Source organism: Choloepus didactylus, chromosome 7, assembly GCF_015220235.1.
Source record: "Choloepus didactylus isolate mChoDid1 chromosome 7, mChoDid1.pri, whole genome shotgun sequence".
In the NCBI taxonomy this organism is placed as follows: Eukaryota; Metazoa; Chordata; class Mammalia; order Pilosa; family Megalonychidae; genus Choloepus; species Choloepus didactylus.
In genome coordinates this window covers 65,501,219-65,789,576 of record NC_051313.1, presented here as the reverse complement: position 1 = coordinate 65,789,576, position 288,358 = coordinate 65,501,219, and the positions used below count along the sequence as shown (strand labels likewise).

The following is a 288,358-nucleotide window of genomic DNA, read 5'->3' as shown; positions in this document are numbered from 1 at the left end:
TCTGTCCCCATCTCTTTTATTTCATCACTCTGGTTTTGCCCTCCTGCTGATGTTCTCCTCTCTCCCACATGGGTCCAAGGCCAACATATTGAAATGGCTACTTCCTTTAGAAAGGGCCTAGTAGCAATTGTAGAGAAGCCCCAGCCTCTCTATATACTACAGTTACTTTAATTCCAGTATTCACGTGAAGAATCTTCAACTTTAACTTGCTATGACATTAGTCTGAAAAATGCTAGTATTTTAGGAAAGCTCCTTTTCCTCCAGTATAAACCCAGTGCCAGTTACATGGGAATAGCCCCTCTCATTCTGCTTTCACCTGCATTCTGCACTCATTTGCATTCTATACCACCTATACAGCAGTAGGCTAATAAGTTTAAAGGCCCAATTTCACTTTATCAGTAGCAAGGAAACAAACTCTACTTTGAGCAAAACCTGAAAAAGTCTCTCTAACCCTTGAAGGTATTGATTCTAAGATGCCTCCTGGGTCAGACATTATGCTTCTGCTATGGAGATTTGCTTGGTATTTTCACTGGTTTGTGTCCTAAAGTGTGGAGTTCACCAGCTTTACCAATGTTCATATAGCTACAAGATCAATGAGCAAAGACTCTTCTAGAAGAAAGGGGTTGGGGCATGTTGAACACTGCTGCCAGCTCCCTTGGAAAGAAACACCTGGGCTTGTGCTCTGTGTTCTGTGCTCAGTCCCAGGTGCCCAGGCCCCAGCAGGCCATCAAACATCCATCCTGAAGCCTTAGCTCATGGCTCTCTAGAGTACATTGTTGTCTCCTCCCAACTCCTTCCCATGGGTGAGGGTGATTCTCAGAAGGATTAGGAGGTTATCTGGAAACCAGAGCAGAGTTTATCATGAAGTTATTTGTTGAAGCTTAACTTTCAGATCCCTGCACTTATAAGGACTCCTGTGAGAGCTGAGAATTGCTAGGGGTTATAATGTAATGTTTATTGTAATATTATTAGCAATAAATATTTCTAATAAAGGAATCGCTGAAGAAAGGGGCCTGAATCGCCAAGATTCATTTACTTTAGTGAGATTTATGTTCTATTTATAAATAAATTTTATTTCTAAACACCATTTCCCACTCAAAACAACCAGGGACCCTTGGAGAAATTGCTGATTCCAACTTCACAGAAAGAACAAGGTGAGCCTGGAACATCTTTTTATGATAGAAATCAAGGAGGTGCTCAAAGCCTACAACGGCCATGTCAAAGGACACAGGAGCCAGTTTGAAGGGCCAAATTTGGGAAAATCTGAGTGCCAAAATTAAAATGACAAGGATGGATTACAAAACAGAAAATGCATGGGTTCATGTGAATGTTTGCAAGGGAGTTAAGAGAGAAGTAGGGGGAAAATGGAGGAAGAATGCCAACATATAAATATAAAATGAATGAAAGAATAGTAGCATCATTATTACTGTAATTTTAAATATAATATTTGATTCAGGCAAGAATCATTAATCACTAATTGGGCAAAAGATTGGCGAAAAGGATGTTCACATGAACTAAAGGTTTTGCCCCAAAGATTATTAATCATTTTAAAAGGAAATAAATGCACTTTTGAAATAGAAAAATCTTAATGAATGGACCTAAGATTTTGCAATATGGGATAACTTGACTTTATGTACCTCTTGTGTTGTAATAACATTTTCACAGTATCTCCTACATAGTTTTCATCACACACAAATGTTTAGCCTGAATCTAATGATGAGGAAACGATGAGACAAATCTAGAATATGGAACATTCTATATCAGGGTTCAGCACACAGCCCAAGGGCCAAATTCAGCTTGCTGCCTGTTTTTTAAAGTTTTATGGGAACACACTCTACACCCATTTGTTTATATATTATCTATGGCTTCTTTCATGATACAATGGCAAAGTTGATTAGCTGTGATAGAATCTGTATGACCTACAAATGAAAAGTGTTACTATCTGGCTCTTTACAGAAAAAAATTTGCCAACCCTTGCTCTACTTAAAAACTAGACTGAATTCTTCAAAATAGCAATGTCATAAGAAATAAAAATGGTTGGGGGCTGCCCTAGATTAAAAGAGACTAAAAGAGATATAATAAAACTTCAATACGTGCATCTTGGTGGGATTCTGAATTTTGAAAAAGCAGTAAAGGATATTTGGAGGACAATTGGAGTATCTATTGACTGTATTATCAGATGATATTGCTGAATTGCTATTTCTTAGGGACTGTAGCAGATGTGGATGATACCCCACCATGCCCTTCAGACCCTGCCTTTTCAGGTTGCCAGTTCACCCCTACTGCCAGTTATTTTGCCTGAAGGTTTTCTCTAAAACCTAGGAAAACTGTTATGCCCACACATGTGACTGGCAGGAAACGCTAGGGCAGTGACAGCCCCAGGAACAGCCCAAAGCCAATGACTGATGGGAGCTGGTATATAAGTACCCCAGCTCCCTTGTTCTTAGAGCAGGACATGAAAACTTGGAGACAGGTTTTCAACACCATTTCTCAGAGCTCCCTGTAGGATTAAGCTCCACTCCATCACTGACTAGATGAGAAAATCCTTTATTGGTTGCCATCCCTTTCCTGTCTCACCTCCCCATTCTGTAACCAACGTTTCCTGCACCTCCCAAAGAAATGATCTGTACTCAAGGCCTCATGTCAGCATCTGCTTCTGGGGAAATCCAAACTAAGACAGGTGTGACAATGTATTGCAGTTAGATAGAAGAATGTCCTCTTCTTTAAGGAGTTCATACTGCAGTGTTCAGAGGTGATGAATGGTGATGTCTGCAACTTACTTGCAAATGATTCAGACAAAAAGCAGTATATAAAGCTATATACATGCACACACACACATACAGAGAGGGAAAGTAAATGTCGGGAAATATTAACAATTGTTAAATCTAGTCAAATGGTATAAGATATCCACTGTAGTATCTTTGCAAAATTCTGTAGGTTTGCATTTTTTTCAAAATGAAAAATTGAGATAAACAAATGTAGAACTCATGAAAAATAATCCTCATCAATCACTGTCTGTTCTCTGAAATGCCCTCCCTCTGATGTCTCTGCATAGTAGAGAGATATCTGCCTTGCCCCACAGAGCATGACAGCTGCTTCTCCATTATGCAGGGTGGGTCAACTCTCCCTCAGCCTTACTTACCCTCCTCATCTCAAGATTCTCATTACAACAAAAGTGCTGCAATAAGCAGGGAGATTGCCTAGCCAGGGTGCTGCCTCCCTTCTCTGAGACCCACCCCTCTAACAGCCCAGTAGAAGGGGGTTGAGGAGCACTCACTGGCAACCGAGCATGTACTTTTGGATCTTGTGCCCCTGCCACAATACTCACCAACCACAGCCAGCCAACTACAAAACAAAGAATCTCTTGTAAACATGTTCAATCCTGAAAAATGCTAGTTTTTCCATATCCTCACTGAAATTCTTTTGACAACCAAGATGTCAATGCATTTGATCATTTATTTAGAAGTCAGGCACTAAATAACGGCACAACGATTTTGTCTCTATCTGATATCAACAGGTTGAAAACTCATTCTGACAATGGATTTTGTCTTCATGGCACTGTGCAGTGGCACAACTAGTTTGCCTAATATTTTTCAAAGTGCACCTTGGGTGGGCCTGTTAGAAAACATTCATTTTGCTGCCCAGCTCTCAAAGTCCAGCTTAGACACCACCTAGTAAAAGAAGTTTTCCTGGATCACCCCAACTGCAGTTATTCTCCTTGTCTCATAGGCAAACTTCTATTATCTCACTTATCAAAGCTTAGCTGATTTTAGGGCTGTTGTGATATGCATCTGCTTCCCTGACTATATTAGAAAATAACACATACACTGAAGGCCCTGCATGGTGGCAGCAGTTGGGGAGGGGGGCACGTACTCAATGAACATCTACCATTCCTTCCTCCTAGAGGGCAACAATATTTCATTGATCTTTGTAGACACCCATAACCCCAGCAGGGCCATGCACATGCTCAGAAAGCACTTATTAAAGTGAATTGTGTTTGAACTAATTCCAAAAGAACTAACAGTCACAAAATCATGTCTTAGACTTCAGAAAATAGGCTCAGTATTTTAAGAAATCATAATAGGACCTAAAAACATCATGAATTATTGAGTACTTGACCCATTGTAATAATGACCCTCACATTGACAATGGTGATAGTGGTATTCTAACTGCTTTGTCTGAATTTGTGCTTCTATCCCCTCTTTTTATTGTACACTCTCCCAGAACATGATTATTTGATTCATAACAATTATACAAACCAGCATAATTTCCTCTTACTGTCACAGATATCAGATCCTAGATTGCTTTTATTTGTGACCAAATAAAAGAAATATTTTCACTCCTACTTACATATGGAGAGGAGGGAAAATGTTGTGCTGCTAACTAAGATGTAATTTGTTTCTTTATTCAAATTTTACTTTTTCTAGAATTTTTGTTAGATTCCCTGTTTTGCCTCCACTTCTTTGTATATGACCTCAGCTACTCTCCCATCCCCCAAACCCTACTTCCTCAATTGCCCGTAGTGTACTCCTTGGTGAAATTCCAGCCACTCCATCTTCGTAACTCTTGGTCCTCTCCCCACTCCCCAAGTCTCCAGTTTGTATGGAGTCACCACTCTCTGGTTTGCTCAGGTTCACCCAGGTTCAGGCTTTACAACAAGGCAACACCTTTTGTTCTTTATTTCCTTCAACGTCATCATAACCAAGATTGACTCCATTCTTTATTCCCAGTTTCTTTCCATCCCACCTCCTTTTTTTCAATACCACCTTGCAAATTTCACATCCTTAGTCACTTACACATAAGCTATTAGAAAAATGTCTCATCTATTCCTAAAATTGCAATTTCATCAACTGTTATTGCCCACAAAACTTCAATGACATCTTAATGCCAAAATAAAAATCCTAACATATATTAATGTATTTACCTCTACTTAAATTCTGCTAGAAGTTGGCACAAACCTCAGTTTTTCTTCTACTGACCTTCAAAAGTCAGTTTTTTTGTTTTTCCAAACATGACTGAGTTATCACCTCAAATATCTCCCACCTTTCACTGTCCCAGCCAGAAAGAACCTTTTTTTTTCACAAAATTTCTTCACCTCAAAGTATATTCCACTCATTCAACAATAATTATTTATTGCCTTTTCTGCTGTGATTCAGGCTGTTACTGTTATTTAAATTTCATTATATACATATATAATGAACCAGAGACTTAAATTTCCATGTATCTTTTACATACTTCACAGAGTGTTTAATAGACAGGAAATAAATAACTGTTGGCTCAATTTTTTCAATAATCCTTTGATTGCTATTAAATATGCTGGCTTTAAGATCTGAAATAGTCTCAATGTTTGGTCTGGTTTGAATAGCAAAGTGAAACAGGAGAACACAAGGAATTAATCTTTCTTCCCCCTGAAGCACTGTCTGTTATTTGTCAGCCAAAGAATGTTGCTTGCATTGTGAATGCCAGTGTGAGAGCAGACCCAGACATTATATCACAAATTTCTCATTAACCATTCCTAAGAAGCACAGCATGCTGATGCAGTCTTATTCATTAGACCTATTTCCTGGAGAAGAAAAAAATCTCCATCATTTTGTGCTTCTGTCTTTTATTTTCAGACAAACAGACCATTGGCCTTTGGACATTTGCAGGAATTTGCCACAATAAGTGATGCCCATGTCAATGATTTTATTCATGTCACAAACCTGATGAAACCACTGCTCACAAACAAAGCAGAGAACGAATGGTCAATAACATCACCTGCTCATTACAATCTCTTTGGAAAAATTTACCATCCCAATTATCCATTTGTGTTTCATTCCCCCAGGTGATGACAATGGTGAGGACTTTAGCTGTGCTAATCACCTTGGGCTGATGCTCTCATTAGTCTCCCAGAGTCCTCGGCACTGTTGCTGGCAGTGTGCCAAGAACAGTAGGGAAAAAAGTCTACAAAATCTGGGTTGGAAAGACTATGAGATCATGTGGTACAAAGGGAAAAATAGAGGGAAGCTTTGCTTTGAGTTTATAGAAGGGCATTATGAAACTCTCATAAACAGTCTAAGCTCTTCTTAACATGTGAAACTGCAGTAAGTCGTGAACTCCTCCCAGGACAGGTAAAAGACAAGACAGGGTCAAGGTGAGCCTGGGTCAAGGTGAGCCTGTTTCTGAATCACCTTCACATTGCGTGAAGCAACACAAGATGTACACAGGATTCTGATATGATTCTTGGCTTCCTCCTCACTAGGGATTTGGAGATAAGTTTAAACAGTGTCCGGGAGACAATGTCTGACCCAGAATGAATCCTCTTCACTTTTTCCCTCTCTCTCTGAGCTGGGAGGTCTGTGTTTGCATTTCCTGATTATGAACAATCCTTACTCTCCTCTCATTAACTCCAGCAGTGGTTTTGTAATGTTGTAGCTCTGTCTCTCTACCTTGGACACTGTTTCTGCGTCTCTCTGGCAGCTGCATTCTCTTTGGAGATTCAATTTTTCATTGCACTGTGATGATGGAAAGGAAAATTTAAACCTGTTTGGTGAAAAAATTATCTTTTAGCTTCAAGTCAAACTAAAAAACAGATTCCCACTTGCACAGTGCTTTATGCTTCCTGTATAGCATCATTCAATATCCACAGGCAGCAGGAGCTTAGAACTTTGCTGTGTAAATGCTTCATGCCCAGTATCCTCGAGGTTATACATAAAGCCTATGCAGAGTATAAAAGATAAGTTTTATTTTAAAAAAAGAAAGCTGGTTTATGTTATTAGATAATATATACTCAACACTTGGCCTTCTCTGAAATTAATAGTAATTTTATTAATGATATTTTAATATTGTAAATTTGTGAGTTAATACCATTTGAAATAAAACTAACATGATTATAAGACTGTGATTACAAATAGCTCAATTTAACCTTAATGAATATTGTAATAGAAAATTAGAAAATAAGTTTAGGTTAAGAGATCAATGAGGAAAAACATTAAAAAAAATATGTAATTATGTGGAGGTTTAAATATGTGGAGAGTTATCACTCTCTCCTTGAAAAAGAATTTCAATAAGGCTGTGTATCAAAGGACATTCTTCCATAGAGAAGTGTGCCAAATTCTACCAATACAGCAAGTCACCAATAAACAAGATGTACCCTGAACCTCACTGAACCAACGTATGAATAATACGTTCATCAAGACCAAATGTATTAGACAGGGTTCTCCATAGAAACAGAAACAACAGTGTATATAGAAACACACATATGCCTATTCCTTATAATAAATCATAGATAGATAGATAGATATAGATAAATAGATAAAGATAGATATAAGAAATTGGCTAACGTGACTATGGAGGTGGGTAATCCAAACTCCTCAGGGCAGGCCACAACTGGAAACTCTAATAATGGTGATGCTGAAGTCCTTAGTCCAAATTCCCCAGAGGAAGCTGGTTGGCTGGAAATCCCAGCAAGAGCCATTGCTGACACTGAGGCAGAAATTCTTCTTCTGACCTCTGAAATTCTCAGTTCTAGCCTTTAAGATCTCCAACTGATTGGATAAGAAGACAGCCCAGTTTGTTGAGGGCAATCTGTTTTGTTGATTGTAGAGGCAATCAGCTGTAGATGCAACCAACTGATTATAGACACAAATCCACCTATGAAATCCTCTCACAGTAACAAGCAGACCAGTGCTTGACCAAACAACTAGACACCATAACCTAGCCAGACACGTGAAATTAACCATCACACCAAAGTTGTTGGTACTAAAGACAATCAAACTTTTCATACAAAAAGAAAAGGAAAAAAAAAGTTATGGAAGTTGAATTCATAGGTGCTTCCTTGAAATTACAATCAAAAATATGTTTCATATCTGTTATCTGCCAGAGGCACAACCCCTCCAGTTAACTCACCATTTGGTTGTTATAAACCAAATCTATAAAAGTGTGAAAGTACCCGTGAGTGTGTATATTTCTCTGAGGACAAAACTTTGATTAATAAATCTGGTAAAAACATAATTCTCTGTACTCTGAAGGGCATTCTTCAACTTTCTTCCTTGAGATCTTAAATTGCAAAGATATGAGTTTTTATTAGTTAATTTGTCAAATCATTCTAATTATCCAGACTTTCCCAATGTCCTCCAATGTTGTCTGTAGTATGACAGCAAATTTACCACAGTGCACTTAGATGTGCAAAGAACACATAACTTCTTTTTCTCTAACTGTATTAATCTTCTTTACATATGCCTGCATAATGGATAATGGAAAGGAACACTAATTTAAGCCCAACCCAGTAAAATCTCTCCAGTGAAATAATTAAAGTCCTTTTAGATAAAGACTATGGTCACTCTCTCAGATCCTTCTCCCTCCCCCCACTTCTCCCCTTGTCATCTGGGTGCATGGCCTTGATAACAGGGGTCCTTGGAGCCATAAGGTATCCTCTGAACCCTCCCCCTATCTCTTCTAGAGTGGTGGGACAAGTTTTCTTTCTCAGCTGGTGAGCAGTGATCATGACTGACTTTTTGGGATATGCTAGCATCCATGCTGAGCCTGTGTTCTTAGCCATTTGTCCTTGATCTCAAGCTCCCACCAGCAGCAGCAGGGCTCTAAGGTCCACCAAAGCTTCCAGAATATCTCAAGCTCATCTATGCCCTTGTCTCCTCCCACCATCACTCCTGTACCACGCTGAATGCAGCCATATGCATGCTTCTTCTAGAAGATTTCAGCCTCCCTGTAGTAAATCCAGAGAAATATGCCTCCAGCCTCCATGACCTCTGGCTTCCTCAAATACACATAGATGGTTTTCAAAACCCTAGCCACAGCCCTTTATAAAAGCCAATCCGGAGAGAGAAGATGGCGGCTAGCTGAGACAGGGTGAAAAAAATGCCTCCGTGAAAAACACTAGCTAAAAACCAGAAAGTGACCTAGAATACCGGTTACAGTGATGCGCCAGCTGGATGAGGGCTCCTAGCTCCAGAGGGGCCGTATACTTGGTGAAACCGGGAGTTGGCATTCTGAAACGAGTGAGTAAGCTGGCTGGAAGACCCGCAGCTGTGCGGAGACCAGCTGGCTGTTTTAAAAAAAAAAAAGGAACAGCTCCAGTAGCAATTGTGCGAACCACGCAGTAAAACACAGCAAGAGGGGGCTGGGCTGGCCTCTTGCTGTCTGGCCAGGAAGATAGCCCGCAGCAGATACCTTTGGGTTCAGGGAATGGAGGGGAGAGCCGGAAGCAGAAAGAAACCCCGCGGCTAGCAGCTAGCCCTCAGAGGGCTGGATAAACTCCTGTGCGGGGCTATGCCCGCAGCCCAAAGCCCTGCCAGTTGTCCCAGAGCTGGGAAGGAGGAACGGTGCGAGGAAGAGGGGGCAGAGACACCCTGCTCGGCCATTTTTGCTTCAGGCTGGGAGTGCGCTGCCGCACGGCCCGGTGGCCCAGGGCTTCCCTTGTGGGACGGTGCGCACTGATGACGTAGCACAGCCTTCCCTTGGCTGAGCTACTGGAGGAGCGTGGCTGGGAGGGGAATCCGCTCGGAGAACCCAGGAACGCTACGCCAAGTCTGGTGGTTTATGGATCAGTGAGAGAGAGAGGCTGGGGCTGAACTGAAATGAAGGCTTAGACTTTTGCGGCGGCCTTCAATCTCCAGGATCTTGGGGGATTTGAACATTAGAACTGCCCTTCCTCCCTGGCTACCCATACACATGCCCCACATTCAGGGCGGACAGCTCCAGCAACACACCCAAACTGAGTTCTCCAACTGAACCCACAAGAATCATTTCCCCACACAAAGTGGAAAAAAGGTTGAGAACTGACTTGAGGGATATAGGTGACTCACAGATGCCATCTGCTGGTTAGTTAGAGAAAGTGTACGTCACCAAACTGTGTTCCTGAAAAATTAGATCGATATCCCTTTTTCTTTACAACTTGAAAGAGCCCTATCAAGCAAAACAAATGCCAAGAGGCCAAAAACAACAGAAAATCTTAATGCATATGATAAAACCAGAAGATATGGAGAATCCAACTCCAAACACACAAACCAAAATATCGGAAGATACAGTATACCTCACAAAGTTAAGCCTCAAGAAATTTAAAAAAAAAACATTGAATATACTCAAAGCACATTCTCCAACCACAATGGAATACAAATAGAAGTCAATAATTTTTGAACTGTAATTCCACTAGTTACTTCCTACATGATACAAAATACACAAACTCTAAGGACAAATCAGTGGTTTTGAACTCAATGTAAAATATGTAATTTTAGACAACTATATAAAGGTAGGAGAATGAAGGAGTATAGGAACATAGTTTATGTGTCCTATTGAAGTGAAGGTGGTATCAAAGAAAAAACAAGATTGATATGGATTTAAGAGGTTAATTTTCAGCCCCACAGCAAACACAAAGAAATTATCAGAGAATATAACCATAGAGATGAAAAGTAGAGTTTGGGTTAAGAGAAATGGGGGAAGGGGCAATGGGGAGTTAAGAAATGAATGTAGGGTTGCTGTTTGAGGTGAAGGGAAATTTCTAGTAATGGATGGTGGGAAAGAGCATTACAACATTCTAAACGTGATTAATCCCACTAATGAAAGGCTAGGGAGGGAGTGGAATGGGAAGATTTAGGCTGTATATATGTTTCCACAACTGAAAAAATAAAAAAAAAGTCAGTCTAACTAGATGACAATTGAATGCTAAGGATGAACTTGGATGGGACAGGAGGATAGAGGACAGGTGGCTCAAAGGGACACAGTTGAGACATAAGGAAAAGGAAATATAGAATGCAAGCTTTTTATCATTGTTGAATCTATTGTACCTCTTAGCTGCGCTTAATGGGATTGCATGAAAGAATGTTCTTGTTCATGGGAAGTGTATATGTGAATTGTAGTGAATGCTCAAGGATGTGTGCAGCTAACTCTCATACGTTCAGACGACAGAGCAATAGATGATGGATGATAGGGAGGGAGGGAAAGAAATAGCAATGTGACAGCAAGTTAAAGTTGGTGGATTGAGCTACCAGGGGAGGGGGGGTCAGGGTATGATGGAATTCTGTGTATGGGGCTAGTATTGTTTTTGCAACTGTTCATATAACTTTGAATTTATTTCAAAAAAAAAACAAAAAACAAAAAACAAAAAAAAAACCCTAGCCACAGAATCAACCCAAGTAGAGGAAAAGCATGAACCACCCATTCACTCTACCTGTGTCTCTTTTCTTTCATTTCCAATCCCTCAGATAAGAAAGAGTGGGCTTGAAAGTTTCCACATCCTTAACAGCATACCCTCCTTCTCCCTACTCTTGGTACATGATAAAATTCTACATTCAGGTCCTTCTGGTATATGTTGGTGTGCTGGTTTGAATCTGTTATGTACCCCATAAAAAGTCATGTTCTTTAATGCAATCTTGTGGGGGCAGATCTATTGTGGGTGGGATATTTTGCTTAGGTTGTTTCCATGGAGATGTGACCCTGCCCATTCAAGCTGGGTCTAAATTAGTTTACTGGAGTCCTTAAGAGAGCCAACACAGACCCAGACACTGGCAGAAGCTGAGAGAGACATTTTAGAGAGGAGCTAAGATAAGTAAGTGATCCAGAGTTTTCACCCCCCCCCCCCCAGAGAAGCTCAGAGAGGAACCCCAAATGCTCAGAGAGAAACCCCCTGGGAGAAACAAGCAAGGATGCACAGGAGGTGAGAGACAGAAGCTAAGACAGAAGCCCAGAAACATTTTTGAAAAAGCAACAGAAACTAGAAGCTAACTGCAGGACACGCCCAGCAGACTCTGACCATGTGTCTTCCCATGTGACAGAGGAACCTCAGATGCCATCAGCCTTTCTTCAGTGAAACCAATCCATTTTTGGTACTTTGCACTTTGGCAGCTTTAGCAAACCAGAACACTTGGTTTTTGAAATGCTTATGTAATTTAGAAGTCTTCTCTCTTTCTTTTAGGTATCTACCCTCAGAGTTTTTATATATTCAAAGGATGGGATGCTTTTAGTCTATTGGGCTTATAGAATATAGAAAGATCTACAAATATTTCAAAGAAATATTATCCTTCTTATGGCTTCTAGAGAAGTTTTGTTCTTATTAATGGCCTGCAGCAGTTATTGCTCTGCTGAAATGAACTGCACCATCTCCCGTGTGGAATATCCTCTCTTGTAAAGGGACAGATAAGCACTGCCCTCCACTGTATCCCTGCTTGACCCACCATGGGTGTATCCAAATCTGTATCTTATTTCCTCTGCATAATAAAAATTGTTGATGATGTCTGGATCCATTCTCTTGCTGCTTATCGGTGTTATAGCCTTGGGCTAGGTCCCTTTCCCCAAAAACAGATGGTCCCCAAGGAATTGTCCTGCCTTTACTGCATACCATCTGCAGTAGCTCCTTCCTACCTCCTCAGGGGACATTAGCATCCCTATGGGGTTGTTCAGGGAAAACTTTATAGTTGAAGTGATATCCAATAGTAATTTTAAAGGTTGATGAAAATTTCACCAGGTAGTGTAAAAGAGAAAGACATTTAGGAATGAGGAACAGTATACTCTTTGTCAGGAAACATCAATATTATTGGAGCATAGACTGGAAAAGTGGAAAATAGGAGAAAAAGAACTACTGGAAAATAAAATGTGAGAGGGACCAGCTGATGAGGGGGTTTATATGCCATGCTAAAAAATATGTACATTGTTCTCTGGGCAACAGGAAGTCATCTGAGAAGTTTCAGGCAAGAGATTACTTTTTAGTTTAAGGTAGACACTGCTGGTTGGTCATTTCTGTTCCCACCCTATTTCTCCCTTGACCATTTCCCACAATAGGGATTCAAAACAATGAGAAATTCACATAATAACTCACATTACAGCTAGAAGGCCATGTGACCCAATTCTAGCCAATGAGCTACACCAGCAAATCTGTTGGGGACTTTCTCTGAAAGATTGTTTTTTCCAGAATAAAGGATAGATGCTCACAGGCTTTGAAATATGAAAGGCACTTAAGTAAGACATCCTGCATAGAGTTGCTGCTGCTGTCTTGCAACCACAAGGCCCTAAGCACAAGGCCAAAAAGCCGACAGTGAATAACAGCAAAGCAGAACAAAGAACCAGGGTCCTTGATGGTGTCACAGAACTACTGCACCAGTTCTGAACTGACACCTCCAGACAAATGCTAATGTGTGAGATAACTTGTTTTGTTATTTAAATCACCACTAGTTGGGTTTTCTCTACTTTCATTTGAGCAAAGCATTCAACATTGCTCTGATATAATATAGATCACTCTGAATGGGTATCTAAAAAGGGGCAAGACCAGAATTGGAGAGACTATCTAGAGAACTGCTGCAATAATAAAAACAGAAATATGAAAATGGGATATGACAGAGACAAAATTTCTTTTGCTTTACTGTAGGACAAGTGTGGGGCAGAAAATATACATTCTAGCTTAGGGTTCTGAGCCATGGGATACAGAAGAGCAGATAGGAGTATGAAGATGAATTTCATCTTGAGAAATGTCAAATCTGAAGTACCTGTGTGATGTCAGATAAACTTAGAAATATAAGCATTTTTACTCAGAGATAGAGGTTTGGACTTGTTAATGTATAGGTCATAGCTCAAATCTCTATAGTGGAAGAGGTCACCAAGATAATCTAGGGAATTAAAGGACCTAAGAACAAAATCCTAGGGAGCACCCAGACTTAAGAAGGGCAGACATAGAATAAGGAGCAAGAAAAGACTGAGAAGAAAATGCTGAGAGAGAGGTACAAATAAGAGCAAGCATCAGAGCTAAGCAGCCAGAATTTCTGAACCAGTTCATCCTGGCTAACCTTTAGCCTTATATGCAAAATTGTCAACAGACAAGAGCATCAGACAAAATATAAAACAAAAACTAAAGGTGAATTTATTGCTTTCTTGAGTAAGGGCAAGTTAGGCTGTTCAGACACAGTCTCATTGAGCACAGCAAATTGCTGATCTTATATAGATTTTGGGGAGTGGGGGAGTCTGGGTTTGAGTTGGTCAAAGAGATAATAGTGGGTCATGTCAGCCTCAGAAGTATTCTTACTGGAGCAAGTCTGCTACCAATTGTCTTTAAGTGCTGGCTTGTCAGATTGGTTGGCTTTCAGAGAATGGGCACTGAAGCGAATTGTCACTGACTGAATAGATATGCTGAAAAACAGTTCTGGAGTTTGCTTGTTAACACAGCTATGCAATTGTCATTGATTGATTTTGAAAAGTTTAAAACCTGTTTTGGTGCTTATTTATCATGGCTATAGAAGAATCAGACTTTTCCTAGGAGTATGGGAGCTTTTTTTATTCCCAAAGTTTAGTGCTACAAAAAGCAAGTAAGGTAAAGACTGACATGTTCCACTGGATTTACCAAGTAGAGGTCATTTGATGACCTCAAGAAGACCAGTTTCAACACAGTTGATGAGGAACTAAAATATTACAATTTCTCTGAGCTAGTCATGCCCACAATCTTCTCCCAGAGAAGGGAGCCTAAAGGAAGAGGCTGGATCAAGGAAAATATAAAGGGCAGGGGGAAAGTAAAACTACCATTTATTGAAGTTCTACCATATGCTAAAAAATAAGTTGTGCTAGACATCTGACATACTGTATCTCATTTAATTCTCACAAATATCCTTTAAGGCATCTATTAGTAGCAATAGTTGTATGTCCATTTTACAAAAGATAGAACTCAGGCTTAAGACATTTAAATATCATTTCAAAGGTCGTACAGCTAGCAATTGGCAGAGGAAAAGCTATAGACCAGATCTGTGTAACTTCAAAGTCTAAGCTTGTGCCGTTGCACCATGTTGCTGCTAACCAGGAGATGGAGTGAACTATAAGAATTTGCTCCTCTCTTTTCAGCCAGCGCCTTGCAATGGGCATCTCCCAGGACAACTGGCACAAGTGCCGCAATACTGGGGGCAAGAGAAAACCCTACCACAAGAAGCGGGAGTATGAGCTAGGACGCCCGGCTGCCAATACAAAGATCGGCCCCCGTCACATACACACAGTTCGGGTGTGAGGAGGCAACAGGAAGTACCCTGCCGTGAGGCTAGATGTGGGCAACTGCTCCTGGGGTTCTGAGTGTTGTGCTCTCAAAACAAGGATCATTGGTGTTGTCTACAGTGCATCCAATAACGAGCTGATCTGCACCAAGACCCTGGTGAAGAACTGTATTGTGCTCATTGACAGCACACTGTACCGGCAGTGGTACGAGTCCCACTATGCTCTGCCCCTGGGCTGCAAGAAGGGGGCCAAGCTGACTCCTAAGGAGGAAGAAATTTTAAACAAAAAACGATCAAAGAAAATTCAGAAGAAATACAATGAAACAAAAAAAGAATGCCAAGATCTGCAGTCTTCTTGAGGGGCAGTTCCAGCAGGGCATTCTTGCGTGCATTGCTTCGAGGCCAGGCCAGTGTGGCTGAGCTGATGGCTGTGTGCTAGAAGGCAAGGAGCTGGAGTTTTAGCTGAGGAAAATCAAGGCCCGGAAAGGCAAATAATTCCTCCCTCCCATCCTAGCTCATGTAATAAAGGTTTGTTCTATGTTCATGATGTCTGAAAAAAAAAAAAAAAAGAATCTTCTCCTTCCTCTTAAGTTATGCCTCCCCCCACCCATGCATAACACAGGGCAGTGACCAAAAAGATAGATGGACTGAGACCCTGAGAGAACAGACCCTAAGAAACAGACCCCAATAAAGCTGTACCATTGCTTTATGATTGAAGAATGATTGAAGAACAGGAATTTCTGTTCACTCACTGAAAATAAAAATGTTCAATTCCCTGAGTGTTTTATGTAGGCAGCTATTTAAACCATGCAATGCTTGGACAAATAGCAAGCAGGTTGTTTTCTTGACTGATGGCTAGTCATGCATTCATTTCCTTACATTACAAAATGACAGTCTCTATAAAAGAAATCTATAGTTCATGGGACAATGATAATAATATTGAGATTAGAAATGAGTCATTCAATAAAAAAAGCATATTAGTAATTTGGTAATTGTTTATTCTGATTATTTATGCCTCTTACTACCTCCTAGGGACATACCATTTTCTCTCTGCATGTTTGTTCATTACAAACACAGCCGAATCAGAGACATACAGCATATAAGTTATTGAGCTTCACTGAGAATCCTCAAGTCTTTGGGGACATTTGTGTAAAGACCACCTTTAAAAAGATTGGAGAGCAAATTTAATGAGAATCAAACATGACATTCCAGCTCAAAACCAAGTTATTTCAGGCTGCTGTGCAATACCACCTGTCACAGAAGAGAAAACCCGTGGACTGAGCTGGCTATTCCCCTGAAACACTACTTGGGGATTTCTCCGATTTCCTTAGGAAGCACTTCTACCAGTTTTCTAAGCTATTGAACCACTTACCTGGGGTGATGGTAAGGCATTCATCCACAGTCTGGAACAGTCTGTCTTCTTATCAGTAATGACAGCCTCAAATGCAGAAGACAAATTAAATTTTGTGACAGTATGTCGGAAATGCTTCCTTTGTGTTCTTATTGTGAAATTCTGCTGTCCCAAAACTGGTGTGGAATATACCAGCTGTTTTTTTGTTTTACAAAAAAATTTGCTGTAACAAATTTCAATCATGATGGCATTTCACTTGGATTATGCATTTATGGCATGTTAGAATCAAGCTGGAGGATATCCAAATATCAACAGATAAAAGGAATTCAGTAGAAATTATTCACTGAAATATTGTCTTAATAATGATAAACTATCACCCAACCCCACCAAGTCCTGTTCATGAATTAGCTGAGAATTTTCTCATTTAAATTAATAGCCATATTTTAATGCATGTCCTATGGGAACGTAAGCCTTCTATGGCTCAGTGGCTCCAGATGGGCTCCTATCAGGCCCCCCAAAATAATGAATTCTACCACAGGGTATGGAGAAATAAAGGTTTAAGAAATCATCGAAAGCAAGTCCCTGCATCCAAAGGCACTGCACGTCTTTGCAAGGAGAACAAACAGCTTGTTATGCACCCAGACAATAAAAAAAAAGAAAAGATCTCCTGTGATATGAGCTAGGCAAACTGACACTGGCTGCAGGTGTTGGACGAGTCCTCAGGATTCATGCTGCAGAGTTAGAGCCACTCTGGGACAACCATAGGCAGGTTCTCCAGAACCATCACCAAAGAGAAGAAAGATATTGGAGTGAGAACAGGCAGCACGTCGATTCTCCTTAATCCAGAGAAAAGGCCTGAAGGGAAAAATAATCCCTAAATCATATCACCCCCTGATTAATAGGGCAAATTACACAATGGAAGAGAGCTTTCCCTCTCAGTGTGGTTCGAAATTAATTCCGGTAAAGACATGGCGAGGTGAAAACATGCAGGGCAAGCCGTGATCAATGTGGCCTGGCCCTAAAGGTTCACCCTAAGGTTCAGGGAATTGAAAATGTCCGTAAAGCTTTCTGTTCCTGTGAGTGGAAAAAGCATGCCTTCTTGTGGGTCCCTCTACCAGTGAAAGCAAACTGCATAGCCTAGGGCCCCGATTACTTGAAGACAATCCCAATAGCTACAATGCAACCTGCACAGAGGAAATTTTTCTTCGGTTGCTCTTTTTAAAAATCAGAGCCCTGGAGAGAGAAGAAGTCACAATTCAGCATGCTGCAGAAGAGACTGATTATAAGAAAAAGCCACGTAACCACTAAGAGAAAAGTCTTCTGGCATCTCCTTGCGGTCACATTGGGCAGCAATTGACATGGAGAAACCCACTGGAGACTGTCTGAAGGTGCGTAAAGTTCAGCCGGCAAAGGAATTTTCCCTTTGACAAGAAAGCATAAGTCTTATTTTTCATTTCCAAATTTTGTACCTGAAAAAATGCTGCCATGCAGCCAGGAAAGTAAAAAGTAAAACAACTCAATGAACTTCTCAAAAGATAAATAGGGTTAGAGTCCACAGAATCAGAAGCTAAGAAGGCAGTCAAACAAAAACTTCTGCTTTGATTTATTTTACTTCTGACCCAGGTAACATTTTAAGAGATGAATAACTTAAAATTTACTGGTTGTAAATAAAGCTACCTTGTCATAGTTTCTTTGGTTCTTATTTTGCTATTTTCCAGGGAAAACATATCTATCCACTTTTATCTTTAAAAGGACTGCTATCATAGAAGAATGGAAGATAAGTAGATATACCTTATATCTGTACCCAGATTGGGGCAAAAAATTAGTTTATTATGCTTGTATTGCCCACTCATCTGCCTCATTCCTCATGTTTCTGACATAAAATGGAATTATTTAATGCTTTCATGAAAATTGCTCTCAGATTCTCCTATGAAATCACTATTGGATTCTCCTATGAAATCATATCAACACACAAAAAAAGACGATAAAGCAACAGCTAAATTGCAGAACAGAGTTTTTTCCCCCTCATTAATATTGAACATGATGGTCTCCTGGCCAGCCATCAAACCCCAGATACAGTTCAGCAGCCTTCTTTTATTTCTGCTTTAGTTTAAACTTCACCTGTTCCTTAGGTATCCTTGATGAACATTAGAATAATCTGATATCATTTGTGTATACATTTACCATCTATGTAAAATTCACTTAATATAAACCAAGAAGAATCAGTTAACTTCCCTTTCCTCAATGTCTATTATTTTTGACTGTAGATACTAGGACAGATCTAAGTAGCCTTTGAACCAGACATTTTATAGTTTCTCCATTAAACAAAAGCACAGAGAAGTGGATTATGACTCAGAGTGACTCTTGCATGACCCACCCCACATTACTGGCTCAATCTCACCACATTCTCAACCCTCTCAGGCCCTGCTGGCAGCTCCAGCCCTCATGATTGCCTTGTCTTTACCATATTACAGATTCGGGTGCTCCCTTCTCTTCAGCTCCATGTCTTTCCTTCTCTCTTAATCCCTCTCCTTCCATTTATTGCCTTTGGACCCTATGAAGTACGTGACTCTGTTACTCAGTTGGTGTAGAGGGTCACCACCAGTTTATGATATGGATGGGAAAATGGCTCTGGAGAAAACTGAGATTTTCTTAGATTGTACTGAGATTTTGTATTTTGCTTAGCTTTCTCTTACCATTGACATAATTAGCCACTGCTTTGTTGAATTTCTGAACAAAGATGTTGAATTTTCCAGGTAAATATAAAATATTCTGAGTGACTAAGAATGTAAATGACATAATCAGAATTAGCAATTCACAGATTGATGGTATAGCCATTAAGAAAAAAAAATAGACTTCCAACACATGGACTTGCAAAATAGAGAAATGTGTCTATAAATAAAAGCTTTAGAATCTTTTTTTTAAAAAAATAAGAACTCTCACCAAAATTCAGATATACTGTTGCTATTAACTTTGAAAATATCCAGTAGCTGAAGGGACTGGTTCAGGGGCTCATCACTGTCCTTGGTGTTTTAAAAATCAGCAAAATTAGTCTGTATGTTGACTGGTCAGCACATAAAACTGGAGAAGGGAGAATTTCATTCTATTCATAAACTGGACTCTTGTGATTCTTTTAAAGCTTCTTCAATGCAGTGCATATGAAACCTAGATTTGTAGAAAGAAATCCTCATAGGGAGAGAAAATCTAGACTAGTGTCTACCTGAGGTATGGGAAAGTGTCCTAGACACACGAGTTGCTCTGGCCATACCACTGCCTAAAGTATCTGATGAAAATGAACCTTGGATTATCTACTGTTTTGATTATTAAGATCCTGGTTCATTCATCCCTTCTCTTTCTGCACATCCCAGGGAGTGGCCAACATGCCTTCATTGTCATTTTGACTATGTATACAAAGCTGCATAAAAAATTCTCCCTGGGATGGAATTCCATAAACACAGACAGAAGTGTTGCCATGCTAGAGACATGACCACAGACTCTGGCAACATGGAAATTTGTGATCTTGATAAGAGAAGCTTTAATGGAGTAAGAGAGCAGAAGCTCAATTAGAGTAAATTAAGGAGAAAATGGTAAGCAGAAATGGTAAATCATGACTTTTTCAAGAAATTATGCTGTGAATGAGGATCAGAGAAACAGAATTGTAGTTGGAGGGGTATAGATGAGAGGAGTTTTTTAAAGATGGAAACCCTGAGGTATATTTGTATAAAAGAATATTTGTATGTGTGAATATATATCTATGTATAAATATTTGAATATATATCCATGCATAAATATTTATTGTATCATTTTTCACAAGAAAAAGGAGGAGGAGGAAGCAGAGAAGAAAAAGGAGAGGAGAAAACCAACATAAATGCCCTTAAGAGGGGAAATCATTAAACACATTTTGGTAAATTTATTTCAGTGATCACAACCTCTGAGAAGCTTTCCTGAATGTTCTGACTAGGCCAATTCTCTCTTTAATGACCTCTCATCGTACCACATACCTCCACTTCCATTATGAACTGACCTCAGCCAAGCTGGCCTTTCAGCAATTGTCAGTTTCTCTTTATAAGGAATGAGAGGGAAGTGATAGCTTCATGACCACTTCCCAAATACCAGGTGTGCCAGTTTGAATCTATGATATACCCCCACAAAAGCCATCTTCTTTTAATCCAATCTCATGGGTGCAGACTTTTGTGGGTGGATCACTTTGATTAGATTATTTCCATGGAGAAGTGACCCCACCCATTCAAGTTGGGTCTTCATTAGTTTAATGGAGTCCTTAAGAGAGCTCAGAGCTGACACAGACCCAGATGTTTAGAAATGGTAAGAGAGACAGAAGTCCAGAAACATACTGGAGAAAGCCATTTTGAAATCAGAACCCAGGAGAAGAAGGACAAGCAGACATCGCTGTGTGCATTCCCAAGTGACAGAAGAACCCGGATGCATCGGCCTTTCCTCAGAGAAGGCACCTACCTCTTGCTGCCTTAATTTGGACATTTTCATGGCCTTAGAACTGTAAATCTGCAACTTAATAAATACCCATTGTTAAAAGCCAGTCCATTTCTTGTATATTGCATTTTGGCAGCTTTAGCAAACCAAAACACCAGGGATATGTTGCAATGAAAGCTAGTTGTGGACCACATCCCACCAAACATAATGTTTATACTCAAGAAGGCACAAGGCATCATAAAATATGTTCTTGTGCATTCAGGGAAGTCTTACTCTCTGTTCTCAAGCTTTCAAACATCTTTTATGAAAGATCCACGCAAGCTGGATGCAATGATATTCTGATTATAGAGCTAGTTGGATCAGGAGACAGGAAGCAGGGAGAACTTAGGACCAACAGCAAATGGTGCTCTGGACCTTGAACACTGCTCAGATGGTATTTAAGCTGCTGGGCTTGCTGCATTCTCGTGTCTTATTGACGTAAGTGTGGTGGGAATCATCAGTCTTCCTGGCCAATCACACGTTACGAACACTCTTTAAACCAATGAAAATTTATTTCTGATATCAACATTCTAATATAGAAATTCTCTAGTATAGATTTAGATTAATATAGTTTTAAGTGCTGGAGTAAGCCCTCTGAATGGTGGATTCTGGTTTGGGTATTTCAGAGGCTGACTCACCACTCTTAAGGAATAGATTATAAATAATTTACATACATTCATTCCCCTGTTTACATGGAAGAATTTTTATGTTAGATTACCACAAAGATAATATAACATCTCTTAGCATCCATCAAAGTTATTTTGTATTTATCTGTGATTATCTGTAATGACTGTCTTCCCCCTCTCATCTGTATGTTCCTTTGAACGCAAGGCCATGATGAGTTTTGCTCACTATTTTATCCTCAGCATAGTGCCTGAAATACAACATACATTTAGTAAATAACAGTGATGATTTTTGAGCACTGAATATACCAAGCATCATCTTAAACACTTTACTTGTATAGGTTGAACCATACGAAACTACCAATATTTGACCATTTCCCACAAAAGTGAAATTTCATATAATTCAGCCTAATATTACTTTATTTTATCCTTTTGACAAACCCAGAAGGTAAGTTATAATTATCATCTCCATTTTGCAGGTGAGAAAAAACTGAGGTAAAGAATAATTAAATAATGTGCCTAAGCTAGTAAGTTTGTAAGTAGTAGAGTTTCAGAGTTCACACTATTAATCAGTCACTACATTATTATACAATGAATAATTGTATAGCCATAAGAAAAGCCATGTTGGCACAAGCTATAGGCCAGACTATGGAAAAAGCCCCATTGGGTTGATTGGATGTTATAATAGTATTTGATAAACTGGTGATTCTATCTGTAGGGCTTAGCACATTTGGAAACTAACACTTTACCATAACTTTTTTCCTCCTTTTGCTTTGGAACACTCTTGTCCCTTTCATCGCTCGGTTCATGTCAAGCAGATTGTCAAAAATTATTGTTTACAGTGCTTATAACTTCAAAGCTGTCTTTATAGATTTTTTCCCAAGAAGGTTTTGAAATAATATCAGTGCACAGAGTTAAAATTGAGCAACCAAATTCCAAACTTCTAATAATCAAGTCCTAATCTGACCTTCATTTTCTTCCCTCCATATGATCATCTATGACTTTTTTTAAAGAATGCCATAAAAGAAACATAAGAGAATAACATGAAAAGATTCATATTTGCCATTCAGATATATATCCCTGAAAACAGCAGAGTTATCATCTCTGGTGTATTTCTTCAGTTATAGCTTGAGAAATGTTTGTTGCCTCTGACCAGGATCAATATTCTTAGTAGAATCAACTCCCTTTTTTTTCTCTTTTTTAACCTTAAAACTTAAAGTTCAGTAATCCTGAAAATCTAAAAAAAAATATACTTTAATACTAGAACTGCTTAGAAAACATTAAAGACTGTTAAAAGAAAAACCATGCCAAAGAAGGAAAGTTATAAAAAAATAAACATTGTTTGGGTTAAATGGTTATAAACACCAATTATTTACATGTTAATTACTTTTCAGTAAGGACAATTAAATGAGTTTAGAGTTATTGTCCTTAAATGTCTCCTTTGCTCAAATATGGGAGGACCTAAAAATTAGGGGCAATTTAATTAACAGGTAAATTAGACCAGCAAAAAATTTACTTTTATGTTTATTGGCATTTAGCGTAAGTGAATTAATGAAAGAAACATCAGCTGCAGAAAATTTCTGGACTGTTCATTTTTTTATTTTTTAAGAACTAATATTTATTTAGTCCCAAACAAAATATAATAAAACTCCTGTAGGCTATACGTGGAGACTGTTTTTTCTTTATTATTATTACTTTTTTTAATTCTATGTAGTTTTATTTCCCCCTACCTTTCCAAGAATACAGAGAAGCCTCCAGGACAGATTTTTAGAAAACCTCACCCACATGTACCTGATAACCACAGGTGACCCCACTGAAAATATTTAAGTAGGTTGTACTTAGGGTCACCATATAATTTATCATCCAAATGGGGACATTTTTTGAAATTAAAAGAGGGTGCTTCTATTCACAAGAAAACAGGTAACTGGGATGTTTTGTCTCTAATTGTATTAGACCTGGCTCAGCTAATCTTATTTGAAATTTTCTCTCTCTTCTACCCTCCTCTGAAGGGAAGGCCTGAGCAAATTTGACTGCCCTGTGGCCCCAGCTGACTGGACACCAAAGAAGGAGGAAACCAATCAACTGTACAGACAGCATGAGCCACACTGCTCCCTTCCTGATTTGAACAGTCAGTCAGATGATGATGTACCATGACCAGGAAGGTTGGAGGTGACTCAACATTGGAGTCAGCACCACATTCCAGCCAAAATTACAAGGAAGCAACAAAACAAAGAGGAAAGCCAAAAATAAGAGAGAAGGAGGAATGAGGCACAGTGCAGCTTGTGGGAGACCTGACTTTCCAATTCAAACCTCTAAATGACCCAGTTGTACTTAAAATCTATTCCTCAAATATTATGAGATATTTTTTATTGCCTCCTTTAAACAATACTATTTACACTCTAACTGACTTGAGTGAGGTTTACTTTTTGTCCCAATGCCATTCTTGATTGGAACAAAGATAAAGTACAATAAAGCTTTATTCTCTTCCTCCAATCAAAGCCAGTCTCATAGATGTTAACAAATAAATGCCTAAATGGGATCTGTATTTCCACTGTAACAAAGGCCAAATCCTTAAAGTCATGAAAAGAAACTCTAAGTTTGCCCATGTAGATTAACTTCTTTTTTTGTCCTTTTTTTTAAATTGAGGTAAAGTACTAGTAAACCAAAGAAATAAAAAAAAAAAATTGAATATGGGATTTTAGACCAATGTTGGACAGAATTCTTGATGACATCCTTGAAATCAAGAAGAAAAAGTGTTGAGTGATAATATAATCAGATGACTAAAATAGAAGAGGACTTAATGCTTAAGATCATGGGCTCTGTCATCAGACCATCTGGGTTAAAACCTTAGTTTCATGGCTCTTTAGCAGGTAACACTAACCAAGTTACTAAATTTTTAAGCTTCAATTTTTTCAATTAAAAATCTTCAGTTTTTTTCAAGTAAAAAAGAAATAACAATAGAATATCATCTTCATAGAGTTGTTGTGAGGATTAGATTAAATGCTCTATACAAAGCAATTATTGGAGCGTCTTGCGCTTGATAAGCACTTAATATTATCATTAGTCTAAATTAACAGCTTGATGTCAAACTACTGAAAAGTCACAAGAGTTGTGTCCTAGAGAACTATGTTCTTTTCCATGACTTTTTGTCATTTTTCCAGTGGATAGATAAAGACAAAGATCGCATGATGACAGCAGCTAAATGTGTTTTGAACACAAACTTTAAATACAGTGGATGGCTGAATAAATATTCAAAGTGTTTTCAAAATATGTCTATGATATCTAGATTTTTGAGAATATAATTTTAAAAAGGTAATTGGAAAACCCTAAATTTTGGTTCAAAAAATCCAAGGCACAAATGTAGGTGTTCCAATTTGATAATGCTGCAGTTATGCAATATACCAGAAATGGATTGGCTTTTATAAAGGGGGTTTATTTGGTTACAGAGTTACAGTCCTAAGGCTGTAAAAGTGTCCAAACAAAGGCATCAACAATAGGGTACCTTCACTGAAGAACACCAATGGTGTCTGGAAAACCTCTGTCAGTGTTCTGGTTCAAAATGGCTGTCTCCCAGGACATTTCTCTCTAAGCATCTGGGGGTGTTCTCTCAGTTTCTCCCAGGCAAACTCTGGGCTAGCAAAAGTCGGCTTTCAACAGCCATCTCCAAAACGTCTCTCTCAGCTGCAGCACTGAGCTCCTTCTCTCTGAGCTCTTATAGGGCTCCAGTAAACTAATCAAGACCAATGCTGAACGGGTAGGGTCACACCTCCATGGAAATAATCTAATCAAAAGTATCACCTACATTTGGGTGAGTCACATCTCCATGGAAACAAATGAATCCAAATATCCCACAAGACTAGATTAAAAGATCATGACTTTTTCTGGGAGATATAATATATCCCAACCAGCACAGTAGGCTAGAATAAAATTCCCTTAATTTAAATGAAAATTAAACATTTCAGTTACTCACGGGTCCACATGAACCATAGTGCAAGTCTAGTTAATCTTGTCAAAGAAACAAAGCCACCAGTGTAACATACATGGAGGGGTATTACAAAGAAGGGAGCACTAATTATACATTGATTAGCATGGCATGCTTGTCCATTCTGATAAGCTGTCTCTCCTGGACCCACACTGGCTTATCACCAGGTGTTGCTTATCTGCAATTCTGTAAGGTGTATTCCCATTGTTCTATTTTCTTAGAAAGCCCCTGTAGGTCAGTTGTTTCTGTCTTCTGGAAAATCCTTTCCCAGAAACAGGATCCCCTGCAATGTCCAATACAGGTAACTATTTTATTTTACTTAATACAACTACTTTGTTGAGTTTTAGAGGTCAGAGGCCCATTGAATGTTACAATAGAAGAGGGTGAACAGATTGATGAGATAATTTGACAAAAAATGTTTGTTAAAGAAAAATGGTTTGATTTGGTAAAGGGAATATTTGTGGAAGAAAGCAGGAATTCAATCCACCATCTTCAAATATTTTAAAGGGAAGAGGATTTTGACATATTCTCTGCTAATCCAGAGGGTAAAACTTAGAACCAGTGTGTGGAATTCAGAGACAGCAGAAAGAATGCCAATATAAGACTTAACTTAAGGAAGAATTCATATTACCAGCCTCTGGGTCAGTTTGTGTGAGCAAATGGTGGACAGGTTCAGAGACTGGAAGTTCATTGCAGAGTGAGGGAGGGAGGTTGTAGAACAGAACCTTGACCTGAGGTAGAAATTAGACAGGATGATCTCTAGCTGTCCTTACACCCCTAGGACTCCAGGATTCTGAGATCCAGCTGTCTGCTCAGTTAATTCTATTGAACTCACCTGTTAAGAATGCTTTTTTCAAATATATGATGCTAAAAGAAATATGTTAAGATCATAAGAGACAAGATAAAATTAGCTGAAAATTCAGGAAGGCATTTTTGTTTTAAATTAGGTCCAAATGAAAATATCTGTCATTTTTCCCTATCTGAGAAGAACAGAAAATGTATCATTATGGGTTTAAAAATATATATATCAACTAATGCTTGTAACATTAAAGGTCATTGGAGTGCTGGTGGCACAGAAGTGCTATCTCATCAGAGGTTGGGTAATATGCCTAAATCTATACACACAGCCTTCTCCATCTGAAATGGATAGATTCGCTGCAATGCCTTGCTTTGAGTGGCAGAGTATGTATATACCCTTGCCATAATTTGTCCTTATTTGTCTCTTTTCATTTAGTAGTTTGGCTCCACACAGTAGCAGCACTGTGAAGTTTTCATCTTTCTCGCTCTCCTACTCAAAACACTGCAAAGGCTTCCCTTTGATGATGTTAAATTTTACCAGAGCCCTGAGACCTTGGAAAACAGAGAAAGAAGAAATCTACCCCCAACATTGTTTTCCAGAAAATGACAAGTAAGATTCACTTCGGGTGCCCCCTTGTTTACCTCTGACAAGAGCAGACATGAACCCGCCAAATTCCCGTTTTTTGCCTCCTAAATGGTTATCTGGCTGAACTACTTGACCACTCCTGTCCACTGATCAACCAAAGTAAACTTTGGTTAAGCTTCTGCTCCTGAACTTTAACAGCACCTCCCAGAAAATAGGTTGCTTCAGCATAAAACATTCTCTGATCACGCCACCCTTTAATCCCACTCCCTAAACCCAGTTCTTCCTCTCTTTAAATAGAAAGCCCTTTTTTCCCAATGCTTGAGTTGCTTGCAGACCTTATGGTCAGAGCATTCTCCCTGCTGCATTCATTCCCTCCCTCTATTTCAATGGTCCCTTTCCACCTTTACAATCATCCTTTGAATAAAGTCTCTCTTTACCAAGTCTGGATTTGTTTTTTATTTAACATCAATGAAGTTTGAGTCAAATCCACTCCTTTTCCAGGGTTAGGAGACCCTGCCCACCACTCCTGCTGTGCTTTGCACCACTCTTCCTCTTGCTTACAGAGCTCCAGCCTCTCTGTGGATGCCATTTCCAAACCTGGTCCCACTCTTCCTCTGACTTTTCCCATCATAGCTTCGTCTTCTCATTCTTCAGTTTTAAACATCAATGCTACATCCTCAGAGTGACCTCTCCTAAAAGCAGCATCAAAAACTAGCCCCACCTACACCCCTGACTTGCTATTGTCTTAGGGCCTCCTTTGTCTGTTTTCCTTCATAACTCTTATCCTGATTGGTAGATCTTTTCGTGTATCTGGTTGCATGTATTTTATCTATCTTCTCTACCAGAGTCTAAACAGAAAAGAATCTTATCTCTCTTGCTTCCCATTGTATCCCTGTTACTAAAAGCCATGCCTGACACATAGGAAGAACTCAATAATTATTAGTTTGTTAATTGGAAGAAATATTCAGTCAGTCACATACAATTGATCACAATCCAATACATTTCCACTGTCTAATCCAGGTCACCACCACATCTCACGCAGATTGTTGCAAATTCCTTCTAACTTCTCTCTCCCCATCTGTTCCTTCCATGGCCGTCAATCCATTCTCCACACTGTATCCAGGAAAAAAATTTAAAGTATAAATTGGATAATTTAGATCTTTTGCTTGAAATTCTTTGAAGGCTTCTCATTGCTAATAAGACAACAATCCTGATACTACTTATAATAGAAAGCGTTTGCTAGGCAATTGCCATGAGTTATGCACTCGTAGTAACTCATTTATGCCTCATAAAAACCCCTTGCAGTACCTATTATAAGCCCCATTTTATAGATGCAGAAACTGAGGCACAGGAAAACTAAAGGCCATGACATGCTTAAAAACACGTGGTCCAAGCCCACATCTCCAACCTCATTTTATGCAAGTGTCCAGCTCATATTTAACATGCCTAAAATACCAGATGTTTTAACCAGTATGGACTACATCTGACACTTCAAGCCAAACTGGGATACACCTTCACGCTCAAAAGCTCCTGCATCTCTGCATGTGCCTTTCCCCCTACTTATTAATCTTCTATGTAAATCCAAATACTGTCCACATTGTAGAATCCTGCAGCAATCAGTCCTCTATGATTTGTCCCACACTCTCTGAGCCAAAGCTTTCCACAAACCCCTACTATTCCTATTGTTGATATTAGCCATTTGATAAATGCATCGTCTCTTATTATTTATGTTTTCTTCCTTGAATTATCTATCTTTTCACAGGCATCGATGCATCCCACAGCAAGTATATAAGCTCCTGAAGAGAAGGGACCACATTTCACTGTTCTTTCTTTTCTTGCATAGTCGCTAGCATACTGTCTTGAATGTTATGTCTTATAGATGCCTAATAGATGTCCATTGTTTGATTTGTCAATGATTTTGGTGATGAATGTACAACTATGTAATGGTACTGTGAACAATCGAATGTACGATTTGTTTTGTATGACTGCATGGTATGTGAATATATCTCAATAAAATGAATATTAAAGAAATAAAAAGCAATATGGTCACCTGGACCCGGCATCGTGGGATGGAGAACATCTTCTTGACCAAAAGGGGGATGTGAAAGGAAATGAAATAAGTTTCAGTGGCTGAGAGATTCCAAAAGGAGCCAGATGTTCAACAATTAATTTTGCTGATAACGCACAACTATATAATGATACTGTGATCAACTGAATGTACGCTTTGTATGACTGCATGGTATGTGAATATATCTCAATAAAATTGAATTTAAAAAAAGCAAAAAAAAATAGAAAAAAAAAAGGCTGTGTCTGAGGGTTGAATATGAGCCAATGTTTTCTGACATATATTGCTCACAAATCTTGAAGTCTGCACCTCCAGGAACTTGTAAGGTAACCATAATCTCATGCCCACTGCCTCCCAGTAACTATCAAAAGTTCCACTGATAGAAGAACTATTTAAGGAGAATTGCCTAAACTTTGGATAAGTAGTCCATAAATAGTAAACTTCAATTTGTACTGAATCAGAGAGCTGTGTAGCTTGACTACATTCTCTGATCCCTGTAGAATTGCTCTTACTGAATGAACTGTGCTGAATAATCATGGCAGTCATCCATATCGATGAGTGCTAGGGGAAACAACCCTGGGATACCATTGTGGTCTTAGCAAGAAGACATTACAAATGACATGATTCATTAAATTTCACAGGATGCTAACTATGAAAATACAGTCAATATCATCATAGGAATAAACATCAAGAATATATTTCTTTTGAGAAATGTGTTTCTATCAAATGGACAGCAAATTATATATTTTTATGTTTCCCCCTCTGCATTGGCTGCTAGAAGACTCAAAGTCAAATCCATGGCCCAAGTCTAGCAAGTATGGCAGACCTCAGTTAGCCTTACCCGTTTTCATCTTATTTTTTCAATCCTATTTCACTTTTTTCCTGATTTAATCTATTTTTTCTTCTGTTTCACGCTTCTGTAAATTACTGTATAATCTGGATACCCAGGATTTAGAATATCCAGAGACTTCTTTATGAGAAATCTATGTACCTGTAAACATACATCAAAACCATTCTTACTTTAAGGATAGAAAGTAAAAGTGGGGTACTCCTAAACTCATTCATTTAGTTATCTGGACAAAACACACATATGCATGTGTGCACACCCAGACTCCAAAAGCAAAATTTAAAGCAGACATTGGGTTGTGGATCCTGGTTATCTGGTAACACAGGGCTCTTTTGGAAAACCAGCAGATGGCAGATCAAAAATGCAGGGCTTTACAGCTCAGGTGATAGAAAAAACCTTGGTAAGAAAACTAGGCATCAGTATGAGGATCCAAGCAAAGAGTCTGGGCAGCAGAGATTATCAACAGCACAAAAGAGCCACTCAAAACTTCATCATTTACTTTAATAGCAAAGACCAGTGCTCAAGGGTGGAGGTTAAGAGTATCACCTGAGTATGATGAAGATAAATGGCTAGAAAGAAGGACAGCAATAAATTCCAGAGAAGAATAAAAGAGATGGTTTAGTGAGTACAGACCTAAAGCAAATGGAGCTTCATATTTTGGAGGGACATTTATATCAAGTTCATTTATTTTCTCTGAAATGTTTCTTTGTATTTATGAATGTGGCCATCTATCTAGAATTCCCTTTCCTAGGAAACCACTAATTTCCAACCATTGTTTTCACATTCTTCATGCAGATCATTCCACTTGTTTTATTAAACAAGTTTCCTTGGTTGCTCAAGCAATGGGTTGCCTTAAACAATGGAAATTTATTGGCTCATGATTTTGAGGCTAGGAAAAGTCCAAAATCAAGGCATCATCAACGTGAAGCTTTCTCCCAAAAGACTATGGTGTTCTGGGCTGGCTGCTGGTGATCCTTGGTCCTTAGCTTTTCGGTCACATGGCAATTCACATGCGGCATCTCCTGGGTTCCATTGACTTTCAGCTTCTGTCTGCTCCTTTCTGTGGCTCTTTCTCTGTCTGAATTTCATTCTGCTTATAAAGAACTCCAATAATAGAATTAAGACCCATCCTGATTGGGTTAAGTCATACCTTAACTGTAGTAGCCTCATCAAAAGTTCCTACTTACAATGGGTTCACACCCACAGGAAGGAATTAAGTTTAAGATCATGTTTTACTGAGGTACATTGCCCCAAACCACCACAGCCCCCTGACACAAAAGGGGCAGAATATTGGGACCAACCAAGAGACAGGCAGAGGTCTGCACCTGTGACCATGAGGCTGGTGTTTAAAGCTCCAGTCTCAAATGAAGTTCAGAAGAACTGGGGTTTCCAAGAACAATGATTAATCACACCCCTACATGTTCTGAACAAAATGAGAAATAAATAGAGTATCAGATGAGCATCAAAATATCATCTTTCTGCTGGTAAAATTATGTTGAAGACATGGCTTTGACCTGCAGCCAAAAGCAAGCTTCTCTCCTTCTCCTCAAAAGGAATCTAATCTCTGTTAGGCTGTGTCCTAGGGGAGAGCTTGGGAATGGGCTCTCCTCACAGAGGAGGGAAGGAGTTTCTCCCTTGGAAAGGAAGGACTGAAGGGGATAGCAAAAGGGCCAGAAGCTACTCCCCAGTATTTCCTAGAGGATGAAACTTTGCATTTTATGGACCAACAGGAACACAAAGAAAGGGAGAAACTGGTCTTTCCTCTGCATTTTCTAGCTGTAGTAGTTTAGAGAAGTTATGTACCCCAGAAAAGGCCATGTTCTTTTAATCCATTCTGGTGGGTGCATACCTATTGTGGGTTGAACTTTTTGGTTAGGTTATTTCATTTGAGATGTGACCCATCCCATTCACATGTGGGTCTTAATCCTTTTACTGGGTCCTTTATGAAAGGATAAGAGAGAAGAAACCAAGAGAAGCACAGATAGAGAAAAAGCCCCCAGAGGAACTGAGAGCCACTGAAGGCAGCCTCCTGAGCTGAAGCTGTGCTAACTGCTTTAAAAGGCTGTGTCTTTGCAATTGTATAAAAATGTAGCTTATGAGGGGGGACAATGGGATTGGGAAAGCCATAAGGATCACACTCCCCTTTGTCTAGTTTATGGATGGATGAGTAGAAAAATAGGGGAAGGAAACAAACAAATAAACAAACAGACATAGGCACCCAGTGTTCTTTTTTACTTTAATTGCTCTTTTTCACTTTAATTATTATTATTCTTATTTTTGTGTGTGTGGTAATGAAGGTGTCAGGGATTGATTTTGGTGATGAATGTACAACTATGTAATGGTACTGTGAACAATCGAATGTACGATTTGTTTTGTATGACTGCATGGTATGTGAATATATCTCAATAAAATGAATATTAAAGAAATAAAAAGCAATATGGTCACCTGGACCCGGCATCGTGGGATGGAGAACATCTTCTTGACCAAAAGGGGGATGTGAAAGGAAATGAAATAAGTTTCAGTGGCTGAGAGATTCCAAAAGGAGCCAAATGTTCAACAATTAATTTTGCTGATAACGCACAACTATATAATGATACTGTGATCAACTGAATGTACGCTTTGTATGACTGCATGGTATGTGAATATATCTCAATAAAATTGAATTTAAAAAAAGCAAAAAAAAATAGAAAAAAAAAAGGCTGTGTCTGAGGGTTGAATATGAGCCAATGTTTTCTGACATATATTGCTCACAAATCTTGAAGTCCTCAACTCTTGAATTCTCCATGATTCCAGGACACCAATTCTGTCACATCGTCCTCTGCAGTAGTGAGGAATATTTCTAGGGCTGCTTTCCTCTGATGTGCCCCTACCTCTTTGAGGTAGGCTCCGCAGATTTTTTAACATTCTAATCTGCTTTTTAAATAGGCTCCTTTCCTTTTCTGCATATAAGGCCAACATTATTTGCCAGATTTTAGCACTGTCTTATCTTTTATTTTCCCTAAAATAATCATGTATTTTTCTTACACCCTCCTTGAGGTTCTTTCTCAAGAACCTCATAGTGAGAGAAATAAAAACATGGAATTTGGGCTCCATTGAATGTAAATAACAAGATGTTAACATTGGCTCTCCCTAGTGTCAAGGAATTTCGGCAGAGGCCTTGAATGTTCAGAAAAATAACATCAAGGTCTCCTTAGTGGGAGGGCTCAGACTACATATGCTAGGCAGGCTAAGTGACTGTGAACCCAGGGCTGCCAGCATTAATGATTAGCCAACTCCAGCCCATATAAGGGGTGATGTTGGAGATGCTAGGGAGGTAGGACTGCTCTGGAAGTTTACCAGCCGGCTGTGCAGTACTTCACACCTCCATGGAGGAGGCAAGAGCCGTGCTTCCCCATTATTTCAGGCTAATGAGAAGGACTTTGAGAGAACCACTGGGAAAACTTGAGTCCTGACTTTTGAGGGGATGGAGACTGACTCCTGCCAAGAAGAAACTAAAAGAGAGAGGTTGTAGCTGGAATTGCCCTTCCTAGCACTAAAGAGAAAGTGGGCTTCTCTGGGAAGGAGGTGCACTTTCCCTGATGAGGGGGGAGGATTCCTGAGATTTCTCATGGCAAAAGGGACCTGTGGTGGGGAATCAGCCTTTATTTATTTTAAAGTGTGCCTCCTTCTGCCTGAAAGGGTAAGAGACCCAACAGAATCATCTGTTTGGGATAGATCACAAGAAATCCTGTGGTTAAGCTGGAGAAATTTGATAAAGCAGATGAAAATTAGCCACTGACTATAGTAATGTCTCCACAATCCAAAGCCACTAGAAAGTAGATCATGTACTCACATACACACACAAGCAACCCACAGAAAAAAAGAGCTAGCAAATCAGGCCAACATTATGATGCCTCCACCACATCCAGAAGGAACCACGACAACATCACAACCTTATAGCCTCCCCCCAAATTTACAAAACTATGCCCTTTGTAAGTTCCATTTCCCCTTAGCTCAACCCTGAAGAGGTCAAAAACCTCATCTAACTAGTAAGAAATGGAGGTAGCAATTCTGAAAGACAGAGCCAACCACACAGCCTTCCCCATTACAGGCTCTGAGCCTGAATCAGGACCACGCTAGAGAAGGTACATTGAATGAGGCTTGAAGTTTTGACTATTACGGCTCAAATAGACATTTTCATTATGGAAATAAACCTGTTTTCTTTTGTTTCAAAGAATCCTGAAACACTCTAGGAACTGCCTCAGTTCTTTTTGTTTAGTTTTGTTTTGTTTTTGTTTTTGCTTTTGTTTTTGTTTTTGTTTTTTCCAGGGGTATGGAAGAACAAAAACAGTGACCAAGTTGAAGGGGGAGGGATAAGAAAGAAAACATTTGCTTTAGTATCACAATGTCCTACATCCAGCTCATTCAGTATACCAATTACACATACATTGCTCAAAGAGATAATGATGTGGTAGGAATAGAGTAGTTTAGTAAGAATAGATAACTTGGTTCCAATTGTCATCTAAGGATAAGCTGCTTAAGATTAAAAATGCTGCATAATAAAAGACCCAGAGCACTTGCTCAGAGCTGAATCACTGCTATCTATATGGTTATATAAACATAACTTCATAGCTATTAGTGCACTTTGCCTGCTGTTTAATGTAAGCTAGAAGCGTCCTTCTTGTGGTATTCTCAGAGCTACCTCTGAGGACAGGAGGCTTTGATTTGGAAGTGGAAAGCAAACCTTGGAGAACCCGAAGGGACACCTCAACATTATTGCATTTTTTTTCCTGACAAAAATCCACGCTATGCTGCAATCTTTTGAACTGTGTTTTTGTTTTATATTTTTAGCATGGCAAGTAGGCTCCAAATTAATCTTGCAATGTGACTTATTAAGTGGAAGAAACTAGATGATCAGGGTAAAGAAGGTAAGAATATTGTTGGATAACTAGAAGGAGAAATCATGTACCACAGGCAGAGAGGCCTTATCGGCTCAGGGCAACAGAATAGGCAAATTTTAAATGCTCACCCTGAGCAATTGGCTAAATGGGTGTATGGAAATGGGAAATGATGAGTGATGCACAGGGAGACTTATGATACCTACATTACTACCCAGTATTTTAGATACTTGTTCCGGTTTGCTAATGCTGCCAGAATGCAAAATACCAGAAATGGATTGGCTTTTATAAAGAGGGTTATTAGGTTACAAATTTACAGATCAAAGGCCATAAAAGTGTCCAAACTAAGGCATCAACAAGAGGATACCTTCACTGAAGAAAGGCCTATTGCATCTGGGGTTCCTCTGTCACATGGGAAGACACATGGTCAGTCTGCTGGGCCTCTCCCGGGGTTAACTTCTAGTTTCCATTGCTTTCTTAAAAATGTCTCTGAGCTTCTGTCTTAGCTTCTTTCTCTCAGCTCCTGTGTGTCCTTGCTTGTTTCTCTCTAAGCATCTGGGGGTCCTCTCGGTTTCTCTGGAGCAAACTTTGGGCTTCATCTCTTAGCTTAGCATCTCCAAACGTCTTTCTGTCTGCATCTCCAAACATGTGGGTCTACGTTGGCTCTCCATTCTCTCTCTGTCCCTGAGCTCTCTTAAGGACTCCAGAAAACTAATCAAGACCCACCCTGAATGGGCAGGGTCACATCTCCATGGAAATAACCTAATCAAAATGTTCCACCCACAATTGGGTGGGTCACATCTGCACGGAAACAACCTAATCAAAAGATTCCACCCACAATAAGTCTGCCCACAAGATTGGATTAAAAGAACATGGCTTTTCTGGGGGACATAATAGATCCAAAGCAGCACAATACTTTATGGGCCAAGTGTCAGGAACCAGGCCTAGGCAAAGAGACAAACAGATAGTTGAGGATACAAGCTATTCAGGTCCAAATTAAGGGGTGGGATCAGCTGAGGAGAGGATGGAAGTAGTAGAAGAAAGGGTGGTTAAACTAGGGTGCTAAAACATACTCAGTCCTCATTCAACAACCTACTGTGGTTAGTGAAGAAGGAAGACAGGAGTAGGAAATTAATGGTAAGTTATTAGGTGTTAAAAAATGCAGTTGACAAAATAGTACCAACCACGTATGCTACATATTAGGCAATTAGTTGATCATATTATTAAAAAAAAAAAAAAAAGAATGGGTGTGGGGCATTGATTTAACAAATGACTATTTCATCCTTTCTATTGATAAAGCCAGACATGATCACATTCTTTACATGGTTTGGATAGTAATATAACTTTATAGTCTCTTTCTCCAAGATTACCTTAATTTCTCTGTTTACTGCTAGAATCTAGTAGGAAAATGCTTACTACCTATTCCTTTCCTGCATTTCATTATATAGATATATTCTGATAGTGGGACAATACAGAGATAAAGCACAATATAGATCAGAAAAGTTTCAAGATTTTGCAATATCACATGTGTGGGCCATGAACCCAAAGAAAATTCAGGAGCCTCCCCAAATAGTAAAATTTGGAAGAATACAATGGATGGGCAGAACCAAATATAGACAGTATAATGAGAGCAAACTTACTACATTTAGCAACACCTTCATGGAAGAAAGAAGGCAACACCTTCATGGAAGAAAGAAGGTAAAAAATTAGCATGTCAGTTTGGTTTCTGAATGCAACATTGTCCTAGTTTGCTAATGCTGCAGAATGCAAAACACCAGAGATGGATAGGCTTTTATAAAATGGGGATTTATTTCGCTACACAGTTACAGTCTTAAGGCCACAAAGCATCCAAGGTAACACATCAGCAATCGGGTACCCTCACCGGAGGATGGCCAATGGCCTCCAGAAAACCTCTGCTAGCTAGGAAGGCAGCCGGCGTCCACTCCAAAGCTCTGGCCTCAAAACGGCTTTCTCCCAGGACGTTCCTCTCTAGCAAGCTTGCTCCTCTTCAAAACATCACTCCCAGCTGCACCCTCTGAGTTTCCTCTCTCTGAGTCAGCTCATTTATATAGCTCCACTGATCAAGGCCCACCTCGAATGGGTGGGGCCACGCCTCCATGGGAACATCTCATCAAAATGATTATTACCCACAGCTGAGTGGGGCACATTCCAAGCAAATCTAACCAGCACCAAAAACATCTGCCCCACACAAGAAAACAAAGATAATGGCATTTGGGGGACACAATACATTCAAACCGGCACAAACATATTCCCAATATGACCCAAATTATGGATCCTATTTATCTAATAATAAAGAAAACCAGTTACTATAATTGTTTTGTAAGATGCCTGTATGCACTGAAACAGTCATTGTCCTAAGTACCATGGAAGAAAATGGAGCCCTTTAAGAGTATATGTCAAAGTAACATTGGAAGGAACTTATGGGAGTTCAATGCAATTGCCTCAGGATAGTAGAGGAAAATAGCCAGGATGAATTTGTATCTGTAAATGGGCAGGCATATGGGAATGATATACAGTCATGAAAAACCATTCTTTAGCAACATAGTAAGTCTTAATGGCCTCCCAATGTTTAACTCTCTATACTTTACATTTTATGCACTTTATGTAAATCGTACTTAATGCTACTTCAGCTAACCTCAATTTTTCTGAGACAGGGCCAGGGACTATGCTACAATTTACTCACTTGAATTGGAAATGGTGTATAGAAGGAAGATTTAAAAAAGAATAAAGAGAGAGTTCATCATATTCAAAACCTTATTTCTGACATTACTGAGGATCAAATTCCTACAGTTATATTGAAAATAGATGGTGCAAGAAATATGCAAACTGGGCCAAACCGTATAATCATTTATGTGAGAAAAATAGTAGAATAACTTTACTTATGGCACTGATGCAATCAAGGTACATCAGAGAGATGATAAACAGATCTATACTATCCAGATAACAGCATGAATAATGCAAAAGAAAGAATGGAACAATCTGCCCATTTTATGGTTCTCTCTGTAATCCATATAACAATTAGTGGGGATATTACAAACTAAAGAAAGCAAGTATACATTTTTACTAACTCTTAGACAGCAGCCATGGACCTTACTGAGTGACTGGACACTAAGATACAAAATATTGGACTTTTTGAAAGGAAAATACATTTGATGTACCTACCTTTGAAATATTATCATAGAGGACACAGAATACAATTTAAAAAGTATTTGTGGCATATGTCTCAGCCCATCAATGATGAACTTTGGGAAAGAAAAGATAATGATTCAGACAATACTTTGGCTTCTTTGAGAATGTTAATATAGTTAAATGGGGGTGTGACATTTTAAATCAACCAAGTGAACAGGACTTATATAATTGGGCAAATATAATTGGGTGAAAAGATGACAACTCCCACTGACAAGGGAAGGCATCCATAATGTACTAATATCCTACTTGATTATCATAATGTGAATTGCAGTGGAGATCATCCGTACTACCTGGAGGAGATAAAGCAAGTAGCTTAACGTAGATCCATTCTCCAAGCAGGGAATCTCTATAGTCATCTTAATGGACATAGATAGCAACTCTGGGTATGGAATACCTGCACCTGTCATAAAGGTCTTGGACATCATAATTTTGAAGCCCCATGATCTGCCATAATCAATTATTTTGATGCCTCTAATGCAATTTTGAATGGATCACATTTTACAAATAAGAAATGTAGAAGAATAAGCTCCAGTCCATAACTTTAGATCTATCTATCTGTCTATCTGTCTATCTATCTAACTATCTATCTATCTATCTATCTGTTTTCTATTATCTATCTATCCACACATTCCATACCATTCTCAAGCCACTTGGTATTGTAAAATGCTAGAATGGACTATAAAAGATGAAGTTGAAAACCAGGAAAGGGCAATGTCTATTGAAAATCTTGTAGTTGCATATGGTTAATCACAAAGGGAACTGATTGATTATGACTACTTTGCAAATTTTATACTTATTTGCCTATCATTACATTCTGATAGATGATTACATGTTTTAAATTTTTTACTTATTTGCCATAAGAACTATAGTTCAAACCAAACCAAGCCATGAGACTCAGTGTTGTTCAGGCTGTTCTTGTCCTTGTGCTGGACACACAGCTCCTGGAATACAAAATAAGATTCCTTTCACTGACATAAGTACATGCTGCCAAAGGAAAAGGCACAACTTTTCCTGATACAGTCTGATCAGGTATCTGAGGACAGAGAAGTAATCATTTACTCTAATTATCAAAAAAAAAAAAAAAAAAAAGGTGTTTTTGCAGCTGATAAACCTAAATATTCCAACTGTTTCTCGGGAAGAGAGGAATAAATTAGTACAATTGTTCTTTTACACATACCTGTTCATACTATGTGTAGACTAAGCAAAGGTCAGGGAAAATAGGGAATACAGGACTAAAAATATGATCAGAGAGCCTAACAGTGTAAAAATCAGGGGGAAATTTAGCACAGGGGCCAAGGGACACTTGGTAGACATTTAGTTAGAGGTTCAATTTCAAGAGTTACTGATATATATAATCTTAGATACAGAGAATAAGGTGATGCACTAAACAGCCTTAATTTTATAATGAATGTGTGCATCTTTAATCGTGATCTTTCAGCCTTTGAATTGATTAGCTTTTCTTCATAACACATCTCCCCAGATAGTGGCTTGAAACAACAAACATTTATTATTTCTCACAATTCTGTGGGCCAACTGGGTGTTGCTTCTAGTCTGGGCCAGCTCAGCTGGGACTGTATGGTTTGGGATGGCCTCGCTCACACGTCTGCTGGTTGGAAGGCTGGCAAGGTGGCGGGAAGGGGAGGAGTGTGCCTTGACCAGAACAGTTTGATTTTGTTCCATGTGATCTCTCACACTCTAGGTGGCTAGCCTGGGCTTTTTCACTTGGTGGTCTTAGGGTTTCAAAGAGCAGCAAGAGAGCAAGCCCAAATGTGAAGATGCTTTTTAAGCCTATCATTGGATCATATTTGCTAATGTCCCATTGGCCAAAAGAAGTCACATGTTCAAGGCCAGCATGAGTGTGAAAAGGAACTAAGGGTAAAGATCCAGGGAAGTATGGACAAATTATTACAAATATCAACCACAACCTTTCTCCACTAGTTCAAAGAACCTCTTCCTATGAGTTCATCATATGCTCTGTGAACAAATATTTTGTGTACATCAAAGAAGGAATCTTTGATGGGTACTTTAAAATCTTTGCATAACATTAACAATTGATACATCAGAACGTGAATGTAATTTAAGTTACTGCTGCTTGGCTTTTGCTAGTAAATGCCATGCAAATTTATTTAAATCCCTCCTGTTTGAATTATGGCCCCTCTGTATCAAGAAGTGGTCAAGAATGGCCCATTATTACCAATGGAATTCTTTATTGCTTATGGACATTTTGTTTTGCCTGTAACTATTGGCTGAATGGCACAGGATGGTGTTCTCTCACTAAAGTTATCTGAAGAGTCTATGTACTGTCTTCTACTATGTCACCTTACTGTGTAAAATAGGAAGCCTGCACTGCCAGCATTTCTTTATTTTAAAACTCTGTGTCTTTTTCTATTGTGGAAATTATTCCTGCACCTCTCCACTGGATAGCAGGGTGTTTTCTTTATTCAGCATAGTTTGCAGTAAACTCTGTTTATTTTCTGCATCATTGAATCATATTTTTGAGCTTTTGCCTTGCTTATCAGGAACAAAAAGAATACTAGAGACAGAATGACTATAGACTATCAATCAATACTTAGCCACATCTATTAATATTTCAAACACATTGTGCTATCTAAACATAAACTGATAAATCCCAAACAGTAAAACTAGAAGTCTCAGTGTAGAATGAGCTATTAAAGTATATAATAACATCTACATTTCTGTTAGAAAATGAATAGTAAGATCTGATAATCCAATTCATATTAGTAACTGGGGTAGGTATATTTACCTTTGTACTTGCTCATAAAGATTATATTTTGTTTATGTCACTGGGCAGCCCCAATTTAGTGTCACACAAGGGTATTTGAGAAGAGTGATATGAGGACCAGAAATACGTGATAGAGGATGATAATAGGGAAGTCTAATGACATACCAGTGACCATCTGAGAGCATGAAGTGTGGCTATGGTGCAGGTAAGCAGCTGCTCAGTAATGAAAATAAAGACCAGAGCCATGGCTCAGAGCTGAATCACCAGTAAATAAGTGATTAGATGCATGATTTTTTAGGGGTTGGTGCACTTGTGCCTACTGGTTAATATAATCCACAAGGGTCTTTCTGGGGGAGTTCCCAGTGATAACCCCTGCTTGGGACCTGCTTAGGGAATCTTTAATTAGGAGAAGGGAAGTCGACTTCAGGAGAACGCCAGGTCTCTGAGCTGTTCTTGCACATATATGTATCCTTTTCTGTCAAGTAAACTACATTCCACTGAAGTCTTTGGAACTGTGTTTTTGTCCTATGACTAACTGACCAACCTTACTTACCTGGGTACAATTCCACCTGGGAGGATTCATCCTCAATCCAACTGCAGCCTGGTTGTCCCCCCTGCCTCCCTCTGAGCATGTTTAACTTTCTCTTTACCATTCCTTACTTTGTCGATTTTTCAGGCATGTTTCCTGTTGTTTCTATCCATTGATTCTTGAATCCAGGATCCTTTAGGGAGAGCACTTTCAGTTTTCTCTCTGAGAACTTACCTATCCTCCTCTGTTGATCTTTTGGTATCTTTTACCTTTCATAATATAGTAACATCTAAATACCTCTTACATTCCTTCTTCAAAAGTAGTTTGCTCCTTTTCCCTCATGCTTCTGTTTTTTAAGATATCAATCTTTTTAAAAGAGATAGGGAAGGGCAAGATGGCAGCATAGAGAGGTGTCAAATTTAGTTAGTTCCCTGCAGCAACTAATAAACAACCAGGAACAACTAGTAAATAATCTGGAATAGCTGTTGGGGGACAACCATGACTGTCTACACATCGCACACCAATCTGGATTGGGTGGAATGGCTGAGATTGTAGTGTAAAAGCTGTAAGTAAAAACTGCTGAACCACACCAGGAGCCACCTCCCCCCATGGGAGGCTGAGCTGCAAGACCTCACCATGGGAGAAAGCAGCATTCCCAGAGCAAGCTAATATAACTCAGCCTAGCTCCAACTGGGGTTTTAAATAACAAATGTGGACTGCTGAATACAAGCTATAAACATAGACAAACCCCTAACAAGCAGCAAAGTATCCTGAGGTAACTCTCAGTAGAGAGGAGGTGGGGCTAATGGAAAAAAAAATTAAATTAAAAAAAAAAAAAAACAGAGCCTTTTAGAGACAGCTGAACTTAGAGAGCCAGGAAATTCCTGTGTCCTAGGAAATGGAGCCCAGAAGACCAGGTGCTATCACTGGCTGAAGGGTGAAACTCAGGGGCCAAGGTCTGGCTCTGAAAAGGGGCTTTCTTTCCTTTTTTCTCTCTCTCAACCTGAGTGGCTCAGTGGAGAAAGCCCCAGCCATTTTCAGTTTGCAGCGCTCTGACCCAGACAAAAGTAGAGTTAACAGAGTCAGAGAGACAAAGGAGTAATTCAAGTGCAGAAGATAACTCCCTAGGGGGTGTATCTTCCCTAAGAGGAAGGAGGAGGGGTCCAGCTCTAGTGGCTACCCTCCCTTCAGAACTCAGACCCCAGGGCCTGGGAGAAAACAGTCAAATAGAAACAACTTAAACTGATAGTTAAAGGGGCCACACCTCTTTACACCAGTGGGGAGCAACAGGCTGACAGGCAGCACCTACTGGGCAGGTTAGGAAAAGCACAGAGGCTAGAGTCCTCACAGGGAAGCCTGTCAATCTTCCAAGACACATTCCCAAGGAAACATGATACTGAATATAGGCCCCTTCTAAGAGCTGAGCCCCTTCTGGTCTGGGAAAATCTGATTGGGTTAATCAAGGAAACCAGATGCCTAGGCAACAGAAAACTACAAATCACACTAGGAAAAATGAAGATATGGCCCAGTCAAAGGAACAAACTTACACCCCAATTGAGAAACATTTGAGATATTGTTTCACTTTAATGAATCAATCAATTAAGATTTTCAAATAAATATGCTAAATCAATTCAAAAACCAAGTCAATGAGTTTAGGGAAGATATAGGAAAAGAGATGAAGAATATAAAGAAAACACTGGGTGAACAAAAGGTAAAAAGTTAAAGTTTGAAAAAACAACTGGCAGAATCTATGGAACTGAAAGGCGCAAGACAAGAGATAAAAAACACAATGGATACATACAACAGCAGAGTTCAAGAGGCAGAAGAAAACACTCAGGAACTGGAAAACAAGGCACCTGAAATCCTACACACAAAAGAACAGATAGGGAAAGAATGGAAAAATATGAGCAACATCTCAGGGAATTTAATGACAACATGAAGCACATGAATGTACATGCCATGGTTGTCCCAGAAGCAGAAGACAAGGGAAAAGAGGCAGAAGCAATAATAGAGGAAATAATCAATGAAAATTTCCCATCTCTTATGCAAGATATAAAATTACAGATCCAAGAAGCACAGCATACCCCAAACAGAATAGATCTGAATAGGCCTACACCAAGACACTTAATAATTAGATTATCAAATGTCAAAGACAAAAAGAGAATCCTGAATACAGTAAGAAAAAAATGATCCATCACATACAAGGGAAGCTTGGTAAGACCATATACGGATTTCTCAGTAGAAACCATGGAGGCAAGAAGGAAGTGGGGTGATATATTTAAGATACTGAAAGAGAAAAACCACCAACCAAGAATCCTATATCCAGCAAAACTTTCCTTCAAATATGAGGGAGAGTTTAAAATACTCTCTGACAAACACACAATGAGATAGTTTGTGAACAAGATACCTGCGCTACAGAAAATACTAAAAGGAGCACTACAGACAGATAGGAAAAGACAGGAGTGAGAGGTTTGGAACACAATTTTGGGTGATGGTAGCACAACAATGTAAGTACACTGAACAAAGATGATTGTGAGTATGGTTTGAAAGAGGAAGGTTAGGGGCATGTGGGACACCGTAAGGAAAGAGGGAAAATAAAGACTGGGACTGTGTAACTTAGTGAAACCTAGAGTGCTCAACAATTGTGATAAAATGTACAAATATGTTTTTACATGAGGGAGAACAAATCAATGTCAACACTGCAAGGTGTTAAAAATGGGATGGTAATGGGGAAAAATGCAATCAATGCAAACTAGAGACTATAGTCGACGGAAACACTGTATTACACTTCCTTTGATGCGGCAGAGACAATGTGCCAAAGCTGGATGCCTGTGAGAGGGGGATATCAGGGAGGTGTGTGGGACTCTTGTATTGGTGATGTTGTCTGACTCTTTTATTATACTTTATTTTAATTCCATCTTTCCTTTTGTTGCTTTTTAGCTGTCATCTTTTTTCCTTTCTTTTTCTTTTTCTTTTGTCTCTCCATATTCTTTGACTCTTCCTCTTCCATTGTGGAAAAAAATGGAAGTGTCCTTATACAGATAGTGGTGATAGTGGTAAATGCATAAATATGTGATTATGAAGGGAACCACTGATTGTTTACTTAAGACAGAATGTATGGTGTGTGAACAAAACCGTCTTAAAAAAAATGAGTTGATGAAGAAAGCTTGAGGGCACTATATTGAATGAAACAAGTCAGATACAAAAGGGCAAATATTGTATGGTCTCACTGATATGAACTATTATAATGTAAACTCATAGACATGAAATATACATTACCAGGATATAGAACAAGGCTAAAGAATGGGTAGTGGTGCTTATTACGAACAGAATGTTTAATTAGGTTGAACTTAAGTGTTTGGAAATGGCAGAGATGATGGTAGCGTGTTATTGTGAGAATAACTAACAGTGCTGAATGGTGTGTGAATGTGGTGGAAAGGGGAAGCTTAGAGTCACATATGTCACCAAAAGGAAAGTTGGAGGTTAAAAGATGGGAATGTATAAAACAGTGACTCTTGTGGTAGTCAATGTCCATGATTAACTGTACAAATATTAGAAATCTATTTCATGAACTAGAACAAATATATGATACTATAACTAGAAGTTAATAATAGAGTTAATAATGGGGAAAATATATACTTATTGCAAACTATGTACTACAGTTAGTAGTATTTTAACATTCTTTCATGAACAATAACAAATATACTATATCAATACTGAGTCAATAATGATGGGGGTGGTTAAGGGTATGGGAGGATTTGAGTTTTCTTTTTTATTTTTATTTCTTTTCTGGAGTAATGAAAACATTCTAAAAATTGAAAAAAATTAAATTTGGTGATGAATGTACAACTATATAATGGTACCGTGAACAATTGATTGTACACTTTGGATGATTGTATGGTATGTGAACAATCTCAATAAAACTGAATTTCAAAAAAAAGATTATCAATCTTTTTAAAAGAACTCTTTCTATCCTCCAAACTAATCAGCACGATCTCACTTATTTTTTTAATCTCATTCTGTTCCTATAATGATAGTGTCTGAAATGTGTTTTAAACTAATCCAGTTCCTTCTTTAAATCTAAACAAAATTGACTCCTAGACAAAATATTCTAAGCACAAGAGTTTTTTGTTTATTCCGTTTCAGCCTTATTCATAATAACTTCATCGAACTGATTCCCTGCTATGACCCAAGAGTATAGTATATCCTTATAATAAGGAACCACCACCACCCTTGTCGCCACCATCTTGTTCCTCTTTATCTGTTCATCGACAAAAGTTACCAACTTTCCATGGTTGGATTGATTGGATTGGACTCAAATTCTTCGTTCCTGAAATCCAAAACCATGATCAGTATATATATAATTAATAATCCAGAGACAACTTGAGATCATATGGTGATCTGAGCACACAGCAAAAGAAGCTCAACTGCCTTCCTCCAAATTGAGCCATATACATAAATCATATGTATTTACTTATATACCTATGGTTGGTGGCTAGCACAGTTCTGCAAACAGGCTAATCTAGATATGTGTTGGGGACTATCTCACCTGACTCAAATACAATTCATCAAAATAAAATACTACAATGGATAGGAGAATACACAGAAGAGTAAATGCAGACATAGACACAGTCATTATTTATCACCCCTTCCCTCTCTGGGGTAACAAAATCTGGATTAGTACTTTGTGAACACAAACCTGCTGAATATAGAACAAAGATCAGTTACACAGCTTCCCCGGAGGTCATGCTACTGGGTACTGTTTCAGTTTGCTAATGCTGCCTTTATGCAAAAATACTAGAAATGGATTGGCTTTTAAAAGGGGGGTTATTTGGCTACAAATTTACAGTTCTATGGCCATAAAAGTGTCCAAACTAACGCATCAACAAGAGAATACCTTCACTGAAAAATGGCTGATGGCATCTGGAATACCTATGTCAGCTGGAAAAGCATGTGGCCGGCATCTGCTGTTCCTTTGCTTCTGGGTTGTGTTTCAAAATGGCATTCTCCAAAATGTGTCTGGGTTTCTCTTAGCCTCACATCTCCAAATGTCCTTCGGTCTGCAGCTCCAAGCATCAGCAAGCATCTCTGTCAGCTTCCAAGCATCTAAAGTCTGTATGTCTTGGCGTAGCATATCCCGGGGCCTTTTTATCCCTCTGCTCTCTGTGAGAGCTCCCTTTGAAGGACTCCAGTAAACTAATCAAGACCTACCCTGAATGGGTGGGATCAAATCTCTATGGAAACATTCAATCAAGAGGTCACACCCTAATAAAAAAGATTAATAAGTCTGCCCCCAAAGGACTGCATTAAAGAATATGGCTTTTGGGGGGACATAATATATCCAAACTGGCACAGATTCATATACCAGTCAAAGGTCTATTAAGCATAGGTGTTACTTTAAAAATGTTACAGTAAAAAAAAAAAATTGGGGTGACATTTGAATAAACTAAGAAGTTAAACAGGTTTTTTTACTCTAAGACCTTAATAGTAAACATTAGCCAGGAGGAGACTATAGATAGCAATATTTCCTAAACTAATTTAAACCCCAAAACTTTTTTATAATATGCATTTTTTTAAGATTGGGACTCTGTAAAATACCATTTGGAAAACGCTGCTGCAGCTGATAATCCTGTATTTTGTGTGTAGGGGGTAGAACTTTAAAAATTTCTTCCTGGATTTCATCTCAAAATGGGACTTTTAGCCCTCTGTCCAAAGACATGCACCATTTTGGAAAATGAAGGAAATTCAGAAACAGAGGCAAATATCATGTCTGTTTTTCAACTGTTCATTCGATAGTTAAAAATATGTGCACATGAAACAATTGAGTAATAATGCATGGTAGAGATTATAGTCATAATAACCAAACTTATCAATTATTGGATACCTGCTGTGTTTGATATGCTGTTCTAGCTTCTTTATACATATGATCTCATTTAATTAACCAAACACTAGTACAAATTATTATTATTTCATTTTCATATAGGGAAACTGAGGCTCGGAGCTGTTAAATCCCTTATCCAAACTGGTAAGTGGTAAGATGGAATTGAAATGCAGATCTCTGACTCTAAAATATATGTTGCTTCTCTTATTGTCTCACCCATATGTGATTAATAGGAAAACACAAGAAATGTAAATGTTAGCACCGTGGTAGTTAAAGAATAGAGAACTGATGAGAGATGAGCATCAAAAAGAGGCTTCAGTGATTGAGACTGAGACTAATCTTGAAAGATTTGCAACATTTAGGTAAATAAAGGAAGAGGAAAAGCCACTCTAAGTAAGGAGAATGTTATAAGCAAAGATGTGGATTTGGGACTGAAAACAATCTAAAGGGGGGCATCAATAAATTAGCTAAAAATAATTTTCTTATAACTACAAGTAATTAAGGCAAATATATACTGCAGTGCACTGGAGGCTGGTCAAGGATAAGACTGGAGAGTTTTCAAAACTCTGCAATGTTCCTGGGTGCTTGTCCTAGGTAGGTAGGTGCCATCCAAAGAATGACCGATAGCCTAGGAGCTGCCTCATTTCCATTGGCTATCCTGGTTCAAAATCGATGGGAAGGGCTCTACATTCAGGAAAATGTGGTGAGAAAGTCTCTCTCCAAGAGGCTGGAAAAGAATGATGGGGAGAATGGCAGCCTGATTCACCTCCAGGGTGGGAGGTTTGTGTTTCTTCTTTTCTTGTCATTTTCTTCTCTTTATCTCTCCTTTTTTTTTGAAGAGCCAACACAAGAGGGGGAAGAAAAGCAGTAACTGGTTTTTATAACACTGCCTTCCTCCATTGTATAAATCTTTTTTGAGAAGACAAATATGGCCAAGAGTACATAAAAAATTCAAACAGAAGTTTTTTTCAGCCCTAGTTATTGGTTCACTGGGGAGAGCATCCTATTCAAAGGCATTAGGTGAGAGCACAAAATATATGGACTAGTCTTGAAGAGTTTCCCAAACATAAGAATCACCAGATGTATTTTTTTAAAAACCCAACTAAACTAAAAATCTAAACACTTTCCCCAGGTCGCTCCCCAGAGTGTTCTAATTCAGTGGTTCTGGTAAGGTGCCTGGATTTTTGTGTTTTGAACAGGTGATTTTTAACATCAGAAAAGTTTGGGAAACACTGCCCTACATCCTGATTGCTCAAGATGTGATACAAGAACCCCAACCTGCAACATAGACATCACCTAGGCGCTTCTTACGACTGCAGAATCTCAGGCTTCTCCCCACAACCTTGAAATCCAAATCTGCATATTAATACGATCTCCAGGTGAATTCATATGCATCCTAAAGTATGAAAGGCAATGTGCTTCTCCAATTTTAATGTACAAATAAATCACCTGGAATCTTGTTAAAATGCAGGTTCTGATCAATAGGTCTGTTCTAGTTTTCTAATGCTGCCAGAATGCAAAACACCATAGATGGATTGGCTTTTATAAAAGGGGGTTTATTTGGTTACAAAGTTACAATCTTAAGGCCATAATGTGTCCAAGGTAACACATCAGCAATCGAGTATTCACTGGAGGATGTCCAATGGTGTCCAGAAAACCTCTGTTAGCTGGGAAGGTATGTGGGTGTTGTCTGCTCCAAAGTTCTGGTTTCAAAATGACTTTCTTCCAGGACGTTCCTCTCTAGGCTGCAGTTCTTCAAAAATGTCACTCTTAGTTGCACTTGGGGTATTTGTCCTCTCTTAGCTTCTCCCCAAGAGTCTGCTTTCAACGGCCATCTTCAAAATGTCTCTGTAAGCTGAAGCTCTTATCTCAGTTCTAGAGCATTCTTCAAAGTGTCCCTCTTGGCTGTAGCTCCTCTTCAAAATGTCACTCTCAGCTGCAATGAGTTTCTTCTGTTTGTCAGCTCTTTTATATGGCTCCAGTGATTTAATTTAGACCCACCCTGAATGGGTGGGGTAACACCTCCATGGAAATTATCCAATTAGGGTCATCACCCACAGTTGGGTGGGGCACATTTCCATGCAAACAACCTAATCCAAACATTCTAACTTAATCCCCACTAATATGTCTGTCCCACAAGATTGCATCAAAGAATATAGCTTTTTCTGGGGGATATAATACATTCAAACTGGCACAAGGTCCGAGGAGCAGGGTAGGGCCAAGACTGATTTCTAAAATGCTCCCCGATGACTCAAGTTGCTTGGTCTACAGACCACATTTTCAGGAGTAAAGGTCTAGACTGAGGAGCAGTGTGAGCGTTGATAGTATTAAACAGAATATACTATTATAATCCAAAAACCAAAATAGTTTTTTTACAAACTATTGTGCCAATTAAATTTAAAATAGTTCATCTCTTGGAAAACTTACCATAATGAGTCAACAGGAGAGCAATGTTGGGTTGTGAATTACTGGGAGAATGAAAAAGTTAGAATTGGACCCCACAGCCAGAAGCAGTTTTCCATGGCTAACAATCTTCAGAATCTTCCAAGAGAGTGTGGTAAGGAGTCCCAAATAGTGACTGGTATGTGGTAGGTGCTCAAATAATATTGATTGAATCAATAAATACCGGATGCATCCAGGAAAGGCCTAGTAACTGGCCCATCAGGAATCCTCAATATACATAGTTCAATGGATAAACGAATGAGTAAATGGTGGAGTCGATGTATTTCTAAGGATATGTACTATTTAATGGAAAGTATTTCAGACTGTATCTTGCCAGGGACACCTTTCCAAGCTAAGCTCAAGAAGCTTCTCAAGATCCCCAGTCCCTCTCCGTGAATCCACAGCCCCTCCTGCACATCCCTAACACATCCCTTCTCTTGGTCTCTCTAATCCCTGTCACGTGTGAAAAATCTCAGTCTGCCCCCATGTGGTGGCTTGAAGCTGTATGTACTCCAGAAAAACATATTCTTAAATGTAATGCATTCCTGTGGGTGTGACCCACTGTAAGTAGGACCTTTTGATGAGGCTACTTTGGTTAAGGTGTGGCCCACCTCAGTAAGGATGGGTCTTAATCCTATTACTGTAGTCCTTCATAAGTGGAGTGAAACGCAGCCATAGAGAGAGAGAGAGAGAGAGAGAGAGAGAGAGAGAGAGAGAGAGAAAGCCACAGGAAGCAAGAAGCTGAAACAGAGCCAGGCAGAGAAGAAAGAGACCAGAAGATACCACCAGGTGTGTTGCCATGTGACAGAGGCAACCAGCCCCAGAATACCAGTCTTTGGGGAGAAAGCATCACCTTGATAATGCCTTGATGTGGACATTTTCTCAGCTTCACAACAGTGAGCAAATACATTCCAATTGTTTAAGCCGAACCATTGCATGACATTTGCTTGAGCACTAGGAAACTAAAATACCCCTTTAGACTGTGATCTCCCAGAAAACAAGTTCTTTGTCTTATTCATGCTTATCTCCCACAATGTCTGGACATAGTTGGCATATATTAAACATATGCTTAAAATCACACTCAAAAGTGAGAGCTATCTCTTTGATTTCTGGGAAGTTCATGCTCACTTCATGCTTGTATGCTCCTATCCTGTCCTCACTAGTAGATATGTATTGGCGAAAAAAGAAACTTGTATTGGGGAGACAAGAAACTTGTTCAGAAAAGATGACTGGAATGGAGAAGCAGTTCCCTCATGTTTCTGTGCTTTGGAGCTGAAGGGCATTAAGATGTTATGTTCCTACAAGGGGCATAAAGTTTAGTACAAGCTTTCTTGGTGTCATCCAAGAACTAGATCTTTATCTTTTTATAAAGTTCTCCTCTGAAGTGTTCTCACTAAGCCTGCAAAGAATGAATTGCATGAGTTTCTCAGCACTAAGTAATAGGCCAACTGTCTGGTTTTCCCATTCAAAGTTTCACAGAATCTATTTTCTTCTACTTCAAATGCTCAGTGATATCATCAGAAATACTGGAAGGTTTTTTGTTAAGAGAATATTTGGCTAATGAGGCAATTAGAGCTTCAGTTACACCTGCAAACAGTAAATGTAAATAAGAATTTACAAATATATTCCTCAATCTAGAAAGAAGTTTTCCTTTCCAAACTCCTTGCAATGCAGGAGCAGTCTGGCAGAAAAAATTTAGAAAAGATCTGGAAGGCCTCTTTGGCAGGTGCTGATTGAAATGGAAATTTTATGCATAAAAATTGATTATACCTGAAAATGTAAGACTACAACAAGAAAAATGAAATACAAGCAAGGTAGATTTCAGAGTTTTTATTGAATGTTTCTCTTTATGCTGCTCTTTATAAAGTAGTTCTGCTCAAGCTACTCCCTGGCTGCAACTGCAGAGAGCAAGAGCCTCAGGGGTATTTATTCAAAGCAGAGGAAGTGCTAAGAAGTGAGCCAGGTCAGTGGTTACCACCAAAGCCAACAAGTCAGTGCCAATGTTTCAGACAGCTGAAATTCATCTCAGGACTTTCCAGCCAAGAACACTTGCAACACCTGGGTACTAAGGTTAGGCCTCCCACACGTTGACACAGCTCCCATGGTCCTGTTGTTTGTGACCCTGCCTCCCCCTTTCCTCCCCTGGGTTTGGGGGTAAGTGAAAGAAGTGCCAAAGCAGGCCAGACAAAAAGGAGAATAAAATATTTATTCAAAATTTCACCCTTGAAATCTGGATGCGTTGTGATACTTTTCATTGGAAATGAAAACACTTCAAAGATATGGTGCCAATTGAAAATCTAGATAGAATTCCACTGAAATAGTATACAATGGAATTCAAGTGACTAAAATCCTTTCACTGCATTATTAAAGTATAATTTTTTAGAGATTTGTAATAATAAAATTCTGCTTGATACAGAAGTATGAAGGAGTAGAGAGATACAGTTGCACAGAGCTGTGGATAGAATCATTTTTGAACCAGCCACAGTAACAACAATTCTAATGGGGAGGGAGGTGGTACAATTGTGTATGTACATGGTCATTGTCATTACATTGTCCAAAAAGAAAAAGCTGGTATGTTTGGCTTATATGCATGCACTAATGCAATAAGTCTTTCATAATATCTGTTACAAGAGGGATTTTAAATAGGACAAGTGGTAGAAGGTGGCCAGTGGGAGAAGCCACAAAGAGGATATTTGATTTAGCTGGGGAGATTTTTAAATTACAATACCCCCTTTCCACAAGTGCCACAATCAGAGCAGGGGATGAGGACAAGCATCAGCAATTTGTAATCAAAAAAAGCTTCCTGGAGGAACCTAAGATGGCGGCTAGGTGAGACAGAGAAAAAAACACCTCCATGTAAAACACTAGATAAAAAACCAGAAAGTTACCCAGGACACCACTTCCAGAGTAGCACCAGCCAGACAAGTTATGCTAAAGCCACAGGGAATGTGCATTTGGTGAAACCAGGAGTCTGCATTCTGAAATGAGTGAGTGAGTCAGCTGAATCCCTCAGCCACGCTGCGGTATGGGGAAATGGTGGGTTAGCATTTGAAAAAAAAAAAAAAGAAAAAGAAGCCTGGGAACAGCTGCAGATAAGACGGGAGCGGTCTGGACTAACGCCTCGGTGTCTGGGGTGGAGGATACCCCTTCCCACACCCACTGCTGATTGTCTCGGGTCCAGGGGAGCAAAGGGGAGATGCACGACTTGCAGCCGTCTCCCCAGAGGATGGGGCTATTCCTGCCCGGGGCTGAACCCACAGCACAGAGCCGAGCCAAGAAACCCAGCGTGACAGGGAGTCTTTCCCGCAGCACCACTCACACGACACATTATCGGCCAGGGACAGTGGGCTTGAATACACCCACGGCTGATTCTCCCAGAGCTGGGAGAGTGGAGCTGTGCAGAAAGGGGGAAGTTAATGCATCCCATTCATCCATCTTTGAAGCGGGCTGGGAACGCCCCTACACAGCCCAGTGGCCCAGGGCTTCCCTGGAGGCTGGCACTCACTTGTGATGTGGCACGGCCCTCCCCCACTCAGCAGAGGTCCTGGAAAAGCACAGCAGGAAGGGGGGAACAACTCGGAAATCCCAGGGAACCTAGGCCAATACCAAGGACTTTTGTGTCAGTGGCAGAGAACAGCCTTAAATCTTCAGGAACACCTGGGAGGTTTGATTATTAAACCTGCCCTTCCTCCCTAACTGCTCAGGCACACGTCCCTCATTGAGGGCAGACAGCACCGACAACACACCCAAACTAAGTGCACCAATTGGACCCCAAAAGAATCAGATCCCCACACACCACAAAGTTGGGGAGAACTGACTTGAGGGGAATAAGTGACTCACGGACGCCATCTGCTGGTTAGTTAGAGAAAGTGTATGTCACCAAGTTGCAATTCTAACAAATTAAAGATCAAGTAAAGCAAATGCGAAGAGGCCAAAAACAACAGAAAATCTTAAAGCATATGATAAAACCAGATGACATGGAGAACCCAAACCCAAACACTCAAATCAAAAGATCCGAAGACACACAGTTCCTGGCAGAATTAATCAAAGAACTACAGACAGGCAATGAGAGCATGGCACAGGATATAAAAGACTTGAAGAAGAGCATGGCACAGAATATAAAAGACATAAAAAAGACCCTAGAAGAGCATAAAGAAGATATTGCAAGAGTAAATAAAAAAATAGAAGATCTTATGGAAATTAAAGAAACTGTAGGCCAAATTAAAAAGACTCTGTATACTCATGATACAAGATTAGAGGAAGTTGAACAACAACTCAGCCTCCTCGAGGACCACAGAACAGAAAATGAAAGAACAAAAGAAAGAATGGGGAAAAAAATTGAAAGAATTGAAATGGATCTCAGGGATATGATAGATAAAATAAAACGTCCAAATTTAAAACTCATTGGTGTCCCAGAAGGGGAAGAGAAGGGTAAAGGTCTAGAAAGAGTATTCAAAGAAATTGTTGGGGAAAACTTCCCAAATCTTCTACACAATATAAATACATAAAGCATAAATGCCCAGCGAACTCCAAATAGAATAAATTCAAACAAACCCACTCCAAGACATATTCTGATCAGACTGTCAAATTCTGAAGAGAAGGAGCAAGTTCTGAAAGCAGCAAGAGAAAAGCAATTCACCACATACAAAGGAAACAACATAAGACTAAGTAATGACTACTCAGTGGCCACCATGGAGGCGAGAAGGCAGTGGCATGACATATTTAAAATTCTGAGAGAGAAAAATTTCCAACCAAGAATACTTTATCCAGCAAAACTCTCCTTCATATTTGAGGGAGAGCTTAAATTTTTCACAGACAGACAAATGCTGAGAGAGTTTGCTAGTAAAAAAAATGCAAAACACTTCAGATACTAAAGTGAGCCCTACCGACAGAGAAACAAAGAAAAGAGAGAGAGATATAGAGACTTTTAACAGACATATATAGAATATTACATCCCAGGTCACTGGGACACACGTTCTTCACTAGTGATCACGGATCTTTCTCCAGAATGGACTGTATGCGGGGACATAAAAACAAGCCTCAATAAAATAAAAAATAAAAAAATGAATTTGTTCAAAGCACGTTCTCTGACCACAATGGAATACAAATAGAAGTCAATAACCATCAGAGACTTGGAGAATTCACAAACACCTGAAGGATAAAAATGAGGGGGAGATGAAAACATTCCTGGATAATCAAAAGCTGAGGGACTTCATCACCAGTAGATCAGTCCTAAGCAGGCTGAAAGGAAGGGACACTAAACAATTGACTGAAACCACATGAAGAAATAAAGATTTCCAGTAAAGATCACATGGTAAATATAAAGACCAATACTACTGTATTGTTGATTTATAACTCCACTATTTACTTCCTACAGGATCTAAAATACATAAACTGTAATGATGAATCAGTGCTTTTGGACTCAATGTAAAATATGTAATTCTTGACAAGAACTACATAAAGGTGGGGGAATGGAGGAGTATAGGAACACAGTTTACGTGTCCTATTGAAGTTAAGTTGGTATCAAAGATAAACAAGATTGTTATAGATTTAAGATGTTAAATTTAAGCCCCATGGTAAACACAAAGAAAGTATCAGAGAATATGACCAAAGAGATGAAAAGTAGAATAGGGGTTCCAAGAAGTGGGGGAAGGGGCAATGGGGAGTTAAGAAATGAGAGTAGGGTTTTTGTTTGGGGTGAAGGGAAACTTCTAGAAATGGGTGGTCAGAAGGTGATAGCATTGCAACATTCTAAATGTGATTAATCCCACTAATGGAATGCTAGGGAGGGGTGGAATAGGAAGATTAGGCTATATATATCTTTCCACAATTGAAAAAAAAAAAATAAGACAGTCTAAATAGATGACAATTAAATGCCAAGGATGATCCTGGATGGGATCTGAGGTTGAAAGAGAGGAGGCTCAAAGGGACACAGATGGAACACAAGAAAAAAAGGAAATATAGAATGTAAGCTTTGTATCAATGTTGAATTTCTTGAACTTCTTAGCTACGTTTAATGAGATTGCATAAAATAATGTTCTTGTCCATGGGAAAGGTATATGTGAATTATATTGTTTGTTCAAAGATATGTGCAGCTTGCTCTCATATGTTCAGAGGACAGAGCAATAGATGATGGGTGTTAGGGAGGGAGGGAGAGAGGAAGAGAGGGAGGGAAATAAAGAGACAGTGGTGTGACAGGATCTTAAAGGTGATGGATCGGGGTATCAGGGGAGGGGGGTCAGGGTATGATGGAGTTCTATGTATGGGGTTTGTTCCTGTAAGATTGAACTTATTTCAAAATAAAATTTATTATTATAAAAAAAAAAAGCTTCCTAAGGTAATTCCACTATCCTCCAACTCCTATAAAGAGTAAAGTTTAAAAAATACACATACACACATAAACACACACACACAAATCACTGCTTTAAGTAATTGAGGATGATTACTTTCCTGACCAATTCAAAGGGGAAAACATTTATTTTTTGAAGATTTTAAAACTGGAAATTCATAGATAAATCACAATACCCAGTTCCGTTATTTTACAGTTGAAGAAACTGAACATCAGAGAAGTTTGATTCTTTATTGCTAGAGAAATGATATGATTGTACGATTAAAAGAGCTTTTCCATAACTAATCAATACATAGTAGGAAGTTGCATCAGTGAATGTTTATTTAGTGCATTCTTTAGCAAGCAATTATTGGACATCTACTCTGTTAGGCTTTGCAATTGCATATGTTATGTCTAATCCTCACATCTACTCCAGGAGATAAATACTACTCTATTTTACAGTTTGGGGTGGGAGATAATAAAGGCACAGAGAGGTTAAGTTATTTTCTCAGGATCACATAAACAGCTTTGGTAGGGCTGGGAATTGAATTCCAACCCTCACTCCAGAGGCTGCACACATAACCACTATGCTGTATTCTTCTGCTGGGCTGCTTACCATTTTCAGGACACTCTCCACCTTCTAGGAATTAAAAGATAAGGATTCCTACTTTCATGGAGCTAACATAAATAATAAGCAAACTGATTATTGAATATGTACTCTCAAACTCTGATAAGTACCACAAAGAGAAGGAACAAGGTATTATGGAAAGGGAACACCTTAAATTGGGAGGTGATGGAAGGGAAGGTGTCTGAGAGGTGATATCCAAGCCCAGGCTGAGAAGGAACCATTTGTGTGAAAAGAATTTTAAGGCCCAGGAAATAGTATGTGCCAAGGCCCTTGGAAAGAAGAGTTCAGGCTCCTCAAGAAACTGAAAGAAGTTCATTGTGACTGGAATATGGGTGGTTATTCAGAAGAGCGATACCAGAAAAGATGGGAGATGTAGATGAGAAGGGCCAGAGTTTATTGTCAGTGGGTGGGGCAGATGTCCTCCTGATAGGGAAAGGAGAGGGTCCCTTGGGAGAAGGTGTTCACACTTCCTGCTCCCTTGATGTGTAGGCAACCTGAATATACTACCCTATTTTCCTCCTTTTTGCTGTCATCTACTAAAGTATTTTAATCATCCCCCCTTCCTTTGTGCATAGTCTTGCTTTCCAGAGAAACTACTGTAATCATTCATAATGGCTTCAACCTTCATAAGACTATTAACCAACACATGGGCCTCTCCATTTCTTACTGACACCATCTCAAAGTTCTTTGTTCATTCCACTCCGTCCACCCACCCCGTGGGTATATTCTAGGCCCTATGCTCCATCACCAGAAATTGCTCCACTTTTGAAATCTTAATTTCAGCCATTTTATTCTCTAATCACCACTTCCAATCCTTCCAGCTCACTTGTTCAATAGCTCACTGACAAAAATAAGTGAAACTTATCAAGATCTCATTTCATGGACTCCACCATTTTCTCACTATCTGTCAGTACATCTTTGCCCATCTCTCCCTAAATATAACTACCAGAGTAAAAAAAAAAAAAAATCCTGGTTGATGACATTTGACATTGATAACCACACAGGCAAGTTGACCGACATCACATGACCTTCATGACCACTAGCTTCAAACAAACCTTCAGAACACCAGCAAACACTCCATTTCCCCATTTGCCACTTTCCAAGATGATTATTTTATACCTGCTCCTCAATTTTTCCCTATTTCCACCATGTGATAGCCTCACTCCATATTTCATGGAGAAAATAAGAGCCATCCATACAGGAACTCACCCGTCTTCCTATGACTGAATCTGTAAACCTTTCTGCTACAGCACCCAGTTTCTACTCCTCCTCTCTTAAAACAGAGGCTGTTATCTCTCCTGCTCTCAGACTTCACACCTTGCTTTTGTGGATCCCATCCCCCTCACCTTCTCAAAGTCTTCACTCTGGCATTATCCTTTCCCTTTCCCATATCATCAATTCTCCGTTTCTGTTCCCATCTACCTAAAAAAATGCCCTAATGTTTGTTTTTAAAAGAAAGGAAATAAAACAAGCAAAGGAACTTCACTGGCCCAACATTACACTCCATCTTCATTTCTCCACTTCTGTTCACAGTAGAACCTCTCATGATTGTCCACTTCCTCAGGCTCCTGTTCACTCCCTTATTCTCTACCTTCTGTCTTTCAACCCTGTGATCCCACTGAAGGAGTCTGTCAGCCATCAACATCATCACGTTGCCAAGTCTAGTGGTCAAGTCTTTATCCTTGTACTATTCAACTGCTCTGTAGCATTCAGCACAGCTAACCAACTCCTGACCTAAAGTATGCCCCTCCTTCATTTTAGTGACAACACACTCCTCTGGTTTTCCTCTTATCTCATTGATAGCTCCTCCTCAATCTTCTGACCAACTCCTCCTTCTCCGTCTCACTTCTGGTTCATCCTCCTCCACCATCCCTAGTCTACATAAAAGGATTCCCTCTCACTTTGTCCAGAGTTTTATCTCCTTTCTCTCTTCTTTTCTGGGGTGATCTCATTCATGAGGATTTAAGCATCCATGTGCTGATGACTCCCAATTTACATGTCTGGCTCCAACCTATGCTCTGAGATCTTGACATATTTTTAACTGCCTACTTGACATCTTTATTCGATATCTAATAGGTGTCTCAGGATTAATCTGATTAAAATACATTGCTTAATTTTTTCCTAAAATGTTATCATCCCCTAAGTTTGTGCCATATTGCCCCATCTCTTTCTGAGAGTCATCTTTGATACCTTTTCTTTACTCCCACCCCCAGCCCAACAATGAATTAGAAAATCTGGCCTCTAATCAATCTAGTTGTTCTCTCTCTATCTACTGCCATAATTCTGGTCCAAGACATCATCATTTCTCCCCTTGTAAGTTCCAGCCTCATATGTGTGTTTCTGTTGAAAGCCATAGGTCACCGTTCCTTAGGTCAAATGTACATCCCAGGTGTGGTTGGGCAGTATCTGGAAGGTATTGTGGGTGAGCAGTCACAGTAAAATATATTTCCAGAGTACAAGCTCATTCATTTGGGGTCTAGGGAATGAACTGTGTTTTCCCAACCTATGATGCTTTGCCTTCCTCCCAGTTTCCCTGGGTCCTATCTAGCAATACTTATTTTTCGGCCCTTCTTTCACACTATGGTGTAAAAGACAAATGTAAAGGCTATGTTGCTCTTCACAATTTTTAATAGGACTGAAACCCTCAGAAAAAAATATAGACATGTGAAAGAGTGAAATTCAGGCATCAACCAGCCAGTGAACTACAAGAGGCAGTGTCATTGTGTGCATTCCAATAGGCCTTTGTGTACCCACCTAACCTACAAACAGTCCTCCTGTGTACAAGTGCTCAAAAGAAGAAAGATGCCTGTATATCTAAATTACCCTATATTCTAAGCCTAGGCCTTAGTAAACCCTATGCTGGTCTGACTAAGCACCATTTGATGACTGTGTGATAATTTAATATTTTCTTCCACCACAATTCCAAATGTGAGCTGACTTCATCTTCTATGATCCTGGTATTTATCTTGTAATTACCAATGACCAGGAGTAAGTACATAGTCTACAGGGCACATTCAATGCATGATTTGAAAAGCACATCATTATTTCAAGAAAGACCCCAAGAGAACTTTCTGTATGTGTTAATCCCCACAGGACATTGATTCTTAAAGCATAATAAAGCTAAAATTCACATAATCTTTGCATATATGAATTCTAATTCCTACAGAGAACAACACTTCATCAAAATGGCTTCTGACAATAGACTCAGTTGGAAGAATTCAAAGAACAGCTTTTCTCTGTGATGACAGAGTTTGAGTGTTAGTCAAAATAATTAATTGAGATTTTATAGATATAAAACCAAAAGGAAAGATGCATTACATATTCAGACAGAAAGCCTTTGATTAAAATGTGAATATCTTATTGTGGCTGGTTTCTTATTTATAGCAACACTGCCAACATTGAGGCACTTATTTAAGGATCAAGCAGCATTTCAGGTTGACAGTATGTGTTGACTTGTTGCTGTTCAAGTAGCTAAAACCTAGCACAATAAATACAAAATTGATTTTTTACTTGTATTTTCAGAAGAAATCATTCAAGTCACTTTTATGTCACCTTCATGTAAAATCAACTCTTTTAATTTAAAGCTAGCTCCTTTAAAAGTATTATTGTTTCTAGTTCACAATAAAAAGACAATAAAAGCAAGCACTCTGCACGATTTTTAAGCATAGCTAAACCTTACTTCTCTAGACCCCTATGGATTGAGCAGTTCTTTAGTTGCTTCTCCAACTTGTCGTCTGCTGTCCTTGAGCCATTTTGCCACTCACAAGCAGCTAAATCAGTGAGCAAACAAGGGTAACCAAGGAAGAAAGCAAACTCATTAGAATAAGCAAATTCATAGAGTCAGAATCTAGGATATAGGTTTCCAGGGGCTGGGGTGGCAGTTGGGAAGGGGAAGTTAATGCTTAAATTGTGTAGAGTTTCTGTTTGAGGTGCTAGAAAAGTTTTGGTAATGGGTGATTGTGATGGCAGCACAACATTGGAACATAATTAACAGCACTAAAATATATATATTTGAATGTGGTTTAAAGGAGAATTTTTAGGTTGTATGCATGTTACTAGAATAAAATTTTTTTAAAAATCCATAGAACTGTACAACACAGACAGGGAACCCTAATGGAAACAGGGACTATAATTAATAGTACAATTATAATAATATTCTTTCATCAGTTGTAACAAATGTTCCACACTAATGCAAGATGTTAATAAAGGGGGGGAGAGGGTATATGGGAACTGTATTTTCTGCATGAGTTTTCTGTAAACCTACAGCTTCTCTAAGGAAAAAAAAAAGGCAAATTCAGTCAACTTTCCTGGTTTTCTGGTAATAATTGTATTGGGATTAATAGCTGATTTGTGGCTTTTAATTTAGATGTGCCTAATTTCATCCATATCAACATGGATCCTTTGCCAGAAATAATAGGGATGGCTGTAGTCAAAAAGACCTTGCTCATATAAAGTTAAGCATGCATTTATCATATGACCCAGCATTTCCCTCCTAGGCATTTACCCAAGAGAAATGAAGGCATATGGTCCACACAAAGACCTGTACATGAATGTTTATAGCAGCTTTAGGTATTACCACTAAAAACTATAAATAACACTAATAGCCACAAATGAGTTGTATATGATGAAATATAATGCAGCAATAAAAAGGAGCAAACTACTGATAGATGCAACAACATGGACAAATCTCAAAAGCATTATGCTAAGTAAAAGAAGATGGACTAATAAAGCTACATACTATATGATTCAATTTAAATGACATTCTGGAAAAGGCAAAACTATATGGACCAAAAACAGAACTAGGAGCAGGCAAAGGGGAACAAATACCAAGGAGCATTAGGAAACTTGTTCGTGTGGTGAAAAAATTCTATACCTTGATTTCATTGGTGGTTACACACACATGTGCCTCTGTCAAAATCTTTTAGAACTGTACACACAAAAAGGGGAAATTTACTATATGTAAATTATACTTCAGTAAACTCATTCTAATAAAAAGTGTAGAACATGTTCTCTGACCTCAGGGAGCTTACAGATGGTAAGATAAGGCACGGACAGTGAAAAGATAATTCACAATAACCAAGTATATATTTTGAAAAAAGAAGATGAAGATCTTATAAGACATGCTCTATTATAAACCATCCACCCCACCCCCTTATGTAATTCCTCTTGGATTTAATTATAGGGCAAATAGAATGTAGAAAATATTGTGTATGAAGTCATATTTTCTGAGATATTATTAATTGTGCACTTCAACATGCAGGAAATTACTTTTGAAGCTTGTGAGAGTGAAATTAATTAAATTTTCTAATTGTAGTTGTTAAAATCTAATCAAATTCTAAAGAGTTTAAATAGTCTTTAGCATCAGGGAGACTTAACTTACGGAATGAAAGGGTACTCTTTTATAGGTTATTCTCCTGGGTGTAAATGATGTGATTTTTATTACAATTGCGCCGTCAACTTATTTATCACTGGACCTGCAGTACTTGTCACCTGAAAGAAAGGCCAAAATTATTATTTTGGATGGGTGGCATCCAACTAAAGTTTAAAAACCAGGCTATCGCTTCCTTTTGTTTCCGGAGAGACTCTTGACCCCGCTGGTGGATACTGCCTTGGTTCACTGTCATGTTGCAGTGTGAAGGGAGTCCCTGTGACTTTCCAAGTGCATCTCAACACTTCTCTCTCCATGCATCCCCCCTCACTTCTGCTTCCCCACACCCTCCCTTAGCTGATGATTGAACTCAGAATTGCAGCCCTCAAGGTGCTTGCCAAGGGTATAATAGAGTTACTTCCAAGCAATGTCTTCCCAAAAGTAGGCAAGGGAGATAGTTTATGAGAACTGCCTTGCTATATGGTTTTCCAAACTCTTTATCTGGTCTCACAGGAGGAAAGACATTTTGCATTTGACCCACTACACATATTTGAATGAAATGCTGAAATGTTTCTCAAAACACTCTGATTTTTCTATTTCCTATGATTCTACTCTATTCTATTCTTTTTAAAAATTTGTTGCAACCCACTGATTTAATTTCACTACCCGTTAACAGATGCAATCTGTACTTCTGTAAGGACCTCAAACCTACCATTCATCTAAATATTATATAATCAAATTGAGAGTAAATTATTAGGGGGCATTCTACCTTGACTACATCATATTGTAAGCATCTGTCCCAACCTTATGACCTAAACTGTTTTTACCGAGTTGTCCTTTGGCTGAATGCCATAAACCCATGTGAGAATGATTATTATGTTAATTATTTAAAATGTTGTTGAAGACTTTGCTCCTTACACTATACACAGTCCTTTCTATGAGGACCGATGGTAGAGAAATCTTTCCGGTCTTTCTATCAGGAATAATGGTGATTATCTGAAGTATCTGTCTTATTTTTACCTATGGAAAAACTTGTGTTTCCTTCCTCACATTGCCATAATGTCACATTCACAGCCTACCTCTAGAAAGTATGTTGGATTTTATGGCTAAAATTTGGGCAATCTCACTCCTAATTTCATTTTACTTTCCTACCTTTTATTCTTTCCTTTGCCTCCTATTTACTGGTTTAATTTTCAACTCATTTTTTCTATCTTTGTATGCCACTTTAAATCTTTGTGAAACAGAAGAAAAAGGAAAAACAAGGGAAGAAAAGAGAGCAGAAAGAAGGAAGGGAGAGAGAAAAAGAGAGAATGGTCTCTTGCATGGTGAAAAACTCTAGGTTTTTAAGCCTTTATTCCTTACATTTCAAACTGACATTAATATGAAGGTACAAATTCAGAACAATTTGTCCCACCCATAGCAGAAACAATAATTAGAGGAGAAACCATGTTGCTGATATCTTAAAGCTAATTAAAAAAAAAATTGGCTTTAGAATCTTAACTGAAACTAAAGTGTACCATATGCAATTATAAACATTACATGGACCATGAAGAAAAAAACCTTAACAAAGCTGCCTGCTTTAATTGTATATGATTTGCCATAATGGCAGGGAATACAGTATTTTCTATGTTGCCCAAGATAACAGTGTTGAAACACCACATGATACCTAAATTGAAAGAACAGTTTCTTCTGAGAGAAGCAAATAACATGCATTTTGCCAGTGGCCAAGGTGACTGTGGCTTCAAATACATTTTCTAAATAATGAAATAGGTCAGGATATTAGAGAACAGATAACATCAACTATAAAAATATGTGTTTGGTCATACTTTTTAAAGACAGCCTTGAAGTACTTCAGAAACAAGGAAATTATTTGGCAGCATCAACAATAAGGTAGAATTAATTTTCTGATGATATTTTGGGAAATCACATCAAAATTAGACTTAAGTAATACCCAACTTGAAAAGTTGTCTTATTAAATCTATGTTAGTTGAGTAAATCAAATATTAATATCCATCCCTCTATTTTTCAAGCATCTTTTATAATCTCTTAGTACTGTGGTTGTAAATTTCTGTATACTGGGATGTAAGCAGTCAATGACAAATAGTACTATTTCATTTTATCACCCATCTCCAAGAGTTAAATGAACTATTCTGTTGCTACCTTGATTTTGCCCAGCTACACTCCACCCCCAATCCAGCTATTGCAACTGTATGGTGGTACCTACATAAAGATAAAAGGATTGGAATTGGAAAATAATTACCTTATGGAGGAATTTAAGGTTGAAGCATTTGGTAAATTGATATACTGATAAACAGTAATGGGGAAAGAGCTTGAATGAAATTTTTAATTATGATACATAATATCAGATTATTTGAATACTTTTTTCAATTTATAATGAATTGTCAATGTTTCAGTTATGCAGAGAAGTTAACTTTGAGCAATAACGTGATGGTTGAATAATAACTTCCCTTTGTTGGAGAAAAGAGCAAGCAAGAAGCACTCTCTTTTTGGATTCATGCCTCTATGCTCCTCTAGTCTCCTTCCAGATCTTCCAGTCTTCTCTGATGTTGAAGATGTTGAAGTCTTGAGGCTGAAATCCACAGTGGAGGCAGCAGGAAGAAAACTCAAAGAGGAGTAGAGAGTGTAGTCTTGAAGCAGAATTTCTTCTTCTGGAAACCTCATAACCTGCTCTCAAAGCCTTCAACTGATTGGATGAGGCCCACCAGCATTATAGAGAGCAATCACCTTTGCTAAAGTCAACTGATTGTAGATACTAATCACGTCTACAAATACCTTCACAGCAATACCTAGGTCAGTGTTTGACCAAACAACCTGATGCCATAACTTAGCCAAGTTGACATAAAATTAACCATCACAATCTCCTTTGTCTCCCACATCCATTCCATGCTAAAGAGCAGAACTTTCTATCTTCATAACAGATGACTAATCTATTTGCTTCTCTCTGCCGCTCATGCCACCAACCTAGTCTAAGCCATGACCATCTCTACCTTAAATTATACAGGGGCCAGATGGATCTTTTCAATTTTGACCTTCCATCAATGGCTTCCCAATGCTCTAAAAGTAAAATCTATACTCATTGCTGTGATCTACAAGAACTGCAGGATTGTGCCCTGGCCAGCCTTTTAACATTTTACACCACTCTTGCCACACTTCCTATGCTCCAGCCACACTTACCTTTATTATTTCCTTTAACACACCTTTCCAGCCTTAAGGCATTTACTTACTATTCTTCCCACCACTTGCTCACAGCTGACTGTTTCTCAACCTTCAACCTTAAATGAAATGTTACCTCCTTGGAGAGGTCTTCCCTGTCCACCCAATCTACACTTGTACATTGTACTTTCCTGTTATTCTCTATCACAACATCCTCTCCTTTTATTTTTTGATAGTTATCATACAGTGAGCTTCATGAGAGGGACCGCATCTGTCTTATTCACTACTATACATATGGTACCAGAATCATGCCTGGAACATAGTAGGTAATCAATAAGTATTGGTTGAATGAAGGATCAGTTGGTACTGGTATCTCCCTGCATCTTGGGGAGATGTTTGTAAACATTCAAGGCTATTTTTCTTTAAGAAAAAGACATTTTCCTCAAATACTAGCACAAATATTAATAAATTTAAGGAATTAAAGAGTCTGCTTTCTACTATAAAATTGATTATATATTTCCACAGGAGAAAAAAATATTCCAATAAATAATTTAAATAGAATTAAAATAATAGCAAATCTTGAGAATCACACATCCCATTCATCAAATATTAATTTAATGAAAGTGATGGCATTTTTGAGTCTCTTCTATATCCTAGATACTGTCCTAGGCACATTCTTACATTGCCTTATTTAATCTTCACAACCATCCTGTGTCCTAGATACCAAGGTGCCTAATTAACAGATGAGAAAATTGAAACTCAGAATTATTAAGTGACTTGCATAAGATTACACAACTATTAAGGACAGAATCAAGATTCAAACTCAGCTGTGTATTACATTGCAGGCACCATCTGAAAAAATATATGCATTTTCTAATCAAGATATTAAAAATAAATCAATAAATGTAAATATCATTGTAATGGGTTTAATAGTGTCATCCCCCCATTCCCCCCAAAAAAAATCATGTCCACCTGGAATTTCAGAATTGGAAATAGGGTCTTAGCAGATGAAATTAATGTAAGGATCTCAAGGTGAAATTATCCTGAATTAGGGTGGGCCCTGAATTCAATGACTGCTGTAGTTGTAAGAGGAGAGGGCACATACAGACAGAGAGGGCACATAAAGACAGAGGCAGAAATTGGAATTAGGCTGCCACCAGAAGCTGAAAGAGACAAGAGGATTCCCCCTAGAGACTTCAAGGGGAGCTTGCTCTTCCTGACACCTTGATTTTGGAATTCTGGCCTCTAGAACTGTAAGAGAATAAATTTCTGTTTTAAGTCAACCAGTTTACAGTAATTTGTTGCAGCAGCCCTAGGAAACTAACGCAACCATTTAACTAAAGCTTAAAAAATTGAACCAAAAACTTGTCTTTCCTTTGACTTCCATCCATGGAAGAGGGAGAAACATATTCTTTTCATCCCATGCTAAGCAGAAGTCAGTAACTATAGCTCATTTCAGAGACTCCATAAATTTTGAATTATGGGTCTCTCTATTCCAAGAAAATCATTCTTTTTATGAAAAAAAAAGACCTATAATTTTATTTTGTTCATTCTTGTGTGAGAGACCTTGATTATCAGTTTCTTTAATAATAGCATTTAGAGCTTTTAGTCACAGTTAATACCTGTTCTAAATATCTTGTAAGATTTTCAATGGCAAATGTACTCTCTCTTTATAAATTAGTTTACTGGTGCCATTAAATGTATGATAGGCATAATCTATTATCTTCCTCAAGTTGAATTTCTATGGCCTGTTCCATTTTAGTGAGCTCACAATTGCATGTACAGTGCATGCATCTGGCTGCCCAAGATGAGGATGTCTTCTTGGTATTTCCACATCCCAGTGAAATGATGTCATCTATAAACAGTTATGAATTAAAATTCCATTTTTTTTAACTCCTCACAGTTCCTGGGACATGATGGAAACTTAAATGTTATTTGTTGAATGAATGAATAAATGTATAAATGAGTAAACAAGTGAAAGTGAGTAGAAGGAAGAAGTACATGGAGTTTTGCTTTAAGCATCAAAACACTTCTACTCACGCAAAGGCTATTAATATTTTAGGTTATTCTTCCTTCTTCATTTTCTTAATATTTTGTCATTTAGTTTTTAAACCAATTTTGGTTTTATACCTTCATATCCACTATAAAAGCACTCCTTGTTTATTAGAAAAATTAGGAAAATGTACATATATAAAATGAAGGAAATTAAAATGATCAATAATGCCCCTCTCCTCCTACACATCCAAATAATCTATGAATTAAAAGGTAACATGATAGTACTGAAAAATAATGAAAAATTATCTCATCTAAAATCACAATGTTAAATATACAATCAACAATTTAAATGCCTATTTTATTTTCCAATTTAGTATTTGTTATTCCCTTATTAAATTAATATTTGCTGTGACCTATTTATAACTTACTATGCATTGTGAACTGAGTAGGATGTTTGCAAACATGTACTATTTGATCTTCCTAAGGACCTTTAAGCTAAGTAGTTCTTTCAACCTTTTTTAAAGATGAGGAAACAAAGGCTTTTGGTAGGTTAGGTAATTTTAGAGGCAACTTAATTCTTACATATGACAGAACTGGGATTCTAGCCTAGGTTTGTCTGATTCTAAAGCCTATACAATTTTCACGCTGGATTTGGTTACCTATATTATATGGAACCATATTATATTGCCAATATTCAACCATTTTAGAACTAGAAAAATTGAAATAGTAGATAATGCTTTAATAGAAATAGAAATAAGATGATTCACTTATCTTAGGATAAGTAAATGTAGTTTCCATTATTACTCTAGAATCAAGTACCATGAAAAATAGACATCAAAACGTCAGGTTAAAAGCAGGTGTCACAGGATGTGGGTTTGTATCCTGGTTGCCATACTGACTTGCAGTGGGAATGTGGGCAAGTCAGCCTCACCACAGTTTTATTTTCTTGGTGCAAAAATGGCATAGCCCCATCCTGCACACTCCATAGGGATTTGTGAAGGTCAAATGGAGTATGTAAAATTGTAAAGGATATAAAACGTAAGGCTTACTATTATAAACAACACTTCTACATATGGAAAATCCAACACGCTACATACCTAAATTTCAAATGTGACAGAGTAGCATTGGAAACTACTGTAAAAGGGCTCCCCACAGTACACTTAACTCGGTTTGTGATAATGTAGGCAAGGCCAAAGTCAATCACTCAGAACCCTACGAGTAATTAGTGATTCCTATTGGGTCCAAACACCAACAGCCCATCCTAAATGGCAACCAGATGTATCAAAATGCTTACAAAGAAATTTGGCTTAACCTACACAAACTCATCACCATTGCTGTAAAAACAGCTCTATGCTGTATGATAATTATTGCTGTACTATCTGGAATTCCTAACTGAAATTTCAAGAAAGTCAGAGCCTTCTGGGCAGCCTACATAAATTTAAGGAGAAAGAAACATAATGTCTGCTGGCAAGGCATCAAATCCCAAGAATACATGCCTAACCTGGAGAAGGCCTGTTTAACAAGCTCCTAGGAGAATCTGAGCTGCCCTTCGGTATTAATGTCCTTTTCTACACTCTTTTGGAAATGGCAATTACTCAGCATGAAGAAACTCACTCTCTTCTCTGGAAATATTTTTCCAGTGTGATTTATATTCAATATTTTTCTCCCTTCCAATCCTTTTTGCATGTGAAATACTACGAGTGAGCATATTTTTTAAACTGAAAAGCACTGGAAAAATAGAAGAAATCTTTATTACCACTTCCTGAGATAGACACAGAAGACACTGTTCTTTCTATATTCCGTCTCCAGGCAAGAATTTGAAGGAGAACTTATTTAACACACAACTAAATGATGATTTACATTTTTCCTTGCCATCCATAAGGAAGATATCTTCACTTAGGTTTATGTAAATGAAGCATTTGTATACACAAATTGGTTGATCTAATTTTAAGTCTGGTTTAAGATTGGCGTATGTGTTCCTCTAAGTTAACTAAATAGGTTAAGCCTCAACGCTCTTACACAGCTTATTTATAAAATTCTAACCCTATCTCATTCTTTCCCCATGGTTATTCAGAATAATTCTCCCTCTATGGATATCTCCATTCCCACATTTGCCTTCTCTACCCATAGCCAATGATCTGATCCCGTTTAGTTCCTTCCTGGCACTCTCTCTCCAAGTTCCCCTGTTCCCCATCTTTTCCTCATCTCTCAGGATGGACATCTCTCCCTTTCCGAGGTAGACTGCTCCACCTGAGATTCCATTCCTTTCCAAAGTCCCTCTGAGCTTTTCTTCTGGTCCTCTCTTCTCTTTCTCCTTCATCTTCACTTTTTCCCTTCCCTTAAGTTTTTATCCCTTTCCTCTTCTTCCAGCAGCCCCTTATCTAATCAGTCAGAATATTTTGTCAGTTTTTTCTCATGCTTCCTTACATACCCATGGTTTCCTATTCACTCCAGGAGGAATAGCCCAGGCCCTTTCTAAGTCTTTCACCCCTTCTGCCTTCAATTGTTGCAATAGACTCCTAACTGGTCTTCCTAAACCCACCTTCAACCCAACCCACTGTCAGCTCCTCAAGAATAAGCCTTCTTATTCCTCCACAGCTGGGCCCAAGCTCTCCTTCAATCTACAGCCCCCACTTTGGTGACCTCACTTCTTCCTGGGCTTCCTTTGGAATTCCATACTTTATGATTTTGTTTATGCTATACCCCTAGCCTGGAAACTCCTTTCAAATCTGTCTGTGGAAATCCACATGGCTTTATTGGCCCATCTCCTCCATGAAGCCTTTCCCAAAGGGCTCATTAGCTAACACTGCCTTAAAAAAAATCAAAACACTAGAATGTAATTACAGTGTAATCCCAATTAATACATGTATTTGTTTATGGCATGTCAACATACTGGATGCAAATAGCCCAAAATGTTCACAGGCTGTCTTCAGGTTTGATGGCCTGGAGTCATGCACTGGGACTTGGGGCAGTGCTTATTTTCTTTTATATTTTCTAAATTTATCCAAAATCGCTAACATTTGTTGAGTGTTTCCTATGTACTGAACTCTCTACATGTGTTAACTCATTTAATCTTAAGAACAAGAAAACCCTCTAATGTTGAGTATTATTATTATCCTTTTGTTTTGATGCACAGGGGAGTGAAAGTCGGTGCCCCCCACAGTCACACAGCAGGAAAGGTTGGTCTCTCCAGAGCTGCCACTCTTAAACGCTCCACTAAACTGCATGAAGGATTTTGATAATTGGAAAAACATGTTTTTAATTACCTTTTCTCCTGTCTCTGCCCTCTTCCCACCCCCCAACACCACCAAAACTCCAAGCCACCCTTCCATCTCCTTCAGAGAGACTAATATCAGCAAGGTGCTAAGGAGACAAACAATCTGATTAAGAAAATCTGCATGAACTTGTGACTCAGCCATTGCCATCCTGAAGTAATTGCATCTTAAAAAGGATGCTTGTTAAAACATAAGTGAATCCCTAATTAGTGGAATTTCCACTGCTATGACTAAGTGAATTTGTCTACCGCTGGCAGTGTGTGGAGGCAGAGCTGAGTATCTTGGGAAAGGGGATTTTTCTCAATGCCCCTTAAAGCACAAAGGCTCCCCCTCAAGCACAAGGTTTCCTGCAGTTTCTCATCCATCCTCCTCTGCATGGGTGTTTGGTACACAGACAGATTTGCCCAACCCAAGGCCTCATGTAAAGCCCGCCCTTCCATTCTGAGGGTGCAAAGGCCACCAAGAACCAGGCTAAGAATCAAAGGTGAGAGTGCTTGTCCAAAGTTTGTCATTTTAGTCTGACAAGAGCACTACAATGTGACACATCCATTAATTGAAGCAACAGGAGTTTGTACTATGGTATTTATTCTGGCTGCTTGTAAGTTTCACAGGAAAAAACCTTCTACCATACGTATCTTGTCTGGCTCTGTTTGGACCTCACAAATTTCACAAGGTGAGTTTTATGGCTTTGAATTTTCCTTGCCCTACTGTAGTTGCATAATGATGAGATTTTAAATCGAGCATTCTGCCTCACATTTGCTACCTCAAAAGAACACTGGGGATTCATATGATATTTTCTCCCCTCTGCCTGCCCAGACACTGAATGTCCCTCAAGTATTTACTATGGTCAAGTCCCTATAGTGATGTCAACCATCCTGAAAGTTCTATTTGGTGCCTGAGGAAGTGGCTGGGGCTGAAATAATCCTGTAAGCTCAATATCAGAGGAAGAGTCTTTATTTAATGAAACGCTGATACAAAAGAGAATGATGCAAAAGAGACTCATTGGGCAGAAGGACACCTAGTAAGAATTTATAAATATTGTTTGGATGGATGGATGAATGGATGAATAAAGGACCCTTGGAAGAAGCCATGGTTATAGGACATACAATCAGGAAATACAACAACAACAAAATGAAATGTCTCATTCCCACTTACCTCTTCCAATTTTGGAGAATGTTTTATTGTTGGAGGTATTCAGAGAATTGACAAAAAAGGCATGAGCTTTAATGTGACATTTGGTTTTCAGCAATGCAGGACAGCATCAATAGTGGGAAGAGAAGAACTACTGGATGGAGGCAAAGCTGAGAGAGAATTTCCGGTCATTCTAAGCTTCCACACATCCAGTGGAGTCCAGAAAGTGCCAGAAGACTGAATCTAAAAGTAAGTGTAACCCACAGTTTTGTATACCAACCCGGAGAAAGCAATCAAGTGAACGGAAGGGAGCAGCAGTGGTGCTAGAGTCGTGTTTTATCTAGGTATTACCCTATACATCATTTCAATTCTTATTTTTTTGGTCTTTTCCATGATCTATATAACTCCATTTTCACAGGGAAATGGGAGGGAAATAGGTTGCTTCTGCAATGTAGAACATTGGGAAATTGAATCAAGAGTATAGATTCTGAGGAAACTCTAAATGTAACATGTACTTGATTAACCTTTAAGCACCCATTTAAGGTGGTTATGAGATAGAAGGTGCAAGCCATTCCCTACACCCAGAATGTGTCTCTATTCCTTGCTCACTGGTGACCTCCTCTCACACCATCATAAATCACTCCTCTCTGAGCCCTTCCTTTTGCTCTTTGCTTCATCCCCAATGCCCAGAAATAGCCTGTCACTCCTTCCACTGTTTTCCCTCTACTGCTGTGCCTGCTTGCATCACTGCCCTGCTGACTCAAACATTGTGTCTTTTGTACCCATGAATCCACAAAGCCTAGGAAGGCTCTCAGATTTAAGTTGAACATTACAGGAATTGTTGTCTGAATAGTTTAATATGTAGAAGAAGGATTAGGCCATATAAACATGACATGGATTCGTTTTGCGCATTAGCTATTCTAACCGACACCCTGAACCTCCTATTTTTAAAGAGTTTTGCACTAGTCCTCTTCCTTCACTAAATAGTGAGGTGCTGGAGGATGCTAATTTTGTGTCATTTACCCTTGTAAGCCCTCACATCGTCTAAAACAAAGCTTTAAAAGTAATAAGTACTGTTTGCTGAAATTAAATGATTAAAGCAGGCATGAGTGGTAGGTGACTCATGAACAAGTGAAGTTAAGTCCTCATCATGTCATGTGATTCTAATATTTATTACTGCTACAGGAAATATACTTGTCGTTAATTAGCCCAATCCTGCATTATACTTTGATTCTGAGGCTAAGCATAAGCGGTGTTCAATTAAGCCCAGTAGATCATCTAAATGTCATTAAAACTGCAACAACCTTCCTGGAAAGCCAGTTTACTGTAATATGACACAATCTACAGATTGTGTTAAGTCTATGTATATTTCCTTTCTAAATTCCCAGTACAATCACAGTCTTCATAATTCAGGATTCAGCATCAATTTTTTAGCATCAACACTGATGTTGATTTCTATCTCCGTAGAGACCTAAAATATTAAAAGTTCCCACAGTCTTCACGTGATTTATGCCACTATATCATGTGCAATAGTTTTCTTCCTCACACTGAGATACTTTGCAAACTACTTAGAATTTGCTCAGAGCTTCATCCTCATTGTAAACTGAGATAAAAGGGTAAGAAAAAGGTAGAAACCTGTCCCGGCCCACGGGACGATCAACCGAGGCTCCAGCTCCTGCGAGGGAAGAATGGTATGGGACAAGAGACACGAAGAACCACAGCAAGACAGGTTTCCGATCAAGCTGCAAAACTTTATTGAAGAGGCAGGGTATATATACCCTAAGGTAGAGGGAGTGGCTAGTACGAACGGGTGGCGGCCTAGGATTGGTGGCTGCAAAGGCGGGTGGCGGTCTAGGATTGGCTGCTGCTGTTGCTAGGGCGGATGGCAGATGTAAGGCTAGCACAGGATTGGTGGCTACTGTTGCTGGGGTAGAAGGCAGGTAGTAAAGCTAGCACTCTAGGTGCGAATCTTAGGTGCGAATCTTAGGCGCGAACGGCTATCACTTCCGTAGAAGGCTGAGGGCAACTTAAGCCGCTATTGCATCAGCCCTAGTGGTCATGTTGCATATCTCCGGCATCACTGAGGGTGGATTTTATACATGCTACCTTAATCGTCCCCAACATCTCCTCCCTTTGTTTTTCAAAAGGATGGAGGAAGAATGCTGATCGAGCACTCTTTTGGCATTAACCTGCTGGGGGAAATAGAGGCCTCATTTCTGTTTTTCTGGGGAGGGGAGTTTTTGGCAGAGCAAAACCCCTATGCAAATGAGGCATATTTCTCAAGGAGCTCGAAAATGGCCTTTAGTTGCTTTGGCCCTCCTTTGCAGTGCTTTGCCTCGCACCCAGCGGTACCAATCATAGCATACGCTAGAAGCATACTTTCGAGTTATATGCTGCTCCCATAGGAGGGGGTTTCTTACCCGTAAGGGTGGGTAGCAGTCAGATGATCTGGATCCAAACCCTGGTCAGCGAGGTGAAGCCGGTGATAATGCACTTGAATGGGCTTGCTTAGGGCAGAGTCAAGTTGATCCTTTACTAGCTGTATTATTCTTTTTATGGCCCAAGGAGCAAAAGATATTATAAGGATTATGGTTATTAAGGGGCCTAATATAGGGAGGAGGTAGGGGAGGATTCCATTAAGCCCCCAGGAGATACCCCCTTGGGTTTCTCGCTCACGTTTGCAATTTTCAATTCCTTCCCTAAGTTTGGTCATGGAATCCTTAACTATGCCAGAATGGTCAGTGTAAAAGCAACATTCCTCGCCCAGTGCAGCACAAAGCCCTCCTTGCTTAAGGAAAAGCAGATCTAAGCCTCTCCTGTTTTGGAGAACAACCTCCGATAGGGATGTAAGGGATTTTTCAAGATGGGTAATGGAGGTTTCAATGCGGGCTAAATCTTCATCTATAGCAGCTCTTAGGTGGGAGAAGCCTTGGTTTTGGAGAACGACAGAGGCGATTCCGGTGCCTAGGCCAGTAATACCTAAAAGAGAAGCAATAGTAACAACCGTAACAAGTTCTCTTTTCTTTCTCAGCGTGGCTGGAGATTGCGCGACCAAGTGGTGATAAAGGTCTTCCTCTGTATGAAAGAGGACATGGGGTAACACAGCCACTAAGAGGCACATTTCCCCTGTTTCAGTTAGGGCTTTTGCTGATACGCAAGGAGTAAGCCCCGTAGAAGAGCACAGCCATTTTGCCCCTGTTGGGGGGATATAGAATTTGCCAGGCGATGGAAAGGACGACTGTGCACAGACTGTTTTTAAGGAGGCAGAAATATTACCAATACAATGCCCAGAGTGAAGAACGGATTGCATAGTGAGACCGATTTTTCTTGCATTCCAAGGGCATTGGGAAGGATTGTCTTCATTAGAGGTATTAAATGTAACATTAAGAGCTATAGCATCATAATAAGGAGGCTTGGCAGAGAAACACAGCCAACAACTACGAGTAAAATTAGGCTGGGAGGAGTTTAGAGAGAGAAAGGTGGCTTGGAGTAGTGGCCAAAGAGGGCTATCAAACGATATGAACGGGCTTGAGGACGACAATATTGGAATGTTAGTAAAAGGGGGGGTAGTGGGGTGAATTTTGAAAAGATTTGTACTGGGCATGCTCGGGACAGGAGGGGTAGCTGGAGGCGTGAGCACTATATTTGGTCCAATGGCAGAAGGTTTTTGCTGTACTGCTTCCTTTTTTATTATGATAAGAGTTCCTGGGTCGGTTGATGAAAATAAGTAGATTCTAAAGCCCCATGTCCGACCATTTAACCAAGAGTTATCAGTGGGGAGTTGTACGGTGAGATTTAGTTTTTCACAGTTTGAGTCACCAAATGTAGATAAGGTGGTGCGTTTACCGAGTGTGCAGCCAAGGGGGGACCATTTTAAAGTTAGGTAGTGAACAGGGGCGGAAGGTTTCCAATTGGTAGCTAATGTTTCACACCCCCAGTATGTACAATAGTACTGGTTGGGAGTATTGCAATATTGTTTTCTGGGGTTGGAGGCCGGGCACATGTAATATTGGGCTTTGTTAAGGCATGGTGCGCCGTCTGAACATTTAATTAGATCACTGGCATAAACAAGGAAGGAGGGGCGTCCGGCTGTAATTTGGGTTTGCACAACTGTGGAATCTTCCCATCGTGCCAAGGTCCATTTCCAAGGCTGATGGGGGTTGGAATTGCCGAAGGTGGCACGCACACTTTGCAGGAGAAAATATAAGGTGGCAACTTTAAATGGCAGTAGGCGTAACAACGCCATACTAATAGAGGCTATTGGTCCTTCCTGTTAAGGGAGACAAGCTAGCAAAGTAATACACCCTACGACGCACAAATATGCTATAGCAAGCAGGAATCTTTCTAACGGATTCCAATCTTTTGGGGCAAGGGTTGCTAATCAGGCTGCAAACAGCAAAGCCAGAAAACCAATTAATAAAAGCCAATAGTAATTCAAGTGGTAATTCATGTGATTAGTGATGGAATAAACCTGTAAGCAGGGCTTCTTTCCACTTCCGGTTGTGTGCGGGCTGGTCGTCTCCGGATGGGTTATAGCAGGAGTTATTGATGCGCTGGAAGAGAGAAGAAAGATATTTTTCTCCGAGAGAGGCTTCTACCCTGGAAAGGTTATCATTAAGAGGAGGGGAGGGAAGTGTCTCAGGGGTTCGTTTCGGCAATGAGGAATTAATATGTTTTATCAGCCGTTCTGGAAGCCAACGAGGGCCTTCCCTTTTTTGATCGTATATGCAAGCAGAGCCTCGTCCCCAAATAATCACAGGGTCAGGCCCATTCCATTCTGACGTTAAGGGGTCACGCCACGTAACAGTGGCTTGTTGCGTTTGTGTTCTGGGATGCCAATGTCTGTCAGCTGCAGATTGTCCTTCATCATCCAGAGTTAGGAAGTTAAGAACAAAAAGAGCATGATGTAAAAGGTCTCGAGGTCGTTGTTTTGTGAGATTGAGAGTACTTTCGGCTAGGCGGCACAGGGCATTTTTTAAGGTGCGATGTGCTCGTTCTACTATTCCTTGCCCCTGGGGGTTATATGGTATTCCCATAGTATGCTTAATTTGTAATTGTTGACAGAAGGTTTGAAAATTTTTTCCAGTATATCCAGGCCCATTGTCTGTTTTAATGATTTTAGGTTGGCCTAAAGTAGCGAAGCAGTGTAGTAAATGAGAAATAACATGCTTCGAAGCTTCTCCTGTTTGCAAACTAGCTTGAATAAATCCACTATATGTGTCAATACAAACATGGATATATTTAAGTTGCCCAAAACCAGCAAAATGGGTGGCGTCCATTTGCCAGATTTCATTTGGAATGAGTCCTTTTGGATTGACTCCCAAATGAGGGACTGGCAGTTGGGTTACACAGTTTTTGCAGGCTTTAACAACTTCCCTTGCTTGTTCCCTTGTAATATTGAATTTTAAGTGAAGGGTATTTGCATTTAGGTGGTGTTGAGCATGGGCTTGAGAAGCTAAGGTTAGAGAGTTAGAAAAATTAGGACATATTAATTGGGTGGCAGCATCTGCCATTGCGTTGCCTTCCGTTAGAGGGCCTGGCAGGTGCTGGTGGGCACGGAGATGTCCTATAAAAAAGGGACGCTGTCGTTTAACAATTAGTTTTTGTAACTTTGAGAATAAGGGAACTGCATTGGTGGATGGTTTGATAAATGGAGTTGTTTCTAATAGCGGCACAGACTGAGCTATATACGCGCTATCAGTATACAAATTAAAAGGTCGGTCTTGGAGATGGGAAAAGACCTGCAGGACTGCATAGAGCTCAATGAGTTGAGCGGAGGTATAGGGAGAGTGCAGGGAAAATGCCTGGCCTTGGATGACATATGCTGCGGTCCCATTTGCTGAACCGTCAGTAAAGACCAAAACAGCAGGGTTTATTGGTTTTGTTTTGGTGACCTTTGGGAAGGTGAACTGATGGATTTTAGCGAATTGGATTAACGGATCACTGGGGTAATGGTTATTAATATCACCCAGAAACGAAGAGCATGCGATAGCCCATTCGTCGTTGGTTTGGAAAAGCCAATGGATTTGATCTTGGGTGTACGGGACGATAAGGGAATCAGGGTCTTTTCCAAACAACTGGCGACTAGTTTGTCGGCCTTTAGTTATGAGGGCAGCTATAAGAGAAATATACGGTGAGAGCACCTTTGTTGGAGTAGCAGGGAGGTGAACCCAAAGCAATGGGTGACCTCGCCCATTTGGTGATTTTAAATTGGATTGCCAGAATACACCTGTAGGTGTGTGGGTTGTGGCAAGAACTATAAAGACTAAAGGGTGGTGGTAGCTTATGTGATAGCAAATTTGATTTTGGATAGCCTGATTGATGATGGTGAGTGCCTGCCTTGCTTCTGGAGTTAGGTTTCTGGGAGAGGAGGGGTTTGCATCTCCCTTTAAGATATTATTGAGCGGCAGGAGAGTTTCAGTGGGCAGTTTTAGGTAGGGGCGAAGCCATTGAATGTCCCCTAAAAGTTTTTGGAAGCCATTTAGCGTTAAGAGATGGGAGGTTCGCAATTGAATGCGAGGTGTTAAAACTTGCTGGTGCCAAAGTTCGAGTCCTAGATAGGAAAAGGGATCTGAAGTTTGTATCTTATTAGGGGCTATTTGAAGACCTTTTGCTGTTAGATGTTTAAGAAGATTCTGAAAGCAAGAATGCAGTTTAGATATGTCCTGGCCTGCTAATAGAATATCATCCATATAATGGAGAATGTAAATTTGTGGCCATAGTTGTCTGACAGGGTTAACGGCGTCAGCAACAAATCTTTGGCATAAAGTTGGACTGTTGGCCATGCCTTGCGGTAAAGCCTTCCATTGAAATCGAGGCATAGGGCCTTGAAAATTAATTTGAGGGACACTAAAGGCAAAATATTGTCTATCTTCCGGGTGAAGGGGTATGGAGAAAAAACAATCTTTTAAATGTATAACTATTTTGTAAAAATTAACAGGGATAGCAACTGGCGAAGGGAGGCCAGGCTGCAGTGCTCCCATAGGTACCATAGCTTTGTTTATGGCTCGCAAATCTTGCAGCAATCTCCATTTACCTGATTTCTTTTTTAAGACAAAAATAGGAGTGTTCCAAGGGGACTGAGTAGGTTCAATATGTCCGGCATTAAGCTGTTCCTGTACTAACTTTATAGCTGCTAGGGTCTTTTCCTGAGTCAGAGGCCATTGATCAACCCACACTGGTTCCGTAAATTTCCAGGAAATTTTTTCAGCATGGGGTACAGGGATGTCAATGGCCGTTAGGATAAATTTTGGGAGAACCCAAGTCCTGTTCTAGCTATATTAGGTGTTACAGAGATGGGCAGTTTCATCCCTTGATTAGTTTTGCCCAGGCCTTTGCCAGGGAGAAAGTTCATTTTAAAGCATTTGAGCAGTGACTGTATCACTAGGGCTGCACATAAAAACCTTCATTTGATTTAATATATCTCTGCCCCATAGATTGACGGGGAGATGGGGGATAACATATGGTATAACTGTACCAGTGTTTCCTTCCTCATCCTCCCATTTTAGGGTTTGTGAACTCTGTAAAGGATTTGTGGTTTCGCCTATTCCTTGTAAGTGGGTGGCAGCGGCCGTGAGAGGCCAGGATTTAGGCCAGTGATTTGAAGATATAATTGTGGCGTCAGCCCCTGTGTCTAAGATACCTTCAAAAGATTTACCATTTAATTTCAATCGTAAGATGGGCCGATTATGGAATATTGGCTGTGCCCAAAAAATATTGGAGGATCCAGGGGCCTCTGTAGGGCGCTGGAGTTTTTTGAAGTTCGAGTTGACATGCTGAATGGGGAGTATTATAAGTTGCGCTATTCGAGTGCCAGAAGGAATAGAGATAATATTGTTTGAGGTGGCTGCGATTATTTGTATTTCACCTCTAAAATCATTATTTAGCACACCTGGGATGATTTGTACTCCGTGCAGGGTGACACTAGCTCTTCCTAGAATGAGACCAAAAGTATTAGGGGGTAAAGGTCCATAGACTCCTGTTGGTATGAGGAGAGGACTGTTTTCTGGGGTTAATATTGATTCGGAGGCGGTACAGAAGTCCATTCCTGCGCTCCCTGCTGTTGCTCTCCATAAGTCTGAGATATAGCAGCGTGGTTTATGATTGGGAGCGCGGGTACTGCGACTGGGGATGGCTGAACAAACCGTACTGCCCCTGGGTTCGTTCTGGTTGGGGCCTGGGGCCGGCCCCATTGGAAGTTTCCCTGAGGCTTAGGCTTAAGGGGTTGGCCGTTTATGCCTGTCTGAGAATGGCATTCAGACGCCCAGTGAAACCCTCTTTTACAGCGGGGACAAATAGAGGGCGGCAATAGGGGTTTGTTGATAGTGGGTAAGGGGGAATTAATCCGTGGCACAGGGCAATTTTTTGAGAAATGGCCAGGTTGCTTACAGTTATAGCATGTTGGAGGCCTTGCTTGTGCCACAAAATTTTTGTGCTGCACTGCAAAATTTTGAAAAGCGGCACCAATAGCTATTCCAAGGGTTTGAGTGGGCCCGATGCCAGAACAGAGCTTTATGTAATTATTAAGATTGGTATTATGAAAGGGGCGGATTGCTGCTTAGCAGGCAGCGTTAGCATTCTCATAGGCCAGGTGCTTGATAAAATCACTTTCGTTTTCGCTAGCCCCAAATAAACGCTCAGCCATGTTTTGCAAACGGCTAAGGAAATCGGTATATGGCTCATCAGGCCCCTGTCTTAATTTAGCGAGAGAGGCAGTGGCGGCGCCCTTTTGCAGAAGTTTTTTCCATGCTCTAAGCGCAGCTGTTTGTATTTGCGCTAAGAGACCTGGGGGGAATTGAGCCTGCTTATCACTTTGATGGCAGGGACTTTGACCTAAAAATTTATTTAAGGTCCAAGTTTTAGAAGTGGTCTTACGGGCATTACGGGCGGCATATTTTTTACAATGCTCCTCATAATCGGATTTCCATAACAGGAAATCACCGCCAGACAAGGCAGCTCTGGCTAGCTGGAACCAATCGTTAGGAATAAGTTCCTTTTCACTAAGGCTTTCCAGCAGGGCGAGCGTGAAGGGAGCGGTAGCGCCATAATCACTCACTGCCTTTTTTAATTTCTCTAGATATTTTAGACTAAGTTTTTTATATTTAGCTGTTGAGGTGGAACTAGCTTCCTCCCGCTCTCCTTCGCTAGAGTCGGGGGAATCTGATTTATTACTCTCCTCGCTATCGTTACTTGAATCGCCATTTTTGGAGCCGGCGACACCATTTTGGGAGCCGGCGGTGCCATTTTGGGAGCCGGCGACGCCATTTTGAGAATGTTGAGTCTGACTACGCGTAACCGGAAAAGCATAGGCGCGGCGAGTACAATGGAGGCGTGATGAGCAGGCATTTTCTGGAAGCGAAAGGGCTGCAATGCTTTGAGTTGCCGACCGGAGGTCGGCGAGCAAATCGGCGGCATGCTGCTGCTCCTGTTTAAAAATTTCTCTAAAATTATCGGCGTGTAGCCGGAGATTTTCTGTGGCTTCTTCTAAAGCGCGAAACTGGGATAAAGGCGTGACTGGATACGAATGAGAATATGGTTTGAGAAAATCGGGTGCGTAAGGGGGTGGCCGAAATGGAGGAAGGGAGTTATTTTCTAAAGAGGGAGAAATTCTAACCTCCGGTTCCCCCAAAGAGGGAGAAATTTTAGCCTTTGGGTCGATTTCGTGCTGATCGGGCGACAAACTGACTTGACTGGTTGGGGTATTTGGCCTATCCCTGTTAGGATTTTCGTTTAAGGGATATTCAGGCATGTTAATAATTACTGAGTCACACGCTGAAGCAGGGCGAGAGTGCTCTTTCAAAGCTTCCTCTCCTAATTTACAGAGGTTTTGAACGTCTGGAGCTGAAGAGTGGACTTTTAGAATTTCATTAATTAGGTTCCAATAAGAAAAGGCAGTAACCGGGACCTTTTCAGGACCAAAGGTTCGAAAATAATCTTTTAAACAATCTCCAACTCTTAGCCAGCACTGGTGGTCTATAGTACCTTCTCGAGGGAACCAAGGGCAGGTTTTTAACAGAAAATTAAAAAAGCGCGTGAGATCTTTTTTCTTTACTCGTGTTCCTCATGCCTTGAGTGATTGCTTAACTTGACTAACATATAATTCATGTTGGGAAATTCCTTGTCCCATGATGAGGGTGGGGGCTTACCTTTTGTTGCTTTCTTTTCTTCTTCTTCTTTCCTTTCGCCGGCACTGATCGACTGGTGAACGGATCTGTCTCGCGAGCGCGCTTCCCCGCGGTGATCCCGGGTGCAGTGAGTGTGAGAACTCTCTCCTTGAGTGCGGCGTTCTGTCCCTCGCAAAGCTCGATCCCCACGTTGGGCACCAGTTGTCCCGGCGCGCAGGACGATCAACCGAGGCTCCAGCTCCTGCAAGGGAAGAATGGTATGGGACAAGAGACACGAAGAACCACAGCAAGACAGGTTTCTGATCAAGCTGCAAAACTTTATTGAAGAGGCAGGGTATATATACCCTAAGGTAGAGGGAGTGGCTAGTACGAATGGGTGGCGGCCTAGGATTGGTGGCTGCAAAGGCGGGTGGCGGTCTAGGATTGGCTGCTGCTGTTGCTAGGGCGGATGGCAGATGTAAGGCTAGCACAGGATTGGTGGCTACTGTTGCTGGGGTAGAAGGCAGGTAGTAAAGCTAGCACTCTAGGTGCGAATCTTAGGTGCGAATCTTAGGCGCGAACGGCTATCACTTCCGTAGAAGGCTGAGGGCAACTTAAGCCGCTATTGCATCAGCCCTAGCGGTCATGTTGCATATCTCCGGCATCGCTGAGGGTGGATTTTATACATGCTACCTTAATCGTCCCCAACAGAAACCTGGTTCTTTTTCCAGAGATTCTAAAATAATATCCAGACACCAATCACTAATGGAAATGTAACATGTTGAGAGTTTTCTTTTCTTTCTTCTTTTTTATTTCATACTCTTTCTATCAAGTGAGAAAAGACAAGTCCCCAAAGGTCTGGCCCAAACTCTCATGTTATAAAACAGAACACTGTCACCATTTAGCAGCCACACGACCCGGAGTAGCACATTTCACATTGCTGAGCCTCAGTCTCTCCATCTGTAAAACAGAACAAATATTGCCTTATTTATTGCACAAAAGGTTTTTTTTTGAAGATTTACCAAGCTAATATATGTGAACATGCCTTTAAAACACTAAGGAAAATACAAAATAAATTATATTAAAAGTGCAGAGAGGCAAAGAACATATCAAACATTTTCCCTATCCATAAAAACATTTTTAATCTCTAAGTGGATTTTAAGAATGTGTATTGATGAATGAGTAAATGAGTTACTCTCAATGGAAAGAAAATACAATACAATCACACCCCAAACATGAACCCATAGACTATCTTCAATAATTGCTCGAGCGTCAGGGTTAGTCAAGGAGTGAGGATTACGGACAAACTAAGTTGCAAAGCAGAAAGGAGATTTTGAGCCGATGAACAGGGAGATTGTTTCCTGCTTTGAGAAGATAAGGCTTTATCTAACACTTAAAAGGCCAGAAACCACATGTTTGGTCTCCATGATATAATGAGGGTATATAGTACAATAGCCAAAAACTCATTTCAGAAAATAACCTGCGTTCTTTACTTGTCTTTATTGAATACTATAAGGGGTACATGAAGACTGGAGCAAAATTCATTTAAAATTCCTCTGTTCTGTTCACACACATCTCCTCCCCCAACACTTCCTTCATATCCCATAGCAACCCCTTGCTTTAAATCACCCACAAGGATATCATTCCTCCGGCCCCCTGTTGGATACCTTCAGGCTTTGGGAATGGAGGTGCAGGTGTTTGCAAGCACAACCCCCTCACCACTGCCACCACCACCACTGCACTCATGCACCCAGACCTCTAGGAAATATGCTTGCTCCTGCTCCCAAACTTTTTCCTGTGGTAATTGTGATGATTAAACACCTTCCCTTTTCTCTTCCTTTCTTCAGGGGTGGGAGATGATTGTAGACATTACATTAATAATTTATATCCCATCATCTTCATTTAAGGTTAGATTTAATACAGTGGGTTGGAAGTTCCAAATATGGGGAGAGCAGAGAGGCTGGTTTGACATAGTAGGAGACAGAAGCAGGAGCCAGGGGAGGGTTGAGGCAGACCAGTGAGTGGTGATGAACACAGTGATCAGGGCCTCTGTGGTTTATGTGACCAGAAATGTTTGGATGGGGAAGGTGGTAAAGAAGTAGCCAGACCCAATATCGGAATTGGGAATGAAATAGAAATGTTCCTGTGAGTTATGCTTCTTGTTTCTTGGAAGCATGGGACTTGAGAGCTTGTTCAGTTTTCTAGTAGTGAACTACAGATGCACAAATATCCTTGACTGCGGTCGCAGTTGACTCGTCTGGGGGAGGGTGGCGGCCGGTTGCTAAATCCTAGGCTCCCAGGATTGCTCCGAGGGTACCGGCGGGGGCTCTTTCCCGGAGGCGAGGGCGAGGCGGGGGACTTGGCCAGGTCCCCGGCGGGAGGCGTGCAAAGTATGGAGGGCGGCGAGAAAGGAACAGGCGGGACACGTTTCTTTTAGGATGAAGAAAACCAAGAGAGAGAGAGCTTTATTAGGGGAGAGTACAAGCTTATATCGGGCGTTTAGAGGGCGGGGTAGCTGTAGAGGTTAAAGGCTTGGATTGGTTCTGAGAGGGCGCGGAGGTTGATTGAAAAGGGGCGAGAGTTGCTCCGGTAACGGTGTCTGGCAACAATGTATGCGCACTGGTGGTAATGGGAGTTGCACTGGGAACGGGGAGTGTCCGGGCAAGATAAGGGGGTGGGGAAAAGGCGGTTCCCTCCGGCAAGCCTCCCCTAACACTGGTATTTTGGGTGAGGAAATGGGGCCTGCCTCCGGCCTCACTTTCCCAGGCCCGGGGGGCTGCGGAGGGCGCTGTCGCCCGTGCCCACTACCCTCCCCAGGGGTGGATCCGGTCCCCCAGCCCAGGCCCGCCAAGTTGAAGCACGTAATCAGTGTCCCGCACTTGACCAAAGATTAAATTTAATAATTTGATAATTTAATTTTCACAATAACACTGTGAGACAAGTACTAGTAACAGGCCCAATTTTTAAAAGACAAAACTGGCACCAAAGGATTAAGTAACTAACCCATGTGGGAGAACCTGGGTTTGAGCCAAGGTGATCTGGCTCCAGAGTCTAAGCTTTTAGGCACTGCATTATTCTACCTCCCAACCAATAACACTGTCCTGGGAGGGATGCTATTTGAGCAAGAACATGAAAACCTAAGAAGTAGGAATATGAAAAGCAAATCAGTCTTGTTACAGAAGCCTAAGGAGGAACAGTTTCAAGGAGGAAGTTGCAAGGTATGTCAATGTGCAGAAAGGTCAAGGCTTGGAAAAGCATCCATTGATTTGGCCACCAAGAAGTGATTGTTGACCTATGCCAGGCCAGTTTCCATAAGGTATCTACAGTGCTGGAGTATGGAGATGTTTTGCCCAGGTAGGAAGGGAGCAGAGGAAGGAGATGTGATGTGTACCCTTGAGATGGAGAGTTGTCACAAGAAAGACATTTCCCTTCTTTTTTCTTCTCTTCTCCATTCTTTAACACATTTCTAAAAAAGGAAAGACAGAAATTAAAATGACAGTGCAGACAGTAATGATGCCTTTAGTGGTGTGGAAATGAAGCATAGGAAAGGCTTTAGGGAAAGGCTCTGTTTGCAAGACTTCTCATTAGGGATGGACTGAAAACATGTTTGCATCAGGGATGAAATGGAGGGTGTCCTAATTTCCTACAACTGCCATAGCAAAGTAGCACAAACAAGGTGGCTTTAAACAACAGAAATGTATTGCCTCATGCTTCTGGAATCTAGAAGTCCAAAATTAAGATATCAGCAAGGCCACACTCCCTCTGAAATCTCTAGGAGAAAATCCTCCCTTGCTTTTTCTTAGCTTCTGGTGGTTCTTCAGCAATCCTTGGCATTTCTTGGCTTGCAGCTGCAGACTTCAACCTCTGCCTCCATTTCCACATAGCATTCTCCCTTGCCATGTCTGTCTGTTTCCGTGTCCAAATTTCCCTCTTCCTTATAAGGACACCAGTCATATCAGATTAGGGCACATCCTAATCTGATTTGGCTTCACCTTAGTTACCTCTTTGAAGACCCTATAAGGTCACACTCACTGATCAGGGCTTAGAACTTGAACATACATTTTGGGAGACAAGTCAACCCATCACAGAGATCTTGTGAGCGATCGGCCTGCCGCATAGAGATGATAAACCACAAACACCAGGAGAGAGAATGGAGTTTGAACTTCTTAGGTGCCAACCAGATACTGACTCCCACTGCTCAGATCTTCTGTCAACCATTGGAACTAGGTAAACCACAGCCAGCAGGCTGCAACAGGAGTTCAATTTAATCTCTGGAAATCGGTTTACTTAACCTAAAAAAGTCAGAGATTTAACAATCTCTGAGATTGTTTGCATTTTTAAATTTGAAAAATTTCAATTTTAATTTTAATTTTAATTTTAAATATGGCCCTGCGAATATTAACATAAGCTTAGCATTGGCCAAAGATAGCCGCATTGCTCCATAACCATAACTCCCCTTCTCTAGCATCAATTTCCATTGACACAAGGACATAAAATAACTCATTGCCTAAGCCAAGGCAGCTCCTGAAACCAAGTGTGTCAAGGGAGAGAAACATCAAGTTCAACATCTTTGGCATTCTCTCATCCTGACACGTTTTGGCAGAAAGAAAGTTTGAACTGTCACATTTTAGTTACTCAGAATGTCAGCCTATAGATATAGAAGCCTAGATGTTTTATTAAGACCATTGTCTGCTACAAATAAACAATAATAAAAACTTCATGTTAAAAAAAAAAACTTTATTTGCAGCTGAGTCATATTTAGCAATGTGACCTTTAAAAAAGCATTTTACATTGCAGAACTTCTGACTAACTTTGCCATTTAAAATACTTGTCCATGAAACCATACCAGCATGCCTCATATACAGTCCACGAAATTCATAGAAAGTTTCAAAGAAGTGGATAGAAAAATGAAATAGGGAAGATAACTGTTTATTTTCTGTTTTTATGGGAGCCCTAAGAACATGTTCATGCCAATGGCTCAGAATATAAGGAAGCTCTTCTACTTACTACTGAAATGATCTTTCTAAATTTCAAGGCATTAAAATAAATAATATATAGGCCACCTACCACAGGAAAATGTTTAATGTAAAGATTTACTTTTTGTGTCTTTATATCTTTATATTGCTTTGAAAAATATCAGGGCAGAGTTATAAACAAAGTGATATATTCATTTATACTTTATTTCCCAGATTAACTAGATTCTTACACATAAAAACAATATGTGCTAGATTCAAATACATAGTAGTTACTTAGTCTCTGGACTGATGTGCTAAGTCAGTGGGTTAGAGCCTGATCATTTATAAACCCAACACTAAAAGTTAAAATACCCTAGGAACTAATGCTTCACTCTAGTGCCCCCCAGCCACTAGTTAGCAAAGACAGACAGGTAGTTAGACAGTGGGCACTGCTTCTGGAGATGAGTCAAGCATCATCATGATCTCTGAATGTAAAAAGCAGAACATGGTCATATTTTAAATATCATAGTCTCATAAGTATTCAAAGTTCCCTTATTGATCAGTGATTATATATCCAAGCTCTTAGGCATCAAGCTCAAAAAGTTTCTCTAACATTATTTTAATCCCTTTCAAATTCCACTTTTATTTTATCTTCTCCATGGACACATATAACTATTGGTCTGTCCACTTCTATGAAGACTGCCTATGACAATATCATCTTGGGAATGTCAAGATGTCTCTGGTACAACAGTATGTACATCCCCCACCTTGCACCATATTTGTTTGTTTCCTTATAGGGATGATACATTTTCATGCCAATTATCTAGAATCAGTTAATAATTAATAATTACAACAGATCCTCACCTCATTAAAACCACACTGCAAATTAGATCACCACAATCTTGACAAACTTAAAATGTGACTCTCTAAAGTCTCTCTTGAGTCTCTCTCCCTCTCCCGTAAGACGGCAGTAGGTCATCTTATAGACGTCCAAGGGAGCTGAGCTCTATTTTAGTTTCATTGGTATAAAGCTGAAATCTATTTAAAGAATTAATTAACTAAGTGTACATTTTCAATTAAGCCTAAATGCAGAATTATAGATTAAATTACTTTTTATAACCTTACTTGAGTAATATTACTATGGTATCATTATTACTGTAGAACACACACAGTATCCATTATTTGGCAAATCTCATTCCATTTTGTTGTTCATTAAAGGTTATCTCATACTAATGCTTTAATTAAGCCTGTAGAATATTCCACAGTGGTTCTCTAAGAATGCTGGGAGTTGGTCTAATTATTTAAATACATACTGGGACTGCACAGAATGCCTTTCAGCCCTATAAAGGATATAATCAGCTATATAAACACCAGAAAAAAAAGGTAATCAGGCTATTAATACCCGGTTCACAAAAACAGTATCACTGTTTATCTAGCACAGTTCAAGACAGAGACAAGCAACACCATCAATAGAAATATTCTCCATTGGGGTTTGGTAATATGTTCTCATACTTTCTCAAAGCTTAGTCAAAACATCCCAGCAAGACAATCTGTCAGTATTTGCAGGGACACACCTGAGGTTACTTGAGTAATGTGAAAAGAAAAAAAGTTAGTCTACTCTTAACTCAGTTCCTCAAACAAAGCAAACCTAAAATATAATGGTTTGAGTATGATACAGAAATTTCTTTCTCTGTCCAGGTACAGTCTAGATGTGAACAGCCCAGACCTGGTAGAGACAATTTTCCCACCCCCTGCCTATGTCTCTCAAGTTTGCTCCAATTCTCACCATTCCACAGCGTGTATCAGGGCAAAAAATGGTTTGCAGAACAAGTGTATTATCTTGAAGGAGATCACCCAGGAACCCCACATATCTCTTCTTCTCACATCCTATTGGTCAGTAGTTAGCTGCAAAGGAGATGAGGAAATGTCAGATGTAGCTGATGGGAGAGTTTTCTTACCAAAAGGAAGAAGGGGAAAATGGATACTAGGAGAAAGTTATTAGTGCCTGTCACAGTCCAACCCTCTGGTCATCCAAGTATTCACGCATATTCTTCTTTGCACATATAGAACATATTCACACCCTCCCCAAGTCCCATGCACTTTATCCAGCTCAAAGCCCAAGGTCTCTGAGAGATATCTAATGCTTTCCATCAGATCCAAAAGAACTAATACACATCTCTCTGTGTCTCTCTCTCTCTCCCTCTCTCTCTCTCACGTGTATGCAAGCAGTCACACACACACATGCATACTTACAGTGAGAAGTAGAAGAAACAGGATAAATACCATAAAATCTCCCATTCACAAATGCCAAGAATATCATATGCACAGCAATAATGGGTCCACAGCAATGATAATATGATGAGAGGGATTTATGGAGATGCCCTGTCCTGGAAGTATAGGAATTTTCTAGGTTGGACCATATAGTTCTGCTCACTAGGAGGAGCCTCCCCTCTTCATTGTTCTCTGTGGCCCCTGGCATTGCTCTCTATATGTTTTTTTCTCATTCATATATAGTGCCCCATAACCACATGAAGTGGGTGTTGATAAATACTTTCTACTGATATAGGTTAAAGAAGGAGGGATTGTTTTAGAAAAATCATAAGCATTTGTACACTGGATTTGTGGTTTCTTTGACAAAACAATTCCCTCAAAAACGTGGTAGGCTATTGTGGGTTTACTACTGCCCATTGCCAAGTGCAATTACCATTTCCAAAGTTCTCCTCTGGGCACTGTTCTTAGGCTTGGCAACTCTTCCCTTTATTTACTGGCCTCTGTGTTTCCTCAGTTGAATGACTGCTACTAGACTGTTGAAAACAATAAACTTGGGAGGGAAGGCAATGCCTTTAACCTGATCCTAGCCACTGAGTTGACCCCCAGTCTAGATGAGGTATCTTAATAGAATTCCTTTGAGAGAATCTCTGAATGATGGTTTTATCTTCAGAGGATTGCTACAGAAGGATTTATTTTTCCAATTCAGTGAATCCCCAAATTTAACTTGCAGGTCATAGGCAGAGGAAACTTCTATTAGCATATCTATTTTCATTGCCACATCTGCTTCCAAAACTGGCTAATTCTGGTCTGCCTTCACTCTTCTCTTGCAAGAAATAATAATAAGAAGCCAGTAAACATCAGACTTTTGGGCTTTTACATGTAGTTGCCCTAGGCCGGCAGACTCAATAAGCATGTGGTCTGATTTCCAAATTATTGCAATCAAAATGCTACCAAATATTTAGCAACAGCCTACAATCAGTAGCCTCGGAGCTTGCAATATTTGTTGCCTTGCAGCTACTGCCAGACTGCTAAGCCATTATCAAAGAGTTTTGGTTATTGCTATGCAGGGCCCCACTTCTGGGTACCATTTTCTGTAATCATTGGCTACTATGACAAAGAGAGCCCAAAACATAGTGGTCTATAATAAAAATAAAGTTTGTTTCTCTCCCACGAGGAAATGTCAGGGTGAGCATCCCAGGTCTCAGGAGGCTCTACTGTTGGTAGCACATGGCCTCCAAGGTAGCTCCAGTTATGACCATTTTCCATCCAGCAGAAAATGGGAAAGAGAGTCCAAGGCAAATGGATGTTCTTTAAGGAAATGACCTAGAAATTACACGTCTTTCTGGCTACAGCACATTGGCTTGAACTTATTTACATGGCCACACCTAAGTTCACATGTGGTTTCTAGCTGGGAGACCAACTGCTCTGTTAAAACTGGCTGGGGAAAGATTCTAGTACTAAAAGGAAAATGGGAAAATGGTTAGTGAACTCTGCCAGATGGGGATTTCAGAATCCCAGCCCAGTGTTATGCCATTGTTCTGATTCCCTGTTTATACTTACATTCCTACCTAAGAGTCTGCAAAGTAGAGCATATCATGAACTATCTCAAACTCATTTCCCAGGTACTCTGTTAACAGGAAGTATATATTTTACATAAGGGATTTGTGAAAGGTCTATTACCCATTATAAAGTATAATATTATTAAGCATTAGGTGTATATAAATTTAGTAGCAGTGAGTCTGTCATTAAGAGAAAATAATACTAGTTCAACCAAGCAAATTCCACCCCTGGACCTCCAGGGAATGGTATAAGCAGTAGGAAATGGTACCTCAATCAAGGTGATTTTTCTGTGAGGCTCTATCTACAACTGAATTGTTCCCCAAATGACAGCTTCATTGGTTTTCCTCAAACTCATATAAATTCGTTTCTAATTTTCATCAGTAAATCTCTCATGAGCTATAAATCTAAGGGAAGAGTGGGATGATCTTTCCAGTTAGCTTTAAAAACTGATAAATGGCAACCACATCAACACATATCAAAGGAACATGACTGCTCCTGATTTCTTATTTCCTTTAATGAACGCTAGTTTAAGAGGAAGAGATACACATACACACATACCCAAGCCAAATACTGTTAACATAATTTTTTTATCGTCTGGGTTGATAAATAAAAATACACAGTATTCCCCATTCTATACCCAGTATATTACCAACAAGTCATAGAACCTTTTCTCACAAATGCCAGAAGTAGCCTTAGAATCACTATGTGTGGGGTGGGGGGTACCTATTCAACACCCTTACCTATTAAATACACGCACACACATACACACACACTGAGGTCCAGTATCACATAGCAAATTAGCTGTAGATCTGTGGCTAGGGACCAGGACTCCAATTTCCTGACACCAGTGCTCTTTCTTCTGCAAGGTATTGTGATGACTAATTAGTAAATTAATGATATTTGCAATGCTTTTGAATAACTTTATTCGACAAAGGGATAATTATTGAAAGAAAAAGGAGAATGAACTCATAGTTCCCTAGATGGCATTTTAAAAGATATGAAATACAAAAATAACTGCTATAAGCCCTTCTAAATGTTGGGAAAGGAAAAAAAAAATTGCTGTCAATTAAATGCTCATTCAATGTTTGTTATACATATCATATTAAGTTAAATTTATAATACAGTAGAGCCATATGCATAAATGTTTTGTGCACTTTATCATAGATTTGTGTTCCCTTGTATAACAAAAGTGTGTGGAACATGAATATCAATTTTATAGGCCTTTTTAATGGGGTATAATGGGCAGTATTCTGACAAGTTTGGAGAAATAAACAGGGTTGGCCCTTATCTTAGAGTATAAGCTTGGGCTGGTCACCTGACTTTTCTGCACCTCAGTTTTCTCATTGTTAAATTGAAGGGTTTCTTTGGTCCCTTAAAGTGCTCAGGCTGTATTATTCAAAGCATACTTTTGTTGTTTTAAAATTATTACAGAATATTAAACTTGTACCTTTGCTTTACAATGTACCTAAAATAATGCCAACTTACTTCAAACACAAATCTGAAAAATTATATACCTCCTCAATTTTCTAAGTTGACATCTAAATTATCTCAAATGTAATAGTTGCAAAGATGCAATTTCTAGTAATTGTATATTACGTATGAGATTTAAATATACTTGAATTGCAGATTTAGCTCATTCAATTTATGAAACATATTTGCTATATGAAACCTCAGTGGCAAAGCCAGTCCTTGTGGTCAAACAAATCAGTCAAATCATACTTTTTCTGCCATTAAAAAATCCAACTTCAAAAAAATTTTTAAAAAATTCAACTTCATTTTTCAATTTGACTAAAAATGTCAATATATGCTCCATGGCAACAATTTCATTTCTGAAGCCTAATTCTATAATACACACAGTGACAGGTAGGCACAGACCCTTTCCATCAGTTGGAGATTTGAATAAAATCAGGCCTTGCTCTCTTAATATTTGTTTTTAACCAAATCTAGGAGTCTTCTTCAGGAGCTCTACATTTTCAAGCAGTCCTTTGGTTAGTGCCCTGAAGTTTTGCATACCCTGGGAAATGCATCATAATAAGATTCACGATGGGTGAGAGGTGTGCATTTCTTTTCTAAAGTAGGAGACAGTAAATTATGAACAGGTAGGTGGGAAAGAAATAAAACTGACTGCAGGAGTGGTTCTCAGAAAGATCAGCTGGAGGAAGGGAAACTATGGAAGATGACTTTTTTACAAAATGATTCCCTGGAAGCTGCCCAACCCTGTGTAGTCCTGATATTGTATTTTTTGGTATGGAACTTCACTTTTGACTTCTTATAGGTTTTAAAATGAGAATACATAAAATGTAATGAGAAATCCATGGTCTGGGATATGTGAAGTACAAAGAAATATTTGTAACAAGTACAACGAAAAGGTGGGGATGGAGGAGTATAGGCAGAGTGAATGCATGTGCTAATGAAGTTAAGTTGGTGTCAAATCAAACATGATTGTTATATATTTAAGATGTTAAACTTAAGTCCCATGGTAACCACAAAGAAAGTATATGAAAAAAAAATACAGGAAGAAATGAGAGGGACACAAGATGGTACAATACAAAAAAAAATGAGATAATGTATTAACAGAAGAATGGAGGAACAAAAAAAAAGGTATAAGACTTAACAAAGACCAAATACCAAAATGGTAGAAGAAAAGTCCTGCTTTATCAGTATTTACGTCATATGTAAATGGATTAAAGTCCTCCACTAAAAGGCAGAGATTGGTAGAATGAATTCAAAAGCAAGACTTAAATATATGGTGTTTCTGAGAAATTTACCTTAAATTCAAAGACACAAGTAGTTTGAGAGTGAAAGGATGCAAAAATATATACTATGAAAATAGTAACCAAAAGAGAGCTGTGGTAGCTATACTAATATCAGTAAAATAGACTTTAGGTCAGAATCTGTTGTGAGGGACAAAGAAGATCATTATATACTGATAAAGGGGACAATTCAGAAGAAAATATACCAGTTATAAATCTACATGCACCTAATGGCAGAACCCCAAAATATAAGAAACAAATATTGACAGATTTGAAGGGGGAAATAGAGAATTCCCCATTAATAGTAGGAAACTTCAATATACCACTTTCAATAATAGATAGAACATCTAGGCAGAAGATCAATAAGAAAATAGAAGAGTTAAACAATACTATCAACCAACTAGACCTAGCAGATATAGAGAGAACACTTCATCCAACAGCAGCAGAATACACATTCTTCTCTGGTGCACATGATTCATTCTGAAGGATAGACCATATGTTAGGTCACAAAACAGTCTCAATAAATTAAAAATTTTAAAATCACACAGTTTATCTTCTTTGACCACAATGGAATGAAGCTAGAAATCAATAAGAGGGATAAGTGGAAACTACACAAATATGTATAAATTAAACAATGTACTTTTTTCTCCCCATATACCACCCTATTATTAACCTTGCATTAGTGGGTGTATTTATTACAATTCATGAAAGAACATTTTTATAATTGAACCATTAACTATGGTCCATCATTTACAATAGGATTCATCATTTGTGCTGTACAGTCATATAAATAATGAATTCTTAAAAAACCAGTGGGTAAAGAAATATCGAGGGAAATTAGGAAATATCATCAGGTAAGTGAAAATGAAATACAACATATCAAAACCTTTAGGATTCAGCAAAGGCAATGCTGAGAGGAAAATTTCTACCTCCAAATGCTTAAGTAAAATGAATTTCTCAAATCAGAAACCTAACCTCGCAACTAGAGGTTGTAGAAAAAGTAGAGCAAACTAAACCCAAAGTGGGCAGAAAGAAGGAAATAATAAAGATTAAAGCAGCAATAAATAAAATCAAGAATAAAAAAATAGAATCAACAAAACCAAAAGTTGGTTCTTTGAAAAGATCAATAAAATCAGCAAAACTTTAGCTAGACTGACAAAGAAAAAAAGAGAGAGAATGCAAATAACAACAGAAATAAAAGAGGGGAGGCACATTACTACTTAGGCCCCAGAAATAAGGATGTCCTGATTATATTATTCCATTTTCCTAGTAACTACTTAGAATCATTACATGAGAAAAACAGCATTGCATGATAGGTATAACATAGACCTAAAGTCACTGAACTTAAATACAGTGTTACAATTGCTATAATATGTATGTGGCAGGTACAGAACTTCACAAAGGAGGAAGAAAGTTGCTGAGACTGAGTATCTCAGGCTTTCCAAAAAAGTCATCTTGATGGGAGTTTTGCAGGGTGCATAGGGAATTGCCAAACAGATGAGTAGAAATCATTAGCATGTGCAGGACTCAGAGACCAGAAGCATCATGATGGCTTCAAGAAACCATTAGTAGTCTAGTATTGCTGTGTCAGAAAGTGAAGGACATTAACCAGAAGAAGTAAGAAAGGACCAGACCACACATGGTCTCACAGCCCATGCTAAGAAGCTTGAATGTAATTCAGTAGGTAATGGGAGCTACTAAAAGTTTTAATAAAGGAGACTGGTCAGGAGATCTTGGCTTAGTTAAGGTAAGAAATGACAGAGCTTGATTGAAAGACATTAGCTATGACAAAGAGAAGATGGAATTTATTCATAAATGGTGAAAAATGGACAGATCTTGGTGCAAGCTGAGATGGAGATGTGTGAACTGAGATATGACAGGGGTACAGGAAAGGATAGTAGAGCAGGGTTCCTTTCTTAAGTGAGGATCCAGCCCACCCTCTGCTATGAATGGTGGACCTCAGTGTTCTCACCTCTCCAAATAGAGGCGAGAAAAAATTACCTCAAAGTCCCCCTTCCAGTGAAAACTTGATGCAATCTGACATTAAGGATCTAACCTTTCAGGAGGATAGAGTGAGGAGCAGCTCCAGTGTTAGGCAGAAAGCTGGAGGGATGAAAGCCATTTACACACACACACACACACACATACACAACAGGCTTGTTATCAAAGTCATTTAATGCTAATAGCCACAGATTCTCAAATATCTTTAAACTTGGACATATTTGACAAGTTTGAGGCCTTATTCATCCATCTCATGTTTGAAAGGAAACAGGAATGTAAATTCTTTAAGGAAGACAAACTCTATATGGTACTCGGTACCTGGTGCACCGTGCCTGCTTCACCCTTAATGAAATCTAAAATGTAAGTGCTCGATTATGATGATCTTCCAGACATTTAAAACATTGTTTTGCATTGGAAATGAATTTCACTTATACCCACATCTGGAAGACCATGTAGGGATCAATAATATATACAAAGTGCCTCTCACACAGAGTGCAAAGACCTTTGTGTCTTTTGTGGAGGAACAGAGGAAACTAATAGCAAATCCCACAGGTCCCCAAAGTTCCAGTAACTTTGTAGGCTAAATAGATTTTTGCAAAGCTAATGATTTTTTGGAGTTTTTACCAAGTTATTTACTTGATCAACATAGCAACATTCCCTTCCCTTATATATTCTATTTTTCTTCTCCAAATACAGAGTTGAAATATATGATACCTAATATTATTAGACAATAAACTTGGTTCATCTTCCATCCAAGAAACTCTAAAATTATAAGTTAAACACTCTTTTAGTTCACTACAGTCAAAATCTATTATTCTTTATAAAAGAGTTCCCTCATTAGCAAATAACTTTTCTACCAAAAATGATTAACATAAAAATTATAAGCAAAAAGGATTGGGTATTGTAATAAGATCAGAAATTGCTACAAACTCAAAGGTAATTAATTTAGAAGTTTTTAAATGCAGGAAATATTATTACAAAGTTGAATTTATGGATGATAGTGCTTCTAAGACAAAACCCTCAAAGACCATTAACAAATAGTTCTCAGTTTTCTGCGCCAACTCCATTCACATGGTCAACCAATTCATTTCTCTTACTATGTGTATTCATTCAAAAATATGTTGATTAAACAATACATTCTTAAATAACCAAGGTGTCAAAGAAGAAATCACTAGGGAAATAAGAAAATACTTAGACACAAGTGAAAATGAAAACACAAAATACCAAAACTTGTGGGATGCAGCAAAGGCAATGGTCAGAGGAAAACTTAGCTATAAACACATTAAAAAAAAGAAATCTAAAATCAATAACCTAACTTTACACCTTGAAGAATTAGAAAATAGTAAACAAAATTCAAAGCTAAATAAAGGAAGGAAATAATAAAGACTAGAGCAGAGATAAATGAAATATAAACTAGAAAAATAAAAGAGAATCAACTAAACTCAAGTTGGTGCCTTGAAAAGAATAAAATTGACATTTAGGTAGATTGACAAAGAAAAAAAGAGAGAAGTTGCAAATAACTACAACAAGAAATGAAACTGGGGATATTGTTACCAACCTTAGAAAAATAAAACAATTATGAGAGAGTATTATGAACAAGTGTATGCAAACAAATTAGATAATTGTTCAGGATTGTTGGAGCTGCCATTATGAAAAGTACCAGAAATTCATTTCTCTCAGCCTTTTATAAAGGGGGTTTATTTGGTTACAAATTTACAGCTCTAAGGCCATAAAAGTGCCCAAACTAAGGTATCAACAAGAGGATACCTTCACTGAGGAAAGGCCAATGGCATCCGGAACACTTCTGTTAGCTGGAAAGGCATGTGGCTGGCATCTACTGGTCCTTTGCTCTCTGGGGTTCTGTCTTTGCTTTTCTCTCTCAGCTCCTGTATGTCCTGGCTTCTTTCTCCCAGGGCATTTCTCTCTAAGCATCTGAGGGTTCTCTCTTAGCTTCTCTGGCGCAGATTCTGGGCTTCTGTTTTAGCTTAGCATCTCCAAACCTCCTTCTGTCTGCATCTCCAAGCATTGGCAAGTGTCTGGGTCTGTGTTGGCCCTTAACTTCTCTCTTAAATACTCCAGTGAACTGATCAAGACCCACCCTGAATGGGCAGGGTCCGCACCTCCATAGAAATAATTCAATCAGAATTTCCACCCTAATCCACAGACTAATCAGTCTGCCCTCACAAGATTGCATTGAAGAATATGGCTTTTTGGGGGGACATAATATAATATATACAAATTGGCACAATAATCTAAATCAAATGGAGAAAATTCTAGAAACACACAAATTGCCAAAACTGACTGAAGAAGAAATAGAAAATCTCAACAGACTCATAACAAATAAACAATTAAAACAGTAATCAAAAACCTCCCAACAAAGACCAGATGGCTTCACTGGTGAATTTTACTAGACATTTAAAGAAGACTCAATACCAATCCTTCTCAAACTTAAAAAAAAAAAAGATGAGGCGGGACTACTTCCTGATTCATTCCATGGGGCCAGCATCGCTCTGATACCTAAGTCACATAAAAACATAACAAGAAAAGAAAATTACAGACCAATATCCCTTATGAATATGGATGCAAAAACACTCAACAAAATATGAGCAAACTGAATCCAACAGCATATTAAAAGGCTTATACATCATGATCAAGTGAGATTTACACAAGGAATGCAATAGTGGTTCAACATATGAAAATGAATGGATATACTTTACCACATTAATACAATGAAGAAAAAAACATATGATCACCTAATTAATGCAGAACAGCACTTGGCAAAATCCTACACCCTTCAGCATTAAAACACTCAGAAAACCAGACATAGAAGGGAACTTCCTCAACATGATAAAGGGCATTTATGAAAAACCCACAGCTAATATACTCAATGGTGAAAAACCAAAAGCTTTCCCCCTAAGGTCAGGAACAAGGCGAGGATGTGTGCTTTCACTGCTGCTATTCGATGTTGTACTGGAAACTCTAGTCAGAGAAATAAGGCAGGAAAAATATGAGAAAGGAAGAAATAAAATTATATCTATTTGTAGGTGACATGCTCCGATATAAAGAAAACCTTAAAGAATCCACAAGAAAGATACTAGAGCTAATAAATGAATTCAGCAAAGCTGCAGGGTACAGTATCAACATACAAAATTTGGTGTGTTTCTATATACCAGCAATAAACAATCTAAAAAGTAAATTAAGGGAACAATTCAATTTAAAATAGCATCTAAAAGAATAAAATACCTAGGAATACATTTAACCAAGGATGTAAAAGGCTTATCACTGAAAACTGTAAAACATTCCTGAAGTAAATTAAAGAAGTCCTAAATAATGGAAATATACCCTTTTTTCATGGATTGGAAGACTTTATATTCAGGTTATTTATTTATTTTAGTGTTTGTTTTATTAGAGAGGTTGTAGGTTTATGAACAATCATGCATAAAATAAAGGATCCTGTATACCAATTCACCAACAACACCTTGCATTGGTGTGGAATATTTGTTACAATTGATGATAACACATTTTAATAATTGCACTATTAATTAAAGCCAATGGCTTAAATTAGGTTCACTGTCTGTGTGGTATAGTTCCATGGATTTTTTTAAAAAAAGTTTATTCTGTTACCATATATACAATCTAAAATTTCCCATTTTAATCATATTCAGATATATAGTTCAGTTTTGTTAATTGCATTCAGTGTTGTTCTACCATCACCACCATCCATTACCAAAACATTTCCATCATTCCAAATAGGAACCCTGTACATTTTAAGCCTTAACTTTCCACTCCCTATCCCCATCTCATCCCCTGGTAACTTATATTCTAGATTCTGAATCTATAAGTGTGCTTGTTCTAATTATTTCAAAACAGTGAGATCATATAATATTTGTCCTTTTGTGTCTGGAGATATTCAAGGTTTATCTGTGTTGTTGCATGTATCAGGACTTCTTTCCTTTGAACAGCTGCATAATATTTAATTGTATGTATATACCACATTTTATTTATCCAATCCTCAGTTAATGGAACTTGGGTTGCTTCTAGCTTTTGTAACTGTGAATAATGCTGCTATGAACATCAGTAAGCAAATATCTGTTTGAATCCTTGTTTTCACTTCTTTTGGGTAAATACCTGTAGTAGGATTGCTGGGTCATATGGTGGTTCTCTACTTAGCTTTCTGAGGAACTGCCAAACTGCCTTCCACAGTTGTTGCACCATTTTATATTGCCACCAGCAATGAATGAGTGTTCCTATTTACTCACATCCTTTCTGACACTTATTTTCCATTTTTTAAATAGCAATCATTCTTATATAAGGTTTTTAAAACCATCATTCATTGTGGTTTTTATTTGCATTTCCTTGATGGCTAATGATCAGCATTTTTTCCATGTTCTTTCTCTTCATTTGTGTATCTTCTTTGGAGAGATGTCTGTTCACATGTTTTGTCCATTTTTAAATTGCGTTGTTTGTCTTTTTGTTCTTAAGTTGAAGGATTTCTTTTTATATTCTGGATATTAATCCTCTATTGGATATTTGGCTTCCAAATATTTCCTCCCATTGTGTAGGTTGTCATTTTACTTTCATGATAATATCCTTTGAGGAACAAAAGCTTTTAATTTTTATGAGGTCCAATTTATCTACTTTTTCTTTTGTTGCTTGTGTTTGGGCATAAAGACTAAGAAACCATTACCTGACACATTGTGCTGAGAATGCTTCACTTTATTTTCTTCTAGGAGTCGTACAGTTGTGGGTCTTCTATTTAGGTCTTTGACCTATTTTGAGTTGATTTCTGTATATGGTGTGAGATAAGGGCCCACTTTCTTTTCTTTTTGCAAATGGAAATCCAGTTTTCCTAGAACCATTTGTTGAAGAGACTGTTCTTTCCCAATTGAGTAGTCTTTGTCACCTTGTCAAAAATCAGTTAGCTGTAAATGTGATGAGTTTTAATATCAGGAAGTATGAGTTCTCCAAGTTCATTCTTCATTTTCAAGATGGCTTTAGCTTTTGGGGCCCCTTAACCCTCCATATAAATTTAATGATTGACTTTTCCATTTCTGCAAAGAAGGTTGTTGGAATTTGTATTTATATTTCATTGAATCTATAAATTTCTCTGGGTAGGATTGACATCTTAATGATATTTAGTCTTCCAATCCCTGAACATAGAATGCCCTTTCATTTATTTAGGTCTTCTTAGATTTATTTTAGAAGTGTTTTGTAGTTTTCTGTGTGCAAGTCTTTTACATTCTTGGTTAGATTTATTCCTAGACATTTGATTTTTTTTTAGTTTCTATTTTGAATGAAATATATTCTTTATTTCTTCTTCTGAGTGTTCATGCTTACATAAAAAAAAAGACCACTGATTTTTGGGTGTTGATCTTGTACCCTGCCACTTTGTTGAATTCATTTATTAGCTCTAAGAGCTTTCTTGTGGATATTTCAGGATTTTCTGTATGTAGGATTATATCATCTGCCTAATTTCACTTCTGATTTCCTCTTTAAACCACTGGTTGTTTAAGAGTATTTTAATTTTCACATATTTGTGCATTTTTCATTTCTTCCTCTGTTATAGATTTCTAGCTTCCTTCCCTTGTGGTCAGAGAATATACATTGTGTTATTTCAATATTTTTGAATTTGTTGAGACTTGATTTGTGACAGCATATGGTCTATCCTGGAGAATGATCTATGTGAACTCGAGAAGAATGTATATTGTTTTCATTAGGTTCATGTTCTATATATATTTGTTAGATTTACTTGGTTTAGCATACCATTTAAGTCATATAGTTCCTTATTGATCTTCAAACCAGATGTTCTGTCTGTTATTGAGAGTAGTGTGTTTAAAGTCCCCTGCTATTAATGAAGAACTGTCAATGTCTCCCTTCAAATCTATAAGTAGTTGCTTCATATATTTTGGGACTCTGCTTTTCGGTGCATATATATTTATAATTGCTACATCTTCCTGGTGAATCGTCCCCTTTCTCAGTATATAAATGACCATCCTTGTTGCTTGTAAGTGTTTTTGACTTACAGTCTGTTTTATCTGATATTGGTATAGCCACCCCTACTCTCTTTTGGTTTCTACTTGCATAGTGTTTTAGTCTGTGAAGCTGTCAAAATGCAGATACTGTGTAACGGGTTGGCTTTTAACAATGGAAATTTATTAACTTACAAGCTTACAGTTTTGAAGCTGAGAAAAATGTCCAAACCAAGGCTTAACTTTAAGGTAAGTCTCTCATACACAGCATATAGTTGGGTCATGCTTTTTATTCCATTCTGCCAATCTCTACTTTTTGACTAGAGAGTTTAATCCATTTACATTCAAAGTCATTACTGATAATTCAGGACTTGCCATTTTCCTAGTTAGCCTTTGTAAATATTATACTTTTTCCCCTCAATTCCACTAAATCTACTTTTATATTTATTTGCTTTTATGTGTTGTACCATATTGAATGCCTTCTCATTTCTAGCTGGATATATCTTTGATGTCTTTTCCTGTTAGTTACCAAGGGGTTGAAATTTAACATCCTAAATATATAACAATAATTTGGTTTGATACCAATTTAACTTTAATAGCATGCATATATAGTTCTCCTATATCCCTCTGTCCTCCAAACATTTTTTGTACTTGTTACCACTGATATCTTTATACATTGTGTGTCCAAAAGCCTAGATTTATCATTATTTTTAATGCATTTTCATTTTAGCACCTGCAAGAAGTAAGAAGTGGAGTTACATACAAAACAATACACTAAAACAATACTGGCATTTATAATTACCAAAATGGTCACCTTTACTGCAGGTCTTTATTTCTTTATGCTGCTTTGAGCCACTGTCTAGCAGCCTTTCCTTTCAGTCTGGGGGATTCCCTTTTGCATTTCTTCTAGGGCTAGTCTAGTGGTGATGGAGTCCCTCAGCTTTTGTTTAATCTCTCCCTCATTTTTGAAAGAGAATCTCACCAGATAAAATTTCCTGGCTGGCAGTTTGTTTTACTTCAGCACTCTAAGTATTTCAACCCACTGCCTTCTTGCCTCTATGGTTTCTATGAGAAATTGGCACTCAATCTAATTTACACTCCCTTGTGTGTAACACATTGCTTTTCTCTTGTAGCTTTCAGAACTTTCTCATTGTACTTTGTATTTGATAGTGTGATAAATATATGATGGAGTGTATTTTCCTTCATGTTTATCTCGTTTTATATTCTCTGGGCTTCTTGGATGTACATATTCACATCTTTTGTTAAGTTTGGGAAGTTCTCTGTCATTATTTCTTTGACCATTTCTTCTACCCCTCTCTCTCTGTCTTCTCCTTCTGGGACTCCCATACTGTATATATCGGTGTGCTTATGGTGTCCCATATCTGTTTTAAATTATTTTCATTTTTAATATTTCTTTTTTCTTTCTCCTACTCATCATGACTCATTTTAAGTGTCTTGTCTTCAAGTTCACTGATTCTTTCTTCTGCCATCTCCAATCTGGTCCTGACACCCTCCTGGGCATTTTCCATTTCAGTTATTGTGGTATTCAACTCCAGTAGTTCTTTTTGTTTCCCTTTTAAATTTTCTATCTCTTTACTTAGACTCTCCTATTTTTCATTCATTGTTTTCCTGATATCTTTTAGTTTTTTCTCTGTATTTTTGTTCATCTCCTTGAGAATTTTTATGACCATTTTTTTAAAGGCTTTGCTTGGTATGTCCATGTTCTCATCTTCTTTGTTTGGGTTTTCTGGATTTTTATCTTATTCTTTTGGATGGACCATGATTTCCTGTTTCTTTGTTTTTGTTTTTGTTTTGTTCTTTTTGTACTCTTTTGTTGCACATTGCACATTTTGATATTTTAAAATGTTATCTCTGGGATTTGCTCTCTGGGTTGACTCTTTCTTGGGCTTGTAATCAGCTGGTGATAAGATAGAGATTTTCTTGAGACTGCTCTCCTATCAGGAAGGTCTGCCCAAGGCAAATGCAGTCTGCAGGGTTTTCTCGGTCTTTCTGGGCCTCTGTCTTGTCCTGGACTTTTGTGTGTCTGCTGTTTTGGAGTTCCTCTGCTTACAGCAGTTTGGTTGTCCCCTGTTTCCCAGGAGACAGACCTCCCTCTCCCAGGTATTTGATCCCCTTAGGCCTTTGTCCCTTTCTGTCCATCTTTATAGTTTTCTATACACCTTTCATTATCTCATGCTGCTTTTGCCTGAAGAGAAAATTCTAGGTGGATGGTCATCCCAGAGATGACTTTCCCAACCAAAACATGTACCCATGAAGGGGACAAAGACTGGCTCCAAAGTGCCCTGGAGAGGGGGTCAGAAAGGGCTCCAAAGGTGAGTTTTTCTGGCCTGCCCAGCAAGTGCAGCCCTACAGCTAACTGTCCCCCCAATCCTGCAGAAGTGTTGTGTCTCTAAATCCCCACTACCTCCACCCCTGCCTGGGGAGTCTTGAAACAATGGTTGCCACTGCCTTTGTTGGGTGGGTTGAAACAATAGCTGCTTTCAGAACTGGGACCCAGCAATCCAAATTCGCTAATCAAAAGCCATGACCAATGATTGCCCATGCCTACTCTTGTTCTTTGGGAAGAGCATTTTTAAGTTCCTTTCTGTCACCAGCAGCTAGCCGAGACAGTAACCCACCACAGCCTGACACAAGAGTGGAGGTCGGGTGCCAGTAGCCACCTCACAGAGGGAGCAATTTAAAGTCTTTACTGTAGTTTATCAGTCTCTTCCAGCTGCTCTTCCCTGGATGCTGTACAGTGTTTTTCTGGGCTCTGGAGTTTCAAAATGGTTGTTTCAGACAGTTTCTGCCTGTTTAACAGCTGTTGGGGGGGGGGGGACTGAGCCCTAGAGCTCCCTACTCTGCCGTCTTCCCCAGATGTCTCCAAGACCTAGTATTGTTAATATTGTCAGTACAACCCAAACTGATATACAGATTCATCACAACTGCTATCAAAATTCCAGTAACCTTTTTTGCAGAAATCATAAAGTCAAACCTCAAAGTCATATGGAATTGCAAGGAACCCAAATAACCAAAACAATCTCAAAAAAGAAAAAGTTGGAAAACTCACACATCTCAATTTCAAAACTTACTACCAAGCTACAGTATTCAAAACTGTGTGGCACTGGCTTAAGAACAGACATATAAACTAACAGAAGATAATTGAGAGTCCAGAAATAAGCCCATACATCTATGGCCAGTTGATTTTTGACAAGGATATGAAGAACATTCAATGAGAAAAGAATAGTCTCTTTAACAAATGGTGCTGGAAAACTGGATCTCCACATACAAAAGAATGAAGTTGGATACCTATTTCACACCATATACAAAAATTAACTAAAAAATGGATTAACACCTAAATATAAGAACTAAAACCATAAAACTCTTACAAGAAAGCATAGGGGTAAATCTTCATGGCCTTGGATTAGACAATGAATTCTTAGATATGACACTAAAAGCAATAGTAAGAAAAAATATAGATAAATTAGACTTCATCAAAATTTAAGACTTTTGTGTATCAAAGGACATTATTAAGGAAGTGAAGAGACAAGCTATAGAATGAAAGAAAATAGTTGCTAATCAGATGTCTGACAAGGGTCTAATATTCAGAAAATATAAAGAACTAAAACTCAAAAACAGAAACACAAACAACCCAATTTAAAAATGGGCAAAGGACTTGAATAGACGTTGTTTCAAAGAAGATATACAAGTGGCCAATATGCACCTGAAAAAGTTGTTCAACATCATTAGTCATTAAGGAAATGCAAATCAAAACCATGAGGTATCACTTCACATCAACAATGATGGCTGTTATTTTTTTTAAGTGGAAATTAACAAATGTTGGTGAAGATGTGGAGAAATTGCAACCCTTGTGCATTGCTGGTAGGAATGTAAAATGGTGCAACTACTGGATAAAACAGTTTGGCAATTCCTCAGAAAGTTGAACATAGAATTACTACATGACCCAGAAATGCCACCCTTTTCCCTCACAAAAGAATTGAAAACAGGGACTCAAATAGATACTTTTACACCAATATTCATAGCAGTATTATTCACAATAGGCAAAAGCTGGAAACAGCCCATATCCATCAATAGATGAATGGATAAACAAAATGTGGTATACACATACAATGGAGGATTGAAGTTATGATACATGTTACAACATGGTGAACCTTGAAAACATTATACTAAGTGAAATGAGCCAGACACAAAATGACAAATAGTGTTTGAATCTACTTATATGAAACATCTAGAACAGGCAAATTCATAACAACAGAAAGTAGATTAACAGTTTCCAGGGGCTGGAGGTGGTGGTGATAGGAAGTTATTGCTTAATAGGTAGAGTGTCTGTTTGGGGTGATAAAAAAGGTTTGGAAACAGATGCTGGTAACATTTTCACATCATTGTGAATGTAATTAAAATAGCATCATTGAAATGTACACTAACAAATAATTAAAATGGCAAATTTTGCATTACATATATTTTACCACAATAAATTTTATTTTTCTTTTTTAAAGAGGAAAATGTATATTGAATTCCTTCTATGTGCAAGGCACCTGATATATGGAATAAATACCAATGACATGGTCCCTATCCTCACAGAGATTAAAGCCTAGTGGTGGGACAGGTATTAGCAAGTATAAATATATGTAAAGGGGGATAGCAGGAGCAAAGGAAAAGACATTTATTAATGTGTCTGCAATCCTGTTCTTCCCAGCCTGACCCCCAGCCCCAGTACTTGCTTCTTCCACCTGCTAAGTTAAAGGTGCCTGTGTTACCTTGGCAATTATTCAGCTCTTCATTATGGTGGTGGAACTTCTGCTTCCTGGGAAAGGAAGCAGAAAGAAAAAGGAAAGCTGGAAAGATCCAAAGATGTTAGCGGTATTTAGAGTGGAAATAAGAGAGCTATGTGTGGAGGAAATTAATTGTTATTCCAAGAGAGAAAAGAGCATTAGATAGAGTTTTGACCACTGTTGCCAGTCATGATGGAATAACAGGGACTGGATTTACCTCCCTGCCATAAACTAAAAGTGGACAAAAATATTAAACAACATATCTGTGTTTTCCTAAGATAAAGCAGTATAAAAGACTGAATTGTATTTTTTCATTGGATGCCAGATTTCTTTGAATGTGAGCCTTAAGTCTTGACCCTGTTTGTGTTACAGTTGAGCAGCTAACATTTGTGATTTGAGGGCCTCGAGTTCAGTCCTCACCTGGCTTCAGACAAAGTAATCACCTCAGATTTGTGCCAAGAGAGCACGTTCATTCTGATGGAAGAAGTATTGCAATATCTCTGATATTAACCTGCCGCCAGGGGAAAATATGGGCACTACTCTAAATGGGTTTACCAAATTGAGGAAGCCAAAAAAATTGAAAATCTATTCATAACCCAGTTTCCATGCATACTGTATTTCTTAAGAAATTAGGGTCCCTTCTGGATGGAGGAAGATGATCAATGGCAGACCAGCTGGGACAAATGGCAGTGTTCCAGCAGCCCAGACCAGCTCCACTGGAGATACAGTTGCCACCTTGGGACAAGAAATTAAGCACACTTACAAACAAGAATGCTACTTGAAATTTGAAAAAGATACCCAGGTATCCTCCCAGGTACTGGAACTGAGAAAAAAGAGGGTGGGTTATTTTTAGAGCATGCCACCACAGTGGTACCTAGGTGGGTGGAAAACCTCAGAGAAGAAATGCCATGCTCTCTGCAGGGGTTGTCTGCCCTGAGCACTAGCTGTTACATATGTAATAAAAATGTCCAGGACCTCTGTGACTGAGGCAGACTACTTCAGAGTCCTACCAAGAAAACAAACCCAGTATTCATAGTCAATTCATAAACCTGAGCCAACAAGAACTGAAAAAAATGTTCAACCTATGTCAGAGGTCACAAGCTGGTAGAATATATTCTGTTTGGTCTGCACATTGTTTTAAAAGTCAGAAAATATCTAATAAAGATCCAGATTTCCAGTTTCTCTGAAAAGACTGGAAAATTTAGGACCACTAAATAAAAGCAGCTCCCTTCAGCTGTCACAGGGACCCTCCGGCTACCCCAGTCCACACCTTTTGCTATGCTTTTACATCCAGTGTGGCAGACGTCCTCTTCTTCCTTGCAAATAAATTCTAGTTTTCTTTGAGGAAGCAGTGAATCCAGCCCCCAGAAAAATACTAACTTTTGAAACACCCTTTCCCCAGATAAGGGCAGCCTTGTGATAATGTTCTGGCTATTGAAACATAAAGGAAACTTCTGGAGGTTATAGGAAAGCTCTGCTTTTCCTCATAAAAAGGTGCAGCCCTATTCCCCCTTCTTCTTGATTTGAACAAGGATGTGATCAATGGAGATGAAGCAGCCACCTTGCCAAATGAGGCAGACCAGCTACTGGAATTCAGACCTAAAATTCTGGAGTGGACTTGAGAGGTCAGAGCTAGGTGACCTCAGCTCTCTCAGTCATGACCTTCAACAAGCAAAGATCAAGGGCAAGAGAATCAGATTGAGCTGGGGAAAGGCTCCTCTACTAATTAGAGTGTGGAGATTTCACACAAGTCCTACAACTGAGGCCACATGGAAACCATTCCTTTAGCATTTCAGAGATCCTGACTTCCTTCTTGAATATGATAACAATAAGTCCTTAAAAGGAAAAAGGATTCATTCCTCATGGTATCATATTTTCCCCCTAGGAAGCTTCAAATTCCTCTTCATAAGACATTAAGTACTCATACTTTCATTCAGATTTTATTTTCAGGCTTCTTAATGTGTTTATGGTGCTCTCTTTCATGTTATTAGGTAGAATTTCTCTAAATGTCATGGTCAGTTTATCTGTAGGTACTGGATTTGTCCATAAGTACTAGAGATGCAAAATAATGGCATAAATAAAAATTTATTTATAACTCATATAAGAGTGTTGAGTTAGAGAGTGCAGAACTGGTATGGGGATATGTTTACACAAATCCTCAGGGACCCAGGCTCTTTTCAGCTCACCACTCCACCATCATGAGATGAAGTTATACTCTGTGTGGTTCAAAATGGGGGCCATTGCATCCATGTTTCAGGCAGAAGGATGCAGGAAGGGATAAAATGTGGGTCAAAGGCATATTTTAAAAATTCCCAAAAGTGACCACATGACACTTCTGCTTAATCTCCTTGGCCAGAACTTGGTTATGTGCCAACAACCTGCTGCAACAGAAGCTAGTAACTATAGTCTTTATTTTTATAGCTATGTGCCTGGTTTAAGAAAAACAGATACCAATGGAAAAGGGGAAAATTTGAGAGGAAACTATCTATTTGCTACAGAAGTTATGGAAAACTGCCCATTAAAAGCTTCCCTAGCTACAAATATACAAGGGAATTAATCCTTTTCTTATCATTAACAACACTGGGTGCCTCAAAACAAGACACATTTTTTTAAAGGACTCTCTTTAATGTTAATAATGGGAAGAAAGGAGATGTTTTACTGAACATCTATTTGGACATTTTAAATGTTGTATTATGTAAAAGAATTAACTATTAAAAATTAAATTTAAAAAAATAACAAGTTGATTGTTCTTCTTAGCAACAGTGAGTTAATTATCAAACTTTCTGATCTTTCTCAAACTTTGAAAAATATCTCCATATTGCCTTTACTTGCTTGTAGTTAAAAATAAGCCCACTATATGTCTTTCTAATCCATTTAGAGCTTGTTTTCTAAGACTTCAAAATATAAGATAAAGCCACAGACATGATTTCCATGTGGACAGGGGTTCATTCACTATGTTTAGATAGCATACAAGTTTATTTTCTTTTATCCCTGATTCGATGTGTTTTGAATGTGTTGTTCATTCATATTTCCCAAAAGGAAAATCCTTTACTTGGCATTATTAAACCAGTTTTATAAAAAAATTTATTATAGTAACATGCATACAACCTAAAATTTCCCCTTTTAACAACACTTAAATATATAATTCAGTGGTGTTAATTACATTCACACTGTTGTGCTACTATAACCACCATCCATTACCAAAACTTTCCATCACCCAAAGAAGAAACTCTGTACAATTTGAGTATCAACTCTTCATTCACTACCCCCACCCCAGCCCCTTGTAACCAGCATTCTAGTTTCTGACTCTGTGAATTTGCTCACTCAAATTATTTCATAACAGTGAGGTCAAATAATACTTGTTTATTTGTATCTGGCTTATTTCACTCAACATGAACAGCTGAATAATATTCTATTGTACATGTATATCCATTATTGGTTGATGGACATGGATTATTTCCACCTTTTAGCAATTGTGAATAATGTCACTATGAACATTGGTGTGCAAATATCTGTTCTAGTCCTGCTTTCAATTCTTTTGGGTATATACCTAGAAGTGGGATTGCCAGTTCATATAATTCTGTACTTAACCTTCTGAGGAACTGCCAAACTGTCTACCACAGTGGCTGCACCATTTTATATTCTCCCAACAATGAATGAGTGTTCTTATTTCCCCACATCCTCCCCAACACTTGTAATTTTCCATTTTTTAAATAGTAGCTTTTCTAGTGAGTGTGAAATAGTAACTCAATGTGGTTTTGATTGGCATTTCCCTAATGGTTAATAATGTTGTGCATCTTTTCATTTCATTTTTTTGCCACTTGCATACATTGATATGCTTGATGGTGTCCCACCCCACCCCACAGTTCTCTTAGGCTATTTTCTCTCTTTTTCATTCATTTTTCTTTCTGCTCCTCAGCAAAACTCATTCCAATTGTCTTGTCTTCACATTCATTGACCCTTTCTTCTGCCAGCTCCAATCTGCTGGCGAAACCTTCTAGAGAACAATGACCAGAACTCCCAATGAGTGCACTGGCTTGCACCACACTGCCCTGCAGAGGGGTAGAGAGAGACCAGCAAGGGTGCCAGGAGCTTCTCCTATGGCTTTTGAAGCTGCATTTTCTTGATTCAGCACTTGCCCAGTAAATGCAGCCCTTTACCTGTTTTCCATGGTTTTGAGGTAGGGTATTGTCTTGAAGAATCCTCTGTAGCTTTTTCCCAAGGTGGGATGGAACTATGGCCACCTTTGGAGCTGGGACCCCAGTAATCTGAAGTAGCTGATCAAAAGCAGTGATCAGTGATTAGCCTAACACCCCCAGATCTTGGAGAACTAAGTCTTTATATCCTACCTTGGCACCAGCAAGCAACACCAGGAGCTGAGGTTGCTGCCTGCTGCAAATCTTGGGGATGGGAGATGTCACTACCGAGAGAGTGAAATTCATTGGTATTTACTACAATTTACTAGCCTCTTCCTCCCATTTTTCCCAGGATCTTACACAATGTTCTACTAGCCTCTGGAGTTGCAAAATAGTTGATATATAGTCAGTTCCTTTGAGTTCCATAGTTGTTCTGGTGGAGGGACTGATTCCTAGAGCTTCCTACTCTGCTGTTTTCCCAAAATCCTCTTTTTGACTAGCCCAGTCTTAAGGAGAAAATAATATCTAGCTTTAACAGATTTCTCTACAGAAATCTTTCATTAGCAAATAAACAGAAAACCAGTGAAAATAAAATTATTTGTGATAAGTATATTCATTTATTATTATTAGCTATATAACAGTAATATATACATAACCTACTATTCTCTACTTACCCTAATATGGAAGACAGCATGTATATACAATATATAATATGGTGCAGTATACATTTAAGTGTATTAGAATGATTGTGCAAGTACATCAAATATCTCACTAAATCAGAATAATGAATGTCTACTGTATCACAAAATTTAGATGATATCATCTTTTAAAAATTGATATATTTCCTTCAAATTAATTAGAACAATTTGAATTAGTGACAAAGACAATATTATAAATTATTTAGTAAAAGGTTGAGTCCAATTTTAATGAGCACATTGTTGACACAAGTAAATTGTAGCATACATTTTTAAAGTGCTTAAAACTATCATTTACACTTCTTATATACAAAGGAAGGTATATAAAATTTGGTACCTAGATTTATTTATTATGCTACAGAAAAATCCCCTTTTACAAAGACACCTATCCTCTCCATCCAAGTAGATTGCCTCAAAGACATAGAGGTCTACTTCTGTCTCATATAGTATTGCCACAGTCATCCAGGATCCCAGGTTCCTTCTATCTTGCTGCTCCACCATTCTCTTTAAACATTTTCTTGAACAAAAGGATATTCTCTTTGGCAAAGTAGTCAAAACTGGCTCACCAGCATCTTATCCACATTCTAACTGAAGGAATTGGAAATAAAAGGAAATGGAAAATAAGAAATTTCCTTTAAAAGGGATATGACCTAGAAGTTGCAGACATCACCTTTTTTCTCTTCCTTTGTGCAGATCTGTTTCTTGACCACAGCTGTCTGCAAGAGAGTCTGGGAAATATAGTCTTTACCTAGGTAGCCATGTACCCAACTAAAACTCAGGAAGTCCTATAATTTTAAAGAAAAAGGGAGATGAAATACAGGAGACCCTTAGCAGTCTCTTGCTTACTTAGTTAATAACATTACACAGATGTCAAATAATAAGGCAAATAATGTTTTTTTTTTGCAGAAAATCAGATTCTGAGCACATATTTCTTCTCCCATATAAATTAATAAAACAAACATCTGAGTATCAGTTAAAAGATTTCTTGTGCCTAATCTGTCATTTCAAGAAAGTTGGAGATTCAGCCCTATAGTACTATTTATCTTTACCTGGGAAATATTCAAATTTCATTGTTAAGTTACCATTTTATTTCACAAGTTGAATTCTAATTGACTTAAGTCATCTTTAATAATAAAAGAGAAACTACGTAAGTAAATTTACAAGTACCCTAAATTAATTCCTGGTAATGACTGAAAGTGGCTCCAAATAAACTAGCTGATTAAGATGACAGTACTTAAGAACTAAAAATTAGCGAAAGAATAAAAATACATAAGCATTTTCCTATTTCTGCTCATTCTCATAGATTGAGTAATCTTTGGGCACAAGGCAAAAAAAAAAGATACACATGTAAGAACAGTAGATTCAGAAGCCATCTCAAGTTAAAACATGTTAAAACAACTGTCAGATAGTACAGACAGCCCAATTATAAAATGGGCAAAAGATATGAAAAGACAGTTTTCTGAAGAGGAAATACAAATGGCCAAGAAACACATGAAAAAATGTTCAGCTTCACTAGCTATTAGAGAGATGCAAATTAAGACCACAATGAGATACCATCTAACACCGGTTAGAATGGCTGCCATTAAACAAACAGGAAACTACAAATGCTGGAGGGGATGTGGAGAAATTGGAACTCTTATTCATTGTTGGTGGGACTGTATAATGGTTCAGCCACTCTGGAAGTCAGTCTGGCAGTTCCTTAGAAAACTAGATATAGAGCTACCATTCGATCCAGCGATTGCACTTCTCGGTATATACCCGGAAGATCGGAAAGCAGTGACACGAACAGATATCTGCACGCCAATGTTCATAGCAGCATTATTCACAATTGCCAAGAGATGGAAACAACCCAAATGTCCTTCAACAGATGAGTGGATAAATAAAATGTGGTATATACACACGATGGAATACTACGTGGCAGTAAGAAGGAACGATCTCGTGAAACATATGACAACATGGATGAACCTTGAAGACATAATGCTGAGCGAAATAAGCCAGGCACAAAAAGAGAAATATTATATGCTACCACTGATGTGAACTTTGAAAAATGTAAAACAAATGGTTTATAATGTAGAATGTAGGGGAACTAGCAGTAGAGAGCAATTAAGGAAGGGGGAACAATAATTCAAGAAGAACAGATAAGCTATTTAACGTTCTGGGGATGCCCAGAAATGACTATGGTCTGTTAATTTCTGATGGATATAGTAGGAACAAGTTCACAGAAATGTTGCTATATTATGTAACTTTCTTGGGGTAAAGTAGGAACATGTTGGAAGTTAAGCAGTTATCTTAGGTTAGTTGTCTTTTTCTTACTCCCTTGTTATGGTCTCTTTGAAATGTTCTTTTATTGTATGTTTGTTTTCTTTTTAACTTTTTTTTTCATACAGTTGATTTAAAAAAGAAGGGAAAGTTAAAAAAAAAAAAAAAGATGTAGTGCCCCCTTGAGGAGCCTGTGGAGAATGCAGGGGTATTCGCCTACCCCACCTCCATGGTTGCTAACATGACCACAGACATAGGGGACTGGTGGTTTGATGGGTTGAGCCCTCTACCATAAGTTTTACCCTTGGGAAGACGGTTGCTGCAAAGGAGAGGCTAGGCCTCCCTATATTTGTGCCTAAGAGTCTCCTCCTGAATGCCTCTTTGTTGCTCAGATGTGGCCCTCTCTCTCTGGCTAAGCCAACTTGAAAGGTGAAATCACTGCCCTCCCCCCTACATGGGATCAGACACCCAGGGAAGTGAATCTCCCTGGCAACGTGGAATATGACTCCCGGGGAGGAATGTAGACCCGGCATCGTGGGACGGAGAACATCTTCTTGACCAAAAGGGGGATGTGAAAGGAAATGAAATAAGCTTCAGTGGCAGAGAGATTCCAAAACGAGCCGAGAGATCACTCTGGTGGGCACTCTTACGCACACTTTAGACAACCCTTTTTAGGTTCTAAAGAATTGGGGTAGCTGGTGGTGGATACCTGAAACTATCAAACTACAACCCAGAACCCATGAATCTCGAAGACAGTTGTATAAAAATGTAGCTTATGAGGGGTGACAATGGGATTGGGAAAGCCATAAGGACCACACTCCACTTTGTCTAGTTTATGGATGGATGTGTAGAAAAATAGGGGAAGGAAACAAACAGACAAAGGTACCCAGTGTTCTTTTTTACTTCAATTGCTCTTTTTCACTCTAATTATTATTCTTGTTATTTGTGTGTGTGTGCTAATGAAGGTGTCAGGGATTGATTTAGGTGATGAATGTACAACTATGTAATGGTACTGTAAACAATCGAAAGTACAATTTGTTTTGTATGACTGCGTGGTATGTGAATATATCTCAATAAAATGATGATAAAAAAAATAAAATAAAATAAAACAACTGTCAGGCCATCAACATGGCAATGTAAACAACTACTGGAAGGCTCTCCCCAGAGATTCAGCTAATAAAAACACTTGTTCAGAACTCTGGAGGAAGGTATGGACTGGAGAAGGATCCCACAAATACTGAATTGAAGAAAGAGAAAAATATCAGGTAGGAAACTTCCATTCTGTATGGGCCAGTTCTCCCCCCACCCCCACTCAGTCCCACACAGCTCATTCCCAGAGGCAGCAGCCAGGATCCCTCCCACCTCCCACCAGAGATATAGACTATAAAATCTCTCACAGCAATGAGACAGATCCCCACCTAAATCCAGACACAGAGACCCAAGCCCACAGGGCCCCACAGCAGGACATAAGCTGCAGGGGAGGGTGGAATACAAAAGGGCAGTGAGGAACAGCTTCCAAAATGGAGGATCAGGGTGAGAGCTACAAAATCTTCCCTAAAAGCAGCAAATAACCATGTAGAAACTCCCCAAATAAACTGTTTTGGGACCCAGAGGACAGAGGAAGACATCTCAAGGCCCAGGTCCAGTGAGAGAGGAATTGTCTGAGAAAACATGGTCAGAGCTGTGTTTCCAGCCCTGGATCCTGGTGCCCATACCACACCCTTGAGGAAAACAGTAGCTGGAAGCCCGACCCTTGCTTGGGGGCAGCTGCAGACTGGGGCAGCTGGGGGAGTCCACAGCTGCAAGTACAGTGGGGGATGCTGCCCCACATTGAACCAGATCTCAGCCAGTGAAATGAGAGCACAGAAACCCCACAGTTTCATCCTCACCCATCAGACACTGCAAGGGCTCCAGGAAGAAAATGGCTTCTGAGGACAATTAAGTCACTGCACAGTGTCATCTGCTGGGCAGGCTGGAAAGTGCAGGGGAATTGCGTGGCTTTCCAGAACCTCTACAGACCTATCCCAGGCTCATTAGCACTGACATAAACCTCCTTCATGGGTACCTAGCCCTGTTTTGGCTGAGAAATATGGACAACGCAACTGTCAAAGCAGTGCCCTAATATTAACTCAGGAAACAACTAAACCCTAGACAAGATAGAGAAATCAACCTTCAGAAGAGACCCATCCAGTTAATCAGATGACCAGATATCAGCAAAAAAACACAAGGCATACTAAAACTCAAGAAGAAATGGGTCAGTTGAAGGAACAAATCAAAAAGTCACAGGAGATACAGAATCTGGAATAATAAATCAAAGATGTGCAAATAATCTCCTGAATCAATTCAAAGAAATGAAGGAAAATATTTGTGATGGTTAGGTTCATGATCAACTTGGCCAGGTGATGGTACCCAGGTGTCTGGTCAAGCAAGCACTGGCCTGTTACTGCAAGAACATTTGTGGCTGGTTAATAAACCAGAAGGCTGGTTTATTAAACCATCAGTCATTTGGCTGCAGCTGTGACTGATTACATTATGAAGCGGGTGTCTTCCACAAAGAGAGAATGCAATCAGCTGGATTTAATCCAATCAGTTGAAGACTTTTAAGGGAGACAGAGGACCGTCACTTCTTTTTTTTTTTTCTTTTTTTTATAAAACGGGGGTTTATTTTGCTACACAGTTACAGTCTTAAGGCCACAAAGCATCCAAGGTAACACACCAGCAATCGGGTACCTTCACCGGAGGACGGCCAATGGTGTCCGGAAAACCTCTGCTAGCTAGGAAGGCAGCCGGCATCTGCTCCAAAGCTCCGGCCTCAAAACGGCTTTCTCCCAGGACGTTCCTCTCTAGCAAGCTTGCTCCTCTTCAAAACATCACTCCCAGCTGCACTCACTCAGGACCTTCACTTCTTTGGCTAGCCAGTGAATCATTTCCTGAGGAGCTCATTGGAATTGCCAGTTCGCTGCCTGAGGAGTTCATCAAATATCTTCATTGGAGTTGCCAGTTTGCTGCCTGCCCTATGGAATTTGGATTCATGCATACCCACAGTTATGTGAGACACTTTTATAAAATCTTATATTTATAGATATCTGTTGTTGACTCTGTTTCCCTAGAGAACCTTAATACAATTTGATACCAGGACTGGTTCTTGAGAAACAGAATCTCAAAATGGGCTTTTACAATTGGTTTTCTACTCTGATTAGATTCAAAGGCATAATGACTCCATTTCAAATAACCAAGATGGCCCTGACAGTCCATGGCATCAGTTGGCAATGGAGATATGCAAAACATCACCATTTCATTCCCCTAATCATACTCTTGTATGAAGCAAGGCTCTGGGTGACAGTGTTTTTGAAACCTTAACAAAGTTTCACAGAGTTAAGAGGTATGATGTTGGCTGGTTTCTCTTAGATACACCAGATAAAGTTATAAAAGAAAGAGATGAGCTAAAGGTTTCAAATTTGAAACTTAAGCACAGTATTACAGATGTAAAGGTTTCTATGTGTGCCCTGAAAGAAAATTTTATTTCCTGTGACTGCAGACTTGGGATTTCTGAAAACCAGAACCTGAGTCTCATTGTATGAGTAGCAGATTTACAACATAAACTAAAATCTCAACCTCTCAGCATGTCTGCTGTTAAAATAAAGGAATTATTTGGAAAAGAATGGGATCCTGAAACTTGGAGTGGGGACATATGGATGGATAATAATGGCAGTGAGGATATTGGAATCCTGGATTCTGCTTAGTCTTTTTTAGATATACCTGTAGTGGTCTGTCCTGAGAAAACAGCTCCCCCCCCACAACCCCAGCTCCAGTCTGCCCTGAGGAAACAGCTTCCCAACCTCCAGTCTGCCCAAAGGGGCTACTATCCAACCTTCACCTAAAGAATTTAACACTTCAATGCCTGCTAAACATGTAACCACCTCCCCTGAGGAAGCAGCCCTCACTCCTCTGTCTGGAGAGATTTATCGTGTTTCAGGAGATGAAACTGCAACAGAATTTCCTGAGGTAAATGGCTTGAGGGATACTTCTAATTCTTTTAATGACCCACTCCCACCACCAGTCTTTGCTTCAAGACCTATGACTAAACTAAGGTCCCAACAGACCCATAAGGGTGAAGTACAAAGTGTGAACCATGAGGAAGTATGCTATACTCCAAAAGAACTGTATGAGTTTTCCAACTTAGACGGAAATCAGGGAATATGTGTGGGGATGGGTATTAAGGGTGTGGGATAATGGGGAAGGAATATAAAGTTGGATCAGGCTGAATTACTGATATGGGGCCACTAAGTAGAGATTCTGCATTCAATGTTATAGCCTGAGGGGTTAGAAAGGGCATTAACTGTTTGGGTGGTTGGCTGAAACATGGACCAAAAGGTGGCTGACATTACCTGAGGTCAAAATGTGAAAACTGCCCTGGTATAATGTAGACGAGGGGATTCAAAGGCTTAGAGAGATTGGAATGTTAGGGTGGATTTATCATGGAAGACCTGCTCACACACCCCTGGAATGTCCAAAGGACACACCTTTTACCAGGACTATGAGGAATAAATTTGTGAGACTAGTTCCACCATCCCTGAAGAGCTCTGTAGTCACCTTTCTCTGGTAGGTCAGATATTACTGTGGGAACTGCTGTCACTGAGCTGGAATCCTTAAAGACAATGGGGATAATCAGATCCCAAGTTGGCAGAAGCCACGTGGCAGCAGTTAATCAAAGACAAGGTGAGTGTGGCTACCATAATGGAAAACAGGCTCAAGGCAGCAGTCAAAATAATCTGACTTGCAGAGACTTGTGGTATTGGCTAGTAGATCATGGAGTACCTGGCAGTAAAATAGATGGACAGTCTACTAAATTCTTGTTTGAGCTGTACAAGCAGAAGAATTCTAGGTCAAGTGAACAAAAGTCTTCCTTGAATAGAAAAACAGAGAGTTACAGCCCCTTAATCAATTCTCAGACTTGAGACACTGTATAGATCCAGAGCCCCTTGAATGAGGGAAGGCTGGGTACCCATGGAGAACCACCTGGTTACACTGCCAAAAATTTATACTGTTAATCTTCCTCCCAGACTTCCTGAGGGGGACCTATGGCCTTTTACCAGGGTAACTGTGCATTGGAGAAAAGGAAATGATTAGAAATTTGGGGTATTATTAGACACTGGTTCAGAAGTGACATTAAGTCCAGGAAACCCAAACATCACTCTGGTCAACCGGTCAGAGTTGGGGCTCATGGAGGTCAGGTGATTGATGGAGTTTTAGCTCAGGTCCATCTCACAGTGCAACCAGTGGGTCCCTGGACCCATTCTGTGGTTATTTCCCCAGTGCTGGAATGCATAATTGGAATAGACATACTCAGCAACTGGCAGAATCCTCACATTAGCTCCCTGACTCATGGAGTGAGGGCTATTATGCTGGGAAAGGCCAAGAGTAAGCCACTAGAACTGCCCCTGCCTAGCAAAATAGTAAACCAGAAGCAATACCGGATTCCTGGAGGGATTGCAGAGATTAATGCCACTCCCAAGGACTTGAAGGATGTAGGGGTAGTGATTCACATCACATCCCCATTCAACTCCTCCTGTTTGGACAGTGCAGAAAACAGATGGGTCACCAGGTGGTGACTCTAATAGCAGCTGCTGTTCCAGATGTGGTATCATTGCTTGAGTAAATCAATACACCCCCTGGTACCTGGTATGCAGCTATTGATCTGGCAAATGCTTTTTTCTCAATAGCTATTAGTAAGGACCACCAGAAACAGTTTGCATTCAGCTGGCAAGGCCAACAGATACATTCACTGTGCTACTTCAGGGGTATATCAACTCTCCAGCCCTATGTCATAACATTGTCCATAGAGACCTTGATCATTTCTCCCTCCCACAAGACATCACATTGATCCCTTATATTGATGAATTCATGTTGGCTGGACCCAGTGAGCAAGGATTAGCAACTACTATAGATTTGTTGGTAAGGTATTTGAGTGGCAGAGGATGGGAGATAAATCCAACAAAAATACAGGGGACTTCCACCTCAGTAAAATTTCTAGGTGTCCAATGGTGTGAAATGTTTTGAGATATCCCTTCTAAGGTGAAGGATAAGCTGTTGAATCTGGCCCCTCCTACAACCAAAAAAGAGGCACAATGCTTAGTTGGCCTCTTTGGATTCTGGAGACAACATTCCTCATTTGGGTGTGCTACTCTGGCCCATTTACTGAGTGACCAGAAAATCTTCTAGTTTTGAGTGGGGACCAGAACAAGATGAGGCTCTGTGACAGGTCCAGGCTGCTGTGCAAGCTTCTCTGCCACTTGGACCATAAAATACAGCTGACCCGATGGTGCTGGAAGTGTCAGTGGCAAATAGAGATGCTGTTTGGAGCCTTTGGCAGTCTCCTTTAGGAGAATCACAATGCAAGTTATTGGGCCTTAGTTGAGACAGAATGCTTAACCATGGGCTATCAAGTTACCATGAGACATGAGTTAGCTATCATGATCTGGGTGTTGTCCAACCCACCAAGCCATAAAGGTGGGTATGCACAGCAGCACTCCATCATAAAATGGAAATGGTATATATGAGATAGGGCTTGAGGGGGTCCTGAAGGCACAAGTAAGTTACATGAGGAAGTGGACCAAATGCCCATGGCCCCACTTCTGCCACATTACCTTCTCTTTCCCAGCCCACATCTATGGCATCTTGGAGAGTTCCTTACAATCAGTTAACTGAGAAAGAGAAACCTTGGACCTAGTTTACAGATGGTTTTGCACAATATGCAGGCACCACCCAAAAGTGGACAGCTGCAGCACTGCAGACTCTTTCTGGGATGTCCCTGGAAGGACAGTGGTGAGGGGAAATCCTCCCATTGGGCAGAACTTTGAGCAGTGCACCTAATTGTTCACTTTGCTTGGAAGGATAACTGGCCAGATATGCATTTGTATATTGACTCAGGGGTTATTGCTAATTGTTTGGCTGGATGGTCAGGGACTTGGAAGGAATATGATTGGAAGACTGGTGACAAAGAAGTCTGGGGAATAGGTACATGGATAGACCTTTCTGAGTGGGCAAGAGACATGAAGGTATTTGTGTCCCATGTGAATGTTCACCCAGAAGGTGACTTCATCAGGAGAAGATTTTAATAATCAAGTGGATAAAATGACCCATTTGGTGGATGCCAATCAGCCTCTTTCCCCAACCACTCCTGTCATTGCCCAATGGGCTCATGAACAAAGTGGTCATGGTGGTAGGAATGAAGGTTATGTATGGGCTCAGCAACATGGACTTCCACTCACCAAGGCCAACCTGGCCACAGCCACTGCTGAATGTCCAGTCTGCCAGCAGCAGAGACCCACACTCGGTCTCTGATATGGCATGATTCCCTGAAGTGATCAGCCTGCTACCTGGTGGCCAGTTGATTACATTGAACCACTGCCATCATGGAAGGGGCAGCAATTTTTTCTTACAGAATAGAAACATACTCGGATATGGGTTTGCCTTCCCTGCACGCAATGCTTCTGCCAAATCTACCATCCATGGGCTTACAAAATGCCTTATCCACCCATCATGTTATTCCACAGAGCATTGCTTCTGACCAAGGAACCCACTTCACAGCAAATGAAGTGAGGGAATGGGCACATGTTCTTGGAATTCTCTGTTCTTACCATGTTCCCCATCATGCAGAGGCAGCTGGGTTAACAGAATGGTGAATGGCCTGTTGAAGACTCAACTATGGTGCCAACTATATGAAAATACCTTGCAGGGCTAGGGCAGTGTTCTCTAGAGGGCTCAGTATGCTCTGAATCAGCATTCACTCTGTGGTGCTGTCTCTCCCATAGCCAGGATTCACAGGTCCAGGAATCAAGGGGTAGAAACAGGAGTGGCACCACTCACTATCACTCCTAGTGATCCACTAGGAAAATTTTTGCTCCCTGTCCCTGAAAGCTTAAGCTGTGCTGGCCTACAAGTCTTAGTTCCAAAAGGAGGAGTGCTTCCACCAGGAAACACAACAATAATCCCATTGAACTGGAAGTTAAGACTGCCACCTGACCACTTTGGACTTCTTATGCCTGTGAATCAACAGGCAAGGAGGGGATTACTATACTGGCTTGGGTGACTGATCCTGACTATAAAGGGGGAGTAGCACTGCAACTACACATTGGAGGTAAAGAAGAGCTTTCCTGGCATACAAGAGATCCCCTAGGGTATCTCTTAGTCCTAACCATGCCCTGTGATTAAAGTCAATGGAAAACTGCAACAACCCAATCCAGGCAGGACTACCAATGGCCAAAAAACTTCAGGAATGAAGGCTTGGGTCACCCTACCAGGCAAAGAACCACAGCCAGCTGAAGTGCTTGCTGAGGGTAAAGGGAACATGGAATGGGTTGTGGAAAAAGGTAGTGATAAATATGAACTATGACCACATGACCAGTTACAGAAATGAGGACTATTATGGCATGAATATTTCCTCCTTGTTTTGTTATGAGCATGTTTGTATTTGTCTGCAAAGCAAATATCTCTATCTTATCCCCTTATCATATGACATAAGCTTTATTGTTCATTTTGCAATATTTAAGTTAAAGGAAATCAATTTTAAGAGTTAATGTCACCCAAGGACTTGCACCCTATTCTGGAGAGATTTAGTGCATTTCCGGTTGTATGCCGGGCAGTAGAGTATTGTTGGGTGAAATATATGTCTGTTATTGTTCTCTAATTAGAGATAAAGTATGGTTTAAGGTGATGTGTATAACTGCCAAGTTGACAAGGGGTGGACTGTGATGGTTAGGTTCATGTGTCAACTTGGCCAGGTGATGGTACCCAGATGTCTGGTCAAGCAAGCACTGGCCTAACTGTTACTGCAAGGACATTTGTGACTGGTTAATAAACCAGAAGGCTGTTCTATTAAATCATCCATCAATTGCCTGCAGCTGTGATTGATTGTATCAATGAAGGGAATGTCTTCCACAATGAGAGAATGTAATCAGCTGGATTTAATCCAATCAGTTGAAGACTTTTAAGCAAGACAGATAGAGGACCTTCACTTCTTCTTCAGCTAACCAGCAAAGCATTTCCTGAGGAGTTCATCAAAGTTGCCATTTCATTTCCTGAGGAGTTCATCAAACATGTTCATCAAAGTTGCCTGTTTGCTGCCTGAGGAGTTCATTGAATATCTTCATTGGAGTTGCTAGTTTGCTGCCTGCTCTACAGAATTTGGACTCATGCATACCCACAGTTACATGAGACACTTTCTTAAAATCTTATTCTTGTAGATACCTCTTGTTGATTCTGTTTCCCTAGAGAACCCTAACTAATACAACTATAAAGAGATAAAGGATATTAAGAAGACACTAGAAGAGGATAAAGAAGAATTGAAAGAAAACATAAAAAATAACATATGTTATGGAAATAGTCACTCTAGATGAAATATAAAATATACTGGAGACAAACAATAGCAGATTTGGATAGGCAGAAGAAAGAATCAGTGAGCTAGAAGACACATCAACCGAATTTGAACAGACAAAAGAATGAATGGAGGAAAACATGGACAAACTTGAACAGGGTCTCAGGGAAATAACTGATAACACAAAGCACAAAAATATATTCATCATGGGTGTCCCAGAAGGAGAAGAGAAGGGAAAAGGGCCAGGAAAAATATTCAAAGTAATAATGACTGAAAATTTCACAACTCTTATAAAAGGCATAAATATGGAAACCCAAGGAGACCAACATACTCCAAAAAGAATAAATCTGAATAGATCCACTCCAAGATACATAGTAATCAGACTGTCAAATGCCAAAGAAAGGAGAAAATGCTGAAAGCAGCAAGAGAAAAGCAATTCACCACAAACAAGGGAAGCCACATAAAACTAAGTGCTGATTTCTTCTCAGGCACCACAGAGGTGAGAAGGCAGTGGTATGATATATTTAAGAGACTGAAAGAGAAAAATTGCCAGTCAAGAATTCTCTATCCAGCAACACTATCCTTCATAATGAGGGAGAGTTTAAAATATTCACAGATAAACAGAAGCTGAGAGAGTTCATTAATAAGACACCATCCCTATAAGAACTACTAAAGGGAATCCTGCCAGATGAAAAGAATAAACAGGAGAGAGAGGTCTGGAGGAGGGCAGAGAATTGAAGAATATTAGTAAGGGTAACTTAAAGGATTAAAAGTCAGAGGGGAAAAATAGATCTGACAAATAAAAACCATAAGATAAGATGGTTGAATCAAGAACTGCCTTTACAGTAATGTGCTGGTTTGGAGCTGTTCTTCAATCCATTCTTTTGGGTACATATCTATTGTGGGTGGGACCTGTTGATTAGGTGTTTTCAATTGAGAAGCGACAAAGCCCATTCAAAGTGGGTCTTAATTCTTTCCTGGTGTCCTTTATGAGAGGATAAAAGGCAGAGACATTTTGAAAGGGCAGAGATAAAAACACCCCAGAGAAGCTAAGATAGGACCCACAGACACTCAGAGAGAAAGTTACTGGAATCAGAAGCTGAAAGCAATAAAACCTGGGAGAGAAGGATCAGCAGATGCCAGCCACATGCCTTCCCATATGACAGAGGAACTCTAGATGCCAGTAGTCTTTCTTCAGAGAAGGTATCCTTCTGCTGATGCCTTAATTTGGACATTTTTCACAGACTTAGATTGTAACTTGTAACCTAATCAATCCCCATTGTTAAAAGCCAGTTCATTTCCAGTATATTGCATTTCAGCAGCTTTAGAAAACTGAAACAACTAAAAATTGTAATAGATTAAAGTCTCCAATCAAAAGACACAGATTTGCAGAATGGGTTAGAAAATATGATCCTGCTATATGCTGTTTACAAGAGACTCATCTTAGACCCAAATATGCAAATAGGTTAAAAGTGAAAGGTTGGAAAAAGATATTTCACTCAAGTGGTAACCAAAAGAAAGCTTGGGTAGCTATACTAATATCAGAAAAAATAGACTTTAAATGCAAAAAAATGTTATAAGAGATAAAGAATGACACTGTATGGTAATAAAAAGGGCAATTCAACAAGAAGAAATAACAATCAAGAATATCTATGTTCCTAATCAAGGTGCCCCAAAGTACATGTGGTAAACACTGGCAAAACTGAAGGAAGGAACAGACAACTCTACCATAATAGTGGGACACTTCAACATGCCATTCTCTTCAATGGACAGAACAACCAAACTGAGGATCAATTAAAAAAGTGAACCTAAATAATATGATAAATGAACTAGACCTAACAGACATATATGGAACACTGCATTCCTAGACAGCAGGATACACATTCTTTTCAAGGGCTCATGGAAAATTCTCAAGGATGGACCAAATGCTAGGGCACAAAACAGGTCTTAACAAATTTTAAAAGATTGAAATTATGCAAAGTATTTTCTCTGATCATAACGGAATGAAGCTGGAAATCAATAATCACTGAAGAACTGGAACTTTCACAAATATATGGAGGTTAAACAACACACTCTGAAAAAATCAGTGGGTTAAAGAAGAAATTGCAAGAGAAATCAATAAATATCCTGAGACAAATGAAAATGAGAACACAGAATATCAGAACTTATGGGAGGCAGTAAAGGCAATGCTGAGAGGGAAATTTATAGCCCTACATGCCTACATTAAAAAGGAAGAAAGAGTTAAAGTCAATAACCTAACTGAACACTGGAGAAACTGGATAAAGAACTGCAAACTAATAACAAAGCAAACAGAAGGAAAGAAATAACAAAGATTAGAGCAGAAATTAATGAAATGGATAATAAAAAATGATAGAATCAATAAAACCAAAAGTTTGTTCTTTGAAAAGATCAATAATATCAATAAACTCTTAGCTAGACTGACAAAGACAAAAAAAAAGAGAGAAGCTGAAAATAAACTCAGAAATGAGAGGATGGGGCATTACCACAGATACTGAAGAAATAAAAAATCATAAGCAGTTACTATGAACAACTGTATGCCAACAAGCTAGACAACTTAGATGAAATGCACAACTTCCTACAAACATATGAACAACCCATACTGACCTGAGAAGAAATAGAAGACCTCAACAAACCAATCACAAGTAAAGAGATAAAATCAAGCATCAAAAACCTACCCACAAACCAAATCCCAGGACCAGATGGCTTCACAGGCATATTTTACCAAGCATTCAAGAAGAATTAGCCCCATTCTTTTTTATTTTTCATGGTATGTCTCTCCATTTAGTTAGGTTTTCTTCGATTTGATTTAGGTCTTTTTATATTACAAGTCAATTTGTACAAATTTTACAAAACAATTACAATGCTTTATAAATTTTGCTTTTTGTATCATTTTCATCTATTGTCAAATTTTCCTCAATATTTATATTTAATTAGAACATTTTTCTGAATTCTATTTGTATATATTTCATTTTGGGGGGTTCCTGTTCTAATTCACAATTTTTATTTTTTATTTCAATTTCTAATTGTTAATTGGTAGTATATAGAAGTCCAATTTATTTTTAAAGCAATTTTATTGAGATATAATCACATAACATACAATCATTCAAAGTGTACAATCAGTTGTTCACAGTATCATCACAGACTTGTGCTTCCATCACCACAAACTTTGAACATATTTATTACTCCAAAAAAGGTTAAAATAAAAAAGAATATCCAAAACATCCCATTCCCTTCCACCCCCCCTTGTTCATTTACTTTTTTAATACAGTTTAATTGAGATATATTCACATACCCTACAGTCATCCACAGTGTACAATCAATTATTCACAGCACCATCATACAGTTGTGCATTGATCACCAGAATCAATTTTTGAACCTTTTCCTGACTCCAAAATAAAACTAAAAGCAAAAAAGAACACGTAAATCTTTCCATCCCCTCCATCCCACTCTATTCTTCACCTAATTTTTGTCCCCCTTTTTCCACTCATCTGTCCATATACTGGATAAAAGGAGTGTAAGCCACAAGTTTTCACAGTCACACAGGCATACTATGCAATCTGTATAAGAATTAAGCAATCTATATAAGAATTAACACCATTCTTGCTCAAACTCTTCCAAAAAATTGAAGAAGAGGGAACACTACCTAACTCACCAACATTACCCTAATACCCAAACTGGATAAAGATACTACAAGAAAATAAAAAGAATAGATATTATCTTTTTGTATATATGTTAGATTTCACAATTTGGAAATAACTGAAACCATGAAACTGTAACCCATAATATTCTTTGAAATTTGCTCTCTAACTATTTGTTAAATTGCAGTTGGAAAGATATTATTTTATATATATGCATATATATACATATGTTATATTCTACAACTAAAAGAGAAAACATATAAGACCAGTCTCTCTAATGAATATAGATGCAAAAATCCTCAAAAAAATATTTGCAAATAGAATCCAACAGCATATACCATCACCAAGTGGGTTTTATTACAGGTATGCAAGGGTGATTGAATACAAGAAAGTCAATTAATATAATAAACCACATTAACAAATTAAAAGGGAAAAGCCACATGATCATTTGGATTGATGCAGGAAAGGCATTTGACAAAATTCAGCATCCTTTCATGATAAAAACACATCAAAAGGTAGGAACCAAAGGAAACTTCCTTAACTTGATAAAGGACATATATGAAAAACCCACAGCTAATATCATTCTCAGTGATAAGCAACTGAACGTTTTTCCTCCAAGATCAGGAACAAGACAGAGATGTTCACTGTCACCACACTATTCAAAATTTTGCCAGAAGTTCTAGCTAGAAGTTCTAGCTAGAGAAATCAGGCTAGAAAAAGAATTAAAAGGTATCCAAAGTGGAAAGTAAGAAGTAAAACTATTGCTATTTTCAGATTGCATAATCCTATATTTAGAAAATCCAGAAAAAAAAATGACAGCAAAGCTACATGAGCTAATAAACAAGTTCAGCAAAGTGGTGGGATACAAGATCAATGTATAAAAATCAATGGTATTTCTATACACTAGTAACAAGCTATCAGAGGAGATGATTGAGAAAAAAAATCCATTTACAGTAGAATCTAAAAGAATCAAATATCTAGGAATAAATCTAACCAAGAAGTAAAGGACATTTACAAAGAAAACTACAAAACATTGCAAAAGAAATCAAAGAAGACATGAATAAACGGAAAGATATTCCATGCTCATGGATTGGAAGGCTAAATGTCATTAAAATATCACTTCAACCTAAATTCATCTACAGATTCAATGCAATACCAATCAAAATTCCAACAAACTACTTTGCAGAAATGGAAGAGCTAATTATCCATTTTATTTGGAAGGGTAAGGGGCCTCAAATAGCCAAAAACCCCTTGAAAAAGAAGAATGAAGTGAGAAGTATCACACTTTCTGACTTTAAAGCATATTATAAAGCCACAGTAGTCAAAACAGCATGGTACTGGCATAAAAATAGAAATATTGATCAATGTAATTGAATTGAGAGCTCAGAAATAGACACTCACATCTATGTTCAATTGATTTTTGATAAGGTTCCCAAGCCCAGTCAACTGGGACAGAACAGTCTCTTCAATAAATGGTGTTGTGAGAACTGGATATCCACAACCAAAAGAATGAAATAGGACCCCTATCTCATACCCTATTCAAAAATTAACTCAAAATGGATCAAATACCTAAATATAAGAAATGCACTATAAAACCCCTAGAAGAAAATGTAGGGAAATATCTTCAGGATCTAGCAATAAGCAGTAGTTTCTTAGACTTTACAACCAAAGCACAAGCAATGAAAAGAAAAAGTAGATAAATAGGAACTCTCAAAATTGAACACTTCAGTGCTTCAAAGGACTTTGTCAAAAGCATGAAAAGGCAACTGACTCAATGAGAGAAAATGTTTGGAAACCACATATCCGATAAGTGTTTGAAATCCGTATATATAAAGGAATCCTACAACTCAACAATAAAAAGACAAACAGCCCAATTGAAAAATGGGCAAAAGACATAAATAGACATTTCTCCAAAGAGGAAACACAAATGGTTAAGAGGCAATGCAAAGATGCTCAACTTCACTAGCAAATAAGGGTAGCACAAATCAAAACCACAGTGAGCTATCATCTCTGACACCTAATAGAATGGCCACTATTAAACGAACAGGCAACTACAAGTGTTGGTGAGGTTGTGGAGAAATTGGAACATTTATTCACTGTTAGTGGGAATGTAAAATGGTACAGCCACTGTGGAGGACAGTTTGGTGGTTCCTCAGGAAGCATTACCTTATGACCCAGCAATCCCTCTACTCAGGGTATACCCGGAAGATCTGAGAGCAGGGACACCAACAGACATTTTCACACCAATGTTCATAGTGGTATTATTCACAATTGCCAAATGATGGAAACAGCCCAAATGTCCAACAGATGAATGGATAAACAAAATGTGGGAGATACATATATATATATATATACACACACACACACACATATATATATATATAAATGGAATATTATTCAGCAGTAAAAAGGTATGAAGTCCTGAAGCATATGACAACATAGATGAAACTTGAGGACATTATGTTAAATGAAATAAGTCAGACACAAAAGAACAAATATTTTCTGATATCAATGATATGAACTAATTATAATATGTAAACTCATAGACATAAAATATAGAATACAGGTTACCAGGATATAGAAAGAAGCTAAAGAATGGGGAGTGGTTGCTTAATATGTGCAGAATGTTTAACTAGGTCAAACTTAAATATTTGGAAATGGACAGAGGTAATGGTAACACATTATTGTGAGAATAATTAACTGTGCTGAATGATGTGTGAGTGTGGTGGAAAGGGGAAGTTTAGAGTCATGTATGTCACTAGAAGGAAAGTTGGAAGTTAAAACATGGGAATGTATAACACAGTTAATCTTGTGATGGACAATGTCCATCATTAACTGTACAAATATTAAAAACTTCTCTTATGAATTAGAGCAGATGAATGACACTATTATAAGGACTTAATATTAGAGGGGTATATGGGAAAAAATGTACCTATTGCAAACTATGGGCTATAGTTAACAATAATATTTTAATAGTCTATCCTCAAAAGTAACAAATGTACCACACCAACACTAAGGTACAATAATATGGTGGAATAAGGAGTCTGGGAGGATTAGGGTTTTCTTTCTTATTTTTTTCTTTTCTGGAAAATGTTCTAAATTTGATCAGGGGCTGTATGTACAACCCTATTCAAAAATGCACAACCACATGATGATACTGTGAACCAGTGATTGTATACTTTGGATGGTTTCTATGCTTTGTGAATATATCTTAATAAAACTGCATTAAAAATTCAAAAAAAAACAACTATGTTGTCAAGAAAGTGAAAAGACAACCTACAGAATGGGAAAAAATATTTTGAAACCATGTATCTGATAAGGGTTTAATATCCAGAATATAGAAAGAACTCCTAAAACTCAACAACTAAAAGACAAACAACCTAATTTAAAAATGAGCAAGGAACTTAAATAGACATTTCTCCAAAGAAGATATACTAATAGCCTAAAAAGCAGATTTAAAGATGCTCAACATCATTAACCATTAGGGAAATGCAAATCAAACCACAGTGAGATTCCATTTCATACCCACTAGAATGGCTATAATTTCAAATGAGTTTTGGAACGAATGCAGGGAAACAGGAACACTCATTCATTGCTCTTGGGAAGGTAAAATGGTACAGCCACTGTGGTAAACAGTTTGGCAGTTGCTCAGAAAATTTAGTATAGAATTACCACATGATCCAACAATCCCACATCTAAGTATATTAAGTATATCTAAGCATCAGGAAGCGTTGCCTTATGCTTGAGCAAATATTTGCAAACTGATGTTCAGAGCAGCATTATTCACAATTGTCCAAAGGGGAAAGCAACCCAAAAGTCCATCAAGAGATGAATGAGAAAACAAGATGTGGTATATACATGCAATGGAGTACTAGCCAGCCATGAAAAGAAATGAAGTTCTGATACATGTGAAAACATGGAGGAATCCTGAAGACATGCTGTTGAGTAAAATAAGTCAGACACAAAAGTATGCATTGTATGATCTCACTGTTATGAAATAATTAGAATATTGCAAATGCATAGTCAGAAATTAGAATACAGGTTACCAAGGGCAGGGGTGAGGGTGGAGAATGGGAAGTTAATGCTTAATTTGTACAGAGTTTCTGTTTGGCATGATGGAAGAGTTTTGATATTGAATGGTGGTAATGGTAGCACAACATTGTGAAAGTATTTCACCCCACTGAATTGTACACTTGAAAGTGGTTTAAGTGATTAATTTTAGGTCATATATATGTTATCAGAATAAAAAAAGAAACAAAGCTCATAGGACTATACAACACAAAGAATGAAGCATAATGTAAACTATGGACTATAGCCAATAATATAATTACAGTGGTATTGTTTCATCAATTTTAACAAAGCTACCACCCTAATGCAAATTGTTAGTCATAAGGAAACCTATGTAGGGGGAGTGGTATATGGGAATTCTGTACTTTTCTGCATGTAAATCTACAACTCCTCCAATGAACATACTCATGCACACACACAACTAAGAGAGATGTGGAAAACATGACAGAATTGGGAGACACATATGTCTAGATTCCAAATGGTCAGGAAGCAGAGTAATGCACTTTCTAGTCTTGTCTTCTCCAATTACTCAGCAAACATCTGTGAAGCATCTACCCTGTGCTAGGCAATGGTGCCACAAAAGTAAAGGGGACATAGTTTATGCCCACAAAATGCTCACAGTCAATTGGTAAAGAAAAATAAGTATTTGGGCTCTTCATCCCCATGAGATGAGGACTGAGTCAGCATATTTTGAGACCTTTACCACAGTTCCTCATTGTGTTTACTTATTCCCCCTTGCCCTTTTCATTCCTCAGTAATATGCATTGTCTCAAGAGAGAGAGTTGATGCTGCAGAAAAACAGAAGAAGGCCTTTGGGTTATAAGAGTTTGGACTTTTGTGTTTCAACGGCATAAATCCTAAAAGAATCAGGGCCTAAATTTTATGTCATAAACAATAGATTTGGAACAGTAGATGTGGAAACTGGCTACCCCCTCACCCGTCTGATCTAGTGCTTGGTCAGTTCATGGGAAAAGCCTCTATGTCCTGCCATGAACCACAGCTCAGAGGCACATGGTAGAACCTCCAGATGAAGATTTAGGAATCTAAGAATATAGAGGACTAAAAATAGGAGAATTAAGTGAACATATGTTGAGATACTCTATGATCTTCCCCCACTCTGACAGATGAACTTGTGGTTTCCAAGAAAGAGTTTAAAAGATTCTTCTCTGGTGAATCTGATCAGTCCAAGAAAAAAACCCAAAGACACCATCCCAGATTCCTTGATGCAATAGCCCAGTCAGGCTTCCCTACAGTAAAGCCCACTATCAACATGCCCAATCTGCATGCACAGAGTTTCCAATCAGCTATGTAGAGCCCTTCCCTGAAATAACAGGGGACAGCTAAAGAGGACCAGACATCTGAGGAATGTGTTTTGTGTGGTGAGAGGGAGGCTGAGAGAGAGGCAGGGAGAATTATTCCATTACAACTGAGGGTAACAGAAGTATAGTATCTGTACTATTTAATAAAATTGTTAACACTTTTCCTCTTTAGAGATCCAATGAATACTATATTCTACAATAGGAGTCAGCAAACCACAGCCTACCCTTGTTTTTGTAAAAGTTTCATTGGAACACAGCAGGGCCCATTGTTTACCTATTGTCTATGTCTGCTTTCACACTGCAATGGCAAAGTTGAGTAGTTGCAAGAGAGATCATATGACCATATGGCCCACAAATACTAAAATTATCTATTGGGCCCTTTATAGGAAAAGTCTGTAGACCCCTTTCCACAATACAGACCATTCGAATGGTCTCTTCAAAAAATCATTCAATTTTTCAATTTTTGGTGTTTTGTTTTTGTTTTTGTTTTTGTTTTTGTTTTTGTTTACCAGTTACATGAACAGAGAAACTAAGATGAGTAAGACATGGATCCTGTCTTCAAGTAACTTATGATTTGGTAAGTAGAGATAACATTTTTGTAAATAGCCACATTAGGGAGTAGCTAGTGAAAAGTGCCTTGGGTGGTACAAATAATTTGCCATGGGAGTTGGGAAACAGACAGATATTCATCTAGCAAAGATACTCAGAGAATACTCCCTAAGTAAATGATATTTGAGTTTGAGCTTAAAGACTAGGTATGTTCTTAAAATCTTTACCTTTTTTATGCTCTTTGGAGTGCTTCAGATATTTGCCTCCTAGAAACTAGATTTTCAATTCAGATGTTTAAAAAATATCAATAACCTCATCCTTGCTTTAATGTTAACTATATTAAGTATTTGTGTTATAATTTTATTTAACTTTATTCCTTTTTAATTCTTATCAGAGACCTTGAAAATTTTTGTCTAAGGAGACAATTAGTGAATTCACATAATGTTCTCTACAATACTCTGACATGTGTGGGAACCATTTGTTAAGATAAGCTATATGGCAGAGAAGGAGAAATGATTAGGTCAAAGTAATTACAGCCAAGCTGTCCCTCTAATCACAAAGTACCTCTGACTGCTTGAAATGAATTAGTTTAACCAAATATACCATTTATTATTGCTGATGTTAAAGAATATTTTTAAATAGCATGTAGTTTTAAGCAGCAGAAAACTACAATTTTACTTTCAAACGTTCAACTTTTTAAATTGTGTTAGAAGTAGAGATGAGCATCTCTGAGCCCCATACACATCAGTGAGCTGAGACTCTTCACCCACATCTATCTGGAATGATGGTTTAATACTTTCCCTTAGAACCTGGCACTCATCTTTTGCAAGCTTCACAATAGAGGGGCAATCTCCCGCAGGGAAAGGATACTTGGTCAATGGAGCCCCAACTCGTATCTCAAGATTCATCTTTGAGCATTCTTGCTACCACCTGGCTGGCTGGCTTCAAGCATTGACCCCCATTAATCACCATCAGCACGGAGGGAAAAATTAACGGAACATTCAACAAGGCTTTGCCAAAGACTCTGGGATAACAAAGAAGTGAATTCAGAGTATCACATAAAGCTAAATAAATAACAGCTCTCCACTCCTCTCAGACACTATGCTATCCTCACACACTTCTAGAGAGAGGTGGCCAGACTTCCCATTTTTAATTCCTTTGCCTTTCTCCCATACCTGTTTCTCCACACTTCTAGGAGACATGGACAATCATTTCAACTGTAACTTTACCATGAGGGAGTTGCCTCACTATTGTGTCCAAGGCGGATACAAATCAATGATTTTCTAGGTTAAAATATAATTTGAAGACTTATGTTTACATATAATATATAAGTATTTGCCATTAATTCTATGATGTGTTCCTGGAAAACACATTAATAAACTAGCCCAAAAAGTGGGTTGTAATCTCAGAAACAATTTAATGATTAGGCATTCAGGGTCTGTCAAGGAGTTAGCATTAAATCAGTTCCATACACAACGAACTGTATGTAATTAAAAGATTGTGCAGATGCAAAATATTACCTGCCCCATTTCCTTTCTACATTTTATGATTGAGTCTCTCAGGCCAGTCTTTTCTCTCTTAATGTTTACTAATGGAATTTTAGCACTTTTGCTATGAAATTGTAGACCCTTCAAATTTCTAATAAAAACAAAATTTCATGGGAGATCTAAGATGGCTGCATAGAGAGGTGTGGAAGCCAGGTAGTCCCCCTGGAACAACTGAAAAAGCCAGAAACTAGTAGATAAGCCAGAATAACTGTGGGGGAACAAACGTGACTGTCCACTCATCATACACCAACCTGAATTGGGAGGAATGCCAGAGATCACAGCATAAAATCTGTAAGTAAAAACTGTAGATCCCGACCTCCAGATGGCGATTAGGAGAGGCAGGGCAAAAAAAACGCCTCCATGAAAAATACTAGATGAAAGCCAGAAAGTCACCCAGAACACCAGTTCCAGTGATGCACCAGCTGGACAAGGTCTGCTAAATCCACAGGGACCGTACACTTGGTGAAACCGGGAGTCTGCATTCTGAAACAAACGAGTAAGCCTGCTGAATATCCAGCAGCCACACTGTGGTGTGGGGAAACTGTGGGTTGGCGTTTGGTGTCGGACTAGTTCTAAAAACCCAAAAGCGGCTGTGGATATGGCAGTGAGAACTGCACAGGGAAGCACAGCAGGAAGGGCTTCTCCACAACTTGTGAGTACGCCTCAGTATCCGGCGTGGACAATAGCCTTTTGTGCACCCGTGCTAACTGTCTCAGAGTGAGGTAGGCAGAGGTTAGCCAAAAGGGGAAAAAAACCACACCCCTTATAGCTGTCTTCCCAGAAGGCTGGGAACACTCCTGCCTGGTGCCAGTGCCACAGCCCAGAGCTGCACCAAAAATACCCAGTGCGATGGGAAGTGTTTCCAGCAACGCACACACATGCTACAATATCTGTCATGGACAATAGCCTTCCGTGCACCCGCAGCTAATTGTCCCAGAGCTAGGAAGGCAGAGCACTGTGAAAAGGGGGAAATTAACATGCCCCATAGAGCCATCCTTTCAGTAGGCTGGGAACGCCCCTACATGGCCCAGCAGCCCAGTTCTTCCCTTGAGGATTGGTGTTCACTTGTGATGTAGCACAGCCTTCCCTCAGCAGAGGCCCTAGAAGGGCACAGCTTGGAAGAGGGACCCACTCAGAAATCCCAGGGACCATACGCCAATACCAAGGACTTGTGGGTCAATGGCAGAGACAATCTGTGGCGAGACCGAACTGAAGGTTTAGACTCTTGGAACAGCCTTAAATCTCCAGGAACACCTGGGAGGTTTGATTGTTAAAGCTGCCCTCCCTTCCTAACTGCTCAGACACACAACCCACATTCAGGGCAGACAGCACTAACTACACACACAAAACTGGTGCACCAATTGGACCCCACAAGAATCAGACTCCACAAACCACAAAGACAAAGTTGGGGAGAACTGACTTGAGGGGAATAGGTGGCTCGCAGACACCACCTGCTGGCTAGTTAAAGTGTACACCACCAAGCTGTAGATCTGACAACTTAGAGATAAGTAGCTGAATTAGCATACATACTGTGCTGGTTTGAATCTATTATGTCCCCCAGAAAAAGCCATATTCTTTGATACAATCTTGTGGGGCAGACATATTAGTGGGGATTAAGTTGGAATGTTTGGATTAGGTTGTTTCCAAGGAGATGAGCCCCACCCAACTGTAGGTGATAACTCTGAGGAGATATTCCCATAGAGGCATGGCCCCACCCATTCAGGGTAGGCCTTGATCACTGGAGCCATATAAATGAGCTGACAAACAGAAGGAACTCAGTGCAGCTGAGAGTGACCTTTTGAAGAGGAGCTACAGCCAAAAGGGACACTTGGAAAAAGCTGAGAGAGAGAGAGTAGCTGCAGATGAGAGACATTTTGAAGATGGCTGTTGAAAGCAGACTCTTGCTCCAGAGAAGCTAAGAGAGGACAAAAGCCCCAAGAGCAACTAAGAGTGACATTTTTGAGAAACTGCAGCCTAGAGAGGAACGTCCTGGGAGAAAGCCATTTTGAAACCAGAACTTTGGAGCAGATACCAGCCATGTGCCTTCCCAGCTAAAAGAGGTTTTCCAGACACCCTTGGCCGTCCTCCAGTGAAGATACCCAATTGCTGATGTGTTACCTTGGATACTTTATGGCTTTAAGACTGCAACTGTGTAACCAAATAAACCCCATTTTATAAAAGCCAATCCATCTCTGGTGTTTTGCCTTCTGGCAGCATTAGCAAACTAGAACAGGTATATATAATCATTTACTGTTTTAAATTTTTACTTAGTCATTTGAAAATAAGTTGCAAACATCATGACTTCATCCCTAATACTTTAGAATGTACCTCCAAAGAATAAAAATATTATCTTAATGTTGGAGGTTGAATCACATCCCCCACAAGACATGTTCAAGTATTAACCCCTGGTCCTGTGGGTGTGGATTCATTTTTAAATGGGATCTACAAATAGGATTTGTAAATAAGATCCTACTAAGATAAGGCTAAATTGAATCAGGCTGAGCTTTCATCCAAAATGACAGAAGATCTTATTAGCAAGGGAAACCCAGGCAGAGACAGATGACTGAGGAGGAGGCAGAAAAGGAATGGGAGGGGACAGAGGAGACAGATGGGCATGTGATGGAGGCAGACAGAGATTGCCAGTAAGCCACCACAGAACACTACAGACTTCAGAGAAAGAATGACCTGCCAATACCTTGATTTTGGATTTCTAGCCTCAAAAACTCTGAGACAATAAATTTCTATTGTTTAAGCCAACCAACCCATCTGTGGTATTCTTTCATAGATGCCCTGACAAATTAAGACTCTTACCCAGCCACAATGCCATCATCTCATCCAAGACAATTAAGGAGGTGTGCTCATTGCTACCGGGGTGTAACTGCTTCTGAGTATTTTAGTGGAAAGAACAAAGTGTGTGTGTGTGTGTTTGTGGGTTGTTATACATATATACACACATATGTATACAATTAATTCATATTGATATCCCCAATTCAAATCCAACATCCCAGATTTATTCCTTAACTTCCTCTATTCCATATTTGTAGTCTCCTCCTCCCACAATGAAAACCCTTTTTTCCAAAAATTCTACATATTCACTAATTTGCCTGTCCTACTGCATGAACAAAATAGTTTCAGAATTACAACACTAATATCACTAACAACAACAAACCTATTAAGAAGTTTAAAAAGTGCTTTGTAATTTTTTGTCCTTGGAATATATCCCACTAAGGGTATGTGGCAAGGTACCATGTTCAAAAGTTACTTGAATGAATTCTTTTCTCTGTGTAGTTATGTCATCAACTTTATATACATCAACTTTATATACAGTAATGGCCATTTGTGTTTGTATTCACTTTTAGGGTTTGTTTGCTTTTTATTTCATCCTTTTTAATTTAAGTTTATTTTTAAATATATCAAATATTTATATGGGTATACAAAATATTCAAAAGTCAAACTACTTTAAAGTATACTCAGGGAAGCCTAGTTCCAGCCCAATCTGCTTCCCAATTCTCATCTTCCTGATTATGTAACAATTTTCATTATTTTCTGGTTTGTCATTCCCCCATTTCTTTTTTGCAAAATTAAGCTAACATGTGCATATCCATGTGTGTGTATGTGTGTAGTCATTCTTATTTCTCCTTCATTATTTTTATGGTGGAAAATTACTCCATTGAAATGGCTGTTCAATTATTAATCTCCTAAGAGTGAGTGTTAGGTTATTTTCAATATTTTATTAATACCTACCGTTTTGCGAGGAGTAATTTCATACATTTGTTGTTTTGTATTCATATCCTTGGGGGCTTACCTAATATATTTAATATTTGGCATAACAGTTTCTTAAATACTAAAGAAATTGTAATAAGTGGGATGATTCTCTCTCCAATACCCAATTTTTCCTGCTCACTAACAGAATCCTGGTTTAATTATAGGCCTCAGTATGCCAGCTGGAAGACTATATTCCCTGGCCACCGTTAAAGAGGCTGACTCAACCTGGAGAGATCCTTTTACCTTTCTCTCCTCTGCATTCTTTCTGTCTAAAACTCAAACAAGGTATCTGAACTCCAGGTGCCACTTTGGGCCATGAGGCAATCTTAAAAACCGGAATATATATATGCACAAAGGATTGCACAGCAGAAAAACAGGAGACTGAATACTGGCTCTAAATTGCCTGCCTCCAGGCTTCTTTACATGAAAGAGAAATCATCTTTTATATTGCTTGAACTGTTTATTTGGATATTTTCTTATGAACAGCCGAATTAAGTCTTAGCTAATAGAGAAACTGGTACCTGAAAGTGGGGTGCTACCAGGAACTTAAGCCAAAATGTATCATGGCTTAGTGGAGGCAATTCAGCTGGAAAGTTGGTAACCCATATAATGGGGTGGCAAAACACTTGGTCAAATTCTTGCCTCTGTACTTTGGAAGAATATCCATGTGCTGACTGAGACTCTAGTTGGGGGAAATGGTTGGAACATTCTAAATGATGATTCTATTAACTCTCATCATTTTTAGCAAAACCTATGAGGGAGAAATAAACTCAGATCAGAGCCCAAGAGTCGCACACTGAAATGAAAGGAAAACAGCTTTAGCAAAGGGAGTATTCTCCACCTGAATGAGAGACCTTCAGTTTTAAGCCTCCAAGCTACAAGAGGAATGACTGTCTCTACTTTCAACCAAAGCAGTAATAAGAGGTGTCTAAAACAGCAGGCTTAGAAGGATTTAAGATAGAAGATGAGCCTCCTGGCAATGACAAAACTGAGGGTGTGGCTTCCCACTGGGGCTCTTACTTCAAATGTCTTCTAGACTACAATCTCGAGGATGGGAAAGAGGTTTAGAGAGGGCACCAAAGCCAACAGTAAAAGATGAGACTTTTCGGACTTTAGAACTACATTATCTACAGGAGAGCCAGGGTAGTGCCATAGTTTGGGGGAGCAGATATCATGCCAACTGCAGCAACCCAAGACCATGATTACACTTCTGACCTTTTATACTGTCCCTTGCCCCTTGACTTCTATCTTCCAGAAGAAAACCAGCTGCTTACTAATACTCGTGTCCACCCTAAAGCGTTACATGAGAAGTGAGTCAGAGAGGAAATCTGTTATTGGCTTGCTTCCTCCAGAGATCCAGAGAAGGTAAAGAGATCTAGCTGCTATTAGATAGACTTAAGACAAGATCAATAAATCAGAACATTTTTCAAGCAGGACTCTGCTGACCAGAACAATATAATTCTTGAGACCTTTTGAACCAAAATACTTGAATGCTAATATTTGACTCTTTTCAAGGAAAGGGGGGAAAATCTGTAAGAAAAGACACCTATACTAAGATTAAAGCCTGCTTTGTCTTTTTCAAATAAACCCCATAGTTTTGATCATCACAAACCTAATTTTAAAAGACATTCTTTAAAGACTTCATGAAGGAGGTGAAACTTGAAGGATGGGAGAACTTAAATGCAAGTGATTTCAGGCAGAATAGATAACATGTGCAAAGGATTGGGGGTGAGACTGCTCAGCACCTGTTTATGGAAGGAACAACTGAAGTCTGGTTTGGCTGAAGCTTCAGGCGTAGCTAAAGGCATACATTTGGACAGGGTCTTGAATACAAAGCTAAGACATTTAGACTTCATCCTGTAGTTAACAAGGGTTCCTGGAAAGCAAAGGTTGAGGCTGTTGCAAAGAACTGTTTTAGAAAGAATTATATAGCAATGCCCAAAGCTAAACTGTGGAGTTAGCTAGAACTCAAAGAAGGCAACATAAGTTCAAATGAGGAGAGTGAATAAGCAAAATGGAGCAAATCTGTGGCTTAGCTAACAAGCATCTTTAGTGCTCACCAGCACAATCAGCCATGACAAGGTGAAATGGGGTCAACTCGGCTTGTTTGGAAAAATTCTTCTATCTGGACTTATATGAAATCAGACTAACGCCATTTGGGGAACTTAGGTAGCATATGATATAATATGCTTGCCAATTGAGAACATTTTAGATCTTGCCTTTTTACTCTCCCTGGTTACTTGATAGAAGGTCAGCATTGGACTACATCAGGAGCATTAAGAATCATATTTGCGATTCAACTATCTAGATTACAATCTGTTCAAATGAATGGCTAAGTGACTATTTATGACTGTTGGAAATGCCAAAATAAATACAAAGATAGAGTCTCTTTTAGGTTGACTTAGCAACCCTGAATTTTTTGCATCAATTTGGAGAGTACACTATATGCCTTAATAGAGATAGGATACAAAACACTGTCTCTATTGTCTGGTTTATGCCCATCAGATTCTGTTACATTAGTCTGATGATGTACTAGGATTTCTCTGAATTTTAGACAGTGTGATCCCGAAAGGTGGTGTAGGCTCAGATGACCTACTGTGTAACCATTATATTCACATTAGTGCAGGCAACTTAGCCTCTAACCTGGCAGCTCCAGATTATAAATTTGACCTACCAGTTTATGAAGCTGGGTCAGAGAGAGAACATCAGGCCTTGCTTTAAAAATGATTAAGATGCAAAAATGGATTCAAGTGTAAAAGCAGTATTAAAATAATAATAATAACAACAATATTATCTCTCTAAGCAACAGAATAAACTATCCTAATATGAATTCAACAAAAATGTTACTATTTTCCAAGGTTTGTCTCTCTCTCTTTCTCTCTCTCTCTCTCTCATTCTGTCTATTTTTTACCTTTCTCTTATTTCGTAAAGCACATCCTTTTAAATTATGTGTTGCCAAGGGCAAAGATAGTTTTTGTTGGTACTTTCCTACCTCTGCAGGGAAGACAAGAGTGAGTGTCATTTGAAGGTAGATAGCAACTTATTTGTTCTGCTGGATCCCTTGCACACTGCAGAGACTTGATAAAAGCTTAGAAAATAGGGAAGAAATCTACTTTCAGTTGTACCATTAAGATCAATGCCCAAGGTTATACTGAGAACAAAAAGTTTAACTTCACAATCCCAGTGTGTTCTCATAGATACATAAAAACCCTTCTGAACACAGGTACTTGATTATCCAGGTCTAAACTGGTAAAGAAGGGGAGAGTTCTGATTATATTTTTTACCTCCACAAAATAACACTTTCTACTCCTAAAAAGAATGAATAGCCATGAAGCAGAAATTAACTAGATATTTTCTTTATACTTTAAAGAATCTTTAGAATTAATAATGTTCTCTAATTATGGGACTTTCCTTAGCATACTATATTCATTTGGAAACAAGAGGATGGTCAGGTGACTCCAGGAGCTCTTGCTGGGTTACCAGGCAATGAACTTGCTAGAACCAATGGCTCCCCTTCTCCCAGTAGGAGGGACTGCACCTGAACTTGCCTTCCTCTAGGACCAAGACCTCCAAAGTCGTTAGGTGCTGGGAAGCTGACATTTCCCAAAATGCCTCTAAACTGCTGTCTTCTCCTGCCTTATCAGGTGGCTCTTACTCTTGCTCCATTAAAAGGTAGCACAATACAGGGTGGTGGGTGAGGAGGTTCCCTTCCTCTATACCATTATCCTACAATGAGTTCAGCTGTACCCAAGTCAAGCAGAGAATAATAAGGAAATAAGAACATTATATAAACTGCTAACCTTCCAGTCGCAAGTGCCAGCCTGCACCAAATGCCACACCTGAAACTTGCCCCAAGTCCTTTGCAGGGCATCTAAGGCATTCAATAGGATCTGAAATTCCATGTTCATATTAAGTAACATATGCAGAGTACAGAAGTAAAGAGCCCACCTTCTGAAGTCATGGTGTTTGCCTTTGGAAGCTCACTCCTCCACTTATAGCATTGTCGTCTCAGGCAATGAGTTAATCTCTTTGGCCTTAGTTTCTTTGTCTATAACATGAAAATAATAAAAATAATTTCCTCTGATGTACTTGGAAAGACTAAATGAAAAAATGTATATCAAGTGATGAGAGCACACTTAGAATACAAGTGTCATTTACTTTGGTTGATACTTCTTTACCTGCTTTGAGAATTAAATAACTGATAATTTATTTCTCATGACTGATGATGCATCCCCAGCCCCCCTGAGTGCCAACCCTCTGTCTTCCTACAAGTATCACACTGATAAATTTCACTGTCTCATTACTTCCCCTTTCAGAAATTGTTCAGGAGCTTCAGGTCCTTAAAAACAGCCATGCTGTTTCAATTGTTATTTTTCCTAAATAAATTAAGTAAAAAAAAACAAAAATAACAAAAAACTTGTATTTCTCTACTTTAAAAACAATTGTCTGAGAGACTGTCAAGTGCCTGAGGCCCTATCAAATGCAAATGAGTGATGATTAGTGAATATCAGGTAAGTTTGATCACATCTCAGTTATTCAGTTGCTTTACCACACAACTGAGCACCATTGGCCACCATATCCCAAGACAGTTTTAAACTGTTATTCCTCTTAGTCAGAGGCATAATTCGCACTCATCTAACCAAAATTCCCATCAAATTGTGCATAATATAGCAAAAACCAATGTTTAAAAAAGAAAATATTGTGATAATTATATCTATTTTGATTACTCATTCATTGTTGATTACTATTCTCACCAGAATTAGCCTATTTGCAGAGAAAAGGCTTGCACTTAGCCAAAACCTTCCTTTTTATGTCATCATTAAGATGCAAAACACACTCAAGCAAATAAATATAAAGGAGCTGATTTATGAATGCATGAATTCCAGCATCAGATCATGAAAGCATTTGGGATCTATTTTTTATTGCCACAACATACACAATTAAATTTCTATCAATATTTTTAAAACAAGCACAACATAATATGTCATTTTAAAATGCATTTGAACAAATTTTGCTTTTTTTCTTATATAATTAAAAAATTAAGAGACAATTCATTAATTAAATGGGATCATGTGGAGCAAGTTGCTACAACCGTGTGTCATGGGAACACAGGTTCAGGGCACAACAGAAACTTTCAGCAAATGATCCCCTTATTACTTGCACAGAATAGAGAGTACAGCCACTTATATGGTATAACGAGTACAAAAGAGCAGGAGAAGAAGTCCCATCACAGTCAGTCTCCCAGGGGAGATGAAAACTGCTCCTGGTCAGGGCGCAGCTCTGCACACCCCACTTTGTATCAAAGAAGAGATGAAGAGAGACCAATCTATGTGGTTGGAGTGTGGTTTTTACCCACCTTGGGGAGAAGGAGCCCAGCCACTAAGAATTCCTATTCTAATAAGCATCTGGGGCTGCTTGATCCTGTCCTGGTTTCTGGGTTTAAGGCTGGGCCTTTTCATTAGACTTAACATCGCCCCCAGATTGTAGAATGGCACACAACAGAAAAGGAGGTAGTGGTAGTGGAAGACTAGAGGGTGATCCTTAGCGTGTGTCTATCACATCCTGTGAGAAGTAGTAGGGGTAGGCGAAGTCTGGGCAATGGCCACTTAACAGTTATCTGTGACTTCCCTACAGACCTAAAGTCACGATTTATCTTTATGTAGGTAACCCTGTACTAAATATTTAATAATGAAAGGGAGTGGAGTTTCTATCCATTAACCTAAATAAATAAGAAGGAAGGAAGGAAGGAGGGAGGGAGGGAAGGGTGGAGGGAGGAAGAGGGAGATGGAGAGGGTAAGGGAGGGGGAGGAAGAGGGGAAGGTGGAGGGGGAGGGGAAGAGGGAGAGGGAGAGAGAGAGAGAGAGGGAGGGAGGGAGGGAAGAAGGAAGGAAGGAAGGGAGGGAGGGAGGGAGGGAGGAAGGGAGAGAAAGAAGGGAGGGCAGGAGGAGAGACAGAGAGATAGCAAGCAGGCAGGCAGAAGAAGTCTAGAGAGTACTCCTTTACTTTTATTGTTTGCTTGCTTAAATGCAATTTTATTGAGATATACTCAAATTGATGGCATAGAGTATTATATAATTGTTCATTCATCACCACAATCAATTTTCAAGCATTTTTATTACTCCAAAAGAAAGAAAAAATATTTTAAAAATATAAAAAAAACTAAATAAAAAAGAACACCCAAACCATCCCATACACCCTTATCCCCCTGTTTATATATATATGTATATAATTATTTTATTACCCATCTGCCCATACATTGGTTAAAGGGGGTGTCAGTCACCAGGTTTTCACTATCACATGGTCAAACAATAAAAGCCATATAGTTATACAATCATCATCAAGAATCAAGTCTTCTGGATTACCATTCAACAGATTGAGATATTTCCATCTAGCTATTCGAATACACTAGAAACTACAAAGGAATATCTATATAATGCATAAGAATAACCTCCAGATTGACCTCTCAACTGTATTTGAGATCTTTCAGCCACTGAAACTTTATTTCATTTCATTTTGCATCCCCCTTTTGGTCAAGAAGGTATTCTCAATCCCACTATGCCAGGGCCAGGCTCATCCCTGGAAGTCCTGCCCCTTGTTGCTGGGAGACTTACACCCCTGGAGGCATGTTCCAAGTAGTGGGGGAGGGTAGTGAGTTTATTTACAGAGTTGGCTTAGAGAAGAGGCCACAACTGAGCAACATAAGAAGTTCTCAAGGGTTGACTCTTAGGCATAATTATAAGTAGGGTTAGCTTCTCCTTTGCAAGAATAGGTTTCATAAGGGCAAGACCCAAGGCCAAGGGCTTGACTTATTAAATTGGGATCCCCTAATGCTTGTGGAAATGTCAGGAATTCCTCAGGTGAGAAAGTTTAATATTTTCACATTTATCCCCAGTCTTTCAAGGAGACTTTGCAAATACTTTTTTTATTTTCTGTCCAAAGTACTGTGGGGTGCATGAGGGTATCATATTAAACTGTACAGAATAACAAGATCTCATTCCCCATTCTAGGTTCCACACAACCATCTTGTTTAAATAAACTGACCATATAGGTTAAAGAGAGCAAGCTACAGAAAATGTACATTTTGTACCTAATAAATATCTCTTAAATAATAATCAAGAGGTGGGGCAAGATGGTAGGAGGCAGGGCAAGATGGCAGCATATTGAGGTGTGGAATTTAGTTAGTTCTCTAGAGCAACTAGTAAATAGCCAGGAACAACTAGTAATAGTCTGGAACAACTGTTTGGGTGGGGGGTGGGAATCTGTGACAAGACATACATCATACACCAGTCCAGAATGAGTGGAATGGCTGAGATTGCAGCATAGAACTGTAAGTAAAGCTCCCCAAACTAAGGAGCTGGTGCCCCTCCCCCAGCAGCATGGCAGGCTGAGTTGGAACATTTCCCTGTAGGAAAAAGAAGTGATTTCTGCTGGGAGCAAGGAAAGCTGGCTCAATCAAGCTCCAACTGCCATTTTAATTAATGAATTTGGACTACTGAATACAAGCTATGAGCATAGATAAACTGGAGCAAGTAGAAAAGGAACCCAGAGGTCTCTCCCAGCAGAGAAGAGGCAGGATTGATGGAAAAAACAGATAATAATAAATACAAACAGAGGCTCTTGGAGTCTGCTTACCTCAGAATACTAGAAAAAGGCTGTGTTCCAAGAAATGGGGCACACAGAACTGGGGACAAACACTGGCTCTTGACTAGCAAAACTGGGGGGCTGGGGACTGACTCTGAAAAGGGGATTTATTTCTTTTTTTCCTCTCATTCTAAGTAGCTCATTAGAGAAAGCCTCGGGCATTTTCAATTGTCATCTCTGACTTGGGCAAGGTTGGAGATAAGATAGACAAAGGAAGAAGTCAAGTGAAGGAAATAATTCCCTAAAGGGCTTATCTTCCCTAAGAAAAGAGGGAGCAGAGCCCAGCTCAGGTGGCTGCCATTCCTCAGAGAACTCAGACCCCAGGGCCTGGTGAAAAAGAAAAAAAACAGAAACAGCTTAAGCTTGGCTTCTGACTCAACCTCAGCCCCTGGTGGGGACAGGGTCTGCTGAGAATTCAAGGCACTGTATCTCTCTGTGCCAGTGGGGAGCTGCAGGCTGACAAGTGCCACCTTCTGGGCAGGATAGGAAAAGCACAAAGTCTAGAGGATTCACAGGAAAGTCTGACAACCTGCTGCCTCTCAGCTTTAGGGAAACTTGATACTGATTACACCGTCCTCCTAAGACCTGGGCCCATCTGGTCTGGGAAAATCTGCTTGGGGTAATCAAGGAAACCAGATGCCTAGACAACAAAAAATTAAAGTCACATTAGGAAAAACAAAAATATGGCCCAATCAAAGGAAAAAACTTACATTTCAAATGAGATACAGGAGTAGAAACAACAAATTAAAGCTCTTCAAGCAAATATGCTAAGTTAATTCAAAAATCAAATCAATGAGTTGAGGGAAGACATGGCAAAAGAAATGAAAGATATAAAGAAGACATTGGGTGAGCATGAAGAAGAACTCAAAAGTTTGAAACAAAAATTGACAGAACTTATGGGAATGAAAGGCAAAATAGAAGAGATAAAAAACACAGTGGAGACATACAACAGCAGATTTCAAGAGGCAGAAGAAAGGATTCATGGACTAGAGGACAGGACATCTTAAATCTATACACAAAAGAACAGATGGGGAAAAGAATGGGAAAATATGAGCAGGATCTCGGGGAATTGGAGGACAACATGAAGCACATGAATATATGTGTCATAGGTGTCCAAGAAGAAGAAGAGAAGGGAAAGGGGACAGAAAGAATGATGGAGGAAATAATCACTGAAAACTTCCCATCTTTTACGAAAGACATAAAATTAGAGATCCAAGAAGTGCAGAATAGTCCAAACAGAATACAGCCAAATAGACCTACTCCAAGACACTAATCAGATTATCAAATGTAACAGACAAAGAGAGAATTCTGAGAGCAGCAAGAGAAAAGTGATCCATCACATACAAGGGAAGCTCAATAAGACTATGTGTGGGTTTCTCAATAGAAACCATGGAGGCAAGAAGGCAGTGGAATGATATACTGAAAGAGAAAAACTGAAAGATATTGAAAGAGAAAAACCACCAACCAAGAATTCTTTATCCAGAAAAACTGTCCTTCAAAAATGAGGGAGAGATTAAAATACTTTCATACAAACAGACACTGAGAGTTTGTGAACAAGATACCTGTTCTACAGTAAATACTAAAGGGAGCACTACAGGCAGATAGGAAAAGATAGGAGAGAGAGGCTTGGAAAAGAGTGTAGAAAGGAAGATGATCAGTAAGGGTAAGAAGAGAAAGGGAAAAAAATGACATGTAAAATCCAAAAGACAATGGTAGACAGTAGACATTACATTGATGAAATTAGCCAGAAACCAAAGGACAGATACTGTATGGTCTCACTATTATGATCTAACATTGATGAACAATCCTTGAGAGTTAAAGTTGAGAACACAGGTTGTCAGGAGATAGAAAGAGGTTAGAGATAAGACATTTGATGCTGAAGGAGTACAGAAGGTTCAACAGGACTGATTGTGTAGATCCAGAAATGGATAGCACAATACTGCGTGATGGTAGCACAATATTGTAAGTGCTCTGAACAAAGATGAGTGGGAGTACAGTTAAAAGAGGAAGGCTAGGGGCATGTATGACACCAGAAAGAAAGATAGAAGATAAAGACTAGGATTGTTAAACTTAGAGAAACCTAGAGTGGTCAATGATGGTGATTAAATGTACAAATATGAGTGTTTTTACATAAGAGAGAACAAATGATGTCAACATTGCAAGGTGTTGAAAATGGGACAGTATAGGGAAAAAATACAATCAATCAATGCAAACTAAAGTCTATAGCTAACAGTAACATTGTAGTATGCTTCCATTAATTATAACAAAGGCAATATACCAAAGCTAAATGTCTATAAGAGGGGTATATAAGGGTGTGGTATGAGATTCTTGGTGTTGTTATTGTTGTCTGAACTTTTCATTTTATTTTGTTTTTATTTTCCTTCTATCTTTTATTTTTTTATTCATTTTTTTCTTCTCTTCCTCTCTCTCTGTAGAACAAATGGAAATATCCTTATATAGATTGGTGAATGAATAACTATGCAATTATACCAGGAATCATTGATTGTTGACTTAGGATGAATTGTATGGTGTCTGAATAAAACTGTATAAAAAATAAACAAAAGGATACAAGTGCTGGAGAAAATGTGGATTTCCAGGTGTGGCTGGGATGAGGGTGGGGTAGGGCAGGGAAGAGTCTCCATGGGGTCTGGCCCCAGGTTGGGTTATCTACTAGACAAGCAGAACCAACACACTGCCAAAGCAGACTTTCTCTTCACACATCCTTTGTTTCTTATTGTGCTTCAAAACAAAAAGAAAAGCTTCTGTGTCTTTTTCGGCACCTTTTAAGTTGCTTTCAAAGGCCCCAGTTGGCTAACCTTACTTTGATATATTTCAAGTCCCAGATACAGGGTTGGCAGGACACAGCCATGCTACATGTTTTGTGGTTATTATTAACAGGAAATTTGTAAGACAATTTTCATTATATGCTAAGTAAAAATAAAATATTTTACTTCATTATGAAATGATTTTTAAAAATTCCTCAGTGGATTATAAAAGTATGTATTTCTGTGAAAGTGGTTCAAAAGTGAAATAAAAGGGTTAGGAAACACAACTCTAGTATGTTCTACCAAATAATTGATTGTATCACCTTGACACTTTTTGAAGAAGACCTTTGTATCTTGAGGTCACTGACTTTTTTATTCCTTTTTGAAAATGTTTAAACAGGAAAGGAGGCAAAGTATTAATGTGCAATGACAAGAAGCTAGAAAATGCTCTGTGTGTGTGTGCACACACATGCACACGCATCATCGTCAATAGTGAGATTGGCTTTGTAGACCACTGAATGCCTTAACACAGTGAAAGAAAAGATGCTTAATATGAAAGTTTGGGAAAACCTATTCTGACAAAATCATCATCTTGAAAATATATCATGTCTGACTCTATAGCAATATCTTGTTTTTCTTTTTAACACATTAAGGTATCATTTGGGAAAACGTCAAAAAATACAAACTCCTGGGTGACAGCCTCAGAGATTTTGATTCAATAGGTCTAAATCAGGGCCCGTTTGTTGTTGTTGTTGTTGTTGCTGTTGTTGTTGCAAGTTCTTCAGATCATTGTGATACACGGCCAGGTTTAGAAACCACTGTTATGGGGAAACACCTCAGAAATAATAAGGTTAATGAATGAATTCTTCCTCTCCCATGTTCGCTCCTCCTCTGAAGCTTGCCTCTTCCCCCCAACCCAGTCCTTTTCTTACCAATAAATTGAGGTTACACTAGTCAAGATGTTGAACTGGAATTAGTGTGTGACAATTTTCTGATGAAGAACAAGAAACTCACCATCCCCCTGTCCAATAATCGGATGTTATTCACAAGAGCAAGACGAAAACCTTAGGAAGCCATCCAATCAAATCTGTCTACTCAACATAACTGTTACAGATCTTTGGTACGTCTATTCAAAATGGCTTTCTCCACTAGTCTATTTACTTCATTTTTATCTTTGCATTTTTAAAACCGTAGTTTTCATAAATAACTCAAATCTCTCAATAGGCCTGTCTTTGGTAAGAAAAAAGCATGGGAAGAGAAAATTCTTGAATTTGTGCTTTTGTAACTTGAATATGTACCTCTGGAACCCGGGTGGTAACACAAACAGTCTATTGAAGCCTTGGGGAATGAGACATTGATGAAAGGGAAATCTGGGGCTTGGGACAGCATGGTAGGTGCCCTCCTACAGAAGCAGACATTGAAGAGAGGCAGCTCTGCAGCCTTTGTCTCCCCAACAACTTGGGCCTAAGGTGCACTAGTGTCACGGGAAAGTCATCCCTTGCCACCCCCATGCAAGGCAGCCCTGCAGGGGAGGCTTTAACCACCTCCCAAGGAAGGGCCCATTTAAGCTGTAACACCAGGGACACTGCCTCACAGGTGAAGGGAAAGAAGGAGTAGAAAATGCACTAAAACAAAGCTGAAACATCACAGTAGCGTATAATATTATAATACTTGAATTTCCTGGAGCTGAAATTTTGAGAGCAGCTCTCACGGGAAACTCACTGGCTCTAGTTTCCTTCCAGGGACTCACTTTGGGAAGTACTCATTGATAACAGTTTCCAGAATTTGGTGTGGCTAAATTTAAAAACTTTTTGAACACCAACCTTTTCTGAAAGGATTGTGGCCTATTCCCTCTGTACAGACTTATAACACCAACAAAATTTTCATGCTGGCCCAGGCACCTGTGAATCCAGGAATTCACTTGAACTGAAGAAGGTTTGAGGCTCTGCTTCTCATGGATCCTTTGTACCCCAAACTCAAAGAAAAGCAATTATGTCTCTTTCATGCCTTTCCTTTCCCTTTCAGCATCCTTCTTCTCAATACAAGCCCACCCTTTCTCCATCTCTCAGGATCCTAAATATCCCCATCGCACCAAGCTTTGTTCAAATCTTTAAAGGAGGAAGTTAATGACAAAAATACCAACCTCGGAGTAAGGAGAACTAAGTTCTAATCCAGGCCCAACCACTGACCAGAAAGATTTGTAACTTTGAAATCTTTTATGTTTTTTTTTTTTCTTAGCTCATATCCTCAATTATATAAAAAAGAAGTGTACTCTATGTTAATGTATATGGTGTCTGATTTTTCTGAAATTCTCTTGGATCTGATAAATAAGAATATCAAACATATCTCTATCAATAGACAGATAGATGGTGATAAATAATAGATTTAGATTTGATAGACAGAGACAGAGAGAGAGAGAGAGAAAAAAAAAAAACAACAACTCCTTTTACTAGTGAAAGCATTGAAAAAGTCATTTCTTAATTCCTCTCAACTTTAATACTGGTGCCAGAACTGCCTGGTTCCAAATCCCAGTTTTCTCACTTACTGGTTGCAAATATTTGGGAGTTCACCTCTTTGAAGCCACCTGCGGATCTATTAGATGAGGAAAATAATAGTTCTTTATCCATAAGGTTGTTGCAAGAATTAAATGAGCCAATACATATAACTAATTTTAGAGCAGTGCTGCAAATAGTAAGAGCTCAATAAATGTCAGCTACTGTTATCATCCTTCTTGTCATGACAAAATGAGAATAATACCTGTATTGACTTCTTCCCATAGTACATAAGGATCAATTAAAATAATAAAAGTCAAAGAGTAAATTATGCAGTGTTATTTAAAGTTAAGAACTTATACAAATGCTCAGCAACTTGTAATGGGTAAACAAAATGTGGCATATTCATACAACAGAAAACTATTCACCTATTAAAAGGAAAGAACATGCTGGCCATGGGTGACCCCAAAAACATTTTGCTAAGTAAAAGAAGCCAAATGCAAAAGACTATATATTTATAAAAAATTTCTAGAGAAGGCAAATTTTAGAGAGAGCAGATCAGTAGTTGAGTTGGTCTGATGGTGGGAGCAGGGATTGACTACAAATGGGCATGAGAGAATTTTGGAGAGTGATAGAAATGTTCTAAAATTGGGTTGCAGTGATGGCTGCACAACTCTATAAATTTACTAAAATGATTGAATTGTAAATTTACAATGGGTTAATTTTATGCTAGATAAATTATACTTCCATAAAACTGTTAAAATAAGTAGGTAGGGAAGTAGGTAGGTAGGTAGATAGATAGATAGATAGATAGATAGATAGATAGATAGATAGATAGATAGATAGATAAAGGGATTATTGTCACCTAATATGCTATTTTGCAAACCCTATTTCTCTTCCAAAAAAATTTACTTGAAATTGCTGAGTTTTGTGAAAATGGTGAAAGTGCTTTGAAAACTGTAAAGCCCAATCTACACAAACTAATGATATTATTAACAAAAATTAATGAACACATTTGGGGGCACTCTGTGATTTGTCTACCCAACACCCATCTACTTCTCTGTCAGATAACCCCATGATATAACTCACTTCCAGTAGTGAGCCTAAGTCCTTCATTCCCACACAGGCAGCCCACTTGTTCCTAGAGCCAAGCTTTCATTGGGGTTCCATCAGCCCATCTCTGGGACCCTGTAACAGAACATAGAAGAACAGATTTCAGATTCAGTCATGGGTTCAAACCTCAGCTCAGCACATACTATCCATATAACCTTAGGCTAAGTATTAAACCAAGATCTCCTCTCTTTTCCTGTTTATAAAATGGGGTGATAATGCCTGTCTCCTAAATTTAAGTGCAACATATAGTAAAGCACCTAGTATCCATTCAACATGGTTTTTCTGCCATGGAAAAAACTCTACCACTTTTCTCATTGTTGTAATATCCTTTATATTTCAAACAGGGAAGACTAAAAGAAACTGGCTTTTACATAATCCAGCAGAAGCCAAGTGTGACTGAAAGCAGGTGCTTCCATGGCTTTGGCAAGGGAACACACCACACATGGCCATCACAGCTTCTAAACCATGAGGACTTAACCAGCGGCCAATGGGAGGAGAGTGTTGGCAACACCAACTCCTTTTTCACATGAGAGGAAAAGCCTCCAAGACCAAGAAAAAGTGTGGGACCTCTTCCTCCCTTTTGAGGGTCAGTTAACAAAAGCCAGCAGGGATTAAAGAGCAAAGGGAGGTTTTCCTTTCTCCAAGATGTGAATAGCCCTGGGTGAAAGGGAATAAATTAGAGAGAAAGGAATTAGGAAAAGCAAGGCCCAGAAAGCAAAGTTACTAATATCTTAGAGAAAAATAAAGCTCCAGAGGAAGAATAGAAGGAGATACTAGATATAAGCATGCTGATAAACGAATGTGGTCTAAGGAGCTAGCCCTTCAAGATACACACAAATGCCAATCCCTTAGTGAACCCCCAAAAAACGTTATCTCCAGCCCAGATCCTGCCCTAATATCCAGCTACCAACCAGAGAGTCTGTTGGATGAACTACCCATCCTCAAATCTAACAGATCCAAAACTGAGATCTGGTATTTCTTCTATCTGGTTGCCCAAATCAGAAATTATACTTAACATTTTTTTATGATCATGATCAGGACCATTGCTTTAATGCAGCTCTTTCATTACTGCAGGAATAAATGAATGAATAAAAGAATAGCTAAAGAATGATACTTAGCCAAATTTTTAAAGAAACTGCAAGACAGTGTTAACCAGGGTCTTGGTTTTTCTCTGTACTGGTGTGAGAAAAAAGTCACACACAGCCCCTGCCTCATGAGGCTTGCAATCTAACAGGACAATGGGGCTTGGGCATGCTGCCTCCACATACATTTAAGTGAGGTTCCAGCATCTGAAAGGAATGGAATGGAATGGAGTGGAGTGGAGTGGAATGGAATGGAATGGAATGGAATGGAATGGAATGGAATGGAATGGAATGGAATGGAATGTGATGACTCTGTGCCTTGGGGATGGAGGCAGTCCAGTGTTCATCACTTTTCCCACTCTCCACACCACCACCACCACCACACCACTCCAGCCACTATTTCCTCATCTTCATGGTTGAATTAGTTTGCCCTCGTTTGTTCTCCCACAACACCCTGTACTTCCCCCATCTCCTAGTCATTACTCTGGGTTGTATTTATCAGTTTGTGAATAAATCTTTTCATTAGACTCCAGGATCTGTGAGACAAGGAACCATATCTTCTTTATTGTATTCCTAGAAGCTGTCTCTGTCCCCAAGGCACATACTCATCACATTTCATTCCATTCCATTCCATTTGAATGCTGGAGCCTCACTTTAATGTACGTGGAAGCAGCATGCCCATGCCTGCAACACAGTAGGTGTTTATCAACATTTTTTGAACAAATGGCTGAATAAATGAACACACTCCTCTATAATGACTTTTTATTTCCCACTGCAGGTTGATGCATTGGTAAGCCATGTCTCAGGGTTCCACTCAATCCTTATAGATTTTTTTAACTGACAAGAAATTCCCCGTTATTAAATGGGGATGTAATTTACATATGTCTACAATCTTAAAGCACTCAAAGAGCCCAGTGGAAATTCAAATGGGTAATACACAAATTGAATTATCAGCTCCTGAAAAAGTGGGTGTTGACGTACACTGAAGTTGGTACAATATATCCCAGCAGTTAATTAATAGCTCACAAATAACCATAAAGCTGAAATCTGCCCAAAAAAAGGGTTATTCTGAGGTATGTCCACGACAGTTTCCAAAATGCATAATTTATGTTTCCATAGTTGTTTACATTGTAATAACCAAAGAACTGGTAAGCTAATTTCCTAAAAATGGGCAGAATGGACACAAATTTCCTCATCTTTTGGAGCACTCGAGAGTAGGACCATGTCCTTACTTACTCCTAGGATATTTTAAAAAGTTCGGCCCTAGGAGGTTCTTTTTAAAAGTGAGAAATGATTTTTGTTCTATATATTCTTACATAATACCTCTATCATCAACCAAATTTCAGGACGATGACTTAAAAGCATCATCTTTCTTTGGAAGGAAACCAACCTTTCACACCATCGTCCTGTAAGGCTTTAGTCTACTTAAGCCTATTCTCTTAGTTTAATGGAACTAAAAGATGTAAATCACAATTCAAGACTATAGTTTACCAACCTGCCTTTCTACCTATCACTCAGGCCCAGAGGCACTCCAGAAGCAGGTGGAAGGAAACACAGACTATGTTTTTGAATTGAGAGAGAAGGGTTTCATTTGCTTAGAACTGCCAAGCTAGAACAAATAAACAAACAAAAAAAAAGCATTCTCAATTCAACCATAGGGCTACACACAAGAAATGCAAATATGAAGCAGGAATTTGTAGGGACGCTGTGCAGAGGGGTTCCACAAAGCTTTCAACTCTAAGATAGTATCAGGCTGTCTACATATTATATTGTTTACATATGATTGTCTATTTCATTTTATCCCCAACCCACCCCACCCCCATATCTCTCTCCTATGTGCCAGGGTTCAAGTTCAAATTAGCTAACATTTTTAAAGAATGGCAGGGAGTCAACCTACGTTAAGCTTCAAGGTTTCAGGCCACCCAAGCTGCCCACAAGAAATCAACCAGCTCTAAGGCAGCGTCCTGCAGCAGTGCCAAGATTCTATAAATTCCCTCCCCAAGTTAACTTCTCAGGCTTTGCCGCAGATGGATATCTCCTGAAACACCCAGGAAGGGCACAAAGCCCTCTGCCAATCTGAAGTGCCAGTCCCCAGAGGGAGTACACTCCAGAAAAAAAATGGCATGCTGGCTTCAGCAAGTTTCACAGTTCCAACTAACCATTCCCCATCTCCTTTTCTTCCATGTTTTTCCCACCTCTCTGCTCCCCTCCACTTTCCCCCACTCCAGTTTTCCTCCACTTCTCCCTTACTCCCTTCTTCCCATCCCTCTCTTTAACACGTCCTATGAATGTTGAGTGTTGATTTTCCTCTTGAGGAAAGCTGAGTAATTCACCTCTACAGAGGATTTGCCTAGAGCAGCAGCAGGGAGGCAGCGTCCAAACCAGCCAGCTACTCACTCTTTCCTCTCCCTGCCCAAACCAGGCTCACCACAGAAGAAGGGAATGGGGTCTCCCTGCAACAACTGACCCCTTCTCCGCCTGGGCTGCGAAAGGCAAAGGCTCGGGAGGTGGGACCCTTGTCCAGAGCTCCAACCCCATCGGCCAGTTTATAGCGTGGATAGTGCTGCCCTCCAGTGTCTGCAACCGGGAGCCCTACAGGCGCCACCAGTTCCAGAAATTTATCTTTTACAGCCTAAGCAAGACCTGAAGCACCTCTGAGCTGCGACCCCCTGTTCTCCTCCACCACCACCACCCTATTGCACCGCGGTTCACCTTTTTATCCCACCCTACCCGCTTTTCCGTTCATTGGTGTCCCGAGTGGCTGCAAACTGCGCCGTTGATTTAATAGACTGCCCCCCTGCGCCTCCTTCTCCTCCTCCTCCACCTCCTCCCCGCTCTCCCTCTCGCCTTCTCCTCCAGTCCTGGCGCCCAGACTTGGCGAAGCTCAGCGCTCGCTGCCCGCAGCGCGGCGGGGCTACCCTGCGCCCCGGGCTTCCGGGGCCGGTCCCTCCGTAGCCTAGGGGGCGCCGGGGCGGACAAAGGACGCCCCAGGAGAGCTGCCCCGGGCTCGGCGTGCCCCAAAGCCGAGTGTTGCAAAAAGCGGTGCTCTGAGAAAGCTCGGGATTAAGACGAGCTGGTTTGGAAAGAGACTTCTGGAGCCCTCGAGACGCCTCGGTTCTCCCAGTGCCACGCGGCTACATGCACCGTCCTCAAGGTGAGGGGCGCACACCTTCCGGAGTCGACCTCGGCTTTCCTTGTCACCCACACCCCAGGCCAGGGGCTCAGGTCTGGGTTGGGGATTTTTGTCCCGTTCTGGCGCAAAGGTGGCGGGGATGGGGACATGAGATGGGGAGGGTGGGACTACAGCGTCGTCTTGGCAGGTTTAGTCAGGCGTCCGGGCGCTGTACCTGCCTTCCAGACTTCTTAGGACGTAACGCATTTCTTACTCAAAATATCCCCCAGTGTGTGAACCTGAGTCTCGACATCGTATATAACTGTGGTTTAAGAATTTTATCCTGCTTCCTCGCAAAAAGAACCTGGGTAGCTTAATGGTTAAATGAGTGCGTGGGCGGGGGGGGGCCTACTAAAAAGAGAAAAACTTAAGTGGAAATCACTTGGAGGTGGTGTGCTCTGGAGACCGAGGGAGAAGGAAGTGATTTTTAAAGCCAACGTTGATTGAAAAACCTTTGATTGGAAAGCGCTGTGTGGTTGTCCCAGCCCTGGGAAAATAATGATGTGTACAGTCCTGGTAAAAGAAAATACCCAGGTGGAGACGTGATTGGCATGGCTTGTTTTCTTAAACTACAAAATAAAGCTTGTAAGTGCAAGTTAAAATGGGAAGGCTGATCTTAAGCTATTTTCCACCCAACACTGTATGTAAGGTGAGATGCTGGCCCCCTATATAGATGAAAATGAGAGGGAATTGTGGCTAAATCAAAGTGGTTCCTCCTCCTATCACAGGAGCATGTATGATTTTGCATCATTAAAATGTATATACTTTTGTATGGTTCTGCCTCTGTTCCGTGTTGGAAAGGAACTTGTATTCAAACCAATACTGTTTGTCCTTGAGTTAGAAGGGTAAGGAAGAGGCTGTCGGCATCCCAAAATGATGCTTATTAACCTTCCTTATTCCCTTTCCCTGCCTCCTGCACCAAAGCTTTCCAAGTCAAGAAGAAATAATAGATGATCAAATGGCTTGGGGGAAGAGAGTATTTTTTTCCCAAATAATTAAGGTTTGTCTTCCCATTCCTTTTACGTATATCCCCAATTCCCCAGCACTGCATGCTCCTGCTCTGAACCTGCCGTTGCTCCAGAATGTACATTTGACATAGTTACACATTCAGGTATAATTGCAAAAACTTAAATATCCAAGGTGGACTTGAGAGTCAGGGGCTTCCCTGAGAACCCTGTGCATGGAACACAAAGGAGGTCCCCTGGCACTGGGAGCCTCTTGCACCCTCTTCCATGGGGAGCATATTTGAAATGCATATTTGAAATACAAAGAGGGGATTATGAGCAAACCTTTCTTCTCTTGATGCTGTACTTGTTTTCCTACTGAATTAAATGAGATGACCCTTTCTTCGACAAATAAATGAGCAGAAGCATTTGAGACCCACCTGGCAAATGCAGAAAATATGCCTGCCGGTCGTTTTCTTCCTTTTGCACTTTAGCCCCCAGACTATAGAACTGTGAAATTGACGTGGGCCTTCCAAGTGGGACTCAGCTCACTTTCTCTACCAAGTTTAAATCAAAGTATGTTGCTTCTTTCTAAAATTGCACAGCACCTCATAACCAACCATTTTGCTGCATAGAAGTGGAAGAAGTATTTCATCACTGAGAGAGCTATAAAGAGAAACTCATTCAAATCCTGATTCATCATTGTTGTTTCATCATCACCAGATATGGGCTGTAGAAGCCCAAGGATTGCTACAGAATTCTGCATAAAATTGAGGTTGGGTAATGGCAGAGCTGGAAAGGAGCTTTAAAAATCACCTAGCTGAGATTCTGATCCTCAGATTTATGCATGTCTAAATAGTCCCTTAAGTGGTTGTTGTTCCTTTCGTGAAGATTTCTCAGGATGAAGACTTCAAAGATCATTTTTATAGCAAAGAAAATTCAAATTCAGAATTTGTATCCACCAGCTAACAAATTTAAAATTCCACAAAAGTCAATATTACGAACATAGTAAACCCAAGTTTTCATTCTTCTCCCTTCTCTTCTTTCTCTTTTCTCTTGCCCATGGTGACTTCAACCACAACATATTCCCAGACCAAGTTCTCCTGGGTACCTTAAAATTGTTCTGCCCATTCTATTGAGCAGGTGTTGAGACACGAGCCCCAGTCTCCCTTTACAACTCAGCTTGATGTCACCTTCTGTTATCCTGATGGGTAGGCAAACCATTGTCTATCCAAAATATTTGCTCTTCACTTCTTCTCATTGATGACTGGTCAATACTAATCATGTAAATAAATTGCATTCTTTTGAGGAAAATAATCGAAGCGGAGAGTCTCAGAGGTGGTATCGAGGAAGAGACAAAATTCAGGACATATTTCTAGTCCAGGTGACACTACTGTGTATTTCCATTCCCTGCTGTTTGATGGGATTGTTATCGGAAAGGAGAGTGAGATGTGCCACCAGCAGCCACTCATGCCCACCTCTTTCAAACAACTCCCTATCAACATATCTCTACCATCACCACTACCACCACCATCACCACCAAGACTCCAGGGTTTCACATGGAAAGTAGATCCCTTTGCAGAAAGCGTCAGCTCTGAGCTTAATTATCATCACTCAAGTGCCCAGTTCCCTTCACTACACCTTTCCACATATGCCATTTCTTAATGTTTCTATTGAACTTCTTGGAATTTTATTTCTACCCTATCCTTTAAAAATAAGTGTTCTAAATCTTATCTTTTCATATGGGGAAAGCCTTCCCTCTATTTCTGTAGGCTGATTTACATGAAAAAAATAAGCTTGAGGCTGCTCAAATTCTGAATTTACACCGTATAGGAACTTACCGTTCAAACCATATGTTATCAAGACCATCTGAGGCAGTGGCAAGTCTGGGTACCCCATGGTTCATGCTCCTTTCCTCCCACCTCCCATTTTTTTATACACAGGAAGTTACATGAGCATTAACTGCAGGGAAACATTGAAGATAAGTATGCTATAGGGTAAGGAAGGGGCAAGTGGGTGGATAGGGGAGAGAAAAGGGGGAATCGCTTGATTTGGGAGATGGTGGAGTTGCCCTTTAGAGGTGCTGGCTTCTCATTTTCTCCTCTCTGAGTCACTTTCTAGAACAGTATTGTGGCTCCTAAAGCTTGGGGGCCAGGTCAGTCAATTTACCAAAATCTGACCTCAATAGCCCATCTTCTTTCTATAATTTGGAATTGGTTTCCATATTTTGTGGATTAAGATACTGAAAAACAAAATTTATAGAGATCATCCAGGCAATCAATTGGCATATTCCTAGATCACAACAAAATGGCAAAATCTTTGAGAACTCTATTCTAATACAATGTGATTCTAATTTTATTTTTCATTTTTTGTTCTCTTTTGTTGTCTTACTCTCTCCCTAGGGTTCACTAAAGTTCTTGTCCTAATAGATTTCAGTGCTTTTATTCATGTTTGTAGTCCCCTAAGACAGACTAAATGAAAAACACACATCACTGGTGGAACACTTGGTATAGGTTCATTGTTAGAGCTCTCTCCTGTTGATCAGTTCTCAAAACATGTAGTTGTAGAATTAGGAAGACAAAATCCTGTAGAAGAAACAATAAAATCCAATCCTTCTACATCAGGATCATTTTAAACTACTCAGAGTTGTAAGAGGAAAGAGCATCTTGAGGTTTCAGTTATCAGTCCAGACCAGATGGAAGGTCTTTATGAAATCTGGCATGAGAAGGAAAGCATTTTATAGCAAGAAGATAATATTTTGTGAAACAGCAACCAGCAGCAGAAACAGCTTGCAGTTTTAATACTCTCAGATCTGTTAATGGCCCCATCTACCTAAAGTGCCCAGATAAAGTAAAACCAGACCCCATGAAATGTCTTTCCTTAGATGCATCTGTTCTTTATCACTTTATCAGATTATGGGCATGTGGTGATATTTCCAAGAGATTAAGGAAGGATCTAACTTAAACATTAAAGTATGGGTTTTGTTGGAACAGCTTGCCTAAGAAGGTCCAATATGTGCCAAGATGTGCATTCTTGGGAACAAAAGACAAGCAACAAAGTCCTTTCAGAATAAACACCACCAAATGGACAGGGAGATTGATAGGCAATACCTCCAAAAAAATGATTTCAGCTACAATACTGTAATAATGTTCTGAATTATCTTTTCATAACCCCATTTATCTGTGCTGGCAGGGAAAGGAAAGGGAGCAAGGAACAGGCATATGCTGAGTGCCAGCTGTTCTTCAGGAACTGTGCTAAGAGCTGGATGTGTATTCTTTTATTTAATGCTCACAATAGCACTGTAAGGTTAGGATTATCAGCCCCGCTATTTATTCATTCATTGATTCATTTGAAAAGAGTTGTATTTGTTATCCAGCCTCCTAGCCTGTCCTTTTCAGGGAGCTGCAAGAAATTCAGAAGTGCCACATGCAAGAGTAGTAGTTAGAAAGAAGGTTTGAGAAGTGGGCAGATCACAGAGGGAAATCCCACGAATTTGGATTTTGCCCTACAGACCTGGGGAATCATTCTAGATTTTTAAAATCAATGTGTTTATTTGGAGTACTAAACATACAGAAAAGTGCATAAATCCTGAGTGTTAAGCTCAGTAATTTTCCTCAAAGTGAACATACTAATATTAACTGACCTCTACCAAGACAATAAATGGAACATCACCACTAGACAAGTTCCCTTCTTGTCCCCACCCAGTAATTACTTCACCCTCTTGTCTAAATGTAAACACTACTGGCCTTCCAACCCCATATCTTATTTTGAACTTTATATAAATGTAATCATACAGAATGAATTCTTTTGTGATTTGGGTCAACATTATATTCATGAGATTTATTTATGTTAATGGTTCTACCAGTAGGTTGTACATTCCACTGTTTTTGCAGAGGATTCTATTTTATGAATGTGCCACAATTTAATAATCCATTCTATGGTTGACGGACATTTGAGTTTGTTCTAGGTTTTTGCTGTAGTACAAAATGCTTCAATACAGGGTTTTAAGCTGCTGGCTAAGATAATTAGTTTGGTGTTATAGAAAACTCACTCTGTCTGCAGAGTACAATGAAAGGGAATGGGCCTGGGGGGACAGCACCATAGTGAGAGCCAGAACCAAGGCAGTAGCAAAATGATATGGAGAGAGGGAAACAAAACCCAGATGGCTTAAAGCTGTAGAGGAAGCCCATGAAAAATGTAGACATTAAGTAGATGTGACGAGTGAGGAGAAGTATGGAGTACAGGACAGTTCCCACATTTCTAAACTCAGTGAATAAGATTTCCTTTTACCAAGACTGAGAGCACAGGAGAAGGAGCAGGAACTTACGTATTGGGTCTCAAAGTGGTTAAAAGAATTGTCCAAGGTGACCCCAAATCTGTGTTTCTGCTACAAAGCAATATTTCTATTCTTACTTTCACTCTTACCATGCCCTTTCCTCATGCAACCCCCCACCACAAAATTGTAATGGGTAGCGACTTAAAAAAGGAACATGAACTACTTCTTTCTTGAGCTGCTCACCTGTGAGTCATTTTCTTTTCCCCTCAATTTTGTCTCCTTTCAGCAGCACAATTACAAAAAAAAAGATGATGAATCAACTAAAACTTCATTTTATCTTTTAGACTACAAGACAGAATTCTTGTACTCTATTCAAGTAAATAGAGATAAAGAAAGTAAAATGTGAACGGTCTAGTTTTGTTCTGGGTAGTTCGGGAGGACAGAACCAGTTAGTTGAGGATACAATACAGAAAGGCAGAGACTTTCATGGGAGAAACTTTGTAACACTCTCTGAAAATGCAATTAGACTGCCTATGATAGGTACTCTGCATCATTGAAGATTTATTGGTCGTCCTCTATGGGGACATGACATAGGTTGAGTTCTCCCAGAAGCAGACCCTATAATGGGGTTTAGTGTGCAGGATGTGTATTGGGGAGCATCCTTGGGAGTCACACTTAAGGAAGGGAAAGAAGCAGGATTGGGCAGAAGAAGTCAAGCTGCAACGTGGATCCAACAGCAGCCTCAGCCAACCCCCATAGGGAGCTCTGAGCTAAAATGGCCTCACAGAGTTGTCCCAAGCCGGGCCAAATGGTCAGACTTTTCAACTCCTCCTCTATCCATCATTGGATGTGCTGCCTGGGGAAGGACATGATCTTGGGTGAGGCGGCTCCCTGCAGCTGAAGGTATCCCGGAAGAGGCTGATAGCCAAAGGCTGTCTACTGACAGCAATTCCAGCAGCTGGTGCTACAGGCTCTTCCTTGAAGGATGGATCTGGGCAGTGCATCCCTGTGTCCATCTAAAGATATTTTTTATATGGACTTTGACCACAGAAGATTAAACTAGATAACTTTTCAGGCCCCTTCCAACTGTGAGATCTGGGTACATTTAGTTCATTATACTCAGGATTCTACACCATTTAAGAGTTTACAAATTATTGTAAACAATTTGCCAGTTCACCTTTAATCTCTTCTCCCTTCCATTTCAATGAGTAAACATATCCCTTGAACAACTCAAGATGGATGGGCAGCAGAAATCCCTGTGAGCATACATGACTCCTAGTGTACAACTTAGTAGACAGAGTATACCAGCAAGTGCCTTCAGTACGAACTTTTCACTGATCATAAAGGAACACTGTGTTTGTGAGTTACAGTGATACCTTTATTTAACATTGGAAATAGACTTTGATATAACTGTTCCCTTATAACTGGACTTGCATGACTGAACTATATAACAGAAAAACTGTTCGTGAGAAACTACCCCCTGTTACCTCTGCCTATGCAACTCAGAAATACAGTGTCCTGCAAATGAATTTCATTCTGTGCACTTTTGACATCAGTTGATACCAGTAGCCTTAAAGAACTTATCAGGGTAGACTCTGCTGGGGAAATCCTTTCTCTCAAATCAGACACATTAGTTCCTTGGTTGGAGATGATGCCTCTGACCCCATGACTCATTCAGTTTCTACTTTCAGTACTGGGGCTGCAACTCTCATCTTTCACACGACTGTATTTAGTGAATTCCTACCAAGATCCCCACTCCAAAGTCAATTGTCCCAAAAAGGCAGAATTACACTCTGTTTCCTTCATCCATCCATCCTCAATCCTCGGTGCTATTTGCTTGTCCTTTAAGTTTGGTCTCCTTTCAGAAATAATTTTAGTGTTTGAAAAGGACATTTAAAGGCCTTTAAAGTACCTGAACTGTTAAGAAAATGTCACTGGCTGCTTGACCTTTTTTGTGTTAATTTCTTACTCCAGATATCTACCTTTGCTTCTCTTGATTGTAATTTGATGTCCCCCTCTTTGTCTTTAGATAAGTTCCATAACCATTCTGCACCTCAGTTGTCCCATCTCTAAAATAGCTGCCTTATAGAACCACTCGGAAAAATAAAGAAAAGCTGTGCACAGTTTAAGCCATGAAGAAATGGTAGATGTTATTACGATTATTATCTTCATTATTATTCCTGTGTGGGGTGATGTAGAAATAATTCTGGCCTAACTTTGGCCGAAGGGTATGGTGCTGGCCTTGTAGAAAACAAAGGGAAATTGGGCCAGGCTGAGTTCCACTCCCCTGGCAGGAATTTGTTCTCCTTTCATTCCTAAACTTTTCCTCAAACCAGGTATGTCCTCAAGCTCCAGAGGGTACCCTTGGGTCTTACCTTTTCCAACAGTCCCCACCCCCAAATCCCAAAACCACTCCAAACCTTTTTGCATGCAGGAGAAGAGACCAATCCCAATGTGTGACTCTGGAGTTCCATTGCAGTGGCTCCGTACCCAGAGAGTCACGTGATTTCTGCATGCTCTGGTGTGGTGCCTCCCAAGCCTTAGTGTGAAGACAGGTCACCTGGAAAGGACACCAGAGATCAAATTCCTGGCTCTGCCTCCAAGCCTCTAATCAGTAGGTCGAGGTTGAGGCCAATAATTTGCATTTCTAACAAACTCCCAAATGATGCAGATGCTACTTTGCAGACCACACTCTGGGGGTGGGTAGCACTGATCTGCAGGGCTCAGCATGACATACAAAACTAAATGTATTTGTTACTTTGAAGGAACCAGAAAAATGCAGAAGCTACTCTCAAAGAAATACAAACCTGGATTATAGACATACAATCTTCAGACAAGAAAATATATTGCAGTCATATCACAAGTATTTTAATTACCAGTGCTTTCATTGTGAGGAAAGTAAAATACCTTTTATAAAGAGCAAGAATCAACAAGTCAATAGTCACTTTAAAAGTTATCAAAAAGTTCATAAAACTCAACATGTATTCATGATCTTTAAAAATTTCTTAATAAGCTAGAAATAGAAAAGAACCAATTTTTCACAATAAGGACATCCTTCTCAAACAATAGCTAACACTGTACTTATGGGTAAAACACTAGAGGGATAGGACAAGGATATTTGCTATTATCACCATTATTTAGCACTCGTTTGAATATTCTAATCAAGGATGGAAGGGAGGGAGGGAAGAAAGGAGCAAAAAGAAAGAATGAAAGACAGAAAGAGAACAAAAGGGAAAGAAAGAGGAAAAGAGAAAGAAGAAAAGAAAGAAGAAACAAGCATTACAAATGCTGGTCAGATAGAGCTATCTTATCATTATTTACAGATGTGATTATCCCCTGGAAAATCTTAAGTGAATAAATGAAAATGCCATTAGAACGAATGGGGGGATTCAGTAAGATGGCTAGCAACTAAATGTACAAAAGCCAAATTGCTTGCCTGGTAACAGCAATATGATGGTAGGGATTTGTACTAAGCTTACACATCACTGGGCAGAAAACATGCCTGACATGTAAAAAGATTCCATCAGAGTCTAAGAATAATGGGAAATGAAAGCCCACCTCATCTGAAGGAGATGGAGGAAGAAGACTGTTCAGCAAAGGATCCACATTCTAAAACTCACCCTTATAAATTTTGTAGTATTTATCACGCCAAGGTTTTTGGCAATAAAGTGTGTCATTTGGAATTAATTCTCTCCTTTATTATTATAAATTATACTTAATAGCTTACATCTTAAACTTGATTACATAAGTAAATATTAATGTTGAACTCTGTCCTACTCAAGGAAATTTTTGTTCCTTTGGCATGAGAAGTTGACATAAAACAATCCGTAAATATTGTTCAAAAGAGCAGGTTTCTTATTTCATCGTGTTTCATTTGAACTTTAAGTTTCTGATCATTCTGTCCCTCTGACCATCTTTCCGTTCCTTATACAGGTATTCTAAAATATCAAGTATTAAGTATGCCCTTTAATTAGTAATTTGCAAATAAACAGGCATGTTTTATTCCATAGAATCTAAACTGGTTATGTGCATAATATCCTCATCTTTTTTGAGATACAATAAGCCCATAAAGGCTGTACTTGAGGCCCAAGGTACTGGAGGACCAAAATGTACTGACCTCAGGGTTTGGTGACTTACATATAAATGAAGCTTCTTACCAAGAAGGGATAAAAAATGACTTTAAAGGAAACAAAAGTCTCAAAGTTCACAAAACTCAATTAGTTTTCAGCTCTGAGACAGAGGCAATGCTCCTGTGATGTAGATGGAGCAATTTTCTCCAGCACATTCGTGACAGTTTATACCTTTATGCCAAAAAGCTGTCCAGGATCCACTTAACTTTTGGATAATCTCTCACACTGCCTTGAATGTACTGAGTATGTCTTCCTCTTTCTCAGACAAATAAGAATTAGTGTGCACTTAATTAATACTCAATTGTTAGATATGATTATGATGATCAGAGAGGGCCTGGGTTCACGCCCCTACTTCCTAGCTGTGTATCCTGAATGGTTTGTCATCCTTACAACAATGGGGACTGTAATACCTGCCCTACCTACCTTAACCTTGTAGTGAAGTTTCTGAACTTGAAGTGTGCTGTTGGCATTTATCCTTCTCATTATTGCGCGTGTTGAGTTAAATCTCATCTTGTTTCTTACTCTTGGGGGTAACTTGGCATGGGGGTTAAGAGCTCAAGCCCAAGCTCCAGAGTCCAGTGAGCCAGGCTCATATTTCAGCTCTGCCACTTGGTAACTGCTTGCTTTAGGGAAAATTACTTCACTTCTCTAAATCTCAATTTCCACATCTGTTAAATGGGGCTGACATAATAGTATTGCCTCATAGGGCTGTTGTAAGGATTAGATATTTGTATTAGTTATCTATTGCTGCACAAAAAATTACCCCAAAACCTAATGCCTTAAAGCAACTGACATTTATTGTCTCACAGTTTATGTGGGTCGGGAACCTGGGCACAGCTTAGCTGGGTCTTGTGGCTCAGTTCTCTTATAAGGCTGTAGTCAAGCAGTCACCAGAGCTGCAGGCATCTCAGGGCTCAAGTAGGGGAAAATATGCTTCTAAGCACATTCATGGGGCTCTCAACAAGCTTCAGGTCCTGGCTGTCTGTTGGCTGAGAGACATCAATTTGTTGCCATGTGCATCTCTCTACAAGGCTAACATCATCTTGTTTTGCCCAAATATTGCAGCTTGCTTTCCCCAGATCAAGGGCTGAGAGAGATTCCAACATGCAAGCAAGTCTTTTTGTAATCTCAAAAGTGACATCTCATCACTTCTGCAGTAATCTATTCATTGGAAGCAAGTCACTAGTCCAGCCTACCCTCAAGGGGAGGGGATTGCACAAGGGCATGTACACCAGTAGTAATAGCTCACTGAGGTCCAACTTAGAGGCTGCCTACAGCAATATGTCAGCTGAACGTCTGTTTAATGAGGACCCCATTAAATTGCTCAGGGCAATATTCTATCATAGGACTGTTCATAGACTCGAATGAGATAATCAATGTAAAAGAAATTTGTAAAATATAAACTCCATGCAAAATCAAGATTTTATTAGCCTTATTAATGTTGAGAATCTTGTTGCAATTTTCAGGTAGTGATGCAAGCAAACCAAGGATTAAGAGGTCTGAATTCCTCAGCTTGCTCTGGGTGTGGCCTTGGAAAAACCATTTAGTTGTTTCATACCTTAGTTTTGTTATAAAAGTGATGATCATAACAGCCTTGTCAGGATAGGAGGAAATAGGATAATATATGTAAAAATATGCTGAAATCTAAAGAAATGAGATCAGATGATGACAACAATGATGATGAAGATGACACTATCCTTCAGCTACTCAGCTGCTTGGTCCTTTGTGACAATTGAACTAAACAGATGTGGTTTGATCAGTTATGTTTTTAATTTATATATCACATCCAGCTACTCCAAATTTTTGCGACAATTTTGTATGGTTTAATCTTATCTTGCTTTACACATTAGATATGCTTTCCTGAAGTGATATAAAAATAGAATTTTGGAAGCTAAGCCATGTTCATATGCATAGCATTTCCATATTATCTAGAGGAATTTTACCATGTGCTTCTGATATTGTGATATAATTAATATTTTCATAATATAAATAATTATCCTTAGATTATTAGCTTGAATTTTCTGACATTATATCAAATGCTTTTGAATTGGGCACACCTGTATAAATATTCTTCTAGCGTATAATCAAGTTTTACAGTTATTAAAAAAGGAACTTGCAAAGCAGCCTTTTGAAGTAGGCAAATACAAGCAACTCTTGGTTATCTCAAAGTATGTTTTACATTTGATTCATGTGCTATCTACATTTCTTCTAGTACTGTACATTGACACAAATTTAGCAGTATGAAACAAGTAAAGTAAAAATTCTCCGTTCAACTACTTTAATGGGTTTTATTTTGTTATAAATGTATTACATATTCATTATAGAAAATACGGAAATATTGAAAATTTTAAAGAAGAGAATTAAAATTACTCATATTCCCACCATGAAGAAATAGCCACTATTTATACTTTGATGCACTTCTGCCCCAGTGCTTTTCCTCTATAAAGGTAGGAAATATGTTGGTATTTTTTAAAAAGTAATATCAGAGGGAACTAAGATGGCTGCATAGAGAGGAGTGGAAGCTAGTTAGTCCCCCTGGAACAACTAATAAGCAACCAGGAACAGTTAGTAAATCATCCAGAATTACTACAGGGGTACAAATGTGACCATCCACTCATCATACACCAGCCTGCGTTGGGAGGAATGCCCAAAATCGCAGCATAAAATCTGTAAGTGAAGACTGCAAATCCAAGCCGGGAGTTCCCTTCCCCCATGGCCTGAGCTGCAAATGTGGCACAGCTGAGCTCCAACTGGGGTTTTAATTAATGAGTGTGGACTGCTCTATACGAATCCCCAAGAAGCAGACAGAAGCTTTGGGTGAAGACTGAACTTGGAGAGCCGGAGGGTGACTGTGGACTTGCCCTGATGGGGGCTTTCTGTCTCTGTTTCGTCTCAGTGGAGGAAGCCTCAGCCATTTTCAGTTCCAAGTGCTCTGACCCAGACAAGGGTGGAGATAGCACAGACAGAGAGAGAACATTGAAATGCTAATGACCTCTCCTTAGGGGGGTCTATCTTCCCTAAGAGGAAACGGGTGGGGCCAAAATCTACTACCCGCCTTCCATTCAGAGCCAGACCCCAGAGCCTGGGGGAAAAGAGCCACGGGCCACACCTCCTTACACCAGTCTGGGGTGACAGGCTGACAGGCACCACCTGCTGGGCAGAAAACCACAGTGACCCGAGGCCTCACAGGGTGTACCAGTTTTCTAAGATACACCTTCAGGGAAACCAGATACTGAATAGTTCTTCCTTCTGGGACCAGAGTCGGTTTTGATCTGAGAGAACCTGATTGGGGTAACCAAGGAAACCATGCCTAGACAACAGAAAACTACAACCTACACTAACAGAAACAAAATTATGGCCCAGTCAAAGGAACAAACTTACATTTCAACTGAGATACAGGGACTTAAACAACTAATACTAAGTCAATTCAAAAAGTTTAAGGAGGAGGAGATGGCAAAAGAGATGAAGCATATAATGAAAACACTGGGTGTACATAGGTAGAAATTGAAAGTTTGAGAAACCAACTGACAGAATCTATGGAAATGAAAGGCACAACACAGGAGATGAAAGACACAATGGAAACATACAACAGCATATCTCAAGAGGCAGAAGAAAACACTCAGGAACTGGAGAACAAGGCACCTGAAAACCTACACACAAAAGAACAGATAGAGAAAAGAATGGAAAAATATGAGCAATGTCTCCGGGAACTTAAGGGCAAAACGAAAATTAGGAATGTATGTGTCATTGGTGTCCCTGAAGGAGAAGAGAAGGGGAGGGGGGCAGAAGCAATAATAGAGGAAATAATCGATGAAAATTTCCCATCTCTTATCAAAGACATAAAATTACGGATCCAAGAAGTGCAGCATACCCCAAACAGAATAAATCTGAATAGGCCCACACTAAGACACTTAAAAATCAGATTATCAAATGTCAAAGATAAAGAGAGAATCATGAAAGCAGTAAGAGAAAAGCAATCAATCATATACGAAGGAAGCTGATAAGACTATGTGCAGATTTCTCAAAAGAAACCATGGAGACAAGAAGGAAGTGGGGTGATATATTTAAGATACTGAAAGAGAAAAACCACAACCAAGAATCCTATATCCAGCAAAACTGTCCTTCAAATATGAGGGAGAGCTTAAAATATTCTCTGACAAACAGACAATGACCGAGTTTGTGAACAAGATACCTGTTCTACAGGAAACACTAAAGGAAGCACTGCAGACAGAAAGGAAAAGACAGGAGTGAGAGGTTTGGAAGACAATTTTGGGAGATAGTAGCACAGCAATGTAAGTACACTGAACAAGGATGACTGTGAGTATGGTTGAAAGAGGAAGGTTGGGACCATGTGGGACACCAGAACAGAAGAAGAAAGATGAAGACTGGGACTGTGTAATTCAGGGAAACCTAGGGTGCTCAACGATTATAATAAAAGGTACAAATATGTTTCTACATGAGGTAGAACAAATGAATGTCAGCATTGTAAGGTGTTAAAAATAGGGTAGGATTAGTGGGAAAATACAATCAATGCAAAAAATCAATGGAAACATTGTAATGCTTCCTTTAATATAACAAAGGCAATATATCAAAGCTAAATGCTTATGGGGGGTGGGGAATAGGGGTAGAATATGGGACTCCTGGCATTGGTGATGCTGTCTGACTCTTTTCTACTTTAGTTTAATGCTATCTTTCCTTTTGTTGCTTTCTAGCTGTCATATTTTTTGTTGTTGGTGGTGTTTTATTTCTCTCTTTCTTTTTTGTTTTTCTTTTGTCTCTCTGCCTTCTTTGACTCTTTCTCCTCTTTGGGGAAGAAATGGAGATGTCCTTATATAGATAGTGGCGATGGTGCTGAATACATAAATACGTGACTATACAGGGAAACAACAGTTGTTTACTTAGGACAGAATATATGGTGTGTGAACAAAACCGTCTTAAAAGAAAGGGGTTGATGAAGACACTTTGAGGGCACTATATTGAGTGAAATAAGACAGACACATAAAAGCAAATATTGCAGGATCTCACTGATATGAACTAATTATAATATGTAAACTCATAGACATGAAATGTAAGTTACCAGGATATAGAATGAGGCTAAAGAAGGGGGGAGTGTTTACTTATTATGAGAAGAATATTCAACTATGGTGAATTTAATCATTTGGAAATGGACAGGGGTGATGGTAGCATGTTGTAAGAATAAGAGTGCTGAAAGGTATTTGAAGGTGGTGGAAGGGTAAGCTCAGAGTCGTGTATGTCACCAGAAGGAAAGTTGGAGGTCTCTCTCTCTCTCTTACCTTCTCTCCTTCCCTCCTTTCCTCCTTCCCTCCCTCCCTTCTTTTCCCCCTCCCTCTCCCTCTCCTCTGACTCTCCCCTTCCCTTCCTCGCTCTCTCCCTACCTCCAGATTGGCTTTCAATGCTTCTGCATGCATGGGGCCAACAGTTCCTTAGATTAGTTGTCCAGAGATATGGGTTGTATTGATACCCAAAAGTTTTCTGTTCTTCTTTTTGGCTGCCTGATGTGCACATGCACACACACATACACACACAAACACACACATGCCTTCCATTTATTAAAAAATACCCCTACCATACATGATTTAACCATCTTACATTCAACTACAATCTCACTCACCCTCTTCCTAAAGGGAGATAATCCAATCAGTCATATCTAACAGTTGAATCCAAACATTTCATTCATGAGTGTCTCTTCTCAAAGCAAATGATTTCCAGATTAGGGCATTTTACCTCTAGATCTGTCTCTATTTTGTGCAGGTAACACCCTTTTCCATTCTACATTGCAATGATTAAATGGCAGAATTAGAACACTATCATTAGAACCACAAACACTCTTAGAAAAATATATAAGAAGCAAATATCTTCACTGCAACACCATAGCATACAAGAAAAGGATTGCAAGGTAAAGGGTAAACATATTTTGTCGGCATCTTTTGCTGTTGTGGTGGGTTTCTTGCTTAACCAACTGTTTCACAACAATATAATGCAAACGAAGGAATCCATGCTACATCCTGCTTTGAGTGACTCAGCCAGCCAGTTCCACATTCTCTCTGTGGCTCTTACTTGTAGCCCTTCTCTATCAAAGCGGTTTCTCTCTTGTCAAGATTTTTGTTTGAAAGATAAAAAAATACAAAGACACAACCACACACTTCAGGTTAGTTTAGGAAAAAAATATTTGGGGGAGAGTGTATTGGAAGGCTACAGGACTGTATTGGTTAGCTTTTGCTGCAAAACAAATCATCTTAAACCTTAATGGTGCAAAACGGCAACCCTTTATTTAATTCAGTTTGGGGGATTGACTGGGTAGTGTTTCTGTTCTGGTCTACTTCAGCTGGTCGCTGCTGAGATTACTCATGCATCTGCACACAGCTGAGAGGTCAGTTACAAGCTGGATGACCTAGTCCATTCTCACTTACATGTCATGATTGGCAGGCTGTCAGGTAGTGCAAAGGACACGGGTAATGAGGAGGGCCTGGCCCCTGTGACTATCCTCATCTATCAGACAAACCATCTTCATGTGATGGTCACAGCACTCCTGAAAGAGCAATGGAGAAGGCTACAAGGCTCTTGAGACCCCAACTCAAAGCACACAATTCCATTTCTTGCCACATTTTATTGGTCAATGTAATTCTTGAGGCCAGCCCAGCTTCAAGGAATGGGGAAACAGATCCTCCTCTTGATAGGAGGAGCTATAAAGTATTATGGACATTTTTGCAATCTACAACAAGAGATATTTTAAAGCAGAGAAAATATGTATAGCCAGACCCCACAAGGGGCTAGAATTAAGAACCTTAGAGCCAGTGGAGCTCAGGAGACTTGTTTTTTATTCAGACTATCTGTCTCCCATTATATGATCTCATACTCCACTTCTCTCACAAAGACAACCAACTTTATTCTTTGAAATTCTTCTCTCTTTGGTGTTTAAAAGACCAGAGAAGACTGCCCCATAATTCCCCAGGGTGCAGGTCCTCAGTTCAGGTGATCCACACAAGCAGCTGAATGGTGTCTGTCAGTCCCAGTCCAAATTCCCCAGATAGGGGTTCTGATTGTCCCAGCTTTGGGGCAGCTATTTGCCCCCATCCATCACTCTGTCTGAGTAGTGGCCACAGAGTAGAACCACAGCTGCTGGGAGGCCACTCTGTGGAAGGGAGAGACAAAGGAGAGACTTTTTCACAGCATGTAATGACAAAGCCCGCATGCCCTGAAAAAGACAACTCTCTAGATGAAATAAGTACTCTAATATCAAGTCTGTGCCAGGCAAATGCAAAGAAAATTGAAAACAAGTTTGTCATTTTCTTTTATTCATTCTGAATCTTAAGCTCCTGTAAATGTTTTCTATTCTTTTAGAAGGTTTGTAAGCAATATTTGAAGAAAGTCAAATTTGGTCTGCAGCTGATTTTTAAAATTTCTTTTTTCCCATCTTATCTTGGAACTATCCCTTAATGAGGGAAATACTCCAGGGCAATATCACAGGATGTGTTTGGGAAATGAGCACAGCATAAAACAGAGCAGATAGAGTATCTGCTGTCTGATTGTAAGCTTGATTTTCAAGAGCTTCCCTGAGCCCATGACTTACAACTTCACCACACTTGCTTACGCCTCCCAGAGGTCGAGCAAAGGAGAAGTATCCCTGGTCTTGTAAGGGGCCAATGATTCCTCTGTCTGGCACCACTGCTTATTAATTACAGAGGATTGAAAGGGAGCAAGGGCCCTGGGTAGATAATCCTCTTATCTGTACCACTTTCCAATCATGTGACATCAAGCAGCTCCACTTCCCTGTTAACATGTCACTTGCAAAATTTAGATTTAAAATATCCTGACTCCCTGACACTTCAAATGTTGGCAACCAAGAGCAAATGAGGAGGAGATGGAAGAAGATGGCAGCATAGAGAGGAGTGGAAGTTAGTTAGTCCCCCTGAAGCAACTAATAAACAACCAGGAACAACTAGTAGATGATCTGGAAAAACTGCTGGGGACAACTGTGACTGTCCACACATCACGCATCAACCTGGATTGGGAGGAATGCGTTAGATCACAGTGTGGAATCTGTGAGTAGAAATTGCAGACCCAAGCCGGGAGCCTCCTCCCCCCATGGCAGCCTGAACTGCAAAGCCTCACTGTGATAGAGAGCAGCACTCTCTGAACAAGCAAATATACCTCAGTCCTGCTCCAACTGGGGTTTTAATTGGCAAATGTGGACTGCTCAATGCAAGCTACAAATCCACCAATAAGCAGACAGAGGCTTTTAGTGATGACTGACCTTGAAGAGCCAGGGACTTCTGTGTCCTGGGAGGGGGAGCCGAGAGGACCAGGTGCTATCTCTGGCTGACGGGTGAAACTAGGGGCTGTGGACTGACCCTGAGAGGGGGCTTTCTGTCCCTTTTTTCTCTCTCTCAACATGAGCGGCTCAGTGGAGAAAACCTCAGCCATTTTCAGTTCACAGTGTTCTGACCCAGACAAGGGTGGAGATAGCAGAGTCAGAGAGATAAAGAACCTATATAAATGCAAATGAAAGCTCCCTAGGTGGTGTATCTTCCCTAAGAGGAAAGAGGTGGTGCCCAGCTCTACTACTCAGATATAGAACGAGGCTAAAGAATGGGGAGTGGTTGCTTATTACGAGCAGAATGTTCAACTAGGATGAACTCAAACATTTTGAAATGGGCAGAGGTGATGGTAGCACATTGTGGAAATAACAGTGCTGAATGGTGTGTGAATGTGGTGGAAAGAGGAAGCTCAGAGTCACGTATGTCAGCAGAAGGAAAGTTGGAGGTTGAAAGATGGGAATGTATAAAACAGTGAATCTTGTGGACAATGTCTGTGATTAACTGTACAAATATTAGAAATCTCTCTCATGAACTAGAACAAATATATGACACTATAACTAGAAGTTAATAGTAGAGGGGCATATAGGGAAAAAATATACCTATTGCAAACTATATACTACAGTTAGTAGTATTTTAACATTCTTTCATCAACAGTAACAAATGTACTATACCAATACTGTGAATCAATAACGGAAGGGGAGGTGGTTAGGGGTATGGGAGGATTTGAGTTTCCTTTTTTGTGTGTGCCTTTATTTCTTTTGTGGGGTAATGAAAATGTTCTAAAAATTAAAAAAAAATTAATTGTGGTGATGGATGCACAGCTGTATGATGGTATCATGGGCAATTGATTGTACACTTTGGATCTTTGGATAGTTGTATGGTATGTGAATAATCTCAATAAAATATATATATATATATATATATTTAAAAAATCACATTACCCAATCAATAACTGCTAATCTGCAAGAACAGTTCCTCCTTTGACCAACTGCTCCTGAAACTAGCTAATCTTGCACAGATCCTTCTCATGTTCTGCATTTTCAAATAAAGGCTTATGCTAATGGTACTCTAGAAAAAAAAAAAGTAATATCAGAAGCACACTATGTATCTTTTTTTGTATCCTACTTTTTTCAGTTAACATATCTCTAATACTTTCATATGTAATTAAAAATTCTTTTAAATCATCATTTTTAATAAGTACATGGTATTCTATTATATAGAAATACTATAACTTTTTAGCCAATTATCACTGTTAGACTTTTAGGTTGTTGCCAGTTTTTTAACACTATAAAATTATGCTGTAAAAAGAAACTTTATATGAAAAACTGTCATTATTTTGGTTACTTTACTAAAAAATTCTTTATTCTCTGGGGGAGGGGGTGGAAAGAGATATGGTTGGTAATTTAACTGTAGCTATGATTTATATATACACACCCCACTGACAGAAATTTATAGGCTTTAACTATTGGAAATTGCCAAAGCAACAATTTAATCATTCTGGCCATCTTTGTTGTTTGGCTGCCCAGCATCCATCGTCCTCTGGTAATAGTGCCCTGATTTTTCTTGAGGAACCATCCCTCACGGTTCCGCTAAAACTTAACGCATCCTTGGCTCTAAGAGTTAATGTGACCCAGGCCAATCAGAACAGCTCGGTTTCCCAGCCATAGTGATTGGTTCAGAGAAAGTCCCATGAGCCAGGACAGACCAATCAGAATCAATGAGACTCAGTTCAGAGGTTTTACCGCTGCTGTTAAGGTAGAAGCGTTATGTCTACTGCTTTGGAGATTTGAGGATATATGCCTGGAACTGCTGAGATCTAGAGCAAGGGGAAAGCCTCCTAAGGATAAAACCTACACGGGAGAAAATGGAGTCCCGAGAGGGGAAAAGACTCTTGATTGTATTGTTTGAGTTTCTGGATCTGCCTCTTCCTGATTAATCTTAGACGTTAAGATTCATGAGCAAATAAATTCCGTTTCCTGCTTAAGCCAGTTTAAGGGGGTTCTGTCATTTGTGTTTGAAAAGGTCCTCACTAATCCAGAGATCTTACATCGTCAATTGATAAAGTACTTTATGAGTTGTGGTGAAGACAGATTCTGGAGCCAAATCATGGTATCATTACTGACTGTGTAAATGTGGGAAAGTGACATTACTTTTCCATGCACCCTTTCCCTGCCTATAAAATGCAGGATAATATTAATACCTCAGAAGGTTGTGGAAGGGTTAAATAAGTTAATATGCAAAAGAGTGCTTAGAACAGTGCCTGGCATGTCATAAGTGCTATCTATGTAAGTGTGTTGCTGCTGGTGTTATCTTGAAGAAGAAAAGCAAGACCCAGGAGAGTGAATGAACTGCTTGGGGGAGGGGGAGGGGCGGTTGGGGACGGGGGGGTGGGGAGCAGGGGGGGCAGCATTGGTGAAGCTAAAAAAATCAAACCTAAGTCTTCCCTCTTCTCTGCCTATCTTTATGTCAGAGAGTTCAGAATTAAGCTTTGAGAAGGTTTTTTTCCACATTTTTTAATATTTCTGGCAAAAGTGTTTGAGGAAGGTCTGGATCCCACAAAATCTATTTGCTTCAGTAGCAGTGACCAGACCCTGTTATTGGGATAACAGGGTATTGCAACTTGCTGTATACCAAGTAACTGAAAAAGAAATACCTACTGGTACTTTTGCAGCTTTTTATTTTTTAAATAAAATATGCCTTCCTTCTAAACCAGTTGCTCTTTGCAGAATGCTTGAATCATTTGGTTTTTTTGGGCACTGAGTGAATGTGTTTACAGGGAGGGAGGCAACTGCTCTCTCCCAATGTAAATCGTATTTCATCATGTCTGGCTTGGAGAGAATGTGGCATATGGCAAATGAATACACAACTGTCTGGTGAATTTTTCCACTGAGAATTAGTGTAAGACCTAACATCAAAAGGCAGTGAACAAAACATTTTCTAAATCAGAATATGATGATCAAATTAATCTCATTGTTAAATATTGAGTCAGGTCATTCCCTTCAATTATAACAAAATCACACTACCTACTTGGAAAAGAATTTGTTTCCTAATGCTTAATATCATACTATTCAAGTCCATGCTGCATTTTAACTTCTATTATAAAGATTATTTTCAGACAGCTGTATTGCCTGTCAATATACAGTACAAACTACTCTTTGAGTAGGGAACTTTTCTGTAGGCATTACAAAGTTCTGATAGAGTTCAGGTGCCTGGAGGAATACTACTGTGGTAGAAAGATCCATGGCCTAGGAGCATGGTCAAGAGCTTGGGCTTTGAAACAAACACATCTGAATTTGAACACAGCCCTCCCACTTGTAGGTTACATGACTTTGAGTAGGGTACTTAACTGCCCTCTGCCCTCATTTCCTCATCTGATATTTTCAAACATTATCATGTAATGATAATAGTATAAACATCAAAGGATTGTCAGGATCAAAATGAGAAAATGTATGCAATGCTCTTAGCATAGCACCTGCCACATAGCAAGTGCTCAATAGTAATAATAGCCGCTTTTTATTAGTTCTAAATTTTTGCCTAATTAGTTTTGTAACCCAGAGCAAGTTATCCCAGCTTTCTGAGCCTCAGTTTTGTCACATTTAAAATGGGTGAATTGGACCAGATTCTGTATGAAGTGCCTTTCCATTTTAAAATGCTATGATAGTGCCCATAGGTGTTGAATTAAACCAAAAAACTGTAATAATATCAAAGTAGGGGGATTTTTCTCACATGTATTTTCCAGCATTGAAATTGGCTGCTTGCATTCCCCAAGAGTGGTCATCTCTTCTGTTAATACAGCAAGGTTCATCTCTTTGTGACTTTATCTCCTCCCTCCACGAGTTTTCGGTGGGAAACTTATAGTGCTCAGAGATTTTTTTTCTCAGCACTTACTTGGGAAGAGGGAGAGTTCAGTGGCTTACTGCAGAACTCCCATAACCCTGATGATTTTAATAGGATTATTGACATTCTTTCAGATTTCATTATGAATCCTTGTCATAAGCACAGAATTTCATGATGTTGATAACACTAACAAAAGTAAGCAATTCAGGGATTAACTTGGTTAAGGAGGATCACCATTAGAGATTATTCCCAACCAACTTTTTTCACGGAGGTGGGTGTTAGGTGCATTATCTAGTTGTCTGCATTGATCAAGCTAATCTGAAAATCTCTTTTTCAGCCCTTAATTTTGTACTTTACCAACAAAGCCTTTGAAGAATTTATGTTTTTCTTTTCATGAAGGGTTTTTAATTTTTTGTTTAAACTCCAATGTAAGAAATTAATTTAAGTAGCTTTACTTCCAAACTAGACTTCTGAAAGCATCTAAACATTATCACTGAATCTAAATTGAAAGGTATTTTTTTCCTCTAAAAGTCTCAACTTTTCCTATGTGAATAATTGTATGGTATGTGAACAATCTCAATTAAAAAAAAAAACAACTATTAGAGCATTAGAACTAGAGCATTCAGCAAGGTGGCTGGAATGAGGATCATCCAGAGAAAATAGCATGAGAATTAGGAACTCTGCATTATTTTAGTTTCTATAAGGAGAGCATATTTATGTATTACTTACGTAATTAAATCTAATTTCTTTTAAAAGAAAGAAGAAGGTTTGGCTGGTTAGGCAATAAGATAGGAATTCCCTTTGCTGCTACTGGGATGTTGGAAAAGACTGAACTACTCAGTGGCATGTGGCCTGAGACCTCAGCTCCAAAACACAGCAATAGGGCCCCCTGCCAGCCTATATGCCCACTCAATTGAATTCATCCTTTAAATATTACCTTAATCATCCTTGACTCCCTGACACCTGAAACGGAGTTAGGCACCCTACTTATCTGTTACTGTAATACATGCCACTCTGTGCTGCAATGCTCTATTTATTTGTTACCTTCTCAAGTATCCCATAATTTCCTTGATAACAAGCACTATGTACTGCTCATCACTGCATCCTTAACACTTGTGGTTTTTCCTGGCACATAACAGGTATTCATTTAATATTTGTTAAATGAATATTGCTTTGTGCCCACTTACTCTTGACTTCATTTCTATATTTCACTGGCATTTAGGCTTCTCTCCCATGTGATACCACATGTGATTGTCCCCATTGAATCTGACATCCAGTTTGGATTTTATTTTGATCTTGGCAGTTGATCTCTCTTGGATGTGATTTATACAAGCCCTCCAATTCTCTCTGCTTTGAGTGCTTTGGAAAACTACTCTTACCCTGAGTTTGCTTGCCCAGCTCGTGTCCCTTCTGAGCCAGTATGAGTATGAGGGTGAGGGGTTGGCAGTTGGGATCTTGCTCCTAAATATTGATTTATTGCAGTGTCATTATGTAGAGATAAGCAGTCTTAACTTTCCTTCTGACAGCTAGAGTGCTACTCTGGAGCCTATAACTGTCACCTGAATTCATCACACTGCAGTCATGTTTTTCTTCCTGGGTAACTGTTAAATGGTGCCTCTTCTAAAATATTCTTGCCTCTGTTCTTTTCAGTCTGTTCACTCTGAGCATCTAGTCTCTAATTAGCTGCTTACTCTTAAAATGTTAGATAGCCACTTTCTTTATCTGAGATTACTTCCTGCAAGTCTTAGCAAGACACAGGGAGAAACACCTTAATTGTTGCATCCTTGATGGCTTCCATCTTCTTTTTCCTATTTCCAAATTCTAACACAAAAGATCAAGATAAAAATGCCCAGCCCTCAAATCCTTTCAAAACCACAAAAATTTCCCTCCCAAGAAGAAAGAGTGACTGAATAACCCTCTTGGTTTTATTTCCTCCTCTTCTCTGTTTCCTGCTCTGTCAAGTTGTTTTGCCCTTCTCAAATGATGTTGTTAGCTCTGATTTTGGCTTCCTGTTGAGACAGGTAGTCCCAGCAATTTAAAGCATCTTATAAGCTGCTGTAAACCCCTGCTTAAGGGAATGATTAGAATGATGTTTCTTTTTGAACAGCTAAGTGACTCAAATAGCAACAAACCCAGGGACCTCCAACCTTGGATTACCTCTGTACACCCCTCACGGAGCTCTCCAAATACTGTTTGAAATTTGTGAGAAGTTCTTATTCATTTATGACACAAATTGATCCTGGTGGTCAGGAACAGAGCATGGATTTTCCTTTCTGAATATTAAAAGAACTAATTTATGAGTGTCTGTCAGAGCCCCCAGAGGAAAGCAATGTAGATTATCCTCAAATAAAAATGGTGATTTTCATTAAAAAAAAAACAAAAAAAAAAAACAGCAATAGAGAAGATCTTTAAGATGTAAGCCCAGGACCCACCATTTTTGTTGTTGTTTTTAAGTCCAAGCAATTCAAATGGGACTGCCAAATATAATCCCTGAACAATACAGAGAGCCTAAGTTATAAAACCCCTAAATTCTATTGACGACAGTCAATTCATATAAATTCTGCAACATCACTGATTGGCATTTGCTGGGTGAATAGGTGATCCTGACCTTGATGTTGTCTTCTGCTACAGACAACGTAGTAACAAAAATAGAAATATCCCTTGAACATAAAAAAAATAAAAAATAAAGAAACAGCTAATAAAGAAACTTCTAGACACTTGGTAATAAGATAAACAGTCATGGGTCATTCCATATCCAGGGTCATGGTACAGAAGTAAAATCCCACCTTGGGAATGTGGTGACAACACATAGAATTTTAGCTCTGCCACCCCAGCCTACTGGCCTGTGCAGGATCTCCGAGGCTTTTCCTCTTGGTAGCTTCTCGTTTAGGTAGGTATGCTTGAATAAGTGCATTCATAGAAAGGTTGAGGGCATGAGATTCTAGCAAAGTTTGGCTCTCCAAGAAAATAAGCCCCCAAAAGACTGCTAGTAGGTTGAAACACAATGGCTAGTAGGTTTACACATGATTCACTAGGCTCACTCATCTTCTGATAATCCCTCCATAGTTTTCTCATTTTATCATTATTTTTGTCTGATTTCCCTTGAATTTTTCTTTCTTTAACAGATTATGCTTTCCTGTCCTTGAAATTACCGCCACCCCCCCCCCCCAAATGTCAAGAGGACTTAAAATTGTAAAATGCTAAAACAGGTGTTTTAGCTTACTAGGACTGCCGTAACAAAGTTCCACAAACTGGATGGCTTAAAACAATAGAAATTTATTGTCTCACAGTTCTGGGAGCTAGAAGTCTGAAATCAGCTTGTCTGTGGGGCCATGCTCCCTCTGAAGTCTGTAGGAAGAGTCTGTTCCATGCCCCTCTCCTGGCTTCTGGCGGTGGCTGGCTGGCCATCCGTGGTGTTCTCTCCCTCAGTCGTCACACGGCCTTCTCCTGCATCGCTCTGTGCCTCCTCTCCCCTTCATGGAAGGACACGTTACATGAGCTTGGGCAGGGGGCACCCTACTCCAGGAGGACCTCACTTTAACTTTACTTCCATTTAGATCATTTCCAAATAAGGTCACATTCTGGGGGTTAGGACTTCAACATAGCTTTTAGGGGGACATATTTCAACCCGTAACAACGACAAACTTCAAATTGTGTTCTGAATATATTACCTTTTTATACTTGAACTTTTTTACATTTTTCTTTTTCCCCTCCTCCAACATTTTTTTAACTTTTTATTCTGAACTACTTTCAAACTTAGAGAGTAGTTACAAAAATAATGCAAACTCCATATAGAGAACACTGACATACCCTTACCCTACCACTACCCCCCAGATACCCAGACCCAACAGTTTTAACATTTTGCCATATTTTCTGTATTGTTCTATATATCCAGTCATCTATCTGTCTGTCTGTCTATTAATCAATTATTTTCTGTATACTTGAGTGTAGGTTGCATATCATGCGCCTTGAGCATTTAATACTGCCTTGTACATTTCCTGTGAACAAGGATATTCATTTATGTAAGCACCTTAATTGCAGTTATCAAATTCAAGAAATTGAAACTTGTTCTAAAACCTATAGTCTTTATTCCAATTTATTCATATGTCTCTTTAAGCTTTTTTCCTCCCTTGATAAATCCTATCCAGGATCATGTATTATATATTTAATTGTCATTGTCTCTTTACTGTTTCTCTTTTTCTTTTCTTTCAGTTGTGGGAACTATTTTCCCATCTCAGCCACTCACAAACACACCATTGAATTGGATTAAACACCACCTCCTATTACTAAAACTTTCCCATCCCCCCAAACAGAAACCCTATACTCATTAAGCATTACCTGCCATTCCCCTCGCCCCATCCCTGGCAAACTGTACTCTTAATTCCTGTCTCTATGAGCTTGAATTTTCTCTGATATTTTCTTTGTAGTTATCACTCCAACATTTTATTTTGATAAATATCAAATCTACAGAAAAATTGAAAGACTAATGCAATCAGCATGGATATATCCTTCTTCCAGATTCACCAATTATTAATATTTTGCCACATTTACCTTTGACTGACTCTCACTTTATATATGTGTGTATATGTATGTGTATATGCACATATAAGAATTTAAAATCATCCACGTAGACTGTGTGACTGTGAAAACCTGGGGGCTCACATTCCCTTTATCCAGTGTGTGGACAGATGAGTAGAAAAATGGGGACAAAAACTAAATGAAAAATAGGATGGGATGAGGGGGGATGGAATGTTTTATGTGTTCTTTTTTTACTTTTATTTTTATCTCTTTTGGAATAAGGAAAATGTTCAAAAATTGATTCTGGTGATGAATGCACAACTATATGATGATGCTGTGAATAACTGTACACTGTGGATGATTGTAGGGTATACCTCAATAAAACCATATTAAAAATATATTAAAGGAAGAAAAAAGTCATCTACATATATAGAAATACATATATGTGCATATATACATATATACACAGATTATGCATTTATATATTACACATATATCTGTGAATGTGTATATATACATACGTATGTGTGTTTTACGTATATGTGTATTGGCAGGACTATTTGAAGTCAATTGCAGACATAACAGCACTTCACCCCTGCATATTTCATCATTTATGTCATAACAGCAAGGACACTTCCTACATAACTATACCATTAGCACATCCAAGAAATATTTTAATTGAGTCAATAATATTAACATATGATACATATTCAGATTTCCTAGTTGTCTCAAAACTGCCCTTTTTATCTGTGTGTGTGTATGTGTGTGTTTTCATTCAGAATTCACTTAAGGATCACCCATTGCAGTTGGTTGTCAATCTCTTTTGGCTCCTCTTATTTAAGAAATCCACCAGTCTGTTTTTTTCTTTTTTACTTTTTTTTTTTTTTTTTGACACTTTTAAAGTATACAGAGCAGTTATCTTGTAAAATAACCTGAAGTCTAGATTTTTTCTGAAAGCTCCCTCATGAGTCTATTCAGGTAAAACATTTTTAGTGAGAATTACTACACAGTGCTGCTGTCCACTTCTAGTTGCTTCATGTCTGAAAGTATATAATATGAGTTTATCTCATTATTGGTAATACTAAGTTTGACCACTTGGTTAAGGTGATAATCAGGTATAACTACCTTGTTCACCAACCCATCCAATAGTTTAGCATCTCTGATGATCTTTGCCTAACTCTATTATATTCATTGTTGAAAAGTGGTTATTTTTCTGTGTCATTTTTCCTACACTTATTAGTGGGCATTTTTCAGGAAATACATCATTTCTTTTTCAGTGCAATCTAATCCTTTAATGTTATTTCTTACTCAATGGAATATAATCTTTTAATGTTATTATTATTCTTTTCTCAATGCTCATGCTGTTCTATAGTGGGAAACTTTTTACCTGGACCTGTGTCTTTTTGACATGATCCCATTCATCTCTGGGCACTTCCTTCCCCCATTACATGATGTGCTGGGCTCAGCTTGGACTTCCTTTGCACCAACCCAGAAGCATCCATTTCCCTAAGAAACACTGGTTTCTTTTAATGAGGAAATGCTCTTAGAAACCAAAATCTGGGTTCTAGGTATGCTTATTGTTACTGAGGTGTCATTGTTTCTAGGCCTTTTTGGTGAACAGAACTAGGAAAAGCAATTCTGAATTATGAGTTTATATTGGTATCTGTAATTCAAACACAGAACTCAGGGTTCCTTCTCACCTTCTTCTGTTTCATATTTGTAACTCCCTTCTCTCAGAAGGGAGCAGAACAACCCTTGCTCCCAACTATATATAGGCATTTACTCATTTGTTATATCTTGGAGTACAAGCAAAATAATTTTAGAATTACTGAACCAATGCCACTGCTAGGTAAAGCTTTCTAAGTAAAGTTTAAGATTTCTTTGGAGTGCTTTATTTTTCTTTAGAATATATATCATCCAGTGTTACAGAGTATGTGTCACTTTATTATCAATTTGATGTACCACTAGATTCATTTGTTTCCATTAATATTCAGTTTTACAGTTTGCTTTTTTCCATTGTTTTTTACTTAATTGTATTTTTGAACACATAAAATATTTACAAGGTTCAAATGTCAGTGCCATATTTTTTTAAGTATACTTAGAGAAGTTTTACTCTCATCCCTACTTTTTATTTTTACTTCCTCCCCGCCCACTCCTCATAGGTAACCATTTCCATTAGTTTCTGGTTTACCCTCTGTTCTAGTTTGCTAATGCTGCAGAATGCAAAACACCAGAGATGGATAAGCTTTTATAAAACGGGGGTTTATTTCACTACACAATTACAGTCTTAAGGCCACAAAGCATCCAAGGTAACACCTCAGCAGTCGGGTACCTTAACCGGAGGACGGCCAGTGGTGTCCGGAAAATCTCTGTTAGCTAGGAAGGCAGCTGGCGTCTGCTCCAAAGCTCCGGCCTCAAAATGGCTTTCTCCCAGGACATTCCTTTCTAGCAAGCTTGCTTCTCTTCAAAACATCACTCCCAGCTGCACTCTCTTTCTTCCCCCCGAGTCAGCTCATTTATATAGCTCCACCGATAAGGGCCCACCCTGAATGGGCGGGGCCACACCTCCATGAGAACATCTCATCAGAATCATTGCCCACAGCTGGGTGGGGCACATTCCAAGCAAATCCAACCATCACCAAAACGCCTGCCCCACACAAGACCACAAAGATAATGGCATTTGGGGGACACAATACACTCAAACCGGCACACCCTCCCTGTGTTTATTTCTGCAAACTAAACATAGACATATCCCTCTTATCTTGCACAAAAGGTAGCAAACAATGTATATTCTTTACACCTTGCCTTTTTTTGATGTTTCATTAAAAAATCAAAAATACGTTATTATGAAATATGTAATCAAATTCCATGATAAAAATGAAAATCTTAAGACTGAGTTGTTAATGCTTTAAAACATCTTATTTAAAAATTAGCTAGAAAATTCATACATATTATGTTATTTGCTCTCTTGAACAGATGAGGGTGCTTAGGCCACAAAAGCCAAGTGACTTATCCAGGAAATACAGAGACAAAAACTTAGATATTCTGAGTTCAGGTTCATCTCATTTCTCACTACATTACTGGGCCAGGTGATACATAGTAAAGTGATTCTACCACTTTTATTATGTAAATTTTAGGCCTTAGAATCCATTTATACTCTTAAAAATTATTGAGGGTCCCAGTGACCTTTTTGTTATATGGACTGTAACTCTTTATTCTTTTAAATTTTTTTAAAGAGAAATGTGCTGGTTTGGATGTATTATGTCCCCCAAAATGCCATGTTCTTTATTGCAATCTGTGGGAGCAGATGTATTAGTTGTTGATTAGGGTATGACCTCTTGATTGGATGTTTGCATGGAGATGTGACCCACCCAATTATTTCCATGGAGGTGTGGCCCTGCCCATTCAGCGTGGGTCTTAATTAAACACTGGAGCCCTAGAAGAGCTCAGACAGAAGGCGCTCGCTGCTGCAGCCAAGAGAGACATTTTGGAGACGGCCATTGAAAGCAGACTTTTGCTGACAGTTTGCTCTGGAGAAGCTAAGAGAGGACAAAACACCCCAAGAGCAGCATTTTGAAGAATGCACAGGAGCTGAGAGAGAAGCTGGAACACAACCCAGGATCAGCAGATGCCAGCCACGTGCCTTCCTAGCTAACAGAGGTTTTCCAGATGCCATTGGCCTTCCTTCGGTGAAGGTATACTTGTGTTGATGTCTTAATTTGGACATTTTCATGGCCTTCAGACTATAAATTTGTAACCAAATAAACCCCCTTTATAAAAGCCAATCCATTTCTGGTATTTTGCATAATGACAGCATTAGCAAACCGGAACAAGAGACCTTGTATGTTTAGAAAGAAATCATGTAAAAAAATATACCATTCCCATAAACCCTCCCCATTATTAGCACTTTGCATTTGTTACAATTGATCAAAGAATATTATAATTGTTCTAATAACTATAGTCCATAGTTTACATTAGAGTGTATTTTTCCCATATATCACCTGTTCCGGTTTGCTTATGCTGCCTTTTCACAAAACACCAGAAATGGATCGGCTTTTATAAAGGGGTTTATTTGGTTACAAAGTTGTAGTCTTACGGCCATAAAGTGTCCAAGATTAGGTGTCAACAATCAGGTGCCTTCACTGGAGGATGGCCAATGGCATCCGGAAAACCTCTGTTAGCTGGGAAGGCACGTGGCTGGCATCTGCTCCAGAGTTCTGGTTTCAAAATGGCTTTCTCCCAGAACGTTCCTGTCTAGGCTTCAGCTCCTCAGAAACATCATTCTTAGTTTCTCCTGGGGCGTTTGTCTTCTCTTAGCTTCTCCAGAGTAAAAGTCTGCTTTCAACGGCCGTCTCCAAAATGTCTCTGTAAGCTAAAGCTCTTCTCTCGGTTCCAGTGAGTTCTTCAAAATGTCCCTCTTGGTTGTAGCAAGCTTGCTCCTTCTGTCTGAGCTTATATAGTGCTCCAGTGTACTAATCAAGGCCCACGCTGAATGGGCGGGGCCACACCTCTGTGGAAATTATCTAGTCAGAGTTATCACCTACAGTTTGGTGGGTCGCATCTCCATGGAAACACTCAATCAAAGTATTACAATCTAATCAGTACTAATAGAGCTGCCCACACAAGATTGCATCAAAAAAAATGATGTTTTGGGGGACATAATACATTCAAATTGGCACACCACCCTATAATTAATACCTTGGATTAGTGTGGTACATTTGTTAAAACTCATGAAAGAATATTTTTATAACTATACTGTTAACTACCATCCATCATTTACAATATGGTTCACTGTGTTGTACCGTCCTAAATTTTATCTTTTAATTATTATTCTAGTAATGTATTTGATCTATAATTTCCCCTTTTAACCTCATTCACATATGTAATTAAGTGCTGTTATTTACACTCACAATGTTGTGCTACAATCACCACCAACTGTTTCTAACACACTCCAATCAATCCAAATAGAAAATCTGTACAAATTAAGCAGCTGCTCCCCACCACCAATCCAGCCCCTAGTAATCTATATTCTAGATTCTAACTCTGAAAATTAGTTTCCTTATACTAATTATTTCATGTCAGTGAGATCATATTTGTCCTCTTATGTCTTACTTATTTCACTCAACATAATGTCCTCCAGGGTTTTCCATATTGTTGCATGAACAAGAACTTCCTTTCTTTTTAAGGCTGAATAATATTCCATTGTATGTGTATACCATATTTTATTTATCCATTCATTGGTTGATGGACACTTGGGTTGCTTCCAACTTTTGGCAATCGTGAATAATGCTGCTGTGAACATTGGTGTGAAAATATCTGTTCAACTCCCTACTTTCAATTCTTTGGGGCATTTACCTAGTAGAGGGATTGCCAGGTCATATGTCAATTCTATATTTAGCTTTCTGAGGTACTGCCAAACTATTTTCCACTGTGGCTGCACCTTTTTACATTCCCATCAGCATGAATGAGAATTTCACATTTCTCCACATCCTCTCCACAACTTGTAATTTTCTGTTGTTGTTTTTTTTAGTAGTAGCCATTCTGGTGGGTGTGAAATGGTGCCTCATTATGGTTTTGATTTGCATTTTCCTAATCACTAATGATGAGCATCTTTTCATTTTTAGCCATTTGTATATCTTCTTGGAAAAATGTCTATTCAAGTCTTTTGCCCATTTTTAATTGGGTTCCTTGCCTTATATTGAGTTGTAGGATTTCTTTATATATTCTGGATGTTAGACTCTTATTGGATATATGGTTTCCAAATATTTTCTCCCATTGAGTAGGTTGTCTTTTCACTTTTATGATAAACTTCTTTGACGCACAAAAGTTTTTAATTTTGATGAAGTCCAATTTACCTGTTTTTTTTCTTTTGTTGCTCGTGCTTTCAGTGTAAAATCTAAGAAACCATTGTCTATCACAAGATCCTGAAGATGCTAGCCTACATGTTCTTCCAGGAGTTTTATACTCCTGATTCTTATATTTAGGTCTTTGATCCATTTTGAGTTGATTTTTGTATATGGTGTAAGACAGGAGTCCTCCTTCATTATTTTGCATATGGGTATCCAGTTTTCCCATCACCATTTGTTGAAGAATTATTGTTTCCCAATTGAGTGGACTTGGCAGCCTTGACAAAAACTGGCCTTGAAAAGATCAAGATATGAGGGTCTATTTCTGAACTCTCAGTTTGATTTCATTTATTTATATATCTATCCTTGTGCTATACAACCATGCTGTTTTGACCACTGTAGCTTTGTGATAAGATTTAAAGTCAAAAAGTGTGAGTCTTTCAACTTTGTTCTTCTTCTTCAAGATGGTTTTGACTATTTGGGGCCTCTTACCCTTCCAAATAAATTTGATAATTGACTTTCCTATTTCCACAAACTAGGCTGTTGGAATTTTTATTTGGATTGTTTGGATCTGTAAATCATTTGGGGTAGAATTGACACCTTAACAATATTTAGTTTTCCAATCCATGAGAATGGAATGTTCTTTCTCTTATTTAGATTTTGTTTTTATTTCTTTTAGCAAAGTTCTGCAGTTTTCTGTGTATAAGTCCTTTATCTCCTTGGTTAAACTTATTTCTACATATTTAATTCTTTTAGTTACTACTGTAAATGGAATATTTTTCCTTGATTTCCTCCTCAGATTGCTCATTAATAATTTATAGAAACACAGGTTTTTGCATGTTGATCTTGTACCCCACCACTTTCCTGAATTTGTTTATTAGCTGTAGTAGATTGTTTGTAGATTTCTTAGGGCTTTCTATATACAGGATCATGCCATCTGCAAATAGTGCAAGTTTTACTTCTTCCTTTACAATTTTGATGCCTTGTATTACTTCTTTTCTTACCTAACTGCTCTGGCTATGAATTCGAGTACAATGTTGAATTACAGTGGTGACAGTGGGCATCCTCATATTGCTCCAGACATGGGAGGGTAAATTTTCAATCTTTCACCATTGAGTTTAATGTTAGCTGTTGTTTTTTCATATATGCCCTTTATTATGTTAAGAAAGCTACCTTCTATTCACATTTTTCTAAGGATTGTTACCAAGAAATGATGCTGGATTTTGTCACATGACTTTCGTGCATCAATTGAGTTGATCATGTAGTTTGTTCCCTTCATTTTGTTAATGTGGGGTATTACATTAATTGATTTTCTTCTGTTGAACCACCTTTGCATATCTGGGTACAACCTACTTGATCATGGTGTATAATTATTTTAATGTGCTAATGGATTTGGTTTTCAAGTATTTTGTTGAGGATTTTTGCATGTATATTCATAAGAGAAATTGGCATGTAACTTTCTATTCTTGTAGTACCTTTATCTGGCTTTGGGATTAGGGTGATGTTGGCCTCATAGAATGAGTTAGGTAGTATTCCCTCCTCTTTGATTTTGTGGAAGAGTTTGTGCAGGATTGGTGTCAATTCTTCTTGGAATGTTTGCTAGAATTCACTTTTGAAAACATCTGGTCCTGGACTTTTCTTTGTTGGGAGGTTTTTGATGTTTGATTCAACCTCTTTATTTGTAATAGGTCTACTGAGATTGTCTATTTATTCTACAGTCAGTGTAGGTGTGTTTCTGGGAATTTTTCCATTTCATCTAGGTTGTCTAATTTGTTGGTATATAGTTGTTTATGGTATCCTATTATGGTCTTTTTTATTGCTGTGGGGTCAGTGGTAATGCCCCACTCTCATTTCTAGTTCCTCCAGTTGGGCAGTTAGGTCCTTGCTTTTAGCTCACTCTTCTTTTTCAATGTAAGCATTTAGGGCTATAAATTTCCCTCTCAGCACTGCCTTCTCTCCATCTCATATGTTTTGATATGTTGTGTTCTTGGTTTTGATTCATCTCACAATATTTACTTATTTCCCCTATAATTTCTTCTTTGTTTCACTGGTTGTTCAAGAGTATGTTATTTAACTTCCATATATTCATGGATTTTCCAGTTCTCTGTCTGTTACTGATTTCTAGCTTCATTCCATCATAGTCAAATAGGATGTTTTGTATAATTTCAGTCTTTTTAAATTTATTGAGACTTGTTTTGTGATCCAGTTTGTGGTATATCCCGGAGAATGATCCATGTGCACTTGAGAAGAAGGTACATCTTGCTGTTTGGGGATGCAACATGCTGTATACATCTGTTAGGTCCAGTTCATTTATCATATTACTCAAGTTCTCTGTTTCCTTATTGATCTTCTGTTAGATGTTCTATCTATTGATGAGAGTGGTGTATTGAAGTCTCCAACTATTATTGTGTGGAGGTGTCTTATTTCTCCCTTTACTTTTGCCATTGTTTGCCTCACGTATTTTGAGGCACCATGATTAGGTACATAAATATTTATGATTGTTATTACTTCTTGGTAGACTGACCCTTTTATTTATAGTGTCTTTCTTTGTTTCTTTTAAAAGCTTTTGACTTAAAGTCTATTTTGTGCAATATTAGTATAGCTACCCAGCTCTTTTATGGTTACTATTTGCATAGAATATCTTTTCTTTCAACCTATTTGTGTCTTTAGGTCCAAGAGGAGTATCTTGTAAATAACATATAGTTGGATCATGTCTTTTATCCATTCTTCCAATCTTTGTCTTTTGATTGAGGAGTTTACTCCACTAACATTCAGTGTTACTACTGTAAAGGTAGAACTTGCTTTGGTCATTTGGTCCTTGGGTTTTTATATGTCATATCTTTTTTGTGTCTCTTTTCCTTCATTGCAACCATCCTTTTCTGTATAGTTGATCTTTTTGTGATGTATCTGTCTGATCTCTTTCTCATTTCCGTTTCTGCATATTTTTTAAATACTTCCTTTGTGGTTATCCTGGGGTTTGTATTACACAACCTACACTTTTAACCTACTCATTTGAGATACTAACTTAACTTCGGTAGCATGCATGTTCTCTGCTCCCATATCCCTCTGCTTCCCCTCTTTATGTTGTTTTGTCCTGTATTACCTCTTTATGTTTTGTATGTACATTATCAGGAAAAATACCTTTTTCTTGTTCAATTGTATTATGACTTTTATAGGAATTAAATAGAGTTGTATATTGAGGATACAGTACTACTGGGTTTTGCATTTACCCTTGTAGTTATCTTTACTGATTATCATTTCTTCACACTACTCCGAGACACTCTCCTGTATTTTCCTTCCAGCCTGCAGAACTCCCTTCGGTAATTCTTGTAGGGCAGGTCTTTTGTTGACAAACTCAGATTCTGTTTATCTGTGAATATTTTAAACTATCCCTCATTTTCCAAGGACAGTTTTGCCGGATAAAGAATTTGGGGCTGACAGTTTTTCTTTTTCATAAGTATAACATACCACTATCTTCTTGCCTCCGTGGTTTCACTTGAGACATTGGCACTTGGTCTTATTGAGGAACCTTTGTATGGGACAAATCACTTTTCTCTTGCTGCTTTCAGCACTTTTCTCTTGCTCTTTATCTTTGGCATTTGAGATTCTGATAAATATGTGTCTCAGAGTATGTCTGTTGGGGTTTATTCTGTTTTGAGTCCTTTGTACTTTTTCTTGGACTTGTATATTTATGTCTTTCATAAAATTTGAGAAATTTTAGGCCATTATTTCCTAAAATATTCTTTCTGCCCCCTTCCCCTTCTCTTCTCCTTCTGGAATACCCATTATACATATTTGTATGCACTTCATGCTGTCACTCAAATCCCTGAGACACTGCACAATTTTTTCTACTCTTCTCTATCCATTCTTCTGAACGTATGATTTTGTTTGTTCTGTCTTCCTATTCACTGATTCTTTCTTCTGCCTGTTCAAATTTGTTTTGTATGCCTCTAGTGTATTTTTAATCTCCATTATTGTGCCTTTCATCCCCATAATTTCTGTTATGTTTCTTTTTAAACCTTCAGATTCTTCTGTATGCTCACACACTGTCTTCTAATATCTTTTAGCTCTCTATCCATATTTTCCTTCATCTCCTGGAATTGATTTGGGAGATTTGTTTGGCCTTCTTTGATTAGTTGTTGCAAATTCTGTGTCTCCTCTGAAATTTTCATTTGTTCCCTTGGCTGAACCGTATCTTTCTGTTTCTTACTATGACTTGTTATTTTTTGCTTATGTCTGGGCATCTGATTATTTTAAGGGCAATCAGTTTCTCCCTCTTATATAGGGTTTTATTGTTGATTGGCTTTGTGTTCAGGCTGTTCTTTGATGCTTGGTCCAACTTATTCTGGGCCTTTGAAGTAGCCCAAGTTTAACTGTTCAGATTTTTTCAGCTCTTCTTCATCTGATTCTTGCCCTGGATACATAGTTCAAGTTTTAAGATAGCCCTTTTCATGTGCAATTGTTTCACTTCCAGGAGAAAGCTTCCTTTCCTGTGTTCCTTCTCTGGGAATCTTGATCTGTTCTGCTTGTTTCTGTGCAGACTTTTCTCTCCCAGCTCTATGATTTGTTTAAATTCTCTCCCTCACCCAGGTCCCCCTTTTCCTTAAACCTTCCAGTTCTGGGACTCTCCCTGTCTTAACAGCAGCTCAGTTCCCACCCCCTTTTTTTGTGAGGCTTTTCTGCTGGTTTCTTCCCTGTTAAAGTATCCTGCCCAAGGGACCCAGATGGGGTCAATCCAGAATGGTGATTCAATCCAGAAAGGTCCATTTTGTGTTTGGGTGATCCAGCAAACAGAGATTGTGTTGAGTGTGCGCACCTCCTTCCAACAGTTCTGCCATGGTCTCTTTCTTATTTTTCCTCCTGGGGTCCGTTTTGTACGTGGCACTCTGGAGCCACTTGTGTTCTTCCCTAGGTCTCTGCAGATTTGGGTCCCTGTGCCTGGATATGCATGGGGTTCTAACTTGCTGTTGTGAGTGGCTCTATAGTCTGATTCCCTGGTAGAAAGGACACAGACTGTGCTGTTTCTGTGAGACTCCCAGGCTGCGGGAGACCAAGTGAGGGAGAGGGGTCCAGACTGGCGGGTCCAGGATGGAAATCTCCTATCTGATCTTAGAGGTTAATTTTATTTTTCTTCAATTCAGCAATTCTGGAGTTCTTCTCCAGTCTCTATCATCCTCTGGAGTTCCAGGCAAGTGGGATTTTTCCTTTTGTTAGTTGATTCTGATATGAGTCTTTTCCAGGGGATGTCTTATGTCACCATGTTGATGACATCACTCTGGGCTATATCTCTTGATATTTACTACTCTCTCTGCAAGTTTCCTTAATGTCTTGTTGAATAGACTGTAGCTGGATTCTCCTATATGGTTCTGCATTCAAACTGTTGCAATATTATTTGTAATAAAATCTCTGTTTCATGGTAAATACAAAATCTAGAAACCTCTCCCCTATTCCATGATGATAAATAGTAATATCAAATGTGGAGGCTTTTCCAAAGCCTGTAGTGTTCTGGTAATGGTTTGCCAGCAGTCAAGCTCTGCCTCTGTCATGGGCTCTCTCTCTTTCTATCTCTTCCTGTAGCTTGGACCCACCTTGCCTTTTATTACTTAACTGTTTATCTTTGAAATGACTCCATATCAGTTCATAGAGATCTTCCTCATCCTTTCTTTTTAATGGCTATGTAGTACTCTGATTTGTGGATAGATCATAGTTTATTCAACCAGTATCAAATGGGTGGGATTTAAAGTTGTTTTAGTATTTTGATTTTAAAATAATATTGCAAAGAATAATCTTGTACTTTTTCTATTTGTAGAGGTGAATTCATAGAAGTGGAATCATTAAGAGAAAGGGTAAACACATTTATAGAGTGATTCCTAGAAATAGGATTGCTAAGACAAAGGGTAAAAACAAATGTAGTTTTGCTAGATACTGTCTGATTGCCTTTCATAGGGGTCATGCTTTTTCATAACTACCAGCAATGTAATAGAGGGCCTGTTATTTCCCAACCTTGTCTGAAGAGTATGTTGTCAAGTTGTTGAGTTTTTGCCAGTCTTCTTGGTGAAAAATAGTATCTTAATATAGCTTTTTGGAGGGCATTGTTTTATTATGAGTGAATTTGAGCATCATTTCATATGTTTAAGGGCCATCTATATATCTTTTCTATGAACTTTTGCCCATTTTTCTGATGAGTTTGGGTCTTTTCCACTAAACTTTAAGGGCTCTTTTTTTAATCATGGAGATTAGACATTTATCTGTGATATATGGTACAAATATTTTCTCCATGGACTGTATGTGTGTGTGTGTGTGTGTGTGTGTGTGTGTGTGTGTGTATGTTTCTGTTTCCCTGTAATTCTGTTTATATAGTCAAATTCATTAGCTTTTCTTTTATTGCATCTGGATTTTGAACCAAAATGAGAGAGGCTTTCCTCCCAACTGGGCTGCAAAGGAATTGCCTCATATTTTCTTCTGTGCTTCTATAGTTACATTTTGCATTTAGATCTCTGATTCATTTGGGATTTATTCTGATATGGATAAAGTTGTATATTCTTTTCAAATTGCCATCCATTTATTTGCAGGTCCATCACTTTACCAATGATCTGATTATCATAATCAAAATTTTCATTTGTATTTGGTGTGTTTCTGTTCTTTCTATTCTGTTCCATTGGTCTCTGTACCTATTCATGCACTAATATAGGTGTGATATCTTTTTAACTGGGATTTACACAGCAGCCACTCCTTCTGCAGTTGGTTCTTGTAAGGAGTAAAGCAAGCAGTCCCCTCAAACCCAGTACTTCACTATTTAAAGACTTGGAAAGATGTTTGAACCATGAGGTGATCCACAAAGATTCCCCATTCTGGTATTCATGCCCTTGTATAATCCCTTCCCCTTTAGTGTGAACAGGACCTGTGGCTTACTTCTAAGCCAGGACCTGTGGCTTTACTTCTATGGCAAAAGTGATGGGATGTTCCTCTTCTCATTACATTATGTTATGATATGTTACATAAAATTCCTTCTAGCAAGTAGATGCACTCTAGCAACTCACTGTCACTCTCCTGCTGGCCTTGAGGAAACAAACTATCATTCTGTGAACTGACAATGGAGAGTGTCACATGGCAGGCAACTGTGGGTGACCTCTAGGAATGGAAGACAGCCTCTGGCCAAAAGCCAGCAAAAAAAAAAAAAAAAAATTGAAACTCTAGGGTCTCTCTCTCCTCCATGACTAGCTTTGAAGAAGCAAGCTGCCATGAATGCTATAGCTGTAAGAAATGAGTTGTGCCAACAACCTGAAAGAGCTTGAAAGGGAAATCTCCAGTTGAGCCTCTGATGAGAACCCATCCCTGGCTGATGCTATGCAAAGGACCTAGTTCAGCTGTGCTTGGACTTCTGGCTCCTAGAAACTGTGAGATAATAAACTTGTGCTGGTTTAAGCTGTAAAGTTTGTGTTAACTTGTTACACAGCAATAGAAAATGAATATAGTGCTTAATCTTAAATCTAAAATATCATTTAAATAAGAGTACTTGAGTTTGTGTATGCTTAAGTGAGAAAATGGGCATGTGTTTAAAAATAAAATATTTAAAGAATGAAACATGAAAAAAACATGTTTATTTAGGGTCAAAAAAAAACCTGATATGCTATTAACTTGCCATGTGACATTGCACACATTTTTCATATTTTTGAGGGTCATTTGTTAAAATAAGAATAACTGCACCAAACTCATAGAGTTGTTATGGAAATAAAATGATAAAGGTACATGAATATGCATAGCATATTAATTTACCGTTCTAGAAAGATATAAAATTAGGTTTTTGCTTATTTGTCTGTTTGATTCTTTCTTGTTCTTCACTGGGTTCAATGACTGAGGTCCATTATATACCAACCTTGTCATTCAGAATGTAAAGCATGGGATTTGGCACCATCATTGAAACAGCTTGTCTCCAGAAACCCAACAAATCTGTGGCACTGAAACAGCTTAATAAAACCTACCCAGCAGAATTAAGAAGCCTTGAAAGCAAATGTTTTGTGGCATTTTTAGCAGTTCCCAAGGGGATCTTTTGCTCAAGTAGAGCTAGAATTTAGGGATTTTTCAAAAACAATAAGCAGTCAATGTTCAAATCAAATTATTTCCTGCCTGCTGATATGACTACTTGAGCAACATCTTTCAAACAATCCTAATCTAAGAAGAGTGTCTCATTTTAACCTTTAAAAAAGGCAAGGAAAGAAAAGATCTATTTTTCTTAATAGTTGTGTAGAATAACCTTTATTAGGATACTTGGAAGTGTCTTATTTGATAGATGCTGGCAAAAACATCCGTATTTTTTTTTTAATATTGTTAGAATACATTCCAGACTTTGAAAAAGCTTCCCCTTACACTGTCATTTTTCACCTAACCTCTTCTCTTAAAGAGATTCTCCATAGATACCATGGCCCCAACAACCCTCATTTGGCAATGGAGAAAAAGCACAATGGGGCTTAGCTCCTGTCAGTTGACCTGAATGTTTTAGTACTTTTAATTTGTTTACAATTTCTTACAAAATAAATTTTCCCATTGGAAAAACCTAACTTTACAAGAAAAGATTTCAGCAACATACAGTATTGTTAAATGGAATAAAGCACGTGGTAGAATGAAGAATAATATGCCCAGTAAGATCTCCTATGTCTATAAATGCTTGAACAAAGGTTCTGGATGGTGCATAGCAGTTAACCCTGGCTACCCATGGGGAGGGCAATGGAATATGGAGCGGAAGGGAGCCTGTCAGTTATTTATACCTTTTTTTTTTTTTTTTTTTTACATTTAGTCTATATTCACAAATAAAAAATTTTAATTGCTTTTAATTGAAAAAATAAACAAAACCTTATAGGTCTTATCTAATGGAGATACGAGTCATTTACAAGCCTGTGAGGGAAGACCACAAGACTTTCTTAAATGTCAGGTCCTAACTGAGACCTTCCTTAATCATTCTATCTAAAGTAGTCTCTCTCCCTCCTCTCCCTCCAGTGTGTCCCTGCCTCCCTTTTTTCTGCAATCCAAAATTAACTTGTATAGATGACTGTTGGCCTCTCCCCCACAACTAGAATGCAGGCTTCATGAGGGCAAGGGTGTCATCAGTCTTGCTCAATTTTCATTCCCCAAAAGAAGAGAACCTGGCCTAGAGTTGGCAGTCAGTAACTATTTGAGTAAATATTTGAAAGGATGAGTAAGATGCTCAGCTCTCTTGTACCATTGTGCTCAGCTACACAACTCCAATGGGTCAGGGGCTACAAGCAAAAATGGCAGTTTGCCCAAGCTTTACGTCTTCCAAAGATCCCCATTCTTTGTTAGAGACATTTTTTCAGTGTCTTAGAGGAAATTTGCTCACATGAGGATCCTAGCAGCCACAGGCTATAAGATGTTGGCCTGGCTCCTGAACCAGCAGGGTGACAGAGCTTCCAGCTGGGGCAGGTCCTATGGTGAAACGATTAGAAACAAAGGCATGTGTGAGGACGTAGGAACGAGTTTTATGTAACTTCCTGGCAGGTTTTGAACTTCTTTTAACCCTCTTTTATGCAAGGATGGAAAGCAAATCAGAAGAAAGAGCCAAGTTCAGCAGTGGAAGCCCTGGATCTCCAATCCCATCTCAGCCTAAATAAAGCTATTGGCAGAGACAGGGCAGCTCTGAACCCCCAGCTTGGCTGCAGTGACGCTGTTCCTTAGTGACGCTATATTCTCGAGTACCACTAACGAAGCCAACCAATTATATCCAGTTTACAAATAAGTAAATTGAAACACAGGCTGTGTCTCAACAAGCCAACTTAAGTGGCAGGCTGGAAGCATTGTCCAGATAAATGAGGAAAAGATTGGCAGGCAAATTTGAAAAGCTTTGCTTTGTGCCCACATTTTCCCAGTTGATGGACTTTGCCACTTAAATTCTCTTTATGACTCAACTCAGACAGATGTTCGGTCACCACATGTGTCCTGTCAAGCTCTGTTGGAGCACAGATGGCAGGTCGAGCCGGGACAACCAGTCCACGAAAATGGGGGGTGAGGGAGTTGGGGGGGTTAGTTAATGAAAGAAAGCCTGGGCTACATGTCAGTGGACCTGAATCCTAGAAGGTTTTAATACCTCTCTGGGTAATTTACCTCTCTGGGTAATCACAGACACTTCCTCCCCTAATGCCTAATGCTAACCCTAGGTTCCTTCAAATATCCGCCATGCTGCTGTGTATTTTATTTAAGTAATAGAAAAGCCGTATTTAAAAACACTTATATTCCCCACAATACAGGTTCTGAATTGCTTTAAACATGAACTATATATTTATCTAATTATAACTAGAAAATAATACTGTGCCAGTGATAAAAATGAATCTAAGAGCTATCCAGAGAGTCAGATTTCCAAATACCATTATATTCTTTAATACTTTGACTTCAAATCAGCTTCCAATATTTGGGGAATTGGTTTTTCTTTTTAATATTTTTAAATAGTCTCGCTACTTACACGATTCAGAAAGTCTCTTGTTGCTATGGAAGTTGACTGGGTTATTTTATCTGTTTTAAAATCCTCTCTTTATGTCTTTACAATTAAAAGTCATACCTCATTATAATGCTAAGCTACTGAATGTGAGATCACATGAAATAAAAGAGAATATTTTTTCTGACTTGGTTTATTTTATCAGTTTTAACTCTTTCCCATTCTGCCATATCCCATTTGAATGAGTCTAAAGTGTGACTAAAATCAATTATATAAGTTTAAATTGGTCAAGCTTGGGATAAAATTTTATTACTCCTTTCCTGAGCATCTGGTTATTCTAATTAATTTTCTCCTCCTTATCAGCGGATTTAATGATTCACTTCCATGCCCTTCTTTTGCCAACTGCGTCATCACAGTATTGTTAGCCAGAGGTGTCTCCATGGCTATTAAGAGCTCAGATTCTGGGTGAGGGGACAGCAGCAGCAGGCTGAGCAAGAGAAGTGAGCTGAGGTCATGTCTCCGAGCAGTGTCAATAACCTTTATTTCACTCTTGGGTTTTGTAACACACACACGTGCACATACACATATGCATACAAATATATGCACACAAATTTGCATGCACACAAATATATGCATTCTTGGGTTTTGTAACACACACACGTGCACATACACATATGCATACAAATATATGCACACAAATTTGCGTGCACACAAATATATGCATAGTTGTATGTATCTTTAAGTCAGAAATGGGTGACCAGTGAAGATCAAAGTATATTCCACATTTTTTAACTGTGTCTAAATACAACTGCTTTGCAGAATTTCGTCCCAGCAACTCTTTTCAGATCTGAATCCTCCCTTTACTCCAGATTCTCTTAACACTTGGTTACCTCTGTGCCTCAGCTGATGTCACAGGGCTGACATCCACAGCAGGAAGGGTAACCCATAAAACCTGAGCCAGGCCTCGAGGTGCAGGACCAGGCTCCAGGCTTACATGCTCGGGACTGGCATTGAAGAAAATCTTAGAACTGCTAAATAAATAAATAAAGTGGGAGTCCAGTATTAGTGCTTGGAATTAAGAGTGTACCAAATGAAACCTGACATGGTGTAAGTGCCCTACAGAATATCCCTGGCATACTGCCAGGCCAGTCCTCATCCAGGAGCTCCTAACACACACACACACACAATAAATAACTAAAGGCATGATAATAAATAGGTGATCTTCTCCTATTATGCTCCTCAGTATTTCTAACTGATACAGTCTTTCTTAGAGGGTGGTAGGGAAGGAATGGATAGGGAAATTTCATAATTTTTCAGACTCTAAAAAAAATTCAATAAAGGTAATGCCTTGGCCATGTGGAATTTGAGGGGAGAAATGATATTACCAAGAAAAGAGAAGACTAAAAACAGAGCTGTAAACAAAAGTCAGGCAAAGTCATGGAGTTCAAGGAAAAAAGAGATGAAACGGGAACAGGATCAAGACAAGAATAACTAAATTTTAAGGAAAGCTCATCTTAAATAGCAGAGTTACAAATAAAGAAACCTCTTAATCCACTTATTAGTATCATCAATGACTGAGGCCCTGTGGTGTAATGACAAGTATACAGGTCTTGCACTAAAATGGACAGGATGAATCTCATGTCTACCACTTTCTAACTCTGAAGCCTTAGGCATTTGTGGCAGATTTTCCATGATGCCCACAAGATCTCTTATCCACATGCCCTCCTTACAATGTGATATTGAAACTCCTTCTGTTGGGAGGTGGGGTCTGTGTTCTCCATCCCTTGACTTTGAGCGGGTGTATAACTACAGTTGAAGTAACAGTATATGACTTCTGAAATGAAGTCATAAGTAGCAATACAGCTTTTCTTGGTCCTCTTGGAATGCTCTCTCTTGGATCCCTGTCACCACAATGTGAGGAGGTGGAGAGGCCACCTATAAATCTTCTGGCCAGCAGTTCCAGCCAGAGGTCCCAGCTGACTGCCAGCCTCGTCCTCCGGAGTAAGCCTTTAGAGGATTCCAGCCCCAAGCCATCCAGGCATCCCCAGCCTCCAAGTCTTCCCATCTGAGGCCCTAGACATTGTGGCATAGAGACAAACCATACCTGTTGCACTGTTTCTGAAACCTGACCCACAGAATACATGAGCATTACAAAGCGGTGGTTTTATACCATGATGTTTGGGGTGTTTTGTTACGTAGCAATAGATCATTGGGGCAGTAAGTTACATAACTTCTCCAGGGTTTGGTTCCATCATCTGTTTTGTAAGGTTGGGTTGAGAATTAGAAATAATTTCTATAATCTACCTGGTATGAAATAAGTGCTCAATAAATGATAACAGTAAATGATAATGATTCATTTCCATTAACTATTGTCCCTTTGAGATCTGGCCTCTGCCACTCCTCTGGAGTTGCCCTTCATATATGAAGATGCATAAAAGTATGTATAAAAAACACTGCATGACTAACGCTCTTTCAAACTGGCCAGGCATAAGACAAGTCCTTTGGTTTAAGATGATAACACTTATTTGCCCAACAACCCAATAATATACAAGGTTACTTCTTAGATTTATATTCTTCTAAGCAATTTAACAACTATTTATTAAACAGTCAGTGGGCTATGCACAATGACACAGAAGATAAAATACCTGCCAAAATGAGTCCATAATCTAGTTAAGAAATCAAAGTCATCAAATATACCTAAGAAGATTTCTAACATATCCCTTCATTTTATAATTGAGGACATTGAAATCTGGAAAAGTTAATCCAGTTGCTCAGGATCACACATTATTAGCAGCAGAGCCAGGACAGAACCCACGACTCCTTACTTCCAATCATTCATTCATTCAGGAAACATTTATTGAGATGAATATGAAACACTCTTGCTGCTAACAAGCTCCCAGTCTGATGGGAGATATGGTCACAAAGCAGATAAGTACAGAGCTCCAGAGAGCATTGTAAGAAGGTATGGGAACAGAGAAGGGAGCTATCAACACTTCTTTGTTGGGGAAAGTTCACAAAGGAAGTAACACCTGGGCTGAGTTTTGAATACTGAGTGGGAGTTTGCCAGGCAGAGAAGGGCATTCCTGGTAAGGATAATCAACATATGCAAAGGCTTGGAGATATGGATACACATTGCCATTATAGACTAGAGTTTCTGAAACTCAGCTCCATGGGTGTATTCCTAAAGAAACTTGAAGATTTTTTTTTTTCTTTTGGAAGTTCCTTATTTTATTCAAGTTGATTAAACAGAATTCTTCATAACAAAGGAAAATACAGAGCATATTTACAATACAAAAATGTACATATTTTCTAGAGACAAATAGAATTTCTGAATTGGGACCTCAGAGATCATTTAACTCAACCCCCATGTACCCATGTATCATAGCTGAGGAGTGATATGGCATAATAAGCAGGAAGACTGTGAAACCAGAGACATATCTAAAGATCAGGAAGAATTAAAGGTTAAAATTAGGTTATTATTCCCCTTGATGCCCTTCCTCCAAGGAAGACCACAAAATATAAAAGCAAAAGGAAGGAAGAAAACAGCAAATGGAAAGACTATACCCTCTAGCCAGCCTAGCACAATTATATGTTATATGAAAGAAGAAAAGACATTTTAAAAGGGCACCATTATTAATGCCACCAAGAAGGAATTGGAAAGTTGCATTTTAAATCATTGGTTTTGTGCCAGTTCTCCTTTTTATATAAATATCAATTCACACTGTGAGTTTTTGCACCTTAATTTAGTTGAGTGTATTTTAAAACTGGCTTGCTAAAAGGTGTGATTCAGTGGAAAGAAAGTATTATCAAGCAGTCCATATTCCATAAATAGCTATTATTATTATTTAACATTCGTTAAACACCCACAGTGATAAGCACAGTACTAAACTTTGGAAAGTTTACTCTGACAGAGAAAGCTTAAATATTCAGAAGAAAGGAAAGCATAAGTCTACTTAGGATCAGGGAAATTTATTTTTCTACTCCAACTTTTCCTTGTTTCACTTGTCAAACCAACATAATTCAAGATATTAGACTAGTTCTAATAATAGTTATTCCTTACTTGCATTCAGTGTTTTATATTTTACAGAAGTGTTTTATATGCATGTGTCATTAGATAATTTATTATATAGTCTCTGGAAGATGTGAGTGTTAAAGAAAGGTAGTTTTATTTCAAAAGAAAATAGAATGAGTCAGAAAGGTCAGCAAGCCTGTCAGGCAGAACATCAAGGGAGAGTTGTACTTTGTGGGGCATTGGGGAAAGGCAGGGAGAAGTGGGGAGAGGTTATTTGGATAGGCAAGACCTGCACAAAGTAATTGTTCCTGCCCCCTCTGTCTTCCAGCTACCATTCTCCACCCAGCTCCTGAAGGCAGCCACTATAACCAATTTCTTGTGTATCCTTCCAGTGCTATTAAATGCACAGACTGGCACACAGTTTACACATTTAATGACATACTGTATGCACTGTTGTGTACCCCACTTCTTTCTCTTATGATATATTTTAGAGATTATTTCATGCTGCATCATTATTTTTAATGGTTATGTCATATTCCGGGTACAGGTGTACCATAATTTATTTTAATCCTTTTTTAAGGGTACTTAGGTATTAAAGGGTATTTAGTTTGTTTCTATAAACTTCTATTGCAAACAATGCTTCAATAAATATCCTTGTAGGAACATCACTGCAAGTATATATATAAGATAATTTCCCATAAGTGGAATTGCTGCATCAAGGTGTACATGAATTGGTAATTTTGACAGCTGTTGCCAAATTCCCCTCTAGAAAATCTATATTGATCAGCATTTCTAGCAGCAGCATTCCCACAGATGCGTGCCTGTTTCTCCACATTGTCATCAGCACAATGCATTAGCAAAACTTTTTGTTTGATAAAAACATATATACATATATACACATACATATGAAAAATCTGATCTCAATGTACTTTAATTTATATTCCTTTTGATTCTGAGTCAGCCTGAGCATTTTTCCATTGTTTTAGAAACATCAGTATTTCCTTTTCTGTGAACTCTGATTATATCCTTTGTCAGTTTTTCTTTGGAGATTGTTGTTCTTTTTCTTATTGACTTGCGAGAACCATTTTAATATTGATGAAATTAGTCCTTAGTACATAATATGAACTTGAAATATTTTTCCTTGGTTGTGATTTGTCTTTTGACCTTGTTTATGGTATTACTTACCTTAGAGAATTGTCTAGTTTTGATAAATTTGTGGATTAATACTTCTTTTCTTTTGTGGCACCTAGGTTTTGAGTCATAAATGTCTTTACCAATATAACATTACAAAAAAAGAGACTCCCTTGTTTTCATCTCATACTATGATGATTTATATATAAATCATTAATCCATTTGGTATTTATTTTGGTGTAAGGTTGAAGTAGGGCTCTGGCTACTTGTTTTGTTTTGTTTATGATGGCTACTAATTGGTCCCAACTCCATTCATGAATAATTCATCTTTCCTCATGGAATTATTTTCTACTTTTTTTCCTGTTTTTTAAATATTTTATTGTGATAATATATGCAACACAAAATTTCCCATTTTAACCACTTTCATGTTCATGTGTACAGTTCAGTGATATTAATTACATTTGCAATGTTGTACTTCCTTTACCATCGTCCATTACCAGAACTTATCATCACCCCAAAAAGAAACTCTGTACCCATTAAGCAATAACTACCCATATACACACACTGGCTTCTGATAATCTGTATTCTACTTTCTTTTTCTACAAACTAGCATATCCTAGTTATTTCATATATGTGAAACCCTATACTATTTATCTTTTTGTGTCTCGCTTATTTCACTCAACATGATACTTCAAGATCCTTCCATGTGGTAGCATGTACGAGAACTTCATTCCTTTTTACAGCTGAATAATATTCCACTTTATACACATATATACACATACATATGTAAACATACATACATACTACAGTTTGTTTATCCATCCCCATAGAGCTTTTAAATTCCTCTAGGTCAGTTAATCAGATTTGATGCTGGATATGATCTTCTGAATCCAAGTAGATGCATTTGGCAGTGGACACAGAAAAAGTAATATGCCAGAAACAGGCAGAGTGCTGAGCTGGGAAAACAGGAACAGATAAAAAGTTAAGATCAAATATGAGGGGAGAGCAGTTCCAGGGTTCCACTGACTGGGAAGGGATGTCTACACCACATAGCAAGTATGTACTTGGAGAAGCTGACAGACTGCGTTTAAGACCAGTGAGTGTTCAGCCTGGAAAAATGCCAGAGAATGGGTGATTAGGGTTAGCTGACTAGCACAGAGGAGAGCATCCTTCCACCCCCTGGCACCCTCCTTAGCACTTGGCTCAGGTGGTAATCCTTCAAAGACCCATGGCAAAGAGCCCCTGTGCCAGGGACTGGCAGTTGAAGCAGGCAGAGGAGCATGGAAGTGGGTGGGTTTCCATGCCTCATGCAGCAATCTTTGCAGTTGGCTGGGGAGATAACCCTTCACAGCCCCATGGCTGAGAGCTTCCTTGAGGGATTTCAGGATTCGGCAGGCTTGTCACAGCATCCACTGTTCCTCCACAGAAGCCCATGGTATGCACAGCCTAGAGGCAAGGACACTGCACAAAGTGCCAGGAGCCCTCCCCCAATCACAGGGACTCACAGATGCATGGCAGACAGGGACTGTGGGACATTTTTTTACCTTAAAGGTGAGACACGCAGCTCTGCAGCCCCAGAAAACTCCACATGCAACCCTGGGAATGGCCAGGACCACTCTGCCCTGGAGCATACTCCCTGCCAAACTGCACAGGGATGCCCCCACCCACAGGGCTGGCAGTCCCCAAGGCACACAGAAAATTTGTGCACTGATTGGACTTCCACATGGTTTGAACCCCCACTCAGTGCACAGACAAAGTTGGGGGAGAACTGGCTTGAGGGTAAGAGGAGGCTCAAGAATGCCATCTGCAGGTAGGTCAGGGAAAGTGCACTCCACCAAGCTGTAGCTCTGCCAAATTATTGATAAATGTTCAAATAAGCCTGCATAGCCTAAAAGAATCCTATCAAGATAAGCAAATGCCAAGAGGCCAAAAACAAGAGAAAATTATAAAGCATATGAAGAAACCGAAATTATGGATAACCCAAATGTTCCAAATTAAAAAGCCAGAGGAGACACAGAAGAGGGAGCAATTAATCAAAGCAGTACACACAAACATCATTGTCATGGCTCAGGATATAAAGGACATAAAGATCATAGAAGAGCATAAAGAAGAATTTGCGAGAGAAAATTGAAAAATAGCAGATCTTATGAAAATAAAAGATACTGTTGATCAAATTAAAAATATTTCTGAGGCACATGACAGCAGATTTGAAGAGGCACAGGAATAAATTAGTGAACTCCAGGACAGGGCAATGGAATGCAAAAGCACAAAGAATGAATGGTGAAAAAATTGAAAAATTTGAAAAGGATCTCAGGGAAACAATGTACAACATGAAGTGTACAATATAAGAATCATTGGTGTTCCAGCAGGTTAAAAGAAGAGTAAAGAGCTAGGAACAATATTCAAAGACATTGTTGGGGAAAACTTCCCAACTCTTCTAAACAACATAAATATGCAAATCAAAGATGCTCAATGAACCCCAAATAGAATAAATCCAAATAAACCCACTCTGAGACATATTCTGATCAAGACTGTCAAATGCTAAAGAGAAGGAGAAAGTTCTGAAAGCAGCAAGAGAAGTGATTCACCACATACAAGGGAAACAACATAAGACTAAGTATTGACTACTCAGCAGGCACCATGGAGGTGAGAAGGCAGTAGTATGACATATTTAAAATTTGGAAAGAGAAAAATTGCCAGTCAAGAATTCTTTGTCCAGAAAAGCTCTCCTTCAAAATTGAGGGAAAGCTTAAAATTTTCACAAACAAATGCTGAGGGAATTTTTTAACAAGAGACCTGCCCTACAGGAAATACTAAAGGGAGCGCTACTGGCTGAGAACAAAAGACAGGAGAGAGAGGCCTGGAGAAGGACACAGAACTGAAACATATTAGTAAGGGTAACTTGAAAGAAATAAAGAGAGAAGGGGGAAAAATAGATCTAACAACTAAAAACAAAAGGATAAGATGGCTGATTCAAGAACTGCCTTCACGGCAATAACATTGAATGTGAATGGATTAAACTCACCATTTAAAAGATAACAGATTGGCTCAGATGTGGCCTTTGTCACTCTAAGCCCAACCCGGCAAATAAATTCATGAACCCCCCCCCCCCCCCACCCAAGGGACATGATTCCCAGGGGAATGAATCTCCCTGGAAATGTGGGATATGACTCCCAGGAATGAGCCTGGCCCTGGCAGTGAGGGATTTAAAATGCCTACTTGACCAAAAGGGGAAAAAAGAAAGATAATAAGCTGAGGTCACAGTGACTGAGAGATCCCAAATAGAATCAAGAGGCTACCCCGGAGGGTTTCTCTTATGCAAGCTCCAGCTAGATATCCCAAATGACCACAGTATGCCATGCCCTCACCAACAGTAGTCCCCAAATACCTAGGTCCCTACCTGAGAGTCTATAAAACATTCACTCACTAAGTTTTATCTTTCAGAAACTTAAATCCAGTAGAGTGTTCCTACGCCAGACAAGTCCCAAAACCCATATGCAACAGCCTCTTTAAGAACAACAATCAGATGCACCCCCTCCCCCATATTGTCAACACCCCCTTTCAATATGAACAATTTAGGGTGCTCACTGTCTAGACTTCCCTGAAGATGGAGAAAGAGATTAAGTGAGAGGAAGAGGTAGTGACAAGCAAGATAAGATTTAACAAAGGTCTATGAATACTGAAACTTTATGTAAATATGTGGGGGGGGGGGTTTAGATGCTGGGGTGTTGGAATAGCTGGAAAGAGGTAAATGACATGGTGGAACTGTAACCTATAACATCCTTTGTAATCTGCTCTATAGCTACTCGTTGAATTGTGCTTTGACAGTCTTCACCTCATGTTGCATGATGAGGAAAGAACTGAAACTGGAATTGTAACCCATAGCAGTTTTTGAAATTACCTATATAATTGCTTGTTGAGCTGTACATCAAAAGTTAACACCTTTCTGTATGTAGGTTATATTTTACAATAATGAAAATAGATGAAGTTGTAGAACTGTGACCCATGACATTCTTCGAAATTTGCTAACTCCTTGTTAAATCATACTTTGAAAGTTATCACTATTAGGCATATGTTAAAGTTCACAATAAAAAAATGCATTAAAAAATATGAGGGGAAAAGGAGGCAAGATCCTAAAACAAATGCTTTAATGATACAGAAAGTGACAGGAAGAGACCTACTCAAATTGCCATCATAAAAATGTCCAAATTCCAACTCGTGATTTCCAGGCCCTTCATGATATGGAATCTGCCAGCTGCTCTAGCCCAGTCTAAGGCCACCTGCCCTTCAAGTTTCAACTTAAACATCATTTCCCTGGGTCTGCTTCCCTGACCTGGCCAAAACTGAGTCAGGTGCTCCTCTTAGGTGTCTCTGCAACATTCAGAACATTACGTGTGGTAATAATATAGTCTGTTATTGCTTTCATGTTTGATGTGGACATTTTATTTCACTCTTGTGCTTCTACTCATCTTTCTCCTGGCAACCACATCTCTCTCTGGGGGACTGAATGCCCTTCTCCTACACAAATCCCAGGTGCTTTGTTGGTGATGTCTCCACCTCAGCACAGAAGTCCCACACATGATCAAGGGCAAAACCACTTATGCAAGGCATTCCCCAAGTTCTACCCAAGTAGAGCTAATGGGACACAGTGAAACTTTGGCTGGAGAACCTGAACAAAGACTCCTACCAGATTTCAACAACAGGAGGCTGAAGAATGGACCATAAATTTAAAAAGTAGGACTAAGAAGTGGTGAGAAAAAGAGAACATCACTTGAATCCCAGACCAAACCTGAAACCGGTTCTATCCCTGGGCTGTTTAATGATGTAAGCTAATCGATGCCCTACTTTTCCCCAAGTCATTTTGAGTTGGGTTTTCTGTCACTCCCAACTGCAATTTCTTAACATCTACTAAAGGGTGAGCTTCTTAAAGGCAAAAATTATTTCTTAATACTGTAGTATGTCTAGCACCTAGCACCTAGGACAAAGCCTGGAACACAGCAGATCTGAATAAATATATAAGGAATAAATAATCTGATGAAGCTCTTATAAATCTGGAAATAACAATGACTTTCATTTTTTGATCTCCTACTTGCAATCATAGAGCTTCGTGATGGCAGAGCCTGGAAGGATTATAGGTTTCTTCATCTATTAAATGGCGACAATAATACCTACCTGAGGTTTGACATGAAAATGATAATAATAATAATAACTACTCATATCAAGTACTTTTTTGTTTGTTAGAACTAATTATTTCACCTGTTTTCTCCTGTAGGCTCATTGTGTTTCAGAATCTTTACGGATTATAAAAAAATACCCAGGCATGATAGGTATTAGATGCTATTCTGATTTCTACAAATCAAAATTATGTTTTTATTCAACTTTTAATTGTCTCTGCAAATGAGGGAATGCAACGTAGTGGATAATCAAAAGTCATTTAAATATTTGGGGAACTTATTCTATGATGGGTTGAGCAGTAAATTTTCCTTCCTTAAGACATTTTGCCTACAGTGGCACCAAAATGAGTTTGGGTTGTCTGAGCATATGTTGCCTGGGTGATAAAGAAGACAATCATTGTCTGGACAGGAAAAGCAACCATTTTTTTTTAAAGTTAATTACTTCATATAATCCACAAAGTAGATTATTCACAAAGCAGAAAATTTGAGTGGCAAACGTCAACAGAGTAAACACTTAATGAAATAAGAGATTTTTTGTTCCATTGCAACATTATTTTTAATATGGCATTATGATTATTTTTATTCTGTAATAATTAAAAGCAATCTTATCTACTATAGTTAGTGACAACTTCATTAACTGTAAAATTTTATGCCATTTGAATATTCTCATGTTTCAATTGTCATCTTCTTAAAATAGCACAAGCAATGACTGAAGCATTATTCATTCTATTCATAAGTTAATGCTGCTTAAATTCTGTTGGTGAAATGTATTAAGCATTCTTTATGCATTTTTCTGCTTCTATATACTTAGCTGTCCAGGGGTTAAAGACCAAGCAGAATATTTGAAGCTGCATGTTGAGCATGCTTAGGAAAAAACAAACAAAACACCTGAACTGATTAAAGCAACCAGCTTTTACAGGGCACTGGTACTCTTTGTATTACAGCTGGTGGTTGTGGACATTGATACACTATTTCTGGAGGGCAGCTTCCTGATTTGTATGAAAAGCCATTAAGACAGCATTTGACACAAATACACTTCAAGGGTTCATCTTGAGAAAATAATCAGACACACAAAAAAGATATATTTAATTGTAGCCCTATTTAGTTTAGTGGAAAAGACTAAATTTCTATCAATAATGGCATAGCTATCATTTTAAATATCATGTTTTCAAAGATTATTTTATAGCCAGGAAAAATACAATATTATTCAGGGTTTTTGTTGTTGTTGTTGCTTTTAAGGCAGAGAATTATTCCAGATACCTGTGTGTGTGTGTGTGTGTGTGTGTCTATCTATGAGGAGAGTATGGAAGAAAATGTACCAAGGATTGGTAGAGTTGTGAGATAACGGATAATTTTTACTTCTCATTCTCAACTTGCTGTCCCTTCACAAATTTCTGTAACAAACATGTCTAATTTTTATAAGAATGAGTTTTATTTCAGTAATTAGAGCCTGGCTCTCAGAACAGGCAGGCAAGGTAAACAACCTTAGAATGGTTTCTTAAAAAAGCCTTCAAGACCAGTGCTCCTTTTATAGCTGCTGTTTGTAATTAGCCTGTTATATATATATATATATATATATAAAATATATATAAATTCTGTAGAGAAGTTTATTAGTTTGTTACCTCTTTGCTATATCGTAGAAGATTTACTTTCCTGGGAGGTGGGGAGATGGAAATTCTTCTGCTTTCAAGTCTCTTCTATTCTCCCATCCACCTTCTCATCTTAAATCCTTGGACAAGAATTCACAGTGGTTTCCATGCTCCTTATCTGGAGATAAGAAGGCCATTTAGGAACCTTTTATAATAATCTGGGCAAGAAATGATAAGCGTGAACAGAAACAGTGTCAATATGTGTATGTGTGTAGCTGAGTGGGAGAGAATAAGATTGAAAAAGACCACATGGTCCATCTTTACCCTTTGCCTAGAATGACCTTCCCCTAAACAAAATCCTCCATCCTACAAGTCCCCATTCCAGTGCTTCCTTCACTGTAAAACCCTCCTTGTACCTACAGCTGGAAATCATTTTCCCTCCTTTATCATTTTTTTTTTTGCTGTTTTTTGTTTATCTTTTGATGCAATCACAAACTTACAAAAAAAGTTGTAAGTATAGTACAAAGAACTTTTTTCTTGAACCATTTGACAGTAAGTTGCCCACCTAATGTACCATCACCCCCAAACACTCTACTGTGTTTTTCCTACAAAAAGATATTCTCCTACCTAACCACAGTACAACCATCAAAATCATAAAATTGACATTGAAACATCATTGTCATCTATTCCTCAGTCCCATTAATGTCCTTTAAAGCAAGAGGATACTGTTCAGAATCAAGTGAATGAACATTTAATTATCATGTTTCTTTAATCTCATTCAATATGGAACAGTGCCTCAGTCTTGATTTTCATGACTTGACACTTCAGAAAATTACTGGTCAGTGGAATGTATCCATCCATTTGGGTTTGTCCGGGGTTTCAGCATGACTAGATCCAGGTGTCATGGTTCCCAGGACCACTCAGTAGATAATGCTTGGGAATCATAGGAATACATGTATCATGTGTGTGCACATACATATAAACCCACATACATTTACATCTATAGTTATTAAGACATCTAGCTATATATACTATAAAACATTTCACTCTTAAAACTTCCAGCTCCACTGAGTTTATTCCAGTTTTTTCCCTTCATGTTTTTGTAATTTCTTTTCCCAACAGTGAGAAACCTGACTTCCAAATAATAGTTACTTATTTAAATGCTTCCCCTGTTTGTAACATTCACCAGTCTTTGCAGACACCCCATTCCAGGCTGCCCCCAACATGGATGCCCTCCTTGCCCTCTCAGGCTCTGATAATCCTACACCAAACCATACCTGTGCACCCGCCTCATTCCAGCAGGCTGTTCTATGCATGGACATCATCTTTACTCTGCTTACAAACAATAAAATTTTAAGTTAAAGGAAGAGAGACCCTGGTAGAATTTTTAGTCTAGTTGCATTCTAATACCCTAAAGTCCTTGGCCAAATCCTGAATTTATTAGAATACTTAAAACATAGCCAAGAAAGAAGGATTCCTTATTTTCTACCCACCAGACCAGTTATCAATGTAATCATTTTTAAAAGAGAAAATGTATCAATTTTTTTATTAAATACCACACACACACACACACACACACACACACACACACACTCCTTCACTATGAGTTTTCTTCACACCACATATCCCTCTGTGGGTCAAAAATTGGTAAAGGAGAATCAAATTATTAATAATTTTAATATTTGAATCTCTAAATTTTCTCTTCCTACTCCTGTTAGGTTAAAACTTCTTTGAGAACTATTTGAGATCACTCAAAAGACCAGAAATGCATGAGCCAGGAGTTATGAAGCATGCTCATGGTGTCCAAAATAAAATAAAATATATAAGGCACCCACTACACATTGACTAGAAAAGTATATATTCCAGAAATAAACATTAGTTGAACCCGTGAAACTCATTAAACTCCACTAGCAGATGGTGCTAAGGAGCAAATTTCATATTGAGGCAAAAAAATTACTTGAATCAACAAAGAAAGCACACATGGGAAGAGAGACAAAGTAGAATGGTAATGGGTACATTGTAGGAATGGTAACTAAGGCTGAAGAAAAGGTCAAAGTGAATCATCAGCTTGTCAGAAACCCCTGGAAAATGAAGGAAGGGGTTTAACTCTTTTAGAAAGTGATTTCTTCAGAGTAGTGGTTTATAACCTATGATCTGTGAACCCCAGATGTCCATAGATAAACAACTTGGGATTCAAGGACACGGCACCAAAACAAAAAGGTTTTTCCCCCTTCTTGGTATTTTGAAAACCGTGTTTGGGGAAATGATCTCTTTTATTTTTTTACATTAAATTATGTTATTAGTATACATATTTTTACATTAAATTATGTTGTTATTGGACTCATCAATGTCTCCAAGAGGTTATGTGTATATGAGTGTTCAATTGATAGGCATTAAAAAATATACTACCAATATGATTAAAGACATCTTCTTTTGTGTAAGTTGGAGCTTACTTTGGGAAAAAATTTAAAAAGAGGGAGATAATGATGAAATTTACCTACTACTTACTTTTATTGCTAAGCATAACAGGACAGTAATATTGAGAGACTTGGCTCTTCATGCGGCAAGGCTCTTGCTGATGAAAGCATGAAGCTACTAAAGCTGAAGGAGTGCTTGTGTCTTTCCTTCCTGAAACCTCTTTGGAAAGTGTGGGCACTTTTGTGAGGCAAAAGTTTGATTTAGAAAAACTGGAAATTTATCAAAACGCAGGTTTGCCCCCAACATCTTAAAGCATCCAAAGAAGCCATAGATGACTGGAGAGATACTGAAGAATGTTTCAAACCTGAAAGTGATTAATCTGATTTGGGGCTCGGAGCAGAGGAAAAGAAGGAGCACCGCTGTCAAAATTTAAAAGTATCATCTACTCCAGAATGACTGACATGTCTAAGCAAGTAATGGGAAAACTGTTAGTTCATCCAATTCTTTTCAACATACAAGTGAATGAAACGATGACGTCCAGAAGGTTGGTGCAGCCAACTTCTGGATTTTGACTATATATTTGCATACTTACCCTTTTGAATAATTGCTATTTTTGAGAGCCACTTTTGGAAATTACACAGGCATCAACATCTGCAAAATGGTGAAAAGTTTCTTGGTTGATCAAAACTTTAATGAGAAGAAATGTTGATATGTGCATAAATGGAACACCTGCAGTGCTCAGCATCATATCTGATTTTGCTGCATTGATAAAGAAAAAAAACTATGTATCCTTGTGAATCATGATGTCAATGTGTCTGACTCAGAAATCAATCCCCTACCAACCATCCAGAAAGAAGTCTTGTCTAGTGCTGTGGTCTTGACAAAACCGGAGTCTTACAACATTGCCTTTATAAGAGTTTTGGCTCAGAAAAGTAGAACAGAAGATGAAGTTCTTCTCCACCACACCTAAGTTTGCTGAATTTACAAAAAGGACTTTTTTTAAAGAAAAAAGAATACTCATTCTCAGAACAACTTGATGGTGAGTTAATTCATAGTTTGGTTGAATTAGCAGATATTTTCAGCTGAAGTAAATCTTCCTATATGTTATGTGTTCTTATTGATACTACTGAAAATTTCAGTGGGAAACTCTGTTGGTTACCTTGGTGACATCTATTTTGCTTTCTTCCTTCCTAACAGAATGCTGATTGTATTTCGATATCCCCTAAAATGACTGAGAGCAAACAGACCTCATCCCCAAGGTTGTTCCTACTTAGTCAAAGCCAGTCAGGACATGGCATCAGTCTGGCTGTTGTTGTCAGTAGAGAAGTCACATGACCTACAATGGCCCAGTCAGAGTTGGGGAAAAATGTTCTCTCTCCTTTAGGATGTGAACAAAAATATATGTTTCATTAGTCACTGGTGGTAGGCATCTTACAACCATAAGGGGAGCCAGAATGAATTCAGAGCTGTCACACTGAGTTAATGGAGCAGAAATATGGGAAGAAGTTGGCCCCTTGATAACATCATTGAATCACTGAGTTACTAACCCTTTAGTTGACTCTACTTCTCAACTCTCTGTTATGTGAGACAATAAATTTCTTCATGATATAATTCTTTATTGAATCAGACTTTTGTACTTGCAGCCAGAAGCATGCTAATTGGTCAAACCATGCCAAGCTCCAGTCTGAAAGCTGAAATTAAAGGCAGACATCCATGCCAAACTTGCATTGCAGGGGCAAGTGCTTCTGCAGGTTAGAGTCAAGAGTTACAAGGCTTCTCGGTTCCTCTGCAGGGAGAAATCTGAAAATAACTGGAATCTCCGAAGAATTCCCTTGCAGATTCCCCAGCTGAGACAACTTTAAAACTTAATTAAGGACTCATAATCCTTCTTTTCAGGCATACAGAGAATCAATAATACCATCTTTGCAAAAGGTGACCTCACTGATTTAGAGACAAAGGAAATGATTCTACATAGATTTAACCCAAAAGAGTCTTGAAGAATCCTGATGTTCCTTGACAGCAAACTACCTTTCAGTCACAATTGTTAGCACTGGTTGCATCAGAATAAAAATGTCAAAATCAAATATATGTCCAAGATATCTTTCATTTGCCGTGTCAACCTCTTTTTCAAGTTTAACATCAGAATCCTTAATTTGGAGCAGTTACTTGTTTCCTTTTGGTTTGTTTGTGGATGTTTTGTGGAGTTTCTGTTAATTTGTTTTGCATAATAATTATTTCAGTTATATCCAGAAAGTCACCATTAAATTTTACATGATTTTTTCCATGAATAAAAAAAAAACTTTTAAAAATATTCTTTGGTCAAAATCAATTTCCAGTGCAATGAAATAAATTATATGCAAATTTGTTGGGTATATGTTTTGTGTATTTTCTGGGGAAAGAAACTACAGTGCATCTGATTCATAAAAGAGTTCATGACTCAAAAAAGTTAAAACCAATTTTGGGTGAACGTAATTAACAGCACTAAATTATATATTTGAATGTGGTAAAAGAGGGGATGTTAGATTGTGTATATGGTAACAGGACAAAAATTTTTTAAAAATCCATGGAACTACACTACACAAATAATGAGCCCTAAGTTAAACCATGGACTATAGTTAATAGTACAATTATAAAAATGTGCATTTATCAGTCGTAACAAATGATCTACACCAACGCAAGGTGTTATAGGCAATACAAGGTAGTATATGGGAATCCTGTACTTTATGCATGATTGTTCTGTAAACACACAACTTCTCTAAAGAGAAAAAAAATAAAAATAAAAAACATTGCTGGAGTAATAATTGGTCAGTTAAATTATCACAGAAGGGAAGGGAGATAGAAGTTATAAAATAAAATGTATTTAGAGAGTTTTGACATGGTTGGGAGGACAGATATAAGGCAACTAGTTCCTGGATATGACAAAGTGGTGGTTTATGTATTTGAATCTGCTACAGTGTAGTTGGGAAACACAACAAGCATATAAGAAGCCACTAAGACTTTAAGAGTCAATATATTATGGTGTAAGTACAAATTATGTACATGCATGCCTGTATCAGTCAAAATCCTGGCAAGAAATATAAGACACAATAAAGGGACTATTTACAAAAGAGTAGACAGGACTAAGGGATGCCACAGGGATGGTGAAGGAGCCTGGGATTGAGAACAGTGGATGCCACTCCTAAGCCTGCAAGAAGAGGGAGTGTTTTCAGAAGCTATCCTGGTGAGAGTCATAGCTATAGAAGGGCCATCTGCCAGGAACTATGACATTAAATAGAGGAAAATGAATACCCCAACTTCACTCTCTTTCTTCCCAAAGCTAGTGAGGGAGAACCCCACTGTCCTGTCTGAAGAGGTCAGTCCCCAAGACCTCGATTAGAGTGACGGACCAAGGGAGACCTGACAGGACAGACACCATCCACCACAGACACTGACCGAATTTCAGCATGGGAAGAACTCACATTTACAAATGGAGATATTTGATTCCCAAACAGCTTTGGTAGACATTTTTGGCTAAGATATATATTTTAGAATCCTTCCCATTTTGTTACTATTGCTTTTGAGTCATCATACTTCATGATGACAACTTTTTGAATATAAACAAATGCAGATTTAAGTCATTAACTTTCTGACAGCAAATTCGATCCTTGTTCACTCCAGCAAAAATACTCTTCCAGTTCCCCCTTAATAGTACTTTATTGCTGTCAAAGAGCAAAGTGTTCACATAAACTTGAGAAAATTTGCTTTGATCCCACCACCAAAATATACTAATTTGTGCTGGATTCACATTTCTCTTTTTATGAACATAAATTGTGTCTGAGAGTGTGGGTGCATGTGTGCACATATAATTTACCGAACTGATAATTCAAGAGTGTGTGTGTACAGATGATGATAGTTATCTCATCATTTCTGCATCTTTTCAGGAACTGATTGTAGAGACTGTGGTCCAGTGGAAAGAGGTCTGAACTTTTGATTTGGAGACATTAGTTGTGATCTGGCTTCAAACTAACAAGTTGTAGGACTGTGGAAAAATCCCTTCGTCCCTCCAACTTCTCTCAAGCAGTCACGTGGGTATTTGTACAACATTCCCATGTGGTGTAACTAAATAACCACCTAGGTATTTAATAACTAGTATATATTGTATTAAGTGTATTCTATATTATTCATTCTCACATCTATCCTTTGATATTATCAACAATTTATAGTTAAGAAAACCAGGCTCAGAGAAGTCAAGTAACATAACCAAAGACAATAGCCTTGTAAGGGATCAGTCAAAATTTGAACCTAAGACTCTAAAGCCAATCCACCACTCCCTCTGGAATAAGAACCAAGTGGGGTTGGCCTCAAATGTCAGTGTTCTCCAGCTCTGTAACGGGGAAATTGACTCACCAACATCAATGGTCTTTAGTCAATAAAAGCCCACATCTCTTTTCTCTCGTCTTAATTATAGACCTCAACCTCCTCTCCTTCCACCATAATTACCCAATTCTCCAAATAATCTTCTCCCTACTTCAGTTCTCTCTAGAGAGCACCTACCTTCTAAATGTGGTATAGAAAATGTTAACACCTTTATTGGTATATTGAGAAATGAAGAAAGATTGGAGGCATTGCTCTAGACCACTTCCCTTCTGTCTTAGATTGGGTTTCCTGGAAAGAGCCTCTGAGATGAAAAATTGCATGCAGAAGGGTGATTGGAGGGTGCTTTTGTGCTCTTGGGAGATAAACCTATAAGGAAGCAGGGAGGCAGGACTGGGAGAGGGAGTGTTGATATGCCAGCAGCTGGAAAGAGGGTCAGCCCTGAAGCGAGCCTCAGAATGCACTACACCCTCTCAGACTGGTGAACCTAACTTTAGTCTTCAGTTTAATTACCTCTTCCTCTTCCAGGCAAAGGATTTTCAAGGTTCTAAAGGCCAGTCTGGAATCTAACTAAGCAGAACATAAAAAGATCCTGAGCTTCCTTTCCAGGGGAACTAAATGGAACAAAGAAAGATTATAAAATATGAAAGCTCTAAAAATAGAGTAATATAATGAGACTGGTAATTTGGATGAAAGCCAGTCAAATCTATGTGGACTGTGGCGTCTTACTGATTCATTATCAGATCACATAATTTAATTACATTCCCCTTTACCATGCAGTTTTCACACCCTAATCCTTCCAGTGTAAAGTCTATCTTATCTGATTACAGAAAGCAGTGGAGAATTAGAGGCCTCTTGGCTTCCCTCTGACTTTTGCCACGGCTATGGTGAACGGGGCTGTGAAGGCTTAGACAGGCAAGGTCTGGCTCTCTTGCTTCCTGCCCGAAGGGCTATTATGATGCCCTGTGGGAGAAGAGTCGGGACTTGGGTACATACAAACCCAAAGTGCAGAGGCATTAACACCTAATGGGACAACCTTCAACTAGTGGAGGACAGAAGCCAGCAGACAAATATTTCTTCCTTTGGTCTGAGACGTACCCCAGAAGACTTCGCAGAAAACCTGAGCACCAGTCCTTACACGCTATCGCACCATTACATCGCCGTCTCCTCCTGCCCGGCTTCACTCCCCCCAGCCCCACGCTCCTGGTCTCTGGGATCATTTCCCAAATAAACTCTGTGGATGAAAAAAAAAAAAAAAAAACAGTGGAGTGAGAAAAGGGAGGTGGGGGTGGGAAGGACATGTGGCCATGCAAAAGAGGAGTTTAGTTAAGGATAGCAAATGCCTTGCAAATTCAGAAACATCTAAACATGTAAAAGAAATGCTACCAATTCATCTTTTGTTTTCTGTAAATAAACCAGGTTTGATTATCTTAAACTTTTAGTGGAATATGATTCTCATTTCATCTTTTCTGAATTTGAGCCATTTGCAGTTTGTAACACAGACAACCATGTGTCCCATCTAACAACAGGTAACTCTTTTTAGAGTTACCAAAAAAAATTCTTTCCTTAAAAATAATTAATTTCTACCAAGTGTGGATTTAAGAGCTCCTAAGTTAGGAGCATACTTGTCACTATTTCTAGGCTCTTCTGGTCAAAATTTAAAGGTATTCTTTCAAAATAAATATAAATATGTTATTTGGCCATGAGATTGAATTGATCCTGGAAAACCCAGGAAGGACATGAGAATTTGGCAAGAAATAGCACCCCCTCAAGTTCAGGATGTTTCCATGAAGACCCTAAATACTACATCATCATTATCATATAATATGCTTACAGTCTACAAAGCACATTGATACATATTCTCTAACTTCATCCTCAGGACGACACTGAAACAGGTAATCATACTGTCCCAGTCGGGACATACTGTCCCTTTTGCAATTGAAAATAGTAACAATAATCACGGGCATAATCATAACAAACATAGCTAATATTTATAGTACTTATTATATGCCAAGTACTATCTATGTCCTTGCACATCTGTTAACTTGTTCACTCCTCACAACAATCACAAGCCTTCTAATAGAAATCAAGATCTCTGCTTTATTAAAGTTGGTTGGCAAACTCAGCCTCTACCTGAGGCAAAAATTGCAATTTTTGCCCCTTTTTCTTGAATTAAGGATACTCAATGAAGGGCCCTCCTGACTTTTCCACCCAGTGTCAGGAGATAAAACTGGAACAGAGAGGACTGAGGCCTGGCTGGACCCTGGGTCCTGTTGTCCGTTGATCTGCTGTGAAGCTGAGGGGGAGGGGAGAGTGAATTCCAGGCTTTCCCCAATCTCACCAGTCTCTCACAATTTTTGTAATGGATGGAAAATTGTACTAAAAATTATTCTGCTCCCTCCTGTAAGTAAAGCAAGTAGCCTCAAGCCTCCATGGGAAACTGCAGGGAGGGAAATGAGCATTCTACTTCTTCCTAACTCCACCATCACCAACAGCAAAATGAGGAAAACTGAGAACCAGGCAGACTTTGTCTTCCTCAGACTCAAGGAACTGGCAGGACAAGACTTGAGCCCCAGAGCTCTGAATGCAGCTGCCACATCCTGTTCACTCTACACTGCACTGGAAACCTTCTCAAATGAGTTTAATGAAAGCTGATAGGCAAACATTCTCAAAGTCAAAACTCTTTAACAGTCTTCTAAGAATGCTGTCATGCCCTAACTAAAATCTCTTTTGCCATAATTTCTTGCCTTTTGTGCTGACAATGTATTATTCAAGACATTTCTTTCTGAGCCAAGCTAAGTGATGGGGTGAACAACATAAAAAAAAAAAAAAAAAAAAAAAAAAAGAGAAGAAAAAGAAAAAAAAAGATTGGAATTGTGCCTTGTCTTACATCAGAGATATTTAAATTCTGAGTCAGTGTGAGTTTAGTATATTTCATTACATTGAATAACAGGTTACTATGACTTCGACTCATAGAGTTATCAATTAGCTAAAAATATTACTACTTTGCTTCGGTGAATAGCAGACTCTGGAGCAGATGCTGCATTATGCTCTTATTTGTAGTTTTTCATCATTCTTCAATCAACAGATATCCCAATATGAAACTGCACATTAGTTTGCTTTCCACTAAATACACACTCCTAATTAATCTGTGCTGGTTTATGTAGTATTTACCTTACTGTATATTAGGCTCAAATTAAAAAGTGTAAATACATTTTTTTTGCACAGTGCCACCAAGGAAGGGTCTTTATCAGTCTAATGCGGTTAGAGGAAGTCTTTCCTCAAATTTATTTTACGGGTTTTTTAAATGACCAGCTTGAATGACTCACTGTATATTTGAAGTTCTTTTTAAGAACCCCTATGGGAATTCAGAATTTAGTAGCAAGCCTCTTATATGGCCTCTAATCTCTTGAACTATTCTCCCACCAATATACCTTCCAACTGCAATTATAGTGAGAGATTCTGTAACTCGTTACAGTAGAATCTGAAGTGAGGCGTGGAATGGAAATGAAAAAGATCCCAAGGACCTGGCCAATCATGGATGCCATTATCCTTTCTACAGAAGCACATTACATTTTTTTCCTGCTGTAATGCTTCTTCACCAAGTAAAAAATTTTAAATGTTAAGTAAATTCAAGACCTTGTTGAATCCTGAGAAAGATCATTTTAGTTTTGAATAAGCTAGTAATTACTTGAGATAATGGTATCCATCTCACCTGTCTTCCACTTCCTATGGGCAAATTTTCCTTGGTACTCCTTGAAATGTTTCTGTTTGTTTGTTCATTTGTTTGTTTTGTTATTGTTATTGTTCAAGGACCTAATTTAAATATGTAATTTTTGTTTTTAAAAGTCAATGAAAATTGTCCCCACTAACCTTCCTAGAGCTGGCACACCCTTTCATCACTCCTGCCTTAATTTTGTTTCCCAATGAGTTTAGTTGGTTTAAAGTTCTGTCTATTATTGTATTCATACAGTTTATGAATGATTTAATTGCCCATGAAAATGTAACTGGAGCATAGTAAAAGCTTAATAATCATAAAAGAAATGCATTTCAATAGCCTTAAAATGTTTTAAATCAAATTCTGTATTTCTCACTGATTGAATAAGCCTACCCATCTCATTCCACAATTAGCTTTCAAAAATATCAATATTTAAAACTCAAAAAAAATTCAAAAATCATATCTTAAATTGTGATCTTTGAATTGCAATAGTGTAGTTATTTTTTTAAAATGCACTTATAGAGGTATTTGACTTTCTCTTAATTAATACTTTTCCTGAGCAATCCCCCTAATTAAATTCAAGTTTATATTAGCCCATGCTCACATTTATTTTTGGAAAAAATGTTTCCAAATTGGGATTTTTAGCATAATTCATCATTTCTATTGCATAAGAAACTCCAATAATCTGTATCCTGGAGGTAACTAGATCTCTGTCACTGTGGCCTTCGCTTCAGAGGTTTTTGATTCTAAGTTGAAGCCTTATTTCCCTAATACATTCTGTGACTGCTTCACACATAGGTCCTCCAAGGCCACATCTTCTGACTTAAAGAACAAAGGGGGCAGTGGTATCAGAACACATGTACATAAAATATAATATCATCTTTCAGAGTGGAAGGTCATATAATTCTACCCTCACTAGGAAATGCAGGAATCTAAGATGTTTCTGTTAAAGTGGATAATTTGCATTAATCAATCCATATTCTTTCCATCAGCCTCCCTTAAAATCAAAGCACTGCCCTGTGAACATAGGTGTTTAAAGCAACCCTCTCAGACCTACAGAGTTGAACCAGGACTTGAGTTTCAATACTGTGCTCTAACCAATGGCAAGAGGGAGCCACCAGCAAGAGAAAACAGGGAAACTAACTTTAAATACTTAAATACAATTCTGAATGGGTTAGATTAATCCTAAATACTGTAACAAACCCTGAAATACCAGTGGTTTGATACAGCAGAAGTTTATTTCTTGCTCAGATGATGTTCCAACTTGGGACCTCTTGATTTGGGGAAGCTTTCCTCTATGTGGTAATTTTGGATACAGGCTCCTTCCATCCCATGGCCTCATAATTCAGGGCCTCATAATGTTCTGCATTCAGCCAGTAGAAGCAGAAAGAATGAAGAAGCACCCCTGATCCTTAAAAGCCATTGACCAGGGAGGCAGGGCAAGATGGCAGCATAGGGAGGTGTGGAATTTAGTTAGGCCTCTAAAACGACTAGTAAATAGCCAGGAATAACTAGAAAATAGTCTGGAACAACTGATGGGGGGCACCTGTGACCGAACACACATAGTGAATCAGTCTGGAATGGGTGGAACGGCTGAAATCGCAGCATAGAACTGTAAGTAAAGCTCCTCAAACAGTGGAGCTGGTGCCCCTCCTCCACCAACATGGCAGGCTGAGTTGGAAAACTTCACTGTGGGAAAAAGAAACAGTCCCTGCTGGGAGCAAAGGAATGTAGCTCAACCAAGCACCAATTTCAGTTTTAATTAACAAATTTGGGCTACTGAATACATGCTATGAGCACAGATAAACCCGGAGCAAGTAGGAAAAGAACCCGGAGCTTTCTCCTGACAAAGAAGAGGTAAGACAGATGGGAAAAAATACATACATAAATAAAAACGGAGGCTTTTGGAGTCTGCTGAGCTCAGAATACTGTATAAGTGCTGTGTCCCAAGAAAAGAGGTACACAGAACTGGGTACCAACTCCAGTTCTTGCCTGGTGAACTGGAGTGGTGGGGACTGACCCTGAAAAGGGAATTTCATTTTTCCTTTTTTTTCTCTCATTCTAAGTAGCTCATTAGAGAAAGCCTCAAGCATATTCAATTGTCAGCACTGACCCAGCAAGGGTAGAGTTAAGATAGTCAGAGAGTCAAAGGAAAAACTCAAGTGTGGAAGATAACTCCCTAAAGGGCCTACCATCCCTAAGAAAAGGGGGGGGGGGGGGCGGGTAGGGATGCCCAGTTCAAGTGGCAGCCCTCCCTCAGGGAACTCAAACCCCAGGGCCTGGGGATTAAAAAAAAAAAAACAAAAAACAGAAACACCTTAAGCTTGGCTTCCAACACCCTCAGTCCCTGGTCAGGACAGGGTCAACTGAGAATTAAATGCACCACAACTCTTTACACCATTGGGGAGCTGCAGACTGACAGATGCCACCTGCTGGGCAGGATAGGAAAACCACAGACTCTAGAGATCTCACAGAAAAGTCCGAAAGTCTTCTGGGTCTCAACCTCAGGGAAACCTGGTACTGAATACAGCCTCCTCCTGAGACCTAGGCCCATGTGGTCTGGGAAAATCTGATTGCAGTAATCAAGGAAACCAGATCATAGACAACAAAAAAATTATGAATCACACTAGGAAAAGTGAAGATATGGCCCAGTCAAAGGAACAAAGTTACACTTCAAATGAGATACAGGAGCTGTAACAACTAATTAAAGATCTTCAAACAAATATGCTAAATCAATTCAAAAATCAAATCAATGAGTTAAGGGAAGATATGGCAAAACAGATGAAGGATATAAATAAGACATTGGGCAAACATAAGGAAGAACTCGAAAGTTTGAAAAAACAATTGACAGAACTTAAGAGAATAAAAGGCACAAAAGAACAGATGTAAAATGCATACAACAACAGATTTGAAGAGGCAAAAGAAAGGATTACTGAACTAGCAGACAGGGCATCTGAAATCCTACACACAAAAGAACAGACAGGGAAATGAATGGAAAAATATGAGCAGAGTCTCAGGGAATTGAATGAAAACATGAAATGTACATGTCATTGGTGTCCCAGAAGGAGAAGAGAAGGAAAAATGGGCAGAAGGAATAATGGAGGAAATACTCACTGAAAATATCCAATTTCTTATGAAAGACATAAAATTACAGATCCAAGAAGTGCAACGTACCCCAAACAGAATATATCCAAGTAGAACAACTCAAAGACACTTAATAATCAGATTATCAAATGTCAAAGTCAGAGAATTTTGAAACCATCAAGAGAATAGTGATCCATCACATACAAAGGAAGCTCAATAAGACTATGTGCAGATTTGCCAGTAGAAACCATGGATGTGAGAAGACAGTGGTATGATATATTTAAGATACTGAAAGATAAAAACTGCCAACCAAGAATTCTACCTCTAGTAAAACTGTCTGTTCTAGTTTGCTAATGCTGCAGAATGCAAAACACCAGAGATGGACTGGCTTTTATAAAAAGGGGGTTTATTTGGCTATACAGTTACAGTCTTAAGGCCATAAAGTGTCCAGGGTAACACATTAGTAATCAGGTACCTTCACTGGAGGATGGCCAATGGCGTCCGGAAAACCTCTGTTAGCTGGGAAGGCACGTGTCTGGCATCTGCTCCAAAGTTCTGGTTTCAAAATGGCTTTCTCCCAGGACGTTCCTCTCTAGCAAGCTTGCTCTTCTTCAAAACATCACTTCCATCTCCTTAAGCCAGCATGTTCATATGGCTCCACTGATCAAGGCCCACCCTGAATGGGTGGGGCCACGCCTCCATGGAAATATCCCATCAGTTATCATCTACAGTTGGGTGGGGTGCATCTCGATGCAAACAACCTAATTCAAACGTTCCAACTTAATCCCCACTATTCTGTCTGCCCCACAAGATTGCATCAAAGAATATGGCTTTTTCTGGGGGACATAATACATTCAAACCGGCACACTGTCCTTCAAAAATAAGGGAGAGTTTAAAATATTTTCAGACAGACAGATACTGAGAGAGTTTGAGAACAAGATACCTACTGTACAAGAAACGCTAAAGGGAGCATTACTGGCAGATAGGAAAAGACAAGAGAGAGGTTTGGAGAAGAGTGTAGAAGTAAAAACTATCAGTAAGGATACTGTATGGTCTCACTAATATGGACTAACAATGATGAATGAAATTTGAGAGTTCAGAACACAGGTTATCAGAAGACTGAAAGAGGTTAGAGATTGGGTATTTGATAATGAAGGACTACAAAGGTTCAACTGGATTGATTGTATAGATCCAGAAATGGAATGGATAGCATAATACTGTGTGATGGTAACACAGTAATGTAAGTACTGTCAACAAGATAAGTACGAGTATGGTTAAAAGACGAAGGACATGTATGACACCAGAAGGAAAGACAGAAGATGAAGACTGGGATTGTATAACTTAGCGAGATCTAGAATGGTCAATGATGTTGATTAAATGTACACATATAAGAATGTTTTTAAATGAGGGAGAACAAATGAATGTCAACCAAGGTGCTGAAAATTGGATGGTTTAGGGGAAAAAATATAATCAATGCAAACTAGAGTACAGTTAACAGTAACAGTGTAAGATGCTCCACTATTTATAAGAAAGGCAATATACCAAACCTAAATATCTGTAAGAGGGGGAGATATAAGGAAGTGATATGGGATTCTTGGTGGTGATGTTGCTTTCTGATCTTCTCATTGTATTTCATTTTTATTTTTCTTCTGTCTTTTGTATTTTTATTCTGTTTTTTTTCTCCTTTTCCTCTTTCTTTGGGGAATGTCCTCATATAGATTGCAGTGGTGAATGCATAATTATGTGATTACACTGGGAATCATTGACTGTTTACTTAGGGTGGATTGTATGGTATCTGAATAAAACTGTTTTTAAAAAAATAGAGGTTACAAGTGCTGGAGAAAATGTGGAGAGAGGGATGTATCTATTCCCTGTTGGTCCAGAGGTTGAATGGCACAGGCCAGCTGGAGGGCAGTGTGGTGGTTCCACAGGAAGCTAACTATGGAGTTGCCACAGGGTCCTGCAACCCCATTATTGGGTATACACTCTGAAGAACTGAGAGCAGGGACAGGAGTGGACATTGTACACTGAGTTTATAGCAGCAGAATTCATGATTTGCAATGGATGGAGTTAGCCTAAGGGTACATCGACTGATGATTGGAATGGTAAACTGTGGTGTATACATAAAATGGAATACTGAGCAGCAACAAGAAGAAACAAAGTTGTGAAGTTTGCAACTAGGTGAGAGGACCTTGAGGACAATGTTGAGTGAAATAAACCAGAATCAAGAAGACAAACATTATAACGCCTCACTATTATGGACTAACTATAATGTGCAATCTCTGAGAATTGAATCTGAGAGCATAGGTTATCTGGGGAAGGCTTATGGTAAAGGTTCCTAGATTGTAAGCTCTTACAACAGTGACATCTATTCATGAGTTGTAATGGTGGTCTCCAAATTCTGAGATGCTGAGCTGTTTGTGTATAACCTGGTTAGGCCCTAGAACTTCAGGTATCTGTGTGACACCTGAGACTCAGAGCCATAGTTAAGCAGCTATAAATGTCAGCATTAACTCATATAGAAAATGTTTAAGAAGCTGAAAAATAGATCAGAATTCAATTAGAGATATGAACAAAATGGACTGGATTAGAACTAAGGTAAACCAAATAAAGGGAAAAGGATGATATTGACTGTGTTTCAAAACCATAGCTTCTGTGTGAGAACAAAGGAAGAGATGTTTATTTGGTGCAAAATCTGTATTTTCTGTAGCATGCTACATAATTAATTTGAATGGTCAATTTTTTCAAACACCATAGTTACATGGAATCTTGAATAGGAGGTGAGATATGGTTAGTTAGTAGAGGTTAGCGTGAAACTCTGATACATTCCAGAATAATTTGGGCAGAGAATAAAAAGTATTTGCAAAGCCCCCTTGAGGGCCTGGGGGAAAATGTAGAAATATTAAACTTCCCCACCTGGGGAATTCCTGATATTCTCACAAGCACCGGGGACTACCATTATAGTAGGCCAAGTCCTCAATCTTGGGGCTTGCCCTTATAAAGTTTATTACACAATGGAGAGGCTAAGCTTACTTATAATTGTTCCTAAGAGTCACCCCCAGAGAACCTCTTTTGCTGCTCAGATGCGCCCTCTCTCTCTCTAAGCTCCTATGTGGAACATGACTCCTGGGGATGAGCCTGGACCTGGCAGCATGGGATTGAGAAAGCCTTCCTGACCAAAAGGGGGAAGAGAAATGGAACAAAATAAAGTTTCAGTGGCTGAGAGATTTGAAATGGAGTCAAGAGGTCATTCTGGACGTTATTCTTATGCATTATATAGCTATCCCTTTGTAGTTTTTAGTGTATTGGAATAGCTGAAAGGAAATAACCTGAAACTGTTGAACTGTGATCCAATATCCTTTATTCCTGAAGACAATTATATAACTATATAGCTTATACAGTGTGACTATGTGTGGAAACCTTGTGGCTCACATTCCCTTTATCCAGTGTGTGGACAGATGAGTAAAAAGGGGGGGACAAAAAGCAAATGAATAATAAGGGGGAGAAAGGGGTATGAGATGTTTTGGGTGTTCTTTTTTACTTTTATTTTTATTTTTCAGAGTAATGAAAATGTTCAAAAAAATGTGATGAATTCACAACTATATGATGATACTGTGAACAATTGATTGTAAATTTTGGATGATTTTTGGTGTATGAAAACATCTCAATAAATTGCATTTTAAAAAAAAAGCCATGGCCCAGAAGTGACACATGTCACTTTTGCTCACATTTCATTGATGAGATAATCACAAAACCAAGCTTATATACAGGCCTTGATTGGACAGCAGCTTCCCAGTGGTAAACCTAAACTATAGATTGGGAGGCCCAAGTTTTGGGGTACAGTTGACCATCACTGCAACAAGCATTTATCAAACTCCTATTTTATTCTGGATACTGCATTAATAAAGGTAGCATGTGCCAGGTAACAATAAAGAGTTATAAGTTGTTCACTCAGTCAATCAACAAATGTTTTTTGAAGATCGACTGTATGCCATATTCTGGGCTTTGAACTAAGGAAACAAAGATGGTTTTCTCAGTCCAGTGTGGGAAACAGAACTGAACAGTGTTAGGTTACCCACAGGTGGTTCAAGTACATTTTTAGGGCTCCAAAGCAGAAGTAGCAAAAATAGAAAAACAAAGCTTTGGAGAGAATTTGATACTTGATATGACTTCAAAAAAGGTAATATCACCAAAAGAGAAGAATTGTTTAGAATATTTTAATTGCATGTAGAGGGAACATCAAAATATGTTTACAATGCTCGAGACCTCTAAAGTCTCAACCTTTTTCTGGATATTTAAAAAAGAAAAGAATTCAAAAATGGGGTGGGATTTGAGTGTCTTGGAAAAAGAGTAAGGCTCAGTTGAAGAAATGGGGGAAGGTGTTGCAGGCCAAAGGAACTTGAATAGCGCTGATCAGTACAGACAGCAACAGGACTACTATTACGGCTTAGAAGGGCCAACTGACCTGGGGAAGAGGGGTCCTCTTTCAGCCTGGCTTTCTCAGGCTATGAATAGAAGAGAAATTAGTATTGTCTTCCCTGTTGAACTGTGAGCACCTCAAGAGCAAGACTCATGGGTCTTCCTTTAACTCCAACATCTCACATAGTATCTATCCAATTGTAGTTGTCTAACCAGGTCTGGAGTAATGAATAAAATTGAATACGTGTCTCCACTTCCATCTTATAAACTCTACAGTGTGCATTACAAGAAGGGGAGACTTTTCAAACATAATTTGACTTTGAAAACCTTGTGTCATCAGTTTGGGCCAGGAGGCAAGTTATACTCTTATCTGTCAAATATTGGAATTCTTCTGACTTTTATTACAAATGTAATTTGCCAGAATCTTTTCTCCCACTAGGCATTTCTCCTACTTTGTGTGGTAAATATGAGAAATTTGTCTCCACATAATTTTCAACCCAGAGAACTATCATTTTCTATTCTATCAGTCATAAGTATTTGAAGAATTGGCAAAACTATTAGTTACAAATTAATGGTGGCATCCTTCACATTTTTAGTTCTAATTCTAGTAATGTTTATTTCTAATATCTGGAGGGCTGTTTTTTTCTTATTTATGCAATTTTGGAAGGGGAAAAGTTATATCACTACCGTGCTGTGCTTTTTATAAACCATAAAGTAGCATGAAAGGGCACATGTTTATGAGCTTTCTCATAAGAGCTTGAATCATAAGCATGGTGGTTGAAAGAAGTTTGTTTTTCTCTAGATGCAGCTGGATTAAATTAGATTGAATCAAGGTGATACTCCTCAGGACCTTTGCTGCCATGTGGAAGGACAATTTTTTTTAACTCTAGGAGAATGAAAATTAAATCCTTGATCTTAGCTTTCCAGAAACCCATCTAGGCTAGTTACTAGTGATGGATAACTAATTAGTCTAACTATCTTCTACTGAGTCTGACCCACCTCAGAATCCTTAGCCCAGCATTCCAGCAGCCAAGACGCATGAGATGGAGTTTGAGGGAAAATGTATGCCATTCCTATTTTAGCTGAAGTACCTCACCTGAAGCAGTTTAAGGAGAAAAAATAAGTATAATCCTATATTATTTACAAAGATATCAGTTCCTTTGCAAATTCTGATAAATGCTACTAATCCCTATAGACTCTTTAAACACTTTGCTGGAAAGTAGTGAAATCTAATTAACTATATTCTAGAAGGAACTGTGACTGCTAAATGTTTAGCTACCAAGGGGATTTACCAGGAATAAGGAGAAATATAACAAAGTCTCCTTGACCCCCTTAACAACTATAATATTAAGGAAAAAGAAAAGGAGACAAAAATAGACAAAATAAATATTGTAAATTTGGGAATCAGGCAATATACCCATGTATATACAAAGGGAAAGGCAAAATCTATTTACCTTTTTAGGCAAAACAGTCAAATACAAAGTAAACAAAAAATATAGGACAGAAAATGGCAAATATATGGGATGCATGCTGCCCAGCCCCTTTCCACACACACAGCAAATACCACACATCTTTCACAGCATTCTCATGCTGAGCCTAGATACAACCTTAGAAAGTTCAGCATAACAGTCTATGCAGCCATAGGGATAAGAGATGAGGCTTAGTTGACATTTCCAGTATTATCTCTGTTGCCAAACCCCTCCTAAGCTTTTATCTTTTATAAAAGCCAAGACTCTCCATAGCACACATGAGTCTTAAAACTTGCCACACAGCAATGAGGCAGGTGAGCTTGGTCTTATCCAACCCCCAATAATGGCAAAGGAAAAAGAAAACTATCTCATATTTCTACAACACTCTATAATATATAGTTTTGTCAGCATTGCACAACAGAACTTTCTGTTACAATAGAAATATTACATATCTCTGCTGTCCAATATGGTAGTCACTAGTCACATATAGCTATTGAGCTTTTAAGAAATTGTGATAGTGTAACTCAGGAAGTTATTTTTTAATTTAATTTAATTTGTATTTAAATAGTCATGGATGGCTGCCATATTAGATAACACAGTTATATATTATCTCATTTGACCTTTAAAATAACTTTGTGAAGTAGATCATCTCCATTAAAAAGAGAAGGAAATGAGGTACAAAGACATTAAGTGTATTGACAAATTACAAAGCTATAAAGTGACCAAATGTATATGTGAACCCAGGTCTTCTGGAATCCAAGTTCTTAGCTCTTTCTTTGATGCCTCATCAAGCTCAAGGCAAGAATAAAGTCCACTCCCAAAAACTAGTGGTTCTATATAGACTGCCCCAGTAGGAGCTGAAAGATGACAGCACAGTTCAAAGAACCAGCTTGGAAAATCTGGTATTTCACCCTAATTGCAAGCTAACAATTGCCTGCCACAGTTTCAAAGAAGAGAGAAGAAGACCAGAGACTGGGTCAAAGAGTAAAGGATTTATTAATCACAGCAAGAGCAGTATCCAGAGTATCAGTATTTTCTTGCACTGCTTTACCAAACTAAAATTCTCACAGAGTGATGCAAAGAGGGCCAGATGACACTTGCATATGTAGTGGGTTGCATTACAGGAGAGGACACCGAGCTTAGGGAAGCCAAATCTTTTATAATGGGCAGTAAGCATTATCTTTATCATACTAGACAGTAGGCATGCTTCCCTTTCCCCAGCTCTATCTTCTATAAGAACATCCTTGAAACGATAGTCTGGAACAAAGGCAGTCCCAAAAGCATAAAAGACACACACTGTCTACCAGTCTGGAATAGGAGGAAGGGCTGAGATCATAGCACGAAACTATACATAAAGTCTCCCAACCTGTGGAGGATGGCACCCCACCCCCAGTGGCACAGCAGGCTGGTTTGGAGTCATTTCCCTATGGGAAAAAGAAGCAGTCTCTACTAGGAGCAAGAAAAGGTAGCTCAACCAAGCTCCAACTGCAGATTTAATTAACAAATTTGTACTTCTGAATACAAGCTCCAAGCACAGATAAACCTGGAAAAAAGCATGAAAGGAACCCGGAGGTCTCTCCCCAGCAGAGAGGAGGTTGGGGTAACAGGAAAAAAAAAAAAAAAAAAAGCAAAGGCATTTGGAGTTTGCTGAGTGCAGAATACTGGAAAAGGGCTGTGCTCCAAGAAAAGGGGCACATAGAGCTAACTCTGGCTTTTGATTGGTGAACCCAGGGGTCTGTAGACTGGCTCAGAACAGGATTTTTTTTTTTTTAATTTTTAGCATAAAGAAAGCAGCAGGCTTCTCAGTTGTCAGCACTGCCCCAGGCAAGGGCAAAGTTAAGGAATGTCTGAGAGACAAAATAACTAGTCAGGTGAAAGGGATAATTCCCTGAAGGGCACATTTTCCCCCAAGAAAGGGGGAGGCAGGGCCCAACACAAGTGGGGGCTCTCATTCAGAGAATTCAGACCCTAGGTGCTGGAAAACAGAAACAGTTTAAGCCCACCCTCTGCCTCAGCCTCTGTCTCAACCACATCCCTCACAGGGACAGGATCTGCTAAGAATTAAAGACACCCTACCACTTTATGCCAGTGGAGCACTGCAGGCTGACAAGCACCAGTGCTGGGCAGGATAGAAAAAGCACAGAATCAAGAGGTTTCACAGGAAAGACTGGCACCCTGCTGGGTCTCACCCCCAGGGATCCCTGACACTGATTACACCCTCTTCCTGAGTCCTGGGCATGTCTTGTCTTGGAAAATCTATAGGGATCAATCCTATCTGGGGAGATCCTCCTCAAAACAACTTCCATATATGCAGGGCAAGAACCAGAAAAACAAGATTCTGATCAGTTAAACAGAAGCTATGCTAGAGGCCTAGAATAAATTGAGCTGAATGTCAAAGAACAGACCAAGAATGACAGCCAAGAAAACCCTAGGTGAAAGAGAGAAAATGGCATCCAGAATAAACAGATCAAGGAAATCAGATGCCTAGACACCAGCAAAAATTATGAGTCATACCATGAAGCATGAAGATATGGCTCAGTCAAAGGAAAAAACTAACACTCCTAGTGAAATACAGGAGTTGAAAAAACTAATTAAAAATGTTCAAAGATGTCTTCTAAAATCAATGAGTTGAGGAAAATGTGGCAAAACAAATGAAGGCTATAAAGATACAGGGCAGCCATACAGAAGAATTTATAAGCTTGAAAAAACAAATGGCAGAAATGAGAATGAAAGGCACAATAGGAGAGATGAAAAACACAATGGCAACAAACAACAGCAGATTTGAAGAAGCAGAAGAAAGGATTAGTGAACTAGAGGAAACAACATCTAGAATCCTACACAAAAAAAGAACAGATGGGAAAAGAATGGAAAAATATGAACAGGGTCTTAGGATGTTGAATGACAACATGAAATGCACAACTATACTTGTCATGGGTGTCTCAGAAGGAGAAGGGAAGGGAAAGGGGGCAGAAATAATAATAGAGGAAATAATCACTGAAAATTTCCCAACTCTTTTGAAAGACATAAAATTGTAAATACAAGAAGCACAGCATACCCCAAACAGAATGGATCCAAGAGCATAAATGTGAGAGACTGTACACCACCCATGACAAGGGAACAACCCAAGAGAAAACTAGCCAAGAAAAGAGAGATATTAAATACCAACTTGTGAGTGAAAGTGTAAGTACAAATGTTAAAAGTATGTATATTTGACAGGAAGACTGTGTTCAAAGTTAAAACTAGAAAATTAATGTGAAAGTATATTTGAAAAGTAATAGTGTTGGATAAATGAGAGTAATCATTACCATTTTTATTAGGCACCAATAGCACATATATAATGAGAATTTCCCACAAATTAGAGGCTACTGCCCCTTGGAAGTGAACCATAAATGTATACACTTATCCCTCTCCCAGCCCTCATTTAAGGCTTCCCTCTGTTCTGAAGGATGCTTCCCTCTGTTCTGAAGGATGCTTCCCTACTCCAATACCATGCTTCCCCTCAGATGTCATGCTCCCTAAAACCAGCCCCAGATCTTCTCTCCCAAGCAGCTGTCCTCTTTGCCTGTCATACAGAGTACCAGCCCTAATAACACCAAATTCTGCCTTTAATATATTGAACTAAAATGCATAGTTCCTTGTGCCCTGTAAAGAAATGGGTTTGGCAGCTGCTTCCTGCACAACTTGAGAAGCTCTCCATATTATGAAAAATATAATGATGAATTATTTATAATTGGCAGAAATAATTGGTTGCTGTATTTTAAAAAGGGGGTACCTCAGTGTGCTGGTTTGAATCTATTATATCCCCCACAAAAGCCATGTTCTTTAATACAATCTTGTAGGAGCAGACTTACTATGGGTGGCATCTTTTGATTAGGTTGTTTCCATGGTGGTGTGACTCCATCCTCTTGGGGGCAGGGGTCTTGATTACTTTACTGGAGTCCTTTAAGAGAACTCATGGAGAAAAGTAGCTCAGAGAAGCTGAGAGAGACATTTTGGAGAGAAGCTAAGATATGTAATACAGAGTTGCCCCCCCCCCCCACAGAGAATCTAAGACCAGACACAGACCCAGATGTTTGGAGATGCAGACAGAAAAACATTTGGAGATAGTAAGCTAAGAGATGAAGCCCAGAGTTTGCCCCAGAGAAGCTAAGGGAGGACCCCCGGATGCTTAGAGAGAAATGCCCTGGGAGAACAGACATGGAGGCACAGGAGGGAAAAGAGAGAAGTAGGAGAGACAGAAGCCCAGAGAAATTTTGTGGAAAGCCATTTTGAAACTGTAACCCTGGAGCAAAGGAAGAGGAGAAGCCAGCCATGTGCCTTCCCAGTTGACAGAGGTGTTCCAATGCCATTGGCCTTTCTTCAGTGAAAGTATCCTCTTGTTAATGCCTTAGTTTGGACACTTTTATGACCTTAGAACTGTAAATTTGTAACATAATAAATCCCCTTTCTGAAAGCCAATCCATTTCTGGTATTTTGCATAATTGCAGCTCTAGCAAACCAGAACAGATTTTTGTACCAGAAAAGTGGGGTTGCTGCTTACTTTGCAAATACCAAACATGTTGGAACAGCTTTTTAAATGGATAAGGGGAAGATTCTCAAAGAAATGTAAGGAGCTTGATAGAAAAGCCTAGATTTCTTTGAAGAGACTGTTGGTAGAAGTATGGACTCTAAAGATACTTTTGATGAGGACTTAAACAAAAATGATGAATGTGTCATAGCCAACTGGAAGAAAGGTGATCCTTGTTTTAAAGTAGCAGAGAATTTGGCAAAATTGAGTCCTGGTGTCAGATGGAAGGCAGAATTTGAAAGTGACAAGCTGGGGAATTTAGATGAAGAGATCTCAAAACTAAATGTGGAAAATGCAGTGTGGCTTCTCCTTGCAGCTTATAGTGAAATGTGAGAGGAAAGAGAGAAGCTGAGAACTGAACTCTTGGTTACAAAGAAAGCAGAAATTGATGGTCTGAAAAATTCTGAGCTTCCAGAAAGCGAGACCCCCAGAGGATAGTGCCACACGTGAGGATTCAACGAAACCCGGAACCAGCCAGCCACTTCAGTGCAAGCCAGGATTGGAAATGGAGTTATCCAGGAAGGATTTGTGGAAAGTCCTATTGTCTTATGGTTTTGACTCCTATATGCTGCATGCCAAGCCAACAATTTCTATTTTTTTTTTTTTTTTTTTTTTTTTGAGATCTGTTTAAACAGAACGATTGCCAGTCTGGACTGGAGGGGATGGTGAAGGGACAAATTGAGAGAAGGATGACTTCAAGGGCAGAACCATGGAAGCTAAGGTCTGGAGTCAAGAAACCTTGGCCCAGGAGAGTGGACCCATCTAAGCATGTGGATAGAGTGAGTTTAAGAGTGCCCTGGAGTTTGAGTACTGCCGCCTAATGGTTCTCACATGCCTGGGGAATTGAGAGGAGCTTGGCTGTTCCATTGTTCAGAAAGGGTGTTGGTGCCCCAGACCTCAGAGAGGGTGGAGCACATTCCCCAGGGATTTGGGAGAGCCTGGCCATTACCCCACTGTTTGGAGAAAGGAATGCCTTTGCCCCAGTGATGCAGACTGTGGATGGCCCCCAAATGTTAGGAGGGTGGGGCTGAGAACAAGGTGGTCTCCCCAATGCGTGAATATGTTGGAGCAATCACTCCAGGTTGGAGAGAGCAAGTTCATTGTATAAGCCCTTGAGAAGGGTGGGACTGCCACTCTCTCAAGCCCCGAGGATAAAACAACATTCTATTAATGACTGTCAGACTCTGAAGTCTAATGAAGTATGCCCCATGGTTTTTCAGAACTGTTTTGGTCCAGTGACCCCTATCTTCCTCCCAATTGCTCCCTATTGCAACTGGAATGTTTATCCTATGATGGTCCCTACTTTGTATTTTGGAAGCAGATAACTTGTTCTACATTTCACAGCTAGAGTGGAATTTTGTGATAGGACAGACCACACCTGTAACAGATTTTGATAAGACTTTGTACTTATCTATTGTTGCTGAAATGATTTAAGCTTTTGTGATATTGTGATGGAATGAATGTATTTTACATATGGTTTGAACCTATTGTGTTCCCCACAAAACCATGTTCTTTAATGCAATCTTGTGGGGACAAACTTTTCAGTGTCCTGGTTTTTCTAAAGCTGCCAAAAAGCAATATACCAGAAATTAATTGGCTTTAATAAAAAGGATTTACTAGGTTACTAATTTATAGCTCTAAGGCCATAAAAGTGTCCAAACTAAGGCATCAACAAGAGGATACCTTCACTGAAGAAAGGCTGATGGCATCCGAAACACCTCTGTCAGCTGGGAAGGCACATGATCAGTGTCTGCTGGTCCTTTGCCCCTGGGTTGCATTGCTTTCAGCTTCTGATTCCAGTGGCTTTTTCTTTAAGTGTCTGTGGGTTCCCTGGGACAAACTCTGGGCTTCATCTCTTAACTTTGCATCTCCAAATGTCTGTCTGCGTCTCCAAGTGTCTGTGTCCGTGTCAACTCTGAGCTCTCTCTGTCTTGCTAAGCTCTCTTAAGAACTCCAGTAAACTAATTTAAGATCCACCTTGAATGGGTGGGGTCACATCTCCTTGGAAATCAAAAGGTCCCACCCACAACTGGGTGTGTCACATCTCCATGGAAACAACCTAATCAAAAGATCCCACCCACAATAGCTCTGCCCCCAAAAGAGTGGATTAAAAGAATATAGTCTTATGGCATACATAACAGATTCAAACCAGCACTCTAAGGAATTGAATAACTGAGAATGGAGGATTCCTGCTATTTTGTTAGATCTACTCAAATACCTAGGGGAAGAGAATACAAAATATTGTCACTTGAAGATAAATTATTGGTCCTTATCAAAGAACCAGTGGCTTTTTACCAATTCCTTCCTATCTTATTAGCCACAATTTTATGGAGGTTATAAACCATAGGAACAAATCCCTTATAGCCCTGATGGTAGCATGAAAAATGTAGGATGGTTGACCTAAAAGACAGCTCAGAAATAATGAAGTCCTAGTTTTATAGATAGAGAAACAGACCGAAAGTCATGTTTTATCTTTTCTAGGGGCACAAAAGTAACCATCAATAGCTCCTGAGGCATTCTCTGCCCTTGACCCCACCCTTTTCATTACGACATACTATCTATTGCTTCTCAACCTGAAATAGGTTGAGCAAAAAACAAAATGGTAAATCAGCAATCTGTTTTGTAGAACATGCCCTTGGAGGCAGATGAAGTGGATCCCAAGTGTGGAGTGAGTTGCTACAGTGGTATGCCATGGGAATACAGGTTCAGGCACACAGAAACATTCAGCAAATGATCCCTTTATTACTTGCCCAATATAAAGAATCCAGAAAGGACAAATAATTTCCTTGTCACTTACACAACACAGAGTCCAAAAGAGCGGGAAAGAAGTTCCATCACAGCCAGTCTCCCAGAGTAGTTCAAATTGCTCCGGGTCAGGGAACAGTGAATGGCAGCTCTGCTTGCACCACCTCATGTTGCAGAAGAGAGACAAACCTATCCTGTTTGACTGTGGTTTTTATCTACCTCGGGGAGGAGGCCCTGCCACTGAGAATTCTTGTTCTGATAAGCATCTGGGGCTGCTTGTTCCTGGTTTCTGGGTTTAAGTTCTCATGTCTAACCAGAACTTTTCATTAGATTTAACATCTCCCCGAGATTGTGGAATGGCACACAATAGAAAAGGAGATGGGGGTAGCAGAAGGCCAGAGGATGGCCCTTACTCTGTGTTGGTGATTTCCCCAAAGAAGGATGTAGGGATAGGTGAGGTCTATGCAAGGGCCGCTGTGATCTCTCTAACAAGTGGTCTCAGCTGGCAATGCTTCCCCAGGTGGAAGCCCAGTAGGAAACCTTGGCCCTGCAGGCAGCTTGCATGCTCTTTTCCTTGGGTCTGCCACAAAAGCAAAATTGCACCATAGGGACAAAAGATATTTTTTAGTGTGTGCATAGCATGGAGGTCATATCTTCTCTGAGGAATTTAGTATTTCGGTGGTGTCATTAAGCTTGGTCAAAAAAAAAAAATTTCATTTTTTAAAAATTTGCTAATCCAGCTTCAAGCACCGGCTAGTTTAAATGATAGGCTCTTCACAAAGTTCATTTTTGTTATTCTCAGCTGAAAAGTAAATAATACTCCTACAGGTGTCCTTCATATTAAAAGGCCTTCTTTGGCTGCAATAGGAACTCTCTATTGACTGAAACCTTATATAGCCTGCACAAGACAGACCATTTTTCTCCATTGCCTTTCAAAGAGATGTAGCCAGTCTGTACAGGACAAAGGAAAATAGACTGAGCCAACTGAAAGAGCTCTTAATGGTCAAAGATGGAACAATTTGAGCAATAAAATAAAAAACATAATATTGGATTTTAGCCCAAACAATAAGTTATATATCCATGAGTTCACATTGATATAAGTCAGTCACATAAATAGACATTAACAGCCCATTTTTAAAGGCAGTTTCTCCAAAACTAGGGGCTACTGCCTACTTGGACTGAATCATATGTACACATATAAAAGTAAATATAAATATATGATAGAATAAATAAGTGGGGGTAACAGACAAATCTTTCTTACAGAAAAATTCCAAATAATATATGCAGATACTCCTACCTCCAGAAGGTGGATCTTAATTCTCCATCCTTGAGGAAGGACTAGACTTAGTGACTTGCTTCCAAAAAATTGAGTAGAGGAAGGGAAAAGTAGTAACTTTAGAGTGGAGAAATCTGGCAAGCATTACCTTAAGCAAGTGGTGAAGGTTAACATTGCCAGTGATGTCATGTGGATATCATGTACTCTGATATGATGTGATGAGAAGGGCACTTCACCTCTGTTATATACTTTCCAAAAACTCATAACCACAGTCTGGTATTGAGAAAAACATCATACAAACCTAGACAGGGTAACATTCTACAGGATATCTTACCAGTACTCCTCAAGCATAAGGGTCATGAAAAACAAGACTGAGAAATTGTCACACACAAGAGGAGACTGGGGAGTCAAGATAACTAAATTGAATATGGTATCCTGGATTGGAACCTGAAAAAGGGAGGACATTAATGGAAAAACTAGTTAAATCCAAGTCTGGAGTTTAGTTAATAATAATGAACCAGGTGTTAACAATAGGAAAAAATGGGAAATCTCTGCATTATCTCTGCGTCTTTTCTATAAATATAAAATTATTCCAAAATAAAAAGTTTATGTTTAAAAATAGATGGTGCACATTTATCTCATTGTGTGCTCCTGTCTGGAGCATGGAGAATTTTATAGGTAATGGATTTCCAAATCCAAGGAGTGTGGGTAAAGAATGCTTGGGGAACCTAAATGAGTTCAACATCCAGGGGTGGAATGGTTACAATAGGCTCTAGAATGAAAGGAAAAGCAATGTTTGTTTGTTCCTCACTGAAAAAACTATTTTGTAGTGTAGAATGTGTTTTGAACAACAAAAAAATTGAGGCCATCTTTTACAGGTCAGCAAAAGTGATAAGGTAAAAGCCCGAACCAACAAGCTAACCAGAATTCACAGAAACACAAATGTGTGCTGGCTGTCCAATAATGAAATATGTTTAATCATAGAAAAGATTCAAATTACAAACATAAGTTTTAGACAAATCCCTTTTGGTGGGAAGTTTCTCTAAATCCTCTTTATCTAGGATATTAAAATAATTTCTACTTTTATGTCACCGTCTCCAAAGTGTTGAAACCTTTTTGCCAATAGATTGGATCACCTTCCTGCCAGCTTGCCCCCTAATTACTTCCTTTTCTTACCTAAAATATTTCAGTCCCTACTATAAAGGGGTAGCATGAATTATGTCTTTATGTTGATGGAATAGTTCTGTATCTAAATGTGATGATTATATGAATCTACACACATGATAATACCTCAGAACTCTACATGCACAGTGTGGCAATGTCAATTCCCTGTTTGTGATACTGTACTAGTTATATAAGATAAAACCATTGGGGGAAACTGGGTGAAGAACCTTTCTGTACTCTCTTGTAACTTCCTGTAAATCTATAATTATTTCAAAATATAAAGTTAAAAAATCCACTGACTGTGTAAAGCAAAATTAACAATGCACTGTGTAATGTATTAAAAATGTAGAAATGAAGAACAAAACAACATAAAGAATGGAAAGAATATTATACACCAAGTGGTAGAATATTAGCTCATCATATACTGTGATAAATTAAATATGCAAACGATAATCCCCAGAGCAACAGCTAAGAGGAGGAATAGGGAATTAAAAATCCAACAGAGAGGTGATGTCATCAACATGGTTACATGAACAGTGACTGAAAACTTGTCTCCGGAGATTCAATGAAAAAAGAGAACAATTCTGTATTGTTTGAAACTCTGGAGGAGGTTATGGACTGGAGAAGGACCCTGAAAATGATGAATTGAAGAAACAGAAGAAATATCAGGTAGGAATCTTCCTTCCCAGACCAGTTGGTCCCCTCCCCTCCCCCTCACTCGTTCTTAGCGTGGGAAAGGCACAGAATCGGCAGACAGAACCCCTCCCACCAGGGACACAGACTATCTCCCGCAGCAGTTAGAAATATCCCCAACATTTGAAGACCCAAGGGGCAGCAGAGGTCATTTCAAGGCCCAGGTCAGTGAGGGACAGAGACTGAGAAAACATGGGCACTGTGTTTCCAGCCCTGGTTCTGAAAGCCCTTCCCCCACCCTTAAGGGAAGCAGCAACTGGGAACTGTTTCCTTGCCTGGGGATGGCTGGAATACTGGGTCAGCTGAGCAAGAACTTTGCCACAGGTGGAGCCCCACATAGAGCCAGATTTTGGCAAGTGAAGGCATAGGACTCCCACAGTTTCAGCTCACCTGTGTAGAGGCAGCCTGTGCTCAGAGGCAAAGCAGCTTCTGAGGTCAATTAAGTTACCAAACAGCACCATCTGCTCAACTGTCTGGAAGGTGCAAGGGAATTAAAACACTTTTTAAAAGATGCTCCAGGTCCTTTCTTAGGACCATGGGAGCTGGTCTACACATCCTGCATGGAAACCTGGCTGTTTTGGCTTAGACATACAGACAGCCCAACCGTCAAAGCAGGGCTCTAAGACAAACCCAGGTCTTGTTGGCTGGTGAAAAACAGCACCACTGGAAGCCAGCAGATTTGTTTTACCACATACAGTCATCTTGCTGGGGTTCCCAGTGCCTACCTCCCACCCCTGTGGCAGGCCACTGTGGGAGCCTGATTTGGGGGAAAAGACTGGGGGACAGAGTCAATCTGACAACTGGCCAGTGAGAGAAACAAAGAACAGATAGAGATCAAAGACAACCAACAAGAAAACCCTAGACAAAAGAGAGAAAAATGACCTCTACAATTATCAAGAAAATCAGACGCCTAGACAGCAAAAAATCATTAGTTACACCAGGAAACATGAAAATATGGCCCAGTCAAAGGAATAAACTAACACTTCAACTGACGTTCAAGAGTTGCTCTCACTGAAGATTAAATTGGGAGACAGAATCCACCCTTCCTTTCCCCTGGACAGGCAAAGAGGAGTCTTTCTGAAGGCTGAGGAAGTGAATTTAATAAACACTTAGAAAATTCAGTAACAGAAGGACAAGTTGTCACTCCAGGAAAAACAAAGGAAGGAGAAATTGGTACATTTTGGAGTTTTTTTTAAAGATTTGAAACAATTTGGGCAAAATGAGAAAAATCAAAGAAGAGATAAAAGAATATCTATGGTAAGATATTATAGTACTGAAAACAAATAGAAGATTAGATGAGACGGTGAATTTTAAAATGATGTAAGAGTGCTATATACATCAGTGTCTGAGAAAAGCCATTATCTATGGGAGAAAGTGGTCTTGAATTTTCCCAAAGACAGGAAATCCTTTATAATGAAGTTCACAGGTGCTGAGCCTAAGAGGTAAAATGCAACATGCTAGTTATTTCATGAAATAGAATTAGAGGATGGAGTGTTATTATTCAAATTCAGGAATATCTTTTTAAAACCTTTTTAATAAAATAAAGATATAATTTAATAAAATATTATAAGACTATCAACCTTGCAAATCACTATCCTGGTCAAGAAATAGAACTGGGCCAGACACCCAGAAGCCATGTCCCAGTCATGACCATCTGCCTCCCCTCTGAAAGAACTGCTTTCCTGACTTTTAGGCTTTCTTTAAAGTTACATCACCCAAATGTACATCCAAAATCAAGACAATTCAGTTTTACTCATTTTTATTTTCATATATCTTTTAGGCCACTTATAATTGATAAACTGCCCCCACAAGCCCCCCATTTTTCTCAGCAGTTTAGTTTTTGAAAAAATGGGTCAATTGACCTCTAGATTTTCCTAAAATTGAGGTTTTGCTGATCACATAAACATAGTGTAGTTTGACATGTTCACTGGTCTTCTGTTGTTCCTTTAAATTAATAATTGGTCTAGAGGCTTAATAAGTTTAAGTTTAATTTTTTTTATGCAAGACAAGTTGTGTTGTGTTCTTCCATAAGAATGCAAGTAATTCTGGTTGTCTCTGTTTGTTTCAGTTCATTGTAGATCCATCAGTTCACTAGGAACTGCAAAATGGTGTTATTCTAAATCTATCATTCCTTTGTTTATCAGATGGAATGCTTCTTTAAACATAAACTTCCCGACATCTACTATACAGTGGTATGGTTCACATAGGAAAGGCAGGAAAAATACTTGATTCTTTCTTTTTATTTATCAGTTTTCAAAAGAGTGAGCTGTTTGAAGGATGAAGGGGATAGGTAAACAATACACTATTTGATAACTGGCAAAAAATAGAACAATTTGAGTATCAATAAGAATAATAACTGCAAGGGATTAAAACACATAAAATATGTCTGATTTTTAAATCCCTAATCTGTGTTTTACTTAATCTGTTGCAGTTTCAAAACCACAGTCTGGGCACTAGGGATGTTCATTGCTATTGGGTTTGTCATTGTTTCAAGGCCTTTCTACAGAACCAAGTACAGAATTTGGATAAGGACACTACCTTATAAGTTCATACTGAAACTTCCAATTCAAATTCAGGGCTTGTCTTCTTTCATCACACTGAGAACTCTGGTTCTTGAAAACAGCAGTAGATGACACAATTACTCATGCTTTATCCCACATTACACACACAACAGTTTTGGCATTAACGATACTTATATTATGACCACCAATACGATTTCAGAAAACAGTATTAAATTTTTTTTTGCATCTTCTCTCCCTATACTCCCCCAACCTCAATTTTTAATAGTCTATCCATCAGGGCAGACAGTCATTAGTCCCTCCTTCTTGGCCCTCATTTTAGACATGATATGACTACAGATTACTCACATACAGAGCTTAGTTATTATATATATAATATTTTATTTTTTATATGTATAATGCTCACTACCTGTCCTTATATTGATGTCTCTCTAATCAGTTCCATTATTTGAAGCTTGCTCTGAGTAGATTCCTCAGTAAGGGCCCATGGGAAAAACATTTTCACATGCTGATTTAGTTTGCTTCTTTTATATTTGAAAGTCAGCTTGGCTAGATATACGATTCTTGGCTCACTTGTTTTTTCCTTGCTTATTTTAAATATGTTACTTATATATGTTACTGTTTTATGGCATAAAATTTTTGTTGGAAAGCCTGATGATAATCTGATTTTCTTTCCCTTAAAGTGACTTTGTGTTTCTGTCTGGATGTCTGAAGGATTTTATCTTTTTCTTTAAAGACAAGTAATTGTAGTAGAATGTCTCAGAATTGCCAATGCTGTGTTTTCTGCTAATATGTTGTCTCAGTTTTTTTTTTAATTTCAAGAAATTTTTGAGATTATGCCATTTGTTCTGTTCCCTTGCTTTGATTATTTTCTGTGGAGACTGATAAAACTCACACACACATACATGTGAATGGATGCTATATATATAGATATATAGATAGATAAATAGATAAAGATATAGATATAGATTTAGATATTCCTTTATCTTCCTTCATTTCTATTTATAAAATTATTTCCTCCTTTGCATCTTCTATTTCTCCTAAGGCATTAACTGTTGTGTTGATTGCTTCTTTGTTCCTTCTTATGCATTAATCTTCACTTCTGAAATATTTCTTCTTTTATTCCTAATTCCTTTCTAAGGTCTACCACCTCATGTATAAGTTTTTCTAATTCTGATTTATGATGTTCTTCATATATTATATCACTTCTGTAATATCTTTTAACTCATTTTGAAGTAGTTACAGTTTTCATTTGTTTGGGGGGCATATCTCTCTGGTGTACTCTCATTGACTATAGGCGAGTTATTCTGTTCCTTATTCTCTTCTTTCTTATAATAATATAATAACTTTTGAGATTTGACCACAATACTTTTCTGTAGCTAATTTTTGTCCCGTAGCTCACTTTTCAGTTACATTACCTTTTAGAAGGAGGTGTGTATTGAAATAGCTTTTCTTCACACTCTAGAGTTCCCTCCTCTCTCTCTCTATCTCTATCTCTAGCTCATTAAAAATATATGGCAGTCTTCTAGGGAAGATGGCAGACTAGGGAGCTCTAGGACTCAGTTCTTCCACCAAAACAACAATTAAACAACAGGAAATGTCTCAAACAGCTATTTTGAAACCCTAGAGACCAGAACAACACTGTACAGGGAAGATAAATTACATAAAGAACTGTAAATTGCTTTCTCCATTGGATGGATACTGGCACTCATTCCCTACCCTCAAGATGAGTTGCTGCAGGATCCAGTCCCTGGCTATCTCAATGGTGAAAGAAAGGGATGTAAAAATCCTCTTCCCTTGTTCAAAAATTGATTGTGGTGATGAACGCACAACTATGTGATGATACTGTGAGTCATTGTATATTTTGGATGGATTATGTGGTGTGTGAATATATCTCAATAAAATTGCATTAAAGGAAGGAAAAATGTTGTCAGATCATATTATTTGTGGTGGGCAGAACAATACATTCTCCTTCCCCAAAAATATTCCCTTCCCCACTGATCATGGCTTTTAGTATACTCTGATGACTGGGGCCCAGCTCTGAGGGGAACTCTGTTTCAACATGCCCTGAACAAAAGCAGCAGCAGCCATTATTTCAACCCTCCCCAGACAGAGGCAGAGGTGGTAGGAATTTAAAGACACAACACTTCCTCAGGGCTGTGGGGGAAAGTTAGCTAAAGAGCTGTATTTGCTGGACAGGCCAAGAAAGCTCAGCTTTGGGGAACCATCAGAGATTTTGTCACCCTTCCTATTCCCTCCCCAGGGCACTTCAGAGCCAGTCTGTACCCCCTTCATGGATCCCTGCTCTGTGTTGGAAAGACCAACTTGGGAAAGTCCTCCCCAGGGTGACCTTCCTCTCAGAACTTCCCCTCCAGGAAAAAGTAGCATGAAACAACAAAAGGAATGTAAAAATTTATAGAGGTGGAGAGTCTGGCAACAAGGCCTGCCAGCTTCAAATACTGGGGTGAGGAAGGTCCATCTCCTGGGAAGCAGAGGGGACAACCAAACTCCTATAAACAGGGTAAATCCAAAACAACTAACAATTGAGGATTAATGCAGGCAAAGCTGAAATTACGATCTCTTTTGGACATGAAGCTCATGAAGACATCTACCCTTTTGATGGAAAAGTAGAATTTTAGCCCATGCTTTTGGACTTGGAGCTGGTATTGGAGGAGACACACATTTTGATGAGCATGAAATCTGGACTAAAAACTCCAGAGGCATAAGCTTGTTTCTTGTTGCAGTTCATGAGATTGACCATTCCTGGGGTCTTGACCATTCCAATGACCCAGGGGCCATAATGTTTCCACCTACAGTTATGTTGACCCACACACATTTAGCCTCTCTACTGATAACATACACAGCATTCATTTCCCCTATGGAGGCCCAGAACAGCAGCAACCCAGGCCAGATCCTGATGGTACAGAATTGTCTGTTGTAACCCCAATTTGAGGTTCCATGTTGTCACTACAATCAGGAATAAAATCTTTTCCTTTAAAGACAGGTTCTTCTGGTGGAAGCATGCTGAGACACCTAAGATCAGTGCAAGTTTAATTTCTAACTTATGGCCAACTTTGCCATCTGGTATTCAAGCTGCCTATGAAACTGGAGCCAGAAATGAAGTTTTTCTTTTTAAAGATGACAAGTATTGGTTAATCAGCAATTTAAGAACACATCCAAACTATCCCAAGAGTATACATTCTTTGGATTTCCCCAACTCTGTTTAAAAAAAAATGGTGCAGCCATTTTTAACCCACTTCTCTATAAGACCTACTACTTTGTAGATAACTGGTATGGAGGTATTATGAGAGGATACAACACATGGGCCCTGATTATCCCAAATTGATTACCAAAAACTTCCCAGGAATTGGACCAAGGATTCGTGCAGTCTTCTACTCCAAAGGACATGACTATTTCTTCCAAGGATCTCACCAACTTGAATGTAACATCCTATCCAATCATGTCACCAGAAGGTTGAAAAACAAAAGCAGATTATGTTGTTAGGACTGTAATTAATAGTGTCTGTCAATTCACTTCAGTTTAGTATTTATTGCATAAGTTTTCCAATTTTGAAAACCCTTAGGATATGGTGACTTGTCAAATTTTACTTGACTCTACTATTCAGTTTGCAAATAGAAACATTCAAAGGCCAAGAGAATACCTTTTGAAGAATGCTCGTAAGTTGGACTGAGAAATTATAATTACCTTTTGGCTTACCCAAAATTTTTTAAATTAAAAATTTTAATGTTAATGAAAGTAAAAAAGGATGTACCCAGAACTTTAAAAATGACAATTATGTAAGTAAGGTAAAGAATTGTGATCTACTTTTATTCTGTTGACTTTAAATATTTTAACTTAATGAAAACTTTGAAAGGGAAAAAAAACCTATGCTACCTATTCTGCCATTTCTCCGGAGTTCTACCAGGAATTTCTTTTAAGTAGACTTACTATTTATTTGAAAGTAAGAGTAGACTCTCAGTCCTAACTCTCACACAAAGTGTCTAGGGATTTGGGCAGTTCATTTAACCTCTTAGGGTCTTGATACCATTATCATAAAATGGGTAAGTTGAACTAGATGACTAACAGCTTTATAAAAATATACAATGCTGTGAAGTTTTATACCCCTAGTACAAGGCCAAGTCCCTGCTTTCAGGGTTGCATGTATTACAGGTATCTGTAATTTCATTGGTATGGCAGGATAATATATAAAAATATCAAAATAGCACCCTCTGAGAGCACTGCAGAAAAAAGGTAGTAGGGAAGCAAGAAATATATGCTTATAAAGAAACTCTTAAAATCCATTTTACAAAGTTATTTGTTTTGATCATCGACAGAGTGAACAATATTTTCACCTCTATTGTTTGTGTCATGGCTACTGCTCTCCAAAAATTTCTCCCTAAATTTTCTATATCAGATTCATTCTTGAACTCATTAGTAATTAAGACCGGGCACTTAACAAGCTACAAGTTTAGTCAACCTACGCTTACTTAACAGATACAACTTAAGTTTGATTAGTGAACACAGAAGTAGTAATTCAATAAAGTCAGTTGTGTAAAGGCATCACAGGAGACTGGAATCTGGCTGCTTATTTTACTTACATAATCCATATTACCTAATGATAAATTTTTTTGAAATGTTACAGAAAACCCTAAACAAGAAAACTCAACCACAATAGGCTATTGAGGGTCACAGAGGAAAATAAGTGTACAATTTAGAAAGGGATAAAACTTCCATGGAAGGAGAGGAAGAAGGACCAATTGATTAAAAAGCTGGAGAGATTTTGGAGAGGAAGGAGAAAAAATGGAAACAAGTGCCAGGAAAAGAATTTAAATTCTCTTTACTCTAGCAAATTGATGAAACATTTTCTTGGCAATCTGTGTTAATTAGACAGATGAAACATGATTCATTCAAAAGCAAATATTATGGGGAACCTACATGTGTCAGAGTCACTGTTAGACAGTAGAGATTCAGCAGTAGAAAATGCCTTATTGTTGGTGAACAGAAATGCACAGACCTCTTTGAAATGTTCTTTTATTGTATGTTTTTTAATTTTTTTAATTTTTTTTTTATTTTTCATACAGTTGACTTAAAAAAAAAAGTTAAAAAAAAAAAAAAAACAGGAAAAAAATATGCAGAGCCTCCTTGAGGAGCTGGTGGAGAATGCAGGGGTATTGGCCTGCCCCACCTCGATGGTTGGTAACATGACCACAGACATAGGGGACTGGTGGTTTGATGGGTTGAGCCCTCTACCACAGGACTTGCCCTTGGGAAGACTGTTGCTGCAAAGGAGAGGCTAGGCCTCCCTATAATTGTGCCTAAGAGCCTCCTCCCGAATGCCTCTTTGTTGCTCAGATGTGGCCCTCTCTCTCTAGCTAAGCCAACTAGGCAGGTGAAATCACTGCCCTCCCCCCTACGTGGGATCAGACACCCAGGGGAGTGAATCTCCCTGGCAACGTGGAATATGACTCCCGGGGAGGAATGTAGACCAGGCATCGTGGGATGGAGAACATCTTCTTGACCAAAAGGAGGATGTGAATGGAAATGAAATAAACTTCAGTGGCAGAGAGATTCCAAAAGGAGCCGAGAGGTCACTCTGGTGGGCACTCTTACACACAATATAGACAACCCTTTTTAGGTTCTAATGAATTGGGGTAGCTGGTGGTAGATACCTGAAACTATCAAACTACAACCCAGAACCCATGAATCTCAAAGACAATTGTATAAAAATGTAGCTTATGAGGGATGACAATGGGATTGGGAAAGCCATAAGGACCACACTCCCCTTTGCCTAGTTTATGGATGGATGAGTAGAAAAATAGGGGAAGGAAACAAACAAACAAACAAACAGACAAAGGCATCCAGTGTTCTTTTTCATTTTAATTATTATTCTTGTTGTTTTTGCGTGTGTGGTAATGAAGGTGTCAGGGATTGATTTTGGTGATGAATGTACAACTATGTAATAGTACTGTGAACAATCGAATGTACGATTTGTTTTGTATGACTGCGTGGGTATGTGAATATATCTCAATAAAATGAATATTTTAAAAAAAAATGCACAGACCTACTGTCTGCCCAGATCAGGAAACAGCATCTCAGGAGGGATCCCCACAAATGAGGCTCATGTGGCAGCCCAACTTCCACCCTAACCTGTCTCAGACTATCCCAGACCTAGCTATGACCTCCATGTACCACAGCAAGTCCTTTTCCTCCTCTGTAGCTTATGTCTTATTGAATGTTCCTCAAATGCAGGAAGACTTTGGACACTAAAGAACAAGGTTGGAGAAGAAAATGTTCTTTGCCAAAGGAAGTAGACAGGTCTCTTGCCGGCTTCTCATTTTTCACCAAAATAAATCATGCTAAAATCTTAGTAATTAATGACCACCTCCAAAGCACCACTTTGAATGCATTGATATTAGACAGTGTCAACTCTATTTGCAATAACTGTCATATGACAAGTGGGTATCCAGAAAGTAAGAGATGACACAATCACAGTTCAAGATATGATGTAGAGCCAGGAACAGCAGCAGCTCAGAGACATGGCAGCTAAACTGGTGGAATTGAGAGAATTTTTCAGGCTGGATTTAGAAGCTATGTGCCAAACAGAAACCTTGGACCAGGAGGGAACAACTTACCAAAGGTAGTGGCATCTCCAACTGGATCCAAGATATAAAACTAAATGATAACATTAAATGTTTTGGAAATCCCTCCTGGATGAAGACGACATTCTTGCCCTCTCCATCACTGAAGTCTGATCTCTCTGGTGCTCTGAACCTCACTGATATGCCATAAATCAGCCTCTGGAGAACCCCAGAAAATGGGAAGGAGCATGCACTGACAAGTTTGATTTAGAGTGATTCTCTTCCATTTGTAATTTCAAGGGAAAATAATTTGAACTAATTTTTATGAACTACAAAACAAATGAATAATAATTCCCAATCAAACCAGGGAGAGGCAGACACTGTAAGAAATAAAGTGGCCTTGGATTGTGTTGGTATTTTCCATGTCATAACTGAAGCACAAACTGAAAGTTACAAACTCACAAGAAGTTCCTGCATCATCCCCTGGTAAGATGCACCAATTTTTAGCTATGACTATTCCAGTTAATTCTCCATGCTGATGAACCAGATGTTCTAAGCATAAGACCTCCTCCCCTGCCATGTGAAAATCTAGCGACTTGAGAGATTTCCAGGTGCTATTTAACCATCACTGTTCTAATTAGAAATCATACTACCTCCAATGGAGTTGGCAGTGGCTATAAAACCATGTATGGAGTTTTTAAGAAAGTAAAAGGAACCCAAAACAATTGAGGTGGAATCATTTCCTGAGTGTAACAATATCTTTGGTCTCCTCACTGCCCCCAACAAAATCCCTTCACTTGCTTAAGGAACTCTGCTTACCTGATGCCCCCCAGACCCTATTGACTGACTCCAGCCTCCTTCATTGCTTCTTTCCTTCTTCCTTGTTTGCATTTCACTCACTCCTAAAATGCTCTCTGTCCCTGTATAAAGGCTATTACTGTAGTAGCAAAACAAACTATAAACAGCCCAAGTAAACAACCCAGTATAAAAAGATATCTTTCATCTTAAAAAAAAAAAAAAACTTATCCCCACCCAATGCCTCCTGCTCCATAGTTGCTCTCTTATTTCTCTGCTCCCCTTTACAGCAAAACTCTTGAAATAATTGTTTGAATACTGTCTCCATTTCCTCTCCTACCATTCTTTCTTTTTTTATTAAAGAAGTTGTGGGTTTACAGAAAAATCATGCATAAAGTACATGGTTCCCATATATACCACCCTATTATTAACAACAAGAATTATGAAAGCACATTTTAATCATTGTACTATTAACTAAAGTCCTGTACTATTAAAGTCCACAGTTTACCTAAGGGTTTGCTATTTGTGTTGTGCAGTTTCATGGATGATTTTTTTTAATTCTTATTCTAGTACCATATATATGAACTAAAATTTCCCCCTTTAGCCCCATTCAAATATCTATAATTCAGTGCTGTTAATTACTTTCACAATGTTGTGTTACCATCACTACCATCCATTACCAAAACTTTTCCATAGTCCCAAATAGAAACTCTGTACATTTTAAAATTTAACTCCCTGTTTCCTATCCCCACCCCATGCTCTGGTGATCTATATTCTAGATTCTGACTCTATGAGTTTGCTTGTTCTAATTATGTCAGTGAGATAATACAATATTTGTCCTTTTGTGTCTTGCTTATTACCCTCAGCATGTCTTCAAGGTTCATCCATGTTACACATGTATCACAACTTCATTCCTTTTTATGACTGAATAATATTCCCTTGTGTGTATAAATCCACATTTGTTTATCCATTCAAAAGTTAATGGACCTGTGGGTTGCTTCCACCTTTTGGCAATTGTGAATTACGGCCCTATGAACAATGGTGTGCAAATATCTGTTTTAGTCCCTGATTTCAGTTCAGTATATACCTAGAAGTAAGTTTACCAGCCATAGAGTAATACTAAGTTTAACTTTCTAAGAAAATGCCAAACTGTCTTCCATAGGAGCTGTGCCATTTTACATTCCCACCAGCAATAAATGAGTATTCCTATTTCTCTACACCCTCTCCAACAATTTTAATTTCCTGATTGTTATTGTTTTTTTAAAAATAGTAGCCATTGTAGTGGGTGTGAAATTGTATCTCATTGTGATTTTGATTTGCATCTCTCTAATGGCTAACGATGTTGAGCATCTTTTCATATGTTTTTTGGCCATTTGTATGTCTTCTTTGGGAGATGTCTATTCAAGCCTTTTGCCCACTTTTAAATTGCATTGTTTGTCTTTTTTGTTGTTGATGAAGGATTTCTTTATATATTCTTGATATTAAACCTTATTGGATATTTGATTACCAAGTATTTTCCCCCACTGTGTGTGATAAAGTCCTTTGATGCACAAAAGTTTTCTATTTTTCTTGTGTTGCTTGTGCTTTATGTGTAAAGTCTAAGAAACCAATGCCTAACACAAAGTCCTGAAGATGCTTCCCTATATTTTCTTCTAGGGGTTTTATAATTCTGGCTCTTATACTTAGGTCTTTGATGCATTCTGAGTTGATTTTTGTATATGATGTGAGGTAGGGATCCACCTTCATTCTTTTGCATATGGTCATCCAGTTTTCCCAGCACCAGTTGTTGAAGAGACTATTCTTTCCCAATTGAGTGGTCTTTGCCCTCTTCTCAAAAGTCAGTTGGCCATAAATGTGAGGGTTGATTTCTGAAATCTCAGTTTGATTCCATTTGTCAATATGTGTCTTTCCGTCAATACCAAGCTGTCCTGATTACTGTGGTTTTGTAATATATTTTAAGATATAGAAATGTGAATCCTCCAACATCATTCTTTTTTCAAGATGACTTTGACTCGTCAGGGCACTTTACCCTTCCATATAAATTTGATGATCGGCTTTTCCATTTCTGCAAGGAAGGTTGTTAGAAGTTTGACTAGAATTGTGTTGATTCTATAAATCACTGTGGGTAGAATTGACATATTAACAATATTTAGTCTCCCAATCCATAAGCACAGATGGATTTATGTAGGTCTTCTTAGATTTCTTTTAGCAATGTTTTGCAATTTTCTGTGTACCAGTCCTTTACATCCTGTGTTAAATTTATTCCTAGATATTTGATTCTTTTAGTTGCAATGTAAATGAATTTTTTTTCTTGATTTCTTCTTCCAATTGTTCATTACTAGTGTGTAGAAACATACTGATTTGGGGGTATTGATCATTTACCCCACTAGTTTTCTGATTTTATTAGATCTAGGAGCTTTAATGTGGATTTTCCTGTATATAGTGTCATCTCTTCTACAAATAGGGAAAGTTTTACCTCTTCCTTTGCAATTTGGATGCCTTCTGTTTCTTTTTCTTTTGTTTTTCTAGCTGTAGCTAGATCTTCCAGTACAATGGTGGATAACAGTGGGGACAATGGGCATCCTTGCCTTGTTCCCAATCTTAAAGGGAAAACTTTCAGTTTTTCACCATTAGGTCTGATGTTAGCTGTGCATTCTTCAAAATGACCTTTATCATGTTGAGGAAGTTTCCTCCTGGAATTCCTCTTGAAGTGTTTGGTAAAACTCCCCTGTGAAGGCAACTGATCCTGAGCTTTTCTTTGTTGGGAGGGTTATGATGACTGATTCAACCTCTTTACTAGTTATTGCTTTGCTGAGATTTTCAATTTCTTCTTGAGTCAGTGTAGGTAGTTTCTGTGTTTTTTAGGAATTTTCCATGTTATCTAGTTATCTAATTGGTTGGCATACAAGTTGTTCACAGGATCCTCTTATGGTCCTTTTTATTTCAGTGGGGTAAGTAGTAATGTCCTCATTTTCATTTCTGATTTTAGTTATCTGTGTCCTCTATTTTTTCATTTTTGGTGTAGCTAAGGGTTTGTCAATTTTGTTGATATTTTCTAAGAACCAACTTTCAGGTGTGTTAATTCTATTGTTTTTTTTTTTTAATTCTCTATTTCATTTATCTCTGCTCTAATCTTTGTTCACCTTTCCTTCTCGTACTCTGAGTTTAGTTTGTTCTTTTCTAGTTCTTCCCATTTTGAGGTTAGGTGTCAGATTTGAAATCTTTCTTCCTTTTTAATGTAAGCATTTAAAAATTATAAATTTACCTCTCAGCACTGCCTTTGCTGCATCCTGTAAGTTTTGGTATGTTGCATTTTCATTTTCCTCAAGACATTTTCTAATTTCACTCCTGATTTCCCCTTTAATCCACTGGTTATTTAAGAGTACATTGTTTAATTTCCACATAGTTGTAAATTTTCCATTTCTCCCTCTAATATTGATTTCTGGCTTCATTCCATCATAGCTGGAGAATATACATTGCATGACTTCGATATTTCTGAATTTATTGAGACTTTTTTGTAAACTATGATATTGTCTATCCTCGAAAATGATCCATGTGCACTCTGCTGTGGATGAATGAAGCCTTCCCTATATGTTTGCTAGGTCTCGTTGGTTTAGAGTATCATTCAAGTCTTCTATTTCCTTATTGATCTTCTCTCTAGATGTACTTCCCATTACCAAAAATGGTGTATTAAAATCTCCTAATGTTCTACATTAACATTTCTCCCTTCATATCTGTCAGTATTTCTTCATATATTTGGGGGTTCTGCTGTTAGATGCATATTTATTTGTAATGTCTTTTGGTTGAATTGTCCTCCTTTACCAGTATCTAATGACTGTCTTTGTCCCTCTTAACAGTTTTTTACTTAAAGTATATTTTGGCTGATATGATATGGCTACCCCAGCTCTCTTTTGCTTACTACTTGCCAGGTTATTTTTTCCATCCTTTCACTTTCAGGCTACTTATGTCTTTGAATTTGAGGTGAGGCTCATGTAAACAGCATCTATTTGGGTCCTGCTTTTTTATCCATTCTGCCTATTTCTGCCTTTTGACTGAGGAGTTTAATTCATCTACATTTAAAGTAACTACTGATAATGCAGGACTTTCTTCTGCTATTTTCTACTTAGTCTTTATATATCTTATACCTTTTTTGTCCCTCAATTCTGCTATTAATGCCTACTTTCATATTTATTTGATTTTTTTGTATTGTACCATTTTGAGTCCCTTCTCATTTCTATCTGGAGATATTTTTCATGTATTTCCCTTGTCACCATGGGATTAAAATTTAACATCCTAAATATATAACAATCATATTTCATTTGATACCAACTTGACTTCAATAGCATACACATACACTGTTCCTATACCCCTCCACCCCCACTTCTTCTGGTAATTGTTATAAATTATATTTTTGTACATTGTATGTACAAAACCATAGGTTTATGATTACTTTTTATGCATTTGCATTTTAGCAGCTAAGAAATCGAGTTACATACCAAAGAAATAAAATAAATACTACTGGCATTTATAATTACCCATATGGCTACCTTTACCAGAGGTCTTTATTTCTGTGTTCCTCTTTGAACCCTATGTAGTGTCCTTTCTGTCTGCAGAACTCCCTTTAGCTTTGCTTATAGGGCTGGCCTGGTGGTAATGAATTCCCTCAGCTTTTATTTATCTGAGAAGGTCTTAATCTCACCCTCATTTTTGAAAGAAAGTCTTACTGGATATAAAATTCTTGGCTGGCGGTTTTCTTTCAGCACTTTAAATATTTCAATGCACTGTCTTTTTGCCTCCATGAATTTTGATGAGAAATCAGAACTCAATTTAATTGGGACTCCCCTCTACATAACATTGCTTTTTCTTGCTTTCAGCACTCTTTCCTTGTCCTTTGTATACTTGATAGTGTGATCAGTATATGATGGGGTGTGATTTTTCTTCATGTTTATCCTGTTTGGTATCCTCTGTGCTTCTTGGATGTGCATATTCACATCTGTTGCTGTTTGAGAAATTCTCTGTCATTATTTCTTTGACTATTCCTTCTGACACTTTATCTCTTTCTTCTCCTTCTGGGACCCCTGTAATGCATATAATGGTGTCCCAGAGATGTCTTATGCTATTTTCACTTTTTAGAGTTCTTTTTTTTTCTTTCTGCTCCTCAGTCTGACTCATTTCAATTGTCTTATCTTTGAATTCGCTGTTTCTTGCTTCTGCCTGCTCTAATCTGCTCTTGAAACCCGCTCTTGAAACCCTCCTGGAAATTTTTGATTTCAGTTACAGTGGTCTTCAACCCCAGTAGTTCTGTTTGGTTCCTTTTTAAAATTTCTGTCTCTTTATTAAGATTCTCAAATTGTTCATTCATTGTTTCCTGATATCTTTTAGTTCTTTCTCTGTGTTTTCATTTATCTCCTTGAGTATATTTTTTAAGTCTTTGTCCAGTATTCCACAATCTTATCTTCTTCAGTAATGTTTTCTGGATTTTTCTCCTTTTCGTTTGGATGAGCCATCATTTCCTGTTTCTTTGTTTGTCTTATAATGTTTTGTTGCACACTGTAAATTTTAATATTTCAAAATGTTAATGCTGTGATTTATTCCCTGAAACGCCTGTTTCTTGAATTAGTATCCAGCTTGTGTTATGACTGAGATTTCATTGAGTGTCAGGAAATAACCAAGAAAACTCAAGCAAAAACAACTTGCACTGTCTTTGCAAATTTGCTTTGCATTGCCTAGTGCTCTCTTTCATAGTTCAGCCCTTCTATCAGGAAAGTCCACCCAAGATGAATGCAAAGTGCAGGCAGGGTCTTCCCTGTCTCTTCTGGGCCTGTGTCTTGTCCTGGACTTGTGCTTACTGTTGGCCTTATGAGTTCCCCAGTTTATAGGAGTTTGAGTACCCCCTCTACTTCTCCCTCTCCCAGGGGCTCCACTCCAGGGCTTAATGCAAGAAAGCCTTTGCCCCAGGCCACAAGGCCACCTGCCTCAGTTGTTTTTTGTACTGCTTTCATTGTCTCAAGCTGCTTTTGCCTGAAAGGCCAATTGTGGGAGGGGCACAGTGGAGAGGACTTTCCCAAATTGGTCTTTCCCAGCTGGAATAAGACCAGGGATCCCATCAGCTCCAAACTGCCCTGGGGAGAGTATGAGAAAAGAGCCATGAAGGGCACCAGGAGCTTCTTCCATGGCTCCCCAAAGCTGTACTTCCTTGACTCAGCACCTGCCCTGCAAATGCAGCCCTTCAACTGTCCTTCACGGCTCTGAGGTAGCATACCAGAAGTAAGTGTAAGTCTCCTCCACCACTTTGTCTGAGGCAGGTTGGAACAGTGACCACCCTCAAAGCTGGGCTTCCAGTGATCCAAAGTGGCTAATCAAAAGCAGTGATTCCACAAGTCAAGCTCCATCCTTTCTTGAAACCACTACATTCAGCCTTTCATCATTACAGCTTCCCCAGACTGCTCTTGTCAAGGTCATCAATGTCATCCATATTGCCCAGCCCAATGGTCAAGCCCCCATTGCCCTTGGCCTGTTAGCAGTATTTACACAGTTGATATGCTTCCTTCACGTGCCCTTGGGATGGAACGCTCCCTCATGGTTTCCTCTACCTCCGCTGCTCTTCTCAGTCAGCCATGCTGGTTGCTGCTTACTTACTCAATCTCTAAACTGGGCAGTGCTCAAGGATCCAGTTCTCAGACTTGCTCAATCTAAATTTGCTTCCCAGGTAATCTCATTCAGCCATTCAAAAGAAAGTTTAAGTGTGTTGTTGTGGAATAAACTTAGACATATGGTTAAATGAAGAAAATATGGAAAGTGTTAGGCAGAAATGTGTGCAGGAGTTTGGGGTGACTGACAATGCAGGGATACAAAACTTAACTCATACTTCAAAAGGCTCGAACAGAAAATAAACCAATGAGGAAGTCCTAATAAAAGAGTTCAGAATGTGGCTTCTCAACTTGTAATGTTTTGCTAATTAAACAAGGAGTAGTTATAAAGATCAATCAGGCATAAATCACACCCTCCAGAAATTTATAGCCTGCTGGGAGAAATAAAAAATAGTTGCAAAATAAGGTAGAAAATGGTATCATCAGAGAAATGACAAGCCTGAGTTAAGGATGCTCAGGTAAGTAGAGCAGCTTTTAAAAGTTCTATAAAGCTAAATTACTTCTGATGGTATTTTACTGCATAGTTTCAAAATTACTACATTTCCTAACTACCTTTACTATCAAATTGAAATTTCTAGTTTTCTGTCCCTTATCCACACTACTCTCCATACTCCCATCTTACAATGACATTACATGGAGTGAGACCTTTTTATTGAGAACCACTCAACCCAACAAACTACAAGAACCCAAGGAAAATATAACCAAGGATTAATGTATACACAAAAACAACTTTATTTAATTTTATTAAAGAGAAAAGGGTCAAAATGGAGAAAGAAACCCATGGAACCCAAGGAGAAATGTAGAGAGGTTGACACAAGAAGCTAGCAGATGACCCAGCTGGAATCTGAGCCCAGGTCTGTCTGATTCATACACTTTCAGTTTTATGACCTGTATCAAGTACAAATGCAATGTTTAACTGTTTGTAAAATGAGAGAAAGATACCCATGGAAAAGAAAACCTTCCATTTACAAGAGAGAAGATTGTTGATGGAGCAACTTAATTGTTAAATTCCTTACATCTATGCCTTCAATGTCAACTGATTATCTCATTGACTGACCAGCTTACTCACAGCTGTCCACAAAATAGATAGTAAATAGATTAGATAGAAAGATGATTAGATAGGTAGATAGATAGATAGATAGATAGATAGATAGATAGATAGATAGATGATAGATAGAGACAAATAGACAAATGTTGACCAAACTAAATGCATTTTTAAATGTAGAGATATTTGCACTTAGTGATGATGCTATTTCAGTCAATTTATTGTATTACTCTGAGAACAATTTGCCATAAACATCAAAATAATGTTATATGCTTTTTTCTCTCCTCTCTCCAAAGCAATGCACAGTGGGATATGTAAAATGTCAGAAATAATTAGGCAAAATTGCACAACCCCATTGTGACACTAACGTACTTTTGGAGTTGAATATTTGCTGTGAAAGAATAAAACCTGGCTTGAAGGCTGCTTATTATAAACAATGCAATTTTTCCCTTAATATAATGGTCCAAGAATTTCAAAGAATTGTATAATATGAATATAAAAGTGTGTTTTCAAATGTATACAGCCCTTTTAAAATAAATATATATTTATATAACAATAAATATAAACAAGCACTAATTCACATGGCAAGATAGGCTTAAATTTTGCTAGTGTTTTCATCATAAAGTGTCTAGGAACTTAACTTAAAAAAATATCCCTTGCAGAATAATGTATAGAAATAAAAATGAAATAAAATTGCAGGGAGAAAAAGAAAATAATATCCAAAATGTGCAAAGAATTTGTAAATACCAAAATATTATCAGGTTTTCTGGGGGGAAAAAATGTAGCTTTTTCACCATTAACCAGTAGCATACTATTTTCCAGGAACTCTTCATTGAGAAGACATGCTGTGGCCCTTCCCTTTACACACAGAAAATGGAACACAAGAGACTACTTAGTTGAAGAAATTCTAGCCTCCTTACAAATGAGAGACATTCAAGTCTAAGTAGATTCCAGCTAAAGGAAAATACCAAACAGCTTCTTCACAGTGCAGATTGGAACAGGGAAAAAAAAAAAAATGAATGTCACTAACTGTACCACAGAAGCCAGTATGGCTGTGAGACCTAAGACCATCACAGAGAAGATGCTCATTGCCATGACCCTGGTGATCATCACCATCCTGACAATGTTGCTGAACTCGGCCGTGATTATGGCCATCTGTACCACCAAGAAGCTCCACCAGCCTGCAAACTACCTGATCTGTTCTCTGGCTGTGACAGACCTCCTGGTGGCAGTGCTTGTCATGCCCCTGAGCATCATGTACATCGTCATGGACAGCTGGAAGCTTGGGTACTTCATCTGTGAGGTGTGGCTGAGTGTTGACATGACTTGCTGCACCTGCTCCATCCTCCATCTCTGCGTGATTGCCCTGGACAGATACTGGGCTATCACCAATGCTATTGAATATGCCCGGAAAAGGACCCCCAAGAGGGCTGGCCTGATGGTCCTCATTGTATGGACCATCTCCATCTTCATCTCCATGCCTCCTCTGTTCTGGCGGAGCCACCGCCAACTCAGTCCACCCCCCAGTCAGTGCACCATCCAACATGACCGTGTCATCTACACCATTTACTCCACGTTCGGGGCATTTTACATCCCCTTGACTTTGATACTGATTCTTTATTACCGGATTTACCACGCAGCCAAGAGCCTTTACCAGAAAAGGGGATCCAGCCGGCACTTAAGCAACAGAAGCACGGATAGCCAAAATTCTCTAGCAAGTTGTAAACTTACGCAGACTTTCTGTGTGTCTGACTTCTCCACCTCGGACCCTACCACAGAGTTTGAAAAAATCCACACCTCCATCAGGATCCCTCCCTTTGACAATGATCTATATCACCCGGGAGAACGCCAGCAAATCTCTAGTACCCGGGAGCGCAAGGCAGCGCGCATCCTGGGACTGATTTTGGGCGCATTCATTTTGTCTTGGCTGCCATTTTTCATCAAAGAGTTGATCGTAGGTCTCAGCATCTGCACCGTGTCCTCTGAAGTGGCTGACTTTTTAACATGGCTTGGTTATGTTAATTCTCTGATCAACCCTCTGCTCTACACAAGTTTTAATGAAGACTTTAAGCTGGCTTTTAAAAAGCTCATTAGGTGCCGAGAACATATTTAGATGATAAAAAAGCCAACGGCATGACTTTTACCAGCCTCATGGATGGACGGGGGTAAGGGGTGCAAGTTATTCTTCTTGAACATAGTTTGTTCAAGAGAGTTTGTAACTATGTGTGGTCTTGTTTTTTGTTTTGGTTTTGTTTTGCTTGAGGCTTGTTATTGGGTGTGCTGTTTTCTACCTCTGGTCTTATTTGTGGTGTATAATTTCAAATAAACTTTATCATACAAAAACTGACATTTCATAGAAGTAATAATAAGGTGATACAGTAATACTTTTTATGGGTTTTCTTGGCCATTTGAATTAATCCTGTAATCAATGATTGCCAAAACAATCTTAATTTATTTGAGAAATGCTTAGTACTTATAAGTCAAATATCAGATAACTTACCCTTATGTGGCATTAATCTGAGGTTACGATTCCAAATGCATAGAAATTCTAGTGGCGATTGCATGACTACATAAAGAATAAAGAGAAAGTGATGTCCTACTAATTGGAGACCTGAGCTAAAGTCATTTAGTGTAGAACTCTGACTATATGACTCACTCCTTTCAGACACTAATAGTAGAGCTAGCATGTCTTTTTTAGTCCATGATTAAACTTCCTCATTCTCTGAATAGAACTTAGAATGAATGCACTGGCACTTTCCTAGGCCTTTTAATATGAATATGAAACATGAGCAAGTAAGAAATCTTCTAAATTTATTTTGGTCAATGTGTTGCTATTTAACCTGATGGACATGTTGGATCTCCTCCCATTCTACAGAAATATCCCATCCAAGCCTTGCACACACTCTCGGTCTAGCAGAATTAAGAGGGGAGTACATGTTAAATTAGGGGAATATTTTCAGAAGTTTAACAAGGTGCAGTGATCACGTGAAGGAATATATTATCTGAGGAATTCATTGGAGAATATTGCTCTTTAAATTACCAGTTGTGCACTTGGAAAGGAATAAAAAGTTGAAAATCTATGTTTACAGGAAAGGCCACCTATAAGGAAATGAGTATGAAATTGTGTCTCCTGGAATTGCTGTGGCATCCATTCCAGACTGCACCTGGAGCCAGGAGGCTGCAGGTAGGACCTGAAGCCACAGAGCATGTGGTCTGATCAGTCACACCTGACCTGGGATGAACACTCTAGTCATGTGCGTGGAGGAGCATGCCACTACAGAGTTGAGAGTGCTGGCAGAAAGGACTGAAAGTTTGTAAATTCCTACATACTTCTAACTAAGTGGCTGTTCTGAACCTCTGCTCCTTTTCTCATCCACAGCCTCTCCCCATCTTTTCCCTCTCCACAGATCACCTTCTTCCTTTGTTTACTGAGGAGACATTGATTTGCCTCCTCTCCCTCTCAATGTTTTTATTTCCTATTCTATTATTCCTCTCTCAGAATAAACTTCTTAGCTCTTAAATCCCCTCCCAACTTTTCTGCAATCTTGCTCCCTTCTTCCTCCTCTTCCCCCCTCTCTCTCCCTCTCTTTTTCCCTCTCTGTCTCCTTCTCCCACTCTCTTTCTCTCTCCCTCACCCCCCAGCCCTCTCTTCTTTAAGCTTGCCTATTAATTTGCTCAAGTCTCTTGGACACTGAAATAAACTTTTTCTGGTTCTCCTTCCCCATCAAGATCTCATTTCATCTCTTTCCTAACTCTCCTGGCCGAGTTTCTCCAATTATTCACTCATTCATTAATCCACCTCCTCCTCTGCTCACTTTCCACTGACTTTTCTGTCCTTTGCCATCTGAGAATGCTCATCCTAATTCTCCCACAACTGATCTCCCAAAGGTCGTCAGTCACTTCCCAGTACATAAACCTAGTGGCCAAATCTCTTGCCCTTATCTTCTCATCCTCTCATCTCTCAATACAATCCCTTTCTTGTTTAAACTCATGCCTTCCAGAATACTGTAGTGTTCTACTACCACCTCCTTAACTACTCATTCATGAGCTCCTTTTCTTCCTCCTGTGGCTTTGTCCTCAGCTCTCACCTCCTGTATCTCCACACTCCATCCAACCTCTATCATTCCAGCCATTAGTCCCATGCCTCTGGCTCTTATATTTGTGTCTTTAATTCTGATCTCTCTTTCTCAAACTCCATTGCTTGAGACATATCTAGTGAACATTTCCCTATGAAAATTCTGTCAGGGCCTCAAACACAGCCTTTCCAAATGGATACATGAGCATTTTCCCACTCTTAGACCTTCTCCTTCCACCTTCTCAGTCTCAGAAAACAGGATTACCATCATTTGCTTCAATCACATTACATAAATGTGATTTATCTTTTTTCCCACATCCACGTAGTCTTAAAGTCTTGTCCATTTATCTCAACAGGAACTTCTGTATCTACCCCCTTCTTCTCCAATAATTTGGTCCTTCACCTGGACCAAATCCTCTTACCTGATCCATCTGCCTCTGGACTCATCCACCTGAAACTCTGTCCCCACACCTTCCTGGAACAATGGTTCTCAAGTGGTGGCTCCATATCAGCAGCAGCAGCAGCAGCAGCATCTGGAAGCTTGTTAAAAATGCAAAATCTAGGGCTCCACACCAGAACTAGTGAATCCCAAAATCTAAGAGTGGAGCCCATCAATCTATGTCAACAAGCCAAGATGCTGATTCAACTAAAGTTTGAGAATCACTATCCTACAACATACCACTGATTTTTTAATTGCAGTATTCAAAAACTTCCACTATTTCCCCATCAATGCAAAATAAGCAAAGATTCCTTAGCATGGCATTCAAGGCTCCTTCACTATGTGGCCTCAAACCACCTTCCCAAGAATTAAGTCTCACTTCTTCTCACCCACCTCATACTCCAAAAAAGTCTGAATGTGACCTGTGCTTTCTAAGTTCCTCCTCACACATATCCTAACTGCTTCAGAAACCTGTCCCCATGTCTGCCTATTCTTTCTCTATCAATCCTTCACCATGTAGCTCAAATAAATCTCTTCTATAAAGACTTCCTGAGATCCTCCTTCCCTTCTCTGCCTCTCCAGAAGTCCTTTCTCTCAGTTCTATGCTCCCTAGAACATCTGTGGTAAATCTGTTACTATATGCATTGTATCTTGTACTGCATTTGTTTGTGTATTTGTTCTGTCTGCCCTAGTAGACTGTGAGCTCCTTGAGGGCAGGGATTGTGTCTGTCAGTTTCATCTCTGTATCTCTAGGGACTCCCACATGGTTTTACACACAGTAGACACTCAATAAACGTCTGTTAATGTGAATGGAGTTAAGTCCCTGGAAGAGAAAATGTAGATGTGTCATCTTCTCTCAGTGAGAAAACTAAAAATCCCATAGAGCAATGCTGACCTCATTTTTTCCTGAAACTTACCCTACAGTTTCTAGCTGTATTTTTTAAAAAAATGGAAAATGCTTCTGCATGGGGAAAAAAAGGTCTTCTCATTGAATGTAAAATGAGTTATCTTATATTAGGATTCTGGCGAAGCTGCTCTAAAAAAGAGAGAGAGCTCTCAAATATAGCAGATAAAACAAGATTAACAAGATAGAAGTTTCCTTCTTTCTCACATGACACACGAGGGATAGGAGGGCAGGCCAGAACAAGTAGGTGGCTCTGCCCCACAAAGTCATCCAGGGACTCAGGTTCTTTCCATCTTGTGACTCTGCCTTCCCTGGGGGCTTGTCCTCATCTTCAAGGTCAGATCTGACTCATATCACACCCACATTCCAGTCCATAGGAAGGGAGAGAGAGAAGTAGAGGACAAACTATTTCCCTTGTGGAAATTGTAAACATCACTTCTACTTGTATTCCACTGGCAATAACTTGGTCACATGGCCACACCAAATGGTAGTAAAGATGGGGAGATTAAGTTTATAGCTGTACAGCCATATGCCTTGCTAAATATGAGGGAGGGGACCTTATAATAAAAGTAAGAAGGAGAGAATGATGACAAGGGGACAATGAGTAGTCTTTGCCATAGGGGATATTGATTTCTGTATATGCGGCTTAAATATTCCCAAGCAAAGGCCCTCAATGGCAGTAATTTATGAATGTGTGGGTCCAGTTTGCTGTAGAAGCACATTAAGTTAATCTTCCTTAAAATTTTGTTTGAACAAAAATTCCAAAACTTTGGGAAGATGCTACCTAATATCATCCTTTCCCTCTTACCCTCTTCTTCCCAAAAATGCCTTCCCCATAGCTTCATAGATTTGCCATTTACAATTGTCACCCCCCACCTCCATTTCCAGGCCACAGTCTCAACTTCCATGGCTTCAGGAAAGAAGATATCTGTCAAATTGTGTAGAACTAGGAACTCTATCAGGAGGGTTGGATGTCCCCACACCTACAATTACAGCAAGTCTCCCTTATAGCATGGAATAGTAAATGAATTTGGACATAGAACAGCTCAATCAATTCAACTAAAGTATAACAGTTATTGAATAAAGCCTGATATGACCCAGCTAGTAAAGAGCATTAATTGGATTCCAGAATTCTAGGGTATGAAAGAGTGCTTATTGTATAAGGACTCCCCTATCCCTTACCTTCTGTATTAGTCAAGGTTCTCTATGGAAACAGAACCAACAGACGTTATCTATAAATATGAGATTTTATAAAAGTGTCTCAGGAAACTGTGGGGATGCACAAGTCCAAATTCCGTAGGGGTGGATGCATGAGTCCAAATTAGGTAGAGCAGGCTGCGAGCTGCCAACTCCAATGAAGGTGTTTGATGAACTCCTCAGGAGAGGCTGCCTGGCTGAAGAAGAAATGAAAGTTCTCTCTTCTCCCTTGAAAGTCTTCAAGTGATTGGATTAAATCCAACTGATTGGATTCTCTCTTTGCAGAAGACACTCCCTTAGTTGATCATAAATATAATCAGCCACAGATGCAATCAACTGACTAAAGATTTAATAAACCAGCCTTTTGGTTTATTAGCCAGCCATGAAATGTCCTTGCAGTAACAGTTAGGCCAGTGCTTGCTTGACCAGACACCTGGGCATCATCACCTGGCCAAGCTGACACATGAACCTAACAACCACACTTTCATTAATGAATCATAGAAGAAATCTTAAATTTAGTCATTGAGACACAAGATTACTTTTTCTCTCAATGAATTCCCTTATTGTTTTGTAGTCAACATGACTTGTCCTTTGGACCCCATGTAAGCTCTGGAAGGGATGAAGCCCCTTTACACACATCTTTCTCTCCCCTCTGTATGAGTGCCTGGAACAAGAAGGTATTCAGGAAATGTTTGTTGAATGACTACATGATATCCTATCCACCACAGATAATTTTCATCATTGCCGCTCTTCCTAGGCTACCAACATATGCTCCAACTAAACCTTGTTTGGCACTCTTGGGCTCTAGAACTTCAACTTGAGGATCAGTGCAGGGGAAAAAAAAGTTTTCCAGGAAGAGAGAAGCAATAATTCGGGGCTGGGTCATTGAGTTCCATGAATGTAGACAGAAGTGCTGCACAAAGGGACAGTTTCCTGAAGTGTTTCTCCTCTAAAATAATGAAATCACAAAGTCACAGGGCAGGGCAGGGGGAAGCACATATCCAAAATCACTATCTATGTTGTGATGCAAAGAGCACTAGATGGATGGTTTACCCCAAAATATGTCTTCCATCTGCTTCCACGTTCCCTACAATCCTCAACAGTAGATTTACCCCATTAAAAAATAGGAGTATATTATCTATCTCATTGTATTAAATACATTATGTATTTAATATTAAAATTATTATATATAATATAATAATAGTAGCTAACATTTAAATAGCACTTGTCACAAGCCAGACACTATTCTAAGCACTTTCTCTATATTGATTCATTAATAGTTGCAAAAATCCTAGAAGGTTAAGTAATATTATTATCCCCATTTTATAAATAAGGAAGCTTGGGCACCAGGAACTTAGGTAATTTTCCCATGGTGTTCTAGTTCGCTAATGCTGCCGGAATGCAAAACACCAGAGATGGATTAGCTTTTTAAAAAGGGGGGTTATTTGGTTACACAGTTACAGTCTTAAGGCCATAAAGTGTCCAAGGTAACACATCAGCAATCGGGTACCTTCACTGGAGGATGGCCAATGGTGTCCGGAAAACCTCTGTTAGTTGGGAAGGCACGTGGCTGGCATCTGCTCCAAAGTTCTAGTTTCAAAATGGCTTTCTCCCAGGACGTTCCTCTCTAGGCTACAGTTCCTCAAAAATGTCACTCTTAGTTGCACTTGGGGTATTTGTCCTCTCTTAGCTTCTCTGGAACAAGAGTCTGCTTTCAACGGCCATCTTCAAACTGTCTCTCATCTGCAGCTCCTGTGCTTTCTTCAAAGTGTGCCTCTTGGCTGTAGCTCCTCTTCAAAAGGTCACTCTCAGCTGCATTGAGTTCCTTCTGTTTGTCAGCCCATTTATATGGCTCCACTGATCAAGGCCCACCCTGAATGGGTGGGGCCATGCCTCCATGGAAATATCTCATCAGAGTTATCGCCTACAGTTGGGTGGGGTGCATTTCCATGCAAACAACCTAATCCAAATGTTCCAACTTAATCCTCACTAATATGTCTGCCCCACAAGATTGCATCAAAGAATATGGCTTTTTCTGGGGGACATAATACATTCAAACCAGCACACATGGTCACATGGCAATGGAGTGATGGAGCCAGGATTTGAAAGCAGAAAGAATGGCTTCCAACCCTAGACATGTAATCACCATGTTATGCTGCCTCCATTGGAACTCCAAAAATCCAACAGGAATAGCTCACATTCACTGCGGCCATAACACATTAGCCTAGGTAAGCTTCACATAAAATAGTTAAGTTCTAATGGAATGAATCAAGTGGTGAATAGAACACAAGGTACCTCCTGAGGACAGATTTCTCCCCCTTCTAAGCCTTGTCTACCCCAGCCCCCTTAGCCTGCCTATCCACATTCTCAGTAACATTAAATGGCTTCTATGGTACTTAATCAGGAGGCAGTAAAATCCGCAGCTGGGAAATTAGGATAATAGTTTTGCTACAGGTGGCCATTTATATACAGAGATGTTGAAATTTAAATTATAGGCGATTTAATAGATATTGTGCATTTACTGAAAACCCAGTATTTATCATGGCTACTATAATATCTAGAAATTGTATGAGCAACTGACATTGCTTTCCCATCATCTTCCACATATCATCATCATTGAAAATTCTTGCCAGTTTTAAGAGGTTTAAGATTTTGAGTCTAAGTAAATAAGAATCAGATGCATAATTAATCTTTACTTACTCATTTTCACTAACTCATTTCCAATTTACTAGATAAATCCTACTTAAATGCATATCTCTCACAACTACCTCTGCCCTTAGCAAAGAAGAATCTGCCTGTATTTCCCAGTATAAACCAAACCTGCTGAAGAAATCTGTGTTTTGGTTCACTCATTTAGCTAAGAATGCTAGCTGATATTGACCACTCTTCCCCCTTTAACTTGACTGAATCAACCTTCAGCTATGGTCAGTTTTCCTGGAACATGTATTAGCAGGTTAAAAGTAAGCCCCAGGAGTTACATTTCAGTTGACCCATTAACTAAGAAGTTAGGACTTCCCAGAAGTAAGGGCCATTTGTGTTCTTAGTAAATGAATTTTGGACATATCAATCTCTGGATAGATCTGATCCTTTAGATAGAACTGGCAGCAATGAGGACCCCTATTACATTGTTACCACTGTCTGCTTTGAATAACAATATAGAGGCTCCAAAACTTATGAACTTCAGTTTGCAGACTGATAATTGTATACAAGGTACAGAAACTCTGATGACTACCAGTTCAAGGCATTTTAGTTTCAATCATCACATTGGTCTTAGTCTACTAATGTGTTTGCTGCTTTGTTTAGTTTTCAAGGTCTTCTGCACGCAACAACTATTTTTAACTCCATTATATATGGTAAATACAAAAGTAGTAGAAGCCTCAGAAAAGGTAGTGAAAAGAAGATTAAGACTATCATAGAAATTAAAGTGTGAGTAATTTTTTAACTTTTTATTGTAGTAACATACATACAACTCAAATTTAACCATTTTAACCACTTTCAAGTGTACAATTCAGTGATATTAATTACATTCACAATATTTAGCTATCATCACCAACATCCATTACCCAAATTTTTCCATCACCTCAAACATCAGGTAATTGTTTAATTATAAGTGTTGTAAAAACATTGCATATGAGAATGGGGTCAAATGTGTGGTTTTGAAGGGTCACCACATGCAACATGTGAAAAGCACTATGCCTAAATTATTGACAATAATCAGCAGGAAAGAAGCAGAAGTGACTAATGAAATGGAAAAATGTCTCTGAGTATCACACAGTCGTTCTAAATGGGAAGGTGTGGGCATGTTTAGTTGTCTCAAAAATTAAACAGTAATGTCATTTTGTGGTAGTAGCCTGGGAGGCTAAATTCAGCAATATTTAAGCCAGACCCACTCAATAAAGAATTGCCCGACCCAAAATGCCAATATCACTGCCTGTTGTGAAACTCTGTAAAATCAGCTGCAACACGGGATGCTCAAAGCCTAATGTTAATTGAGGAGTTGGCTGGGGGTTGTTTGAGATCTTAAATGGTAAGCATGGTGAAAGTGCTGCTTATGAAGTTGTGTTGAAACCCATGGTTCAATACAAAGGTTCAATGCCAATTTTAATCTACACAACATCAAAATGAGAGTCAGGCCAGCACATACAGACATCAAATCTGTTAAATAATTTTCTGTGACATTGGCAGAGATGATGAACAAGAGGTACCCAATAAAAAAAAATCTATCCATAAGAAAGAATAGTAGGCATGGCATTAATGCTTCAAAGGACTGACATCTTTTTTTGGTAGAAATGCTGGCAAGGACTGTAAGTGTAGTTTACCTAAGTCATCTCAGACTTAGAACCAAAGGGAGTTATGGAAACCTTTCAGACTGTAACTGATTTGTAAATTGGAGAGTCTCTCAAATTGAAGACGTTCAATAATGTTATCTATCAGGTAATGAGTTTTGAGTTGGAATCTTAGGCACATGTCAGTAGTAGGAGGAGAAGATTCAAACAATGGAAGGAAGACACTGAATTATCCAGGGACTCTCCTCTCTCATCACGAATTCCACCCTGTTGAAAGAGAACACCCAGGTTTCAGTCTTGCCACAAAAAAAAGTTTGAAATGGATTCCCTTCAGAATAGAAGGGAATCTCTCTGAAGGGAGAATTGCCTCAGGAAAACACTTTATTGGCTCCCTGAAAGTAAGAAAACAGCAAAGGAAGGAGCAGCTGCTGGGAGATAATATTGGGAGTGGTTTGGATCCACAGATTTTGACTAGGCGTCTGCCATGGGTTTGGCACAATACCAGGCACTGGAAAACTGTAAGTAAAAAAGGAAGAAGAGGGAAGGTGGAACATTACCAGATCAAGGTCTAAGAGAAAACTTGTAAGAGCTGATTATATTTATTTCCTATTTGGGAAAAATTAAAGCATTTTAGAGAGAATTATAAAAGTTGCCTTTGCTTAAGGAGGTGGGAAAGAAAGGAATTACAGGAAAGCATTTGGCATATCTGAATCTTAAAGAAAATTAAGATGATACCAGAAACTGGGGAATGTAGGAGAAGAGGTGATGCTTCAAAGAAAATGTATAAATAATGTGGATGCAAGATATAAGGTCATATGGCCTAATATGTTTTTCCAGTCTCTATAGTATCTAACAATCATGCATCAAAGGATAATTTAAGAAAAGCTAATTTATGAAGACATGCAAAAAACAAATCTTGGAAACAGATCTCTAAGGGAAATTTAGGCTTGTAAGCAGTCTAATAATAAGCAGACCTCAAGTGTTCCAGGTTCATTGTTAGGCACTCAATAAGGGATTGGCAAATGAATAAATCAATTACTCAATCGATCACTCAATCACACAATCAAGCCTGAGTTAGAATTTAGATAGCAAAGAACAATTTGGCAATATAACAGAAGCATTTATGTGACTCTGTAATAAAGGTGCTAATGAAACATGCATCTAGCAGTAGGAGGCAGTTACATAAAAAAAACCATAAGGCTGCAAGTTAAACGATTGTCATCCTTTCTTCCTGTAGTTGGAGGAGGGGCGTGTTTAGGAAATGATTAAAAAAAAAAAAGAAATAACATAGTGGTATTGACTAAGACTATAAACCTTTGAGGGAGCATGCAGCCTTTTACCCGACAACTTTACGTGATTAGTTCTTATTTATCAGTTTCTCACTAACAAAAAATTAAGGCCTAACTTCCCTTTCTAATCCTCACATACACGCATAGAAGCAAAAACAGTATCCCCAACCTCAGAAACAAAGATAAGTCTGAGGCAGCAAGTATTGAATGGTTGAATAGTTAGGAGAGTCCAATTAGGACTGTAATATCAGCAGAATAATGCCAGATGTTCAAGTATGTACATATAATCTGTGTATGATTGTTGGATACTACACTAATTGAAATATGAGCATATGAGGGTATCAGCCTCACTGGTAATGTTGAAGAGAAATCATGATTAGAGTTTCCAAAATGACTGTATTAAAGAGATCTTGTCTTAAAATATCTGCCCTGCCCACAGACTCCTTCTAAATGGATCACAAGTTATAGCCCCTGCTCAGAAAAGTGGCTCTACGTGCTTTCTTGAGCATAAACCATTGTGTGGCACCAAGTTACCCCACCTCCCTCAGCCCCCTGCCTGCAGCCGATTGGCCCAAGAACAGTCACATCTACAGGCTGGCCATGTACAATGCAGGTGGTGGGGGCCTGGGGGAAGTTCCCCTCAAAAAGAAGATGCAATGACCATATTCTTACTTTCTCAGGAATTTGAACTAAAATTACATGAAAAGACATTCCATTTTCAGTGGAAGCAGAAGAAGGATAAACAAAGAGGCAGAAACAAAAGAGAAACTGAGTCATGTCTATGGCAAAGCCCAAAAAATGAAGCTCAGTTAATTCCTGCTGCCAAGAAATTAGAATTTCACATGTCCATTCTACTGCCTCTTCCATTCCTGACCAACCTTCCAGTTCACAAACTATGCTAGAAGTTTGGCTGTTAGAATATTCCAGAGAATCCTTTCTCTCTCATTGCAACAGTTACTATTACAATAAACTAGCACCCCTTGAGGTAACCTACACTGCTCTGTTTCTTCCAACCAAAGGATCCTTACACAACTGAGCTCCAAGGTCTTTGAACCCTGAGCTTCAGGAATGGACACCCTAGCTCCATTTGGACAGTAACTGCAGTTACAGCAGGTTCAAGTATTTGCATTTCCATTGACCTTTCTGACGTATAAGTATACATAGTTTCCATGACTCCCTGATACCCTTCAGTGCCCTTCACCAAACTAAACATCTCTATTTAGATTTCACTCCACATGTTTCAATTCTATTCACCGGGTTTGCTGCCATTTGTTGGTATTTTGTTTTAGTTCTTAGGATAAAGTGACCTATCCTTTGTCCAAGGATCAACTGATTTTGATTGGCTTAGCCTTAGGGGTGGGAAGGGGGAATGAAGGGCAGAGAAGGAGCAGTGCGTGGAGAGAGAAAGTACTAATAGGCTTTTGTGAACCAGGCTTTGCCAGCCCCACTTGCAACCTCTCTGGGTTTTTCAAGGGCTTGGGGAAGAGAGTCAGAACATTAGTAATCACCATGTGCTCAGCAAGCTCAGCTCAGTTACCACATCCTAGGGTATAAAATCATCTCTATGAATCTTATAAAAAATACTGTAGATCTGAATACACTTCAGCAAATAAAATGGGCATTGTTTCTAATGTGGTGAGCCCTTCCTTAATAAAAAGAATGAAGGGAAATTACTGAAATCCTGCAAGGAAAAAAAAGTCTACACCCCTGAAGAATAACTTGAAGATAAAATTCATTCAATCAACAAAGATCTATTGACATCTGTTTGTCAAGATTTGCAGTACACCTTTTTGTGAATAAGACACAGCCCCAGCCCTTAAGAAAAATATGGTATATTGGAAGAGAAAGCCAAGTAAACAAGTAAATGATTGCAATATGGTGTGATATGTTCCATAATAGAGCTATGTACATATGCTATGTGAACACAGAATTAAAGATAAACAGTTCAGCGGGGCATAGGGAAGAGAAGGGAAAATTCAAAAAAAACCTTCACTGAAATAGTCACACTTTGAATTGGAACATGATATAAGAGGTCACTAGGCTGGCAATGAAATAAGCATATTCAGATCAAACAGCATTAATAAAGGTATGGAGATATGGAGGTTCGGGTGGTGTTTGGGGACTTGAAGTGGCCCGTGGTGAGCAGAGTGTGGGGTAGGAAGGAAAATGGCAGGAGAGGAGAGGAGGCTGGCCTGCATGTGCATAAATGGCCTCAAATGACACCTAAGAACATTGGATCTTCTGCAGGCAGCAGAAAATCACCCAAAGTTTTTAACCAAAAGAGAACATGATCAGACCTACAGTTTTGAAAGCATCCTCTGGTTTTGATATGAAGAACAGAATAGAAGATAGAGAATGGAAGAATGAAGACCAGGTAGACAGATGCTGCAAAAAGCTAGAGACAGGTAAAGGGGAGTCTGTACTAAAGAAGAGAAGGAAAGTGGGTGATGTAGAAGGAAGAAGAGATGAGGGATTTCAGAGATGAAATTGGAGGACAGAAAAATCAGTAGATTTAACTAGAAGATGAACTTCATAAATTGAAAGAAAGTTTCAGATTGCAAAGGAAACCATGTAGTAATTTCAGCAACAGATCATAAATTCACAATTTGAGGATACTGGAGAATGGAGCAGCAGTCACCTTTGCCTAATAGACCAACCACTTTCCCACGTTGGAGATGGTCTACTCTGGCTTAATCCCAGTCAGCTGGGCAGACAATCTCTTCCAAGAAACAACAAGAGGAGCAGAGGTATTAATTACACACCTCATTTCTCTCCGCTATTAGCGTTACTCCTTCACACAGACCTTCTAAGCACATTGGTTACTTAACAACCTGGCTAGGCAAACAATACTCACTCCTGCAGATATTCATTCATTTATCAATCAACAAACATTTACTGAGCACCTATTATGTAGCAAAGATACCCAGTGATGAATAAGACAATACAAATTCCTTCCCAACTATGATTTCATTCTAATGGAGGAGAGAGATCATTAAAGTAGTGTTTCCAATACAGTGCAAGTGCAGTAAAGGGCAATGTTCCCTATAATTCTAATCCACTAGGTCTTGGGAAGGGACTGAGATTGAGTATTTCTAACAAACTCCCAGGTGATGCTGATACTGCTAGTCCAGGGACCATGTTCTGAATGGCAAGGGTATGGGGTACTGTGCAAACACAGAATCACATAACCCAACCTAGGGCATTCTAATTTTATGTCACTGTAAGAGAAGTTGACAGGAGAATGAAATCCCTTGCATTTCCAGAATTTCACCTGAACAGTGGCAATTAAGAACAGAAAAAAAAAGAAACCACTATGACACAAGGATACCTCCCTGTAGAACTCTGATGGGACAGAAATAGAAAGTCTGGGCTCACCTTTGAGCAAGTTGGGACAGAAAAAACAGTGGAGAGGAAAGAGTGACCACATTTGAGACCTCAGGCAGACACATGGAACCAGAGCCATGAAAATAGAGAACAGGGGCCAGGACAGAGCACAACCCTAGTCACTCAGGCTGGGGACCTTGCTTGTAGCCTAGTGAAGAGGGATTGATATTTAATACCTGTGTTCATTTACACTTCTGTTGACTGTTCTATAAATAAATGTAGTTTATTCCATGGATTCAATTCTTTTCAACTAATCCTTTTGCCCTTCCAATTAAATCCCTAGTTTTTAAAGATTCTCTTCAGGCAGCATTAAAGAGAGTAAATGAGCTAAGAAAATTTAACTGACATTGTTCCTGAGTCCATGCAAACACATGGGCACTTTGTCTTTTTAAAGGAAATGAAAAGGCCAAGAGAAAGGGAAAGGAAATGGGAATAAAAAGGAAGGAAGGAAGTTGCTCCAGATTATTTAGCCTTGTTCACATCTGACTATTGAATATGCAAACTCAGGGGCTAACAGATGCAATAGCAAGACACAGAAAGAAAGCAGTCAATTTGGAAACAACAATAAGGGCATGCTGTTTACTTGACATTTAATCTAATATAAAAGATTCTAAAATGTATGCTTAAGGTCCAAAAATTGATCCCTATACCATTAATAGAAGATTTTTAAGCATGCACTCAGGATCCTGACAGATGGACCACCTGGCATCCAAAGTTCCACCAAACCATATTTGCTGAGTTTTACAGCTCATTACCCTCCAGGAAGCTCTAATTCTCAGCCAGATGTGTCCTGGTAAAAGCCTCAATGCTACCGGTAAGTCCCAGATGAGGAAGTTTATCATGTCTCCCCCTCAAGAAGACTGGCCCTACACAATCAAGAAAAGCCAGGAAACATGTTTTATTCCTTGGTTTTTGTGTTTGTATTGGTAAACACAAATTTTCTTACAGGATATTTCTGAAGATCAAGCCTTAACATAGCAATACTCTTTGGGCCTTTCTAATACTTGATCTTGGTTACATTCAGTCAGAGCTAGTCCCCAGTAAAGGAGTTAAATACGTGACATTTGTTTTCTGTGCCCCTCACTCCTTTGAATATCATCAGATATGTTCCCTGTAGCACTCACTCTGGTGTTTTCTGTGCCCCTCACGCCTTTGAATATCATCACTTTCCCTGTCACACTCACTCTGGACCAGCTGCCCCCATTCAGAAACCATTTTCTTTTTCTGTTCCTCTCGAAAAAGGAAAATTCCTCCATAGCTTGGAGAATTTTCCCTGCCCCCATTTCATGGGGCTCCAGGGAGGCGTTCAACCACAGGACTCTACCCCTAACAAGGAGTGGACACGAGACCAAGGCCTGGCCAATTGGAGTTCTTTCCTGAGAGTTTATGCACAGTCTCTGAGAGTTATAAAAATGGGAACCCAGAACTGCTAGAGGCCATATGCTCTGCTATTTGCAGGATTCTACGCTAAGGAGACCAACACATAGACAGGTAAGAGGTGGGGATAATGGAAGATGTCAAAAGTGTTTTGCTACTGGAGATTTAAAAGAGGTGATACCTTCCACCTCCAAAATCTTATGACTCTTAAAAATATATTCATGAGTAACTGTACTTTAATGAGTTACTTTTCCCAAGTAACATATCTGGAATTAAATTAGCACTTACTCTGGAAGAATGAAAAGAATTTTGGACATGGAGTCAGATAACCTAGATTTAAATCTCCAGTCTACTATTTAATTATCTGAGTTACTTTGAGCAAGTTCTTTAATCTCTCAGCGTCTCAGTTTCTTCATCTTTAAAAATAAGAATACAAATGGTTACTGTCTCCAGATTGTTGTGAAAGTTAAATAACATAATACTCAAAAAGCTACTTGGTGAGCTACCATGGTCTTAAATGTGCATGCGTGTGTGTGTGAGAGAGAGACAGAGAGACAGAGAGGGGGAGAGAGAGAGAGAGAGAAGGAGACAGAGACAGAGAGGGAGTTTGAAGGGGATGGAAGTGAAATCAGAAAATCTCTAAAACTTCCTAAGACAATGCAGTAACTTGCTGAAAATTAACTATATACAAGTCAGTCTATTCTCAGGACCGCAGATGAATTCTATGACAGACATTTGATTAAATGGAAGGAAGGAAGGAAAGAGAAGGCAGGAAGGCAAAAAGGCAAGAAGGAAGGAGGGAAGGAGAGAGGGAGGGAGGGAGAGAGAGAAGGAGGGAGGGAAAGAAGAAAGGAAGGAAACAGTTGATAAGTCTGCTATTCAAAGGGTTCTACTTTTATAAATAATTCTAAGAAATCAGACTCATATTGTCTGAAAACTGTACAGCTCTTTTAATCCAAGTTCTGATTTGATCATGGGAGCCCTCCAGTGGTTGATAGGATACACTAAATTCGTCCTTTCTCAGTGGTACTCCCAAAAGAATAAAGCAAGCCTTGTTGTCATATTATGTCATAACTAGAAAAGACCTTGGAGAGAATTTAGTCAGTCTCCCATGTTTAAGAGATGAGGAAATGCTCAACAAAAAAAAGACAAATAATTCAATTTAAAAATGGACAAAGGACTTGAATAGACATTTTTCCATTGAAGATACACAAATGGCCAGTGAGCATAGGAAAAGGTGTTCAACATCATTAGCCATCAGGGAAATGTAAATCAAAACCACCATGAGATACCACTGCACACCCACTAGAATGGCCAGTATTAAAATAATGGAAAATAACAAGTGCTGATGAGGATACAGAGAAATAGGAACCCTCATCCATTATTGATGGGGATGTAAAATGGTGCAGCTGTTGAGGAAAACAGTTTGGCAATTCCTCAAAAAGTGAAGCTTAAAATTACCATATGACATGGCAATCCCACTTCTCCCAAAGAACTGAAAACAGGGACTCAAACAGATATTTGCACATTGATGTTCATGGCAGCATTATTCACAATTGCCAAACAATGGAAATGACCCAAGTGTCCATCAACCCAATGAAGAGATAAACAAAATGTGGAATACATTGGAATATTATTCAGCAATAAAAATGAATGAAGTTCTGATCCATGTGAAAATATAAATGAACATTGAAAACATCATTTTGAGTGAAATAAGCTAGACACAAAAGGACAGATATTATATGATGTCACTGATGTGAAATAATTACAATAAGCAAATCCACAGAGACAGAAAGTAGATCACAGATTACCAAGGGCAGAGAGGAGTCAATGCTGAATGGGTGCAGAGATTCTGGTTGGGATGATGGATGTTTGGTAGTGGATGATGGATGTTTGGTAGTGGATGGTAGCACAACACTGTGAGTGTAATTAATGCCACTGAATTGTCCACTTGAAAGTTGTTTTAGTTTGCCTAAATTGCTAAAATGCAGTATACCAGAAATGGGCTGGCTTTTAACAATGGGGATTTATTGGTTTACAAGTTAATAGTTCTGAGGCTGTGTAAATGTCCAAATCAAGGCATCAAAAAGTGATCTGGTGATCCTGGACTCCTCTGTCATCTTGGCAAAGCACATGGTGGCATCTGCTGGTCCTTTAGTCCAAAGTTTCATTGCTTTCAGCATCTGGCTGCTCCATCTGTGGCTTTCTTTCTAAGCTTCTGTTTGTGCCCTTCTCTCTCAGCTTCTGTAATTTCTCTCTATTTCATGCTTTTAGAAAGGGCTCCAGTAAGAGGATTAAGACCCACCTAGGGCATGCCTCAACTGAAATAACCTAATCAAAAGGTCCCAACCACAATAGGTCTAAACCCACAGGAATGGATTAGCTCTAAGAACATGATTTTTTTCTGGGGTCCATAAAACCTCCAAACCATCAAAAATGTGATTAAAATTGCAAATGTTATATCATATGCATGTTACCACAATAAAAAGAGAGAAAAAGATGAAGCAATGGAGGCACCAAAAGGTTGTGTATACAAATTTCAAAAGTTGGAAATCATACTATTTATTTTTAAATATAATCCTTTATTTTTCCTAAGAGTGTCAAAGTTCAACAATTTCCATTTCAACATAAGTAAGATTTATTCATATCTCTAAATGTTTAATTATGGAATGTCTATATTGATTGAGATTCAAAATTATCATTCAGGAATGTAAACATGATTCTTTAAACACATTTACAACATGTAATTATTTTAGTACAGATTCTTTGCTAAAATTTTCCTGCAACCTAAACACTGCTCTTTCTGTCGTCAAATCCTGTACTTGCGATAATTCCTTGTTGCCCTCTACTGGCCATGACGTTATCAGGCAATGTATACTACGAATTATTTCTGCATAGCCTACTAAACTATGTCATAATATGCCTGAACACTAATTAGAAAGGTTGACTTTGGGGATAAAATAAGTAAATAATGTAATATACAAAACACAAGAATGCATCAAAAACAATTAGGCAATGAAATAGACCCAAAACAAACCATTACTGGAGTAAATTTTCTGAACATTAAACAACTGTGAAATGAACTAGTTTCACCTAATATTTCATTTTCAAAACATAATAAGTATGCGGTGAATTTTGTTCTTAATTTAACATTTTCCAACTGCATCAGATTCTAGAAGGATGGTGTATTAAGTGATATATTACTGAATTGGACACAAAAACAGAATTATTAAAATTAAATTATCAACTCTTGGGAACTGCCATGTTTAGAAATGTAGGCAACAGAAAATGTGATTAAATGCACTAACCAATCAGATAACCTTAAGACAAAAATGAACTTAACCAAAGTATGTTCTTGGTCCCATAGAGGTTTATATGAACACACACGTACACATGTACTCATGCACACACACATATACACCCTACACAACATATAATCATACTTTTGGCCTAAATAAAAATCACAGCCCTTAAAATACACCAAATTACAGTTAGCCTAATGTCGTAACCAATAAAATTACTGGTGTTCCCCATGACCCACTCCCGCCAACACCACCACATTTCTGGGGCCTCTACCTTCCCCAGTTCCTCATGGCTAAGTTTATTGATATAGCTCCTACATGAAGGTCCAGCTAGCTCTACTTCCCAGACAAACAGATTGAGAACCACCATCTAGCCAGGTTCAATATCTTAGAGGGAGCTTGCCTGGCTCCCTGGGTCATCTTTGCTGACAGTCAGACCTGAACCCTTGTCCTCCCTGTATCACAGCTCTCCTTGTCTCTGTAGACCCTAGTTCTTAGTGCTGGACTCCCATTTTGGTTTCTACCCGTCTCTTATTCTATCTGTTCCCTACAACCCAACCCAATGGACACATTATAGACAGGAGTCCTGGAGCATGATCCCTCATGCCCATACAATGTTTGAGGATCCGCTGCCCCCGTGCTCAGCACATAAGTTAGGTCCCTCCTCTGCCCAAGGAAGCTGCAGTTCTGACTGTTGAGTGACTCTACCCAAGATTTCTTCTTTCCTGAACATGGTATCTTGTCAGCCTTGGATTACATCAGTTCCTCTGGTCTACAGTGTGGGTCTCGGTTGAATCACAGTTTCATCTATCTCTTCACTAGCCCCATGTTACCAGATTATCACTACTATCACTGATAATAATAATAGTTTAACTATTATTGTCCACTTTGAAGTTGGCAGTCCTCTGGCCAACTTTCGAATTCTAACCATGTTCTAGGCACCATGATAAGCACTTCTCACACATAATCCTCACCATAATCCTATAAAATTGGTATATAACAGATGCTCAAGAATTATATGAATAAATTAATGAATGAATACTATTACTTTCTTCATTTTACAGACAAGAAAATAAAAATTACCAACTCATAAAACTTAAGTAGCTTGCTCAAGGTCACATAGACAGTAAGTGGCAGAGCTGGGACACAGATTTCTAACACTGAAGCCCACAGTCTTAACCACTGCCTCCCGCACTGTGAAGCCTTGTGCACCCCACCTGAGTTATAATGGCCAAGCCATCAACTGCCTCCATCTCTCTTATGACCCATTCTTGAATTAGTCCATGCATCAAAGAAACAGGACATGTAAAAATTGTTCCATGACATTCAAAATCAAAATTCAAATGCTGGACAGACACACTTAATCAGACAAGGGTGAGAAATCTAGGGGGACTTGTGACTGCTTAGAACAATTATATTCTGAGACTAGGTCAGAAAAAGCTGTCAACTTTTCTATGTGGTCCTCTTCAGATGCTTGCTCTGAAGGAAGCCATCACATGAAGGAAGTCCAACTACCCTGAGACCACCATGCTGGAGAGGTCATGTGCAGGTACTCCAATTGACTGTCCCAGATGAGCTTCCAGGTGACAGCCAGCACCAACCACCAGCCCTGTGAATGGGCCATCTTGGACATCCAGTTGAATTAAGCCTTCAGATAACTTCAACCCTAGCTGACATCTGATAGCAACTACATGAGAGACCCCAAGTAAAAATTGCCCACTCAAGCCCTTCGTGAAGTGTTTACCCACAAAATTGTGAACAAATAAAATGGTTGTTTTGAGCCAGTATATTTGGGCTAATTTCTTATGCAGCAATAGTAAACACCATATTACTCTATCAAATTTTAATTTCTCTTCTTACTACAGGCTCCTAGCCTTGTCCTGGTCTCCTAAACATTGGAAAGCTTTAGAAATCACATCCAACAGTGGTTTAAATGTTTGTTAGATAAATTTCCAACAAAAAAGGCACATACAAACTAGGAAACTCATGAAATTGAAATATAAGTACAGAGACAAATTTCCTAATACATAGGCTGATTGTTTTTCTTTTTGTTTTAAAGAAATAAATATTGCTGTTTGGAATGAACATACAGAAAAGCAAAAGTGGACTCAGGACTTATGCTCTCCAGAAAAAATAGGAGAAAGCCTCATTCTTAGGTCATTCTCTGTACCAAGACTAAATGGACCACTTGAAGGTATCTTGTTCTGCTTTCACTGTATTTCCTGTGGAGACTTCTCCTGAGGTACCCAAGACCCCCACATCTAGTAGGTTACCCACCCAGGAAACCCATCCAAGTTCCTGTCACCTCTTTGGTGTTACATATAGACACAGGACTCCAACACTCATGGAAACAACCACCCCATACCCTCCCAGTCTCAGGGAATCCAACCCTTCAAGGTTGGAACATACCCCACTTCTCCTTAAAGCAAAAGTCTCCACTCCCAATCCAGAAAAATCTATCCTAATTGTCTCAAAGGTCTTCAACCTTTAGAATACAAAACCTCTCTCCAAGTGCCAGTGTTGCTGGAAATGAAGGATGCAAGGTGAACAATGAGGAGAGGAGACCCCAATCATGATGACTAAGCAGCAACCCTGGTACAACAATGGGAGAGCATGTAACCTATGTCTCATGCAGCTGGAGAATACAGGTACTGGGGCCTGACTCTTACCTGGTCAATCCTAAGGTGAGAAGCTGGCTGGAGTGGCTTTTGACTGAGGAGCAAAGAGAGAAGGCTGCAAGGGGAAAAAGTTACATTTGCACCAATAGTGGACAAGAGGGTGTGTTTCCAATGGGCTAGAGAGGGTGCAGCAGATGGTATCCAGGTTTGAGTGACCATTTATAGCACTGTGCCCCAGAGAACTTCCTAGAGAGATGAGGTGAGCCCAGCAGGAAGAGACCACGTGGCCTGGACAAGAGGGGCACTGAACGTGGTCAGGCTGGGAATGTTTCACTCACTCCAGAGAAATATAGAATGCTCTCAGTCTGGAATGGATGTGATTATCTCTGAAAACTGCATAAAATGCTCTATGAGAGAAAGAACTACCATTTGTACATGTGTCACAGAGAGCAACTATTCCAGATTACAACTGTACTAGTCGAGGCAGAATTGTTTCTGTTTAAAATGACCAGGACTATTGATCTTGAAACTAGTCTGTCCTAAAAAAAAAACTAAAAAAAAGACATCTTAATAAATTCCACATGAATTATTAATTTTTTCTATAACAAAGAGATTAAAAACTGGTGGCATTTTGGAAGAAAAGGAAGGGAGGGTAGGAGGGAAGGAGAGACGAGGAAAGCAAGTAATATTATCATTATGCATCCTGTGGCACAAAAATAGTTTCCGGCAGACCAGCTTTAACCTTTGAATCACATAAATTGATTTTTAAAGGAACAGAAAACTTAAAAGAGGTCTAGGAAACATAGGTGGAATCACCTTTCAAAATCATGTTGTTCCTGCCTGGAAACCAACTATCATACAAATACAAATGGTAAGATAGGCTTGTTCCAGGGCGAGAGCTTGTTGGTATAGCATCAAACAATGCCTGTTAACCAAATGACAGTCTACTCACGACACAAAAAAATATGTCAGTGCCTGCTATTATCGAGAGATCAATCACTCACAAATTTCAGTTAAAGCCTGTGAATCAATACGCTTCATTAAGAAACAAATACTCTCATCAGTATAAAAGTGCAGATTTCCTTAGGGTGGTTTTCTCATTAATTTCTCATCCGTGACCAAATTCACAGCAGCCTTTGCAAATGTATTGTCAAGAAAAAATTTTTTAAAGAAATTCTAATAGAAACCAGGAACTCTAGATATGCCCATGCCTAGAACTTGGTGATGAACAGAAAGGCAAATTTATCAACTGTAAACTACGGCCCACATGTCCTAATGCCCTTCATTTTGCACCTTTTCTGCAATAACAGCAACCTGATTCATTGAAGCCTGTCTTAGGAGGAAATGCAGGACTTAATGCTGTTCTCTAGTTCTTCAGTGTTCTAAGATAACTTCATTCAACATAATTATTGCCTCATTGATTCAGATGCCACTAATCTGAAATCAGTGTATTCAAACTGGAGGATCTGACGCTTCCATTTGTACCACATATGCAAAAGGAAATACCGAGACAATTATAAGTATAAACAAGATTGCAGCAGACTTGGAGAACCAATGGAGAATAAATTTCAACTGCTGCCATTGGTACTTCACTAAAAAGCTGGTTTCTAATTACCCCTATCTGTTCATAAAAGTGGCTGGTCAGGCTCTCCCTTCAAACATCATAGTCCATCTTCAGTCAATTAATTATATGTTCAGTCTTCTAATCTTAAAAAAAATTTCTTTTCAAATATTCCAGCATTGCTAATGTATACAAATCAAATCTAAGATTGTCATTTGGGTTATCAAGGCCCTCCCTAACTCAGCTTTATTTTTGTACCCTTCACTGACTCCCATCATTCCTGTTGGGTACTGAATCATGTCCCCCTCAAAAGGCATGGTCACATCACAACCCCTGAACCTATGGGTGTAGACTCATTGTAAATAGGATCTCTTAAAGATGTTACTTCAGTTAAGATGTGGTTTAACTGAATCAGGTTGAGCTTCAATCTGGATTACTGGAGTCCTTTATAAACAGAGTGAAATTCAGACAGAACAGAACAGAAGGAAGCCCCAGGGAGCAGCCAGAAGCTGGAAGTCAACAGAACCCCAGAAAAGGAGAAAGGAGAAGACATTGCCATGTGCATTGCCATGGGATAGAAAAGCCAAGGAACCCCAAGGCGTCAGCCAGCAGGCCCACCCATGTGTGGAAATGGTGAGTCTGCCTCTGAGCAGACTCAGAGACAGTGAGCCTGGTGCCCTGTTGTTCAGGGAGAGTGCCACCACCCCAATGCTTGGAGATTATGGGGCGTGTGCTCTAGCATTTGCAGAGAGCCTGGCCACCATCCCGGTGCTCTGAAAGGATGGAGCCTTCACCCCAGGGTTCAGGGAGAGAATGGCTGCTGCGTAAACACTTGGAAGACATGGGACTGCCACTCCACCAGGCCCAGAGGACAAAACATGGATCCATAAATGACTCTCAGACCTTGAAATCTAATGGAGTTTACCCTGCCAGTTTTCGGACTTGTTTGTAACCCATGACCCCTGTTTTCCTTCCAAAGTCTCCCTTCTGGAATGGGAATATTTATCCTCTGCCTGTTCCTCCATTTTAGAAGCAGATAAGTTGTTTTCCAGGCTTCTCAAGTCCATCAGACAGAGGAATTTTACCCTAGGACAGAACATACCTATAACTGATTTTGATGAGACTTTGTACTTAGCATTGTTACTAAAATGATACAAGGCTTTTAGGATGTTGTGATGGAATGAATATCTTTTGCATGGTGTCCAGAGGGTGGATTGTAGTAGATTAAATTGTGTATGCCAGTTTGGACATGTTCTTTGTCTTGGTCTGCATTCTAGTGGGTGTGGACCCATTATAAATAAGATCTCTTCAAGAGGTTACATCAGTTAAGGTGTGGCCCAACTTAATCAGGTTGGGCTTTAATCTGGATTACTGGAGTCCTTTATAAGCAAGGTGAAAGTCAGATGGAGAGAGAAGCCATGGAAGCAGCCAGAAGCCAGAAGTCAACAGAACCCAGAGGAAAATAGAAAAGACATTTCCATGTGCATTGCCATGTGATGGAAAAGCCAAGGAACCCCAAAGATTGCTGGCCCACCAGAAGAAAGCAAGCCTTCCAGCCTCTAAAACTGTGAGCCAATAAATTCCTTTTGTTAAGCCAATCCATTATATGGTATTTGTTTTAGCAGCTAGGAAACTAAAATAGGTGCTAATTATTTAGATATAAGAAAAAATTTAATTTCTTTTTTTAAACTCAAAATATTATATCTTCTTGACTTTTTTGGAGTACTAAGGCAAATCTTTGGGTAGGGTGGGCTAGGGTGGGATGAGGGGTTAATTGTATTTTCTTTGCAGTTGAATCCCATCACTTGAGAGAATTTTCTACCCCTTTCTAACATAAGCCACAGGGGTAGAATTCTGGCTGCACCCTAATAGTAGAAAGTGATGAAAAATTGCCCCTTTCATCTCTGTGAATCAATAGTTTTCAACCCTTTGGAACCACAACACTTTATTCTAACTCACTTGCTTTTACAACCACCACTCCACTAGAAGTCATCTACGTATACATGAACATGCACTTAAAACATATAAACTAAAAATGCATAATTTTACTAAAACTCTAGAATCAAAAGTATTGGATGGATTACACTGAATTGCCTAAGATAACCATGAAAGAACAAAGATTTTCAGCACTTTCTAAAGTACAGTACAGTACTTCCAAACAGAGAGGGCCTGAAGCTCCCTCTGACTGAATTCCATGGAGTCTAATAACCCCAAAAGCATTCCCCAAAATTTTTAGACAAGGAATTAATGTTAGTTGCCCATGCCTGTTGTCTGCCATTACATCTGTCTTTGAATCATCTCTGTTCTGGTTTGCTAATGCTGCCATTTTGCAACATACCAAAAATGGATTGGCTTTTATAAAGGGGGTTTATTCGGTTACAAATTTACAGCCTAAGACCATAAAAATGTCCAAATTAAGGCATCAACACAAGTATACCTTCACTGAAGGAAGGCCAAAGGTGTCTGGAAAACCCCTGTTAGCTGAGAAGGCATGTGGCTGGCATCTGCTGATCCTGGGTTGTACTCCAGCTCCTCTCTCAGCTCCTGTGCGTTCTTCAAAATGTTGCTCTTATGGCATTTTGTCCTCTCTTAACTTCTCTGGAGCAAAGTGTCAGCAAAAGTCTGCTTTCATTGGCTATCTCCAAAATGTCCCTCTTGACTGCAGCATTGAGCTCCTTCTCTCTGAGCTCTTATAAACCTCTAATGATTTAACTAAGACCCATGCTGAATGGATGAAGCCACGCCTCCATGGAAACAATATAGTTAAAGGTATTACCCACAGTTGAGTGGGTCACATCTCCATGGAAATAACCTAATCCAAAGATTCCAACCTAATCAACACTGATACATCTACCCCCACAATTGGGGGACATAATACATCCAAACCAGCACAATCTCTAAAACTTAAAAAACAATGACAACTCTGGGGTTCTTCCAAAAGTATATAACCAGAATCCTTCACCTAATTCAATGATTGATATTAATTAATAATCCATATGGGGTAGAATGGCAAAATGGCCACAAATGCTTCCTCTCCCTGTATCCATACTCCCCACCCATCTTGTAAGTTTGAATTCCCTCAAACTTGACTCTGAGCTTGACCACCTGGCATGTTTTAACCAATGGGAAGCCAGCACACATGATGCAAGCAAAGGCTTTAAAAGTACTGTGCGCTGGCGCCTGCCCTCTTCCTCTTCTTTCGATCCTTGCCACCACCATGTGAAGAAACATATGGTGGTTTCATTAATTCATTAATATAAGGAGAGGCATGTGGTCCTGCCATGCCTGCTATCCAAGCCAAGAGTCACTCAAACCCCAGAAGCAGAGCTGACCAGAAGATGACTGCAGATACATGAGAACCATCCAAAACCAGAAAAGCCACCCAGCTTATTCCAGTCCAAATTGCTGATGCAAAGAATTGTGAGCTTAAGAGATGGCTTTTGTATTAAGTCACCAAGTTTTGGGGTGACTGGTTGTTCAATAAAAGCTAGGTGATACACCAGAAGATTTCAGTTATAGCCTATCATCTCCCTCCCTTACTTCTACTACTATTATCCCCTTATTTAAATTCATCATTGCTAGATCTTTTCTTTTTCCTAAACACAATTGGATTATGAGATTGCACTCTGGAAACCAATTCAGAGATTTAAGAGATTGCCTCATAAACGGAAGTGTGGGAGTGTAATAGTTTCACCAGCTGGGTTTTACTAATATTCAGCTGTCCTTGCTCTATAATTTATCCCAAATTGCCGGAATACGTTGATAGCTGAAATACAAGCATCAAAGTCCTGCATCTTTTTCTTACAAAGTTCATTTGAAATCTATTGAAATAATGAAAGCTTTTCAAGCAGAACAAGAGTCTTGGGGTTTCTTTTTTAAATACACCAAGCAGATGGCATGATATAGCCACAAAAAGAATATTCAAACCTCAATCCATCTCAACTGAAATGAGCTGCACAGTTATTTGGATTAATCTTGGATCAAAGTCCCCAAATATCTCAATCAATGAAAGTCCCAAACTGAACCAAGGGGGAAACTAAGTTGTAGCACATCCAAAATAAACTATTCATATATGTCACTGCTGAAAATCATTTAGTTTTAATGTTATTTTACTTACAATTATTATGGCATCCATTTTTCTTCTGTTTCCTGTCACATATATGATATTTTTACATTTTGTATACTTGATAACTGTTCCTGCTTAACTTTAAAAAATACTTGGAAAAATTTCCCTATAAATTTCTCCAAGTGTAAACCCACCTTCAAAACAAAATGTAGGAGGCGGGGCAAGATGGCAGACTGGTGAGCTGTATGTTTTAGTTACTCCTCCAGGAAAGTAGGTAGAAAGCCAGGAACTGCGTGGACTGGACACCACAGAGCAATCTGACTTTGGGCATACTTCATGAACACGTCGAACTGCTGAGATCAGCGAAATCTGTAAGTTTTTGCGGCCAGGGGACCCGCGCCCCTCCCTGCCAGGCTCAGTCCCGTGGGAGAAGAGGCTGTCAGCTCCGGGAAGGAGAAGGGAGAACTGCAGTGGCAGCCCTTATCGGAAACTCATTCTACTGATCCAAACTCCAACCATAGATAGACTGAGACCCGACACCAGAGAATGTGAGAGCAGCCAGCCCAGCAGAGAGGAGACAGACATAGAAAAAAAACAGCACGAAAAACTCCAAAATAAAAGCGGAGGATTTTTGGAGTTCTGGTGAACATAGAGAGGGGAAAGGCAGAGCTCAGGCCCTCAGGCTCATATGCAAATCCTGAAGAAAAGCTGATCACTCTGCCCTGTGGAACTTTCCTTAATGGCCCTAATTGCTTTGTCTCTTAGCATTTCAATAACCCATTAGATCTGTGAGGAGGGCCCTTTTTTTTTTTTTTAAATCCTTTTTTCTTTTTCTAAAACAATTACTCTAAGAAGCCCAATACAGAAAGCTTCAAAGACTTGCAATTTGGGCAGGTCAAGACAAGAGCAGAACTAAGAGAGCTCTGAGACAAAAGGCAATAATCCAGTGGCTGAGAAATTTCACTAAACACCACAACTTCCCAAGAAAAGGGGGTGTCCACTCACAGCCATCATCCTGGTGGACAGGAAACACTCCTGCCCATCGCCAGCCCCATAGCCCAGAGCTGCCCCACACAACCCAGTGTGATGGAAGTGCTTCAAATAACAGGCACACTCCACAAAATTGGGCGTGGACATTAGCCTTCCCTACAACCTCAGCTGATTGTCCCAGAGTTGGGAAGGTGGAGCAGTGTGAATTAACAAAGCCGCATTCAGCCATCATTTCAGCAGACTGGGAGCCTCCCTACACAGCCCAGCAGCCCAGAACTGCCCTGGGGGATGGCACTCACCTGTGACATAGCACAGTCATCCCTCAACAGAGGACCAGGGGGTGCACGCCCTGGAAGAGGGGCCCACTTGCAAGTCTCAGGAGCCATACGCCAATACCAAGGACTTGTGGGTCAGTGGCAGAGACAAACTGTGGCACGACTGAACTGAAGGATTAGATTATTGCAGCAACTTTAAAACTCTAGGATCACCAGGGAGATTTGATTGTTAGAGCCACCCCCCCTCCCTGACTGCCCAGAAACACGCCCCATATACAGGGCGGGCAACACCAACTACACACGCAAGCTTTGTACACCAATTGGACCCCACAAGACTCACTCCCCCACTCACCACAAAGGCAAAGCAGGGGAGAACTGGCTTGTGGAGAACAGGTGGCTCGTGGACGCCACCTGCTGGTTCGTTAGAGAAAGTGTACTCCATGAAGCTGTAGATCTGATAAATTAGAGATAAGGACTTCAATTGGTCTACAAACCCTAAAAGAACCCTATCAAGTTCAGCAAATGCCAAGAGGCCAAAAGCAACAGAAAATTATAAAGCATATGAAAAAACCAGACGATATGGATAACCCAAGCCCAAGCACCCAAATCAAAAGATCAGAAGAGACACAGCACCTAGAGCAGCTACTCAAAGAACTAAAGATGAACAATGAGACCATAGTACAGAATACAAAGGATATCAACAAGACCCTAGAAGAGCATAAAGAAGACATTGCAAGACTAAATAAAAAAATGGATGATCTTATGGAAATTAAAGAAACTGTTGACCAAATTAAAAAGATTCTGGACACTCATAGTACAAGACTAGAGGAAGTTGAACAATGAATCACTGACCTGGAAGATGACAGAATGGAAAATGAAAGCATAAAAGAAAGAATGGGGAAAAAAATTGAAAAAAGACCTCAGGGATATGATAGATAATATAAAACGTCCTAATATAAGACTCATTGGTGTTCCAGAAGGGGAAGAAAAGGGTAAAGGTCTAGGAAGAGTATTCAAAGAAATGGTTGGGGAAAATTTCCCAAATCTTCTAAACAACATAAACACACAAATCATAAACGCTCAGCGAACTCCAAATAGAATAAATCCAAATAAACCCACTCCGAGACATATTCTGATCACACTGTCAAACACAGAAGAGAAGGAGCAAGTTCTGAAAGCAGCAAGAGAAAAGCAATTCACCACATACAAAGGAAACAGCATAAGACTAAGTAGTGACTACTCAGCAGCCACCATGGAGGCGAGAAGGCAGTGGCAAGATATATTTAAAATTCTGAGTGAGAAAAATTTCCAACCAAGAATACTTTATCCAGCAAAGCTCTCCTTCAAATTTGAGGGAGAGCTTAAATTTTTCACAGACAAACACATGCTGAGAGAATTTGCTAACAAGAGACCTGCCCTACTGGAGATACTAAAGGGAACCCTACAGACAGAGAAACAAAGAAAGGACAGAGAGACTTGGAGAAAGGTTCAGTACTAAAGAGATTTGGTATGGATACAATAAAGGATATTAATAGAGATAGGGG

At 39.0% G+C, this 288,358-nt stretch overlaps 1 protein-coding gene, 1 long non-coding RNA gene and 2 pseudogenes across 2 annotated transcripts; 3 read left to right on the top strand and 1 right to left on the bottom strand.

Moving 5' to 3' along the window:
* Window positions 1–14,824: 14,824 nt before the first annotated feature.
* Window positions 14,825–15,449, top strand: LOC119540447 (annotated as a pseudogene).
* Window positions 15,450–82,027: 66,578 nt separating this feature from the next.
* On the bottom strand, window positions 82,028–151,121 carry LOC119539061. Its single transcript, XR_005217781.1, has 3 exons — window positions 151,041–151,121; window positions 141,002–141,101; window positions 82,028–82,338 (listed from the first exon to the last, which is right to left on the bottom strand). It is a non-coding gene; the product is annotated as an uncharacterized LOC119539061 (long non-coding RNA).
* A 4,110-nt stretch (window positions 151,122–155,231) lies between these two features.
* Window positions 155,232–259,164, top strand: HTR1E (5-hydroxytryptamine receptor 1E). Its single transcript, XM_037844651.1, has 2 exons — window positions 155,232–155,300; window positions 257,874–259,164. Exon 2 carries the CDS (start codon window positions 258,067–258,069, stop codon window positions 259,162–259,164), a length of 1,098 nt encoding a protein of 365 aa, XP_037700579.1. The 5' UTR covers window positions 155,232–155,300; window positions 257,874–258,066.
* On the top strand, window positions 212,507–245,487 carry LOC119540591 (annotated as a pseudogene).
* Window positions 259,165–288,358: the final 29,194 nt, after the last annotated feature.

Coding starts and splice junctions, on each gene's coding strand:
- HTR1E (XM_037844651.1), top strand. CDS start 258,067: ATGAATGTCACTAACTGTACCACAGAAGCCAGTATGGCTGTGAGACCT.